Consider the following 283,049-nt stretch of genomic DNA (forward strand, 5'->3'; position numbering starts at 1 on the left):
TGGAAACTCCAAAGCTGCTTCCTCGGTGCTCTCTCACCCCCTGGAAGCTCCAAAGCTGCTTCTTTGGTTCTCTCTCACTCCCACAAGATCCAAAGCTGCTTCCTCAGTGTTCTCTAACTACCTGGAAACTCCAAAGCTCCTTCCTCAGTGCTCTCTCACATCCTAGAAGCTCCAAAGCTGCTTCCTCAGCTCTCTGTCACCCCCCTAGAAGTTCCAAAGCTGCTTCCTCGGTGCTCTCTCACAACCTGGAAGCTCCAAAACTGCTTCCTCTGTTCTCTCACCCCCTGGAAGCTCCAAAGCTGCTTCCTTGGTGCTCTCTCCCTCCCTGGAAGCTCGAAAGCTGCTTCCTCGGTAGTCTCTCACACCCTGTATGCTCCAAAGCTAATTCCTTGGTGCTCTCTCACACCTCGGAATCTCCAAAGCAGCTTCCTCGGTGCTCTCTCACCCCCTAGAATCTCCAAACATGCTTCCTCAGTGCTCTCTCTCCCCCTGGAAGCTCCAAAGCTGCTTCCTTGGTGCTCTCAACCCCCCTTGAAGCTCCAAACCTGCTTCCTCGTTGCTCTCTCACACCCTGTAAGCTCCAAAGCTGCTTCCTCTGCGCTCTGTCACCCCCCTAGAAGTTCCAATGCTGCTTCCTCGGTGCTCTCTGACACCCTGGAAGGTCCAAAGCTCCTTCTTCGGTGCTATCACCCCCTGGAAGCTCCAAAGCTGCTTCCTCGGCACTCTCTCACCCTCTTGGAAGCTCCAAAGCTGCTTCCTCAGTGTTCTCTAACTCCCTGCAAACTCCAAAGCTGCTTCCTCGGGGCTCTCCCACCCCCTGGAAGCTCCAAAGCTGCTTCCTCGGTGCTCTCTCACCCCCTGGAAGCTCCAAAGCTCCTTCCTCGGTGCAGGCAACCCCCCCTAGAAGCTACAAAGCTTCTTCCTTGGTTCTTTCTCCCTCCCTGAAAGCTCCAAAGCTGCATCCTTGTAGCTCTCTCACCCACAGGAAGCTCCAAAGCTGCTTCCTCGGTGCTCTGTCCCACCCTGGAAGCTCCAAAGCTGCTTCCTTGGTGCTCTCTCACACCCTGGAAGATCCAAAGCTGCTTCCTCGGTGCTCTCTCACCCTTTGGAAGCTCCAAAGCTGCTTCCTCGGTGCTCTCTCACCCCCTGGAAGCTCCAAAGCTGCTTCCTCGGTGCTCTCTCACTCCCTGGAAGCTCCAAAGCTGCTTCCTCGGTGCTCTCTCACACCCTGGAAGCTCCAAAGCTGCTTCCTCGGTGCTCTCTCACCCCCTGGAAGCTCCAAAGCTCCATCCTCGGTGCTCTCTCACACCCTGGAAGCTCCAAAGCTGATTCCTCGGTGCTCTCCCACCCCCTGGAAGCTCCAAAGCTTCTTCCTCTGTGCTCTCAACGCCCCTGGAAGCTCCAAAGCTGCATCCTCGGTGCTTTCTCACATCCTAGAAGCTCCAAAGCTGCTTCCTCAGCGCTCTGTCACCCCCCTGGAAGGCCCAATGCTGCTTCCTCGGTGCTCTCTCACCCTCTGGAAGCTCCAAAGCTGCTTCCTCGGCACACTTTCACCTTCTTGGAAGCTCCAAAGCTGCTTCCTTGGTGCTCTCTCACCCCCTCAAGCTCCAAAGCTGCTTCCTCAGTGTTCTCTAACTCCCTGGAAACTCCAAAGCTCCTTCCTCGATGCTCTCTCCCACCCTGGAAGCTCCAAACCTGCTTCCTCTGTTCTCTCACCCCCTGGAAGCTACAAAGCTTCTTCCTTGGTGCTTTCTCCCTCCCTGGAAGCTCCAAAGCTGCTTCCTCAGTGCTCTCTCACCCACTGGAAACTCCAAAGCTGCTTCCTCGGTGCTCTCTCACCCACTGGAAACTCCAAAGCTGCTTCCTTGGTGCTCTCAACCCTCCTGGAAGCTCCAAAGCTACTTCCTCGGTGCTCTCTCAACCCCCCTGGAAGCTCCAAAGCTGCATCCTCGGTACTTTCTCACATCCTACAAGCTCCAAAGCTGCTTCCTCGGTGCTCTCTCACCCACTGGAACCTCCAAAGCTGCTTCCTCGTTGCTCTCTCACCCACTAGAAACTCCAAAGCTGCTTCCTCGGTGCTCTCTCACCCCCTGGATACTCCAAAGCTGCTTCTTTGGTGCTCTCTCACCCCCTAGAAGCTCCAAAGCTGATTCCACGGTGCTCTCTCACCCCCACAAGCTCCAAAGCTGCTTCTTTGGTGCTCTCTCACCCACTAGAAGCTCCAAAGTTGATTCCACGGTGCTCTCTCACCCCCACAAGCTCCAAAGCTGCTTCCTCAGTGTTCTCTAAGTCCCTGGAAACTCCAAAGCTCCTTCCTCAATGCTCTCTCCCACCCTGGAAACTGCAAAGCTGTTTCCTCGGTGCTCTCTCACATCCTAGAAGCTCAAAGTGGCTTCCTTGGTGCTCTCTCACCCCCTGGAAGCTCCAAAGCTGCTTCCTCAGTGCTCTCTCACATCCTAGAAGCTCCAAAGCTGCTTCCTTGGTGCTCTCTCACCCCCTGGAAGCTCCAAAGCTGCTTCCTCGGTGCTCTCTCACCCCCTGGAAGATCCAAAGCTGCTTCCTCGGAACTCTGTCCCACCCTGGAAGCTCCAAAGTTGCTTCCACGATGCTCCCAAACTCCCCTAGATGCTCCAAAGCTTTTTCATTGGTGCTTTCTCCCTCCCTGGAAACCCCAAAGATGCTTTCTCAGTGCTCTCTCCCACCCTGGAAGCTCCAAAGCTGCTTCCTCTGTTCTCTCACCCCCTGGAAGCTCCAAAGATGCTTCCTCGGTGCTCTCTCACCCCCACAAGCTCCAAAGCTGCTTCCTCTGTGCTCTCTCACCCATGGGAAGCTCCAAAGCTGCTTCCTCGGTGCTCTCTCACCCGCACAAGCTCCAAAGCTGCTTCCTCGGTGCTCTCTCACCCATGGGAAGCTCCAAAGCTGCTTCCTCAGTGTTCTCTTGCTCCCTGGAAACTCCAAAGCTGGTTCCTCGGTGCTCTCGCACATCCTAGAAGCTCCAAAACGGCTTCCTCAGCGCTCTGTCACCCCCCTAGAAGTTCCAATGCGGCTTCCTCAGTGCTCTCTGACACCCTGGAAGGTCCAAAGCTCCTTCTTCGGTGCTATCACCCCCTGGAAGCTCCAAAGCTGCTTCCTCGGTGCTCTGTCCCACACTGGAAGCTCCAAAGCTGCTTCCTCGGTGCTCTCTCACACCCTGGAAGATCCAAAGCTGCTTCCTCGGTGCTCTGTCCCACCCTCTAAGCTCCAAAGCTGCTTCCTCGGTGCTCTGTCCCACCCTGGAAGCTCCAAAGCTGCATCCTCGGTACTTTCTCACATCCTACAAGCTCCAAAGCTGCTTCCTCGGGGCTCTCTCACACCCCCTGGAAGCTCCAAAGCTGCTTCCTCGGTGCTCTGTCCCACCCTGGAAGCTCCAAAGCTGCTTCCTCGGTGCTCTCTCACACCCTGGAAGATCCAAAGCTGCTTCCTCGGTGCTCTCTCACCCCCTGGAAGCTCCAAAGCTGCTTCTTCGGTGCTCTCTCACCCCCTGGAAGCTCCAAAGCTGCTTCCTCGGTGCTCTCTCACCCCCTGGAAGCTCCAAAGCTGCTTCCTCGGTGCTCTCTCACACCCTGGAAGCTCCAAAGCTGCTTCCTCGGTGCTCTCTCACCCCCTGGAAGCTCCAAAGCTCCTTCCTCGGTGCTCTCCCACCCCCTGGAAGCTCCAAAGCTCCTTCCTCGGTGCTCTCCCACCCCCTGGAAGCTCCAAAGCTGCTTCCTCTGTGCTCTCTCACCCCTTGGAAGCTCCAAAGCTTCTTCCTCTGTGCTCTCAACGCCCCTGGAAGCTCCAAAGCTGCATCCTCGGTGCTTTCTCACATCCTAGAAGCTCCAAAGCTGCTTCCTCAGCGCTCTGTCACCCCCCTAGAAGGTCCAATGCTGCTTCCTCTGTGCTCTCAACGCCCCTGGAAGCTCCAAAGCTGCATCCTCGGTGCTTTCTCACATCCTAGAAGCTCCAAAGCTGCTTCCTCAGCGCTCTGTCACCCCCCTAGAAGGCCCAATGCTGCTTCCTTGGTGCTCTCTCACCCCTTCAAGCTCCAAAGCTGCTTCCTCAGTGTTCTCTAACTCCCTGGAAACTCCAAAGCTCCTTCCTCGATGCTCTCTCCCACCCTGGAAGCTCCTAAGCTGCTTCCTCTGTTCTCTCACCCCCTGGAAGCTACAAAGCTTCTTCCTTGGTGCTTTCTCCCTCCCTGGAAGCTCCAAAGCTGCTTCCTCAGTGCTCTCTCACCCACTGGAAACTCCAAAGCTGCTTCCTTGGTGCTCTCAACCCTCCTGGAAGCTCCAAAGCTGCATCCTCGGTACTTTCTCACATCCTACAAACTCCAAAGCTGCTTCCTCGTTGCTCTCTCACCCACTAGAAGCTCCAAAGCTCATTCCTCGGTGCTCTCTCACCCCCACAAGCTCCAAAGCTCTTTCCTCAGTGCTCTCTCACCGCCACAAGCTCCAAAGCTGCTTCCTCAGTATTTTCTAACTCCCTGGAAACTCCAAAGCTCCTTCCTCAATGCTCTCTCCCACCCTGGAAACTGCAAAGCTGCTTCCTCGGTGCTCTCTCACATCCTAGAAGCTCAAAGTGGCTTCCTTGGTGCTCTCTCAACCCCTGGAAGCTCCAAAGCTGCTTCCTCCATACTCTCATCCCCTGGAAGCTCCAAAGCTGCTTCCTCCATGCTCTCAAACCCACTGAAAGCTCCAAGGCTGCTTCCTCGGTGTTCTCAACCTCTCTGGAAGCTCCAAAGCTGCTTCCTCTGTGCTCTCTCACCCCCTGGAAGCTCCAAAGCTACTTCCTCGGTGCTCTCTCACCCCCTGGAAGCTCCAAAGCTTCTTCTTTGGTTCTCTCTCACTCCCACAAGCTCCAAAGCTGCTTCCTCAGTGTTCTCTAACTACCTGGAAACTCCAAAGCTCCTTCCTCGGTGCTCTCTCACATCCTAGAAGTTCCAAAGCTGCTTCCTCGGTGCTCTCTCACCCCCTGGAAGCCCCAAAGCTGCTTCCTCAGTGCTCTCTCACATCCTAGAAGCTCCAAAGCTGCTTCCTCGGTGCTCTCTCACCCCCTGGAAGATCCAAAGCTGCTTCCTCGGAACTCTGTCCCACCCTGGAAGCTCCAAAGTTGCTTCCACGATGCTCCCAAACTCCCCTAGATGCTCCAAAGCTTTTTCATTGGTGCTTTCTCCCTCCCTGGAAACCCCAAAGATGCTTTCTCAGTGCTCTCTCACACCCTGGAAGCTCCAAAGCAGCTTCCTCGGTGCTCAGTCCCACCCTGGAAGCTCCAAAGCTGCTTCCTCTGTTCTCTCACCCCCTGGAAGCTCCAAAGCTGCTTCCTCGGTGCTCTCTCACCCATGGGAAGCTCCAAAGCTGCTTCCTCGGTGCTCTCTCACATCCTAGAAGCTCCAAAACGGCTTCCTCAGCGCTCTGTCACCCCCCTAGAAGTTCCAATGCTGCTTCCTCGGTGCTCTCTGACACCCTGGAAGTTCCAAAGCTCCTTCTTCGGTGCTATCACCCCCTGGAAGCTCCAAAGCTGCTTCCTCGGCACTCTCTCACCCTCTTGGAAGCTCCAAAGCTGCTTCCTCAGTGTTCTCTAACTCCCTGCAAACTCCAAAGCTGCTTCCTCGGTGCTCTCCCACCCCCTGGAAGCTCCAAAGCTGCTTCCTCGGTGCAGGCAACCCCCCCTAGAAGCTACAAAGCTTCTTCCTTGGTTCTTTCTCCCTCCCTGGAAGCTCCAAAGCTGCATCCTTGTAGCTCTCTCACCCACAGGAAGCTCCAAATCTGCATCCTTGTAGCTCTCTCACCCACAGGAAGCTCCAAATCTGCTTCCTCGGTGCTCTGTCCCACCCTGGAAGCTCCAAAGCTGCTTCCTCGGTGCTCTCTCACACCCTGGAAGATCCAAAGCTGCTTCCTCTGTGCTCTCTCACCCCCTGGAAGATCCAAAGCCGCTTCCTCGGTGCTCTCTCACACCCTGGAAGCTCCAAAGCTGCTTCCTCAGTGCTCTCTCCCCCCCTTGGAAGCTCCAAAGCTTCTTCCTCTGTGCTCTCAACGCCCCTGGAAGCTCCAAAGCTGCATCCTCGGTGCTTTCTCACATCCTAGAAGCTCCAAAGCTGCTTCCTCAGCGCTCCGTCACCCCCCTAGAAGGCCCAATGCTGCTTCCTCGGTGCTCTCTCACCCTCTGGAAGCTCCAAAGCTGCTTCCTCGGCACACTTTCACCCTCTTGGAAGCTCCAAAGCTGCTTCCTTGGTGCTCTCTCACCCCCTCAAGCTCCAAAGCTGCTTCCTCAGTGTTCTCTAACTCCCTGGAAACTCCAAAGCTCCTTCCTCGATGCTCTCTCCCACCCTGGAAGCTCCTAAGCTGCTTCCTCTGTTCTCTCACCCCCTGGAAGCTACAAAGCTGCTTCCTTGGTGCTTTCTCCCTCCCTGGAAGCTCCAAAGCTGCTTCCTCAGTGCTCTCTCACCCACTGGAAACTCCAAAGCTGCTTCCTCGGTGCTCTCTCACCCACTGGAAACTCCAAAGCTGCTTCCTCGGTGCTCTCTCAACCCCCCTACAAGCTCCAAAGCTGCTTCCTCGGTGCTCTCTCACCCACTGGAAGCTCCAAAGCTGCTTCCTCGTTGCTCTCTCACCCACTAGAAACTCCAAAGCTGATTCCTCGGTGCTCTCTCATCCCCACAAGCTCCAAAGCTGCTTCCTCGGTGCTCTCTCACCCCCTGGATACTCCAAAGCTGCTTCTTTGGTGCTCTCTCACCCCCTAGAAGCTCCAAAGCTGATTCCACGGTGCTCTCTCACCCCCACAAGCTCCAAAGCTGCTTCTTTGGTGCTCTCTCACCCTCTAGAAGCTCCAAAGTTGATTCCACGGTGCTCTCTCACCCCCACAAGCTCCAAAGCTGTTTCCTCAGTGCTCTCTCACCGCCACAAGCTCCAAAGCTGCTTCCTCAGTGTTCTCTAACTCCCTGGAAAATCCAAAGCTCCTTCCTCAATGCTCTCTCCCACCCTGGAAACTGCAAAGCTGCTTCCTCGGTGCTCTCTCACATCCTAGAAGCTCAAAGTGGCTTCCTTGGTGCTCTCTCAACGCCTGGAAGCTCCAAAGCTGCTTCCTCCATACTCTCACCCCCTGGAAGCTCCAAAGCTGCATCCTCGGTGCTCTCTCACACCCTGGAAGCTCCAAAGCTGCTTCTTCGGTGCTCTCTCACCCCCTGGAAGCTCCAAAGCTGCTTCCTCGGTGCTCTCTCACCCCCTGGAAGCTCCAAAGCTGCTTCCTCAGTGCTCTCTCACCCCCTGGAAGCTCCAAAGCTCCTTCCTCGGTGCTCTCCCACCCCCTGGAAGCTCCAAAGCTGCTTCCTCTGTGCTCTCTCACCCCTTGGAAGCTCCAAAGCTTCTTCCTCTGTGCTCTCAACGCCCCTGGAAGCTCCAAAGCTGCTTCCTCGGTGCTTTCTCACATCCTAGAAGCTCCAAAGCTGCTTCCTCAGCGCTCTGTCACCCCCCTAGAAGGTCCAATGCTGCTTCCTCTGTGCTCTCAACGCCCCTGGAAGCTCCAAAGCTGCATCCTCGGTGCTTTCTCACATCCTAGAAGCTCCAAAGCTGCTTCCTCAGCACTCTGTCACCCCCCTAGAAGGCCCAATGCTGCTTCCTTGGTGCTCTCTCACCCCCTCAAGCTCCAAAGCTGCTTCCTCAGTGTTCTCTAACTCCCTGGAAACTCCAAAGCTCCTTCCTCGATGCTCTCTCCCACCCTGGAAGCTCCTAAGCTGCTTCCTCTGTTCTCTCACCCCCTGGAAGCTACAAAGCTTCTTCCTTGGTGCTTTCTCCCTCCCTGGAAGCTCCAAAGCTGCTTCCTCAGTGCTCTCTCACCCACTGGAAACTCCAAAGCTGCTTCCTCGGTGCTCTCTCACCCACTGGAAACTCCAAAGCTGCTTCCTTGGTGCTCTCAACCCTCCTGGAAGCTCCAAAGCTGCTTCCTCGGTGCTCTCTCAACCCCCCTGGAAGCTGCAAAGCTGCATCCTCAGTACTTTCTCACATCCTACAAGCTCCAAAGCTGCTTCCTCGGTGCTCTCTCACCCACTGGAAGCTCCAAAGCTGCTTCCTCGTTGCTCTCTCACCCACTAGAAACTCCAAAGCTGATTCCTCGGTGCTCTCTCATCCCCACAAGCTCCAAAGCTGCTTCCTCGTTGCTCTCTCACCCCCTGGATACTCCAAAGCTGCTTCTTTGGTGCTCTCTCACCCCCTAGAAGCTCCAAAGCTGATTCCACGGTGCTCTCTCACCCCCACAAGCTCCAAAGCTGCTTCTTTGGTGCTCTCTCACCCTCTAGAAGCTCCAAAGTTGATTCCACGGTGCTCTCTCACCCCCACAAGCTCCAAAGCTGTTTCCTCAGTGCTCTCTCACCGCCACAAGCTCCAAAGCTGCTTCCTCAGTGTTCTCTAACTCCCTGGAAAATCCAAAGCTCCTTCCTCAATGCTCTCTCCCACCCTGGAAACTGCAAAGCTGCTTCCTCGGTGCTCTCTCACATCCTAGAAGCTCAAAGTGGCTTCCTTGGTGCTCTCTCAACGCCTGGAAGCTCCAAAGCTGCTTCCTCCATACTCTCACCCCCTGGAAGCTCCAAAGCTGCATCCTCGGTGCTCTCTCACACCCTGGAAGCTCCAAAGCTGCTTCTTCGGTGCTCTCTCACCCCCTGGAAGCTCCAAAGCTGCTTCCTCGGTGCTCTCTCACCCCCTGGAAGCTCCAAAGCTGCTTCCTCAGTGCTCTCTCACCCCCTGGAAGCTCCAAAGCTCCTTCCTCGGTGCTCTCCCACCCCCTGGAAGCTCCAAAGCTGCTTCCTCTGTGCTCTCTCACCCCTTGGAAGCTCCAAAGCTTCTTCCTCTGTGCTCTCAACGCCCCTGGAAGCTCCAAAGCTGCTTCCTCGGTGCTTTCTCACATCCTAGAAGCTCCAAAGCTGCTTCCTCAGCGCTCTGTCACCCCCCTAGAAGGTCCAATGCTGCTTCCTCTGTGCTCTCAACGCCCCTGGAAGCTCCAAAGCTGCATCCTCGGTGCTTTCTCACATCCTAGAAGCTCCAAAGCTGCTTCCTCAGCACTCTGTCACCCCCCTAGAAGGCCCAATGCTGCTTCCTTGGTGCTCTCTCACCCCCTCAAGCTCCAAAGCTGCTTCCTCAGTGTTCTCTAACTCCCTGGAAACTCCAAAGCTCCTTCCTCGATGCTCTCTCCCACCCTGGAAGCTCCTAAGCTGCTTCCTCTGTTCTCTCACCCCCTGGAAGCTACAAAGCTTCTTCCTTGGTGCTTTCTCCCTCCCTGGAAGCTCCAAAGCTGCTTCCTCAGTGCTCTCTCACCCACTGGAAACTCCAAAGCTGCTTCCTCGGTGCTCTCTCACCCACTGGAAACTCCAAAGCTGCTTCCTTGGTGCTCTCAACCCTCCTGGAAGCTCCAAAGCTGCTTCCTCGGTGCTCTCTCAACCCCCCTGGAAGCTGCAAAGCTGCATCCTCAGTACTTTCTCACATCCTACAAGCTCCAAAGCTGCTTCCTCAGTGCTCTCTCACCCACTGGAAGCTCCAAAGCTGCTTCCTCGTTGCTCTCTCACCCACTAGAAACTCCAAAGCTGATTCCTCGGTGCTCTCTCATCCCCACAAGCTCCAAAGCTGCTTCCTCGGTGCTCTCTCACCCCCTGGATACTCCAAAGCTGCTTCTTTGGTGCTCTCTCACCCCCTAGAAGCTCCAAAGCTGATTCCACGGTGCTCTCTCACCCCCACAAGCTCCAAAGCTGCTTCTTTGGTGCTCTCTCACCCTCTAGAAGCTCCAAAGTTGATTCCACGGTGCTCTCTCACCCCCACAAGCTCCAAAGCTGTTTCCTCAGTGCTCTCTCACCGCCACAAGCTCCAAAGCTGCTTCCTCAGTGTTCTCTAACTCCCTGGAAAATCCAAAGCTCCTTCCTCAATGCTCTCTCCCACCCTGGAAACTGCAAAGCTGCTTCCTCGGTGCTCTCTCACATCCTAGAAGCTCAAAGTGGCTTCCTTGGTGCTCTCTCAACGCCTGGAAGCTCCAAAGCTGCTTCCTCCATACTCTCACCCCCTGGAAGCTCCAAAGCTGCATCCTCGGTGCTCTCTCACACCCTGGAAGCTCCAAAGCTGCTTCTTCGGTGCTCTCTCACCCCCTGGAAGCTCCAAAGCTGCTTCCTCGGTGCTCTCTCACCCCCTGGAAGCTCCAAAGCTGCTTCCTCAGTGCTCTCTCACCCCCTGGAAGCTCCAAAGCTCCTTCCTCGGTGCTCTCCCACCCCCTGGAAGCTCCAAAGCTGCTTCCTCTGTGCTCTCTCACCCCTTGGAAGCTCCAAAGCTTCTTCCTCTGTGCTCTCAACGCCCCTGGAAGCTCCAAAGCTGCTTCCTCGGTGCTTTCTCACATCCTAGAAGCTCCAAAGCTGCTTCCTCAGCGCTCTGTCACCCCCCTAGAAGGTCCAATGCTGCTTCCTCTGTGCTCTCAACGCCCCTGGAAGCTCCAAAGCTGCATCCTCGGTGCTTTCTCACATCCTAGAAGCTCCAAAGCTGCTTCCTCAGCACTCTGTCACCCCCCTAGAAGGCCCAATGCTGCTTCCTTGGTGCTCTCTCACCCCCTCAAGCTCCAAAGCTGCTTCCTCAGTGTTCTCTAACTCCCTGGAAACTCCAAAGCTCCTTCCTCGATGCTCTCTCCCACCCTGGAAGCTCCTAAGCTGCTTCCTCTGTTCTCTCACCCCCTGGAAGCTACAAAGCTTCTTCCTTGGTGCTTTCTCCCTCCCTGGAAGCTCCAAAGCTGCTTCCTCAGTGCTCTCTCACCCACTGGAAACTCCAAAGCTGCTTCCTCGGTGCTCTCTCACCCACTGGAAACTCCAAAGCTGCTTCCTTGGTGCTCTCAACCCACCTGGAAGCTCCAAAGCTACTACCTCGGTGCTCTCTCAACCGCCCTGGAAGCTCCAAAGCTGCTTCCTCGGTGCTCTCTCACCCACTGGAAGCTCCAAAGCTGCTTCCTCGGTGCTCACTCACGCACTAGAAGCTCCAAAGCTGCTTCCTTGGTGCTCTCAACCCCCCTTGAAGCTCCAAACCTGCTTCCTCGTTGCTCTCTCACACCCTGGAAGCTCCAAAGCTGCTTCCTCGGTGCTCTCTCACCCCCACAAGCTCCAAAGCTGCTTCCTCTGTGCTCTCTCACCCATGGGAAGCTCCAAAGCTGCTTCCTCGGTGCTCTCTCACCCGCACAAGCTCCAAAGCTGCTTCCTCGGTGCTCTCTCACCCATGGGAAGCTCCAAAGCTGCTTCCTCAGTGTTCTCTTGCTCCCTGGAAACTCCAAAGCTGCTTCCTCGGTGCTCTCTCACATCCTAGAAGCTCCAAAACGGCTTCCTCAGCGCTCTGTCACCCCCCTAGAAGTTCCAATGCTGCTTCCTCAGTGCTCTCTGACACGCTGGAAGGTCCAAAGCTCCTTCTTCGGTGCTATCACCCCCTGGAAGCTCCAAAGCTGCTTCCTCGGCACTTTCTCACATCCTACAAGCTCCAAAGCTGCTTCCTCGGTGCTCTCTCACCCACTGGAAGCTCCAAAGCTGCTTCTTCGGTGCTCTCTCACCCCCTGGAAGCTCCAAAGCTGCTTCCTCGGTGCTCTCTCACCCCCTGGAAGCTCCAAAGCTGCTTCCTCGGTGCTCTCTCACACCCTGGAAGCTCCAAAGCTGCTTCCTCGGTGCTCTCTCACCCCCTTGAAGCTCCAAAGCTGCTTCCTCGGTGCTCTCTCACACCCTGGAAGATCCAAAGCTGCTTCCTCGGTGCTTTCTCACATCCTAGAAGCTCCAAAGCTGCTTCCTCAGCGCTCTGTCACCACCCTAGAAGGTCCAATGCTGCTTCCTCTGTGCTCTCAATGCCCCTGGAAGCTCCAAAGCTGCTTCTTCGGTGCTCTCTCACCCCCTGGAAGCTCCAAAGCTGCTTCCTCGGTGCTCTCTCACCCCCTGGAAGCTCCAAAGCTGCTTCCTCAGTGTTCTCTAACTCCCTGGAAACTCCAAAGCTCCTTCCTCGATGCTCTCTCCCACCCTGGAAGCTCCTAAGCTGCTTCCTCTGTTCTCTCACCCCCTGGAAGCTACAAAGCTTCTTCCTTGGTGCTTTCTCCCTCCCTGGAAGCTCCAAAGCTGCTTCCTCAGTGCTCTCTCACCCACTGGAAACTCCAAAGCTGCTTCCTCAGTGCTCTCTCACCCACTGGAAATTCCAAAGCTGCTTCCTCAGTGCTCTCTCACCCACTGGAAACTCCAAAGCTGCTTCCTTGGTGCTCTCAACCCTCCTGGAAGCTCCAAAGCTACTTCCTCGGTGCTCTCTCAACCCCCCTGGAAGCTCCAAAGCTGCATCCTCGGTACTTTCTCACATCCTACAAGCTCCAAAGCTGCTTCCTCGTTGCTCTCTCACCCACTAGAAACTCCAAAGCTGATTCCTCGGTGCTCTCTCACCCCCTGGATACTCCAAAGCTGCTTCTTTGGTGCTCTCTCACCCCCTAGAAGCTCCAAAGCTGATTCCACGGTGCTCTCTCACCCCCACAAGCTCCAAAGCTGCTTCTTTGGTGCTCTCTCACCCACTAGAAGCTCCAAAGTTGATTCCACGGTGCTCTCTCACCCCCACAAGCTCCAAAGCTGTTTCCTCAGTGCTCTCTCACCGCCACAAGCTCCAAAGCTGTTTCCTCAGTGCTCTCTCACCGCCACAAGCTCCAAAGCTGTTTCCTCAGTGCTCTCTCACCCACTGGAAACTCCAAAGCTGCTTCCTCAGTGTTCTCTAACTCCCTGGAAACTCCAAAGCTCCTTCCTCAATGCTCTCTCCCACCCTGGAAACTGCAAAGCTGCTTCCTCGGTGCTCTCTCACATCCTAGAAGCTCAAAGTGGCTTCCTTGGTGCTCTCTCAATGCCTGGAAGCTCCAAAGCTGCTTCCTCCATGCTCTCAACCCCACTGAAAGCTCCAAGGCTGCTTCCTCGGTGTTCTCAACCTCTCTGGAAGCTCCAAAGCTGCTTCCTCGGTTCTCTCAACCAACCTGGAAGCTCCTAAGCTGCTTCCTTGGTGCTCTGTCACCCCCCTCAAGCGCCAAAGCTGCTTCCTCGGTGCTCTCAACCCCACTTTAGAATCCAGAGCTGCTTCCTCGGTGTTCTCAACCCCCCTGGAAGCTCCAAAGCTGCTTCCTCGGTGCTCTCTCACCCCCTGGAAGCTCCAAAGCTACTTCCTCGGTGCTCTCTCACCCCCTGGAAGCTCCAAAGCCTCTTCTTTGGTTCTCTCTCACTCCCACAAGCTCCAAAGCTGCTTCCTCAGTGTTCTCTAACTACCTGGAAACTCCAAAGCTCCTTCCTCGGTGCTCTCTCACATCCTAGAAGCTCCAAAGCTGCTTCCTCAGCGCTCTGTCACCCCCCTAGAAATTCCAAAGCTGCTTCCTCGGTGCTCTCTCACCCCCTGGAAGCCCCAAAGCTGCTTCCTTGGTGCTCTCTCACCCCCACAAGCTCCAAAGCTGCTTCCTCAGTGCTCTCTCACATCCTAGAAGCTCCAAAGCCGCTTCCTCGGTGCTCTCTCACCCCCTGGAAGCTCCAAAGCTGCTTCCTCTGTGCTCTCTCACCCCCTGGAAGATCCAAAGCTGCTTCCTCGGAACTCTGTCCCACCCTGGAAGCTCCAAAGTTGCTTCCACGATGCTCCCAAACTCCCCTAGATGCTCCAAAGCTTTTTCATTGGTGCTTTCTCCCTCCCTGGAAACCCCAAAGATGCTTTCTCAGTGCTCTCTCACACCCTGGAAGCTCCAAAGCAGCTTCCTCGGTGCTCAGTCCCACCCTGGAAGCTCCAAAGCTGCTTCCTCGGCACTCTCTCACCCTCTTGGAAGCTCCAAAGCTGCTTCCTCAGTGTTCCCTAACTCCCTGCAAACTCCAAAGCTGCTTCCTCGGTACTCTCCCACCCCCTGGAAGCTCCAAAGCTGCTTCCTCGGTGCAGGCAACCCCCCCTAGAAGCTACAAAGCTTCTTCCTTGGTTCTTTCTCCCTCCCTGGAAGCTCCAAAGCTGCATCCTTGTAGCTCTCTCACCCACAGGAAGCTCCAAATCTGCTTCCTCGGTGCTCTGTCCCACCCTGGAAGCTCCAAAGCTGCTTCCTCGGTGCTCTCTCACACCCTGGAAGATCCAAAGCTGCTTCTTCGGTGCTCTCTCACCCCCTGGAAGCTCCAAAGCTGCTTCCACGGTGCTCTCTCACCCCCTGGAAGCTCCAAAGCCGCTTGCTCGGTGCTCTCTCACACCCTGGAAGCTCCAAAGCTGCTTCCTCGGTGCTTTCTCATATCCTAGAAGCTCCAAAGCTGCTTCCTCAGCGCTCTGTCACCCCCCTAGAAGGCCCAATGCTGCTTCCTCGGTGCTCTCTCACCCTCTGGAAGCTCCAAAGCTGCTTCCTCGGCACACTTTCACCTTCTTGGAAGCTCCAAAGCTGCTTCCTTGGTGCTCTCTCACCCCCTCAAGCTCCAAAGCTGCTTCCTCAGTGTTCTCTAACTCCCTGGAAACTCCAAAGCTCCTTCCTCGATGCTCTCTCCCACCCTGGAAGCTCCTAAGCTGCTTCCTCTGTTCTCTCACCCCCTGGAAGCTACAAAGCTTCTTCCTTGGTGCTTTCTCCCTCCCTGGAAGCTCCAAAGCTGCTTCCTCAGTGCTCTCTCACCCACTGGAAACTCCAAAGCTGCTTCCTCGGTGCTCTCTCACCCACTGGAAACTCCAAAGCTGCTTCCTTGGTGCTCTCAACCCACCTGGAAGCTCCAAAGCTACTTCCTCGGTGCTCTCTCAACCCCCCTGGAAGCTCCAAAGCTGCATCCTCGGTACTTTCTCACATCCTACAAGCTCCAAAGCTGCTTCCTCGGTGCTCTCTCACCCACTGGAAGCTCCAAAGCTGATTCCTCGGTGCTCACTCACGCACTAGAAGCTCCAAAGCTGCTTCCTTGGTGCTCTCAACACCCCTTGAAGCTCCAAACCTGCTTCCTCGGTGCTCTCTCACACCCTGGAAGCTCCAAAGCTGCTTCTTTGGTGCTCTCTCACCCCCTGGAAGCTCCAAAGCTGATTCCTCGGTGCTCTCTCACCCCCACAACCTCCAAAGCTGCTTCCTTTGTGCTCTATCACCCCCTGGAAGCTCCAAAGCTGATTCCTCGGTGCTCTCTCACCCCCACAAGCTCCAAACCTGCTTCCTCGTTGCTCTCTCACACCCTGGAAGCTCCAAAGCTGCTTCCTCGGTGCTTTCTCGCAACCTAGAAGCTCCAAAGCTGCTTCCTCGGTGCTCTCTCACCCCCACAAGCTCCAAAGCTGCTTCCTCTGTGCTCTCTCACCCATGGGAAGCTCCAAAGCTGCTTCCTCGGTGCTCTCTCACCCATGGGAAGCTCCAAAGCTGCTTCCTCAGTGTTCTCTTGCTCCCTGGAAACTCCAAAGCTGCTTCCTCGGTGCTCTCTCACATCCTAGAAGCTCCAAAACGGCTTCCTCAGCGCTCTGTCACCCCCCTAGAAGTTCCAATGCTGCTTCCTCAGTGCTCTCTGACACGCTGGAAGGTCCAAAGCTCCTTCTTCGGTGCTATCACCCCCTGGAAGCTCCAAAGCTGCTTCCTCGGCACTTTCTCACATCCTACAAGCTCCAAAGCTGCTTCCTCGGTGCTCTCTCACCCACTGGAAGCTCCAAAGCTGCTTCTTCGGTGCTCTCTCACCCCCTGGAAGCTCCAAAGCTGCTTCCTCGGTGCTCTCTCACCCCCTTGAAGCTCCAAAGCTGCTTCCTCGGTGCTCTCTCACACCCTGGAAGATCCAAAGCTGCTTCCTCGGTGCTTTCTCACATCCTAGAAGCTCCAAAGCTGCTTCCTCAGCGCTCTGTCACCACCCTAGAAGGTCCAATGCTGCTTCCTCTGTGCTCTCAATGCCCCTGGAAGCTCCAAAGCTGCTTCCTCGGTGCTTTCTCACATCCTAGAAGCTCCAAAGCTGCTTCCTCGGTGCTCTCTCACCCCCTCAAGCTCCAAAGCTGCTTCCTCGGTGCTCTCTCACCCCCTGGAAGCTCCAAAGCTGCATCCTCGGTGCTTTCTCACACCCTAGAAGCTCCAAAGCTGCTTCCTCAGCACTCTGTCACCCCCCTAGAAAGCCCAATGCTGCTTCCTTGGTGCTCTCTCACCCCCTCAAGCTCCAAAGCTGCTTCCTCGGTGCTCTCTCACCCCCTTGAAGCTCCAAAGCTGCTTCCTCGGTGCTCTCTCACACCCTGGAAGATCCAAAGCTGCTTCCTCGGTGCTCTCTCACACCCTGGAAGCTCCAAAGCTGCTTCCTCGGTGCTCTCTCACCCCCTCAAGCTCCAAAGCTGCTTCCTCGGTGCTCTCTCACCCCCTGGAAGCTCCAAAGCTGCATCCTCGGTGCTTTCTCACACCCTAGAAGCTCCAAAGCTGCTTCCTCAGCACTCTGTCACCCCCCTAGAAAGCCCAATGCTGCTTCCTTGGTGCTCTCTCACCCCCTCAAGCTCCAAAGCTGCTTCCTCGGTGCTCTCTCACCCCCTTGAAGCTCCAAAGCTGCTTCCTCGGTGCTCTCTCACACCCTGGAAGATCCAAAGCTGCTTCCTCGGTGCTCTCTCACACCCTGGAAGCTCCAAAGCTGCTTCCTCGGTGCTCTCTCACACCCTGGAAGATCCAAAGCTGCTTCCTCGGTGCTCTCTTACCCCCTGGAAGCTCCAAAGCTGCTTCTTCGGTGCTCTCTCACCCCCTGGAACCTCCAAAGCTGCTTCCTCGGTGCTCTCTCACCCCCTGGAAGCTCCAAAGCTGCTTCCTCGGTGCTCTCTCACACCCTGGAAGCTCCAAAGCTGCTTCCTCGGTGCTCTCTCACCCCCTGGCACCTCCAAAGCTGCTTCCTCGGTGCTCTCTCACCCCCTTGAAGCTCCAAAGCTGCTTCCTCGGTGCTCTCTCACCCCCTGGAAGCTCCAAAGCTGCTTCCTCGGTGCTCTCTCACCCCCTGGAAGCTCCAAAGCTGCTTCCTCGGTGCTCTCTCACCCCCTGGAAGCTCCAAAGCTGCCTCCTCAGTGCTCTCTCACACCCTGGAAGCTCCAAAGCCCCTTCCTCGGTGCTCTCAACGCCCCTGGAAGCTCCAAAGCTGCATCCTCGGTGCTTTCTCACATCCTAGAAGCTCCAAAGCTGCTTCCTCAGCGCTCTGTCACCCCCCTAGAAGGCCCAATGCTGCTTCCTTGGTGCTCTCTCACCCCCTCAAGCTCCAAAGCTGCTTCCTCAGTGTTCTCTAACTCCCTGGAAACTCCAAAGCTCCTTCCTCGATGCTCTCTCCCACCCTGGAAGCTCCTAAGCTGCTTCCTCTGTTCTCTCACCCCCTGGAAGCTACAAAGCTTCTTCCTTGGTGCTTTCTCCCTCCCTGGAAGCTCCAAAGCTGCTTCCTCAGTGCTCTCTCACCCACCGGAAACTCCAAAGCTGCTTCCTCGGTGCTCTCTCACCCACTGGAAACTCCAAAGCTGCTTCCTTGGTGCTCTCAACCCTCCTGGAAGCTCCAAAGCTACATCCTCGGTGCTCTCTCAACCCCCCTGGAAGCTCCAAAGCTGCATCCTCGGTACTTTCTCACATCCTACAAGCTCCAAAGCTGATTCCACGGTGCTCTCTCACCCCCACAAGCTCCAAAGCTGCTTCTTTGGTGCTCTCTCACCCACTAGAAGCTCCAAAGTTGATTCCACGGTGCTCTCTCACCCCCACAAGCTCCAAAGCTGTTTCCTCAGTGCTCTCTCACCGCCACAAGCTCCAAAGCTGTTTCCTCAGTGCTCTCTCACCGCCACAAGCTCCAAAGCTGTTTCCTCAGTGCTCTCTCACCCACTGGAAACTCCAAAGCTGCTTCCTCAGTGTTCTCTAACTCCCTGGAAACTCCAAAGCTCCTTCCTCAATGCTCTCTCCCACCCTGGAAACTGCAAAGCTGCTTCCTCGGTGCTCTCTCACATCCTAGAAGCTCAAAGTGGCTTCCTTGGTGCTCTCTCAATGCCTGGAAGCTCCAAAGCTGCTTCCTCCATGCTCTCAACCCCACTGAAAGCTCCAAGGCTGCTTCCTCGGTGTTCTCAACCTCTCTGGAAGCTCCAAAGCTGCTTCCTCGGTTCTCTCAACCAACCTGGAAGCTCCTAAGCTGCTTCCTTGGTGCTCTGTCACCCCCCTCAAGCGCCAAAGCTGCTTCCTCGGTGCTCTCAACCCCACTTTAGAATCCAGAGCTGCTTCCTCGGTGTTCTCAACCCCCCTGGAAGCTCCAAAGCTGCTTCCTCGGTGCTCTCTCACCCCCTGGAAGCTCCAAAGCTACTTCCTCGGTGCTCTCTCACCCCCTGGAAGCTCCAAAGCCTCTTCTTTGGTTCTCTCTCACTCCCACAAGCTCCAAAGCTGCTTCCTCAGTGTTCTCTAACTACCTGGAAACTCCAAAGCTCCTTCCTCGGTGCTCTCTCACATCCTAGAAGCTCCAAAGCTGCTTCCTCAGCGCTCTGTCACCCCCCTAGAAATTCCAAAGCTGCTTCCTCGGTGCTCTCTCACCCCCTGGAAGCCCCAAAGCTGCTTCCTTGGTGCTCTCTCACCCCCACAAGCTCCAAAGCTGCTTCCTCAGTGCTCTCTCACATCCTAGAAGCTCCAAAGCCGCTTCCTCGGTGCTCTCTCACCCCCTGGAAGCTCCAAAGCTGCTTCCTCTGTGCTCTCTCACCCCCTGGAAGATCCAAAGCTGCTTCCTCGGAACTCTGTCCCACCCTGGAAGCTCCAAAGTTGCTTCCACGATGCTCCCAAACTCCCCTAGATGCTCCAAAGCTTTTTCATTGGTGCTTTCTCCCTCCCTGGAAACCCCAAAGATGCTTTCTCAGTGCTCTCTCACACCCTGGAAGCTCCAAAGCAGCTTCCTCGGTGCTCAGTCCCACCCTGGAAGCTCCAAAGCTGCTTCCTCGGCACTCTCTCACCCTCTTGGAAGCTCCAAAGCTGCTTCCTCAGTGTTCCCTAACTCCCTGCAAACTCCAAAGCTGCTTCCTCGGTACTCTCCCACCCCCTGGAAGCTCCAAAGCTGCTTCCTCGGTGCAGGCAACCCCCCCTAGAAGCTACAAAGCTTCTTCCTTGGTTCTTTCTCCCTCCCTGGAAGCTCCAAAGCTGCATCCTTGTAGCTCTCTCACCCACAGGAAGCTCCAAATCTGCTTCCTCGGTGCTCTGTCCCACCCTGGAAGCTCCAAAGCTGCTTCCTCGGTGCTCTCTCACACCCTGGAAGATCCAAAGCTGCTTCTTCGGTGCTCTCTCACCCCCTGGAAGCTCCAAAGCTGCTTCCACGGTGCTCTCTCACCCCCTGGAAGCTCCAAAGCCGCTTGCTCGGTGCTCTCTCACACCCTGGAAGCTCCAAAGCTGCTTCCTCGGTGCTTTCTCATATCCTAGAAGCTCCAAAGCTGCTTCCTCAGCGCTCTGTCACCCCCCTAGAAGGCCCAATGCTGCTTCCTCGGTGCTCTCTCACCCTCTGGAAGCTCCAAAGCTGCTTCCTCGGCACACTTTCACCTTCTTGGAAGCTCCAAAGCTGCTTCCTTGGTGCTCTCTCACCCCCTCAAGCTCCAAAGCTGCTTCCTCAGTGTTCTCTAACTCCCTGGAAACTCCAAAGCTCCTTCCTCGATGCTCTCTCCCACCCTGGAAGCTCCTAAGCTGCTTCCTCTGTTCTCTCACCCCCTGGAAGCTACAAAGCTTCTTCCTTGGTGCTTTCTCCCTCCCTGGAAGCTCCAAAGCTGCTTCCTCAGTGCTCTCTCACCCACTGGAAACTCCAAAGCTGCTTCCTCGGTGCTCTCTCACCCACTGGAAACTCCAAAGCTGCTTCCTTGGTGCTCTCAACCCACCTGGAAGCTCCAAAGCTACTTCCTCGGTGCTCTCTCAACCCCCCTGGAAGCTCCAAAGCTGCATCCTCGGTACTTTCTCACATCCTACAAGCTCCAAAGCTGCTTCCTCGGTGCTCTCTCACCCACTGGAAGCTCCAAAGCTGATTCCTCGGTGCTCACTCACGCACTAGAAGCTCCAAAGCTGCTTCCTTGGTGCTCTCAACACCCCTTGAAGCTCCAAACCTGCTTCCTCGGTGCTCTCTCACACCCTGGAAGCTCCAAAGCTGCTTCTTTGGTGCTCTCTCACCCCCTGGAAGCTCCAAAGCTGATTCCTCGGTGCTCTCTCACCCCCACAACCTCCAAAGCTGCTTCCTTTGTGCTCTATCACCCCCTGGAAGCTCCAAAGCTGATTCCTCGGTGCTCTCTCACCCCCACAAGCTCCAAACCTGCTTCCTCGTTGCTCTCTCACACCCTGGAAGCTCCAAAGCTGCTTCCTCGGTGCTTTCTCGCAACCTAGAAGCTCCAAAGCTGCTTCCTCGGTGCTCTCTCACCCCCACAAGCTCCAAAGCTGCTTCCTCTGTGCTCTCTCACCCATGGGAAGCTCCAAAGCTGCTTCCTCGGTGCTCTCTCACCCATGGGAAGCTCCAAAGCTGCTTCCTCAGTGTTCTCTTGCTCCCTGGAAACTCCAAAGCTGCTTCCTCGGTGCTCTCTCACATCCTAGAAGCTCCAAAACGGCTTCCTCAGCGCTCTGTCACCCCCCTAGAAGTTCCAATGCTGCTTCCTCAGTGCTCTCTGACACGCTGGAAGGTCCAAAGCTCCTTCTTCGGTGCTATCACCCCCTGGAAGCTCCAAAGCTGCTTCCTCGGCACTTTCTCACATCCTACAAGCTCCAAAGCTGCTTCCTCGGTGCTCTCTCACCCACTGGAAGCTCCAAAGCTGCTTCTTCGGTGCTCTCTCACCCCCTGGAAGCTCCAAAGCTGCTTCCTCGGTGCTCTCTCACCCCCTTGAAGCTCCAAAGCTGCTTCCTCGGTGCTCTCTCACACCCTGGAAGATCCAAAGCTGCTTCCTCGGTGCTTTCTCACATCCTAGAAGCTCCAAAGCTGCTTCCTCAGCGCTCTGTCACCACCCTAGAAGGTCCAATGCTGCTTCCTCTGTGCTCTCAATGCCCCTGGAAGCTCCAAAGCTGCTTCCTCGGTGCTTTCTCACATCCTAGAAGCTCCAAAGCTGCTTCCTCGGTGCTCTCTCACCCCCTCAAGCTCCAAAGCTGCTTCCTCGGTGCTCTCTCACCCCCTGGAAGCTCCAAAGCTGCATCCTCGGTGCTTTCTCACACCCTAGAAGCTCCAAAGCTGCTTCCTCAGCACTCTGTCACCCCCCTAGAAAGCCCAATGCTGCTTCCTTGGTGCTCTCTCACCCCCTCAAGCTCCAAAGCTGCTTCCTCGGTGCTCTCTCACCCCCTTGAAGCTCCAAAGCTGCTTCCTCGGTGCTCTCTCACACCCTGGAAGATCCAAAGCTGCTTCCTCGGTGCTCTCTCACACCCTGGAAGCTCCAAAGCTGCTTCCTCGGTGCTCTCTCACCCCCTCAAGCTCCAAAGCTGCTTCCTCGGTGCTCTCTCACCCCCTGGAAGCTCCAAAGCTGCATCCTCGGTGCTTTCTCACACCCTAGAAGCTCCAAAGCTGCTTCCTCAGCACTCTGTCACCCCCCTAGAAAGCCCAATGCTGCTTCCTTGGTGCTCTCTCACCCCCTCAAGCTCCAAAGCTGCTTCCTCGGTGCTCTCTCACCCCCTTGAAGCTCCAAAGCTGCTTCCTCGGTGCTCTCTCACACCCTGGAAGATCCAAAGCTGCTTCCTCGGTGCTCTCTCACACCCTGGAAGCTCCAAAGCTGCTTCCTCGGTGCTCTCTCACACCCTGGAAGATCCAAAGCTGCTTCCTCGGTGCTCTCTTACCCCCTGGAAGCTCCAAAGCTGCTTCTTCGGTGCTCTCTCACCCCCTGGAACCTCCAAAGCTGCTTCCTCGGTGCTCTCTCACCCCCTGGAAGCTCCAAAGCTGCTTCCTCGGTGCTCTCTCACACCCTGGAAGCTCCAAAGCTGCTTCCTCGGTGCTCTCTCACCCCCTGGCACCTCCAAAGCTGCTTCCTCGGTGCTCTCTCACCCCCTTGAAGCTCCAAAGCTGCTTCCTCGGTGCTCTCTCACCCCCTGGAAGCTCCAAAGCTGCTTCCTCGGTGCTCTCTCACCCCCTGGAAGCTCCAAAGCTGCTTCCTCGGTGCTCTCTCACCCCCTGGAAGCTCCAAAGCTGCCTCCTCAGTGCTCTCTCACACCCTGGAAGCTCCAAAGCCCCTTCCTCGGTGCTCTCAACGCCCCTGGAAGCTCCAAAGCTGCATCCTCGGTGCTTTCTCACATCCTAGAAGCTCCAAAGCTGCTTCCTCAGCGCTCTGTCACCCCCCTAGAAGGCCCAATGCTGCTTCCTTGGTGCTCTCTCACCCCCTCAAGCTCCAAAGCTGCTTCCTCAGTGTTCTCTAACTCCCTGGAAACTCCAAAGCTCCTTCCTCGATGCTCTCTCCCACCCTGGAAGCTCCTAAGCTGCTTCCTCTGTTCTCTCACCCCCTGGAAGCTACAAAGCTTCTTCCTTGGTGCTTTCTCCCTCCCTGGAAGCTCCAAAGCTGCTTCCTCAGTGCTCTCTCACCCACCGGAAACTCCAAAGCTGCTTCCTCGGTGCTCTCTCACCCACTGGAAACTCCAAAGCTGCTTCCTTGGTGCTCTCAACCCTCCTGGAAGCTCCAAAGCTACATCCTCGGTGCTCTCTCAACCCCCCTGGAAGCTCCAAAGCTGCATCCTCGGTACTTTCTCACATCCTACAAGCTCCAAAGCTGCTTCCTCGTTGCTCTCTCACCCACTAGAAACTCCAAAGCTGATTCCTCGGTGCTCTCTCACCCATTGGAAGCTCCAAAGCTGCTTCCTCGGTGCTCTCTCACCCCCTGGATACTCCAAAGCTGCTTCTTTGGTGCTCTCTCACCCCCTAGAAGCTCCAAAGTTGATTCCACGGTGCTCTCTCACCCCCACAAGCTCCAAAGCTCCTTCCTCGGTGCTCTCTCACCCCCACAAGCTCCAAAGCTGTTTCCTCAGTGCTCTCTCACCGCCACAAGCTCCAAAGCTGCTTCCTCAGTGTTCTCTAACTCCCTGGAAAATCCAAAGCTCCTTCCTCAATGCTCTCTCCCACCCTGGAAACTGCAAAGCTGCTTCCTCGGTACTCTCTCACATCCTAGAAGCTCAAAGTGCCTTCCTTGGTGCTCTCTCAACGCCTGGAAGCTCCAAAGCTGCTTCCTCCATACTCTCACCCCCTGGAAGCTCCAAAGCTGCTTCCTCCATGCTCTCAACCCCACTGAAAGCTCCAAGGCTGCTTCCTCGGTGTTCTCAACCTCTCTGGAAGCTCCAAAGCTGCTTCCTCGGTTCTCTCAACCAACCTGGAAGCTCCTAAGCTGCTTCCTTGGTGCTCTGTCACCCCCTCAAGCGCCAAAGCTGCTTCCTCGGTACTCTCAACCCCACTTTAGAATCCAGAGCTGCTTCCTCGGTGTTCTCAACCCCCCTGGAAGCTCCAAAGCTGCTTCCTCGGTGCTCTCTCACCCCCTGGAAGCTCCAAAGCTTCTTCTTTGGTTCTCTCTCACTCCCACAAGCTCCAAAGCTGCTTCCTCAGTGTTCTCTAACTACCTGGAAACTCCAAAGCTCCTTCCTCGGTGCTCTCTCACATCCTAGAAGTTCCAAAGCTGCTTCCTCAGCGCTCTGTCACCCCCCTAGAAGTTCCAAAGCTGCTTCCTCGGTGCCCTCTCACCCCCTGGAAGCCCCAAAGCTGCTTCCTTGGTGCTCTCTCACCCCCACAAGCTCCAAAGCTGCTTCCTCAGTGCTCTCTCACATCCTAGAAGCTCCAAAGCTGCTTCCTCTGTGCTCTCTCACCCCCTGGAAGATCCAAAGCTGCTTCCTCGGAACTCTGTCCCACCCTGGAAGCTCCAAAGTTGCTTCCACGATGCTCCCAAACTCCCCTAGATGCTCCAAAGCTTTTTCATTGGTGCTTTCTCCCTCCCTGGAAACCCCAAAGATGCTTTCTCAGTGCTCTCTCACACCCTGGAAGCTCCAAAGCAGCTTCCTCGGTGCTCAGTCCCACCCTGGAAGCTCCAAAGCTGCTTCCTCTGTTCTCTCACCCCCTGGAAGCTCCAAAGCTGCTTCCTCGGTGCTCTCTCACCCATGGGAAGCTCCAAAGCTGCTTCCTCGGTGCTCTCTCACATCCTAGAAGCTCCAAAACGGCTTCCTCAGTGCTCTGTCACCCCCCTAGAAGTTCCAATGCTGCTTCCTCGGTGCTCTCTGACACCCTGGAAGTTCCAAAGCTCCTTCTTCGGTGCTATCACCCCCTGGAAGCTCCAAAGCTGCTTCCTCGGCACTCTCTCACCCTCTTGGAAGCTCCAAAGCTGCTTCCTCAGTGTTCCCTAACTCCCTGCAAACTCCAAAGCTGCTTCCTCGGTGCTCTCCCACCCCCTGGAAGCTCCAAAGATGCTTCCTCGGTGCTCTCTCACCCCCTGGAAGCTCCAAAGCTGCTTCCTCGGTGCAGGCAACCCCCCCTAGAAGCTACAAAGCTTCTTCCTTGGTTCTTTCGCCCTCCCTGGAAGCTCCAAAGCTGCATCCTTGTAGCTCTCTCACCCACAGGAAGCTCCAAAGCTGCTTCCTCGGTGCTCTGTCCCACCCTGGAAGCTCCAAAGCTGCTTCCTCGGTGCTCTCTCACCCCCTGGAAGCTCCAAAGCTGCTTCCTCGGTGCTCTCTCACACCCTGGAAGCTCGAAAGCTGCTTCCTCGGTGCTCTCCCACCTCCTGGAAGCTCCAAAGCTTCTTCCTCTGTGCTTTCTCACACGCTGGAAGCTCCAAAGTTGCTTCCTCAGTGCTCTCAACGCCCCTGGAAGCTCCAAAGCTCCTTCCTCGGTGCTTTCTCACATCCTAGAAGCTCCAAAGCGGCTTCCTCAGCGCTCTGTCACCCCCCTAGAAGGCCCAATGCTGCTTCCTCGGTGCTCTCTCACCCTCTGGAAGCTCCAAAGCTGCTTCCTCGGCACACTTTCACCTTCTTGGAAGCTCCAAAGCTGCCTCCTCGGTGCTCTCTCACCCCCTCAAGCTCCAAAGCTGCTTCCTCAGTGTTCTCTAACTCCCTGGAAACTCCAAAGCTCCTTCCTCGATGCTCTCTCCCACCCTGGAAGCTCCTAAGCTGCTTCCTCTGTTCTCTCACCCCCTGGAAGCTACAAAGCTTCTTCCTTGGTGCTTTCTCACCCCCTGGAAGCTCCAAAGCTGCTTCCTCAGTGCTCTCTCACCCACTGGAAACTCCAAAGCTGCTTCCTCGGTGCTCTCTCACCCACTGGAAACTCCAAAGCTGCTTCCTTGGTGCTCTCTCACCCCCAGGAAGCTGCAAAGCTGCTTCCTAGGTGCTCTCTCACTCATTGTTAGCTCCAAAGCTGCTTCCTCGGCGCTTTTACCACCTTGGAAGCTCCAAAGCTGCTTCCTCAGTGCTCTGTTCCACAACTGGAAGCTCCAAAGCTGCTTCCTCAGTGCTCTCTCACACCCTGGAAGCTCCAAAGCTGCTTCCTCGGTGCTCTGTCCCACCCTGCAAGCTCCAGAGCTACTTCCCCGGTTCTCTCTCATCCCCTGGAAGCCCCAAAGCTACTTCCTCGGTGGTCTCTCACACCCTGGATGCTCCAAAGCTACTTCCTTGGTGCTCTCTCACACCTTGGAATCTCCAAAGCTGCTTCCTCGGTGCTCTCTCTCCCCCTGGAAGCTCCAAACCTGCTTCCTTGGTGCTCTCTCACACCCTAGAAGCTCCAAAGCTGCTTCCTCAGTGCTCACTCACCCACTAGAAGCTCCAAAGCTGCTTCCTTGGTGCTCTCAACCCCCCTGGAAGCTCCAAACCTACTTCCTTGTTGCTCTCTCACACCCTGGAAGCTCCAAAGCTGCTTCCTCGGTGCTTTCTCACAACCTAGAAGCTCCAAAGCTGCTTCCTCGGTGCTCTCTCACCCCCTGGAAGCTCCAAAGCTGCTTCTTTGGTGCTCTCTCACCCCCTAGAAGCTCCAAAGCTGATTCCTCGGTGCTCTCTCACCCCCACAAGCTCCAAAGCTGCTTCCTTGGGGCTCTCTCACCCCCTGGAAGCTCCAAAGCTGCTTCCTCAGTGTTCTCTAACTCACTGGAAACTCCAAAGCTGCTTCCTCGGTGTTCTCTCACATGCTAGAAGCTCCAAAGCTGCTTCCTCAGTGCTCTCTCACTCCCCTAGAAGGTCCAATGCTGCTTCCTCATTGCTCTCTCACCCCCTGGAAGATCCAAAGCTGCTTCCTCATTGCTCTCTCACCCCCTGGAAGATCCAAAGCTGCTTCCTCATTGCTCTCTCACCCACTAGAAACTCCAAAGCTGCTTCCTCGGCGCTCTCTCACCCACTGGAAGCTCCAAAGCTACTTCCTCGGTGCTCTCTCAACCCCCCTGGAAGCTCCAAAGCTGCATCCTCGGTGCTCTCTCACCCACTGGAAGCTCCAAAGCTGCTTCCTCATTGCTCTCTCACCCACTAGAAACTCCAAAGCTGCTTCCTCGGTGCTCTCTCACCCCCTGGATACTCCAAAGCTGCTTCTTTGGTGCTCTCTCACCCCCTAGAAGCTCCAAAGCTGATTCCACGGTGCTCTCTCACCCCCACAAGCTCCAAAGCTGCTTCCTCAGTGTTCTCTAACTCCCTGGAAACTCCAAAGCTCCTTCCTCAATGCTCTCTCCCACCCTGGAAACTGCAAAGCTGCTTCCTCGGTGCTCTCTCACATCCTAGAAGCTCAAAGTGGCTTCCTTGGTGCTCTCTCAATGCCTGGAAGCTCCAAAGCTGCTTCCTCCATACTCTCATCCCCTGGAAGCTCCAAAGCTGCTTCCTCCATGCTCTCAACCCCACTGAAAGCTCCAAGGCTGCTTCCTCGGTGTTCTCAACCTCTCTGGAAGCTCCAAAGCTGCTTCCTCGGTTCTCTCAACCAACCTGGAAGCTCCTAAGCTGCTTCCTTGGTGCTCTGTCACCCCCTCAAGCGCCAAAGCTGCTTCCTCGGTGCTCTCAACCCCACTTTAGAATCCAGAGCTGCTTCCTCGGTGTTCTCAAACCCCCTTGGAAGCTCCAAAGCTGCTTCCTCCATGGTCTCAAACCGCCTGGAAGCTCAGAACCTGCTTCCTCAGTGCTCTCTCACCCCCTCGATGCTCCAAAGCTGCTTCCTCGGTGCACTCTCATGCGCTGGAAACTCCAAAGCTGCTTCCTCAGAGCACTCATCCCCCTTGAACATACAAAGCTGCGTCCTCGGTACTCTCTCACCCACTAGAAGCTGCAAAGCTGCTTCCTCGGTGCTCTCTCACCCATTAGAAGCTCCAAAGCTGCTTCCTTTGGTGCTCTCAACCCCCCTGGAAGATCCAAAGCTGCTTCCTCGGTGCTCTCTCACCCCCAGGAAGCTGCAAAGCTGCTTCCTAGGAGCTCTCTCAATCATTGTTAGCTCCAAAGCTGCTTCCTCGGCGCTTTTACCACCTTGGAAGCTCCAAAGCTGCTTCCTCGATGCTCTCTCACCCACTAGAAGCTCCAAAGCTGCTTCCTCGGTGCTCTCTCACCCACTAGAAGCTCCAAAGCTGCATCCTCGGTGCCCTATCACAACCTGGAACCTCAAAAGCTGCTTCCTCGGTTCTCTCTCATCCCCTGGAAGCCCCAAAGCTACATCCTCGGCGTGCTCTCACACACTTGGAAGCTCCAAAGCTGATTCCTCAGTGCTCTGTTCCACAACTGGAAGCTCCAAAGCTGATTCCTTGGTGCTCTCTCACACCCTGGAAGCTCCAAAGCTGCTTCCTCGGTGCTCTGTCCCACCCTGCAAGCTCCAGAGCTACTTCCCCGATTCTCTCTCATCCCCTGGAAGCCCCAAAGCTACTTCCTCGGTGCTCTCTCACACCCTGGATGCTCCAAAGCTACTTCCTTGGTGCTCTCTCACACCTTGGAATCTCCAAAGCTGCTTCCTCGGTGCTCTCTCACCCCCTCGAAGCTCCAAACCTGCTTCCTCAGTGCTCTCTCTCCCCCTGGAAGCTCCAAACCTGCTTCCTTGGTGCTCTCTCACACACTGGAAGCTCCAAAGCTGCTTCCTCGGCGCTCACTCACCCACTAGAAGCTCCAAAGCTGCTTCCTTGGTGCTCTCAACCCCCCTGGAAGCTCCAAAGCTGCTTCCTCGGTGCTCTCTCACCCCCTGGAAGCTCCAAAGCTGCTTCTTTGGTGCTCTCTCACCCCCACAAGCTCCAAAGCTGCTTCCTTGGGGCTCTCTCACCCCCTGGAAGCTCCAAAGCTGCTTCCTCGGTGTTCTCTCACATGCTAGAAGCTCCAAAGCTGCTTCCTCAGTGCTCTCTCACCCCCCTAGAAGGTCCAATGCTGCTTCCTCGGTGCTCTCTCACCCCCTGGAAGCTCCAAAGCTGCTTCCTTGGTGCTCTCTCACCCCCACAAACTCCAAAGCTGCTTCCTGGGTGCTCTCTCACCCCCACAAGCTCCAAAGCTGCTTCCTGGGTGCTCTCTCACACCCCCAAGCTCCAAAGCTGATTCCTCGGTGCTCTCTCACCCCTTGGAAGCTCCAAAGCTGCTTCCTCCATGCTCTCACCCCCTGGAAGCTCTGTACCTGCTTCCTCAGTGCTCTCTCACCCCCTCGATGCTCCAAAGCTGCTTCCTCGGTGCTCTCTCACGCCCTGGAAACTCCAAAGCTGATTCCTCAGAGTACTCAACCCCCTGGAAGCTCCAAAGCTGATTCCTCGGTGCTCTCTCACCCACTAGAATCTCCAAAGCTGATTCCTCGTTTCTCTCTCACCCCCTAGAACTTCTAAAGCTGCTTCCTCGGTTCTCTCTCATCCCCTGGAAGCCCCAAAGCTACTTCCTCGGCGTGCTCTCACACACTTGGAAGCTCCAAAGCTGCTTCCTCGATTCTCTCTCACGCTCTGAAAGCTCCAAAGCTGCTTCCTCGGTGCTCTCTCACTCCCTCGATGCTCCAAAGCTGCTTCCTCGGTGCTCTCTCACGCCCTGGAAACTCCAAAGCTGATTCCTCAGAGTACTCAACCCCCTGGAAGCTCCAAAGCTGCGTCCTCGGAGCTCTCTCACCCACCAGAAGCTCCAAAGCTGATTCCTCGGTGCTCTCTCTCCCCCTGGAAGCTCCAAAGCTGCTTCCTTGGTGCTCTCTCACCCCCACAAGCTCCAAAGCTGATTCCTCGCTGCTCTCTCACCCCCTGAAAGCTCCAAAACTGCTTCCTCGGTGCTCTGTCCCACCCTGCAAGCTCCAGAGCTACTTCCCCGGTTCTCTCTCGTCCCCTGGAAGCTCCAAAGCTACTTCCTCGGAATGCTCTCATACACTTGGAAGCTGCAACGCTGCTTCCTCGGTGGTCTCTCACACCCTGGATGCTCCAAAGCTGCTTCCTTGGTGCTCTCTCACACATTGGAATCTCCAAAGCTGCTTCCTCAGTGCTCTCTTTCCCCCTGGAAGCTCCAAAGCTGCTTCCTCGGTGCTCTCTCACCCACTGGAAGCTCCACAGCTGCTTCGTCGGTGCTTTCTCACCCCCTGGAAACTCCAAAGCTGCTTCCTCGGTGTTCTCTCACCCCCTGGAAACTCCAAAGCTGCTTCCTCGGTGTTCTCTCACATGCTAGAAGCTCCAAAGCTGCTTCCTCAGTGCTCTCTCACCCCCCTAGAAGGTCCAAAGCTGCTTCCTCAGTGCTCTCTCACCCCCCTAGAAGGTCCAAAGCTGCTTCCTCAGTGCTCTCTCACCCCCCCAAGCTCCAAAGCTGCTTCCTCGGTACTCTCTCACCCCTTGGAAGCTCCAAAGCTGCTTCCTCCATGCTCTCAACCCCTCTGGAAGCTCTGTACCTGCTTCCTCAGTGCTCTCTCACCCCCTCGATGCTCCAAAGCTGCTTCCTCGGTGCTCTCTCACGCCCTGGAAACTCCAAAGCTGATTCCTCAGAGTACTCAACCCCCTGGAAGCTCCAAAGCTGCGTCCTCGGAGCTCTCTCACCCACCAGAAGCTCCAAAGCTGCTTCCTTGGTGCTCTCTCACCTCCTAGAAACTTCAAAGCTGCTTCCTCGGTGATCCCAACCCCCCTGGAACCTTCGAAGTTGCTTCCTCGGTGCTCTCAACCCCCCAGGAAGCTCCAAAGCTGCATTCTCGGTGCTTTCTCACCCCCTGGACGCTCCAAAGCTGCTTCCTCGGTGCTCTCTCACCCTCTGGACGCTCCAAAGCTGCTTCCTCGGTGCTCTCTCACCCTCTGGACGCTCCAAAGCTGCATTCTCGATGCTCTCTCACCCATTGGAAGCTCCAAAGCTGCTTCCTCGGTGCTCTCTCACCCCCAGGAAGCTGCAAAGCTGCTTCCTCGGGGCTCTCTCACTCATTGTTAGCTCCAAAGCTGCTTCCTCGGTGCTCTCTCACTCATTGTTAGCTCCAAAGCTGCTTCCTCGGGGCTCTCTCACACCCTGGAAGCTCCAAAGCTGCTTCTTTGGTGCTCTCTCACCCCCTAGAAGCTCCAAAGCTGCTTCCTCAGCGCTCTGTCACCCCCCTAGAAGGTCCAATGCTGCTTCCTCGGTGCTCTCTCACACCCTGGAAGGCCCAAATATCCTTCGGTGCTATCACCCCCGGAAGCTCCAAAGCTGCTTCCTCTGCAGTCTCTCACCCTCTTGGAAGCTCCAAAGCTGCTTCCTTGGTGCTCTCTCACCGCCACAAGCTCCAAAGAGTCTTCCTCAGTGCTCTCTCACCGCCACAAGCTCCAAAGCTGCTTCCTCGGTGCTCTCTCACCCATTGGAAGCTCCAAAGCTGCTTCCTCCATGCTCTCAACCCCTCTGGAAGCTCCAAAGCTGCTTCCTCGGTTCTCTCAACCAACCTGGAAGCTCAGAACCTGCTTCCTCAGTGCTCTCTCACCCCCTCAAGCACCAAAGCTGCTTCCTCGGTGTTCTCAACCCCTCTGGAAGCTCCAAAGCTGCTTCCTCGGTGCTCTCTCACCCCCTAGAAGATCCAAAGCTGCTTCCTCGGTGCTCTCTCACACCCTGGAAGCTCCAAAGCTGCTTCCTCCATGCTCTCACCCCCTGGAAGCTCCAAAGCTCCTTCTCCATGCTCTCAAACCCCCTGGAAGCTCTGAACCTGCTTCCTCAGTGCTCTCTCACCCCCTGGAAGATCCAAAGCTGCTTCATCGGTGCTCTCACACCCCCTGGACGCTCCAAAGCTCCTTCCTTGTTGCTCTCTCACCCACTAGAAGCTCCAAAGCTGCTTCCTCGGTGCTCTCTCACCCCCCCAAGCTCCAAAGCTGATTCCTCGGTGCTCTCTCACCCCTTGGAAGCTCCAAAGCTGCTTCCTCCATGCTCTCACCCCCTGGAAGCTCTGTACCTGCTTCCTCAGTGCTCTCTCACCCCCTAGAAGCTCCAAAGCTGCTTCCTTAGCGCTCTGTCACCCCACTAGAAGGTCCAATGCTGCTTCCTCGGTGCTCTCTCACCCACTAGAAGCTCTCACACCCCCTGGAAGCTCCAAAGCTGCTTCCTCGGTGCTCTCTCACCCCCTAGAAGCTCCAAAGCTGCTTCCTCAGCGCTCTGTCACCCCCCTAGAAGGTCCAATGCTGCTTCCTCTGTGCTCTCTCACCCACGGGAAGCTCCAAAGCTGCATCCTCGGTGCTCTCTCACACCCTGGAACCTCTAAAGCTGCTTCCTCGGTTCTCTCTCATCCCCTGGAAGCCCCAAAGCTACTTCCTCGGCGTGCTCTCACACACTTGGAAGCTCCAAAGCTGATTCCTCGGTGCTCTGTTGCACAACTGGAAGCTCCAAAGCTGCTTCCTCTATGCTCTCTCACCCCCTGAAAGCTCCAAAGCTGATTCCTCGGTGCTCTCTCACCCCCACAAGCTCCAAAGCTGCTTCCTCGGTGCTCTCTCACCCCCTGGATACTCCAAAGCTGCTTCTTTGGTGCTCTCTCACCCCCACAAGCTCCAAAGCTCCTTCCTCGGTGCTCTCTCACCCCCACAAGCTCCAAAGCTCCTTCCTCAGTGCTCTCTCACCGCCACAAGCTCCAAAGCTGCTTCCTCAGTGTTCTCTAACTCCCTGGAAACTCCAAAGCTCCTTCCTCAATGCTCTCTCCCACCCTGGAAACTGCAAAGCTGCTTCCTCGGTGCTCTCTCACATCCTAGAAGCTCCAAAGTGGCTTCCTTGGTGCTCTCTCAACCCCTAGAAGCTCCAAAGCTGCTTCCTCCATACTCTCACCCCCTGGAAGCTCCAAAGCTGCTTCCTCCATGCTCTCAACCTCACTGAAAGCTCCAAGGCTGCTTCCTCGGTGTTCTGAACCTCTCTGGAAGCTCCAAAGCTGCTTCCTCGGTGCTCTCTCACCCCCTGGAAGCTCCAAAGCTGCTTCCTCAGTGCTCTCTCACATCCTAGAAGCTCCAAAGCTGCTTCCTTGGTGCTCTCTCACCCCCGGGAAGCTCCAAAGCTGCTTCCTCGGTGCTCTCTCACCCCCTGGAAGATCCAAAGCTGCTTCCTCGGAACTCTGTCCCACCCTGGAAGCTCCAAAGTTGCTTCCACGATGCTCCCAAACTCCCCTAGATGCTCCAAAGCTTTTTCATTGGTGCTTTCTCCCTCCCTGGAAACCCCAAAGATGCTTTCTCAGTGCTCTCTCACACCCTGGAAGCTCCACAGCAGCTTCCTCGGTGCTCAGTCCCACCCTGGAAGCTCCAAAGCTGCTTCCTCTGTTCTCTCACCCCCTGGAAGCTCCAAAGATGCTTCCTTGGTGCTCTCTCACCCATGGGAAGCTCCAAAGCTGCTTCCTCGGTGCTCTCTCACATCCTAGAATCTCCAAAACGGCTTCCTCAGCGCTCTGTCACCCCCCTAGAAGTTCCAATGCTGCTTCCTCGGTGCTCACTGACACCCTGGAAGGTCCAAAGCTCCTTCTTCGGTGCTATCACCCCCTGGAAGCTCCAAAGCTGCTTCCTTGGCACTCTCTCACCCTCTTGGAAGCTCCAAAGCTGCTTCCTCAGTGTTCTCTAACTCCCTGCAAACTCCAAAGCTGCTTCCTCGGTGCTCTCCCACACCCTGGAAGCTCCAAAGCTGCTTCCTCGGTGCTCTCTCACCCCCTGGAAGCTCCAAAGCTGCTTCCTCGGTGCAGGCAACCCCCCCTAGAAGCTACAAAGCTTCTTCCTTGGTTCTTTCGCCCTCCCTGGAAGCTCCAAAGCTGCATCCTTGTAGCTCTCTCACCCACAGGAAGCTCCAAAGCTGCATCCTCGGTGCTCTCTCACCCCCTGGACACGCCAAAGCTGCTTCCTCGGTGCTCTCTCACACCCTGGAAGCTCGAAAGCTGCTTCCTCGGTGCTCTCTCACACCCTGGAAGTTCCAAAGCTGCTTCCTCGGTGCTCTCCCACCCCCTGGAAGCTACAAAGCTTCTTCCTCTGTGCTTTCTCACACGCTGGAAGCTCCAAAGTTGCTTCCTCAGTGCTCTCAACGCCCCTGGAAGCTCCAAAGCTGCATCCTCGGTGCTTTCTCACATCCTAGAAGCTCCAAAGCGGCTTCCTCAGCGCTCTGTCACCCCCCTAGAAGGCCCAATGCTGCTTCCTCGGTGCTCTCTCACCCTCTGGAAGCTCCAAAGCTGCTTCCTCGGCACACTTTCGCCTTCTTGGAAGCTCCAAAGCTGCTTCCTTGGTGCTCTCTCACCCCCTCAAGCTCCAAAGCTGCTTCCTCAGTGTTCTCTAACTCCCTGGAAACTCCAAAGCTCCTTCCTCGATGCTCTCTCCCACCCTGGAAGCTCCTAAGCTGCTTCCTCTGTTCTCTCACCCCCTGGAAGCTACAAAGCTTCTTCCTTGGTGCTTTCTCACCCCCTGGAAGCTCCAAAGCTGCTTCCTCAGTGCTCTCTCACCCACTGGAAACTCCAAAGCTGCTTCCTCGGTGCTCTCTCACCCACTGGAAACTCCAAAGCTGCTTCCTTGGTGCTCTCTCACCCCCAGGAAGCTGCAAAGCTGCTTCCTAGGTGCTCTCTCACTCATTGTTAGCTCCAAAGCTGCTTCCTCGGTGCTCTCTCACCCCCCCAAGCTCCAAAGCTGATTCCTCGGTGCTCTCTCACCCCTTGGAAGCTCCAAAGCTGCTTCCTCCATGCTCTCACCCCCTGGAAGCTCTGTACCTGCTTCCTCAGTGCTCTCTCACCCCCTAGAAGCTCCAAAGCTGCTTCCTTAGCGCTCTGTCACCCCACTAGAAGGTCCAATGCTGCTTCCTCGGTGCTCTCTCACCCACTAGAAGCTCTCACACCCCCTGGAAGCTCCAAAGCTGCTTCCTCGGTGCTCTCTCACCCCCTAGAAGCTCCAAAGCTGCTTCCTCAGCGCTCTGTCACCCCCCTAGAAGGTCCAATGCTGCTTCCTCTGTGCTCTCTCACCCACGGGAAGCTCCAAAGCTGCATCCTCGGTGCTCTCTCACACCCTGGAACCTCTAAAGCTGCTTCCTCGGTTCTCTCTCATCCCCTGGAAGCCCCAAAGCTACTTCCTCGGCGTGCTCTCACACACTTGGAAGCTCCAAAGCTGATTCCTCGGTGCTCTGTTGCACAACTGGAAGCTCCAAAGCTGCTTCCTCTATGCTCTCTCACCCCCTGAAAGCTCCAAAGCTGATTCCTCGGTGCTCTCTCACCCCCACAAGCTCCAAAGCTGCTTCCTCGGTGCTCTCTCACCCCCTGGATACTCCAAAGCTGCTTCTTTGGTGCTCTCTCACCCCCACAAGCTCCAAAGCTCCTTCCTCGGTGCTCTCTCACCCCCACAAGCTCCAAAGCTCCTTCCTCAGTGCTCTCTCACCGCCACAAGCTCCAAAGCTGCTTCCTCAGTGTTCTCTAACTCCCTGGAAACTCCAAAGCTCCTTCCTCAATGCTCTCTCCCACCCTGGAAACTGCAAAGCTGCTTCCTCGGTGCTCTCTCACATCCTAGAAGCTCCAAAGTGGCTTCCTTGGTGCTCTCTCAACCCCTAGAAGCTCCAAAGCTGCTTCCTCCATACTCTCACCCCCTGGAAGCTCCAAAGCTGCTTCCTCCATGCTCTCAACCTCACTGAAAGCTCCAAGGCTGCTTCCTCGGTGTTCTGAACCTCTCTGGAAGCTCCAAAGCTGCTTCCTCGGTGCTCTCTCACCCCCTAGAAGCTCCAAAGCTGCTTCCTCAGTGCTCTCTCACATCCTAGAAGCTCCAAAGCTGCTTCCTTGGTGCTCTCTCACCCCCGGGAAGCTCCAAAGCTGCTTCCTCGGTGCTCTCTCACCCCCTGGAAGATCCAAAGCTGCTTCCTCGGAACTCTGTCCCACCCTGGAAGCTCCAAAGTTGCTTCCACGATGCTCCCAAACTCCCCTAGATGCTCCAAAGCTTTTTCATTGGTGCTTTCTCCCTCCCTGGAAACCCCAAAGATGCTTTCTCAGTGCTCTCTCACACCCTGGAAGCTCCACAGCAGCTTCCTCGGTGCTCAGTCCCACCCTGGAAGCTCCAAAGCTGCTTCCTCTGTTCTCTCACCCCCTGGAAGCTCCAAAGATGCTTCCTTGGTGCTCTCTCACCCATGGGAAGCTCCAAAGCTGCTTCCTCGGTGCTCTCTCACATCCTAGAATCTCCAAAACGGCTTCCTCAGCGCTCTGTCACCCCCCTAGAAGTTCCAATGCTGCTTCCTCGGTGCTCACTGACACCCTGGAAGGTCCAAAGCTCCTTCTTCGGTGCTATCACCCCCTGGAAGCTCCAAAGCTGCTTCCTTGGCACTCTCTCACCCTCTTGGAAGCTCCAAAGCTGCTTCCTCAGTGTTCTCTAACTCCCTGCAAACTCCAAAGCTGCTTCCTCGGTGCTCTCCCACACCCTGGAAGCTCCAAAGCTGCTTCCTCGGTGCTCTCTCACCCCCTGGAAGCTCCAAAGCTGCTTCCTCGGTGCAGGCAACCCCCCCTAGAAGCTACAAAGCTTCTTCCTTGGTTCTTTCGCCCTCCCTGGAAGCTCCAAAGCTGCATCCTTGTAGCTCTCTCACCCACAGGAAGCTCCAAAGCTGCATCCTCGGTGCTCTCTCACCCCCTGGACACGCCAAAGCTGCTTCCTCGGTGCTCTCTCACACCCTGGAAGCTCGAAAGCTGCTTCCTCGGTGCTCTCTCACACCCTGGAAGTTCCAAAGCTGCTTCCTCGGTGCTCTCCCACCCCCTGGAAGCTCCAAAGCTTCTTCCTCTGTGCTTTCTCACACGCTGGAAGCTCCAAAGTTGCTTCCTCAGTGCTCTCAACGCCCCTGGAAGCTCCAAAGCTGCATCCTCGGTGCTTTCTCACATCCTAGAAGCTCCAAAGCGGCTTCCTCAGCGCTCTGTCACCCCCCTAGAAGGCCCAATGCTGCTTCCTCGGTGCTCTCTCACCCTCTGGAAGCTCCAAAGCTGCTTCCTCGGCACACTTTCGCCTTCTTGGAAGCTCCAAAGCTGCTTCCTTGGTGCTCTCTCACCCCCTCAAGCTCCAAAGCTGCTTCCTCAGTGTTCTCTAACTCCCTGGAAACTCCAAAGCTCCTTCCTCGATGCTCTCTCCCACCCTGGAAGCTCCTAAGCTGCTTCCTCTGTTCTCTCACCCCCTGGAAGCTACAAAGCTTCTTCCTTGGTGCTTTCTCCCTCCCTGGAAGCTCCAAAGCTGCTTCCTCAGTGCTCTCTCACCCACTGGAAACTCCAAAGCTGCTTCCTCGGTGCTCTCTCACCCACTGGAAACTCCAAAGCTGCTTCCTTGGTGCTCTCTCACCCCCAGGAAGCTGCAAAGCTGCTTCCTAGGTGCTCTCTCACTCATTGTTAGCTCCAAAGCTGCTTCCTCGGCGCTTTTACCACCTTGGAAGCTCCAAAGCTGCTTCCTCAGTGCTCTGTTCCACAACTGGAAGCTCCAAAGCTGCTTCCTCAGTGCTCTGTTCCACAACTGGAAGCTCCAAAGCTGCTTCCTCGGTGCTCTCTCACACCCTGGAAGCTCCAAAGCTGCTTCCTTGGTGCTCTCTCACCCCCAGGAAGCTGCAAAGCTGCTTCCTAGGTGCTCTCTCACTCATTGTTAGCTCCAAAGCTGCTTCCTCGGCGCTTTTACCACCTTGGAAGCTCCAAAGCTGCTTCCTCAGTGCTCTGTTCCACAACTGGAAGCTCCAAAGCTGCTTCCTCGGTGCTCTCTCACACCCTGGAAGCTCCAAAGCTGCTTCCTCGGTGCTCTGTCCCACCCTGCAAGCTCCAGAGCTACTTCCCCGGTTCTCTCTCATCCCCTGGAAGCCCCAAAGCTACTTCCTCGGTGGTCTCTCACACCCTGGATGCTCCAAAGCTGCTTCCTCGGTGCTCTCTCACCCCCTGGAAGCTCCAAAGCTGCTTCTTTGGTGCTCTCTCACCCCCTAGAAGCTCCAAAGCTGATTCCTCGGTGCTCTCTCACCCCCACAAGCTCCAAAGCTGCTTCCTTGGGGCTCTCTCACCCCCTGGAAGCTCCAAAGCTGCTTCCTCAGTGTTCTCTAACTCACTGGAAACTCCAAAGCTGCTTCCTCGGTGTTCTCTCACATGCTAGAAGCTCCAAAGCTGCTTCCTCAGTGCTCTCTCACTCCCCTAGAAGGTCCAATGCTGCTTCCTCATTGCTCTCTCACCCCCTGGAAGATCCAAAGCTGCTTCCTCATTGCTCTCTCACCCACTAGAAACTCCAAAGCTGCTTCCTCGGCGCTCTCTCACCCACTGGAAGCTCCAAAGCTACTTCCTCGGTGCTCTCTCAACCCCCCTGGAAGCTCCAAAGCTGCATCCTCGGTGCTCTCTCACCCACTGGAAGCTCCAAAGCTGCTTCCTCATTGCTCTCTCACCCACTAGAAACTCCAAAGCTGCTTCCTCGGTGCTCTCTCACCCCCTGGATACTCCAAAGCTGCTTCTTTGGTGCTCTCTCACCCCCTAGAAGCTCCAAAGCTGATTCCACGGTGCTCTCTCACCCCCACAAGCTCCAAAGCTGCTTCCTCAGTGTTCTCTAACTCCCTGGAAACTCCAAAGCTCCTTCCTCAATGCTCTCTCCCACCCTGGAAACTGCAAAGCTGCTTCCTCGGTGCTCTCTCACATCCTAGAAGCTCAAAGTGGCTTCCTTGGTGCTCTCTCAATGCCTGGAAGCTCCAAAGCTGCTTCCTCCATACTCTCATCCCCTGGAAGCTCCAAAGCTGCTTCCTCCATGCTCTCAACCCCACTGAAAGCTCCAAGGCTGCTTCCTCGGTGTTCTCAACCTCTCTGGAAGCTCCAAAGCTGCTTCCTCGGTTCTCTCAACCAACCTGGAAGCTCCTAAGCTGCTTCCTTGGTGCTCTGTCACCCCCTCAAGCGCCAAAGCTGCTTCCTCGGTGCTCTCAACCCCACTTTAGAATCCAGAGCTGCTTCCTCGGTGTTCTCAACCCCCCTGGAAGCTCCAAAGCTGCTTCCTCCATGGTCTCAAACCGCCTGGAAGCTCAGAACCTGCTTCCTCAGTGCTCTCTCACCCCCTCGATGCTCCAAAGCTGCTTCCTCGGTGCACTCTCATGTGCTGGAAACTCCAAAGCTGCTTCCTCAGAGCACTCATCCCCCTTGAACATACAAAGCTGCGTCCTCGGTACTCTCTCACCCACTAGAAGCTGCAAAGCTGCTTCCTCGGTGCTCTCTCACCCATTAGAAGCTCCAAAGCTGCTTCCTTTGGTGCTCTCAACCCCCCTGGAAGATCCAAAGCTGCTTCCTCGGTGCTCTCTCACCCCCAGGAAGCTGCAAAGCTGCTTCCTAGGAGCTCTCTCAATCATTGTTAGCTCCAAAGCTGCTTCCTCGGCGCTTTTACCACCTTGGAAGCTCCAAAGCTGCTTCCTCGGTGCTCTCTCACCCACTAGAAGCTCCAAAGCTGCATCCTCGGTGCTCTCTCACAACCTGGAACCTCAAAAGCTGCTTCCTCGGTGTAGTGAAGGATGCTTATGATCAGAATATATTTCTGTATGTGTTAACCCTCCTTTGTCCCCCCCCTCCTTTCTGGAGGCAGCAGGGGGGATCCTGGCGCCACTGAGTCCAGGTAAACAGCCTACCTGGGCGTGGTCTCACCCCTGCAGTACTAGAGGCAGGCTATATGTTTGTTTCCCCGAGTATAGCATATACTCAGGCCACATTTGGTAGCTGGTAGTTCATTGGTTAATGTTTGCGTTGGCAACAGATGCTTATTGGGCCAGTATTCACTGGGGCAAATGGTAAATAGGGGTCGTTTGGCAAATGAGCCCTCCACCTCGGTGTTGGAGCCTGTGTGTGCGTGCGTGCCAGCCAGTGCTTCGGGAGGCCTCGTGGTCCTTTTGCCACCGTCCCAGCTGTGTGCGGTGCCGCGGACAGCACTCCGTGGGATCAACCGCTGCGTGATCCATCGTAGGAGAAAACCTGGTAGACCGTGTGAACCAGCGTTGCTGACCTGCCACTACCCCCCCTCTGAGCGAGGAATTTTGTATCCTGGGAGAGAACAGCAGAGCCACGCGGTGCGGCCACGCGGCCAGCACCATTTCCTGCCTCCTTATTACGGCACATCCGTGCCACGTTGTCTGGATTATAAACATTACTGAGGAAAGACTCCATGAAGTTCTCAGCTTGTGAGTAAGCCAAGCCCTTTGTAGAGCTTCGTTTAGGATAGCGTTTATATTGCTCCGGGTGGAGGGTTGCCGGTGACTGACCAACCCCTCCCCCGCCACTCTCTGACTCCGTTTAGGTTCTAAGTTCTGTGAATCATTTTGGTTTAAGTGCCCATACATAACATTCTGTAAAGATAGTTCCACTAACCGAATATTGATACCTGTGAAGGGCGATTGTAAATACCCCGTTACAGAGTTTGTATATATATAAATAAACTTATTATTTTTCGTTGATGGATCTGCCGTGTATTTCTGAGGGCATATCCACGACATTAATGGCGCAGCGAGCAGGGTTATCCGATAAGTGACTATCTCTACAGAATGGGATACGTAATAAAACGATCCGATATGCAATGGGCTATAGAAAACCTGACAAATCCGGACCAAATCACCACGAAATTATCCGAATACGTGGTCGAGCTATGCGCTGATCCAACCGCAATAACCGAGGAGAGAGTTAGTGCGATCGGGGCTTGCATAATGCGAGCACAAGACGAATTTACAGCATTAGAGGAAAAGATTAAAAAACTTGAGGGAAAAAATAACTTCCTGGAAAGAGAGTTAGGAAAGTCTGAGGCACAAAATGATAAACTTCATAACTTGTTAACGTTGCAAATTAAAGAAAGCAACGCTACTATGAAGGTATTAGCGGGATCAGACAGAGACTCTGTTTCAAGCCTTCCTGGGATCTCCCAACCGCCTAGCCCCGAGCAGCCCCGCGACCACGATGTCGCGCCCAGAGCCAGCTCTCCCGTACAGTCCTTTTACGAATTACCCCCACCGCAGTCTCGCGGAAAGGACAGAAAGGTAGCGAATCCCACCGTAGCGCAAGACTTTAGACCCACGGTCCCCTTGGACCTGCCGAGACTCCGAACACTGCAAAGCCCGAGTCCCGATTCACTCGCTCAGCCCAGCACGTCAGCAGCAGCGCGTGAATTAAATTCGCCTGACAATAGTGCTTCGAGAAGCGAAGCCCGGAAAAAATCCCGTAGCTACCGAACGGAGAGAAACCCATCTGACCGGGACGATACGGATTACAGTTCGGAAGATGAACCCATACGGAGGAAAGCCGTGCATTTACGTCCCGTTCTTAAAGAGCAATACACGGACGGCCGCCGTGGCCGAGGGACAACAACTACCTCTGTTCGCCCGTACAGCGGAGCAAAGCTTCGGGACCTGCAGGAGACGTTTGCACGAGAACCGGACGAGTCGGTAACAGACTTTTTGTATCGCGTTATGGAATTGGGTGGGGATACAATTATTTTGGACCGTAATGAAGCAAAAGGCTGTTCATGGGGTCATGAAGTATTTTTGGGCATGGGTCCAGAGGGATACCACTCGTTAACTTCCCGTGTCGCTCACTGGGCTGGAAGTTTAGATCCTATAGATAGAGACGAACCCACCGAAGTGAGGGTTACCAGTTCGGCCGAACTCACTGCCGCGATTAAAAAGTTGGCGTGCGTTCAAGCAATGTACGATCGCGGGGCATATCCTTCCCCACTAGATGCCCCAATTAACCCAGTGCGACTTAAAATCCTAATCCGTGGTCTGCCGCCGGGTCTGAAAAATGTATGTGATGCCAAAAAGGAGGAAATTGAACGAGTAGTCGAAAGGAATATGGCCTCTACTAATTCCCGGGAACACCAATTAACTTGGGAAGAGCTTCTGATGGCGTTATCCCACAAGGGCCGAGACTTGGGCTACTCTGATCATACGCTCATGGCCAAGACTCCCAGCGACAGACACCATACTGGTTTCAAAGGCAACCACGCGGCGACACCGCGGGGGAAAAAGCAGGAAGTGCGCCACACTAAGACATCCCCTACTGCAACTTCTTCGGGTTCAAGCAGCAGCCCGGAGTCAGATCGCCGTCACTCGGGAAGTCCCAGAGGGAGAAATTCCGACCGCTGGAGAGATAAGCGGCGTACTTCTAATAGATCATTTTCACCCAGAGAGAAATGGTATCGGCTAGCACTGTCTTTGAATGTACCTGAATCCTTAATAGCGACATTACCAACGAGACTGTTAAAAGGCGTAGTGCTGAGCATACAAAATAAATCTGGCAGCTGGGAAGAGGACGACTACCGAAGTGACCGCCGCGGCAAGGGGAAGAATGAAGCTGAAAGCAGCAGTCCTAGAAGTGTTTCACCCAGCAAGGATGCTAACCCCTTCATACCTCGCCGCCAGAGCCCAGATAAAAAGCCAAAAAACTAGACACAGCGGTGACTGTTCCAGGCCTCACTCATCGCTTTGTTAATACTTGTCAATGGTCTGAGGATCCAGAGCCTTTCATTTTGATTCCCACTGGACCTACTCGAACTGCTGTAAAATTCCTTATTGACACTGGGGCGCAAATCAGTGTTTTGAATGTGCAACAAGCTAAACGCTTGAAGATCCTGCCATCCCGGAAAAGGATTAAGATACAGGGTGTTACAGGAATGCCTCATACGTGCCATTTAGCCAAAACAAGGTTGTGGCTTCCTGGTGACAAGCGGAGTACCCTGGTAGAAGTTGCCCTGAGTCCGTACCCCGAGAACATCCTTGGATTTGATGTTTTAGCTGGCAAACGGTGGCATCTCCCTAACGGTACCCTGTGGTGCTTTGGCTCCTATGGAGTAGGAGCAAAAGGGACTGAAACCGCTCGGGTAGGCACTCTCCAAATTGCTCCACCCTTACCCAAATCGAGTATCACATGTGTTGCACAGTATTCCCTACCAGCAGCAGCCAGACAAGGCATCACTGAGGTGATTGCAGACCTGGAAAAGAGACAAATCATTACCAGGACACACTCACCCTATAACTCACCAGTGTGGCCAGTGCGTAAACCTGATGGACGATGGAGACTCACCATTGACTACAGGAGGCTCAATAGCAACACGCCCCCTCTCACCGCTGCAGTCCCAAGCCTGACATCCATCGTGACAGCAATCCAAGCTGCGTCACATACTTGGATGGCTTCACTGGACATTAAGGACATGTACTTTATGATCCCTCTACGTGAGGAGGATAAACCACAGTTTGCTTTCACATGGCAAGGTTCCCAATACACCTTCAATCGTCTTCCCCAGGGGTACAAGCACTCAGGAACCATTGCACACAACTCCTTAGCAGCACTGTTAGACACCATTGAAGTCCCAAAAGATGTAAGTGTCTACCAGTACATAGATGACATCTTTGTTGGGGGAAACGACGAAGGTAAGGTGGGTTCAGTAGCTGCAGCGATCTGGGACCTTTTGACCAAAAATGGGTTACAGGTTCCACAAGCTAAATGTCAAGGCCCGAGCCAAGAAATTAAATTTCTTGGATCCTGGTGGGTAGCAGGAGCAATATCAGTGCCAGAGGATGCTCTTGAGGCTATTGAAAAGGGCCAACTTCCCAATAACAAAAGGGAGCTTCAGCGGCTCTTGGGTACCTTGGGTTACTGGAGAAAACATATTCCAGGTTTCTCAGTAATTGCTCGTCCCCTCTATGACCTGCTTAAAAAGAGCAGAGTCTGGGACTGGACCCCAAGGCATACTGAAAGCCTAAAGGTCTTGAAGGACGAATTAAAGGCTTACCAGAAATTGGGTCCTTTGCATCCACATGACCCCTTAAGGGCAGAATGGGGCTTCTCTGAACATGCTTCCTACTGTGGGATTTTTCAAAGGGGACCTAAAGGCCCAAACAGAGCCCTTTTATTCTCTTCAACAGCATTCAAAGATGCTGAAAGGAGATACTCTGAATGGGAGAAGGGACTCCTGTCTCTGACCCGAGCTGTCAAAGAGGCAGAGAAGCTGCGCACTACGCAGGATATCGTAGTGCAAGGTCCATTCTCTCTGCTCAAAGCAATCCTCAATGGAACCCCACCACCAGAAGGAATTGCTCAGAAGGCTACCGTAAGAAAATGGTATGCCTATCTGGAAGGGATGGCTCAGCTTATGCCTCTAAGAGAAGGGCCCACAAAAGTATCCAAATTGCAGCAGCCCATCAACCCACATACTATCCCACTGTGCCAGCCCTACAAGCCATCTCCTATTCAGGTAGCACCTGAACTGACTGCCGATGCCAATACTGAGGGAGTGTGGTTCACAGATGCATCTGCCCAAAGGGTAGAATCACAGTGGCATTACAAGGCTGCAGCACTGGAGATTGGCACAGACAGGACTGTCATTGAAGAGGGTGAAGGCAGTGCCCAAGTGGGAGAACTGCGTGCCCTTATGCTAGCTGTGGAAAATGGTGCAGAGACCATATACACTGATTCATATGCTACTTTCAAAGGTGCCACAGAATGGATTTGCCAGTGGGAAGCAAACCAGTGGATAGTTGGCAATACCCCAGTTTGGAGGGCAACCGACTGGCAAAGACTACTAGAGATAAGTCGAGCCAGGACCATCAAAGTAGGATGGGTAAAGGGACACTGCAGGAAGCAAACCCCTGCTGCTACTTGGAATCAACAAGTAGATCACTTAGCAAAAATCAGCGTAGTTGATTGTGAGGAAAAGGAGTGGGAGCGATTGGCTGAGTGGCTACATATTAAAAGAGGTCACTCAGGTAAGTCAGACCTTTACTACGAATGCAGATCCAGGGGGTGGCCAGTTTCTTTGACCACATGCGAAACCATTGTTTCAGCCTGCCCTCAGTGCCAGATCAGATTAAAAGCTAACCATCCCGGTCTGGCTCCAGCCCAGCATATCAAGAAAGACAAAGTACTATGGAGCACATGGCAGATTGATTATGTTGGTCCCCTCCGACCCTCACATGGGAAAAAATACATACTGGTAGGGGTAGAAGTGGTTTCAGGCTTAGTCATGGCCACTGCTACTAGCACTGCTTCAGGAGCTCAAACCATTGAAACTCTAAAGGATTGGTTCAGCATTCTGCCTATGCCTGAACATATTCAGAGTGATAATGGTTCACATTTCACCTCAACCTCAGTCCAAGACTGGGCCCGAGGGGAAGGAGTCAAATGGACATTTCATACTCCATATTATCCCCAGGCAAATGGCATAGTGGAGAGGGCAAATGGCCTCATTAAGAAACATGCAAATGTTTCAAGGAGTAATTGGGATAAACGCCTGCCTTCTGCAGTTTTCATTGTAAACAACCGATGGGGGAATTATGGCAGCCCCAAAGTCAAGGCATTTTGCCCTGCTGACCCAGTTAGGGATGTCAGCCACATGCCAGGGGAGGCAAAGGATGAACACCCACATTCCGTAACACAGATGCAGGTGGGCCAACCAGTGTTAGTGAAACTGCCTTCTATCGGGATTGTACCCATGACACTGGCTAAGCCCAGGGGTCTATACGCTTGGGAGGCTACTGACATCAATGGAAAAACTCATCGCATAAGTGCTCGGTGGGTCGTTCCAAATTACTAACTGTCAAGCCTGGCTTTAAACACCGTGGCCAGTTTTGTTTCTCCACAGAATGACAACGGTTCCAGTGGACAGATTATCCTGGAAAGGAAGACCCGTCTCGGGAGTAACAGGGATCCACCGCCGGTCAGGGGGTGGAGACTAGAAAACACTAAGGTCACCAATACTGACCTTAGACTTAAGGAGTTCTATACTGTGTTGTAGCATGCTTTGTTTAGAGTACAGTTGTACACTTCTGAGATATATATATATATGTATGCATGATGTTCTTGTGATGTTTCTATATAATGTTTAATTCATCCTTGGTAGAGTTTAATTATAGAGTAATATTTGCCCACATATACTTGCCCATAAGCAGGGGGTGGAATGTAGTGAAGGATGCTTATGATCAGAATATATTTCTGTATGTGTTAACCCTCCTTTGTCCCCCCCCTCCTTTCTGGAGGCAGCAGGGGGGATCCTGGCGCCACTGAGTCCAGGTAAACAGCCTACCTGGGCGTGGTCTCACCCCTGCAGTACTAGAGGCAGGCTATATGTTTGTTTCCCCGAGTATAGCATATACTCAGGCCACATTTGGTAGCTGGTAGTTCATTGGTTAATGTTTGCGTTGGCAACAGATGCTTATTGGGCCAGTATTCACTGGGGCAAATGGTAAATAGGGGTCGTTTGGCAAATGAGCCCTCCACCTCGGTGTTGGAGCCTGTGTGTGCGTGCGTGCCAGCCAGTGCTTCGGGAGGCCTCGTGGTCCTTTTGCCACCGTCCCAGCTGTGTGCGGTGCCGCGGACAGCACTCCGTGGGATCAACCGCTGCGTGATCCATCGTAGGAGAAAACCTGGTAGACCGTGTGAACCAGCGTTGCTGACCTGCCACTACCCCCCCTCTGAGCGAGGAATTTTGTATCCTGGGAGAGAACAGCAGAGCCACGCGGTGCGGCCACGCGGCCAGCACCATTTCCTGCCTCCTTATTACGGCACATCCGTGCCACGTTGTCTGGATTATAAACATTACTGAGGAAAGACTCCATGAAGTTCTCAGCTTGTGAGTAAGCCAAGCCCTTTGTAGAGCTTCGTTTAGGATAGCGTTTATATTGCTCCGGGTGGAGGGTTGCCGGTGACTGACCAACCCCTCCCCCGCCACTCTCTGACTCCGTTTAGGTTCTAAGTTCTGTGAATCATTTTGGTTTAAGTGCCCATACATAACATTCTGTAAAGATAGTTCCACTAACCGAATATTGATACCTGTGAAGGGCGATTGTAAATACCCCGTTACAGAGTTTGTATATATATAAATAAACTTATTATTTTTCGTTGATGGATCTGCCGTGCATTTCTGAGGGCATATCCACGACACTCGGTTCTCTCTCATCCCCTGGAAGCCCCAAAGCTACATCCTCGGTGCTCTCTCACACCCTGGATGCTCCAAAGCTACTTCCTTGGTGCTCTCTCACACCTTGGAATCTCCAAAGCTGCTTCCTCGGTGCTCTCTCACCCCCTGGAAGCTCCAAACCTGCTTCCTCAGTGCTCTCTCTCCCCCTGGAAGCTCCAAACCTGCTTCCTTGGTGCTCTCTCACACACTGGAAGCTCCAAAGCTGCTTCCTCGGCGCTCACTCACCCACTAGAAGCTCCAAAGCTGCTTCCTTGGTGCTCTCAACCCCCCTGGAAGCTCCAAAGCTGCTTCCTCGGTGCTCTCTCACCCCCTGGAAGCTCCAAAGCTGCTTCTTTGGTGCTCTCTCACCCCCTAGAAGCTCCAAAGCTGATTCCTCGGTGCTCTCTCACCCCCACAAGCTCCAAAGCTGCTTCCTTGGGGCTCTCTCACCCCCTGGAAGCTCCAAAGCTGCTTCCTCGGTGTTCTCTCACATGCTAGAAGCTCCAAAGCTGCTTCCTCAGTGCTCTCTCACCCCCCTAGAAGGTCCAATGCTGCTTCCTCGGTGCTCTCTCACCCCCTGGAAGCTCCAAAGCTGCTTCCTTGGTGCTCTCTCACCCCCACAAGCTCCAAAGCTGCTTCCTGGGTGCTCTCTCACCCCCACAAGCTCCAAAGCTGCTTCCTGGGTGCTCTCTCACACCCCCAAGCTCCAAAGCTGATTCCTCGGTGCTCTCTCACCCCTTGGAAGCTCCAAAGCTGCTTCCTCCATGCTCTCACCCCCTGGAAGCTCTGTACCTGCTTCCTCAGTGCTCTCTCACCCCCTCGATGCTCCAAAGCTGCTTCCTCGGTGCTCTCTCACGCCCTGGAAACTCCAAAGCTGATTCCTCAGAGTACTCAACCCCCTGGAAGCTCCAAAGCTGATTCCTCGGTGCTCTCTCACCCACTAGAATCTCCAAAGCTGATTCCTCGTTTCTCTCTCACCCCCTAGAACTTCTAAAGCTGCTTCCTCGGTTCTCTCTCATCCCCTGGAAGCCCCAAAGCTACTTCCTCGGCGTGCTCTCACACACTTGGAAGCTCCAAAGCTGCTTCCTCGATTCTCTCTCACCCTCTGAAAGCTCCAAAGCTGCTTCCTCGGTGCTCTCTCACCCCCTCGATGCTCCAAAGCTGCTTCCTCGGTGCTCTCTCACGCCCTGGAAACTCCAAAGCTGATTCCTCAGAGTACTCAACCCCCTGGAAGCTCCAAAGCTGCGTCCTCGGAGCTCTCTCACCCACCAGAAGCTCCAAAGCTGATTCCTCGGTGCTCTCTCTCCCCCTGGAAGCTCCAAAGCTGCTTCCTTGGTGCTCTCTCACCCCCACAAGCTCCAAAGCTGATTCCTCGCTGCTCTCTCACCCCCTGAAAGCTCCAAAACTGCTTCCTCGGTGCTCTGTCCCACCCTGCAAGCTCCAGAGCTACTTCCCCGGTTCTCTCTCGTCCCCTGGAAGCTCCAAAGCTACTTCCTCGGCATGCTCTCATACACTTGGAAGCTGCAACGCTGCTTCCTCGGTGGTCTCTCACACCCTGGATGCTCCAAAGCTGCTTCCTTGGTGCTCTCTCACACATTGGAATCTCCAAAGCTGCTTCCTCAGTGCTCTCTTTCCCCCTGGAAGCTCCAAAGCTGCTTCCTCGGTGCTCTCTCACCCCCTGGAAGCTCCAAAGCTGCTTCCTCGTTGCTCTCTCACCCACTGGAAGCTCCACAGCTGCTTCGTCGGTGCTTTCTCACAACCTAGAAGCTCCAAAGCTGCTTCCTCGGTGCTCTCTCACCCCCTGGAAACTCCAAAGCTGCTTCCTCGGTGTTCTCTCACATGCTAGAAGCTCCAAAGCTGCTTCCTCAGTGCTCTCTCACCCCCCCTAGAAGCTGCAAAGCTGCTTCCTCAGTGCTCTCTCACCCCCCTAGAAGGTCCAAAGCTGCTTCCTCAGTGCTCTCTCACCCCCCCAAGCTCCAAAGCTGCTTCCTCGGTACTCTCTCACCCCTTGGAAGCTCCAAAGCTGCTTCCTCCATGCTCTCAACCCCTCTGGAAGCTCTGTACCTGCTTCCTCAGTGCTCTCTCACCCCCTCGATGCTCCAAAGCTGCTTCCTCGGTGCTCTCTCACGCCCTGGAAACTCCAAAGCTGATTCCTCAGAGTACTCAACCCCCTGGAAGCTCCAAAGCTGCGTCCTCGGAGCTCTCTCACCCACCAGAAGCTCCAAAGCTGCTTCCTTGGTGCTCTCTCACCTCCTAGAAACTTCAAAGCTGCTTCCTCGGTGATCCCAACCCCCCTGGAACCTTCGAAGTTGCTTCCTCGGTGCTCTCAACCCCCCAGGAAGCTCCAAAGCTGCATTCTCGGTGCTTTCTCACCCCCTGGACGCTCCAAAGCTGCTTCCTCGGTGCTCTCTCACCCTCTGGACGCTCCAAAGCTGCTTCCTCGGTGCTCTCTCACCCTCTGGACGCTCCAAAGCTGCATTCTCGATGCTCTCTCACCCATTGGAAGCTCCAAAGCTGCTTCCTCGGTGCTCTCTCACCCCCAGGAAGCTGCAAAGCTGCTTCCTCGGTGCTCTCTCACTCATTGTTAGCTCCAAAGCTGCTTCCTCGGTGCTCTCTCACACCCTGGAAGCTCCAAAGCTGCTTCTTTGGTGCTCTCTCACCCCCTAGAAGCTCCAAAGCTGCTTCCTCAGCGCTCTGTCACCCCCCTAGAAGGTCCAATGCTGCTTCCTCGGTGCTCTCTCACACCCTGGAAGGCCCAAATATCCTTCGGTGCTATCACCCCCGGAAGCTCCAAAGCTGCTTCCTCTGCAGTCTCTCACCCTCTTGGAAGCTCCAAAGCTGCTTCCTTGGTGCTCTCTCACCGCCACAAGCTCCAAAGAGTCTTCCTCAGTGCTCTCTCACCGCCACAAGCTCCAAAGCTGCTTCCTCGGTGCTCTCTCACCCATTGGAAGCTCCAAAGCTGCTTCCTCCATGCTCTCAACCCCTCTGGAAGCTCCAAAGCTGCTTCCTCGGTTCTCTCAACCAACCTGGAAGCTCAGAACCTGCTTCCTCAGTGCTCTCTCACCCCCTCAAGCACCAAAGCCGCTTCCTCGGTGTTCTCAACCCCTCTGGAAGCTCCAAAGCTGCTTCCTCGGTGCTCTCTCACCCCCTAGAAGATCCAAAGCTGCTTCCTCGGTGCTCTCTCACACCCTGGAAGCTCCAAAGCTGCTTCCTCCATGCTCTCACCCCCTGGAAGCTCCAAAGCTCCTTCTCCATGCTCTCAAACCCCCTGGAAGCTCTGAACCTGCTTCCTCAGTGCTCTCTCACCCCCTGGAAGATCCAAAGCTGCTTCATCGGTGCTCTCACACCCCCTGGACGCTCCAAAGCTGCTTCCTTGGTGCTCTCTCACCCACTAGAAGCTCCAAAGCTGCTTCCTCGGTGCTCTCTCACACCCCCAAGCTCCAAAGCTGATTCCTCGGTGCTCTCTCACCCCTTGGAAGCTCCAAAGCTGCTTCCTCCATGCTCTCACCCCCTGGAAGCTCTGTACCTGCTTCCTCAGTGCTCTCTCATCCCCTCGATGCTCCAAAGCTGCTTCCTCGGTGCTCTCTCACGCCCTGGAAACTCCAAAGCTGATTCCTCAGAGTACTCAACCCCCTGGAAGCTCCAAAGCTGATTCCTCGGTGCTCTCTCACCCACTAGAAGCTCCAAAGCTGATTCCTCGTTTCTCTCTCACCCCCTGGAACTTCTAAAGCTGCTTCCTCGGTTCTCTCTCATCCCCTGGAAGCCCCAAAGCTACTTCCTCGGCGTGCTCTCACACACTTGGAAGCTCCAAAGCTGATTCCTCGGTGCTCTGTTGCACAACTGGAAGCTCCAAAGCTGCTTCCTCTATGCTCTCTCACCCCCTGAAAGCTCCAAAGCTGATTCCTCGGTGCTCTCTCACCCCCACAAGCTCCAAAGCTGCTTCCTCGGTGCTCTCTCACCCCCTGGATATTCCAAAGCTGCTTCTTTGGTGCTCTCTCACCCCCACAAGCTCCAAAGCTCCTTCCTCGGTGCTCTCTCACCCCCACAAGCTCCAAAGCTCCTTCCTCAGTGCTCTCTCACCGCCACAAGCTCCAAAGCTGCTTCCTCAGTGTTCTCTAACTCCCTGGAAACTCCAAAGCTCCTTCCTCAATGCTCTCTCCCACCCTGGAAACTGCAAAGCTGCTTCCTCGGTGCTCTCTCACATCCTAGAAGCTCCAAAGTGGCTTCCTTGGTGCTCTCTCAACCCCTGGAAGCTCCAAAGCTGCTTCCTCCATACTCTCACCCCCTGGAAGCTCCAAAGCTGCTTCCTCGGTGCTCTCAACCTCACTGAAAGCTCCAAGGCTGCTTCCTCGGTGTTCTGAACCTCTCTGGAAGCTCCAAAGCTGCTTCCTCAGTGCTCTCTCACATCCTAGAAGCTCCAAAGCTGCTTCCTTGGTGCTCTCTCACCCCCTGGAAGCTCCAAAGCTGCTTCCTCGGTGCTCTCTCACCCCCTGGAAGATCCAAAGCTGCTTCCTCGGAACTCTGTCCCACCCTGGAAGCTCCAAAGTTGCTTCCACGATGCTCCCAAACTCCCCTAGATGCTCCAAAGCTTTTTCATTGGTGCTTTCTCCCTCCCTGGAAACCCCAAAGATGCTTTCTCAGTGCTCTCTCACACCCTGGAAGCTCCACAGCAGCTTCCTCGGTGCTCAGTCCCACCCTGGAAGCTCCAAAGCTGCTTCCTCTGTTCTCTCACCCCCTGGAAGCTCCAAAGATGCTTCCTTGGTGCTCTCTCACCCATGGGAAGCTCCAAAGCTGCTTCCTCGGTGCTCTCTCACATCCTAGAAGCTCCAAAACGGCTTCCTCAGCGCTCTGTCACCCCCCTAGAAGTTCCAATGCTGCTTCCTCGGTGCTCACTGACACCCTGGAAGGTCCAAAGCTCCTTCTTCGGTGCTATCACCCCCTGGAAGCTCCAAAGCTGCTTCCTTGGCACTCTCTCACCCTCTTGGAAGCTCCAAAGCTGCTTCCTCAGTGTTCTTTAACTCCCTGCAAACTCCAAAGCTGCTTCCTCGGTGCTCTCCCACACCCTGGAAGCTCCAAAGCTGCTTCCTCGGTGCTCTCTCACCCCCTGGAAGCTCCAAAGCTGCTTCCTCGGTGCAGGCAACCCCCCCTAGAAGCTACAAAGCTTCTTCCTTGGTTCTTTCGCCCTCCCTGGAAGCTCCAAAGCTGCATCCTTGTAGCTCTCTCACCCACAGGAAGCTCCAAAGCTGCTTCCTCGGTGCTCTGTCCCACCCTGGAAGCTCCAAAGCTGCTTCCTCGGTGCTCTCTCACCCCCTGGAAGCGCCAAAGCTCCTTCCTCGGTGCTCTCCCACCCCCTGGAAGCTCCAAAGCTGCTTCCTTGGTGCTCTCTCACCCCCTGGAAGCTCCAAAGCTGCTTCCTCGGTGCTCTCTCACACCCTGGAAGTTCCAAAGCTGCTTCCTCGGTGCTCTCCCACCCCCTGGAAGCTCCAAAGCTTCTTCCTCTGTGCTTTCTCACATGCTGGAAGCTCCAAAGTTGCTTCCTCAGTGCTCTCAACGCCCCTGGAAGCTCCAAAGCTGCATCCTCGGTGCTTTCTCACATCCTAGAAGCTCCAAAGCGGCTTCCTCAGCGCTCTGTCACCCCCCTAGAAGGCCCAATGCTGCTTCCTCGGTGTTCTCTCACCCTCTGGAAGCTCCAAAGCTGCTTCCTCGGCACACTTTCACCTTCTTGGAAGCTCCAAAGCTGCTTCCTTGGTGCTCTCTCACCCCCTCAAGCTCCAAAGCTGCTTCCTCAGTGTTCTCTAACTCCCTGGAAACTCCAAAGCTCCTTCCTCGATGCTCTCTCCCACCCTGGAAGCTCCTAAGCTGCTTCCTCTGTTCTCTCACCCCCTGGAAGCTACAAAGCTTCTTCCTTGGTGCTTTCTCACCCCCTGGAAGCTCCAAAGCTGCTTCCTCAGTGCTCTCTCACCCACTGGAAACTCCAAAGCTGCTTCCTCGGTGCTCTCTCACCCACTGGAAACTCCAAAGCTGCTTCCTTGGTGCTCTCTCACCCCCAGGAAGCTGCAAAGCTGCTTCCTAGGTGCTCTCTCACTCATTGTTAGCTCCAAAGCTGCTTCCTCGGCGCTTTTACCACCTTGGAAGCTCCAAAGCTGCTTCCTCAGTGCTCTGTTCCACAACTGGAAGCTCCAAAGCTGCTTCCTCAGTGCTCTGTTCCACAACTGGAAGCTCCAAAGCTGCTTCCTCGGTGCTCTCTCACACCCTGGAAGCTCCAAAGCTGCTTCCTCGGTGCTCTGTCCCACCCTGCAAGCTCCAGAGCTACTTCCCCGGTTCTCTCTCATCCCCTGGAAGCCCCAAAGCTACTTCCTCGGTGGTCTCTCACACCCTGGATGCTCCAAAGCTGCTTCCTCGGTGCTCTCTCACCCCCTGGAAGCTCCAAAGCTGCTTCTTTGGTGCTCTCTCACCCCCTAGAAGCTCCAAAGCTGATTCCTCGGTGCTCTCTCACCCCCACAAGCTCCAAAGCTGCTTCCTTGGGGCTCTCTCACTCCCTGGAAGCTCCAAAGCTGCTTCCTCAGTGTTCTCTAACTCACTGGAAACTCCAAAGCTGCTTCCTCGGTGTTCTCTCACATGCTAGAAGCTCCAAAGCTGCTTCCTCAGTGCTCTCTCACTCCCCTAGAAGGTCCAATGCTGCTTCCTCATTGCTCTCTCACCCCCTGGAAGATCCAAAGCTGCTTCCTCATTGCTCTCTCACCCCCTGGAAGATCCAAAGCTGCTTCCTCATTGCTCTCTCACCCACTAGAAACTCCAAAGCTGCTTCCTCGGCGCTCTCTCACCCACTGGAAGCTCCAAAGCTACTTCCTCGGTGCTCTCTCAACCCCCCTGGAAGCTCCAAAGCTGCATCCTCGGTGCTCTCTCACCCACTGGAAGCTCCAAAGCTGCTTCCTCATTGCTCTCTCACCCACTAGAAACTCCAAAGCTGCTTCCTCGGTGCTCTCTCACCCCCTGGATACTCCAAAGCTGCTTCTTTGGTGCTCTCTCACCCCCTAGAAGCTCCAAAGCTGATTCCACGGTGCTCTCTCACCCCCACAAGCTCCAAAGCTGCTTCCTCAGTGTTCTCTAACTCCCTGGAAACTCCAAAGCTCCTTCCTCAATGCTCTCTCCCACCCTGGAAACTGCAAAGCTGCTTCCTCGGTGCTCTCTCACATCCTAGAAGCTCAAAGTGGCTTCCTTGGTGCTCTCTCAATGCCTGGAAGCTCCAAAGCTGCTTCCTCCATACTCTCATCCCCTGGAAGCTCCAAAGCTGCTTCCTCCATGCTCTCAACCCCACTGAAAGCTCCAAGGCTGCTTCCTCGGTGTTCTCAACCTCTCTGGAAGCTCCAAAGCTGCTTCCTCGGTTCTCTCAACCAACCTGGAAGCTCCTAAGCTGCTTCCTTGGTGCTCTGTCACCCCCTCAAGCGCCAAAGCTGCTTCCTCGGTGCTCTCAACCCCACTTTAGAATCCAGAGCTGCTTCCTCGGTGTTCTCAACCCCCCTGGAAGCTCCAAAGCTGCTTCCTCCATGGTCTCAAACCGCCTGGAAGCTCAGAACCTGCTTCCTCAGTGCTCTCTCACCCCCTCGATGCTCCAAAGCTGCTTCCTCGGTGCTCTCTCACCCATTAGAAGCTCCAAAGCTGCTTCCTTTGGTGCTCTCAACCCCCCTGGAAGATCCAAAGCTGCTTCCTCGGTGCTCTCTCACCCCCAGGAAGCTGCAAAGCTGCTTCCTAGGAGCTCTCTCAATCATTGTTAGCTCCAAAGCTGCTTCCTCGGCGCTTTTACCACCTTGGAAGCTCCAAAGCTGCTTCCTCGGTGCTCTCTCACCCACTAGAAGCTCCAAAGCTGCTTCCTCTGTGCTCTCTCACCCCCGGGAAGCTCCAAAGCTGCATCCTCGGTGCTCTCTCACAACCTGGAACCTCAAAAGCTGCTTCCTCGGTTCTCTCTCATCCCCTGGAAGCCCCAAAGCTACTTCCTCGGTGCTCTCTCACACCCTGGATGCTCCAAAGCTACTTCCTTGGTGCTCTCTCACACCTTGGAATCTCCAAAGCTGCTTCCTCGGTGCTCTCTCACACCCTGGAAGCTCCAAAGCTGCTTCCTCAGTGCTCTCTCTCCCCCTGGAAGCTCCAAACCTGCTTCCTTGGTGCTCTCTCACACACTGGAAGCTCCAAAGCTGCTTCCTCGGTGCTCACTCACCCACTAGAAGCTCCAAAGCTGCTTCCTTGGTGCTCTCAACCCCCCTGGAAGCGCCAAAGCTGCTTCCTCGGTGCTCTCTCACCCCCTGGAAGCTCCAAAGCTGCTTCTTTGGTGCTCTCTCACCCCCTAGAAGCTCCAAAGCTGATTCCTCGGTGCTCTCTCACCCCCACAAGCTCCAAAGCTGCTTCCTTGGGGCTCTCTCACCCCCTGGAAGCTCCAAAGCTGCTTCCTCGGTGTTCTCTCACATGCTAGAAGCTCCAAAGCTGCTTCCTCAGTGCTCTCTCACCCCCCTAGAAGGTCCAATGCTGCTTCCTCGGTGCTCTCTCACCCCCTGGAAGCTCCAAAGCTGCTTCCTTGGTGCTCTCTCACACCCCCAAGCTCCAAAGCTGATTCCTCGGTGCTCTCTCACCCCTTGGAAGCTCCAAAGCTGCTTCCTCCATGCTCTCACCCCCTGGAAGCTCTGTACCTGCTTCCTCAGTGCTCTCTCACCCCCTCGATGCTCCAAAGCTGCTTCCTCGGTGCTCTCTCACGCCCTGGAAACTCCAAAGCTGATTCCTCAGAGTACTCAACCCCCTGGAAGCTCCAAAGCTGATTCCTCGGTGCTCTCTCACCCACTAGAATCTCCAAAGCTGATTCCTCGTTTCTCTCTCACCCCCTAGAACTTCTAAAGCTGCTTCCTCGGTTCTCTCTCATCCCCTGGAAGCCCCAAAGCTACTTCCTCGGCGTGCTCTCACACACTTGGAAGCTCCAAAGCTGCTTCCTCGATTCTCTCTCACCCTCTGAAAGCTCCAAAGCTGCTTCCTCGGTGCTCTCTCACCCCCTCGATGCTCCAAAGCTGCTTCCTCGGTGCTCTCTCACGCCCTGGAAACTCCAAAGCTGATTCCTCAGAGTACTCAACCCCCTGGAAGCTCCAAAGCTGCGTCCTCGGAGCTCTCTCACCCACCAGAAGCTCCAAAGCTGATTCCTCGGTGCTCTCTCTCCCCCTGGAAGCTCCAAAGCTGCTTCCTTGGTGCTCTCTCACCCCCACAAGCTCCAAAGCTGATTCCTCGCTGCTCTCTCACCCCCTGAAAGCTCCAAAACTGCTTCCTCGGTGCTCTGTCCCACCCTGCAAGCTCCAGAGCTACTTCCCCGGTTCTCTCTCGTCCCCTGGAAGCTCCAAAGCTACTTCCTCGGCATGCTCTCATACACTTGGAAGCTGCAACGCTGCTTCCTCGGTGGTCTCTCACACCCTGGATGCTCCAAAGCTGCTTCCTTGGTGCTCTCTCACACACTGGAATCTCCAAAGCTGCTTCCTCAGTGCTCTCTTTCCCCCTGGAAGCTCCAAAGCTGCTTCCTCGGTGTTCTCTCACATGCTAGAAGCTCCAAAGCTGCTTCCTCAGTGCTCTCTCACCCCCCTGGAAGCTCCAAAGCTGCTTCCTCAGTGTTCTCTCACCCCCCTAGAAGGTCCAAAGCTGCTTCCTCAGTGCTCTCTCACCCCCCCAAGCTCCAAAGCTGCTTCCTCGGTACTCTCTCACCCCTTGGAAGCTCCAAAGCTGCTTCCTCCATGCTCTCAACCCCTCTGGAAGCTGTGTACCTGCTTCCTCAGTGCTCTCTCACCCCCTCGATGCTCCAAAGCTGCTTCCTCGGTGCTCTCTCACGCCCTGGAAACTCCAAAGCTGATTCCTCAGAGTACTCAACCCCCTGGAAGCTCCAAAGCTGCGTCCTCGGAGCTCTCTCACCCACCAGAAGCTCCAAAGCTGCTTCCTTGGTGCTCTCTCACCTCCTAGAAACTTCAAAGCTGCTTCCTCGGTGATCCCAACCCCCCTGGAACCTTCGAAGTTGCTTCCTCGGTGCTCTCAACCCCCCAGGAAGCTCCAAAGCTGCATTCTCGGTGCTTTCTCACCCCCTGGACACTCCAAAGCTGCTTCCTCGGTGCTCTCTCACCCTCTGGACGCTCCAAAGCTGCTTCCTCGGTGCTCTCTCACCCTCTGGACGCTCCAAAGCTGCATTCTCGATGCTCTCTCACCGATTGGAAGCTCCAAAGCTGCTTCCTCGGTGCTCTCTCACCCCCAGGAAGCTGCAAAGCTGCTTCCTCGGTGCTCTCTCACCCATTGGAAGCTCCAAAGCTGCTTCCTCGGTGCTCTCTCACCCATTGGAAGCTCCAAAGCTGCTTCCTCCATGCTCTCAACCCCTCTGGAAGCTCCAAAGCTGCTTCCTCGGTTCTCTCAACCAACCTGGAAGCTCAGAACCTGCTTCCTCAGTGCTCTCTCACCCCCTCAAGCACCAAAGCTGCTTCCTCGGTGTTCTCAACCCCTCTGGAAGCTCCAAAGCTGCTTCCTCGGTGCTCTCTCACCCCCTAGAAGGTCCAATGCTGCTTCCTCGGTGCTCTCTCACACCCTGGAAGGCCCAAATATCCTTCGGTGCTATCACCCCCGGAAGCTCCAAAGCTGCTTCCTCTGCAGTCTCTCACCCTCTTGGAAGCTCCAAAGCTGCTTCCTTGGTGCTCTCTCACCGCCACAAGCTCCAAAGCTGCTTCCTCGGTGTTCTCAACCCCTCTGGAAGCTCCAAAGCTGCTTCCTCGGTGCTCTCTCACACCCTGGAAGCTCCAAAGCTGCTTCCTCCATGCTCTCACCCCCTGGAAGCTCCAAAGCTCCTTCTCCATGCTCTCAAACCCCCTGGAAGCTCTGAACCTGCTTCCGCAGTGCTCTCTCACCCCCTGGAAGATCCAAAGGTGCTTCGTCGGTGCTCTCACACCCCCTGGAAGCTCCAAAGCTGCTTCCTCGATGCTCTCTCACCCCCTAGAAGATCCAAAGCTGCTTCCTCGGTGCTCTCTCACCCACTGGAAGCTCCAAAGCAGCTTCTTTGGTGCTCTCTCACCCCCTAGAAGCTCCAAAGCTGCTTCCTCAGCGCTCTCTCACCCTCTGGACGCTCCAAAGCTACTTCCTCGGTGCTCTCTCATCCTCCGGACGCTCCAAAGCTGCTTCCTCGGTGCTCTCTCACCCACTTGAAGCTCCAAAGCTGCTTCCTCGGTGCTCTCTCACCCCCTGGACGCTCCAAAGCTGCTTCCTCGGTGCTCTCTCACCCCCAGGAAGCTGCAAAGCTGCTTCCTCGGTGCTCTCTCACTCATTGTTAGCTCCAAAGCTGCTTCCTCGGGGCTCTCTCACACCCTGGAAGCTCCAAAGCTGCTTCTTTGGTGCTCTCTCACCCCCTAGAAGCTCCAAAGCTGCTTCCTCAGCGCTCTGTCACCCCCCTAGAAGGTCCAATGCTGCTTCCTCGGTGCTCTCTCACACCCTGGAAGGCCCAAATATCCTTCGGTGCTATCACCCCCGGAAGCTCCAAAGCTGCTTCCTCTGCAGTCTCTCACCCTCTTGGAAGCTCCAAAGCTGCTTCCTTGGTGCTCTCTCACCGCCACAAGCTCCAAAGAGTCTTCCTCAGTGCTCTCTCACCGCCACAAGCTCCAAAGTTGCTTCCTCGGTGCTCTCTCACCCATTGGAAGCTCCAAAGCTGCTTCCTCCATGCTCTCAACCCCTCTGGAAGCTCCAAAGCTGCTTCCTCGGTTCTCTCAACCAACCTGGAAGCTCAGAACCTGCTTCCTCAGTGCTCTCTCACCCCCTCAAGCACCAAAGCTGCTTCCTAGGTGTTCTCAACCCCTCTGGAAGCTCCAAAGCTGCTTCCTCGGTGCTCTCTCACCCCCTAGAAGATCCAAAGCTGCTTCCTCGGTGCTCTCTCACCCACTGGAAGCTCCAAATCTGCTTCGTCGGTGCTTTCTCACAACCAGGAAGCTCCAAAGCTGCTTCCTCGGTGCTCTCTCACCCCCAGGAAGCTGCAAAGCTGCTTCTCTCACACCCTGGAAGCTCCAAAGCTGCTTCCTCGGTGCTCTCTCACCCCCTGGACGCTCCAAAGCTGCTTCCTCGGTGCTCTCTCACACCCTGGAAGCTGCAAAGCTGCTTCTCTCACACCCTGGAAGCTCCAAAGCTGCTTCTTTGGTGCTCTCTCACCCCCTAGAAGCTCCAAAGCTGCTTCCTCAGCGCTCTGTCACCCCCCTAGAAGGTCTAATGCTGCTTCCTCGGTGCTCTCTCCCCCTCTGGACGTTCCAAAGCTGCTTCCTCGGTGCTCTCTCACCCCCTGGACGCTCCAAAGCTGCTTCCTCGGTGCTCTCTCACCCTCTGGACGCTCCAAAGCTACTTCCTCGGTCTCTCTCATCCTCCGGACGCTCCAAAGCTGCTTCCTCGGTGCTCTCTCACCCACTTGAAGCTCCAAAGCTGCTTCCTCGGTGCTCTCTCACCCCCTGGACGCTCCAAAGCTGCTTCCTCAGCGCTCTGTCACCCCCCTAGAAGGTCCAATGCTGCTTCCTCAGTGCTCTCTCACACCCTGGAAGGCCCAAATATCCTTCGGTGCTATCACCCCCGGAAGCTCCAAAGCTGCTTCCTCTGCAGTCTCTCACCCTCTTGGAAGATCCAAAGCTGCTTCCTTGGTGCTCTCTCACCGCCACAAGCTCCAAAGAGTCTTCCTCAGTGCTCTCTCACCGCCACAAGCTCCAAAGCTGCTTCCTCGGTGCTCTCTCACCCATTGGAAGCTCCAAAGCTGCTTCCTCCATGCTCTCAACCCCTCTGGAAGCTCCAAAGCTGCTTCCTCGGTTCTCTCAACCAACCTGGAAGCTCAGAACCTGCTTCCTCAGTGCTCTCTCACCCCCTCAAGCACCAAAGCTGCTTCCTCGGTGTTCTCAACCCCTCTGGAAGCTCCAAAGCTGCTTCCTCGGTGCTCTCTCACCCCCTAGAAGATCCAAAGCTGCTTCCTCGGTGCTCTCTCACCCCCTGGGAACTCCAAAGCTGCTTCCTCGGTGTTCTCTCACATGCTAGAAGCTCCAAAGCTGCTTCCTCAGTGCTCTCTCACCCCCCTAGAAGCTCCAAAGCTGCTTCCTCAGTGCTCTCTCACCCCCCTAGAAGGTCCAAAGCTGCTTCCTCAGTGCTCTCTCACACCCTGGAAGCTCCAAAGCTGCATCCTCGGTGCTATCACCCCTTGGAAGCTCCAAAGCTGCTTCCTTGGTGCTCTCTCACACCCTGGAAGCTCCAAAGCTGCATCCTCGGTGCTATCACCCCCTGGAAGCTCCAAAGCTGCTTCCTTGGTGCAATCTCACCCCCCCAAGCTCCAAAGCAGATTCCTCGGTACTCTCTCACCCCTTGGAAGCTCCAAAGCTGCTTCCTCCATGCTCTCACCCCCTGGAAGCTCTGTACCTGCTTCCTCAGTGCTCTCTCACCCCCTCGATGCTCCAAAGCTGCTTCCTCGGTGCTCTCTCACGCCCTGGAAACTCCAAAGCTGATTCCTCAGAGTACTCAACCCCCTGGAAGCTCCAAAGCTGCGTCCTCGGAGCTCTCTCACCCACCAGAAGCTCCAAAGCTGCTTCCTTGGTGCTCTCTCACCCCCTAGAAACTTCAAAGCTGCTTCCTCGGTGATCCCAACCCCCCTGGAACCTTCGAAGTTGCTTCCACGGTGCTCTCAACCCCCCAGGAAGCTCCAAAGCTGCATTCTCGGTGCTTTCTCACCCCCTGGACGCTCCAAAGCAGCTTCCTCGGTGCTCTCTCCCCCTCTGGACGTTCCAAAGCTGCTTCCTCGGTGCTCTCTCACCCCCTGGACGCTCCAAAGCTGCTTCCTCGGTGCTCTCTCACCCTCTGGACGCTCCAAAGCTACTTCCTCGGTGCTCTCTCACCCACTTGAAGCTCCAAAGCTGCTTCCTCGGTGCTCTCTCACCCACTTGAAGCTCCAAAGCTGCTTCCTCGGTGCTCTCTCACCCCCTGGACGCTCCAAAGCTGCTTCCTCGGTGCTCTCTCACCCCCAGGAAGCTGCAAAGCTGCTTCCTCGGCGCTTTTACCACCTTGGAAGCTCCAAAGCTGCTTCCTCGGTGCTCTCTCACACCCTGGAAGCTCCAAAGCTGCTTCTTTGGTGCTCTCTCACCCCCTAGAAGCTCCAAAGCTGCTTCCTCAGCGCTCTGTCACCCCCCTAGAAGGTCCAATGCTGCTTCCTCGGTGCTCTCTCACACCCTGGAAGGCCCAAATATCCTTCGGTGCTATCACCCCCGGAAGCTCCAAAGCTGCTTCCTCTGCAGTCTCTCACCCTCTTGGAAGATCCAAAGCTGCTTCCTTGGTGCTCTCTCACCGCCACAAGCTCCAAAGAGTCTTCCTCAGTGCTCTCTCACCGCCACAAGCTCCAAAGCTGCTTCCTCGGTGCTCTCTCACCCATTGGAAGCTCCAAACCTGCTTCCTCCATGCTCTCAACCCCTCTGGAAGCTCCAAAGCTGCTTCCTCGGTTCTCTCAACCAACCTGGAAGCTCAGAACCTGCTTCCTCAGTGCTCTCTCACCCCCTCAAGCACCAAAGCTGCTTCCTCGGTGTTCTCAACCCCTCTGGAAGCTCCAAAGCTGCTTCCTCGGTGCTCTCTCACCCCCTAGAAGATCCAAAGCTGCTTCCTCGGTGCTCTCTCACACCCTGGAAGCTCCAAAGCTGCTTCCTCCATGCTCTCACCCCCTGGAAGCTCCAAAGCTCCTTCTCCATGCTCTCACACCCCCTGGAAGCTCCAAAGCTGCTTCCTCGATGCTCTCTCACCCCCTAGAAGACCCAAAGCTGCTTCCTCGGTGCTCTCTCACACCCTGGAAGCTCCAAGCTGCTTCCTCCATGCTCTCTCCCCCTGGAAGCTCCAAAGCTCCTTCTCCATGCTCTCAAACCCCCTGGAAGCTCTGAACCTGCTTCCTCAGTGCTCTCTCACCCCCTGGAAGCTCCAAAGCTGCTTCCTCGGCGCTTTTACCCCTTTGGAAGCTCAAAAGCTGCATCCTCGGTGCTCTCTCACACCCTGGAAGCTCCAAAGCTGCTTCCTCGGTGCTCTCTCACCCCCCCAAGCTCCAAAGCTGCTTCCTCGGTGCTCTCTCACCCTCTGGACGCTCCAAAGCTGCATTCTCGATGCTCTCTCACCCATTGGAAGCTCCAAAGCCGCTTCCTCGGTGCTCTCTCACCCCCAGGAAGCTGCAAAGCTGCTTCCTCGGTGCTCTCTCACTCATTGTTAGCTCCAAAGCTGCTTCCTCGGGGCTCTCTCACACCCTGGAAGCTCCAAAGCTGCTTCTTTGGTGCTCTCTCACCCCCTAGAAGCTCCAAAGCTGCTTCCTCAGCGCTCTGTCACCCCCCTAGAAGGTCCAATGCTGCTTCCTCGGTGCTCTCTCACACCCTGGAAGGCCCAAATATCCTTCGGTGCTATCACCCCCGGAAGCTCCAAAGCTGCTTCCTCTGCAGTCTCTCACCCTCTTGGAAGCTCCAAAGCTGCTTCCTTGGTGCTCTCTCACCGCCACAAGCTCCAAAGAGTCTTCCTCAGTGCTCTCTCACCGCCACAAGCTCCAAAGCTGCTTCCTCGGTGCTCTCTCACCCATTGGAAGCTCCAAAGCTGCTTCCTCGGTGCTCTCTCACCCATTGGAAGCTCCAAAGCTGCTTCCTCCATGCTCTCAACCCCTCTGGAAGCTCCAAAGCTGCTTCCTCGGTTCTCTCAACCAACCTGGAAACTCAGAACCTGCTTCCTCAGTGCTCTCGCACCCCCTCAAGCACCAAAGCTGCTTCCTCGGTGTTCTCAACCCCTCTGGAAGCTCCAAAGCTGCTTCCTCGGTGCTCTCTCACCCCCTAGAAGATCCAAAGCTGCTTCCTCGGTGCTCTCTCACACCCTGGAAGCTCCAAAGCTGCTTCCTCCATGCTCTCACCCCCTGGAAGCTCCAAAGCTCCTTCTCCATGCTCTCAAACCCCCTGGAAGCTCTGAACCTGCTTCCGCAGTGCTCTCTCACCCCCTGGAAGATCCAAAGCTGCTTCGTCGGTGCTCTCACACCCCCTGGAAGCTCCAAAGCTGCTTCCTCGATGCTCTCTCACCCCCTAGAAGATCCAAAGCTGCTTCCTCGGTGCTCTCTCACCCACTGGAAGCTCCAAAGCTGCTTCGTCGGTGCTTTCTCACAACCTGGAAGCTCCAAAGCTGCTTCCTCGGTGCTCTCTCACCCCCTGGGAACTCCAAAGCTGCTTCCTCGGTGTTCTCTCACATGCTAGAAGCTCCAAAGCTGCTTCCTCAGTGCTCTCTCCCCCTCTGGACGCTCCAAAGCTGCTTCCTTGGTGCTCTCTCACCCCCAAAAGCTCCAAAGCTGATTCCTCGGTGCTCTCTCACCCTCTGGACGCTCCAAAGCTACTTCCTCGGTGCTCTCTCATCCTCCGGACGCTCCAAAGCTGCTTCCTCGGTGCTCTCTCACCCACTTGAAGCTCCAAAGCTGCTTCCTCGGTGCTCTCTCACCCCCTGGACGCTCCCAAGCTGCTTCCTCGGTGCTCTCTCACCCCCAGGAAGCTGCAAAGCTGCTTCCTCGGTGCTCTCTCACTCATTGTTAGCTCCAAAGCTGCTTCCTCGGCGCTTTTACCACCTTGGAAGCTCCAAAGCTGCTTCCTCGGTGCTCTCTCACACCCTGGAAGCTCCAAAGCTGCTTCTTTGGTGCTCTCTCACCCCCTAGAAGCTCCAAAGCTGCTTCCTCAGCGCTCTGTCACCCCCCTAGAAGGTCCAATGCTGCTTCCTCGGTGCTCTCTCACACCCTGGAAGGCCCAAATATCCTTCGGTGCTATCACCCCCGGAAGCTCCAAAGCTGCTTCCTCTGCAGTCTCTCACCCTCTTGGAAGCTCCAAAGCTGCTTCCTTGGTGCTCTCTCACCGCCACAAGCTCCAAAGAGTCTTCCTCAGTGCTCTCTCACCGCCACAAGCTCCAAAGCTGCTTCCTCGGTGCTCTCTCACCCATTGGAAGCTCCAAAGCTGCTTCCTCCATGCTCTCAACCCCTCTGGAAGCTCCAAAGCTGCTTCCTCGGTGCTCTCTCACACCCTGGAAGCTCCAAAGCTGCTTCCTCCATGCTCTCACCCCCTGGAAGCTCCAAAGCTCCTTCTCCATGCTCTCAAACCCCCTGGAAGCTCTGAACCTGCTTCCTCAGTGCTCTCTCACCCCCTGGAAGATCCAAAGCTGCTTCATCGGTGCTCTCACACCCCCTGGACGCTCCAAAGCTGCTTCATTGGTGCTCTCTCACCCACTAGAAGCTCCAAAGCTGCTTCCTCGGCGCTTTTACCCCTTTGGAAGCTCAAAAGCTGCATCCTCCGTGCTCTCTCACCCCCTGGAAGCTCCAAAGCTGCTTCCTCGGTGCTCTCTCACCCCCCCAAGCTCCATAGCTGATTCCTCGGTGCTCTCTCACCCCTTGGAAGCTCCAAAGCTGCTTCCCCCATGCTCTCACCCCCTGGAAGCTCTGTACCTGCTTCCTCAGTGCTCTCTCACCCCCTAGAAGCTCCAAAGTTGCTTCCTCAGCGCTCTGTCACCCCCCTAGAAGGTCCAATGCTGCTTCCTCGGTGCTCTCTCACCCACTAGAAGCTCTCACACCCCCTGGAAGCTCCAAAGCTGCTTCCTCGGTGCTCTCTCACCCCCTAGAAGCTCCAAAGCTGCTTCCTCAGCGCTCTGTCACCCCCCTAGAAGGTCCAATGCTGCTTCCTCTGTGCTCTCTCACCCACGGGAAGCTCCAAAGCTGCATCCTCGGTGCTCTCTCACACCCTGGATGCTCCAAAGCTGCTTCCTTGGTGCTCTCTCACACATTGGAATCTCCAAAGCTGCTTCCTCGGTGCTCTCTCACCCCCTGGAAGCTCCAAACCTGCTTCCTCAGTGCTCTCTCTCCCCCTGGAAGCTCCAAAGCTGCTTCCTCGGCGCTCTCTCACACCCTGGAAGCTCCAAAGCTGCTTCCTCGGTGCCCTGAACCCCCCTGGAAGCTCCAAACCTGCTTCCTCGTTGCTCTCTCACCCACTGGAAGCTCCAAAGCTGCTTCGTCGGTGCTTTCTCACAACCTAGAAGCTCCAAAGCTGCTTCCTCGGTGCTCTCTCACCCCCTGGAAACTCCAAAGCTGCTTCCTCGGTGTTCTCTCACATGCTAGAAGCTCCAAAGCTGCTTCCTCAGTGCTCTCTCACCCCCCTAGAAGCTCCAAAGCTGCTTCCTCAGTGCTCTCTCACCCCCCTAGAAGGTCCAAAGCTGCTTCCTCAGTGCTCTCTCACACCCTGGAAGCTCCAAAGCTGCATCCTCGGTGCTATCACCCCTTGGAAGCTCCAAAGCTGCTTCCTTGGTGCTCTCTCACACCCTGGAAGCTCCAAAGCTGCATCCTCGGTGCTATCACCCCTTGGAAGCTCCAAAGCTGCTTCCTTGGTGCTCTCTCACACCCTGGAAGCTCCAAAGCTGCTTCCTTGGTGCTCTCTCACCCCCCCAAGCTCCAAAGCAGATTCCTCGGTACTCTCTCACCCCTTGGAAGCTCCAAAGCTGCTTCCTCCATGCTCTCACCCCCTGGAAGCTGTGTACCTGCTTCCTCAGTGCTCTCTCACCCCCTCGATGCTCCAAAGCTGCTTCCTCGGTGCTCTCTCACGCCCTGGAAACTCCAAAGCTGATTCCTCAGAGTACTCAACCCCCTGGAAGCTCCAAAGCTGTGTCCTCGGAGCTCTCTCACCCACCAGAAGCTCCAAAGCTGCTTCCTTGGTGCTCTCTCACCCCCTAGAAACTTCAAAGCCGCTTCCTCGGTGATCCCAACCCCCCTGGAACCTTCGAAGTTTCTTCCTCGGTGCTCTCTCACCCCCTGGACGCTCCAAAGCTGCTTCCTCGGTGCTCTCTCCCCCTCTGGACGCTCCAAAGCTGCTTCCTCGGTGCTCTCTCACCCCCACAAGCTCCAAAGCTGCTTCCTCGGTGCTCTCTCACCCACTTGAAGCTCCAAAGCTGCTTCCTCGGTGCTCTCTCACCCCCTGGACGCTCCAAAGCTGCTTCCTCGGTGCTCTCTCACCCCCAGGAAGCTGCAAAGCTGCTTCCTCGGTGGTCTCTCACTCATTGTTAGCTCCAAAGCTGCTTCCTCGGCGCTTTTACCAACTTGGAAGCTCCAAAGCTGCTTCCTCGGTGCTCTCTCACACCCTGGAAGCTCCAAAGCTGCTTCTTTGGTGCTCTCTCACCCCCTAGAAGCTCCAAAGCTGCTTCCTCAGCGCTCTGTCACCCCCCTAGAAGGTCCAATGCTGCTTCCTCGGTGCTCTCTCACACCCTGGAAGGCCCAAATATCCTTCGGTGCTATCACCCCCGGAAGCTCCAAAGCTGCTTCCTCTGCAGTCTCTCACCCTCTTGGAAGCTCCAAAGCTGCTTCCTTGGTGCTCTCTCACCGCCACAAGCTCCAAAGAGTCTTCCTCAGTGCTCTCTCACCGCCACAAGCTCCAAAGCTGCTTCCTCGGTGCTCTCTCACCCATTGGAAGCTCCAAAGCTGCTTCCTCCATGCTCTCAACCCCTCTGGAAGCTCCAAAGCTGCTTCCTCGGTTCTCTCAACCAACCTGGAAGCTCAGAACCTGCTTCCTCAGTGCTCTCTCACCCCCTCAAGCACCAAAGCTGCTTCCTAGGTGTTCTCAACCCCTCTGGAAGCTCCAAAGCTGCTTCCTCGGTGCTCTCTCACCCCCTAGAAGATCCAAAGCTGCTTCCTCGGTGCTCTCTCACCCACTGGAAGCTCCAAAGCTGCTTCGTCGGTGCTTTCTCACAACCTGGAAGCTCCAAAGCTGCTTCCTCGGTGCTCTCTCACCCCCTGGGAACTCCAAAGCTGCTTCCTCGGTGTTCTCTCACATTCTAGAAGCTCCAAAGCTGCTTCCTCAGTGCTCTCTCACCCCCCTAGAAGCTCCAAAGCTGCTTCCTCAGTGCTCTCTCACCCCCCTAGAAGGTCCAAAGCTGCTTCCTCAGTGCTCTCTCACACCCTGGAAGCTCTAAAGCAGCATCCTCGGTGCTATCACCCCTTGGAAGCTCCAAAGCTGCTTCCTTGGTGCTCTCTCACACCCTGGAAGCTCCAAAGCTGCATCCTCGGTGCTATCACCCCCTGGAAGCTCCAAAGCTGCTTCCTTGGTGCTCTCTCACCCCCCCAAGCTCCAAAGCAGATTCCTCGGTACTCTCTCACCCCTTGGAAGCTCCAAAGCTGCTTCCTCAGTGCTCTCTCACCCCCCTAGAAGGTCCAATGCTGCTTCCTCGGTGCTCTCTCACCCCCTGGAAGCTCCAAAGCTGCTTCCTTGGTGCTCTCTCACCCCCACAAGCTCCAAAGCTGCTTCCTGGGTGCTCTCTCACCCCCACAAGCTCCAAAGCTGCTTCCTGGGTGCTCTCTCACACCCCCAAGCTCCAAAGCTGATTCCTCGGTGCTCTCTCACCCCTTGGAAGCTCCAAAGCTGCTTCCTCCATGCTCTCACCCCCTGGAAGCTCTGTACCTGCTTCCTCAGTGCTCTCTCACCCCCTCGATGCTCCAAAGCTGCTTCCTCGGTGCTCTCTCACGCCCTGGAAACTCCAAAGCTGATTCCTCAGAGTACTCAACCCCCTGGAAGCTCCAAAGCTGTGTCCTCGGAGCTCTCTCACCCACCAGAAGCTCCAAAGCTGCTTCCTTGGTGCTCTCTCACCCCCTAGAAACTTCAAAGCTGCTTCCTCGGTGATCCCAACCCCCCTGGAACCTTCGAAGTTGCTTCCTCGGTGCTCTCAACCCCCCTGGAAGCTCCAAAGCTGCATTCTCGGTGCTTTCTCACCCCCTGGACGCTCCAAAGCTGCTTCCTCGGTGCTCTCTCCCCCTCTGGACGTTCCAAAGCTGCTTCCTCGGTGCTCTCTCACCCCCTGGACGCTCCAAAGCTGCTTCCTCGGTGCTCTCTCCCCCTCTGGACGCTCCAAAGCTGCTTCCTCGGTGCTCTCTCACCCCCACAAGCTCCAAAGCTGATTCCTCGGTGCTCTCTCACCCTCTGGACGCTCCAAAGCTACTTCCTCGGTGCTCTCTCATCCTCCGGACGCTCCAAAGCTGCTTCCTCGGTGCTCTCTCACCCACTTGAAGCTCCAAAGCTGCTTCCTCGGTGCTCTCTCACCCCCTGGACGCTCCAAAGCTGCTTCCTCGGTGCTCTCTCACCCCCAGGAAGCTGCAAAGCTGCTTCCTCGGTGCTCTCTCACTCATTGTTAGCTCCAAAGCTGCTTCCTCGGCGCTTTTACCACCTTGGAAGCTCCAAAGCTGCTTCCTCGGTGCTCTCTCACACCCTGGAAGCTCCAAAGCTGCTTCTTTGGTGCTCTCTCACCCCCTAGAAGCTCCAAAGCTGCTTCCTCAGCGCTCTGTCACCCCCCTAGAAGGTCCAATGCTGCTTCCTCGGTGCTCTCTCACACCCTGGAAGGCCCAAATATCCTTCGGTGCTATCACCCCCGGAAGCTCCAAAGCTGCTTCCTCTGCAGTCTCTCACCCTCTTGGAAGCTCCAAAGCTGCTTCCTTGGTGCTCTCTCACCGCCACAAGCTCCAAAGAGTCTTCCTCAGTGCTCTCTCACCGCCACAAGCTCCAAAGCTGCTTCCTCGGTGCTCTCTCACCCATTGGAAGCTCCAAAGCTGCTTCCTCCATGCTCTCAACCCCTCTGGAAGCTCCAAAGCTGCTTCCTCCATGCTCTCAACCCCTCTGGAAGCTCCAAAGCTGCTTCCTCGGTTCTCTCAACCAACCTGGAAGCTCAGAACCTGCTTCCTCAGTGCTCTCTCACCCCCTCAAGCACCAAAGCTGCTTCCTCGGTGTTCTCAACCCCTCTGGAAGCTCCAAAGCTGCTTCCTCGGTGCTCTCTCACCCCCTAGAAGATCCAAAGCTGCTTCCTCGGTGCTCTCTCACACCCTGGAAGCTCCAAAGCTGCTTCCTCCATGCTCTCACCCCCTGGAAGCTCCAAAGCTCCTTCTCCATGCTCTCAAACCGCCTGGAAGCACTGAACCTGCTTCCGCAGTGCTCTCTCACCCCCTGGAAGATCCAAAGCTGCTTCGTCGGTGCTCTCACACCCCCTGGAAGCTCCAAAGCTGCTTCCTCGATGCTCTCTCACCCCCTAGAAGATCCAAAGCTGCTTCCTCGGTGCTCTCTCACACCCTGGAAGCTCCAAAGCTGCTTCCTCGGTTCTCTCAACCAACCTGGAAGCTCAGAACCTGCTTCCTCAGTGCTCTCTCACCCCCTCAAGCACCAAAGCTGCTTCCTAGGTGTTCTCAACCCCTCTGGAAGCTCCAAAGCTGCTTCCTCGGTGCTCTCTCACCCCCTAGAAGATCCAAAGCTGCTTCCTCGGTGCTCTCTCACCCACTGGAAGCTCCAAAGCTGCTTCGTCGGTGCTTTCTCACAACCTGGAAGCTCCAAAGCTGCTTCCTCGGTGCTCTCTCACCCCCTGGGAACTCCAAAGCTGCTTCCTCGGTGTTCTCTCACATGCTAGAAGCTCCAAAGCTGCTTCCTCAGTGCTCTCTCACCCCCCTAGAAGCTCCAAAGCTGCTTCCTCAGTGCTCTCTCACCCCCCTAGAAGGTCCAAAGCTGCTTCCTCAGTGCTCTCTCACACCCTGGAAGCTCTAAAGCAGCATCCTCGGTGCTATCACCCCTTGGAAGCTCCAAAGCTGCTTCCTTGGTGCTCTCTCACACCCTGGAAGCTCCAAAGCTGCATCCTCGGTGCTATCACCCCCTGGAAGCTCCAAAGCTGCTTCCTTGGTGCTCTCTCACCCCCCCAAGCTCCAAAGCAGATTCCTCGGTACTCTCTCACCCCTTGGAAGCTCCAAAGCTGCTTCCTCAGTGCTCTCTCACCCCCCTAGAAGGTCCAATGCTGCTTCCTCGGTGCTCTCTCACCCCCTGGAAGCTCCAAAGCTGCTTCCTTGGTGCTCTCTCACCCCCACAAGCTCCAAAGCTGCTTCCTGGGTGCTCTCTCACCCCCACAAGCTCCAAAGCTGCTCCCTGGGTGCTCTCTCACACCCCCAAGCTCCAAAGCTGATTCCTCGGTGCTCTCTCACCCCTTGGAAGCTCCAAAGCTGCTTCCTCCATGCTCTCACCCCCTGGAAGCTCTGTACCTGCTTCCTCAGTGCTCTCTCACCCCCTCGATGCTCCAAAGCTGCTTCCTCGGTGCTCTCTCACGCCCTGGAAACTCCAAAGCTGATTCCTCAGAGTACTCAACCCCCTGGAAGCTCCAAAGCTGCGTCCTCGGAGCTCTCTCACCCACCAGAAGCTCCAAAGCTGCTTCCTTGGTGCTCTCTCACCCCCTAGAAACTTCAAAGCTGCTTCCTCGGTGATCCCAACCCCCCTGGAACCTTCGAAGTTGCTTCCTCGGTGCTCTCAACCCCCCTGGAAGCTCCAAAGCTGCATTCTCGGTGCTTTCTCACCCCCTGGACGCTCCAAAGCTGCTTCCTCGGTGCTCTCTCCCCCTCTGGACGTTCCAAAGCTGCTTCCTCGGTGCTCTCTCACCCCCTGGACGCTCCAAAGCTGCTTCCTCGGTGCTCTCTCCCCCTCTGGACGCTCCAAAGCTGCTTCCTCGGTGCTCTCTCACCCCCACAAGCTCCAAAGCTGATTCCTCGGTGCTCTCTCACCCTCTGGACGCTCCAAAGCTACTTCCTCGGTGCTCTCTCATCCTCCGGACGCTCCAAAGCTGCTTCCTCGGTGCTCTCTCACCCACTTGAAGCTCCAAAGCTGCTTCCTCGGTGCTCTCTCACCCCCTGGACGCTCCAAAGCTGCTTCCTCGGTGCTCTCTCACCCCCAGGAAGCTGCAAAGCTGCTTCCTCGGTGCTCTCTCACTCATTGTTAGCTCCAAAGCTGCTTCCTCGGCGCTTTTACCACCTTGGAAGCTCCAAAGCTGCTTCCTCGGTGCTCTCTCACACCCTGGAAGCTCCAAAGCTGCTTCTTTGGTGCTCTCTCACCCCCTAGAAGCTCCAAAGCTGCTTCCTCAGCGCTCTGTCACCCCCCTAGAAGGTCCAATGCTGCTTCCTCGGTGCTCTCTCACACCCTGGAAGGCCCAAATATCCTTCGGTGCTATCACCCCCGGAAGCTCCAAAGCTGCTTCCTCTGCAGTCTCTCACCCTCTTGGAAGCTCCAAAGCTGCTTCCTTGGTGCTCTCTCACCGCCACAAGCTCCAAAGAGTCTTCCTCAGTGCTCTCTCACCGCCACAAGCTCCAAAGCTGCTTCCTCGGTGCTCTCTCACCCATTGGAAGCTCCAAAGCTGCTTCCTCCATGCTCTCAACCCCTCTGGAAGCTCCAAAGCTGCTTCCTCCATGCTCTCAACCCCTCTGGAAGCTCCAAAGCTGCTTCCTCGGTTCTCTCAACCAACCTGGAAGCTCAGAACCTGCTTCCTCAGTGCTCTCTCACCCCCTCAAGCACCAAAGCTGCTTCCTCGGTGTTCTCAACCCCTCTGGAAGCTCCAAAGCTGCTTCCTCGGTGCTCTCTCACCCCCTAGAAGATCCAAAGCTGCTTCCTCGGTGCTCTCTCACACCCTGGAAGCTCCAAAGCTGCTTCCTCCATGCTCTCACCCCCTGGAAGCTCCAAAGCTCCTTCTCCATGCTCTCAAACCGCCTGGAAGCACTGAACCTGCTTCCGCAGTGCTCTCTCACCCCCTGGAAGATCCAAAGCTGCTTCGTCGGTGCTCTCACACCCCCTGGAAGCTCCAAAGCTGCTTCCTCGATGCTCTCTCACCCCCTAGAAGATCCAAAGCTGCTTCCTCGGTGCTCTCTCACACCCTGGAAGCTCCAAAGCTGCTTCCTCCATGCTCTCACCCCCTGGAAGCTCCAAAGCTCCTTCTCCATGCTCTCAAACCCCCTGGAAGCTCTGAACCTGCTTCCTCAGTGCTCTCTCACCCCCTGGAAGATCCAAAGCTGCTTCATCGGTGCTCTCACACCCCCTGGACGCTCCAAAGCTGCTTCCTTGGTGCTCTCTCACCCCCTAGAAGCTCCAAAGGTGCTTCCTCGGTGCTCTCTCACCCACTAGAAGCTCCAAAGCTGCTTCCTCGGCGCTTTTACCCCTTTGGAAGCTCAAAAGCTGCATCCTCGGTGCTCTCTCACACCCTGGAAGCTCCAAAGCTGCTTCCTCGGTGCTCTCTCACCCCCCCAAGCTCCAAAGCTGATTCCTCGGTACTCTCTCACCCCTTGGAAGCTCCAAAGCTGCTTCCTCCATGCTCTCACCCCCTGGAAGCTCTGTACCTGCTTCCTCAGTGCTCTCTCACCCCCTCGATGCTCCAAAGCTGCTTCCTCGGTGCTCTCTCACGCCCTGGAAACTCCAAAGCTGATTCCTCAGAGTACTCAACCCCCTGGAAGCTCCAAAGCTGATTCCTCGGTGCTCTCTCACCCACTAGAAGCTCCAAAGCTGATTCCTCGTTTCTCTCTCACCCCCTGGAACTTCTAAAGCTGCTTCCTCGGTTCTCTCTCATCCCCTGGAAGCCCCAAAGCTACTTCCTCGGCGTGCTCTCACACACTTGGAAGCTCCAAAGCTGCTTCCTCGATTCTCTCTCACCCTCTGAAAGCTCCAAAGCTGCTTCCTCGGTGCTCTCTCACACCCTGGAAGCTCCAAAGCTGCTTCCTCGGTGTTCCCAACCCCCCTGGAACCTTCGAAGTTGCTTCCTCGGTGCTCTCAACCCCCCTGGAAGGTCCAAAGCTGCATCCTCGGTGCTTTCTCACATCCTAGAAGCTCCAAAGCTGCTTCCTCGGTGCTCTGTCCCACCCTGCAAGCTCCAGAGCTACTTCCCCGGTTCTCTCTCATCCCCTGGAAGCCCCAAAGCTACTTCCTCGGCGTGCTCCCATACACATACATCCAGTCTCAGTCTCTCCTCTCCCAGCTTCATTCCACTCCCTCTCACCCTGCCACCACCAGCCTTGGTCAGATGTTTCCTCACAGGAGTGATGTTCTGCTCCCCTGATATCTTTGTAGCCCTCTGTCATAGTTTGGGCTGGGTGCCCTCTGCTACAGGGGTGTTTCCTGCGTTCCTGGGTGGTCAATCTGCTCTGCTCTCATTTCAAACCATTGCCTCTGAGTCTGTCCCTTTGGCAACAGTCCCTCTGCAGCCTTCTTGCAGCCCCTTCAGGTGTTGGCAGGCTGCTATTAGGTCTCCCTGGAGCCTTCTCTTCCCCTGGCTGAACACCCCCAGCTCCCTCAGCCTGGCCTCCTAGAAGAGGTGCTCCAACCCCCTGAGCATTTCTGTGACCTCCTCTGGACCTGCTCCATCAGCTCCATGTCCTTCCTTTGCTGAGGTCTGCAGAGCTGGAGGCAGTGTAGTGAGCTCTGTCACACAGCCACGGTAGGAAGAGTTTCTCCTGCTGATGGAAGATACAACCTGAGGGGATCTTGGAATGTGTCCTAGTAGCAGAGAGCACCCAGGGGTACTTCATACCCAACTCCTGTGTGTTTGAGCCTTTACTAAGAACGCTGAGGAACCTGTGAGGAGGAGTTTGCCTTACACACAACAGTTCAGCAGGCAAAGGTGAAGCAGACAACTCAGATTCTCGCTGACAAGAAGGAAGAGAAGATTCTTGGGTGGGACAGAAGACATCAAAGTGCATTTTTAGGTACCCAAACCAGAAGGAGAATAAAACAAAGTGGTCCTTTGGGTGCTGTCTTCCAGGAGCTGCTTTCACCACCCACACTGTTTCTTAATGACTTGCAGCACTGTCTTGAGGACCTCCTCCTTGCAGGGGCTGGCATCAACCTCTTGGCAGGCAGGGTTCAGCATCCTTCTGTAGGACTCTTCAACCCTAGTTAAAAACAAAAGCAGAGGAATGAAGGAGAAGCTATGGACCTCAGGAAGAAGTTTTGGACGTGAGGAGGAAGTTCTGGGCATCAGAGAGGGGGGTTGGGGCCTTAGGAAGTTGTTTTGATGTCAGAAGGTGTTTTGGAGATTGGAAAGAAGTTTTGGACACTGGGAAGGGGTTTTGGAGATTGGGAAGAAGCTTTGGACATTAGGAAGAGGTTTTGCACACTGGGGAGAGGTCTGGAGACTAGGAGGAAGTTTTGGGCATTGGGAAGAGCTTTGGAGATTGGGAAGAAGTTTGGGAGATTGGGAAGGTGTTTTGGACACTAGAAAGAAGTTTTGGGACACTGGGAAGAGGTTTGGGGCATTAGGAAGATGTTTTGGATATTGGGAAGAAATTTGGTCCTTAGGAAGAAGGTTTGGACCTTAGTAAGAAGTTGGGACATTAAGAAGATGTTTTGGATGTTAGGAAGAAGATTTGGATGTTAGGAAGAAGTGTGGAGAAGGTAGGAAGAAGTTTGGGACTTCAGGAAGAGGTTTGGACCTTAGGAAGATGTTTGGGCATTAGGAAGAAGTTTGGAAATTAGGAAGAACATTTGGACCTTAGAAAGAAGGTTTGGAGACTAGGAAGAAGTTCTTCACCACAAGGGTGGTGGAACACTGGAACAAGTTGCCCACAGAGAGGGTCAAGGCCCCATCCCTGGAGACTTCCAAGGTCTTGAGGGGCTCTGAGCAATCTGCTCTGGTTGGGGATGTCCCTGCTGACTGCAAGGGGGTTGGACTAGATCACCTTTAAAGGCCCCTTCCAACCCAAACCATTCCATGATTCTATCCATGTCCACATGGCAGGGACCTGAAGTCTTTCCTTCCTCACAGTATAGCACTGGATACACTCTGGTGGAGCACTGCAGGGGACAGCCTGCTTCCAACTGTGCCTCTGTGAGCAGCAGGAGCAGGGCAGGGATTGTCCCCCTGGACCCAGCGTTGGGGAGGCCACACCTTGAGTTCTGGGTTGAGTTTTGAGCTCCTCTCTCCGAGGACATTGTGGGGCTGGAGCAGGTCCAGGGAAGGGTCTGGAGAAGAGGGCTGGGGAGGAACAGCTGAGGGAGCTGGGGGTGGTCAGTGTGGAGAAGAGGAGGCTGAGGGGAGGCCTCATTGCTCTCTGCAGCTCCCTGAAAGGAGGTTGCAGTGAGGTGGAGGCTTGGTCTCCTCCTCCTAGGAACAACTGATAAGAGAGGAATTGGCCTCAGGTTGCCCCATGGGAGGTTGTAATGGGTTTGGGCAGAGTCCCCTCCCCATCACAGGCAGAAATAATGACTCAAATGGACTGCAAAAGTGATGGAAAGTTTAAATAGAAAACCAATGAAAAACAACAATGAAAGTTTTACAGAGAACCATAAGCACCGTGACAAAGAGAGAAATCCCAGAACATACCCAAGAACATCCCATCCCCACCTGGGCGTACACCCAACCCCCCCACCCCAGGGCTCTTTAGAATAAACTTTATTTTAGAATAAACCAAACCAGGTTGGAAGAGACCTTCAACATCATCACGTTCAACCCATCAACCAATCCAACCCACCCAAACAGCTAACCCATGGCACCAAGCACCCCATCAAGTCTCCTCCTGAACACCTCCAATGACAGTGACTCCACCACCTCCCTGGGCAGCCCATCCCAATGGGCAATCACTCTTTCTGTATAGAACTTCTTCCTAACATCCAACCTGAACCTCCCCTGGCACAGCCTGAGACTGTGTCCTCTTGTTCTGGTACTGGCTGCCTGGGAGAACAGACCATCATCCGCCTGTCTACAACCTCCCTTCAGGTAGTTGTAGAGAGTGATAAGGTCACCCCTGAGTCTCCTCTTCTCCAGGCTGAGCAACCCCAGCTCCCTCAGTCTTTCCTCATAGGGCTTGTGTTCCAAACCCCTCACCAACTTTGTTGCTCTTCTCTGGACTCATTCCAGCAAGTCAACATCCTTCCTGAACTGAGGGGCCCAGAACTGGACACAGTACTCGAGGTGTGGCCTAACCAGTGCAGTGTACATGGGCAGAATGACCTCCCTGCTCCTGCTGGCCACACTGTTCCTGATGCAGGCCAGGATGCCATTGGCCCTCTTGGCTGCTTGGGCACACTGCAGGCTCATGTTAAGCCTGCCATCGACCAGTACCCCCAGGTCCCTCTCTGCCTGGCTGCTCTCCAGCCACTCTGACCCCAGCCTGTAGCACTGCATGGGGTTGTTGTGGCCAATGTGCAGAACCCGGCACTTGGATGTGTTCAATCTCATGCCAATGAATTCTGCCCATCTGTCCAGCCTGTCGAGGTCCCTCTGCAGAGTCTCTCTACCCTCCAGCAGATCAACTCTTGCGCCCAGCTTGGTGTCGTCAGCAAATTTACTGATGATGGACTCAATGCCCTCATCCAGATCATCAATAAAGATGTTAAAGAGCACAGGGCCCAGCACTGATCCTTGGGGCACACCACTAGTGACTGGCCACCAGCTGGATGTGGCACCGTTCACCACCACTCTCTGGGCTCGGCCATCCAGCCAGTTCCTAACCCATCGCAGTGTGCTCCCGTCCAAGCCATGGGCTGACAGCTTGGCCAGCAGTTTGCTATGGGGGACGGTGTCAAAGGCCTTGCTGAGGTCCAGGTAGACTACATCCACAGGCCTCCCCACATCCACCAGGCGCGTCACCTGATCATAGAAGGAGATCAGGTTGGTCAGGCAGGGCCTGCCCTTCCTAAATCCATGCTGGCTGAGCCTGATCCCTTGGCCATCCTGTAAGTGCTGTGTTATTGCACTCAGGATGACCTGTTCCATGATCTTGCCTGGCACTGAGGTCAGGCTGACAGGCCTATAATTCCCTGGCTCATCCAACCGGCCCTTCTTATGGATGGGCACCACGTTGGCCAGCTTCCAGTCCTCTGGGACCTCGCCAGTGAGCCAGGACTGCTGGAAAATGATGGAGAGTGGCTTGGCCAGCTTGTCTCCCCCCTCCAACCCAGCCTCGGGCGTGGGCAGGCCCAAGGGAGGCAGCTCACACCATTTTACCTAGGCAGCAGCTGAGGATGAAAGAGGAAGTGAAGACCCTGTGCTGATCTATTATAGGGGAGCAGGGCATTATGGGAAATGGAATACCTGGTTTCCTGTGACCACCCCCTGGGCTGGGCCCACCCCTTGGGACCTCCCAGGTGTGGTCTGTGCAGTGGCATCCGGGCCAGCACCCAGCCTAAATCACCACAGGGGTTTAGGTTGGATCTGAGAAGAAACTTGTTGACTGAAAGAGTTCTCCAAGCCTGGCACAGGCTGCCCAGGGAGGAGGCTGAATCCCTGGAGGTGTTTGGAAGAGGCAGAGCTGTGGTGCTGAGGGCCATGGGAACCTGATCGAGTTGGGGATGTCCCTGCTGAGTGCAAGGAGGTCAGACTGGATGAGCTTTGTAGGTCCCTTCTGGCCTGGACCATTCTATGAATCATCTATGGTTCCATGATTTCATGATTACATGATTCCACCCTCTCCTTCCTCCCTGATGCCTACTTTTGTCTGAACAAGCTGTTAGCTTCCAGCTCTGCTTCCTCCTTTGTCTTCTCCAGCCCTTGGCGCTGAAGCCTCCAGACTTGCTCCTCGGGGTCAACAGTCAGGAGAAGGACAAGGTCTGGCCTGAGGAGGTCCTCAGGCCACTGGTATACCTCATCCTATGCTGGTGGCAGGTCCTGGACTTGCCCATTTATTTCAGTGGCAATTGTGTAGGCAGCTGTGCTGTGCCAGTACCTGCCAAGGAGAACACAGAGAATGCTGAGAGACATCTCAAAGTGGACATCGATTCCTCAGCAGTGCTGGGGAGAAGAAGGGTCACCAATGACAGCCATGAGGAGGTTGGGGACACTGCTTTTGAAGGGAAATGCAATGAGGTTATGGAAATGGAAAGGGAGAGTAACTGGGCTTGATATTCCAGAAAGATGAAGGCTGAGGGGAGACCTTCTGGCTCGCTACAACTCCATGAAAGGAGGTGGGAGCCAGAGTTGGTTCCTTCCTGTTACAAGTGATAGGTTGAGAGGAAATGGCCTCAAGTTGCACCAGGGCAGGTTTAAGCTGGACATGAGAAGAAACTTCTCCACTGAGAAGGTTCTCGAAGGCTGGAAGAGGCTGCCAGGGAGGTGGTGGAATCCCCACCCCTGGAGGTGTTTGAAAGAGGCAGAGCTGTGGTGCTAAGGGCCATGGTTCAGCCCTCTGACAGAGCTAGAGACTGGCTGGATTCAGTGACCTTGAAGGTCTACTTCCAACCAAAAACATTCTATGATTCTATATCCTGCTCTAACACCCCAGTGCTACCCTGCAACCCAGAGAATAGAATAGAATAGAATAGAATAGAATAGAATAGAATAGAATAGAATAGAATAGAATAGAATAGAATAGAATAGACCAGGTTGGAAAAGACCTTCAAGATCATCGTGTCCAACCTATCATCCAACACCACCTAATCAACTAACCCATGCAACCAAGCACCCTGTCAAGTCTCCTCCTGAACACCTCCAGTAATGGCAACTCCACCACCTCCCCAGGCAGCCCATTCCAATGGGCAATCACTCTCTCTGTGTAAAACTTCCTCCTGACCTCCAGCCTGAACCTCCCCTGGTGCAGACTGAGACTGTGTCCTCTTGTTCTGGTACTGGGTGCCTGGGAGAAGAGACCAACCTCTGCCTGCCTACAACCCCCTTTCAGGTAGTTGTAGAGAGCAAGAAGGTCACCCCTGAGTCTCCTCTTCTCCAGGCTAAGCAGCCCCAGCTCCCTCAGTCTTTCCTCATAGGGCTTGTGTTCCAAGCCCCTCACCAACCTTCTTGCCCTTCTCTGGACACGCTCCAGCAAGTCAACATCCTTCCTAAACTGAGGGGCCCAGAACTGGACACAGTACTCGAGGTGTGGCCTAACCAGTGCAGTGTACAGGGGCAGAATGACCTCCCTGCTCCTGCTGGCCACACTGTTTCTGATGCAGGCCAGGATGCCATTGGCCCTCCTGGCCGCCTGGGCACACTGCAGGCTCATGTTCAGCCTACCATCAACCAGCACCCCCAGGTCCCTCTCTGCCTGGCCGCTCTCCAGCCACTCTGACCCCAGCCTGTAGCACTGCATGGGGTTGTTGTGGCCAATGTGCAGAACCCGGCACTTGGATGTGTTAAAGTGTAGAGCCCTGCACCGGGGGAGGAACAGCACCATGCACCAGCACAGGTTAGGGGCTGAACTACAGAGATGTGGTGCTGAGGGACATGGTTTAGCACCAGCCTTGGTAGGGGTTGAGGATGTTGCATGATCTCAAAGGTCTTTTCCAACCAAAAGGATTAAGGGATTCTATGACAAGGAACCCAAGCACAGCACTGAAGAGCCATGGACAGATTGGTCCTTTAGAACCCTAGGACTGTTGAGCTTGGAAGAGACCTTTGAGATCATCCAGTCCAACCACTTCCCTAGAGCTCCCCACTCACAGGTCAGAGAAGGCAGATTGCTCTTTAGGATCATTCATTCCCCCAAATCTACCACCAGTATCCCAGGATTGTTGGAAATCCCAAGCCATATGCAGGGCTGAAGGCCACAGTTGTTCTCTCCCAACAGCTTCTCACCTGCAGCTGCATTGCCCTTACCTGTGGCATCCAGCCCCTCAAAAACCACCACAGGAAAGCCTCCTTTCTTCTGGTGCTCAGGACATTTGCCCAGCAGGTCGAGGAGTGCCCCAGCCTCTGGGATCCGAGGAGCACATTGCAAGGGGAGAGAGGGGAGAGAGAACAGAGAGGGAAGAGAGAGGGGAGAAGGGAGATGAGGAGAGGGGAGAGGAAAGATGAGAAGAGGGGAGAGGAAAGATGAGGAGAGGGGAGAGGGGAAGAGGAGAGGGGGGGAGAGGGGAGAGAAGAGGGAGAGGGGAAAGGGGAAAGAGAGAGGAAAGAGGGGGAAAGGGAGAGGGAAGAGGGAGAGAGGAGGAGAGGAGAGAAGAAATAATGGAGGAGAAGGAGAGAGAAGAGCGAGAGGGATAAGGAAAGGGGAGAAGGAAGAGGGAGAGAGGAGAGGTGAGAGGATAAGCAGAGAGGGGGAGCCCCTTCCCAGGCACCCAGCGCACAGCCGCTGCTTTCCCCGTTCCCTGCGCAGCCGCGCAGGCCCCAGCGCAGCCCGCAGCGCCCCGCAGCGCCCCGGGCGGTCGCTCACCTCCCTCAGGCGAGCTCGGACGGCGGAGGCGGCGGGCGGCAGGGTGCGGCGGAGGCGGCGGTGCCCCGGCGAGCTCGGGGCGCAGCTCCGCAGCATGGCGGCCGGCAGCGGCGGGGCGGAGGAGCCAGCGGGAAACGAAACCGGCGGCGGCGGCTGGCGGAGCGCCGGGCTGCGGGGGAAAGCGCAGCGGCAGAGGGCTGATCCCGGCAGGGGGAGGAGGTTTGCTGCCTCCTGCCCGCCCTCCCGACCTGCCGGAGCGAAGGGGACGGAAACGAAAGTGACCCCAGCGGTAACATCGGAGCGCCGGAATGCGAGCTGCCCGCCCCAGGGCGGCACACTGATTGATGGGCGCAGCTCCCGCGGGTGGATCCCGGTGGGCAAACCGAGCTGCAAGGACGGAGGACCCCCGGCCGGCAGCTCTGCCGCTTCCCGCTGCACCAGCGCCGCTGGCGATGGATTGTGTGCGGCGGCAGCCAGGCAGCCCCGCGGCGCCAGAGCACCACCCGCGATCATGCAACCGTGGCGTGGATAGGCTTGGAAAAGACCTGTAAGGGCATCCGGGCCAACCAGTCTCTTAACTCTGCGAGGCTGAACCATGGCCCTCAGCTCCACATCTCTGCCTCTTCCAAACGCCTGCAGGGATGGGGATTCAACCACCTCCCTGGGCAGCCTGTGCCAGGCTTGGAGAACTCTTTCAGTGGAGGAGTTTCTTCTCATGTCCAACCTAAACCTGCCCTGGTGCAACTTGAGGCCATTTCCTATCATCCTAATACTTGTTCCTTGAGGGAAGAGTCCAACCCCCACCTGGGTCCTATTTCCTCTGAGGGAGTTGGAGAAAGCCAGAAGGTCTCCCCTCAGCCTTCTCTTCTCCACACTCAACACCCCCAGCTCCCTCAGCTGCTCCTCCCCAGCCCTCTTCTCCAGACCCTTCCCCAGCTTCCTTGCCCTTCCTTGGACCAACTTCAGCCACTCAGCGTCCTGGGAGTGAGGAGCTCAAAACTGAACCCAGGACTCAAGGCCTGTCCTCCCTAGTGCTGAGTCCAGGGGGACAATCCCTGCCCTGGTCCTGCTGCCCACACCGCTGCTGATCCAGGCCTGGCTGCTGGTGACATTGGCACACCTGGGCACACTGACCAGAGGAAGACATGAAGATTCTGAGGAATTTCTTAAAGGCTGAGCTCATTTGTAAGGTAGATCCTTCCAGAAGGTGCACCACAAGGTGAAGGCCAGACATCTCTACATGGCAGTTTTCCAGCTGTTGGAAGGGAGAGATAGGATCCTGCAGAGGTGCAGCTCCTCCTGCATGTCCAAGTTCCATCTTTTGCAAACACAGAATCTGTGGTTTTGGGAAACATGACTCATAGCAGCTGACATGAAACTGAGTGCCACAGCTATTTGCAGTGCTTCTGGTTCCTCCCCCACAGCTGATGAAAGCTGAAATTGGCCATCACCAAGTCATGGAATAGAATAGAATAGAATAGAATAGAATAGACCAGGTTGGAAAAGACCTTTGAGATCAGGGCATATTCATATTCATATTCATTCCATAACATAACATAATGCTGACCCTACTCTAGCAGGGGGGTTGGACTCTGGTTTCCAGAGGTCCCTTCCAGCCCCTACCATTCCCTGATGATTCCATGACAGACATCAGATGCCTGTGACAAATGTTTTCAGCAGCTCTTGACAAACGAGAAAGGAAACATCAGGCCCTTGGCTCAGGAATGCTTATAAAGAGGATTTAATCAGGCGGTGGGAGGGGAAAACGGAAACCGAAAGTTAAGTTCTTTGCAATGAGTCATCCGGGAGGGAGAAGGCAGCAGTGGCAGCGGCAGAACAGCCAAGAACCAGGCAGCTGAGTGGGGAACACAGGCAGCTTCCCAAGCGCTTGCGAAGCAAAACTTGGCTGAGAGTCAGTTTGACCTCGAGAAAATAATCAGCAGAAAGGTGGCCAGAACAGCTCTGCTGTGAGCACAGGCTGAGGGAGCTGGGGCTGTGCAGCCTGCAGAGGAGAGGCTCCAGGGGCATCTTAAAGCTGCCTGCCCGGACCTGAAGGGATCCTGCAGGAAGGCTGCAGAGAAACTTCTCCTGAGGGGGTCTGGAGACAGGACAAGGGGGAATGGTTTGAAGCTGAGGCAGAGCAGGGTTAGACTGGAGCTGAGGAAGAGGTAGGAGGGTGGTGAGACTGGTAGAGGCTGCCCAGGGAGGCTGTGGCTGCTTCCTCCCTGGAGGTGTTGAAGGCCAGGCTGGATGAGACCTTGAGCAGCTGAGTCTAGCTGAGAGTTGTCCGTGTCCATGGTGGGAAGGTTGGGAGCAGATGAGCTCTGAGGTCCCTTCCAAGCTGAGCCATTCTGGGATTCTGTGATAAGCTTCAGTGTACATAAATGTGAGGCAATGCATGCAGGAAAAAAGAATTGAAATCTTGTATGATGCTGATGGCAGCAGTGGCAGTGACATCTCCAACCTTCTGTGATGCTGAGCTCAGCATTCAGTGGCATGACCAACGTCTCTTCGAGTCACCCTCTGAAATCAGTGGCCCAGGGGGAGGCAGCAGCCCAAAATGTAAACAGAAAGCTTCTTGACACCCAGAAAGGTGTTGAGAAGAAGGCAGCTGGCATTATTTTGCTACCCTGCTGTTTACCTGGACATGTGGAGCTATCCTTTGACTGCATTTCCTTGTGTGGTGGTTTCTGGCTACACCTGGCAGCTTCAGATGGAAGAGTTTATCTCTTTCCACAGTGGTCTTTTCCTAGAAAGAGAGGTTTGGTCTACTTTATCTCCACGTGCAAGGCTCCCTGTGCTTCTGCTACATCAACCAAGACAAAGTTCAGCTATGCTGAGTGGCCAAAGGCCTCAGCTATGCAAAGTCATCTCAAGCAAGTCAACCCATGTCAAGCAAGTCAACTGGCCTGCATCAGGAACAGTGTGGCCAGCAGGAGCAGGGAAGTCATTGTGCCCTGTGCTCAGCACTGGTTAAGCCATACCTTGAGTCCTGTGTCCAGTTCTGGGCTCCTCAGTTTAGGAAAGATGTTGAGATGCTGGAAGGTGTCCAGAGAAGGGCAACAAAGCTGGGGAGGGATCTGGAGCACAGCCCTGTGAGGAGAGGCTGAGGGAGCTGGGGTTGCTTAGCCTGGAGAAGAGGAGGCTCAGGGGAGACCTTCTTGCTCTCTATGACTCCCTGAAGGGAGGTTGTAGCCAGGTGGGGGTTGGTCTCTTCTCCCAGGCACCCAGCACCAGAGGGACCTCGACCGACTGGACAGATGAGCAGAGTCCAATGGGATGGCATTCAACAAGTCCAAGTGCCGAGTGCTGCACTTTGGCTACGGCAATCCCATGCAGAGCTATAGACTGGGGTCGGAGTGGCTGGAGAGCTCCCAAACAGAGAGGGACCTGGGGGTGCTGATCGACAGCCACCTGAATATGAGCCAGCAGTGTGCCCAGGTGGCCAGGAGGGCCAATAGCATCCTGGCCTGCATTAGGAATAGTGTGGCCAGCAGGAGCAGGGAGGTCATAGTGCCCCTGTACTCTGCTTTGGTTAGGCCGCACCTTGAGTACTGTGTCCAGTTCTGGGCCCCTCAGTTTAAGAAGGACATCGAAACACTTGAGTGTGTCCAGAGAAGGGCAACAAGGCTGGTGAGAGGCCTTGAACACAAGCCCTATGAGGAGAGGCTGAGGGAGCTGGGATTGTTTAGCCTGGAGAAGAGGAGGCTCAGGGGTGACCTCATTGCCCTCTACAACTACCTGAAAGGTGATTGTAGCCAGGAAGGGGCTGGCCTCTTCTCCCAGGCAACCAGCACCAGAACAAGAGGACACAGTCTCAAGCTGCACCAGGGGAGGTTTAGACTCGAGGTGAGGAGGAAGTTCTTCACCGAGCGAGTCATTCGTCATTGGAACGGGTTGCCCAGGGAGGTGGTTGAGTCATCGACCCTGGCGGCGTTCAAGGGGAGATTGGACGTGACACTTGGCGCCATGGTCTAGTCATGAGGTCTGTGTTGATAGGTTGGACTCGATGATCCTCGAGGTCCTTTCCAATTGAAGTGATACTGTGATACTGTGATACTGTAACAAGAAGACACAGTCTCAAGCTGTGCCAGGGGAGGTTTAGGCTTGATCTTATAAAGAAGTTCTTCCCAGACAGAGAGATTGCCCATTGGAATGTGTTGCCCAGGGAGGTGATGGAGTCACCATCCCTGGAGGTCACAGTATCACAGTATAACTAAGGTTGGAAGAGACCTCGAGGATCATCGAGTCCAACCTATCAACACAGACCTCATGACTAGACCATGGCGCCAAGTGTCACGTCCAATCTCCTCTTGAACACCTCCAGGGACAGTGACTCCACCACCTCCCTGGGCAGCCCATTCCAATGACGAACGACTCGCTCAGTGAAGAACTTTCTCCTCACCTCGAGTCTAAACCTCCCCTGGTGCAGCTTGAGACTGTGTCCTCTTGTTCTGGTGCTGGTTGCCTGGGAGAAGAGACCAACCCCTTCCCGGCTACAATCACCTTTCAGGTAGTTGTAGAGGGCAATGAGGTCACCCCTGAGCCTCCTCTTCTCCAGGCTAAACAATCCCAGCTCCCTCAGCCTCTCCTCATAGGGCTTGTGTTCAAGGCCTCTCACCAGCCTTGTTGCCCTTCTCTGGACACGTTCAAGTGTTTTGATGTCCTTCTTAAACTGAGAGGCCCAGAACTGGACAAAATACTCAAGGTGCAGCCTAACCAATTGTCGTGGGTGGAAGGGTAAGGCCAAGAAGCCTCCTCCCTCCCCCCTTGTAAGGTAAAGGGAAAGAAAATTAAAGGGAAAGGAGAAAAAAAAAAACTCACAAGCTGAATTAGCAAAGCAGTGGAGCTTTATATTTACAAAGCAATGTAGGGTATGCAGGGGAATATATACAAATTTACAATATTTACAATATATACAAAGATATACAATAAAGTAACACAGAAGTGAGAGTAACCCCCCCCCTTGCAGAGGGGGTTCCTCACCTCCGCTCTCCCCTCTCTCCCCCCCTTTCCCCAGAGTAGATCAGAAAAGAGAGAGAAAGAGAAAGAAAGAAGTTAAAAGCAGTTTTGTGTTAATTGGAAAGCAGTTAATACAGGCCTTCTATCTTATCGGTTTCAAGGCCGAAGTCTTGGCAGAAAGCCCAGCACAGAAAGCTGCTGCCCAAAGAAGAGGCGGAAGCAAGACTGAAGATAAAGTGCTGGAAAACCCAGTATACCCTCCTTCTGCCCAGTTCAGAAGGTGTTTCCTCCCACTTCACCAATGAAATAGTTTAGATCCGTTCTTTTCGATTATAAACTTCCGTCCACCATATTCCCTTTCTTAAGGGGACAACATCAACCGGTCACAGTCCACCCCTTCTAAACAATTTCATTGGCCGTTCATACTGTCCATCCAATCCAGAATGATATTTACAGTTCGTGAGTAAAGTTCATAGTCCATTCCGGCTATGCTCAGATGTAGATGATTCAAAAGTCCAAGAAAATCAGAAAATGAGAAAAATGGAAAACAGTTCATTTCTTCACCGACGAAGCAAAGAAAAGGGAAACATAGATTCTCAGGGTCTCTTAGTTGACTCAGGGCTCTCAGGGATCTCAGGGTTCGTGCACCGTAGATGCCTCGTTGATTCTTCCTCTGGACGTGATGTAGCTATACAACAGTTTGAAATCAACCTCTTTCAGCTAAAGTTAAATTTCTTTGTGGAATACACTGAATTTCACCATTCTCTTGCATTACCCAATAAGCGTGACCTGGACCTTCAGCTGAAAACACCCCTCGGACAGGTTTAGCCTCTCCTGAGGGTGAAAATACCCAAACAGTTTTACCTAACAGATTCTTTTCTCTAACAACAGGAACTCTATCACCTTCTACTTTCCGTAGCAAATCTGAATGTGCAGGTCCAGCTCGGTTCACTGAACCTCTACTATTTACCAGCCAGGTTGCTTGTGCTAAATGTTTTTCCCAGTTTTTCAAAGATCCACCTCCCATGGCTTTGAGAGTGGTCTTCAACAAACCGTTGTAGCGTTCAATCTTCCCTGAAGCTGGTGCATAGTAGGGAATATGGAATATCCACTCAATACCGTGCTCTTTTGCCCAGTTCTTTACAAGGTTGTTCTTGAAATGAGTTCCGTTGTCTGACTCAATCCTCTCTGGAGTTCCGTGTCTCCACAGGATTTGTCTCTCCAGACCGAGAATGGTGTTGCGTGCAGTTGCATGTGGAACTGGATAAGTTTCCAACCATCCAGTGTTTGCCTCTACCATAGTAAGCACGTATTGCTTACCAGAACGAGAACGTGGTAGAGTGATGTAGTCAATCTGCCAAGCTTCACCATACTTGTACTTGGACCATCTGTCACCATACCACAAGGGCTTAAGTCATTTTGCCTGCTTAATAGCAGCACAAATGTCACAGTCATGGATGACTTGTGTGATAGCATCCATGGAAATGTCTATGGATCTGTCATGAGCCCATTGGTATGTTGCATCTCTGCCTTGATGTCCTGACGAATCATGAGCCCACCGAGCTAAGAATATCTCACCTTGGTGTTTCCAGTCGAGATCAAGATTAGAGTCCATGTCTACTTGAGAAACTCTTGCAGCTACATCTGCCTGATGGTTGTGTTGCTGTTCCTCAGTAGCTTTGCTTTTAGGAATGTGAGCATCGATGTGTCTCACTTTCACTGGAATTCTCTCGATTCGATCAGCAATGTCCTGCCACAGGTTGGCTGCCCAAATGGGTTTTCCTTTCCTCTGCCAACCACTCTTCTTCCAGTTCTTTAGCCAACCCCATAGAGCATTGGCTACCATCCATGAGTCGGTGTAGAGATAAAGCTTTGGCCATCTCTCACGTTCAGCCACGTCGAGAGCTAGCTGGACAGCTTTTACCTCTGCGAACTGACTGGATTATCCTTCTCCAACTTTTGCCTCTGCAACTCGGCGTGTTGGACTCCACACTGCAGACTTCCACCTTCGCTTGTTTCCAACAAGACGACAGGAACCGTCTGTGAACAAAGCATATTTCTTTTCATCATCAGAAAGGTCATTGTAAGGAGGAGCTTCCTCAGCACGAGTTACTTTCTCCTCTGGAGGTTTAGCACAGTTGATACCTTCAGGCCAACTTGAGATCATCTCCACTAGACCAGGTCTTTCAAGATTTCCCATTCGAGCTCTCTGTGTTATCAGAGCCATCCACTTAGACCACGTTGAGTGTGTCGCATGATGTGGTGTGGAGCCTTTGCCTTTGAACATCCAATTCAAAACTGGTAATCTGGGAGCTAAGAGAAGTTGTGATTCAGTTCCAATTACTTCAGAAGATGCTTTTACTCCTTCAGAGACAGCTAAAATTTCTTTCTCTGTTGGAGTATAATTAGCCTCTGAACCTCTGTAACCTCGACTCCAGAAACCAAGAGGTCGTCCGCGTGTCTCACCTGGAGCTTTTTGCCACAAGCACCAGGTTGGACCGTTGTCGCTTGCAGCCGTGTACAAAATGTTCTTAATGTCTGGACCATCTGGGACAGGTCCCAGACCCATTGCTTGAATCACCTCTTGCTTTATCTGGTCAAAGGCTGCTTGTTGTTCAGGTCCCCAGTGGAAATGGTTTCTCTTTCGAGTCACATCATACAGAGGTTTCACAATCTGAATGTATCCAGGGATGTGCAGTCTCCAAAATCCCACTATCCCCAAGAAACGTAGGGTCTCTTGCTTGTTTGTGGGATTTGCCATGGTAGAGACTCTATTTACCACATCCACTGGAATGTGTCGGCGTCCATCCTGCCACCACACTCCCAGAAATTGAGTCTCTGTGGTAGGTCCATTCACCTTGTCTCGCTTGATGGCAAAACCTGCATTCAGAAGAATGTCAATGATTTTGTTGCCTTTCTCGAAGACTTCCTCAGCAGTTTTACCCCAGACGATGATATCATCGATGAACTGGATGTGTTCTGGAGCACCGCCTTTCTCCAGAGCATCGTGGATCACTGCATGACAGATGCTTGAGCTGTGGATCCAGCCCATTGGCAATCTGTTGAAAGTGTACTGGATTCCTCTCCAGGTGAAAGCAAACTGAGGCCTGCATTCCTCTGCTATGGGAATAGAGAAAAATGCATTAGCAATGTGTATGGTAGCATACCATTTGGCCTCTTTGGATTCCAGCTCATACTGTAGTTCCATCATGTCTGGTACTGCTGCACTCATAGGTGGTGTCACTTCATTTAGGGCTCGGTAGTCGACCGTCAGACGCCAGTCTCCATTCTGCTTTCGCACAGGCCACACTGGACTGTTGAAAGGTGAATGAGTTTTGCTGACGACTTTCTGACTCTCCAACTGACGAATCAGATTCTGAATGGGCAACAAAGAGTCACGGTTGGTTCTGTATTGTCTGTGATGCACAGTCTGAGAAGCAACCGGCAATTTAATGTCCTGTATCTTATGTTGTCCCACAACTGCAGATTCATCAGAAAGCTCAGGTCTGGCAGATAGCTTCAATTTTTGTCCATCAATTTCTATAGAAGCTACTCCAAAAGCCCATTTGTAACCTCTAGGGTCTTTGAAACACCCTTCTCTCATAAAATCAATTCCCAAAATACAAGGTGCCTCACGTCCGGTCACAACGGTATGCTTCCTCCATTGTTTACCAGTCAAACTTATATTAACCTCCACCTTACTTAACTCCTGAGATCCACCAGTGACTCCCAGAATTGTTATAGACTCTGATCCCTGATAATTTGATGGTATTATGGTGCGCTGATCTCCTGTGTCAACCAAGGCCCTGTACTTCCGAAATTGTGAAGTGCCAGGCCACTGGATGTACACATCCCAATAGATTCTGTTATCTCTGTTATCCCTCTCCTCCCCCTGGCGGGAGGCAGGGCACCCCTAGTTATGGGGAACATGCGTACATGTGCATTGCACATAGTTTGCAGGGTTATAACTTTGCATGTTATAACTGGAGCCACTGTTGGAGCCATAAGAGTCGTTCTGGGGAACTGTGGAAGTAACAGCTACCCTTCTGGTATTGCTACCTTGGGTTCTGCCGCTTTGGAGTTCTCTCAGTCTCCTGAAAAGATTAGAAGTTGGTTGGCCATCCCAGCGGTTCATGTTCTCACCAAACTGATCATGCAGAGTTATCCAAATAGTTCTACGTGATTGCCTCGGTGGTCTGTTTTGGAATGACCTGTTTTGGAATGTCCTGTTTTGGAATGAACTTCTTGGAGGCCGTGTATTCCTCACAGATGAAACTTGTATCCACCTGGAGGAAGAATTGAAATTATCCTTCTGTGCCAATTGGTGTATGGAATCTTTCAGATCCTTCATGCAACTCTCAATTTTTCCAGAGAGAGTTTCAATGGCTGAAACCAAAGAACCACGTGTCATGCTATCCTCCAATTGTCTCATTTGATCACTGAATTGGCCAACCGTAGGTGAAGCTCCACCATAAATTCTTGACACAATTCTGCTTGCCAGAATGTTTGCATAATTGGAAGGAGCAAGTTTGATGATCTTTTTAGCAAGACCAATACCCACAGGAATATCATCAGGATTCAGAGTTTCATGTTCACCATAGAGTATCTCTCTAATAGCAAATTCTCTCAAGCGCTTAATTCCCTCATCTATGGTAGTCCAGGGTTTAGGGTTCCATGGAAGATCATCTCGGGAAGGGTATCTCAGGGCAACCGGTATTAAAAGGCGTATCCACAGATTAACCTTACCGAGAGCCCTTCCTAGATGTCTATCTGTTCCATTATCCCTCGAGAGAGTTCCTAACTGAGCTGCTGACTTGTCTCCAACTGTTAGAGCTGGAGCACCTGTATCATAACACCTACTAAGCCAAGCTAGGACTGGTTCCTTATCTGACCTGGTGAAATCTTTACGGACATTTCGCAATTCCTCGCGGGGAGACTGACATTCTGAAATATCATCTTCATCTTCGTCTCCCTGAATTCTTTGTCCATATAATCCTGCTGTCATTCTCCTAAGGATCTCTTTAAGCTGAGAACCACCTTTGCCAGCTGCTTTCCTAACTTCATCTCCATCCTGCTTTGATCTCACTAGGTCAGCTAGATCTTTAAAACAAACCTTCTCTTCCTCCTCAGCAGGGTCTTTTAGAGTAGAGGGCCCCTCACCAGGATCAGTCTCCAGCTCTTCTTCTCCATCTTTGGCCTTTCCACTTCTAGTCTTTAAAGTAGCCACCTTAACTGGAGCTGTGTTTGAATTTACAGCCACCTTAATGGAAGCTGACAGGTCCTGAGATAAATCAGCTGCTGGGGCAGTGACTTCCGGTCCCACCGAGGGAGTGGGTGGAAGTGACGCTGCTCCATTAATGGCTGACGGAGAAGAAGAAGGAGGAGAAGGAGTAGGCGCCATGTTGATACCAGCTGATGCCCTTGGCAGCTTGCCAGAATCAGCAGCAAAATCATTTAGAGCTGCTTTACCAATTAACTTTTTAGCCTTCTTTTTAACTGACAGAGAATCTCCACACTCCTCATCAGCAGATGACTCTGGGACTGATCCCGAGCCACGGCGTTTTCTTTTTGATCTAGTTTTAATAAAAAAACAAGCTTTGGATATCTTTCTCTCTCGCCGCAGAGAGAACAGTAAATATGCAATTACCATCACCAGCAACAGATTTATACACATCAAATAAATCACTTTTGGATCCCAGGCATTACCTAAAGTTACTCTCTCCTCAGGCGGAATCTTAAAACCCTTTATCTCAATTGGGAGAGTGGTGGAGGTAACATTCCTGTATCTCACTGGCCATAGGAAATTCATGCATTTTCCATACCATAATTTAACTCTATACATAACCCACATATAAATTGTCCGCACCAAATATTTACCCAGGTAATCCAAAATCAAACCCAAACAGTATCTGTAAACGAGAGCCCCAAAAATTGAAAAGAATAATCGCTCCACAAACCACAATACCTTCATGTTTGCTAATTCAGCTAGAAAACACTAAATCAATCAAGTAATAAATTAAACTAATTATCTGCCGCACGTGGGGTACACCAAGAAAAAAAATGTTGTGGGGTGGAAGGGTAAGGCCAAGAAGCCTCCTCCCTCCCCCCTTGTAAGGTAAAGGGAAAGAAAATTGAAGGGAAAGAGGAAAAAAAAAACCTCACAAGCCGAATTAGCAAAGCAGTGGAGCTTTATATTTACAAAGCAATGTAGGGTATGCAGGGGAATATATACAAATTTACAATATTTACAATATATACAAAGATATACAATAAAGTAACACAGAAATGAGAGTAACCCCCCCCCTTGCAGAGGGGGTTCCTCACCTCCGCTCTCCCCTCTCTCCCCCCTCTCCCCAGAGTAGATCAGAAAAGAGAGAGAAAGAGAAAGAAAGAAGTTAAAAGCAGTTTTGTGTTAATTGGAAAGCAGTTAATACAGGCCTTCTATCTTATCGGTTTCAAGGCCGAAGTCTTGGCAGAAAGCCCAGCACAGAAAGCTGCTGCCCAAAGAAGAGGCGGAAGCAAGACTGAAGATAAAGTGCTGGAAAACCCAGTATACCCTCCTTCTGCCCAGTTCAGAAGGTGTTTCCTCCCACTTCACCAATGAAATAGTTTAGATCCGTTCTTTTCGTTTATCAACTTCCGTCCACCATATTCTCTTTCTTAAGGGGACAACGTCAGCCGGTCACACCAATGCTGAGTACAGGGGCACAATGACCTCCCTGCTCCTGCTGGCCACACTGTTCTTAATGCAGGCCAGGATGCCATTGGCCTTCTTGGCCACCTGGGCACACTGCTGGCTCATGTTTAGGCAGCTGTCGATCAGCACACCCAGGTCCCTCTCTGTTTGGGAGCTCTCCAGCCACTCTGACCCCAGCCTGTAGCTCTGCATGGTGTTGCCGTAGCCAAAGTGCAGCACCCAGAACTTGGACTTGTTGAATGCCATCCCGTTGGACTCTGCCCATCTGTCCAGTTGGTCGAGGTCCCTCTGCAGAGCCTTTCCACCCTCTAACTGACTAACATCTGCTCCTAACTTGGTGTCATCTGCAAATTTGCTGATGACTGACTCAACCCCCTCATCCAGATCATCAGTGAAGATGTTAAAGAGGATGGGGCCCAGTTACTGATCCCTGGGGGACGCCACTGGTGACTAGCCGCCAGCTGGATGTGGCACCATTCACCACCACTCTCTGGGCTCGGCCATCCAGCCAGTTCCTAACCCAGCACAGAGTGTTGTGTTCCAAGCCACGAGCTGACAGCTTAGACAGCAGTTTGCTGTGGGGGACGGTGTCAAAGGCCTTGCTGAAGTCCAGGTAGACGACATCCACAGGCCTCCCCATGTCCACCAGACGGGTCACCTGATCATAGAAGGAGATCAGGTTGGAAATCAGGTGTTTAGGAAGAACCTGGATGAGGCACTTGGTGCCATGGTCTAGTTGGTTAGTTAGGGTTGGGTGAGCAGTTGGACTTGATGATCTTGGAGGTCTCTTCCAACCTGGTTGATTCTGTGATTGTGTTTTTCTGAAGCAAGTTAACCCCTGTCAAGGAAGGCAAAAAACCCCGACCCTAATGTGGGCAATCCCATCATTAATTCATATATTCTGCAAGTTAACTATTTTCATCCATAACAGTGATAAGAAATTAAAGACCCCACAAGGATTTTCTTTTCATAGACTCACAGAAATGGTAGGGGGAGGAAGGTACCTCTGGAGGTCATCCAGTCTGACCTCCCTGCCTGAGAAGGATCACCCAGAGTAAGCCTCACAGGTGTGTTTGGAAAGCCCTGCAGAGAGGGAGGCTCCACAACTTACCTGGGCAGTCTGGTCCAGTGCTTGGCCACTCTCAAAGTGCAGATGTGGCACTTCAAGGCATGGTTAATGGCCATGGGGGTGCTGGGTAGAAGGTTGGACTTGATGAATGTAAAGATCTTTTCCAACCTTAATGATTCTGTGAAGACTTGTGGCTTGAGCTAATGTTTGTTCCTGTGTTCCAGTTTGTACCCATTGCCTCTTGTCCTGTCACAGATCACCAGTGAGAGGAGTCTGGCTGCATCCTCCTGACTCTCACCTTTTCCATGTTGATCAGCATTTTCATCACTCAGAAGTCATCAGGCTCCCTCACCTGGAGTGCTCTGCCTGGCAAACCCATTTAAACTTCCAAGAGCTCCTGGCTGTCTCCAAGAAGGCTGCAGCACAGCTACACAAGCTCAGCTTCCCCTCTGCTTCATCAATCACACTGGGGTTTGACAAGGAGAACTGAAGCCACTAAGCCCGTATAGATCAAAATCAGTCCTCAGGTGCTAGAGATGCTCAAACCAAGAGATGCTCACACCCAGAGATGCTCACACCTAGAGATGCTCAAACCCAGAGATGCTCACACCCAGAGATGTTCACACCCAGAGATGCTCACACCCAGAGATGTTCACACCCAGAGATGCTCAAACCCAGAGATGCTCACACCCAGAGATGTTCACACCCAGAGATGCTCACACCCAGAGATGTTCACACCCAGAGATGCTCAAACCCAGAGATGCTCACACCCAGAGATGCTCACATGTAGAGATAGAATAGAATAGAATAGAATAGAATAGAATAGAATAGAATAGAATAGAATAGAATAGAATAGACCAGACCAGACCAGACCAGACCAGGTTGGAAAAGAACTTTGAGATCATCAAGTCCAGTCTTTCACCCAACACCGTCTAATCAACTCAACCATGACACCAAGTGCCTCATCCAGGCTCTTCCTAAACACCTCCAGGGATGGTGACTCCACCACCTCCCTGGGCAGCGCATCCCAAGGGCCAATCTCTCTTGCTGGGAAGAAATGCTTCCTAACATCAAGCCTGAACCTCCCCTGGCACAGCTTGAGACTGTGTCTTCTTGTTCTGGTGCTGCTTGCCTGGGAGAAGAGACCAACCCCCACCTGGCTACAACCTCCCTTCAGGGAGTCATAGAGAGCAAGAAGGTCTCCCCTGAGCCTCCTCTTCTCCAGGCTAAGCAACCCCAGCTCCCTCAGCCTCTCCTCACAGGGCTGTGCTCCAGATCCCTCCCCAGCTTTCTTGCCCTTCTCTGGACACCTTCCAGCATCTCAACATCTTTCCTGAACTGAGGAGCCCAGAACTGGACACAGGACTCAAGGTGTGGCCTAACCAGTGCTGAGATGCTCACACCTGGACATGCTCACACCTAGAGATGCTCACACCCGGAGAGGTTCATACCTAAAGATGTCACAACCAGAGAAGTTAATACCTAGAGCTGCTCACACCTAGAGGGGCTCACACCAGTGACCCTCAACCCTGGGCAGCCAGTGGGTTTGGTGAAGACCCTGCAGTGCCAGGGATAGGTCCAGGTTGTGGAGCAGGAGAAAGAAAACAGGGAATCGAAGCCCGTGGCTCGGAGCCAAGTTTCTCTTCTGCAAGAAAGGAAAACGAAACTCAGCTCTTCCCTTCACCCCAGCGCGGCAGGAGTGGGAGGGGACGGGGCTGCCGCGCTCTTAAAAGCGGAGCTTGCGAGCCGAGCTGAGCCGAGTCCAACCAGGCTAAGTCAAGCCGAGCTGAGCCGAGCCGAGCCGATCCAAGTGGAGCGATGCCGCTGCGGGCGGTGCTGGCAGTGCTGTGCGAGTGGCTGGATGCGCTGAGCTGGAGTCTGCAGCCTCTCTTCCTGCCCCTGCTCGGTTGGAGCCGGAGCCCGACCCTCAGCACCGCCGCCCTCACAGCGGGCAGCCGGCGGGAGAAGGAGTGGGAAGCCGAGACCCCGATTCCCACCAGCGTTAATTATCACTTTACCCGGCAGTGCAACTACAAGTGCGGCTTCTGCTTCCACATGGCCAAGACCTCCTTCGTGCTGCCCTTGGAGGAGGCCAAGCGGGGGCTGAAGACGCTCAAGGAGGCAGGTGAGTGGGGGAGGAGGCCCCCGGTGGCCGGGGCCCCGTCGTGTCATGGCCTCACAGATACATTTGGGCTGGAAAAGACCTTTAAGCTCATCCACTTCAACCATTCTCTAACCCTACCAAGGCTGGGGCTAAACCATGGCCCTCAGCACCACATCTCTGCAGCTTTCAATCACCTCCAGGGATGAGGATGCAACCACCTCCCTGGGCAGCCTGTGCCAGGCTTGGAGAACCCTTTCAGTCAAGGAGTTTCTTCTCAGATCCAACCTACACTGCTCCTGGTGCAACCTGAGGCCATCTCCTCTGGTCCATGTAGCCATCCCAAGGGCTGTCCCCTCCATAGCACTGACAGCATGTGGAAGGAGCAGGCAGCAGGCAGGCAGAGAGGTTCATTACATCTTTCTTTGTCCCTTTTCTAGGCATGGAGAAAATCAATTTCTCAGGAGGAGAACCCTTTCTTCAGGACAGAGGAGAATTTGTGGGCAAACTGGTCCAGTTCTGCAAGCAGGAGTTGAAGCTACCAAGCATCAGCATCGTTAACAACAGCAGCTTGATCAGAGAGCAGTAGTTCAAGAAGTATGGTAAGGAGAAACCAGAGAGCACAGCAGCACTGGTGGGGTTTGGGAAGCCTCTCTGGGGCAGCCTCACTCAGACATGATGTTTGGTGCAAGCAGGAGAAGGTTCATTTGCACTAAACCAGGTGTGGTGAGGAGAAAGCAGAGTGCACAGCACCACTGGTGGTGTTGGGGAAGCCTCCCTGGGTTAAGGTGCAAGTGGGAGATAGTTTGGTAGTGGTTCATTTACACTAAACACAAACCAAGTTGGATGGATGAGGCCTTGAGCAACCTGGGCTGGTGGGAGGTGTCCCTGCTCATAGCAGTGGGGCTGGAACTGGATGACCTTTAAGGTCCCTTCCAACCCAACCCATTCTGTGAATCTATGAATAAATAAGGTGAGGAGAAACCAATGGGCACAGCAGCACTGGAGGGATTTGGGAGCCTCCTTGGGGCAGCCTCACCCAAGGATGGGTTGTGGTGCAAAGTGGGAGGTGTTTTGGTAGTGCTTCACTGACACTAAATGCAAACCAAATGGAAATCCCAAGGGCATGTGGTGAATCTTGTGTGGTGAGCACAGGCAGTGTGGCCTCTCTGGCATGAAAGGGTAATGAATGAAGTGACAGCTCAGACCACCTCTGTAAGGCTGGAGCCACAGACTGTGTGCTGTGATGCTGCTGCAGCTGCTGTGGCTTTTTGTGGATGCTGTGATGAATCCCTAGAACTGCATTTCCACAAACCCTGAGGAAGTGAAAGTGGGCAGAGTTCTGACAGCTTTCAATGTCTTTATTGATGATCTGGACAAGGGGATTGAGTCCATCATCAGTTAATTTGCAGATGACACCAAGCTGGGGGCAGGAGTTGATCTGTTGGTGGGTAGGAGAGCTCTGCAGAGGGACCTTGCCAGGCTGGACAGATGGGCAGAGTCCAAGGGCATGAGATTGAACACATCCAAGTGCCAGGTTCTACACATTGGCCACAACAAGGTCTACCTGGACTTCAGCAAGGCCTTTGACACCGTCCCCCACAGCAAACTGCTGACTAAGCTGTCAGCCCGTGGCTTGGAACGCAACACTCTGTGCTGTCTTTGAAAGGGAAAGAAAAAAATCATGAACAGTCCATTGCAGTAGGGACATAGGGAACAGTCCATTGCTGTAGGGACATAGGGAACAGTCCGTTGCCGTAAGGACATCAGGAACAGGTGCAGGTGAGATGATGCAGGAGCTCTCTGGGTTGGTGTGCAGTGGGTACGCTGGGTCCTGGATGCTAGGCTGGTATTAAGCTAGGATGGAAAAACTTAGAACAACTTATAACTATTCACATAATTACATTGATGAGTGTTGCCTCCTCTGAGTTCATCCCCTCTCAGCCAGAGTCACATTCTGCTGTGGGATACACTGAATGTCCCCAGTTTCTAACATAACCCAGTACGTGTGACCAGGACCCTCAGCCGAGACCACCCCTCGGGTTGGTTTGCCCCCACCAGCAGCAGGGAAAAACCCACACTGACTTCCCCAGCAGGTTCTTCTCAGCAATCACAGGAACACCATCTCCATCCACTGTTTGCAGCAGGTCGGACTGGGCAGGACCAGCTCGGTTCACAGATCCTCTGCTGTTCACTAACCAAGTGGCTTGAGCTAGGTGCTTTTCCCAGTTCCTGAAGGTTCCACCCCCCATGGCTTTTAGGGTGGTCTTTAGCAAGCCATTGTAGCGCTCGACCTTCTCTGCAGCTGGTGCATGGTATGGGATGTGGTAAATCCACTCAATCCCATGTTCCTTTGCCCAGTCCCTTATGAGATGGTTCCTGAAGTGGGTTCCATTGTCTGATTCAATCCTCCCAGGGGTGCCGTGTCTCCACAGGATATGTCTCTCTAGGCCCAGGATGGTGTTGCAAGCAGTGGCATGAGGTACTGGATAGGTCTCCGGCCACCCTGTACTTGCCTCCACCATGGTCAGTACGTACCGCTTGCCACTGTGAGACCGAGGAAGGGTGATGTAGTTGATCTGCCAGGCCTCTCCATATTTATATTTCGACCATCTCCCCCCATACCACAGAGGCTTCATGCGCTTGGCCTGCTTGATGGCAGCACAGATGTCACACTCATGGATGACCTGTGAGATGGCCTCCATAGAGATGTCCACGGATCTGTCCCGAGCCCACCGGTATGTGGCATCTTTCCCTTGGTGGCCAGAAGTGTCATGGGCCCAGCGAGCTAAGAACAGCTCACCCTTGTGTTCCCAGTCCAAGTCTATTTGGGAGATCTTAGCAGCCAGGTCTGCTTGGTGGTTGTGCTTGTGCTCCTCTGTGGCTCTGCTCTTGGGGATGTGTGCATCAATGTGCCGTACCTTGGTTGGCAGCCTGTCCAGGTGGGCAGCAATGTCTTGCCACAGGTCAGCGGCCCAAACAGGCTTCCCTTTTCTCTGCCACCCGTTCCTCCTCCATTCCTTCAGCCACCCCCACAAGGCGTTGGCTACCATTCAGGAGTCAGTGTAGAGGTACAGCACTGGCCAGTTCTCTCGTTCTGCTATATCCAGGGCCAGCTGGACAGCTTTTACCTCTGCGTACTGACTGGATTCACCTTCTCCATCCCTTGCTTCTGCCACTTGCCTTGTTGGGCTCCAGACAGCTGCCTCCCATCTCCGCTTGCTTCCTACAAGCCGGCAGGACCCATCTGTAAATAGAGCATAGCCCTTCTCATTGTCAGGGAGATCATTATATGGGGGAGCCTCCTCAGCACGGGTCACTGTGTGCTCTGGTGGCATTCCAAAGTCAGCACCCTCTGGCCAGTTGGTGATCACTTCCACTATGCCAGGGTGTTCGAAATTCCCCATCCGAGCTCGCTGAGTTATCAGGGCCATCCACTTACTCCAGGTAGCATCTGTGGCATGATGTGGGGTTGAGCCTCTCCCTTTGAACATCCAGGTCAGGACTGGAAGTCTCGGAGCTAGAAATAGAGGTGACTCAGTCCCAATTACCTCAGAGGCAGCCCGGACGCCCTCATAGGCAGCTAGGATTTCCTTCTCTGTCGCCGTGTAGTTGGCCTCGGAGCCTTTGTACCCCTTACTCCAGAAACCTAGGGGCCTGCCCCTGGTTTCACCAGGAGCCTTCTGCCACAAGCTCCATGTAGGACCATTCTCACCAGCCGCAGTGTACAGCACATTCTTGATCTCTGGCCCAGTTTGAACAGGTCCCAGAGCCATAGCATGGACCACCTCTCGTTTGATCTGGTCAAACGCCACCTGCTGCTCAGGTCCCCACACAAAATCATTTTTCTTCCTTGTTACATGGAAGAGAAGCTTCACAAGTTGACTGTACCCGGGAATGTGCATTTTCCAGAAGCCCACAAGCCCCAAAAACTACTGTGTCTCTTTCTTGTTCGTGGGCTGCACCATAGTGGCTACCCTGTTCACCACCTCCTGAGGGATGTGGTGACGGCCATCCTGCCATTGAACACCCAGGAACTGGATCTCCCTGGCAGGCCCTTTTACCTTGCTTCTCTTGATGGCAAAGCCAGCCTCCAGCAGGATGTCGACTCTCCTCTTACCTTTCTGGTAAACTTCCTCTGCTGTCTCACCCCATACGATGATGTCATCGATGAACTGCAGATGCTCAGGGGCTCCACCTTTCTCCAAGGCAGTCTGGATGACCTCATGGCAGAAGGTTGAGCTATGGACCCAGCCCTGAGGCAACCGATTCCATTGATACTGTACTCCCCTCCAGGTGAAAGCAAACTGTGGCCGGCATTCTTCTGCAATGGGAATGGAGAAAAAGGCATTAGCAATGTAAATTGTGGCATACTACTTGGCCGCCTTAAATTCCAGCTCGTACTGGAGCTCCAGCATGTCCGGCACGGCAGCGCTGCTCGGAGGAGTCACTTCATTCAGGCCACGGTAGTCCACGGTCAGTCTCCATTCCCCATTTGCCTTCCGCACTGGCCATATTGGGCTGTTGAAGGGAGAGTGAGCCTTGCTGATCACCTTCTGGCTCTCCAGTCATCAAATCAGTTGGTGTATGGGGTGCAGAGAGTCTCTGTTGGTCCTGTATTGCCTGCGATGGACTATGCGAGAGGCAATAGGTAACTTCAAATCCGGCACCTTATGGCTGCTCACTACGGAGGGGTCATCCGACAGCTCGGGCATGGTGGACAGCTCTTCTTTGCCTGCAGTCTCCACAGCTGCCACCCCAAACGCCCACTTGTGCCCCCTAGGGTCCTTGAAGCATCCCTCCCACAGAAAGTCAATGCCAAGAATGCAAGGTGCATCTGGACCAGTCACTATGTTGTGCTTTCCCCATTCATTCCCGGTCAGGCTTATCTCAGCTTGCAGTACAGTCAAGTCTTGTGAGCCTCCTGTGACTCCTTGAATGCTTATGGGCTCAGCCCCTTTGTACCCCGATGGTATCAGGGTGCATTGGGCCCCTGTGTCCACCAGAGCTCGGTACTTCAGGGCTTCTGAAGTGCCAGGCCATTTCACGTACACATCCCAGTATACTCTCTTGTCCCTGGCCTCCACCTGGCTGGAGGTAGGGCACCTCTAATGCTGGTGGCAATGTCCACACTTGTCACATGATCCTGTGTTACTAGGGGAAGGGTCTCTTGAGCGAGAGGGACCACTCCGGGAAACTGGGGCAGCCCTTCTCCTGGATGAGTTATCCCCGTGGTGCCCACCTTGCAGTTCCTGCACCCTGTTCCAGAGGGCAGAGGTGGGTTGGCCATGCCAGGTGTCCATGTCCTCTCCATGGTCACAGAGGAACCTCCACAGAGACCCCCTTGACATTCCCCGATTGGCTTGGGGTGATCTCCTAGGGGAAGGTCGTCTGTTCCTGAATGCTGAAACCTGGACCCATTCTGAAGGAGAAGGGGAAAAGGAGGCATCGCTCCCCTTTTTCAGTTCAGACATGGAGGTCTTGACCTCTTTGACAATGTCTTTATCCATAGTTTCTATGGCTGAGATCAGGGGTTTCTGATTTATGCTGTCCTCATATTCCCTTAAATCACTGGCAAACTCACAGTTTTAGGACTTCCATCCTGTCCAGTCAAGAGTATCCCTCCTAATGTGTGAGCATATTTCTGAGGAGCACTCTGGGTGAGTTTCTTTATGAAGGGCCGTCTCATGGGCACCTCATCTGGGTTCAAAGGGAGCTGGCCATCCCCATAAATTATTTCCATCACGGCTATCTGCTTCAGATACCGAATGCCCTGTTCCATAGTTGTCCATCTAACTGGGGCCCAGGGCAGGTCATCTCTTGAGCGGTACCGGCTCTTGATGGCATTGAGTATCCGGGCCCAGAGAGTGTATATTCCATCAAGTTTGGCTAACTCCTTGTCCAGACCAGCATCACAAGTCAGGGAACCTAGAAGCTTCGCCTCCCTCTTATCCAGGTCCACTGTGTCCACCCCCTCGTCCCAGCATCTCAGGGCCCAGTTTAGTATTGGCTCACCCTCTTTCCTTGCGTAATCCAGACGAGTTTGCCTTAGTCCCTTTCTGGGCAGCGATGTAACAGTTATTTCCTGGTCTGAATCATCTTCATTCACTGCTGGATTCTGTGAGGTGCTGGGGCCTGCTGAGGTTCCTTCCTCACCATCTGTGCTTAGTGATGATTTTTGATTTCTTTTCCTGCGTGTGGTGACCGGTGCTAGAGAGACTGCATTGGCAGGAGCATCAGGGGTCAACTGTGGGACTACTGGTGGTGGGGCAAACCCTTGTGCCTGGGGCTCAGGCTGAGATCCGGCATATTCATTACAACCCGACCCCTCCCTCTTTGTATTTACAGAGTGCTTACAATGCCCACAGCAGACAGGCCCCCAGTCATTAAAGAGCACAAAGGAGTGTGTTATCACCCTCCAAACAGCTCTTAATGGGTTAGCTCTTCCTCCACACAACACAGTCACAGTAAATGCCCCTATAAGGATTACATTTAAGCATATGGAGCATATTGCAATGTAAAGCAATTTTAGAATAAACCTTTAGAATAACCTTTAGAATAAACCAAACCAGGTTGGAAGAGACCTTCAAGATCATCGCGTCCAACCCATCAACCAATCCAACCCACCCAAACAGCTAACCCATGGCACCAAGTACCCCATCAAGTCTCCTCCTGAACACCTCCAATGACGGCGACTCCACCACCTCCCTGGGCAGCCCATCCCAATGGGCAATCACTCTTTCTGTATAGAACTTCTTCCTAACATCCAACCTGAACCTCCCCTGGCGCAGCCTGAGACTGTGTCCTCTTGTTCTGGTACTGGCTGCCTGGGAGAACAGACCATCATCCGCCTGACTACAACCTCCCTTCAGGTAGTTGTAGAGAGTGATAAGGTCACCCCTGAGTCTCCTCTTCTCCAGGCTGAGCAACCCCAGCTCCCTCAGCCTCTCCTCATAGGGCTTGTGTTCCAAACCCCTCACCAACTTTGTTGCTCTTCTCTGGACTCGTTCCAGCAAGTCAACATCCTTCCTAAACTGAGGGGCCCAGAACTGGACACAGTACTCGAGGTGTGGCCTAACCAGTGCAGTGTACAGGGACAGAATGACCTCCCTGCTCCTGCTGGCCACACTGTTCCTGATGCAGGCCAGGATGCCATTGTCCCTCTTGGCTGCCTGGGCACACTGCAGGCTCATGTTCAGCCTGCCATCGACCAGTACCCCCAGGTCCCTCTCTGCCTGGCTGCTCTCCAGCCACTCTGACCCCAGCCTGTAGCACTGCATGGGGTTGTTGTGGCCAATGTGCAGAACCCGGCACTTGGATGTGTTAAATCTCATGCCGTTGGACTCTGCCCATCTGTCCAGCCTGTCGAGGTCCCTCTGCAGAGTCTCTCTACCCTCCAGCAGATCAACTCTTGCGCCCAGCTTGGTGTCGTCAGCAAATTTACTGATGATGGACTCAATACCCTCATCCAGATCATCAATAAAGATGTTAAAGAGCACAGGGCCCAGCACTGATCCCTGGGGGACTCCACTACTGACTGGCCGCCAGCTGGATGTGGCACCATTCACCACCACTCTCTGGGCTCGGCCCTCCAGCCAGTTCCTAACCCATCGCACTGTGCTCCCGTCCAAGCCATGGGCTGACAGCTTGGCCAGCAGTTTGCTATGGGGGAAGGTGTCAAAGGCCTTGCTGAGGTCCAGGTAGACTACATCCACAGGCCTCCCCACATCCACCAGGCGCGTCACCTGCTCGTAGAAGGAGATCAGGTTGGTCAGGCAGGACCTGCCCTTCCTAAATCCATGCTGGCTAGGCCTGATCCCTTGGCCATCCTGTAAGTGCTGTGTTATTGCACTCAGGATGACCTGTTCCATGATCTTGCCTGGCACTGAGGTCAGGCTGACAGGCCTATAATTCCCTGGCTCATCCAACCAGCACTTCTTATGGATGGGCACAACGTTGGCCAGCTTCCAGTCCTCTGGGACCTCGCCAGTGAGCCAGGACTGCTGGAAAATTATGGAGAGTGGCTTGGCCAGCTCATCTGCCAGCTCTCTCAGCACCCTAGGATGAATCCCATCTGGTCCCATGGACTTGTGGGGATCCAAGCTGCTAAGGAGAGTTCCAACCACCTCCTCATGGAACATAGGGAAACTGTGCAGCTCCCTGGCTCCTTCTGCCAGCTCTGCAGGCCAGCTGTCTGGAAGACGTTCTGCCCTTCTAGTAAAAATTGAGGCAAAGAAGGTGTTAAGTATCTCTGCCTTTTCCTCATCCTTTGTTACAATGTTCCCCTCCGTGTCCACTAAGGAGTGGAGGTTGTCCTTTCCCTTCCTCTTACTATTAATGTATTTATAGAAGGACTTTTTGTTGTCCTTCACAGTAGAGTCCAGTTTAAGCTCCAAGTGTGCTTTTGCCTCCCTAATTTTCTTTCTACAAGACCTAGCAACATCCTTAAACGTTCCGTGGGTTGCCTCCCCTCTCTTCCAAAGGTGATACACCCTCTTTTTTTCCCTTAGTTCCATTAAAAGTTCATTAACCATCCAGGCTGGCCATCTGCCCCGGCGGCTCATCTTCCGGCACATTGGCACAGCCTGTCCCTGAGCCTTCAACAATTCTTCATTGAAGTAGGTCCAGCTCTCCTGGACCCCTTTGTTTTTAAGGGCTTTATCCCAAGGAACCCTCTGAATTAGTTCCTTGAGTAACCCGAAGTCTGCCCTCCGGAAGTCCAGAGTGGAGGTCTTCTTGCTGCCCCTCTTGGCTTGACCAAAAACTGAGAATTCAATTATCTCGTGGTCACTGGACCCCAAACACCCTCCAACCACCACATCACCCACCAGCCCTTCCCTGTTGGTGAAGAGGAGGTCAAGCATAGCCTTGCCCCTGGTAGGCTCTCGCAGCACCTGGGATAAGAAGCTGGCCTCCATGCATTCTAAGAACCTCCTAGACTGTCTCCTCTCTGCTGTGTTGAGATCCCAGCAGATGTCGGGCAGGTTGGAGTCACCCATGAGAACAAGGTCCGGAGATCTTGAGACAGCCCTAAGCTGCTGTGGTGGGGTGGAAGGGTAAGGCCAAGAAGCCTCCTCCCTTCCCCCTTGTAAGGTAAAAGGGAAAAAAAAATTGAAGGGAAAGGAAAAAAAAAAAAACTCACAAGCTGAATTAGCAAGGCAGTGGAGCTATATTTACAAAGCAATGTAGGATTTGCAGGGGAATATTTACAAATTTACAATATCTACAATATATACAAAGATATACAACAGAGTAACACAGAAATGAGAGTAACCCCCCTCGGCAGAGGGGGTTCCCCACCTCCGCTCTCCCCTCTCTCCCCCCCTTTCCCCCGAATGGGATAGAAAGAGAAAGAAAAGAGAGGAAAAAAAAATGTTAGAAGCAGTTCGTGTTAATTGGAAGGGAGTTAATACCGGTTTTCAAGGCCGAGGCCTTGGCAGAAAGCCGAGCAGAGAGAGAGAGCTGCTGCACCGTGGAGAGGCGGAAGCAAGACTAAAGATAGAAGTACCAGAGTGTCCAGTTCACTCCCAGTTCAGAAGGTGCTTCCTCCCACTTCACCAATGAAATAGTTTAGATTATTCTTTCCGTTTACCAACTTCCGTCCACCATTTTCCCTTTCTTAAGGGCACAGCCTCAAACGGTCACAGCTGCCTATAGAATGCTTCATCAACATCTTCCTCCTGGTTGGGTGGTCTATAACAGACTCCAACCAGGGTGTCTGCCCTGCTGGTCTTCCCTCTAATTCTTATCCACAAGCATTCAACCCGATCGTCCCTAATCTCCATCTCAATGGCATCTAGTGCCTTCCTGATGTACAGGGCCACCCCTTCTTCCTTGCCTGTCTCTCCTGAAGAGCTTGTAACCGTCAATTGCAGCGCTCCAGTCATGTGAGTCGTCCCACCACCTCTCTGTGATGGCAACTGCATCATAATTTTCCTGCTGCATCAAGGCTTCCAGCTCCTCCTGTTTGTTACCCATGCTTCGTGCATTAGTGTGCATGCACTTCAGCTGGGCTGCTGGTTTCACCTCCGACTCTAACTTGTCACCCCCATACTCTTGTCTGAGGGGACTAGTTTCAGCCCCTTCCCCCTTCGAAACTAGTTTAAAGCCCTGTCGATGAGACCTGCCAATTCCCTTCCCAGGATCTTTTTATGTTTGGGGGACAGTCCGTTCTCATATACAGTGATCTTTCCCCTTCTCTGGGACAGATGTACTCTATCTGTTGCCAGCTGGCCTGGTGCAGTAGAACGTTTCCCAATATCAAAAAAACCAAAATTCTTTTGGCTGCACCAGCCTCTAAGCCACTTGTTAACTATAGCTGCTGACCTGTTCTTTATGGTATTTCCTCCTGCAGTTAAGGGTATTGATGAAAAAATTATTTGTGCCCCTGACCCCTCAACCAGGTCTCCCAGGGCCCTGAAGTCATCTTTGATAGCCCTGGGAGTTCTGGTTGCAACATCATCATTCCCTAACTGCATAACTGGTAAATGGTAGTAGTCAGAGGGCTGCACCAGTCTAGGCAGCCTACTGGTAACATCATTAACTTGGGCTCCTGGCAGACAACAGAGTTCCCTATGAGATGGGTCAGGCCAACATATAGGGCCCTCCATTCCCCTCAGAAGGGAATCACCAATAACAATTACCCTCCTCTTTTTTTTGAGGGAGCAGGTCCTGATGCCAGGGGAAGGCTGCTTAACCTTAGGCTGCTTTGCCTTAGGCTGTTTAACCTTAGGCTGCTTAGCCTTAGGGAGAACCCCAGATGGTGTGTCCTCCGGCATCAGGACCACCTCACCCTCAATCTCCAGTGCTCCATATCTGTTTTCCAAGAGCAGCGGGGAAGGTGAGGGGAGGCAAGGAGGTTTAACTTTGTGTCTTTTGAGAGTAACCTGTGTCCATTCCCCTCTGCTTTTTGAATAACCAGCCTCTGCTGGGGGAGCCTGCAGAGCCTGCTTACTCCGATTCAACTCTTTCCTCTTCTGATTCACCTCTTTCCTCCTTTGGTCCATCTCCTTCCTCCTCTGGTTCATCTCTTTCCTACATTTCCTTACATTTCTAAGGCTGGCAAACTTATCCTTCAGTCTGGCCACCATATCAAGCAGATAGTCAACCTGCTCACACCTTATACAAGAGTTGCCCCCACTACCCTGCATCTCAAGTGCCAGGCTCCAGCATTCTCTACAGCCAGATACCTGGACAGCTACATGCTTCTGTTCTACCTCGGTCTAGGTCGACACTGATTTTTTTAGGGAGATTTTGCTGAGAGTTACAACCATGGCTGTCCCTGGCCACCCCACCTACTGCCAATTAAAAAAAAAAAAAAAACCAAAAAACAAAGGGGCGGCGCGTGAGAGTACAAGAGAATACGGGCTGCCCAACGAAGAGAGCCCGCACGAGCCGCAGCTGTGCCTTTTAAATTCAGCCGCTCCCGCCGCTGGGATCAGGAGTCTGACCACGTGAAAGGGCGGCTGCTGCTTCCTCATGGCAAAACTTGGCAGCGATGGCGATTCCCGCAGCCCGAAAAGGAGAGCAGCAGCTGGTCCCCGGCGGTTGCTGGTCTTGGTGCTGTCCTGAGCGAGTTGCCCGACGCATCCATCACAGGCACTTTTATCTACACCATTGGTTTCATAACTTGCTTCAGGAAAGTTTCCTATGTTACAAAAGTTACTACTGACAGTGAAATTCAATGAATTCAAGAGATACATGCCTAACTTAATTGGTAAATATTTATCCAGTTGATCAGCATCTCTATCATTAACCACACCACATGGTAAGTTATTAATTTGTAAATGTGGGTCCAAAAGATCCAGCCAAACACCCATGCAAAGGATTGGACTATCAGGTTCTTTAAAATTGCCATTTCTACTTCCAGTTCCTTTTTCAGAGAATGTATTGCTTTCCCAATACAAGATTAATTTCCGAGCCCCATGTTGGAGGCGCCAAAAATTGTAGCGGTTTGAGCCTTAACTGGGAGTTAAAAGTTCAAATCGGGAAAAGGCTGATAATTTTTTCCCCACTCCCCCCCTCCTCCCTCCAAACAGGGAGAGGGAAAAAAAAAAAGGTAAGGAGCAAATCCACTAAACAACAATCTGGAGTCATCTTGGAAGTAGAGAGGCGAAGAATTTTTCTTTAAATTATATATATGACAATAACAGAAATAAAAGTTCACAAGGGCAATGAACAAGAATGGATGGCAGTGGGACAGAAAAGAATAATACAAAACCAGTCTTTCTCTGAGGAGGTGCGGAGGCAGCAGGGAAAAGGATCAGGTCTGGCCACATGGCTGAGGAGCAGGAGGGCAGCTGCAGTAGCTCTCATCCAGCAGAGGCAGGAGCCAAAAAGGTGATCCAACAGCTATGATGTCCTGCTTTTTATACCCTAGCTGGGCAGGGAGGGGGGAGTGGAACAGACTCAGCTTTCCCAGGGGAAACGCCCTGCAGGGAGGGTAAAGTACCTTCAAGCCCTCCACCCTGCTTTGTTCTTTTGTTTTCAGAAAAAGGCGTTAACCCACCACAGCAGGCCAAGGGCATCCTGGCCTGCATCAGGAACAGTGTGGCCAGCAGGAGCAGGGAAGTCATTCTGCCCTGTGCTCAGCACTGGTTAGGCCACACCTTAAGTCCTGTGTCCAATTCTGGGCTCCTGAGTTTAAGAAAGATGTTGATCTGCTAGAAGGTGTCCAGAGAAGGGCAACAAAGCTGGGGAGGGGTCTGGAGCACAGCCCTGTCAGGAGAGGCTGAGGGGGCAGGGGTTGCTTAGCCTGGTGTGACTGTTTGAGGCTGTGCCTTTAAGAAAAGGACAGTACTGGGGTACTGTGGCTGAATGTTTTGCAAACAAAAGACAGGTCTAAACGAATTTCATTGGTAGATTGGTAGAATGCAACCTTATAGTTTTGAGTGCGACTGGGACTTTCCTCAGTTCACTCTCCCCTCCTCCTTTCCAGCTCATCCGTTTCTAGGCTCTCTGCCAGACTGACCTTGGACAGATAAGCGTGCAGCCTACTAACACTTTGCTTTAATTTATAACTGCTTTAATTAACAACTGCTCTTTTTCTCTCTTTCTAACCCTTTTTGGGGAAAAAGGGGAGAGAAGGGGGTACGGGGGGGAACCCTCCTCCAGAAGGGGGGGGGGGGGAATTTCGTTCCTGTATTATTGTTCTTTTTACTTTGCTGTATATTTCTGTGTATATATTGTAAATACTGTAAATTGTGTATATACCCTGCATTCCCTAAAAAATTGCTTGTAAATATAGCATTTCCCTTTGCTCCTCCGGCGGGCTAGCTGTGGTTATTTTCTTTTTTTCTTCTCTTTGTGGGGGGAGAAGGCTGAGACTTTCTCTGTAATCCTCCACATATTTTTGGCACCCAACATGGGGCTTGAGGATAATTAGCTTGATTTATTGCTTGCTCGAGCCAGACTAGCAAACATGAAGGTGCTTTGTATTTTTAAGCAATTGCAATTCTCAGTGTGTTCGGTTCTGATCTACAAGTATTGTCTGGGCCTCCTTATCGATCATCTGGGTAAATATTTGATGCACAAAATTTATTTGTGGTTTATGTACAAAATGTGGCTTCTGTGTGGTCGCTGCCTGGATATTTTCTGGCCTGTGAGATACAGGAATGTGACCTCTAGCACTCTCCCAATTGAGATAAAGGAGTTTAAGATCCCAGTAGGAGAAAGGGTGATTTTAAGTGATGGCTGGGATCCAAAGGTGATTTATTTGATGTGTTTGAATCTGCTGCTGATGATAGTCATTGCATATTTGCTATTTTCCTTGCATCGGGAGAGAAAGATGTCCAGAGCATGTTTTATTATTAAGCATAGATCAAAGAAGAAGCGGCGTTCCTCTGGGTCGGCACCAGAGACGTCTAGTGATGAGGAGAATGGAGAATCTGTGTCAGTTAAAGAGAAAGTTAAAAGTCTATTGGAAAAGCTGCTTTGAACGGCTTTGTTGCTGATTCTGGCAAGCTGCCAGGGGTGGAGGCAACTGCCAACATGGCTGCTCCTCCTCCTTCTTCTCCTTCCTCTTCTTCGGCCATTAATGGGGAAAGGTCATTTCCACGTTTGTGCACGGCGGGACTGGAAGCCACTCCCGCAGCAGCTGATCTGTCTCAGAACCTGTCAGCTTCTGTCAAGGTGGCTGTAAATTCAAACACAGCTCCAATTAAGCAAGTAGCAATTTTAAAGACTAGAAGTAGAAAGACCAAAGATGATCCAGTGTTGCAAGAAGGGGCTGCTATACGATCAATGTGATCAGCGGAATCCAACTTTATTGAGCATCAGACACATCTTATATACAGTTTACTATAATTATGCCTACTTGGTAACATACTATTGGCTACAGATTACATGTCAACCCCACCTCTTGCGGTTTTAGCATCCTACTTCAGCAAGCCACACACATCTTGTTTGGATAAGCCCCCTACTTGTTTTACAACCCTCACGATTACACGACTACAGTGCCCTTGTGACACTTCGTGATAATTCAGCTACATCCATCATGTTCTGTGGCATTCCTTATCTTGGCAGGGCACCAGGCAGTCCTGCAGGTATCCCTTATCTTATCAGAAGGCCAGATGGTCCTGTAGGCCTTTTTCCTTTTCCCATTCTACTACAATCCAGGAGCTAATGGAGGAGAAGAGCAGGAGACTGATCCTGGTGAGGGACCCTCTACTAGAAAAGATCCTGCTGAGGAGGAAGAGAAGGTTTGTTTTAAAGATTTAGCTGAGTTAGTGAGATCAAAACAGGATACAGATGCAGCTAGGACAGGAGCTAGCAGTGCTGGTTCTCAGCTTAAAGAGATCCTTAGGAGAGTGACAGCAGGATTATGGGGACAACGTGTTCAGGAAGATGTGATGGATGGAGATGAAGATGACCTTTCGGGGTGTCATTTGCCTCATGAAGAGCTGAGAAATGTCTGTAAAGATTACACCAGAGCAGATAAGGAGCCAATTCTAACTTGGCTTAGTAGATGTTATGATACAGGTGCTCCAACTCTAATAGTTGGAGACAAGTCAGCAGCTCAGTTAGGAACTCTCTCGAAGGATAATGGAATAGATAGACATCTAGGCAAGGTTCTCGGTAAGGTTAATCTGTGGGTACGCCTTTTAATGGCGGTTGCCCTGAGATACCCTTCCCGAGATGATCTTCCATGGAATCCTAAACCCTGGACTACCATAGACGAGGGAATTAAGCACCTGAGAGACTATGCTGTTAGAGAGATACTCTATGGTGAACATGAAACTCTGAATCCTGATGACATTCCTGTAGGAACAGGTCTTGCTAAAAAGCTCATCAAGCTGGCTCCTTCTAATTATGCAAACATTCTGGCGAGAAGAATTGTGTCAAGAAATTATGGTGGAGCTCCTCCTACGGTTGGCCAATTCACTGATCAAATGAGACAATTGGAGGATAGCATGACACGTGTTTCTTTGGTTTCAGCCATTGAAACACTGCCTGGAAAAATTGAGAATTGCATGAAAGAGACGAAAGATTCCATATCCCAATTGGCACAAAGAGAAAATTCTAATTCTTCCTCCAGGTGGATACAAGTTTCATCTGTGAGGAATAGACGTCCTCCAAGGAGGTCATTCCAAAACAGATCAAACCAAAACAGACCACCAAGGCAGTCACGTAGGACTATTTGGATAACTCTGCGTGATCAGTTTGGTGAGAACATGAACCACTGGGATGGCCAACCAACTTCTAATCTTTTCAGGAGACTGAGGGAACTGCAAAGTGGCAGAACCCGAGGTAGCAATACCAGAAGGGTAGCTGTTACTTCCACAGTTCCCCAGAACAACTCTGGTGGCTCCAACAGCGGCTCCAGTTCTAACACTGCACACTGTGCTCAATGCACATGTGGGCATATTCCCCATAACTAGGGGTGCTCTGGCTCCAGCCAGGGGGAGGAAAGGCATAATAGAGATAACAGAATCTATTGCGATGTGTACATCCGGTGGCCTGGCACTTCACAATTTCGGAAGTACAGGGCCTTGGTTGACACAGGAGCTCAGTGCATCATAATGCCATCAAATTATCAGGGATCAGAGTCTATAACTATTCTGGGAGTCACTGGTGGATCTCAGGAGTTAAGTAAGGTAGAGGTTAATATAAGTTTAACTGGTAAACAATGGAGGAAGCATACAGTTGTGACCGGACCTGATGCACCTTGTATTTTGGGAATTGATTTTCTGAGAGAAGGGCGTTTCAAAGACCCTAGAGGTTACAAATGGGCTTTTGGAGTAGCTTCTGTAGAAATTGATGGAAAAAAACTGAAGCTGTCTGTTAGACCTGAGCTTTCTGATGAATCTGCAGTTGTGGGACAACACAATATACAGGACATTAAATTGCCGGTTGCTTCTCACACTGTGCATCACAGACAATACAGAACCAACCGTGACTCTTTGTTGCCCATTCAGAATCTGATTCGTCAGTTGGAGAGTCAGAAAGTCGTCAGCAAAACTCATTCCCCTTTCAACAGTCCAGTGTGGCCTGTGCGAAAGCAGAATGGAGGTGGAGGTGATCTCAAGTTGGCCTGAAGGTACCAACTGTGCTAAACCTCCAGAGGAGAGAGTAACTCGTGCGGTTTGTTGAAGACCACTCTTAAAGCCATGGGGGGTGGATCTTTGAAAAATTGGGAAAAACATTTAGCACAAGCAACATGGCTGGTAAATTGTAGACGTTCAGTGAACCGAGCTGGACCTGCACATTCAGATCTGCTACAGAAAGTAGAAGGTGATAGAGTTCCTGTTGTTAGAGAAAAGAACCTGTTAGTGTTGTGGGTTTGAGAGGAAGGCCCAGCCTTCTTCCCCCCACAAAGAGAGAAAAAAAAAAATTGACCACAGCTAGCCACAGCCGGAGGAGCAAAGGAATGCTGTATTTAGAAGCAGCATTAGAGAATGCTGGGTATATATACACAATTTAGAGTATTTGCAATATATACACAGAAATATACAGCAAAGTAATACAGGAACGAAATTCCCCTCTCCCTGCTGGAGGAGGGTTCCCTCCCATACCCCCTTCTATCCCCTTTTTCCCCAGAGAGGGTTAGAAAGAGAGGAAAGGAGCAGTTGTTAATTAAAAGCAGTTATAAATTAGAGCAAAATGTTGGTAGGTTTGCAGGCCTCACGCTTATCAGTCCAAGGTCAGTCTGGTAGAGAGCCTAGAAGCGGACAAGCTGCGAAAAGGGAGGAGGGAAAGTGAACTGAGGAAAGTCTCAGCTGTACTCAAAACTTAAAGTTGCATTCTACCAATCCACCAATGAAATCCGTTTAGACCTGTCCTATGTTTACAAAACATTCAGCCATAGTGCTGTCCCTTTCTTAAAGGCACAGCCTCAAACGATCACAGTTAGGTAAAACTTTTTGGGTATTTTTGCCCTCAGGAGAGGCTAAACCTGTCCGAGGGGTGGTTTCAGCTGAAGGTCCGGGTCACACTTATTGGGTAATGCAAGAGAATGGTGAAATTCAGTGTATTCCACAAAGAAATTTAACTTTAGCTGAAAGAGTTTCTGTGACCATTTGAGGCTGTGCCTTTAAGAAAGGGACACTATGGCTGAATGTTTGATCTCACTAATTCAGCTAGATCTTTAAAACAAACCTTCTCTTCCTCCTCAGCAGGATCTTTACTAGTAGAGGGCCCCTCACCAGGATCAATCTCCTGCTCTTCTCCTCCATTAGCTCCTGGATCATCTTTGGTCTTTCCACTTCTAGTCTTTAAAACTGCTTCTTGCTTAACTGGAGCTGTATCAATTTTTCTTTCCTCTCTTTGTGGGGGGAAGAAGGCTGGACCTTCCTCTCAAACCTACAACAGTTTAATTTCAAACTGTTGTGCATCTACATCGCGTCCAAAGGAAGAATCTGCGAGGAATCTATGGTGCACGAACCCTGAGGACCCTTAGAGTCCTGAGTCAACTAAGAGACCCTGAGAATCCCGGTTTCCCTTTTCTTCGCTTCGTCTGCGAAGAGATAAACTGTTTTCCATTTTTCTCATTTCCTGATTTTCTTGGACTTTTGGATCATCTACATCTCAGTATAGCCGGAATGAACTATGAACTTTACTTACGAACTGTAAATATTGTCTTGGATTGGACGGACAGTATGAACAGCCAATGAAATTGTTTAGAAGGGGTGGACTGTGACCGTTTGAGGCTGTGCCTTTAAGAAAAGGACAGTACTAGGGCACTGTGGCTGAATGTTTTGTAAACAAAAGACAGGTCTAAACGAATTTCATTGGTAGATTGGTAGAATGCAACCTTATAGTTTTGAGTGCGACTGGGACTTTCCTCAGTTCACTCTCCCCTCCTCCTTTCCAGCTCGTCCGCTTCTAGGCTCTCTGCCAGACTGACCTTGGACAGATAAGCGTGCAGCCTACTAACACTTTGCTTTAATTTATAACTGCTTTAATTAACAACTGCTCTTTTTCTCTCTTTCTAACCCTTTTTGGGGAAAAAGGGGAGAGAAGGGGGTACGGGGGGGGGAATTTCGTTCCTGTATTATTGTTCTTTTTACTTTGCTGTATATTTCTGTGTATATATTGTAAATACTGTAAATTGTGTATATACCCTGCATTCCCTAAAAAATTGCTTGTAAATGTTATAGATGACTCCAGGTAAAAGTTTTTGGTAACAGATTTATTGGCACTAAAAGATCATAAAAAGGCAATAAAAGCAATAAAAGCAAGCAAAGCAACCGGTTGGGCATGTGAGGGTACAAAACTTCACCCAAAAAGCAACCTTACAATAGTTTTCTTCATCTTATATAGTTACATCATCTACATAAGCAAACTTATGCTAAATAGAAGGCAGGCATATGATAATTAGTCTTAGAATAGATGGTCAAATCCCTTCTCCCTACATTCAGTGTGGTAAGGGTCAAAGCATCCACTTTCACGCATGCCCAATTGTGCAGGCTTCTTATCTGAAGAAAACAAATTCCTAGTTCTGAATGTTTATCTTTAAGACAGCTCCTTCTCAGCCGTGATGTCTCCAATTAACCAGACAGTATCCTTGCAAGTCTGCAAGATAGGTTTCTTTCCCTTTACCCTCTAAACAGGCCTCACAAGATCCTAACCCTTAATCCCACTGCACTCTAAGTCTTATAATTTTAACACAAATCACCAGTATATTCATAACAATCCCCCATTTTCTTTTTGTCACCATTGATTTGTGGTAAAATCTCCAGATATTTCAGAACCTTCTTAATTGGATCATAATTAAGTTCCTCTATTTTGATCACCTTCAGATCATAACCATTTGCTTGTAACTTATTGGCATAAACAATTTTACCTAAAGGTCTTACCATTTTAAAACAACAATTACAATGAATTACACAGAGCAGTATTACAATTATTCCAACAGGTATTACAAACAATTTTTTAAAGCAACTTATATTCGATAAGCAAGAAGTTAACTTATCCCATATTTCTTTAAATCCAGAAGTATCATCCAAAGAAATCTGATGTAATATTTGATTGTGATGGACAATCACTTAACAAAACTACAGATTAACATAACTACAACAGCTTACATTTATGTCTACACATACAACATGTAAGAAATCCAAAGCTAACCTGTTTTGAGAGACTATTGACTTCAAGCTTTTGAGCTTTTATTGCATCTATGCTTGCATTCATCATAATTTCAGCTGTAGCAGAAAAATTTACTATCGCTTTTTCAAGTTCACTAACCCCAAGCCAAGGTAGAAACCTCCTAGCAAAACTATGAAACTTGTTATGCCTGGTTGGTAGTGGATTTGCTCCCCTCTTGGTTCTTCTTGCAAAGCTCCTGAGTAATTCCCGTGGATGATTTACTATAAAGATATGAGGATAGGCCAGTCCTATAGCACATCTTCCTTACCAGCCTAAGGGTAATACCTTATAAGCATTTTTACCACATATCCAATACCATCCTGACCCAATAGGTATCAGCCATCCTTTAGGTATGTGTCCTTTCTTTCTGGTCTGATCATGGCTCCCCATATTTCCTTCTTCCTAACGAATAAATTGTGAACACTTTGATTACTGTCCTATAAAAATTACATTCCCACATCCAGGGTCAGTCCTATTTCCCCTTTATTCCTGCCTATAGTTGTCTCCCAACATCGCTGGATACAAGGTACAGGCATATCTACAGCCAAGGGTTCTTCAAATTGTAATCTCCCCCTTAACTGAAATTGTGGAATCTTGGTACAATCCTCAAGTTGCTGGGCTTTTGGAATGCTTTTTGTATTTCTGTTACATCAGGAAAGACTGTCTCTATCAAAGGAAACCTGTGTGCTGAATTCTCAGGTAGCTGGGAACATATCCAACAATAAAATGACACTACTGCCTGTCTGCTGTAGTCATGAACCCACGACCCTGAGATTAAGAGTCTCATGCTCCACTGATTGAGCTGAGTGTGCTCCCTTTCAACAAGTGCAGATAAGTGTTCTGTTCTCATACCTTTACTTCAGATGATGTTATAATCTTAGCTCCATAATGGCCTTTCAACCTAGCTGTCATTACTAATATTAGAAGAGAATTTATCCACATGTGGGAACATGGTCTTTGATTTTGATTGGACTCTTTATACAAAGACAGGGTTAGGATCAAGATTAGGCTCCACCAGTATATGTTAACCCTGCCTCCTTAGCCTACTGAGTGCAACCAGCAGCCAGGTGTCATGTCTTCTTGGCAGCAGTTACATTCTTCAGGAGCCCCACAGATTCCTTAACCCACTTTAAGATTTCATTCAGAGTCTCTTCTCTACTTCCTCAGTTGGCTTGTTTACCATTTCCCATTGTGCTTTTGTTATTTCAATTCCTCTTCCCTCAAAATCCTCTACAATAATTTTTCTTATGTCTTCCTTACTTTTTTTCCTTCTACTAACCCTTTCAATTTCAAAAACCTGATCTCCTTCTATGATCAGGTGACTGCCTGGTGGATGTGGGGAAGCCTGTGGATGTAGTCTACCTGGACCTCAGCAAGGCTTTTGACACCGTCCCCCACAGCAAACTACTGGCCAAGCTGTCAGCCCCTGGCTTGGACAGCAGCATGCTGAGCTGAGTTAGGAACTGGCTGGAGGCAGAGCCCAGAGAGTGGTGGTGAATGGTGTCACATCCAGCTGGTGGCCAGTCACTAGTGGTGTGCCCCAAGGATCAGTGCTGGGCCCCATGCTCTTTAACATCTTTATTTATGATCTGGATGAGGGCATTGAGTCCATCATCAGTAAATTTGCAAATGACACCAAGCTGGGGCAGGAGTTGATCTGCTGGAGGGTAGAGAGGCTTTGCAGAGGGACCTGGACAGATGGGCAGAATCCAACGGCATGAGATTGAACACATCCAAGTGCTGGGTTTTGCACATTGGTCACAGTAACCCCATGCAGTGCTACAGGCTGGGGTCAGAGTGGCTGGAGAGTGGCCAGGCAGAGAGGGACCTGGGGGTGCTGGTTGATGGTAGGCTGAACATGAGCCTGTAGTGTGCCTAGGCAGCCAAGAGGGCCAATGGCATCCTGGCCTGCATCAGGAACAGTGTGGCCAGCAGGAGCAGGGAGGTCATTCTGCCCCTGTACGCTGCACTGGTTGGGCCACACCTCGAGTACTGTGTCCAGTTCTGGGCCCCTCAGTTTAGGAAGGATGTTGACTTGCTGGAACGAGTCCAGAGAAGGGCAATGAAGTTGATGAGGGGTTTGGAACACAAGCCCTGTGAGGAGAGGCTGAGGGAGCTGGGGTTGCTTAGCCTGGAGAAGGGGAGACTCAGGGAAGACCTCCTTACTCTCTACAACTACCTGAAGGAAGGTTGTAGACAGGCGGAGTTTGGTCTCTTCACCCAGGCAGCCAGTACCAGAACAAGAGGACACAGTCCCAGGCTGCACCAGGGGAGGTTCAGGCTGGATGCCAGGAAGAAGTTCTACACAGAGAGAGTGATTGCCCACTGGAATGGGCCGCCCGGGGAGGTGCTGGAGTCACTACCACTGGAGGTGCCCAGGAGGAGACCCGATAGGGTGCTTGGTGCCATGGCCCAGTTGATCAGGTGGGTTGGATTGGTTGATAGGCCGGACACGATGATCCCGAAGGTATCCTCCAACCTGGCCTCCTCCATTCCATTCTATTCTATTCTAATTGTTCTTGGTATCCCTAACTAAAATTTCTCTAGCCTTTATTTCTCACTTATGCCAATCCCTTTCAAGAATTTTCCATGGGGATTTAAATCCTTTTTCATTACCACAAAATAAGATCTCTATATTTATCAATCCAAACTGCCTATTTTTGGGCCTCCTTTTACAGTTTTACAGTTACAGCATTCAGGACAAAATACTCCTCAATTATAAGAGATACAAGACCATTTCTTACAACATTTAAAACATTTCAAGTTACCCATCCCCCATGAGTTCTATGATGTTTTATACACAGAATGAAATGGGGATATTCCTCAATGTTCTCTTGCAACACAGATTCAATATCACACGCTATTGCATATATTTCAGGAGGTGGGTCTGTCTTGTAAGTTCCGGAGCTTTCAGACTGAGATGTTACAGTATTGCATCAAGTACTTATCTGTCAGCACTAACTGCAGTCTCGGAGATGCTTCCAATCATCTGTGTAAGTGGTGTGGAATTCATGCTGATGTCAGTTTTGCTTTCTCTGTAGAGTCACTCTAATCTCTCCAGGCTCAGAAGTTACTGTCCTTTTACTCGCGACACATGAGTCCACCCTTTTTCTGCAGTCCGGACAGCTGTAATCTGTTGTTGACAAAACAAAAAAAGATCTCTCCCAAGAGAGTGTATTCGGTCTCTGAAACAACTTACAAATCATTTAAACAAATCCTTTTCCAGATTCTATTTCTATAGTTTCAAGCAGGAGCACCTTAAAAGGTTCCCCTTTAGCTGCAATTACTGTTGCTGGGGTTTTTCCTTCTCAACCCTCTTAGGAGTCTTAGGAATCTTTTGTATAATAGATTTTCTGCTCCCATATCTACCAAAAAAATTACCTCCTCCTTCTGGGGACTCATTTGATATTCTTGTCCCCAGAATATACAGCCCCTGACACCTTTATCCATGATCGATAGCACCCCAAAGGTCCGAGCAGCTACCTGATTTCTGACTTTCCCTTACAGCAGTTACAAGCAGTTTAGCCTCTGCTTTTTGTTTCTCTTCATCCCGCCTTACATATAGTTTCTGAGCTTCCCATAGTAACTCCTCTAATCCCCTATCTTGCCAATCCTCGATCTTTTCCAGTTTCTTTCTAATATCTCCCCATGATTTCACCACAAACTGTGTCCTGAGAAGTATCACTCCAACTGCAGGATTGGGGTCTATTCCAGAGTACATGTGCAAATCTTTCTTTAATTTTCCCATCCACTCCGTGGGAAATTCATCCTTCCTCTGTTGGTCACTAAAAGCTTTATCAAAATTCTGTCCTCTAGGAACAGCTTCCCTAATTCCTTGTATTATTATAGTTCTCAGGTCACTCATAGTCTGTCTCCCTTGGGGCTGCTGATGGTCCCACCCAGGGTCTTGATTAGGCCACTTTTGATCTCCTGGTGGCCCCCCCTGATTCTGCCTTTCCCATATTCTCATACCAGCCTGTCTAATTATGTTTCTTTCCTCTGCAGTGAATAGAATACTCAAAATAGACTGCATCTCTTTCCAAGTATATGCATTGGGACCCAAAAATTGGTCCAGTCTCTCAGCTACACCTAAGGGATCATCCAGCAAGGTACCCATCTCTTTCTTAAAACTGCAGACATCTGATGTACTGAGAGGTACAGTCACAAACCCTATTCCTCCTTGCTGCCCCCCCATAGGCACTTCCCTGAGTGGATGTAATCCTACACTGTCTCCCTCTTGTTCATTCCTGTCATTCCTCACTCTGCTTCTTGTTTGGGTGGGTGAAGGAGAAGTTGGTTGCAGGGCTATTTGATTTAGGGGACCTTGACCCCTGTTCTGGTGAAAAGGTGGTGGTAGGTTATCCAGGGGTTCCCATTTCTCCTTCTCCTTGTCTTTGTCCTTATCCTCAGTTCTTAATATTGGAACAGGAGAGGGCCGTGAGACCCTAATCCAAATAGCAACATATTCAGCTTCTTCCTTACTAAAACACTTTTTAGAATTCACATGATGGTTCAAAGCTTGGCAAATCCAATCCTCAAAAGATCCAAAAATAGGCCAAAACACATGTGGTCTTAATGATTCTTTTGGCCATACCTCCATACAGTAGTGAATCATTCTTTCTTTTGATTTCCCTTTTCTCTGTCCATCATCCTCCCAGTACTGAATGAGCATTCCTAACGGACTCTCTGGAGGAATAGAAGGTAAAGCCTTCTCTCCACCCTGCTTTGATGACTTACTCTTCTTTTGTCCCATTTTCTCCTGACTACCACAAATATTACAAATAATAAACAAATAAAATAAAACTAAAATAAAATAAAATTAAAATAAAAAACTAAACAAAATCCAAAGAATTCCTGCTCAGGAATACCATTCCTGGCTACCACAAATACTCATGCGAGTGGAACAGTCTAAACAATTCCTACTCACGAATACAGTTCCTGGCTACTACAAATACTCATGCAAGTGGAACAATACCACAAATAATCATGCAAGCGGAATAATCAAAATAATTCCTACTCACGAATACCCCTCTTCTTTACCAGCCAGAGCCACCGCACCAGATCCACCGCACCTCCCCCCTTGCAGAACCTGAAACAGCGGACTCAAACACTCAAACTATGGTAGCCGAATACAAATGTAGCCGAATCCTTCCCCCCCCAAGCTGTATTCCCACCACCATGGTCGTCGTCGCTTGGATCTCGTATACGAAGTTTTACAGGGTCCACGTCCTCCAATTGGACGTCAAACAACAAAACAATATAAAAAAAAAGAAGAAAAAAAAAAGGAAAATAAAATAAAAGAAAAAAAATTAAAAATTTCTTTGCTTGCCTTTATTGAGTTCTGATCGTGCTGACCATTCCGTCTTTTGACTACAATGAAGCCACAGAAAATGCTGTGGGGCGCCCCTTCATTTGCAGTTCAAAAGATGTGAAGGTTCAGACGATTCCTGGCCAATGCACCATTTGTTATAGATGACTCCAGGTAAAAGTTTTTGGTAACAGATTTATTGGCACTAAAAGATCGTAAAAAGGCAATAAAAGCAATAAAAGCAAGCAAAGCAACCGGTTGGGCATGTGAGGGTACAAAACTTCACCCAAAAAGCAACCTTACAATAGTTTTCTTCATCTTATATAGTTACATCATCTACATAAGCAAACTTATGCTAAATAGAAGGCAGGCATATGATAATTAGTCTTAGAATAGATGGTCAAATCCCTTCTCCCTACATTCAGTGTGGTAAGGGTCAAAGCATCCACTTTCATGCATGCCCAATTGTGCAGGCTTCTTATCTGAAGAAAACAAATTCCTAGTTCTGAATGTTTAAGACAGCTCCTCGTCAGCCGTGATGTCTCCAATTAACCAGACAGTATCCTTGCAAGTCTGCAAGATAGGTTTCTTTCCCTTTACCCTCTAAACAGGCCTCACAAGATCCTGACCCTTAATCCCACTGCACTCTAAGTCTTATAATTTTAACACAAATCACCAGTATATTCATAACATAAATATAGCATTTCCCTTTGCTCCTCCGGTGGGCTAGCTGTGGTTATTTTTTTTTTCTTATCTTTGTGGGGGGAGAAGGCTGAGACTTTCTCTCTAACCCTCCACACCTGGAGAAGAGGAGGCTCAGGGGAGACCTTCTTGCTCTCTCCAACTCCCTGAAGGGAGGTTGCAGCCAGGTGGGGTTTGGTCTGTTCTCCCAGGCAAGCAGCACCAGTACAAGAGGACACAGTCTCAAGATATGCCAGGGGAGGTTTAGGCTGGATGTTAGGAAGAAATTCTTCCCAGCAAGAGAGATTGGCCATTGGGATGTGCTGCCCAGGGAGTTGGTGGAGTTACCATAGAATCATAGAATCACAGAATTGTCAGGGTTGGAAGGCACCTCAAGGCTCAGCCAGTTCCAACCCTCCTGCCATGGCCAGGGACACCTCACACTACAGCAGGTTGCTCACAGCCACATCCAGCCTGGCTGCAAACACCTCCAGGCAGGAGGCTTCCACCACCTCCCTGGGCAACCTGTGCCAGTCTCTCACCACCCTCATGGGGAACAACTTCTTCCTAACATCCAATCTCAATCTCCCCATTTCTAGTTTTCCTCTATCCCCCCCAGTCCTATCACTCCCTGACACTCTAGACAGCATCACTGGAGGTGTTTAAGAAGAACCTGGATGAGGCACTGGGTGCCCTGGCTTCCTTGCTTGGCTGGTGCTGGGTGGCAGGTTTGGGCTGGATGATCTCTGAGGTCTTTTCCATCCTGGTGACTCTGTGATTCTGTAGCTCTTCCCTCTGAGGGGCTGGGTGTTGAATGGTGTTTGCAACCCTGCTTGCAGGTGAATATTTAGACATCCTGGCCATTTCCTGTGACAGTTTTGAGGAGGAGGTCAACGCTTTGATCGGCCATGGGCAGGGCAAGAGGAGCCACCTGGGGAACCTGCGGCGGCTGAGGCGCTGGTGCCGAGACTACGCCATGGCCTTCAAACTCAACTCAGTCATCAACAGATTCAACGTGGAGGAAGACATGAACCAGCAGATCCAGGCCCTCAGCCCTGTGCGCTGGAAGGTGAGGAGCTGATGGCTGCTTTGGGTCTCCTATCTGGATCACAGCCTTGTTAGGCTGGGAAAAGGCCTCCAAAATTGCCCAGCCCAGCCCTTGACCCAACACCACCGTGGCCACCAAACCATGGCCCCAAGAGTCATGGCCACAGGGTTCTGAAACACGTCCCAGGCAGCCTGTGCCAGGGCCTCAGGACCCTCCATGCTCCAGTCTGACCCTGCTCTCCCTCAGCTTCAAACCATTCCCCCTGGCTCCAGACCCCCTCAGGAGAAGTCTCTCTGCAGCCTTCCTGCAGGATCCCTTCAGGTCCTGGCAGGCGGCTCTGAGGTCCCCCTGGAGCCTTCTCCTCTGCAGGCTGCACAGCCCCAGCTCCCTCAGCCTGTGCTCCCAGCAGAGCTGCTCCAGCCCTTGCAGCATCTTTGTGGCCTCCTCTGGGCTCACTCCAGCAGCTCTGTGTCCTTCTTCTGCTGGGGACACCAGAACTGGAGGTAGAATTGGAGGAGGGGTCTCAGCAGAGCAGAGTCAAGGGGGGAAATCCCCTCTCTTGCCCTGCCTTAGTTCATTTCTTCACCATAAGTAATTTCCACTCAACACAAATCACAGAATGGTTTGGGTTGGAAAGGACCTCCAAAGCTCATCCAGTCCAACCCCCTGCACTCAGCAGGGGCATCTTCCACAATATCAGGTTGCTCAGAGCCCTGTCCAGCCTGACCTTGAGGGATGGAGCCTCGACCACCTCCCTGGGCAACCTGTTCCAGTAACTGGCGTCCTCTGGACTCTCTCCAGTAGCTCTGTGTCCTTCTCCTGCTGGGGACACCAGAGCTGGAGGCAGGATTGGAGGTGAGGTCTGAGCAGAGCCCAGAGGCAGAATCCCCTCTCCTGCCCTGCTGCCCACACCCCTCTGGCTGCAGCCCAGCACACAGCTGCCTGCTGGGCTGCAGGAGGGCACTGCTGACTCCTGGGGAGCTGCTCAGCACCCAACACCCCCAAGTGTCTGTCTTCATGTCACAGTTTGTGTCAGTGTGGCTCTAGTGACAGGAGAATTAAGGACATTCCTGCTGAAGGCTTTTGCCATGGGGTCAGCTCCATAGTCTCCTGCCAAGTGCAAACAGCAAATCTTAAGGAGGTGCTCTCTGCCCTCAGGTGTTCCAGTGCTTGCTCATTGAAGGGGAGAACTGTGGTGAGGATGCCCTGAGAGAAGCAGAGAAATTTGTTATCAGTGATGAGGAATTTGAAAAGTTCCTGGCTCGCCACAAGGACATCTCCTGCTTGGTACCTGAGTCTAATCAGAAGGTAAGAATGAACCTGGCCTGTTGGACCTTCATGGAGCTGGGCAGGAGCTAGAGGCTTTCCTGGCAATGAACACTTCTCCTGTGAGCATTGTCTGAGAAAGGGCACAGCTTTGTCAGCCACTGCTTTGTTATGGTGGAAACCAAGGTTTCCTGCTTTCCTTCAAGCTTTTTACTGAGCACAAAGTTAAGAGTAGAGTTAAAAAGTGTTTAAAAACAGCAGGAGCCTTCTGACAGCATTGTGTGGGCTCCAGGACACTGAATCATAGAATGATGGAATTGGTTTGGTTGTAAGAGACCTTCAAGAGACCTTCAAGGAGCAGGGAAGTGATTGTGCCCCTCCCTGCACCTTGAATGCTGGGCTCAGTTTTGGGCTCCTCACTCCCAGAAGGACATTGAGGAGCTGGAGCAGGTCAAGAGAAGGGCAACAAAACTGGGGAAGGGTCTGGAGAACAGGGCTAGGGAGGAGCAGCTGAGGCAGCTGGGGGTGTTCAGTGTGGAGAAGAGGAGGCTGAGGGAGACCTCATTGCTCTCTGCAGCTCCCTGAGAGGAGGCTGGAGACAGGAGGGGGTTGGTCTCTTCTCCCCAATATCAGGTAACAGGAGGAGAGGAAATGGCCTGGAACGGTGCCAGGGGAAGTTTAAGTTGAATTTTAGGGGAAATTCCATGACTGCAAGAGTGGTCAGGGACTGGCACAGGCTGCCCAGGGAGGTGGTGGAGTCACCTTGCCTGGAAGTGCTCAAGGAATGTGTGGCCATGGCACTTTGGGACATGGTTTAGTGGCCATGGTGGGGTTGGGTTGCTGGTTGGACCTCTTGGAGGCCTTTTCCAAATGAAAGATTTCTCAGATTATGTGGTTCCAGCTGTTGGGCTCTTGCTTGGTGCAGAACTGACAGCTTTTCAAGCTGGGAGGCTACCTTTGACCTGGGAGGACACCTTGGTGGGCTGGGGTGATAATCAAGCAGGCCACATCATGTCATTTGGTAGGAAAATGACATCACCATACCAGTATGCAAAAAGTTCTGCTGTTCTGGGAGTTAAGCAAAAGCTTTGATATTATTTAAAACACCTTTATCCAGCTGGGCTTTCACATTTCACTTAGACACTGCCTGAAAGCGTTAAAGATCAGGCTTTGAGTCCATAGTTGTTTGTTTAGAATCCCAGAATGGCTCAGTTTGGAAGAGGCCTCAGAGCTCATCTCCTCCAAGCTCCCCACCATGGGCAGGGACAACTCTCAGCTAGACTCAGCTGCTCAAGGCCTCATCCAGCCTGACTCTGAACATCCCCAGGCAGGAGGCAGCCACAGCCTCCCTGGGCAGCCTGTGCCAGAGGCTCAGCAGCCTCCTACCAAAGAACTTTGTCTTCAGCTTCAGTCCAACCCTGTTCTGCCTCAGCTTCAAACCATTCCCCTTTGACCTTCTTGCTCTCTCCAACTCCCTGAAGGGAGGTCGTAGCCAGGTGGGGGTTGGTCTCTTCTCCCAGGCACCCAGCACAAGAGGACACAGTCTCAAACTGTGCCAGGGGACATTCAGGCTGGATGTTAGGAAGAAGTTCTTCACAGAGCCATTGGAATGAGCTGCCCAGGGAGGTGGTGGAGTCACCATCCCTGGAGATCTTCAAGAAGAGCCTGGATGAGGCACTTGGTGCCATGGTCTGGTTGATTGGATAGGGCTGGGTGCTAGGTTGGACTGGATGATCTTGGAGGTCTCTTCCAACCTGGTTGATTCTATGATTCTATGTCACCACTACTGCTAAGTCACCACCACTAAGCCACATCCCTCAGCACCACATCCATGAGTCTTTGAAACAGCTGCAGGGATGGTGACTCCACCACCTCCCTGGGTAGCCTGTTTGGACACAAGGAGGAAGGGTTTGGACCTCAGGAGGAAGTTCTGCACAAATGAGAGTGGTGAAATAGTGCAACAGGTTGCTCAGGCATATGGTTGAGGTCCCATCCCTGGAGACATTCAAGATGGGACTGGATGTGGCCCTGGGCAGCCTGAGCTAGTTGGAGGTGTCCCTGCTGAGCACAGGGGAGGTTGGACAAGACGACCTTGGAGGGTCCCTTCCTCCCCAGTGCAATCTGTGCATCTGTTCCAGTGCCTGGGAAGCCTTCCTGGGAAGACTTCTTTTTTCCTGAGGCAACATTTGTATTTTAATCCTAACTTGCCTCACTTCCTTTCTCTCTGCAAGCATTGCTGTGCTGTGTTGGACACGGTTTTCCCTCCCCCCACACACACTTCTGATGAAGGTTCCTGCTGAAATGGCTTCAAACTGTGTCATGAGTAACTTGGAGGATAAGTCTTAAGCATTCAATGTACCCTGCAGAGGGATTTACACCTTCTGCAGAGGGATTTACACCTTGTGCAGAGGGATTTACCCCTGCCATTCTTCTGATAGCACCAAAGAGCTTTGCAGCAGAAATGTTTTATATTCGCCCCGTGGAGCTTCAGAGTTGAAGGGGAAAGCCCTTAAGTAGGAGCTGCTACTCCTGAGTAAGGGAAGATGCAGCTCTGAAAGCACTGTGAAAGTAGGTCCATGTCTAACCCCTTGCTTTCTGTTTGGACTCTTGATCTAGCTTTAATAACAAAACACGGTCTTGATACCTTCCTCTCCCGATGCAAGGAAATTAGCAGATACACGTTAATTATCACCGAGAGCAGGATTACAGACACCAAATAAATCACCTTTGGATCCCAGCCATCACCTAAAGTTATTCTCTCCTCCGCTGATATCTTAAAGCCTTTTATCTCAATCAGGAGAGTGCTAGAGGTCACATTTCTGTATCTTGCTGGCCACAAGAAATCAACACATTTTCCATACCATAGTCTAACTCTATACATAAACCACAAATAAATTGTCCGCACCAAATATTTACCCAGGTAATCCAAAATCAAACCCAAACAATATCTGTAAACCAGAGCCCCAAAAATTGAAAAAAATAAATGCTCTAAAAACCACAGCACCTTCATGTTTGCTAATCTGGCTATAAAACACTAAAGCAATAAATCAATAAATTAAGCTAATTATCTGCCACACGTTGGGAAGCCAAGAAAAAAAAATGTCGAGGGTTGAAGGGGAAGGCCGCAAAGCCTTCTTCCCCCCCCTGTAAGTAAAGGGAAGAAAATTGAAAGGAAAAAAAAAACCACAGCCAGATTAGCAAAGGAATGTGCTATACTTACAAAGCAGTTTAGGGAATGCAGGTTTATATACAGAATTTACAGTATTTACAATATATACAGAAATATACAACAAAGTAACACAGAAATGAGATTCCCTTCCCCCCGTCTGGAGGAAGGGTTTCCCCCCGTACCCCCTTCTCTCCCCTTTTTCCCCAAAAAGGGTTAGAAAGAGAGAAAAAAGAGCAAATGTTAATTAAAAACAGTTATGTGTTAGAATGTTAGAAGAGGCCTTATCTTTTTCCAAGGTCAGTCTGGCCGAAAGCCCAGAAAGCTGCGAGCTGTGCAAGAAAGGGGAGAAAATGCAAGACTGCCCACAAGTCTCTGCTGTACTCCAAGTTCAAAGGTGCTTTCTACCAATCTACCAATGAAATTAGTTTAGATCTGTCTTTCGTTTATAAACATTCAGCCACAATGTCCCCTTTGTTAAAGGGACATCCTCAAACGGTCACAACTCTCCTAGTATAGTATCATAGTATCATAGTATCATTCAGGGTTGGAAGGGACCACAAGCATCATCTAGTTCCAACCCCCCTGCCATGGGCAGGGACACCCCACACTAGATCAGGATGGCCAGAGCCTCATCCAGCCTGGTCTTAAACACCTCCAGGGACGGGGCCTCGACCACCTCCCTGGACAACCCATTCCAGGGTCTCACCACTCTCATGGTGAAGAGCCTCCTCCTCACATCTAGCCTGAATCTCCCCACCTCCAGCTTCATTCCATTCCCCCTAGTCCTATCACTACCTGAGATCCTGAGAAGTCCTTCCCCAGCCTTCCTGTAGGCCCCCTTCAGATCCTGGAAGGCCACAATTCGGTCTCCTGGGAGCCTTCTCCTCTCCAGCCTGCACAACCCCAACTCCCTCAGTCTGTCCTCACAGCAGAGCAGCTCCAGCCCTCTGCTCCTCCTCGTGGCCCTTCTCTGGACACCCTCCAGCACCTCCAGATCCTTCCTGGCACAGAGGCTCCAGAACTGGACCCAGAGCTCCAGCTGTGGTCTCAGCAGAGTGGAGCAGAGGGGCAGAATCCCCTCCCTGGCCCTGCTGGCCACACTTCTCTTGCTGCAGCCCAGGCTCTGCTTGGCTCTCTGGGCTGCAAGTGCTCACTGCTGGCTTCTGTTGAGCTTCTCCTCCACCAGCACCCCCAGGTACTATTCTTCAGGTAGAGATGGTTCTTAGCAGCTTAGGGAGATGAATCCCATAGAATCCCAGAATGGGTCAGGTTGGAAGGGTCCTCTAGAGGTCTCCTACTCCAAGCTCCATCACTGAGTCTCTTTCCCTCTCTGGACCAAGACACCTTCCCTTCCCTTCCCTTCCCTTCCCTTCCCTTCCCTTCCCTTCCCTTCCCTTCCCTTCCCTTCCCTTCCCTTCCCTTCCCTTCCCTTCCCTTCCCTTCCCTTCCCTTCCCTTCCCTTCCCTTCCCTTCCCTTCCCTTCCCTTCCCTTCCCTTCCCTTCCCTTCCCTTCCCTTCCCTTCCCCTTTTCCCTTTCTTTCCTTTTCCTGTTCGATTTTATTTCCATTTTTCTTCCCTTTCTTATTTAATTATTTTTTATTTTCTCATTTATTTTCTGCCCTTTGACTTCCTCTTTTCTTCCTTCTCCCCCTCCTCTCCCTCCCCACGTACCAGTAGCTTTAGTGCCTCCACGTACTAGTACACCCAGTGGCTTGCTCCTGCTGCAGCAGATGCCAGCTGTAGCACACAGCAGGCAGCTGTGGGGTGCACAAACTCCCATTCAGATCCATAAACCCTGCCTTGCTCTGTGTGTCCCTCTGCAAGTGGCTGTTCTTGTGCTGCAAGACATCCTTTGTGCCTAGGGGGGAAGCTGCAGGGTAAACAAAATGGGGCTGAAAATTTGGTGTGTGTGGAATTCAGGCACTGCAGATGGATTTTATCAGAAGCTTTTGAGTTCTGCTAAGTATCTTAAGGAATTGACATCATAGTTTGTTACATGGAATCATGGAATCACAGGGGATTGGAAGGGACTTGTGGAGATCATCCAGTCCAGAGCAGGACCACCCAGGGCAGATCACACAGGAACACATCCAGGTGGGGCTGGAAAGTCTCCAGAGCAGGAGGCTTTACAACCTCTCTGGGCAGCCTGCTCCAGGCCTCCAGCACCCTCTACACCAAAGAAGTTTCTCCTCATGTTGAGGTGTATGGGAGGCGACGGAGATTGGAATCAATACAGCTGACCAATGTGATCGAGTATTGTTCCTTTATTATCACAGTATCACAGTATCACAGTATCACTTAGGTTGGAAAGGACCTCGAGGATCATTGAGTCCAACCTATCAACGCAGACCCCATGACTAGACCATGGCACCAAGTGCCACGTCCAATCTCCCCTCGAACGCCTCCAGGGTCGATGACTCAACCACCTCCCTGGGCAACCCGTTCCAATGACGAATGACTCGCTCGGTGAAGAACTTCCTCTTCACCTCGAATCTAAACCTCCCCTGGCGCAGCCTGAGACTGTGTCCTCTTGTTCTGGTGCTGGTTGCCTGGGAGAAGAGGCCAACCCCTTCCTGGCTACAACCACCCTTCAGGTAGTTGTAGAGGGCAATGAGGTCACCCCTGAGCCTCCTCTTCTCCAGGCTAAACAATCCCAGCTCCCTCAGCCTTTCCTCATAGGGCTTGTGTTCAAGGCCTCTCACCAGCCTTGTTGCCCTTCTCTGGACACGCTCAAGTGTTTCGATGTCCTTCTTAAACTGAGGGGCCCAGAACTGGACACAGTACTCAAGGTGCGGCCTAACCAAAGCAGAGTACAGGGGCACAATGACCTCCCTGCTCCTGCTGGCCACACTATTCCTAATGCAGGCCAGGATGCTATTGGCCCTCCTGGCCACCTGGGCACACTGCTGGCTCATATTCAGGTGGCTGTCGATCAGCACACCCAGGTCCCTCTCTGTTTGGGAGCTCTCCAGCCACTCCGACCCCAGCCTATAGCTCTGCATGGGATTGCCGTAGCCAAAGTGCAGCACTCGGCACTTGGACTTGTTGAATGCCATCCCACTGGACTCTGCCCACCTGTCCAGTCGGTCGAGGTCCCTCTGCAGAGCCTTTCTACCCTCTAACTGACTAACATCTGCCCCTAACTTTGTGTCATCTGCAAACTTGCTGATGACTGACTCTACCCCTTCATCCAGATCATCGATGAATATGTTGAAGAGGACAGGGCCCAGCACTGATCCCTGGGGGACACCACTAGTGACTGGCCTCCAGCTGGATGTGGCACCGTTCATGACCACTCTCTGGGCCCAGCCCTCCAGCCAGTTCCTAACCCAGCACAGAGTGTAATGGTCCAATCCACGGGCTGACAGCTTAGTCAGCAGTTTGCTGTGGGGGACGGTGTCAAAGGCCTTGCTGAGGTCCAGGTAGACCACATCCACAGGCTCCCCACATCCAACAGACGGGTCACCTGATCATAGAAAGAGATCAGGTTGGAGAGGCAGGATCTGCCCTTCCTAAATCCATATTGGCTGGACCTGAGCCCTTGGCCATCCTTCAGGTGCGCAGTTATTGCCGCCAGGATAATCTGCTCCATCACTTTCCCTGGCACTGAGGTCAGGCTGACCGGCCTGTAGTTTCCAGGTTCCTCCATCCGACCCTTCTTGTGGATGGGGACCACGTTGGCCAGTTTCCAGTCATCTGGGACCTCACCGGTGAGCCAGGACTGGAGGAAAATGATGGAGAGTGGCCTAGCTAGCACATCTGCCAGCTCTCTCAGCACCCTAGGATGGATCCCATCTGGTCCCATGGACTTGTGAATATCCAAGTGGCTCAGCAGGTCCCGAACTAATTCCTCATGGATTTCCGGGGCATTACACTGCTCCCCGACCCCATCGCCCAGCTCCGGAGGCCACTCGTCCTGAACTCCTGCCTTGCTGTTAAAAATTGAGGCAAAGAAGGTGTTCAGGACCTCAGCTTTCTCCTCATCTTCAGTCACCGTGTTCCCCTCCAGGTCCACTAGGGAGTGCAGGTTCTTCCTGCCCTTCTTCTTATTGTTAATGTATTTATAAAAATGCTTTTTATTGTCTTTGACTGAGGTGGCCAGCTTCAGTTCCAGCTGGGCCTTAGCCTCCCTAATTTTATTCCTACATAATCTAACAGCTTCCTTGAACATACCTCGAGAAGCCTTCCCCTCCTTCCAAAGGTGATACAGCCTCTTCTTCCCCCTTAAATCCTCCAGGAGCTGCTTGCTCATCCAGGCCGGTCGCCTTCCCCGCCGGCTTGCCTTCCAGCACGTGGGAACCGCCAATTCCTGTGCCTTCAAGAGCTCCTGTTTGAAGTAGGTCCAACCCTCCTGAACCCCTTGGTTCATGAGGGCTGGTACCCAGGGGACTTTGCAGACAAGTTTCTTAAATAGGCTGAAGTTCGCCCTTTGGAAGTCCAAGGTGAAGGTTCTGTTGGTGCTCCTCCCTATCTCCCTGCATATTGAAAACTTCACTATCTCGTGGTCACTGCACCCTAGGCAGCCTCCCACGATCACGTCTCCCACCAGCCCTTCCCTATTGGAGAACAGCAGGTCAAGCAGAGCCTGTCCCCTGGTAGGCTCGCTTAACAGCTGTGTCAGGAAGCAGTCTTCCATTCGCTCCAGGAATCTTCTGGACTGCCTCGTCCCTGCTGAATTAAGTTCCCAGCAGATATCTGGGAGGTTGAAGTCACCAACAAGGACAAGATCTGATGATCTTGAGACAGCCTCCAGTTGCTTGTAGAACAACTCATCAGCCTCCTCATCCTGGTTGGGTGGTCTGTAACAGATTCCAATCAGGATGTCAGACTTGTTAGGTTGTCCTCTGATTTTGACCCACAGGCTCTCAACTCCCTCATCTTCCACCTCAAGTTGTGTGGCAGAGAGTGACTCCCTAATATACAGAGCCACCCCTCCTCCTCTTCTCCCTCGCCTGTCTCTCCTAAAGAGCCTGTGGCCCCCCATTGTAGCACTCCAATCGTGGGTGCTGTCCCACCAAGTTTCTGAGATGGCAACTACATCATAGTCGCCCTGATGGATTAGGACCTCCAACTCCTCTTGCTTGTTGCCCAGGCTGCGTGCATTGGCATACATGCATCGCAGCTGGGTTCCTGACTTCTCAACTGACCCTACCTTGCGCCCTACTCTTACCTCTGCAGAGGGACCGATTGCCTCACCCACCCCCTTCAGGCCTAGTTTAAAGCCCTCCTAATGAGCCCTGCCAACTCCAGCGCCAGGACTCTCTTACCCCTTCTAGATAGATGCACCCCATATCATAACCCAATCTCCTGGTTTAAATTCATGGATTTGGAAATCCAAAGGAACTGACTGAGATAACATCCCTTGAGCCCGTAAATGTTGTAATGTTCTCCCAATTACCATCACATAATTTCTAATGCTTTTGCCCCCCAATTCATAATTAGCCATTTCCCTCCCACCTTGTAAATAAGGTAGCCCAAACATCATTTCATAAGGTGATACACCAACATCAGATCTCAGCTGTGTCCTGATCCGGAGCAGGGCCGAGGGTAGGCACTTAACCCATGTCATCTGGGTCTCAATCATTAATTTGGTAAGGGTTTGTTTCAGTTTGACCTGGCCAGTCTCCAGACATGTTGGCACCTCACCTTTCTTCCCCAATACCCCACACAATACAGACCATAACCAACCAATCAGCCCAACGAATCAGCGCAACAATCAAGCACCACAGTCCCCAGTAATTCCCCTTGCGAAAGCCAAATATTATAACCAGTTTCTCACAATCCCTCCCCTTCTTTCTACTACATTTGGCTTGAGCCATAATAACCTAACTTGGCAACAATTCTACAACAAGCAAAATAATTCCAATTTAAACTTCCTGGTAAAGGGAATGGAATAACAATTGCTGTTCCGTGCCTGAAAATATTTCCTCTTTTACTTTAATAGGCACCATACACAGGGAGTGGCTATGGTATAATCCTGGGAATTAGGAGTCCGGTTTGACTTGCAACTCCACTCACATGGCCTATGGGGTTGCTGCCCACAGCCATGGTTCTAGATCTTCTTCGTGGCAATTACAGAGGTCTACCCGGTCTTGCCTCCTTCAATCCCACCAATATTCTGCTTGGATTATATCCCCGTGTCCAGGGAGGTTTTATGTTTTCAGGCAAGGACCATTACCACTCCTGCTCTGATACTGGAACTCGTCTGATGACCATCCTTAGGTCCTCCATTTGGGGTACCACAGTCCATTCGGTGGATGGATCCACAGGTCCTTTAACTCTTGTTGTGTGTGTCCATCCTCTCTCGGCTGTCCGCACTGCAGTCTCTGTAGTAAGCAAGACCTGAAAGGGTCCTTCCCACTGAGGTGTAAGTGTTTGTTCTTTCCACATTTTTATCATAACCCAATCTCCTGGTTTAAATTCGTGGATTTGGAAATCCAAAGGAACTGACTGAGATAACATCCCTTGAGCCCGTAAATGTTGTAATGTCCTCCCAATTACCATCACATAATTTCTAATGCTTTTGCCCCCCAATTCATAATTAGCCATTTCCCTCCCACCTTGTAAATAAGGTAGCCCAAACATCATTTCATAAGGTGATACACCAACATCAGATCTCAGCTGTGTCCTGATCCGGAGCAGGGCCGAGGGTAGGCACTTAACCCATGTCATCTGGGTCTCAATCATTAATTTGGTAAGGGTTTGTTTCAGTGTTTGGTTCATTCTTTCTACTCTTCCCGAGCTCTGTGGGTGCCAGAGGGTATGAAGTTCCCAATGTATGCCCAAACTGTCCATTAATTGTTGGACCACCTTTGATGTAAAATGAGTGCCTCAATCAGAATCTATCCGGTGTACCAACCCATACCTGGGAATTATGTCTTCCAATATCACTTTAGTTACTACATTGGCGGTTGCTCTGGAGACCGGCACAGCTTCTACCCAATGTGTCAAATGATCCACTAGAACTAGGAGGTATTTCCATCTGTTTATCTGAGGTAGTTCAGTAAAATCTACTTGAATAGCTTGGAAGGGGCGTAAGGATATGGTACGTCCCCCAGATGGAACCTGCCTCATGACTTTCTTGTTTACTTTTTGACATACTAGGCATTTGCTGGTTACCTGCCTAGCTATCTCATAAACTCCAATAGAGACATAATCCCGTAGGAAATGATCACACAGAGCTCTTGTTCCCCAATGGGTGTTAAGGTGTAATCGCTCAAGGATTTTTCGGGCTAAGGCTTTTGAAATCAGTTGTCTCCCATCCTCCAATTTCCAGATCCCTTTTTCATCTTTCCTCCCCCCTATCTTTTCAAGTGCCTGTTCCTCTGTAGGAGTGAATACTGGTGATTCCTCCTGTTCACCTGATGCTGTTACCTGTATATGGAGGACCCTCTCCTCTCCTTCTTCTGCTACTTGCTTAGCTTCACTGTCAGCTAAGTCGTTCCCTCTAATGATTAACGAAGTTCCCTTCTGATGTCTTTTTACATGAACCACTGATATTTCTTCTGGTAGTTTCAATGCCTCTAAGACTTCCCTGATTAGAGCTTCATGAATCAAATTTTTCCCTTTTGAATTTAACATCCCCCTTTCTTCCCAAATTTTTCCAAATGTATGAACTATTCCAAAAGCATACTTAGAGTCTGTATAAATGGTTCCCACTTGTGGTAGGGTTGGAAGGGTAAGGCCAAAAAGCCTCCTCCCTCCCCCCTGTAAATTAAAGGGAAAGAAAATTGAAGGGAAAGGGGAAAAAACCCCCACAGCTGAATTAGCAAAGCAGTGGAGCTGTATATTTACAAAGCAATGTAGGATATGCAAGGGAATATATACAAATTTACAATATTTACAATATATATGAAAATATACAACAGAGTAGCACAGAAATGAGAGTTCCCCCCTCTGCTGAGGGGGTTCCCCACCTCCGCTCTCCCCCTTTTCCCCAGAGTGGGTTAGAAAAAGAGAGAGAGAAAAAAAGATTAGAAGCAGTTGTGTTAATTGGAAAGCAGTTAATACAGGCCTTATCAATTTCAAGGCCAAAGCCTTGGCCGAAAGCCCAGGAGCTGCAAGCTGCTCCCCGAAGGAGAAGCGGAAGAAAGACTGAAGATAAAGTGCCGGAATGCCCAGGATACCCTCCTGCACTCCCAGTTCAGAAGGTGCTTCCTCCCACTCTACCAATGAAATTACTTTAGATCCTTCTTTTCGTTTATCAACTTCCGTCCACCATATTCCTTTTCTTAAGGGGACAGGCTCAACCGGTCACACCACTTTATTCATTAAAAGGTGCAAAGCCCGATTCAGTGCATATAACTCACAGGTCTGAGATGACCAATGGGAGGGTAATTTCCCTTTCTCAATCGTTTCCAATCTTAGCCCATCAACCACTGCATATCCTGACAAGCGTTTCCCATTTACACACCGAGAGGACCCATCCACAAAATATTTCTCCCCTTCTGGTAATTCCTGTTCAAATAAATCTTCCCTTGTTTTAGTCTGGTATTGAATAACCTCCAGACAGTCGTGTACTAAAGCTTCAGTAGGCTCCCCGTATAAAAATTGAGCTGGATTTAGGCTTTGGCTAGTGGAGATTGTTAGATCTGGACCATCAATCAAGATTGCTTCATATTTTAAAATCCTAGAATCAGTTAGCCATTTTTCTGCTTTTTGGTTCAGTATATTTCTCACTGAATGGGGAGTATATACTTCCAATTTTCCTCCTAGTGTTAATTTTCTACTTTCTTCCACCATGAGTGCTGTGGCTGCCACTGCTTGAATGCATGCCGGCCAACCTCGGCTTACAGGATCTAATAACTTTGATAAGTATGCTACTGGTTTACGTGACCCTCCCCATTCTTGAGTCAGAACTCCATAGGCCACCCCTCCTTCCACATTAACAAAGAGTTGGAATGGCATATCCAGGGAAGGGAGGCTCAAAACTGGAACAGTAGTCAAAGCCTTTTTAATTGTTTCAAATTTCTCCTTATCTTCCCCTGTCCAAACAAAGTTATCATCTCCTACTAATTTTTCATATAAAAACTTGACTAACTGGCTATATCTCTCAGTCCATAATCTACAATATCCTAGTAACCCTAATAATCTTCTGACTTGTTTCTTTGTTTTAGGGGCTTGGAGAGATATAATCCCTTCTACTCTTTCAGGATCTATCTTCCTGGCTCCATTACTTAACCATAGTCCTAAATATTTAACTTCAGGTTCCACAAATTGTAATTTGCTTTTAGATACCCTTAATCCTGAATTTCCCAGGAAATTCAAGAGGTTTATGGTGGTCCTTCTAACTTCAACTGCCCCTTCTCCTGAAATTAATAAATCATCTACATATTGTGTGATTAAAACATCCTTTTCCTGTGGAAATGACAATAACAATTTTTCCAGGTTTTGACCAAATAGATTGGGAGATTCTGTAAAACCTTGGGGTAATCTGGTCCACCTCAATTGTTGCTTTCTCCTGGTGACTGGATCTTCCCATTCAAAGGAAAAGATATCTCTACTGTTTTCAGCTAATGGGCAGGCCCAGAAAGCATCTTTAAGATCTATTACACTATACCATTTATGATTTGGAGGTATGTGACTCAACAATGTGTAAGGATTAGAAACTACAGGAAACCGAGTCACAGTTCTCTTATTCACCTCCCGCAGGTCTTGCACCAACCTGTAAGTTCCATCCTCTTTCTTTACTGGTAGTATGGGGGTGTTATGCGGGGACATGGGGTCTGTGTTGATAGGTTGGACTTGATGATCCTCGAGGTCCTTTCCAACCTAAGTGATACTGTGATACTGTGACATACAAGGTTCCAAGGTTCCCTCTTTAAGGAGGCGGTCTATAACTGGCTTTAATCCCTCTCTCCCTTCTTTAGGTATGGGATACTGTTTTACTCTGATAGGATGTTCTGGTTGCTCTATAGTTACTTGTATAGGTTCAATGTCTAAGCTCCCTCTATTTTCTTCACTGGCCCAGACTTCTGGGTTAATCCCTGCCTCATCCTCAGTGTTTAATTGTAATATTCTGACCCTCATCTGCCCCTCTTCTGGAACTACCCCTATGCCCAATTGAACTTGTAAATCTCTCCCTAGTAAATTACATCCTGCGCTTGGCACTACCAAAATATCTCCTACCCCAATTCTAGCCTTAGTTTCTAATTTAACATCCTTAACTACAGGGACTTTAAACCCTTCCCCCTTTGCCCCTAAAACTTTTACAGTATTTTTACTCTCCACACACCCTTCAGGAACCTTGGTAACACAAGTACGTTCAGCTCCTGTATCTACTAAAAATTCTAAAATTTCTTCCTGGGGTCCTACTTTTAATTTTATCAAGGGCTCCTGTTGGTATTTTTGCCCCAGGTAAAAGAGTCCCTGACACCCCTATTGCTGATCTTCCTCAAAAACTTTAAGATCTCTCTTCCTCGTTTGACAATCTCGTTTAAAATGCCCAATTTTCCCACAATAATAACATTCAGTGCCCTTACTTCCAGTTTGAGCATTCCCCAGGTCCCAGTGAGGCCTGGGGGTTTTATCCCTCATAGGTCGAGGAGGTGGAGTGTGGGAGAATTGTGTTTTCTTCTCAGGTTTCCCCACCTGACCTGCTTCCCTCATGCTGGCTACCATAATTTTGGCCTTAGCTTTTGCTTTTTCCTCATCTCTACGCACATACACCTTCTGTGCTTCCCTCAATAATTCTTGAAGTCCTCTATCTTGCCAATCTTCTATATTTTCCAATTTCTTTCTAATATCTGGCCAGGAATGAATGACAAAATTTACCTTTAACAATATCTGGCCATCCTGACTGGTGAGATCTATTCTTGAATATTGCTGTATATTTTTCCGTAACCTCTCAAGCCAATCAGTAGGGGTTTCCTCCCTTCCCTGTTGACTATCAAATGCTTTTTTTGTATTTTGCCCCCTGGGTATTGCTTCCTTTATGCCTCTAATAACCAAGGTTCGATATTCATTCATGTTTTGTCTGCCCCTATCGTCATTATGGTTCCAATTAGGAGAAGCTAGGGGCATCTTTTGATCACCTGGAGGTCCCTGCTGATTTTCCCTTTCCCAAATTCTCATTCCAGCTGTCCTAATCATCTGTCTTTCCTCTGAAGTAAAAAGGATTCCCATGATTGATTGCATTTCTTCCCACATGTAAATATTTGGCCCAAAAAATTGATCAAATTGTTCTGCTACTCCAATTGGGTCTTCCAGGAGACCTTTTAATTCCTTCTTAAAGTTTCTCACCTCAGTAGAAGTGAGAGGGGTATTTACATATCCAATTCCCCCATGCGCTCCCCCCAGGGGCACCTCTCTCAAAGGATATAATGGCACTCCTTCATGTGGATTGTCTGAGTCAGTAGACTCTTCCTCTAAAACCATGACATTTGCCTGTCTTCTAGTTTGCCTACGTCCTCTCCTTTGGCGGGTGGATTTAGATGGGGGAGGACTAAGGGTTGGGCTAGTGTGTCCCTCTGCAGGGGGGGCAGGGGCTGTTGCTGCCGAGGGGACGGGGGCTGCAGGGAGGACGGGGGCTGTAGGGAGGACGGGGGCTGTAGGGAGGACGGGGGCTGCTGGTACTGCAGGGTTATAAGGTGGGGGTAAGTGATTCAGTGGTTCCCACTTTTCAGGTTCTGGCTCTTCCTCTTCCTCCACCTTAAAAACCGTTACTGTCGCTGCTGACCAGACGTTGCCTTTCCAGCAAGCGGCATATTCACTCTCCTCCTGATTAAAAGGCTCCTTACTGTTAACATAAAGGTTGAGAGCCTGACAGATCCATCCTTCCGAGGACCCACATTGGGGCCAAAATAAATTGTCTGATCTGATCATCTCTCTAGCCCATTTCTCCATACAATAATATATCATTGTTCCCTTATCTTTATCCCGCGTATTAGGATTCTCTTCCCAATACACTAATTGTAACCCCAGAGGGCTGTCTGGGGGTATATCCCTGGGTACCCTTTCGCTCCCATTTTTCCTGGGGCTGGTCTGTTTACCCGACCCGTGCCCCATTTCCCGCGGTCCACACTTTCCATCACCAGCCGCTTTGTCCCTTCACTGGCCAAGCCCCTCGCGGGAGATTGGAAACGCAGTTAGAAGGACTCTGCACTCGCTTCGTGGATCCGGACTGTCCAGCCCATGTCTCACGCACGCACACACTCTCACTGACCTCAATACCCGCCCAACCGGACAATACTTACAGCCCTTTTCTTGCCCGGGTCTTTGTGCACTAGAATTACAGTCAGTCACGACAATTTGGAGCTCCTTCCCTTGCCTTTATTTTATAACTTTTGCTGAATCTACCCGTGTTCTGAGAGGCTTCCAGGATCCTCCTTCCGGGCCGCCGAAATCGGTGGGGGTGCCCCCTCTTCCGAAGGGTCCGTGAAGTCGTCGCAGGCAGGGTAATCACGTACGGGTCACCAAATTGTGAGAAACGAACTCGCTGCTGAAAATCTATAACAAGTTTATTATAAAATAAAGGCAACACAGCGCTGGGCGCATAGCGAGTTTGCTAGAGGCGCACCCTAACAACACGAGTTGAACTTATATAGACAGCAAACATACATATTAATATATTAAAATGTACATATTCATATATTCCCCAACACGCTCCCACCCCTCTCCATCAGGACTGAGACAAAACCTGCACTTTTGACCTGGACAGTCTTTAGACATGTTGGCACCTCACCTTTCTTCCCCAATACCCCACACAATAACCAACCAATCAGCCCAACGATCGAGCCCCACGGTCCCCAGTAATTCCCCTTGTGAAAGCCAAATATTATAACCAGTTTCTCACAATAGGATCCAGGCCGTTCGGTGAGTTTTGCCTGGGTAGGGGTCCTGGCTCCGGGGTCCCGGAATTTCACTGTGGGTGATGATTCCAGGATTCTGGATGGCAGTCAGGTGGTCTTCACAGCCCTGGAGAATTCGGGCTGTGAAGGGGCAGCGTTGTTTCTACGGTCTAGGGGCTGTGCAGACTGGTCGTCTGTAGGGATCGGGCGATCAGCGCTGCGTCCCGGTGTCCAGTGTCCCAGTGGTGAGGGGCCCGGTTTCGGGGTTTTGGTATCCTGTGGTCTGGTTTCTGGAGGGGCCTGGGCCGTGGGGGCCTGCGTCGTGGTGGCGGTCACGGGTTTGACGTCCTGGTTTGCGGTGTTCCAGCGGTGGGGGACCCGGGTTCAGGAGTTTTTTGTATCCTGTAGTCGGTTCCTTAGGGGGGCTTGAACTGTGGGGGCCCGTGGTGTGGTCACGCTCGCGGGTCTGACGTCCCGGTTTCTAGGGGGGGACCTCGGTTTGAGGGACCTGCTTCAGGAAGGTTTTTTTCTGTAGTTTCAGGCTTCCGCAGGAGGGCAGGGACCTGGGCTGCGGCGGGTGAGGGGTTTTTTTTTGCGGTTTGACTTTGCAGGGGATCGGCACAGTGAGGGGGGGGGGGGGGGTCGGTCGTTCGCAGGGAGCGGGCTAGGGGCTCGGAGCTGGCGTTTCAACTGCCTCGGCTCGGTTTTGACCCCCGGGCAGTGATTAGTGATCAGGAGAATGGGACAAAAGCAAGTCATCAGAACTCCCTCCCATTCCTATCTCAGAGAGCGTGTTAGGGATCATATTACAGTATTGGGATGATGAGTTGAGAAAAGGAAAATCAATGAAAAAATGCTTTATCTTTTGATGATTGGATTTGCCAAGCTTTGAACCATCATGTGAATTCTAAAAAGTGTTTTAGTAGGGAAGAAGCTGAATATGCTGCTGTTTGGATTAGGGCTTCACGCCCTACCCTTGTTCCCATATTTTAGGACAAAGACAAGGAAAAGGCAGACAGGCTGGCATGAGAATATGGGAGAGGTAAAATCAGAGTGGGGGGGCCACCAAGAAATCAGAAGTGGCCTAATCAAGATCCTCAGTGGGACCATCAACAGCTTCAAGGGAGACAGAACATGGGAGGTAATACAAGGAATTGAAGAAGCTGTGCCCAGAAATTTTGATAAAGCCTATAGTGAGCATCAGAGGAAGCCTCCTATGGAGTGGATGGTAAGATTAAAGAGAAGTTTGCAGCTCTATTCTGGAATAGATCCCAGTTCTGCAGCTGGGGTGATACTTCTCAGGATGCAGTTTGTGGCAAAACCATGGGCAGATAGTAGAAATTGGAAAAGATCGAGGATTGGCAAGACAGAGGTTTAGAGGAATTACTACGTGAGGCTCAGAAGGTCTTTGTAAGGAAGGATGAAGAGAAACAGAAGGCAAAAGCTAGAATGTTGGTAACTGCTGTAAGGGTACTGTTGATTATAGATAGAGAGAAAAAAAAAAAGAAGGTAAAATTCTTATATGATAAATTAGCCCTCAATAGTAATATTAAATGGAGTCCAGAAGATGATGAGTGATTGGATAAATAAAAAGAATGTTGATTGATGCTCTGTTTTAAATTTGCCTGGCATGGACAAATCATTTGATCTTTTTATACATCTATATGGGGTGTTGACCCAGGACTGGACTGGAAGTAAAAATCCTGTAGGGCATTGTTCCAAGTTATTAGATTCTGTAAGTAGGTGAGGGCCAATTTGCTTATCAGCGGCCTTTATTAGTAGAGGAGGCCCAGAAAGCGGCTTTTTGTTTTGTTCTGGTCTGGCTGGAGAAGAGCTGTGGTCCTCTGGGCAGCCTGGGTCTGTAGAGCAGCATTTTCCCGGCTTTCCCTTCCCAGCAGCATGGTCCGTCTCCTGTGTTTTCCTTCATCTCCGTTTTCCTTCTCCCCAACACACCAGTAGTTGCTTAAGTCTTTTATACAGTTTTTAGTCCTTAGGTATGTATCCAAGTATTGTCCCTCAGGAATTCCAGGGGCCAGGAAAACATCCTTAGGTAAATGTCTATAAAACCAAACCAAACCAAACCAGGTTGGAAGAGACCCATCAACAAATCCGACCCACCCAAACAGCTAACCCATGGCACCAAGTACCCCATCAAGTCTCCTCCTGAACACCTCCAATGACGGCAACTCCACCACCTCCTTGGGCAGCCCATTCCAATGGGCAATCACTCTTTCTGTATAGAACTTCTTCCTAACATCCAACCTGAACCTCCCCTGGCGCAGCCTGAGACTGTGTCCTCTTGTTCTGGTACTGGCTGCCTGGGAGAAGAGACCATCATCCGCCTGTCTACAACCTCCCTTCAGGTAGCTGTAGAGAGTGATAAGGTCACCCCTGAGTCTCCTCTTCTCCAGGCTGAGCAACCCCAGCTCCCTCAGTCTCGCCTCATAGGGCTTGTGTTCCAAACCCCTCACCAACTTTGTTGCTCTTCTCTGGACTCGTTCCAGCAAGTCAACATCCTTCCTAAACTGAGGGGCCCAGAACTGGACACAGTACTCGAGGTGTGGCCTAACCAGTGCAGTGTACAGGGGCAGAATGACCTCCCTGCTCCTGCTGGCTACACTGTTCCTGATGCAGGCCAGGATGCCATTGTCCCTCTTGGCTGCCTGGGCACACTGCAGGCTCATGTTCAGCCTGCCAGTCCAGATGTTCAGATGTTCATGTTCAGATGTCCCGGTATCGTTCCCCCCAGAAATCTCTCTGTGCATTTCTGTGTGTTTTGGGCAAGAGGTCTGGATGGGGGGTGGAGTGGGGCCCTCCGCCTCCTCCGTCTCCCTCCAGACAAACCCCCACACTCATTACACATCAGGAAACAGGTGGTGAACCCATTGTCTACCCTTTCCAGGGTACTTGATGGGTGGAGATTATCTTGTCCTGAAGGCGTGAATGGCTGGGTCATTGTTGTAGGCCAGCTGTGGCCCAGTGAGCAATGTTATCTTTGCACCTTCCAAGAGTCCTTCTAGTGGCTCTGCCCAACACATATTGTCTGGGCAAACAACAAGTGATTTTATCTTTGTTGAGTCACACCAAGAGAGATAAACTTTTAGTCTCTCACACACTTCTTCCTGAGGGCATATTTGTTCCCATGCAGCAAAGTGATCTCTTTTTTTTCCCCCTCTGCACTCTCTCACTTTTTCCCTCCCCCCTTTGCAATGTTTTTTCCATCCCTTCCTCCAGGGCTTTGAAGAGCCACCACACCCAGGTTATTTCAGGATGCTGCTCTTGGGCAGGGCTGGCAGAAGCCACAGTGGCACCAAAAGCTGGTGAGCAGCCCAAGGAAAGTGCAAGGTCAGGAGAAGCTTTGGCTCTGGCACATCATTCAGGGGCTGCATGAAAGGCTCCTGCCCTCTGAGGGGCTCCTGCATGGGCAGCAGAGGAGTTGGTGGCCTGGCTATTTGTGGTGCTCTTGGGAATCAGAGAATCCTAGAATGGCTCAGGGTGGAAGGGACCTCAGAGATCATCTGCTCCTCCACCCCCCTCTGCCATGCCCAGGGACACCTCTCAGCTACATCTGGCTGCCCAAAGCCTCATCCAGCCTGGCCTGGAACACCCCCAGGCAGGAGGCAGCCACAGCCTCCCTGGGCAGCCTGTGCCAGAGGCTCAGCTCCCTCCTGCTGAAGAACTTCTTCCTCAGCTCCAGTCTAACCCTGCTCTGCCTCAGCTCCAAACCATTCCCCCTTGGCCTGGCTCCAGACCCCCTCAGGAGAAGTCTCTCTGCAGCCTTCCTGCAGGATCCCTTCAGGTCCTGGCAGGCAGCTCTGAGGTGCCCCTGGAGCCTTCTCCTCTGCAGGCTGCACAGCCCCAGCTCCCTCAGCCTGTGCTCCCAGCAGAACTGCTCCAGCCCTTGGCTCCCCTTTGTGGCCTCCTGTCGTAGTTTGGGCTGGCTGCCCTCTGCTACAGGGGTGTTTCCTGTGTCCAGAATTCCAGACCAGTGGGTGGACACAGGAAATTAGGTTATTTCCTACCATGATCCCTTGCACCACTATAAGTTTCACGGCGGGGTCTGGCACTTCCTCTTTTCTTCCTCCTCCGTCAGCCGGTAACATGGGGGAGAGATCTCCTGGCTTTGGGCCTTGCTAGGCCCAAGGCCACGGGGGGATGGGCAGTCTCACATCTGGCCAGCTGAGACTAGCCTAGCAATGGGAGGGGGAAGAAGGAGCCCTGGGGGTCTTGGGTGTACCCTCAGGTAGGGATGGGATTTCTCTGGGTCTGTTTTGGGTTCTTTTCTCTTGTCACTGTATTTCTAGTTCTCTGCACGCACTCACTGTTCTATTTAAACTTTCCATCACTTTTGCAATCTGTTTGTCTGAGTCGTTATTTCTGCGCGTGCTGGGGAGGGGGGCCTGCCCCAACCCATTACACCTCCTCTGGCCTGGCTCTAACAGCTGCTTTAGGAGGTGGGGATTTCAAAGTCCCTTTGCTTTCTGTGTGTCTCTGGCATCAGAGGGTGGCAGGGGTTGGCAGGGACCTCTGGAGATCTGAATTCACAGATTTCCTTGCTGTGGCAGGGACTCTTGGAGGTCACCTTGCCCAAGGCCCTCATCTTTCAGCCTTGGACAGACTGATCTGGTTGGAGGTGTCCCTGCTGAGTGCAGGGGGGGGTCACTGTTCATGGATGCTTTTGACCCAGGGAGCAGGCAGGCAGGCAGGAGGGGCCAGGCAGGTTTGCAGCTCCAGCACTGCTCCAGCTAAGCCAATCAAGTCGTTTCTGTGTCCTTTTGTGTTGTTTTCCAGAGTGCTCTGCAATGACTACAGCAAGATACAGACCTACCTGGGACTTGGTTCTTGACCCATTAGTGTCCTGCAAGCTTTGCCTTGGGGAGTACCCTGTGGAGCAGATGACAACCATAGCACAATGTCAATGCATCTTCTGCACCCTGGTGAGTCCTGAGGAGCATAAAACCAACCCCAACCCCAGTTCTGGCTGCACAACTCATGGAGCCGGGTGGGCTTTACCCTGAGGTCTTGATGCTGCAGTGGAAAGAAAGATTGCTGCCTATCTGACCTGGGCTCATTTAGCCTGGAGATGAGGAGGCTGAAGGGAGACCTTCTGGCCCTCTACAACTCCCTGAAAGGAGGTTGGAGCCTTTGGGGTTAGGCTCTTCTCCCCAGTAACAAGGGATAGGACAAGAGGAAATGGCCTCAGGTTGCACCAGGGGAGGTTTAGGTTGGACATGAGAAGAAACATGAAGTCTGATCTTGAGTGTCTCCAGGGCTGGGGCCTAAACCACATCCCTGGGCAGCCTGTGCCAGGGTTTCCTCACTCTTATTGTGAAGAATCTCCTCCTGATGTCCAAAGCTTCCTCCTGATGGCCAACCTCCCTGAAAAGAGGTTGGAGCCAGGAGGGTGTTGGTCTCTTCTCCCTAGGATCAAGTGGCAGGGTAGGAGGAGATGGCCTCAGGTGGCACCAGGGGAGGTTTGGGTTGGAGATGAGGAAAAATGTCCTTGCTGCAAGAGTGGTCAGGGACTGGCACAGGCTGCCCAGGGAGGTAGTGGAGTCCCCAGGCCTGGAGGTGTTGCAGAACCCTGTGGCCATGGCACTTGGGGCCATGGTTTGGTGGCCCTGGTGGGGTTGGGTTGCTGGCTACACTCAATGACCTTGGAGCTCTTCTCCAAGCCACAGAATTCTGTGAGTCTCTGTGGTTCTCCCAGCATGAGTGGAGATACAGTTGGTGAATTCATTGCCCTTCTCTGTTACACTCTTGGTGTCAGGGAGGGATAGGACTGGGGGGGATGGAGCAAAACTGGAAGTGGGGAGATTGAGATTGGATGCGAGGAAGAAGTTGTTCCCCATGAGGGTGGTGAGAGGCTGGCACAGGTTGCCCAGGGAGGTGGTGGAAGCCTCCTGCCTGGAGGTGTTTGCAGCCAGGCTGGATGTGGCTGTGAGCAACCTGCTGTAGTGTGAGGTGTCCCTGGCCATGGCAGGGAGGTTGGAGCTGTCTGAGCCTTGAGGTCCCTTCCAGCCCTCACAGCTCTGTGACTCTCTGATTCTTTCCATTTGGGGTGTTGGGTTTTTTCCTTCTGGTTTTTGGGTGGGTTTGAGCTTTGGGATTTTTCTGAGCCAAAGCCCAGTCTCCCTTCAGTGTTCTTAAAAGGCTTCTCCAGCCAAAACATTTCCATGGTTCCATGAAGAAAGCTCCAACCCAAGCAGAAAAATGTTTCCAAGTAGAATGGTGATTGACACGGAGACTAAACTGCTGAGGTCCTCCCAAATTGTAGATCCTCTGCAAAGCAAGGAGGATATGAGCTGCTAAAAATAGCCCTCCAGATATAGCCCCAGAGAGAGATTTATGTCAGCTGGGATCCAACCACAGCAGAGCCAGGAAATGCTGGGTGGCATTTTCTACAGTGCAGAACACAGAATTAACCAGGGTGGAAAAGACCTCAGAGATCATCAAGTCCAACCTCTCACCCAACACCATCTGATCAGCTAAACCATGGCACCAAGTGCTTCATTGAAGCTCTTCCTAAACACCTCCAGGGATGGTGACTCCACCACCTCCCTGGGCAGGACATCCCAATGGCCAATCTCTCTTGCTGGGAAGAATTTCTTCCTCACCTCCAGCGTAAACCTCCCCTGGCACAGCTTGAGACTGTGTCCTCTTGTTCTGGTGCTGGGTGCCTGGGAGGAGAGACCAACCCCCACCTGGCTACAACCTCCCTTCAGGGAGTTGAAGAGAGCAAGAAGGTGTCCCCTGAGCCTCCTCTTCTCCAGACTAAGCAACCCCAGCTCCCTCAGCCTCTCCTCACAGGGCTATGCCCCAGACCCCTCCCCAGCTTTGTTGCCCTTCTCTGGACACCTTCCAGCATCTCAACATCTTTCCTGAACTGAGGAGCCCAGAACTGGACAAAGGACTCAAGGTGTGGCCTAACCAGTGCAGTGTACAGGGGCAGAATGACCTCCCTGCTCCTGCTGGCCACACTGTTCCTGATGCAGGCCAGGATGCCATTGGCCCTCTTGGCTGCCTGGGCACACTGCTGGCTCCTGTTCAGCTGCTGTCACCCAGTCCCCCTGGTCCCTTTCTGCCTGGCTGCTCTCAGCCACCCTGACTCCAGCCTGTACACTGCATTAGGATTCACAGGAATGTTTTGGGCTGGAAGGGACCTCAAGGACCATCCAGTTCCAACCCCCTGCCATAGGCTTGGACACCTCCTACTAACCCAGGTTGTCCTAGGCCTCATCCAGCCTGGCCTTGAGCACCTTAGGAAGGCAGTGCAGGAGAATGCTGTTGACTGCCTAAGCCTTACACCAGAGGTGACACTGGAGAGCAATCCCTTGTCTTCTGCAGCAGCAGCACCTTCTTAGGAGTGAGTTTGTTGTGGCTTTTCCAGGAGGTTGCTTTTCTAAGTAATGAAAATGCTCACCAGAAGTAACTTCAAGTGGTTTTCAGCTCAGCTTTGGTGGTTTGGGTTTTTTTGTCCTGTAAAAATTACCTGAGGCTCCAAGTGAACAGGGTAAGGGCTTGGAGCAGCCTTCCAGTCCCTGCAGGGGCCTGCACCAGAGCTGGGGAGGGACTTTGGACAAGGGCTGGGAGTGATGGAATGAGAGGGAATAGATTGAAGCTGGAAGATGAGAGATTGAGACAGGAGATGAGGAAGAAATCCTTGGCAGTGAGGCTGGGGAGACACTGGCAAAGGCTGCCCAGGGAAGCTGTGGCTGCCTCCTTCCTGGAGGTGTTCAAGGCCAGGCTGGATGAGGCCTTGAGCAGCCTGGGCTGGTGGGAGGTGTCCCTGCCCGTGGCAGGGGGTTGGCACTGGGTGAGCTTTGAGCCCTCTTCCAACCCAAAGGATTCTGTAGGCTCAGTGATCCTGAAGGTCTTTACTAGCTGACATGATTCTGTGATTCTCCAGCCAAGAATCACAGCATGTTAGAAGGTTGGAAGGGTCCTGTGGAGGTCCTTCAGTCCCAACCCCCTGCCAGAGCAGGGTCACCCAGGGCAGGGCACACAGAACACATCCAGGTGGGGCTGGAAAGGCTCAAGAGGAGACTCCACAACCTCTCAGGGCAGCCTGCTCCAGGCCTCCAGCAGCCTCACCCTCAAGAGCTGTCTCCTCCTGCTGAGGTGGAACCTCCTGGGTTCTGGCTCTCAGCAGCTGTGTTCCCAGAAGGTTCAGCACAAGAAGTGCCCTTTGGCTGTGTTGTTTTGAGGAGGTGGTGGCCAGTGGTGCAGCAGGGCAAGGAGCAGGCCCTGCCCAGTGCTGGGGGTGGGGATGCAGTGTGTCACTGCTTGGGAGATGTGAGGAAAGGGAAGCAAATGGAACAGGCTCTGGCAAAGGGCCCAAAGAGCTTGAGGAGGAAAATTAAGCACATGAATGATTGGTGATGGCAAAGCTCTTTCAGTTTGAGAAGTGTAAGTGCTGGCATTAAAAATGAATGCATCATCCTCATCATCTTCATCCACACATGGTGTCTGCAGAGGGAGGGGAAAAGCAGCAGCAAGAGCTGGCAGTGTCATCAGGGCACCACTGAGACCTCACTCAGCCTAGGAGCTGCTTCCAGCAGAGCTCAGCCTGCTGTGCTTGCTGCCAGTGACTAGAATAGAATAGAATAGAATTAACCAGGTTGGAAAAGACCTCAGAGATCATCAAGTCCAACCTCTCACCCAACACCATCTAATCAGCTAAACCATGGCACCAAGTGCCTCACCCAAGCTCTTCCTAAACACCTCTAGGGATGGTGACTCCACCACCTCCCAGGGCAACACATCCCAATGGCAATCTCTCTTGCTGGGAAGAACTTCTTCCTCACCTCCAGCCTAAACCTCCCCTGGCACAGCTTGAGACTGTGTCCTCTTGTTCTGGTGCTGGTTGCCTGGGAGAAGAGACCAACCCCCACCTGGCTACAACCTCCCTTCAAGGAGTTCTAGAGAGCAAGAAGGTCTCCCCTGAGCCTCCTCTTCTCCAGGTTCTCTTGGCCTACTCCACCACTCAACCCTGCAAAGCCCTAAGTGAAGGCAGCTCAAGCAGCTAGGAGGTGAGCAGCTGTCTGCATGAAAGCCCTGCTCATCAAGAGGACATTGGCCATCATCTGTCACAAGTGGAGTCCTTAACATGGGCAAAGGACTTGCCACAAGGGCTGGGAGTAACAGTGGATTGAAGCTGTAAGAGGAGAGATTGAGACTGGAGATGAGGAAGAAATTCTTGCCAATGAGGGTGGGGAGAGCCTGGCACAGGCTGCCCAGGGAGGCTGTGGCTGCCTCCTCTCTGGAGGTGTTCCAGGCCAGGCTGAATGAGGCCTTGAGCAGCCTGGGCTGGTGGGAGGTGTCCCTGCCCATGGCAGGGGGTTGGAACTGGATGAGCTTTGAGGTCCCTTCCAACCCAACCCATTCTGTGACTCTGTGAAGCATCCAGTCTGATGTTCCAATATGGGCGACGGAGATTAGAATCAATACGGCTGACCAATATGATCGAGTATTGTACCTTTATTGTTCCAGTGTTGCAGGCCTATGGTGCAGGCCTATGGTGCAGGCCTGTAGTGCGAGTATAGCACAGTAAAGTAAAGTGTAGAAGAAGAAGAGACAGGAAAGGCAGAATGTAGCAAGGGAACTTCTACAATTTATATAAACTCGGAGTGCCCTGTTGGCATGGCTTCATTGGTTCCCATGGCACTATTACAGATTATTGGTCCAACTACTAATGACACGCAAGGTTTGTTGATGCAGGTGCATGTCCTGTTGTCCCAAGATAACTTTCCATGTTTATAGCTACCAGTGTCTTGTTTTAGTTACATGCTGCAGGCACAGCACTGTTTTGCTCCACTGCTAGCTGGCTCTGCATTTATGCTGAGCATGGCCTACCACCATGTCAGGCTCTAGGCCTGCACTGCCAGATTGCTCACACTGCTTGTCGCTGGCATTGCCACAGAGGTGAAATCTCCTGGGTTCCAGTTTGTGTCCATTGCCCCTTGTCCTATCCGTGGGCACCTCCCAAAAGAGCCTGGCCCCTTCCTCTTGACACCCTCCTGCCATAGACATTAACCAGATGCACTCTGAGCCTTCTCTTCTCCAGACTACACAGCCCCAGAGGGCTTTTCTAACCCCAAACTATTTAGATTCCATGATTCTACCTCCCCAGCTTGATGTCTTCCCCTTTTATGTCTCCACACAGAGCTACTGTTCCACACACAAACCAACAACAAGAAAGCGTCTGGCTTTTGTTTTTTTTTTTTTCTGCTGTAAAACAACCATTCCTGTCCTGGTCTCCTGATGTTTCCCTTCTTCCTTCCCTCACAGGCCAGGGAACCTCTGCTTTCAAATCACCTCCCTCTCAGAGGGCTGGAGCTGCTCTGCTCTGAGGACAGACTGAGGGAGTTGGGGTTGTGCTGACTGGAGAAGAGAAGGCTCCCAGGAGACCTAATTGTGGCCTTCCAGGATATGAAAGGGGCTGCAAGAAAGCTGTGGAAGGACTTTTGAGGGTGTCAGGGAGTGATAGGACTGGGGGGGATGGAGCAAAACTAGAAGTGGTGAGATTGAGATTGGATGTGAGGAAGAAGTTGTTCCCCAGGAGGGTGGTGAGAGGCTGGCACAGGTTGCCCAGGGAGGTGTGGAGGCCTCATGCCTGGAGGTGTTTGCAGCCAGGCTGGATGTAGCTGTGAGCAACCTGCTGTAGTGTGAGGTGTCCCTGGCCATGGCAGGGGGGTTGGAACTGGCTGATCCTTGAGGTCCCTTCCAACCCTGACAATTCTGTGATTACTTCTCTCCTGCCCGGTAGGGTTGGGGAGGACAGACACAGCCGCACCAGCCTGCGATGCGATGCTTTAAAACAAATCACAGAGTCCTAATTCGAATCAGAATAATTAAGATTAAAAACAGAAAAGAGGGGAAAACGGCTGCCGGTGCTGCGCAGGGAGCCTATGGCCGGTGCCAAGCGGGAACCCCCGGGATCCCCGCTTCCCGCCGGCCCCGCGGCTCCCTCCCTGCGCCGCCAGGCGGCGCCGCTCCGCCTGGCGCGGCGCAGCGGCCGATTCAAAGCGCCGGGGCGGGAGGGTGGCGGCAGCGCGGCGGTTAATGGCGGCTGCCTGACTGTGGGGCGCGCCCGCCCCACCCCACCTTCCTCCTCCTCCGCTCCCCCCCTGCCCCGCGCCGCAGAAAAGCCCGGGAGCGGCTCCCGCTGTCCGCATTCCGTTTCTGCGGCAGGGTAGAGGACCATGGTGGAGGCGAGGGCTCTGCCCTGTGGCGGCTGGGCGGAGTAGCGTGGGCCGCCCTGTGCCGGCGACCGGCGGAGGCTGAGGGTAAGGCGTGCGGCGAGCCGGGCACGGCGGGGCAGCCTGCGGCGGCAGCGATCCACAGATCCATCGATAGACAGATCGAAAGACGGATAGATGGGGGTGGCGGTGCGGCGGCGAAAGGCGGCGCCCAGCCGCCTCCAGCCTTGGGGGGGTGTTCAGCAGCTCTTCCCGCGGGGGGCTGAGCCCTGCGGCTCCCCGCGCCGGGCGGCTGCTGCCCGCCGCCGGCTCCAGGCCTCCCCCGCGGGCTGCTGGCGGCGGCCGGGGCTGGGGGCTGCGCCCCGGGGCAGGGCTGGCTCCGGTTCTCTCCCCCCCCGCAGCTGGGTGCCTTCGGGGCCGTTCGGGGATGGGCGAGGCGGAGGAGCGAGTTGGTACCTGGGTGCAGGGAGGGCGCAGGCTGCCCCGGAGGAGAGGGTGCTGCCGGGCAGGGCACGGCACAGCATGGCACGGCTTGGCAAGGGAGCCCTAGCCCCCCCCCCCCCCCCCCCCCCGCGTTCGCTGGGCTGTGGTTTCCACAAATGAGCTAAAAAGCCGCTGCCTGGAGCGCAGATGAGTGTCGTGGAGGCCAGCAAACCCTCTTGCAGGGTGTGAAAGCAATGGATTAGGAGGACTGTGTGGATTCTAGGGCTCTGTGATGGTGTTCTGGGTACAGAATTAACCAGGCTGGAAGAGACCTCAGAGATCGAGTCCAACCTATCACCCAACACCATCTGATCAACTAAACCATGGCACCAAGTGCCTCATCCAGGCTCTTCCTAAATATCTCCAGGGATGGTGACTCCACCACCTCCCTGGGCAGCACATTCCAATGGCAAAGCTCTCTTGCTGGGAAGAATGTATTCCTAATATCCAGCCTAAACTTTCCCTGGCACAGCTTGAGATGCAAGTGAGCTGTGTGCTCTGGGGAGAATCACAGCATCATAGACTCACAGAATTGTCAGGGTTGGAAGGGACCTCAAGGATCAGCCAGTTCCAACCCCCCTGCCATGGCCAGGCACACCTCACACCACAGCAGGTTGCTCACAGCCACATCCAGCCTGGCTGCAAACACCTCCGGGGATGGGGCAGAAATGGGTTGGTTTGGGCTGCAGGGTGGAAAGCACAGAACTGGGATTCATGGGGTTTGTGCTTTCATCTTTTTCTCTTTTTTTGTTGTCTTCCTTCACTGCTCTGAAGAGATGCTGCTGTTGGCTTTGGTGAGGGGTTAGAACAATCATGGAATCAATAAGGTTGGAAAAGACCTCAGAGATCATCAAGTCCAACCTATTGCCTAGGGGAGCTAGGGTATAAAAAGCAGGACATCATAGCTGTTGGATCTCCTTTTTTGGCTCCTGCCTCTGCTGGATGAGAGCTACTGCAGCTGCCCTCCTGATCCTCAGCCACGTGGCCGGACCTGATCCTTTTCCCTGCTGCCTCCGCACCTCCTCAGAGAAAGACTGGTTTTGTATTATTCTTTTCTGTCCCACTCCCATCCATTCTTGTTCCTTGCCCGTGTGAACCTTTTTTTTTCCTGTTATTGTTATATATATAATTTGAAGAAAAAATTATTTGCCTCTCTACTTCCAAGCTGACTCCAGATTGTTGCTTAGTGGATTTGCTCCTTACCCTTTTTTTTCTACTCTCCCTGTTTGGAGGGGGGGGGGGGAGTGGGGAAGAGATTCTCAGCCTTTTCCCCATTTGAGCTTTTAACTCTCAGTTAAGGCTCAAACCACTACATCTAGCCAAACATCTGTTTACCCTGCAAGTGGATTGCTTCATTTCACATTTGCTTATCAGTGCTGACCCAGGAGTGGCTCCAGCTGAGGTTAGTCTGCTCTTGGGCAGAGTGCTGCCAGAGAGATTGTATCAAGACTTTCAGACTCCTGCTTGCTGGCCCTTCTGGAAGGGTTTAAAGCCAGGCTGGATGAGGCTTGGAGCAGCCTGGGCTAGTGGGAGGTGTCTGTGTCCATGGCAGGCTGGTTGGAGCTAGGTGAGCTTGAAGGTGCCCTCCAAATCAAGCTGGTCTGTGAGTCTCCTGTAGACATGAAGTTGCAGTCAAGGGGTGGGGGTGGTGAGAGAAGGGGGTGTGGGTTGTGCTGAGGGACAGGTCTGTGCCCTTAAAGAAACTGCTCTGTCTAAACTGAGGTGGGGACTAAAGTGTGGGAGAAGTGCAGTGATTGTCTGCTGGTAATGTTAGAGCTTGGAAGTGACCTGATCTGACATTTGTCTCTGCTGCCATTCCACCAGACCTGGAGAGCTGGGCAGAGGGCAACCTCATGAAGTTCAGCCAGGGCAAGTGCAGAGTCCTGCACATGGGGAGGAACAAACTCCTGCAGCAGGACAGGTGAGGGCTGACCTGCTGGGAGGCAGCTCCGTAGAGAAGGACCTGGGAGTGCTGGTGGAGAGCAAGCTGCCCATGAGGAAGGCAATGTGCCCTTGTGGCCAAGAAGGTCAGTGGACTCCTGGGGTGTATGAAGAAGAGTGTGGCCAGCAGGGCAAGGGAGGTTCTCCTGGCCCTTTACTGTGTCATGGTGAGGCCACACCTGGAATATGGTGTCTGGTTCTGGGCTCCCCAGTTCAAGAGGGACAGGGAGCTGCTGGAGAGAGCCCAAGAGGGGACCATGAGGCTGCTGAGGGGATTGGAGCATCTGTTGTGAGGAAAAACTGAGAAATCTGGGGATCTTTAATCATGAGGAGAGCAGCCTGAGAGGGGATCTGATCAGTGATGATCAATAGCTAAAGGGAGGGGATTGAGAGGATGGGGCTGGGCTCTTCTCAGTGGTGCCCAGGGACAGGACAAGGGGCAGTGGGCACAAACTACAACCCAGGAGGTTTCACTTGAACTTAGCAGAATCTTCTTTCCTTTTGAGGGTGACAGAGCCCTGGAGCAGGCTGCCCAGAGAGGTTGTGGAGTCTCCTTAGCTGGAGACTTTCAAGCTCCACCTGGATGTGTTCCTGGGTGACCTGCCCTGGGTGACCCTGCTTTAGCAAGGGGCTTGGAGTGGATGATCTGCAGAGGTCCCTTCCAGCCCCCACCATCCTGTGCTGCTGTGGAGTGCCCAACAGCAGGAGGATCAAGTGGGAACAGAGTGGTGAAGATGGGTGGTGAGAACCTTTGCTTCTGCTGAGGAGCTCTTTGAAACAGACAGGATTTGGCTGGGAGGGTGAGATTGTATTCCTCCACTCCTCCTTTCTGGGGCCGCCATGGCTCAGCATCCTCTTGTGCAATCTTTTGTGTTGTTCATGAGGAGGAGAAACCATCTGGGATGGCAATACAATGAAGGATGTTCGCAGCCTGATATAAATACCCTGGGTGAGACAGCCTGGAGCTGAAACAAAGGCTCCATTTCCCCTCCTGTCTCAGTTACCCTGATGCCTCTTCTAGGAGCTGTTAGACCTCATCATGTGTTCAGCAGGAGCTGCTGTTAGACCCAATCATGTGCTTGTCAGCTGCAGGGTTTTTGCCCTTGAAGCACAGCTCTGGGGGACACCTTCACTTGCAGCCTGGATTTTGGCACATTTCAGTTTTTTGAAGGGGAGGGTAAGAATCAAAACCCCCAACCCTGTGCTTATTGAACTGATTTGGGTCCTGACATTTCTTTTTCCCAGCCCCACTGCTTCCCCCCAAGGCTCTGTCAGTGTTTCTGTATGGGTTTGTTGTTGTTTGGGAGTTTTGTTCATTGATCTGTTGAAGTTACTCTGACAGCTCCAGCCTCTGACAACTTCCCTTTCAGCCAAGCCAAGGGCAAGGCTGCTGCCTCAGCCCTGAGCTTTGGCTGCAGCTGCCCATCCTGGGGTTATGAATGGCCTCAGTGTGTCTGCTCTGTTCACAAGAGCACTCTCATAGGCTGGCAGAGGAGTGGTGGTTACCCTCCCCACTGCTGATTCAGGCACAGAAATCCACAGAGCTCCATAAAATACCAGCTCTGCTCATCCTGCACATACAGCCCCTGCCTGTCCTAGGCACCTGAGGAGGCAGCAGGGGACTTGCAGTCTCTTCTGCTCCTCACTGGATGTCCTGGAGAGGAGTTTTGATAGCTGGGCAGCTTCCTTGGTGCATGGCTGGAGGAGGCTTGCTTGGAACTCTGCTTCCTTTTGTATCTTGAGTGACAAAAATGGAGTGGGAAAAAGTCATGGAGTGCTGTGATGGCTCAGGTTGGAAGGGACCTGGAGGTCATCTGCCCCAATCTCCCACCAGCCCAGGTTGCTCAAGGCCTCATCCAGCCTGGCCTGGAACACCTCCAGGGAGATAGCATCCACAGCCTCCCTGGGCAGCCTGTTCCAGTGTCTCCCTGCCCTCACTGTCAAGATCTATTGATGAGAAAGCTCTGAAGATCCTTGGTCATGTTCTACCTTGATCGATGCTCTGAAGGCATCTAAAGAGTTTTTTCCTCATCTCCACTCTCAATCTGCCCTCTCCCAGCTCCAAGCCATTGTCCCTCGTCCTGCGCCTCCCAGCCCTTGTCACAAGTCCCTCCCCAGCTCTCCTGGAGCCCCTTCAGGCACTGGAAGGCTGCTCTGAGGTTTCCCTGGAGCCTTCTCTAGTCTGCACAGCCCCAACTCCCCCAGCCTGTGCTCATAACAGAGATGTCTCAGCCCTCTGACCATCTCCATGGCCTCCTCTGGACCCCCCTCTCTCAGTACCATTCTCTTACTGAGATTGCAGCCATCTGCTGAGCTCTTCCTTGCCCCCCTCACCTTGAATAAAACTGCCAGGCACATGGAGTCAGTCTCCAAAGAGGGAGGAACAGAGGGGGAGGACAGTCAGAGTGTCCCCAGCAGAAATGGCCCCATCAGCAAACAGGCTGCTTGCAAAGCCAGCCTTGTCCCAGCACTGCCAGCTCCAGCAGGCACTGCCTGCAGAGGCAGAAAGGAGCTGTCAGCATTTCTGAGCTGCTGTGCTGATGAACCAGAGAAATCAGTGGCCTGCCTTTGCAGCAGGCAGCCAGGGCATTCACAGCAGCCCCCTCCCAGCCCCCAGCAGGGAAACCCAGAAATGACCAAGGTGATCTTTTGGCTTGGTCTCCTTCAAGAGGGTGTAATGGGTTGGGGCAAACCCCTCCCCACCACGCGCAGAAATGACGACTCAGACAAACGGATTGCAAAAGTGATGGAAAGTTTAAACAGAGAACAGTGAGTGCGTGCAGAGACCTAGAAACACAGTGATAAGAAGAACCCCAAAACAGACCCAGAGAGATCCCATCCCCACCTGAGGGTGCACCCAAAACCCCCAGGGCTCCTCCTTCCCCCCCCCCCCCCCCACTGCTAGGCTAGTCTCAGCTGGCCAGATCTGAGACTGCCCATCCCCCCGTGGCCTTGGGCCTAACCAGGCCCATGGCCGGGAGATCTCTCCCCCAGTTACCAGGTGGCGGAGAGGAAGGAAAGAGGAAGTGCCAGACCCCGCCGTGAGACTTATAGTGGTGCAAGGGATCATGGTAGGAAATAACCTAATTTCCTGTGTCCACCCACTGGGCTGGACTTCTGGACACAGGAAACACCCCTGTAGCAGAGGGCACCCAGCCCAAACTACGACAGGAGCCACCCCTTATTTCATACCATAATCCCTGCACCCAAACACATCATCAAATCAGAAAACTTCTGATGACATGTCTGGTGAAGTCCGTGTCTTCATCTGGGTGTCCACCCAAACAGTCTCTCAGTCAGGCTCAAGTGTCTGTCCATTCCAGTTCTTCTTCCTTCATCCAATGGAGCCTCCCGGCGATGCAGAGCTCATTCTCCTGCGGTGCAAGTTCTCCATGGATTCGTTGGGCATCCTGGTCACCTGGAAAAGCCTCGCGACTTCTCAGCCAAGCCTTTTTTTTTCACCTATGTTCACTCAGCGGCATATTCTACACCCCTGGGGCAGGCCAGTCTGTGGTGGGTTTGGAAGGGGTAAGGCCAAGAAGCCTCCTCCCTTCCCCCTTGTAAAGTAAAAGGGAAAAAAAAAATTGAAGGGAAAGGAAAAAAAAACTCGCAAGCTGAATTAGCAAAGCAGTGGAGCTATATTTACAAAGCAATGTAGGGTTTGCAGGGGAATATTTACAAATTTACAATATCTACAATATATACAAAGATATACAACAGAGTAACACAGAAATGAGAGTGACCCCCTCGGCAGAGAGGGGTCCCCCACCTCCGCTCTCCCCTCTCTCTCCCCCCCTTTCCCCAGAATGGGATAGAAAGAGAAAGAAAAGAGAGGAAAAAAAAATGTTAGAAGCAGTTTGTGTTAATTGGAAAGGAGTTAATATACAGGCCTGGTATCTTGTTTTCAAGGCCGAGGCCTTGGCAGAAAGCCCAGCACAGAGACAGAGAGCGGCCGCACCGTGGAAAGGCGGAAGCAAGACTGAGATAAAGTGCTGGAAAAACCCAGTATAGTCCCAGCTCAGAAGGTGCTTCCTCCCACTTCACCAATGAAATAGTTTAGATTATTCCTTCCGTTTACCAACTTCCGTCCACCATATTCCCTTTCTTAAGGGGGCAACGTCAACCGGCCACACCAGTCGAAACAATCCAACTCCATGACTGCCTTTTTCAATCCATCCAGGGTGCCGCAACCAACCGCTTCCAACTGCGGTCCAAAACTACACGGATGTATGTCCGAGGTACTCCGCCCCCCCACTAGGCATACTCATACAGAGGCATGACAGCATCCGGCTGCACACCCCCCCCCCCCCCGGAAAGGGAGGGGCTGCACCACAGCCCACTGAGAAGAAGAGAGGTGGAGCCAGGTGCTCGGCGCCATTTTCGGAACTCCTCCGAAAAAGTCGGGGAAGAGACTAGGGCCGGCCCCGCCGCAGCCCAAGTGCACGGCCGGGCCCGCCGCCGCCGCTGGGCACACAGCACAGCTACGCCCACCTCTACCGCCGTGGCACAGAATCAAAATCACCTATACCACTCGGGCACTCAAACGGCTTCTCCAGCGAAAGCCATACACGCGTTCTCAGAGCCCTTGAAAACGGCTTTCCAGCTGGAGTCCCCATCGGCCCCCCAGGGTTTCGGGAGCTGGCTCGCCCGCTCACAGCAGCTGGTTCTATCCCCGCAGTGAGAACGGACCTGACTCTGATCTGCTCGCCATTGCCCCTCCCCCACTTCGCTCACTGCCGCGGAGGAAGGGCAGGTTCCGCGTTCTCAAGCGGTACCCTGATGCCGATGGTCGAGAACCACCCCTGCTTGAAATAGCAGGAGAAGGTCCGTGCCACCGGCAGTGCACCAGTTATCCCCCCACAATCCACAAGAACTTACATGGTCGCCCCGGCAACATCACTTGAGCCCCCAACTGCCAAATCCAAACCGACGCCCAGAACTAAATTTAAAGTCTCCATATTTTGCAATCGATCTGCAGAGTGGGCACAACAGCCAGCCCCACGTTGGTGTGCCAAAATGTAATGGGTTGGGGCAAACCCCCTCCCCACCACGCGCAGAAATGACGACTCAGACAAACAGATTGCAAAAGTGATGGAAAGTTTAAATAGAGAACAGTGAGTGTGTGCAGAGAACTAGAAACACAGTGACAAGAGGAACCCCAAAACAGACCCAGAGAGATCCCATCCCCACCTGAGGGTGCACCCAAAACCCCCAGGGCTCCTCCTTCCTCCCCCCCCCCCCACTGCTAGGCTAGTCTCAGCTGGCCAGATCTGAGACTGCACATCCCCCCGTGGCCTTGGGCCTAACTAGGCCCATGGCCGGGAGATCTCTCCCCCAGTTACCAGGTGGCGGAGAGGAAGGAAAGAGGAAGTGCCAGACCCCGCCGTGAGACTTATAGTGGTGCAAGGGATCATGGTAGGAAATAACCTAATTTCCTGTGTCCACCCACTGGGCTGGACTTCTGGACGCAGGAAACACCCCTGTAGCAGAGGGCACCCAGCCCAAACTATGACAGAGGGCTACAAAGATATCAGGGGAGTAGAACATCACTCCTGTGAGGAAACATCTGACCAGGGCTGGTGGTGGCAGGGTGAGAGGGAGTGGAATGAAGCTGGGAGAGGGGAGACTGAGACTGGAGACCAGGAAGAACTTCTGGAGAGTGAGGCTGGGGAGATACTGGAACAGGTTGCCCAGGGAGATTGTGGACCTCAGAGCAGCCTTCCAGGACCTGAAGAGGCTCCAGGAGAGCTGGGGAGGGACTTGTGACAAGGGCTGGGAGTGCCAGGATGAGGAACAATGGCTTTGAGCTGGGAGAGGGGATATTGAGGAAGAACTTCTGGAGAGTGAGGCTGGGGAGACTCTGGCACAGGCTACCCAGGGAGGCTGTGGCTGCCTCCTCCTTGGAAGTGTTGAAGGCCAGGCTGAATGAGGCCTTGAGCAGCCTGGGCTGGTGGGAGGTGTCCCTGCCCATGGCAGGGGGTTGGCACTGGGTGATCTTTGAGGTCCCTCTCTGAGAGCACTGTCTCTCAGCAGCATTCCCATCTCTTCACTCAACAGCAAGTGGCAGCTTGTGGCAATAAAGTGCTCTTCTGGGAGCTTCCAGCTGCCACTGTGAGAGATTAATGCAACTACCAATGTAATACATACAGACTGCCCAGGGAGGTGGTTGAGGTTCCATCCCTCAAGGTCAGGCTGGACAGGGCTCTGAGCAACCTGATCCAGTGGAGGATGTCCCTGCTGAGTGCAGGGGGTTGGACTCGCTGAGCTTTGGAGGTCCCTTCCAACCTGTCTCGGTCCGCAGAGGGAAAGAGACTCAGTTCTTTTGAATATTCACGTGTTGTGAAATTAGAGGCACAAAGGAGGCCAAAATGTCAACAGCTAGACTATTTATTACATAAATAAAGTGGAAATAAGAAGGGGAGAGAGAGAGAATAGAAAGAGAGAGAAGAGGAATTATATTACCACACCCCTCACCCCCCCAAGACAGTTCAAGTCTGTGGAGGAAAGGTGCTGCAGGAGATGTTGGGTTTGTAGAGAAACGGTGCTGAGGCTTTGGCTGGAGAAGATATGTGGTCCTCTGGGCAGCCTCTTCAGCTCCATGAGTTGCAGCAGGCAGAACTTAGGACACGGAGAGAGGGTTCAGTCTGCTTCTTCCAGGCTCCATGGCCTCTTTTCTCCAGAGCAGCATTGTCCCAGGCTTTTCCATCTCTCGTGCTTTCTTTCTCAGCGGCATTGTCCTTCTTCTCCATTTTCCTTCTTCGTTTTTCTTCTTCCGAGCCAGTAGTGGCTCAAGTCTTTTATACAGTTTTTTAGTCCTTAGGTATGTGTCCAAGTATTGTCCCTCAGGAATTCAGGGGCCAGGAAATCATCCATAGGTATCGTTCCCCAGGAAATCTTTCTGTGCATTTCTGTGTGTTTGGGCAGGGGTCTGGATGGAGGGGGGAGGCTTCTGCCTCCTCCTTTATTAGAATAAACCTTCATAAGAATAAACCAAACCAGGTTGGAAGAGACCTTCAACATCATCGCGTCCAACCCATCAACCAATCCAACCCACCCAAACAGCTAATCCATGACACCAAGCACCCCATCAAGTCTCCTTCTGAACACCTTCAATGACGGCGACTCCACCACCTCCCCGGGCAACCCATTCCATAGCGCAATCACTCTTTCTGTATAGAACTTCTTCCTAACATCCAACCTGAACCTCCCCTGGCGCAGCCTGAGACTGTGTCCTCTTGTTCTGGTACTGGGTGCCTGGGAGAAGAGACCAACCTCTGCCTGTCTACAACCCCCTTTCAGGTAGTTGTAGAGAGCAATAAGGTCACCCCTGAGTCTCCTCTTCTCCAGGCTGAGCAACCCCAGCTCCCTCAGCCTCTCCTCATAGGGCTTGTGTTCCAAACCCCTCACCAACTTTGTTGCTCTTCTCTGGACTCGTTCCAGCAAGTCAACATCCTTCCTAAACTGAGGGGCCCAGAACTGGACACAGTACTCGATGTGTGGCCTAACCAGTGCAGTGTACAGGGGCAGAATGACCTCCCTGCTTCTGCTGGCCACACTGTTCTTGATGCAGGCCAGGATTCCATTGGCCCTCTTGGCTGCCTGGGCACACAGCAGGCTCATGTTCAGCCTACCATCAACCAGCACCCCCAGGTCCCTCTCTGCCTGGCTGCTCTCCAGCCACTCTGACCCCAGCCTGTAGCACTGCATGGGGTTGTTGTGGCCAATGTGCAGAACCCAGCACTTGGATGTGTTAAATCTCATGCCGTTGGATTCTGCCCATCTGTCCAGCCTGTCGAGGTCCCTCTGCAGAGCCTCTCTACCCTCCAGCAGATCAACTCCTGCCCCCAGCTTGGTGTCGTCAGCAAATTTACTGATGATGGACTCAATCCCCTCATCCAGATCATCAATAAAGATGTTAAAGAGGATGGGGCCCAGCACTGATCCTTGGGGCACACCACTAGTGACTGGCTGCCAGCTGGATGTGGCACCATTCACCACCACTCTCTGGGCTCAGCCCTCCAGCCAGTTCCTAACCCATCGCAGTGTGCTCCCATCCAAGCCATGGGCTGACAGCTTGGCCAGTAGTTTGCTATGGGGGACGGTGTCAAAGGCCTTGCTGAGCTCCAGGTAGACTTCATCCACAGGCCTCCCCACATCCACCAGGCGGGTCACCTGATCATAGAAGGAGATCAGGTTGGACAGGCAGGACCTGCCCTTCCTAAATCCATGCTGGCTAGGCCTGATCCCTTGGCCATCCTGTAAGTGCTGTGTTATTGCACTCAGGATGACCTGTTCCATGATCTTGCCTGGCACTGAGGTCAGGCTGACAGGCCTGTAATTCCCTGGCTCATCCAACCGGCCCTTCTTATGGATGGGCACCACGTTGGCCAGCTTCCAGTCCTCTGGGACCTCTCCAGTGAGCCAGGACTGCTGGAAAATGATGGAGAGTGGATTGGCCAGCTCATCTGCCAGCTCTCTCAGCACCCTAGGATGAATCCCATCTGGTCCCATGGACTTGTGGGGATCCAAGCAGCTAAGGAGAGTTCCCACCACCGCCTCATGGAACATAGGGAAACTGTGCAGCTCCCTGGCTCCTTCTGCCAGCTCTGCAGGCCAGCTGTCAGGAAGACGTTCTGTCCTTCTAGTAAAAATTGAGGCAAAGAAGGTGTTAAGTATCTCTGCCTTTTCCTCATCCTTTGTTACAATGTTCCCCTCCGTGTCTACCAAGGAGTGGAGGTTGTCCTTCCCCTTCCTCTTACTATTAATCGATTTATAGAAGGACTTTTTGTTGTCCTTCACAGTAGAGGCCAGTTTAAGCTCCAAGTGTGCTTTTGCCTCCCTAATTTTCTTCCTACAAGACCTAGCAACATCCTTAAACATTCTGTGGGTTGCCTCCCCTCTCTTCCAAAGGTGATACACCCTCTTTTTTTCCCTTAGTTCCATTAAAAGTTCATGAACCATCCAGGCTGGCCATCTGCCCCGGCGGCTCATCTTCCGGCACATTGGCACAGCCTGTCCCTGAGCCTTCAACAATTCTTCCTTGAAGTAGGTCCAGCTCTCCTGGACCCCTTTGTTTTTAAGGGCTTTATCCCAAGGAACCCTCTGAAATAGCTCCTTGAGTAACCCGAAGTCTGCCCTCCAGAAGTCCAGAGTGGAGGTCTTCTTGCTGCCCCTCTTGGCTTGACCAAAAACCGAGAATTCAATTATCTCGTGGTCACTGGACCCCAAACACCCTCCAACCACCACATCGCCCACCAGTCCTTCCCTGTTGGTGAAGAGGAGGTCAAGCATAGCCTTGCCCCTGGTAGGCTCTCGCAGCACCTGGGATAAGTAGCTGTCCTCCATGCATTCTAAGAACCTTCTAGACTGTCTCCTCTCTGCCGTGTTGAGTTCCCAGCAGATGTCAGGCAGGTTGAAGTCGCCCATGAGAACAAGTTCCGGAGATCTTGAGACAGCCCTAAGCTGCCTATAGAATGCTTCATCAACATCTTCCTCCTGGTTGGGTGGTCTATAACAGGAAATCATCCTTCTCCATCTACATGCCCCCACACTCCTTACACATCAGGAAACAGGTGGTGAATCCATTGTCTCACCATCCTCCCTTCCTGGGGTATCTGATGGCTGGAAATGATTTTGTCCTGAAGGCTTGATGGCCGTGTCCTTGGGCCATTGTTGTAAGCCAGCTGCAGTCCAGTGTTATCATGATGCAATCGCAAGGTGATTTGCATCCAGGATCGGTAGACAGGATTCCAGTGAGCTATGTTATCTTAGCACCTTCCAAGAGTCGTTCAAGTGGCTCTGCCCAACACATATCAGCTATTGTCTGGGTAAGCAGCAAGTGATTTTATCTTTGTTGAGTGTGAGAAACTGGTTATAATATTTGGCTTTCGCAAGGGGAATTACTGGGGACTGTGGGGCTCGATCGTTGGGCTGATGGTCTGTATTGTGTGGGGTATTGGGAGAGAAAGGTGAGGCGCCAAGAGGTCTAAAGACTGTCCAGGTCAAAAGTGCAGGTTTTGTCTCAGTCCTGATGGAGAGGGGTGGGAGCGTATTGGGGAATATATGAATATGTACATTTTAATATATGAATATGTATGTTTGCTGTCTATATAAGTTCAACTCATGTTGTTAGGGTGCGCCTCTAGCAAACTCACTATGCGACCAGTGCTGTGTTGCCTTTATTTTATAATAAACTTGTTATAGATTTTCAGCAGTGAGTTCGTTTCTCACAATTTGGTGACCCGTACGTGATTACCCTGTCTGCAATGGCTTTCGGGGCCCTTCAGAAGGGGGGGCGCCCCCGCCGATTTCGGCGGCCCGGAAGGAGGACCCTGGAAGCCTCTTGGAACACGGGTAGATCCAGCCAATGTTATAGGATAAAGGCAAGGGAAGGAGCTCCTGGAACTAGCCTGTAATTCTAGTGCACAAAGACCCAGGCAAGAAAAGGACTGTAAGTATTGTCCGGTTGGGCGGGTATTGAGGTCAGTGAGAGTGTGTGCATGCATGAGACGTGGGCTGGACAGTCCGGATCCGCGAAGCGAGTGCAGAGTCCTTCTAACTGTGTTTCCAGTATCCCGCGAGGGGCTTGGCCAGTGAAGGGACGAAGCGGTTGGTGATGGAAAGCATGGACCTCGGGAAATGGGGCAAGGGTCAGGTTTAGAGCAGCCCCGGGGAACATGGGAGCAACAAGGGTACCCAGGGATATACCCCCGGACAGTCCTCTGGGGTTGCATATTGGAGGCACAATACGCAGGATAAGGATAAGGCAAAAAGGATAATGGAGGAAGGGCCTAGAGAGAAAAGTAGATTGTGGGAAGGTTGGGCATTTGAAAGGAGAGTGCCCAAGAAGAAGAGAGATCTTAAGGGGTTTTTTTTAAGCTTAGTTGGATCGGCTTTGGGCGGGCCTGGAGCCGGGGCCATTAGGGTAGGGGCTGCACGTAGAGCAGCCGGAGCTGCAAGGCCAGTGTCAGTGTTTGCACCAGCACCTGCGGTAGTGCGGCAGGTGGAGGAGGAGCTGTTGCGGGGAGAGCTACAGTGGCTGAGACGTGCCCACCAGGGACTGGTAAAGGATCAGGCCCAGGAGGTGGCCAGGCTCAGGTCGGAGAAGGAGGGTGTTGTAGTTTGGCTGGGTGCCCTCTGCTACAGGGGTGTTTCCTGTGTCCAGAAGTCCAGCCCAGTGGGTGGACACAGGAAATTAGGTTATTTCCTACCATGATCCCTTGCACCACTATAAGTCTCACGGCAGGGTCTGGCACTTCCTCTATCCTTCCTCTCCGCCACCTGGTAACTGGGGGAGAGATCTCCCGGCCATGGGCCTGGTTAGGCCCAAGGCCACGGGGGGATGGTAGTCTCAGATCTGGCCAGCTGAGACTAGCCTAGCAGTGGGGGGGGGGGGGGGGGGGAAGGAGGATCCCTGGGGGTTTTGGGTGCACCCTCAGGTGGGGATGGGATCTCTCTGGGTCTGTTTTGGGGTTTCCTCTTGTCACTGTGTTTCTAATTCTCTGCACGCACTCACTGTTCTATTTAAACTTTCCATCACTTTTGCAATCCGTTTGTCTGAGTCGTTATTTCTGCACGTGGTGGGGAGGGGGTCTGCCCCAACCCATTACAGAGGGTTACTCGTGTTACCAAGGTTCCTAGAGGGGGTGTGGAGAGCGAGTTTTAGGGGCAAAAGGGGAAAGGTTTAAAGTCCCGGTAGTTAAGGATGTTAAACTGGTTACTGAAGCTAGAATTGAGCTAGGGTATATCTTAGTGTAGTACTAAGTGCAAGATGTAATTTACTAGGGAGAGATAGTTCAGTTGGAAATAAGGGTATCTCGGGAAGACGGGCAGATGACAGTCAGAAGGAAATAGAGGGGGGTTCGGTGTAGATAACTTGTTGATCTCGGGAGAAGGGGCAGTTGGGGTTGGAAGGAGGATTGTGTCTTTTCAAGCCCCAAGGCAGGGATTGTTTGGATTGTGGATAGTCGGGTTTGTGAGAAACGGACTCACTGCTGAAAATTTATAACCAGTTTACTATAAAATAAAGGCAACACAGCGCTGCGCGCATAGCGAATTTGCTAGAGGCGCACCCTAACAACATGAGGTGAACTTATATAGACAGCAAACATACATATTAATATATTAAAATGTACGTATTCATATATTCCCCAACACGCTCCCACCCCTCTCCATCAAGACTGAGACTAAACCGGACTGAGACTAAACCGGACTGAGACAAAACCTGCACTTTTGACCTGGCCAGTCTCCAGACATGTTGGCACCTCACCTTTCTTCCCCAATACCCCACACAATACAGACCATAACCAACCAATCAGCCCAACGAATCAGCGCAACAATCAAGCACCACAGTCCCCAGTAATTCCCCTTGCGAAAGCCAAATATTATAACCAGTTTCTCACAATCCCTCCCCTTCTTTCTACTACATTTGGCTTGAGCCATAATAACCTAACTTGGCAACAATTCTACAACAAGCAAAATAATTCCAATTTAAACTTCCTGGTAAAGGGAATGGAATAACAATTGCTGTTCCGTGCCTGAAAATATTTCCTCTTTTACTTTAATAGGCACCATACACAGGGAGTGGCTATGGTATAATCCTGGGAATTAGGAGTCCGGTTTGACTTGCAACTCCACTCACATGGCCTATGGGGTTGCTGCCCACAGCCATGGTTCTAGATCTTCTTCGTGGCAATTACAGAGGTCTACCCGGTCTTGCCTCCTTCAATCCCACCAATATTCTGCTTGGATTATATCCCCGTGTCCAGGGAGGTTTTATGTTTTCAGGCAAGGACCATTACCACTCCTGCTCTGATACTGGAACTCGTCTGATGACCATCCTTAGGTCCTCCATTTGGGGTACCACAGTCCATTCGGTGGATGGATCCACAGGTCCTTTAACTCTTGTTGTGTGTGTCCATCCTCTCTCGGCTGTCCGCACTGCAGTCTCTGTAGTAAGCAAGACCTGAAAGGGTCCTTCCCACTGAGGTGTAAGTGTTTGTTCTTTCCACATTTTTATCATAACCCAATCTCCTGGTTTAAATTCGTGGATTTGGAAATCCAAAGGAACTGACTGAGATAACATCCCTTGAGCCCGTAAATGTTGTAATGTTCTCCCAATTACCATCACATAATTTCTAATGCTTTTGCCCCCCAATTCATAATTAGCCATTTCCCTCCCACCTTGTAAATAAGGTAGCCCAAACATCATTTCATAAGGTGATACACCAACATCAGATCTCAGCTGTGTCCTGATCCGGAGCAGGGCCGAGGGTAGGCACTTAACCCATGTCATCTGGGTCTCAATCATTAATTTGGTAAGGGTTTGTTTCAGTGTTTGGTTCATTCTTTCTACTCTTCCCGAGCTCTGTGGGTGCCAGAGGGTATGAAGTTCCCAATGTATGCCCAAACTGTCCATTAATTGTTGGACCACCTTTGATGTAAAATGAGTGCCTCAATCAGAATCTATCCGGTGTACCAACCCATACCTGGGAATTATGTCTTCCAATATCACTTTAGTTACTACATTGGCGGTTGCTCTGGAGACCGGCACAGCTTCTACCCAATGTGTCAAATGATCCACTAGAACTAGGAGGTATTTCCATCTGTTTATCTGAGGTAGTTCAGTAAAATCTACTTGAATAGCTTGGAAGGGGCGTAAGGATATGGTACGTCCCCCAGATGGAACCTGCCTCATGACTTTCTTGTTTACTTTTTGACATACTAGGCATTTGCTGGTTACCTGCCTAGCTATCTCATAAACTCCAATAGAGACATAATCCCGTAGGAAATGATCACACAGAGCTCTTGTTCCCCAATGGGTGTTAAGGTGTAATCGCTCAAGGATTTTTCGGGCTAAGGCTTTTGAAATCAGTTGTCTCCCATCCTCCAATTTCCAGATCCCTTTTTCATCTTTCCTCCCCCCTATCTTTTCAAGTGCCTGTTCCTCTGTAGGAGTGAATACTGGTGATTCCTCCTGTTCACCTGATGCTGTTACCTGTATATGGAGGACCCTCTCCTCTCCTTCTTCTGCTACTTGCTTAGCTTCACTGTCAGCTAAGTCGTTCCCTCTAATGATTAACGAAGTTCCCTTCTGATGTCTTTTTACATGAACCACTGATATTTCTTCTGGTAGTTTCAATGCCTCTAAGACTTCCCTGATTAGAGCTTCATGAATCAAATTTTTCCCTTTTGAATTTAACATCCCCCTTTCTTCCCAAATTTTTCCAAATGTATGAACTATTCCAAAAGCATACTTAGAGTCTGTATAAATGGTTCCCACTTGTGGTAGGGTTGGAAGGGTAAGGCCAAAAAGCCTCCTCCCTCCCCCCTGTAAATTAAAGGGAAAGAAAATTGAAGGGAAAGGGGAAAAAACCCCCACAGCTGAATTAGCAAAGCAGTGGAGCTGTATATTTACAAAGCAATGTAGGATATGCAAGGGAATATATACAAATTTACAATATTTACAATATATATGAAAATATACAACAGAGTAGCACAGAAATGAGAGTTCCCCCCTCTGCTGAGGGGGTTCCCCACCTCCGCTCTCCCCCTTTTCCCCAGAGTGGGTTAGAAAAAGAGAGAGAGAAAAAAAGATTAGAAGCAGTTGTGTTAATTGGAAAGCAGTTAATACAGGCCTTATCAATTTCAAGGCCAAAGCCTTGGCCGAAAGCCCAGGAGCTGCAAGCTGCTCCCCGAAGGAGAAGCGGAAGAAAGACTGAAGATAAAGTGCCGGAATGCCCAGGATACCCTCCTGCACTCCCAGTTCAGAAGGTGCTTCCTCCCACTCTACCAATGAAATTACTTTAGATCCTTCTTTTCGTTTATCAACTTCCGTCCACCATATTCCTTTTCTTAAGGGGACAGGCTCAACCGGTCACACCACTTTATTCATTAAAAGGTGCAAAGCCCGATTCAGTGCATATAACTCACAGGTCTGAGATGACCAATGGGAGGGTAATTTCCCTTTCTCAATCGTTTCCAATCTTAGCCCATCAACCACTGCATATCCTGACAAGCGTTTCCCATTTACACACCGAGAGGACCCATCCACAAAATATTTCTCCCCTTCTGGTAATTCCTGTTCAAATAAATCTTCCCTTGTTTTAGTCTGGTATTGAATAACCTCCAGACAGTCGTGTACTAAAGCTTCAGTAGGCTCCCCGTATAAAAATTGAGCTGGATTTAGGCTTTGGCTAGTGGAGATTGTTAGATCTGGACCATCAATCAAGATTGCTTCATATTTTAAAATCCTAGAATCAGTTAGCCATTTTTCTGCTTTTTGGTTCAGTATATTTCTCACTGAATGGGGAGTATATACTTCCAATTTTCCTCCTAGTGTTAATTTTCTACTTTCTTCCACCATGAGTGCTGTGGCTGCCACTGCTTGAATGCATGCCGGCCAACCTCGGCTTACAGGATCTAATAACTTTGATAAGTATGCTACTGGTTTACGTGACCCTCCCCATTCTTGAGTCAGAACTCCATAGGCCACCCCTCCTTCCACATTAACAAAGAGTTGGAATGGCATATCCAGGGAAGGGAGGCTCAAAACTGGAACAGTAGTCAAAGCCTTTTTAATTGTTTCAAATTTCTCCTTATCTTCCCCTGTCCAAACAAAGTTATCATCTCCTACTAATTTTTCATATAAAAACTTGACTAACTGGCTATATCTCTCAGTCCATAATCTACAATATCCTAGTAACCCTAATAATCTTCTGACTTGTTTCTTTGTTTTAGGGGCTTGGAGAGATATAATCCCTTCTACTCTTTCAGGATCTATCTTCCTGGCTCCATTACTTAACCACAGTCCTAAATATTTAACTTCAGGTTCCACAAATTGTAATTTGCTTTTAGACACCCTTAATCCTGAATTTCCCAGGAAATTCAAGAGGTTTATGGTGGTCCTTCTAACTTCAACTGCCCCTTCTCCTGAAATTAATAAATCATCTACATATTGTGTGATTAAAACATCCTTTTCCTGTGGAAATGACAATAACAATTTTTCCAGGTTTTGACCAAATAGATTGGGAGATTCTGTAAAACCTTGGGGTAATCTGGTCCACCTCAATTGTTGCTTTCTCCTGGTGACTGGATCTTCCCATTCAAAGGAAAAGATATCTCTACTGTTTTCAGCTAATGGGCAGGCCCAGAAAGCATCTTTAAGATCTATTACACTATACCATTTATGATTTGGAGGTATGTGACTCAACAATGTGTAAGGATTAGAAACTACAGGAAACCGAGTCACAGTTCTCTTATTCACCTCCCGCAGGTCTTGCACCAACCTGTAAGTTCCATCCTCTTTCTTTACTGGTAGTATGGGGGTGTTATGCGGGGACATGGGGTCTGTGTTGATAGGTTGGACTTGATGATCCTCGAGGTCCTTTCCAACCTAAGTGATACTGTGATACTGTGACATACAAGGTTCCAAGGTTCCCTCTTTAAGGAGGCGGTCTATAACTGGCTTTAATCCCTCTCTCCCTTCTTTAGGTATGGGATACTGTTTTACTCTGATAGGATGTTCTGGTTGCTCTATAGTTACTTGTATAGGTTCAATGTCTAAGCTCCCTCTATTTTCTTCACTGGCCCAGACTTCTGGGTTAATCCCTGCCTCATCCTCAGTGTTTAATTGTAATATTCTGACCCTCATCTGCCCCTCTTCTGGAACTACCCCTATGCCCAATTGAACTTGTAAATCTCTCCCTAGTAAATTACATCCTGCGCTTGGCACTACCAAAATATCTCCTACCCCAATTCTAGCCTTAGTTTCTAATTTAACATCCTTAACTACAGGGACTTTAAACCCTTCCCCCTTTGCCCCTAAAACTTTTACAGTATTTTTACTCTCCACACACCCTTCAGGAACCTTGGTAACACAAGTACGTTCAGCTCCTGTATCTACTAAAAATTCTAAAATTTCTTCCTGGGGTCCTACTTTTAATTTTATCAAGGGCTCCTGTTGGTATTTTTGCCCCAGGTAAAAGAGTCCCTGACACCCCTATTGCTGATCTTCCTCAAAAACTTTAAGATCTCTCTTCCTCGTTTGACAATCTCGTTTAAAATGCCCAATTTTCCCACAATAATAACATTCAGTGCCCTTACTTCCAGTTTGAGCATTCCCCAGGTCCCAGTGAGGCCTGGGGGTTTTATCCCTCATAGGTCGAGGAGGTGGAGTGTGGGAGAATTGTGTTTTCTTCTCAGGTTTCCCCACCTGACCTGCTTCCCTCATGCTGGCTACCATAATTTTGGCCTTAGCTTTTGCTTTTTCCTCATCTCTACGCACATACACCTTCTGTGCTTCCCTCAATAATTCTTGAAGTCCTCTATCTTGCCAATCTTCTATATTTTCCAATTTCTTTCTAATATCTGGCCAGGAATGAATGACAAAATTTACCTTTAACAATATCTGGCCATCCTGACTGGTGAGATCTATTCTTGAATATTGCTGTATATTTTTCCGTAACCTCTCAAGCCAATCAGTAGGGGTTTCCTCCCTTCCCTGTTGACTATCAAATGCTTTTTTTGTATTTTGCCCCCTGGGTATTGCTTCCTTTATGCCTCTAATAACCAAGGTTCGATATTCATTCATGTTTTGTCTGCCCCTATCGTCATTATGGTTCCAATTAGGAGAAGCTAGGGGCATCTTTTGATCACCTGGAGGTCCCTGCTGATTTTCCCTTTCCCAAATTCTCATTCCAGCTGTCCTAATCATCTGTCTTTCCTCTGAAGTAAAAAGGATTCCCATGATTGATTGCATTTCTTCCCACATGTAAATATTTGGCCCAAAAAATTGATCAAATTGTTCTGCTACTCCAATTGGGTCTTCCAGGAGACCTTTTAATTCCTTCTTAAAGTTTCTCACCTCAGTAGAAGTGAGAGGGGTATTTACATATCCAATTCCCCCATGCGCTCCCCCCAGGGGCACCTCTCTCAAAGGATATAATGGCACTCCTTCATGTGGATTGTCTGAGTCAGTAGACTCTTCCTCTAAAACCATGACATTTGCCTGTCTTCTAGTTTGCCTACGTCCTCTCCTTTGGCGGGTGGATTTAGATGGGGGAGGACTAAGGGTTGGGCTAGTGTGTCCCTCTGCAGGGGGGGCAGGGGCTGTTGCTGCCGAGGGGACGGGGGCTGCAGGGAGGACGGGGGCTGTAGGGAGGACGGGGGCTGTAGGGAGGACGGGGGCTGCTGGTACTGCAGGGTTATAAGGTGGGGGTAAGTGATTCAGTGGTTCCCACTTTTCAGGTTCTGGCTCTTCCTCTTCCTCCACCTTAAAAACCGTTACTGTCGCTGCTGACCAGACGTTGCCTTTCCAGCAAGCGGCATATTCACTCTCCTCCTGATTAAAAGGCTCCTTACTGTTAACATAAAGGTTGAGAGCCTGACAGATCCATCCTTCCGAGGACCCACATTGGGGCCAAAATAAATTGTCTGATCTGATCATCTCTCTAGCCCATTTCTCCATACAATAATATATCATTGTTCCCTTATCTTTATCCCGCGTATTAGGATTCTCTTCCCAATACACTAATTGTAACCCCAGAGGGCTGTCTGGGGGTATATCCCTGGGTACCCTTTCGCTCCCATTTTTCCTGGGGCTGGTCTGTTTACCCGACCCGTGCCCCATTTCCCGCGGTCCACACTTTCCATCACCAGCCGCTTTGTCCCTTCACTGGCCAAGCCCCTCGCGGGAGATTGGAAACGCAGTTAGAAGGACTCTGCACTCGCTTCGTGGATCCGGACTGTCCAGCCCATGTCTCACGCACGCACACACTCTCACTGACCTCAATACCCGCCCAACCGGACAATACTTACAGCCCTTTTCTTGCCCGGGTCTTTGTGCACTAGAATTACAGTCAGTCACGACAATTTGGAGCTCCTTCCCTTGCCTTTATTTTATAACTTTTGCTGAATCTACCCGTGTTCTGAGAGGCTTCCAGGATCCTCCTTCCGGGCCGCCGAAATCGGTGGGGGTGCCCCCTCTTCCGAAGGGTCCGTGAAGTCGTCGCAGGCAGGGTAATCACGTACGGGTCACCAAATTGTGAGAAACGAACTCGCTGCTGAAAATCTATAACAAGTTTATTATAAAATAAAGGCAACACAGCGCTGGGCGCATAGCGAGTTTGCTAGAGGCGCACCCTAACAACACGAGTTGAACTTATATAGACAGCAAACATACATATTAATATATTAAAATGTACATATTCATATATTCCCCAACACGCTCCCACCCCTCTCCATCAGGACTGAGACAAAACCTGCACTTTTGACCTGGACAGTCTTTAGACATGTTGGCACCTCACCTTTCTTCCCCAATACCCCACACAATAACCAACCAATCAGCCCAACGATCGAGCCCCACGGTCCCCAGTAATTCCCCTTGTGAAAGCCAAATATTATAACCAGTTTCTCACAATAGGATCCAGGCCGTTCGGTGAGTTTTGCCTGGGTAGGGGTCCTGGCTCCGGGGTCCCGGAATTTCACTGTGGGTGATGATTCCAGGATTCTGGATGGCAGTCAGGTGGTCTTCACAGCCCTGGAGAATTCGGGCTGTGAAGGGGCAGCGTTGTTTCTACGGTCTAGGGGCTGTGCAGACTGGTCGTCTGTAGGGATCGGGCGATCAGCGCTGCGTCCCGGTGTCCAGTGTCCCAGTGGTGAGGGGCCCGGTTTCGGGGTTTTGGTATCCTGTGGTCTGGTTTCTGGAGGGGCCTGGGCCGTGGGGGCCTGCGTCGTGGTGGCGGTCACGGGTTTGACGTCCTGGTTTGCGGTGTTCCAGCGGTGGGGGACCCGGGTTCAGGAGTTTTTTGTATCCTGTAGTCGGTTCCTTAGGGGGGCTTGAACTGTGGGGGCCCGTGGTGTGGTCACGCTCGCGGGTCTGACGTCCCGGTTTCTAGGGGGGGACCTCGGTTTGAGGGACCTGCTTCAGGAAGGTTTTTTTCTGTAGTTTCAGGCTTCCGCAGGAGGGCAGGGACCTGGGCTGCGGCGGGTGAGGGGTTTTTTTTTGCGGTTTGACTTTGCAGGGGATCGGCACAGTGAGGGGGGGGGGGGGGTCGGTCGTTCGCAGGGAGCGGGCTAGGGGCTCGGAGCTGGCGTTTCAACTGCCTCGGCTCGGTTTTGACCCCCGGGCAGTGATTAGTGATCAGGAGAATGGGACAAAAGCAAGTCATCAGAACTCCCTCCCATTCCTATCTCAGAGAGCGTGTTAGGGATCATATTACAGTATTGGGATGATGAGTTGAGAAAAGGAAAATCAATGAAAAAATGCTTTATCTTTTGATGATTGGATTTGCCAAGCTTTGAACCATCATGTGAATTCTAAAAAGTGTTTTAGTAGGGAAGAAGCTGAATATGCTGCTGTTTGGATTAGGGCTTCACGCCCTACCCTTGTTCCCATATTTTAGGACAAAGACAAGGAAAAGGCAGACAGGCTGGCATGAGAATATGGGAGAGGTAAAATCAGAGTGGGGGGGCCACCAAGAAATCAGAAGTGGCCTAATCAAGATCCTCAGTGGGACCATCAACAGCTTCAAGGGAGACAGAACATGGGAGGTAATACAAGGAATTGAAGAAGCTGTGCCCAGAAATTTTGATAAAGCCTATAGTGAGCATCAGAGGAAGCCTCCTATGGAGTGGATGGTAAGATTAAAGAGAAGTTTGCAGCTCTATTCTGGAATAGATCCCAGTTCTGCAGCTGGGGTGATACTTCTCAGGATGCAGTTTGTGGCAAAACCATGGGCAGATAGTAGAAATTGGAAAAGATCGAGGATTGGCAAGACAGAGGTTTAGAGGAATTACTACGTGAGGCTCAGAAGGTCTTTGTAAGGAAGGATGAAGAGAAACAGAAGGCAAAAGCTAGAATGTTGGTAACTGCTGTAAGGGTACTGTTGATTATAGATAGAGAGAAAAAAAAAAAGAAGGTAAAATTCTTATATGATAAATTAGCCCTCAATAGTAATATTAAATGGAGTCCAGAAGATGATGAGTGATTGGATAAATAAAAAGAATGTTGATTGATGCTCTGTTTTAAATTTGCCTGGCATGGACAAATCATTTGATCTTTTTATACATCTATATGGGGTGTTGACCCAGGACTGGACTGGAAGTAAAAATCCTGTAGGGCATTGTTCCAAGTTATTAGATTCTGTAAGTAGGTGAGGGCCAATTTGCTTATCAGCGGCCTTTATTAGTAGAGGAGGCCCAGAAAGCGGCTTTTTGTTTTGTTCTGGTCTGGCTGGAGAAGAGCTGTGGTCCTCTGGGCAGCCTGGGTCTGTAGAGCAGCATTTTCCCGGCTTTCCCTTCCCAGCAGCATGGTCCGTCTCCTGTGTTTTCCTTCATCTCCGTTTTCCTTCTCCCCAACACACCAGTAGTTGCTTAAGTCTTTTATACAGTTTTTAGTCCTTAGGTATGTATCCAAGTATTGTCCCTCAGGAATTCCAGGGGCCAGGAAAACATCCTTAGGTAAATGTCTATAAAACCAAACCAAACCAAACCAGGTTGGAAGAGACCCATCAACAAATCCGACCCACCCAAACAGCTAACCCATGGCACCAAGTACCCCATCAAGTCTCCTCCTGAACACCTCCAATGACGGCAACTCCACCACCTCCTTGGGCAGCCCATTCCAATGGGCAATCACTCTTTCTGTATAGAACTTCTTCCTAACATCCAACCTGAACCTCCCCTGGCGCAGCCTGAGACTGTGTCCTCTTGTTCTGGTACTGGCTGCCTGGGAGAAGAGACCATCATCCGCCTGTCTACAACCTCCCTTCAGGTAGCTGTAGAGAGTGATAAGGTCACCCCTGAGTCTCCTCTTCTCCAGGCTGAGCAACCCCAGCTCCCTCAGTCTCGCCTCATAGGGCTTGTGTTCCAAACCCCTCACCAACTTTGTTGCTCTTCTCTGGACTCGTTCCAGCAAGTCAACATCCTTCCTAAACTGAGGGGCCCAGAACTGGACACAGTACTCGAGGTGTGGCCTAACCAGTGCAGTGTACAGGGGCAGAATGACCTCCCTGCTCCTGCTGGCTACACTGTTCCTGATGCAGGCCAGGATGCCATTGTCCCTCTTGGCTGCCTGGGCACACTGCAGGCTCATGTTCAGCCTGCCAGTCCAGATGTTCAGATGTTCATGTTCAGATGTCCCGGTATCGTTCCCCCCAGAAATCTCTCTGTGCATTTCTGTGTGTTTTGGGCAAGAGGTCTGGATGGGGGGTGGAGTGGGGCCCTCCGCCTCCTCCGTCTCCCTCCAGACAAACCCCCACACTCATTACACATCAGGAAACAGGTGGTGAACCCATTGTCTACCCTTTCCAGGGTACTTGATGGGTGGAGATTATCTTGTCCTGAAGGCGTGAATGGCTGGGTCATTGTTGTAGGCCAGCTGTGGCCCAGTGAGCAATGTTATCTTTGCACCTTCCAAGAGTCCTTCTAGTGGCTCTGCCCAACACATATTGTCTGGGCAAACAGCAAGTGATTTTATCTTTGTTGAGTCACACCAAGAGAGATAAACTTTTAGTCTCTCACACACTTCTTCCTGAGGGCATATTTGTTCCCATGCAGCAAAGTGATCTCTTTTTTTTCCCCCTCTGCACTCTCTCACTTTTTCCCTCCCCCCTTTGCAATGTTTTTTCCATCCCTTCCTCCAGGGCTTTGAAGAGCCACCACACCCAGGTTATTTCAGGATGCTGCTCTTGGGCAGGGCTGGCAGAAGCCACAGTGGCACCAAAAGCTGGTGAGCAGCCCAAGGAAAGTGCAAGGTCAGGAGAAGCTTTGGCTCTGGCACATCATTCAGGGGCTGCATGAAAGGCTCCTGCCCTCTGAGGGGCTCCTGCATGGGCAGCAGAGGAGTTGGTGGCCTGGCTATTTGTGGTGCTCTTGGGAATCAGAGAATCCTAGAATGGCTCAGGGTGGAAGGGACCTCAGAGATCATCTGCTCCTCCACCCCCCTCTGCCATGCCCAGGGACACCTCTCAGCTACATCTGGCTGCCCAAAGCCTCATCCAGCCTGGCCTGGAACACCCCCAGGCAGGAGGCAGCCACAGCCTCCCTGGGCAGCCTGTGCCAGAGGCTCAGCTCCCTCCTGCTGAAGAACTTCTTCCTCAGCTCCAGTCTAACCCTGCTCTGCCTCAGCTCCAAACCATTCCCCCTTGGCCTGGCTCCAGACCCCCTCAGGAGAAGTCTCTCTGCAGCCTTCCTGCAGGATCCCTTCAGGTCCTGGCAGGCAGCTCTGAGGTGCCCCTGGAGCCTTCTCCTCTGCAGGCTGCACAGCCCCAGCTCCCTCAGCCTGTGCTCCCAGCAGAACTGCTCCAGCCCTTGGCTCCCCTTTGTGGCCTCCTGTCGTAGTTTGGGCTGGCTGCCCTCTGCTACAGGGGTGTTTCCTGTGTCCAGAATTCCAGACCAGTGGGTGGACACAGGAAATTAGGTTATTTCCTACCATGATCCCTTGCACCACTATAAGTTTCACGGCGGGGTCTGGCACTTCCTCTTTTCTTCCTCCTCCGTCAGCCGGTAACATGGGGGAGAGATCTCCTGGCTTTGGGCCTTGCTAGGCCCAAGGCCACGGGGGGATGGGCAGTCTCACATCTGGCCAGCTGAGACTAGCCTAGCAATGGGAGGGGGAAGAAGGAGCCCTGGGGGTCTTGGGTGTACCCTCAGGTAGGGATGGGATTTCTCTGGGTCTGTTTTGGGTTCTTTTCTCTTGTCACTGTATTTCTAGTTCTCTGCACGCACTCACTGTTCTATTTAAACTTTCCATCACTTTTGCAATCTGTTTGTCTGAGTCGTTATTTCTGCGCGTGCTGGGGAGGGGGGCCTGCCCCAACCCATTACACCTCCTCTGGCCTGGCTCTAACAGCTGCTTTAGGAGGTGGGGATTTCAAAGTCCCTTTGCTTTCTGTGTGTCTCTGGCATCAGAGGGTGGCAGGGGTTGGCAGGGACCTCTGGAGATCTGAATTCACAGATTTCCTTGCTGTGGCAGGGACTCTTGGAGGTCACCTTGCCCAAGGCCCTCATCTTTCAGCCTTGGACAGACTGATCTGGTTGGAGGTGTCCCTGCTGAGTGCAGGGGGGGGTCACTGTTCATGGATGCTTTTGACCCAGGGAGCAGGCAGGCAGGCAGGAGGGGCCAGGCAGGTTTGCAGCTCCAGCACTGCTCCAGCTAAGCCAATCAAGTCGTTTCTGTGTCCTTTTGTGTTGTTTTCCAGAGTGCTCTGCAATGACTACAGCAAGATACAGACCTACCTGGGACTTGGTTCTTGACCCATTAGTGTCCTGCAAGCTTTGCCTTGGGGAGTACCCTGTGGAGCAGATGACAACCATAGCACAATGTCAATGCATCTTCTGCACCCTGGTGAGTCCTGAGGAGCATAAAACCAACCCCAACCCCAGTTCTGGCTGCACAACTCATGGAGCCGGGTGGGCTTTACCCTGAGGTCTTGATGCTGCAGTGGAAAGAAAGATTGCTGCCTATCTGACCTGGGCTCATTTAGCCTGGAGATGAGGAGGCTGAAGGGAGACCTTCTGGCCCTCTACAACTCCCTGAAAGGAGGTTGGAGCCTTTGGGGTTAGGCTCTTCTCCCCAGTAACAAGGGATAGGACAAGAGGAAATGGCCTCAGGTTGCACCAGGGGAGGTTTAGGTTGGACATGAGAAGAAACATGAAGTCTGATCTTGAGTGTCTCCAGGGCTGGGGCCTAAACCACATCCCTGGGCAGCCTGTGCCAGGGTTTCCTCACTCTTATTGTGAAGAATCTCCTCCTGATGTCCAAAGCTTCCTCCTGATGGCCAACCTCCCTGAAAAGAGGTTGGAGCCAGGAGGGTGTTGGTCTCTTCTCCCTAGGATCAAGTGGCAGGGTAGGAGGAGATGGCCTCAGGTGGCACCAGGGGAGGTTTGGGTTGGAGATGAGGAAAAATGTCCTTGCTGCAAGAGTGGTCAGGGACTGGCACAGGCTGCCCAGGGAGGTAGTGGAGTCCCCAGGCCTGGAGGTGTTGCAGAACCCTGTGGCCATGGCACTTGGGGCCATGGTTTGGTGGCCCTGGTGGGGTTGGGTTGCTGGCTACACTCAATGACCTTGGAGCTCTTCTCCAAGCCACAGAATTCTGTGAGTCTCTGTGGTTCTCCCAGCATGAGTGGAGATACAGTTGGTGAATTCATTGCCCTTCTCTGTTACACTCTTGGTGTCAGGGAGGGATAGGACTGGGGGGGATGGAGCAAAACTGGAAGTGGGGAGATTGAGATTGGATGCGAGGAAGAAGTTGTTCCCCATGAGGGTGGTGAGAGGCTGGCACAGGTTGCCCAGGGAGGTGGTGGAAGCCTCCTGCCTGGAGGTGTTTGCAGCCAGGCTGGATGTGGCTGTGAGCAACCTGCTGTAGTGTGAGGTGTCCCTGGCCATGGCAGGGAGGTTGGAGCTGTCTGAGCCTTGAGGTCCCTTCCAGCCCTCACAGCTCTGTGACTCTCTGATTCTTTCCATTTGGGGTGTTGGGTTTTTTCCTTCTGGTTTTTGGGTGGGTTTGAGCTTTGGGATTTTTCTGAGCCAAAGCCCAGTCTCCCTTCAGTGTTCTTAAAAGGCTTCTCCAGCCAAAACATTTCCATGGTTCCATGAAGAAAGCTCCAACCCAAGCAGAAAAATGTTTCCAAGTAGAATGGTGATTGACACGGAGACTAAACTGCTGAGGTCCTCCCAAATTGTAGATCCTCTGCAAAGCAAGGAGGATATGAGCTGCTAAAAATAGCCCTCCAGATATAGCCCCAGAGAGAGATTTATGTCAGCTGGGATCCAACCACAGCAGAGCCAGGAAATGCTGGGTGGCATTTTCTACAGTGCAGAACACAGAATTAACCAGGGTGGAAAAGACCTCAGAGATCATCAAGTCCAACCTCTCACCCAACACCATCTGATCAGCTAAACCATGGCACCAAGTGCTTCATTGAAGCTCTTCCTAAACACCTCCAGGGATGGTGACTCCACCACCTCCCTGGGCAGGACATCCCAATGGCCAATCTCTCTTGCTGGGAAGAATTTCTTCCTCACCTCCAGCGTAAACCTCCCCTGGCACAGCTTGAGACTGTGTCCTCTTGTTCTGGTGCTGGGTGCCTGGGAGGAGAGACCAACCCCCACCTGGCTACAACCTCCCTTCAGGGAGTTGAAGAGAGCAAGAAGGTGTCCCCTGAGCCTCCTCTTCTCCAGACTAAGCAACCCCAGCTCCCTCAGCCTCTCCTCACAGGGCTATGCCCCAGACCCCTCCCCAGCTTTGTTGCCCTTCTCTGGACACCTTCCAGCATCTCAACATCTTTCCTGAACTGAGGAGCCCAGAACTGGACAAAGGACTCAAGGTGTGGCCTAACCAGTGCAGTGTACAGGGGCAGAATGACCTCCCTGCTCCTGCTGGCCACACTGTTCCTGATGCAGGCCAGGATGCCATTGGCCCTCTTGGCTGCCTGGGCACACTGCTGGCTCCTGTTCAGCTGCTGTCACCCAGTCCCCCTGGTCCCTTTCTGCCTGGCTGCTCTCAGCCACCCTGACTCCAGCCTGTACACTGCATTAGGATTCACAGGAATGTTTTGGGCTGGAAGGGACCTCAAGGACCATCCAGTTCCAACCCCCTGCCATAGGCTTGGACACCTCCTACTAACCCAGGTTGTCCTAGGCCTCATCCAGCCTGGCCTTGAGCACCTTAGGAAGGCAGTGCAGGAGAATGCTGTTGACTGCCTAAGCCTTACACCAGAGGTGACACTGGAGAGCAATCCCTTGTCTTCTGCAGCAGCAGCACCTTCTTAGGAGTGAGTTTGTTGTGGCTTTTCCAGGAGGTTGCTTTTCTAAGTAATGAAAATGCTCACCAGAAGTAACTTCAAGTGGTTTTCAGCTCAGCTTTGGTGGTTTGGGTTTTTTTGTCCTGTAAAAATTACCTGAGGCTCCAAGTGAACAGGGTAAGGGCTTGGAGCAGCCTTCCAGTCCCTGCAGGGGCCTGCACCAGAGCTGGGGAGGGACTTTGGACAAGGGCTGGGAGTGATGGAATGAGAGGGAATAGATTGAAGCTGGAAGATGAGAGATTGAGACAGGAGATGAGGAAGAAATCCTTGGCAGTGAGGCTGGGGAGACACTGGCAAAGGCTGCCCAGGGAAGCTGTGGCTGCCTCCTTCCTGGAGGTGTTCAAGGCCAGGCTGGATGAGGCCTTGAGCAGCCTGGGCTGGTGGGAGGTGTCCCTGCCCGTGGCAGGGGGTTGGCACTGGGTGAGCTTTGAGCCCTCTTCCAACCCAAAGGATTCTGTAGGCTCAGTGATCCTGAAGGTCTTTACTAGCTGACATGATTCTGTGATTCTCCAGCCAAGAATCACAGCATGTTAGAAGGTTGGAAGGGTCCTGTGGAGGTCCTTCAGTCCCAACCCCCTGCCAGAGCAGGGTCACCCAGGGCAGGGCACACAGAACACATCCAGGTGGGGCTGGAAAGGCTCAAGAGGAGACTCCACAACCTCTCAGGGCAGCCTGCTCCAGGCCTCCAGCAGCCTCACCCTCAAGAGCTGTCTCCTCCTGCTGAGGTGGAACCTCCTGGGTTCTGGCTCTCAGCAGCTGTGTTCCCAGAAGGTTCAGCACAAGAAGTGCCCTTTGGCTGTGTTGTTTTGAGGAGGTGGTGGCCAGTGGTGCAGCAGGGCAAGGAGCAGGCCCTGCCCAGTGCTGGGGGTGGGGATGCAGTGTGTCACTGCTTGGGAGATGTGAGGAAAGGGAAGCAAATGGAACAGGCTCTGGCAAAGGGCCCAAAGAGCTTGAGGAGGAAAATTAAGCACATGAATGATTGGTGATGGCAAAGCTCTTTCAGTTTGAGAAGTGTAAGTGCTGGCATTAAAAATGAATGCATCATCCTCATCATCTTCATCCACACATGGTGTCTGCAGAGGGAGGGGAAAAGCAGCAGCAAGAGCTGGCAGTGTCATCAGGGCACCACTGAGACCTCACTCAGCCTAGGAGCTGCTTCCAGCAGAGCTCAGCCTGCTGTGCTTGCTGCCAGTGACTAGAATAGAATAGAATAGAATTAACCAGGTTGGAAAAGACCTCAGAGATCATCAAGTCCAACCTCTCACCCAACACCATCTAATCAGCTAAACCATGGCACCAAGTGCCTCACCCAAGCTCTTCCTAAACACCTCTAGGGATGGTGACTCCACCACCTCCCAGGGCAACACATCCCAATGGCAATCTCTCTTGCTGGGAAGAACTTCTTCCTCACCTCCAGCCTAAACCTCCCCTGGCACAGCTTGAGACTGTGTCCTCTTGTTCTGGTGCTGGTTGCCTGGGAGAAGAGACCAACCCCCACCTGGCTACAACCTCCCTTCAAGGAGTTCTAGAGAGCAAGAAGGTCTCCCCTGAGCCTCCTCTTCTCCAGGTTCTCTTGGCCTACTCCACCACTCAACCCTGCAAAGCCCTAAGTGAAGGCAGCTCAAGCAGCTAGGAGGTGAGCAGCTGTCTGCATGAAAGCCCTGCTCATCAAGAGGACATTGGCCATCATCTGTCACAAGTGGAGTCCTTAACATGGGCAAAGGACTTGCCACAAGGGCTGGGAGTAACAGTGGATTGAAGCTGTAAGAGGAGAGATTGAGACTGGAGATGAGGAAGAAATTCTTGCCAATGAGGGTGGGGAGAGCCTGGCACAGGCTGCCCAGGGAGGCTGTGGCTGCCTCCTCTCTGGAGGTGTTCCAGGCCAGGCTGAATGAGGCCTTGAGCAGCCTGGGCTGGTGGGAGGTGTCCCTGCCCATGGCAGGGGGTTGGAACTGGATGAGCTTTGAGGTCCCTTCCAACCCAACCCATTCTGTGACTCTGTGAAGCATCCAGTCTGATGTTCCAATATGGGCGACGGAGATTAGAATCAATACGGCTGACCAATATGATCGAGTATTGTACCTTTATTGTTCCAGTGTTGCAGGCCTATGGTGCAGGCCTATGGTGCAGGCCTGTAGTGCGAGTATAGCACAGTAAAGTAAAGTGTAGAAGAAGAAGAGACAGGAAAGGCAGAATGTAGCAAGGGAACTTCTACAATTTATATAAACTCGGAGTGCCCTGTTGGCATGGCTTCATTGGTTCCCATGGCACTATTACAGATTATTGGTCCAACTACTAATGACACGCAAGGTTTGTTGATGCAGGTGCATGTCCTGTTGTCCCAAGATAACTTTCCATGTTTATAGCTACCAGTGTCTTGTTTTAGTTACATGCTGCAGGCACAGCACTGTTTTGCTATACTGCTAGCTGGCTCTGCATTTATGCCACCATGACAGGCTCTAGGCCTACACTGCCAGATTGCTCACACTGCTCATCGCTGGCATTGCCACATTCCAAGGAATGGATTTGTTGTCTCTGAGTAGGAGACAGAGAGAAGGAGGCTCTGGCAGCAATGCTCCCTCAAGGTCATCCAGGGAGTGCCTTGTTCCTCTGTGAGCCAAGCAGCAGCTCTTGTGTGGGTAGCAAGTGAAGCTCCTGCTGCCCTGGAGCTCTGAGAGCTCAAATCTGGCAGCAGATATTTGTAGGTGAGAAGGGCTCTGGAAGCAGCTGAATTTCTTCTGCAGTGACCTGGATGAGGGCATCCAAGCACCTTGGAAGGTGACACTAAGCTGGGAGGCAGTGCTGACCTGGTGGAGGGTAGGAAGGCTCTGCAGGGAGACCTGGGCAGGGTGGATCCAAGGGCTGAGGGCAGTAGGGTGAGATTCAACAAGGCCAAGTGCTGGGTCCTGCACTTGGCTCACAACAACCCCTGGAATGCTTGAGAGAGAGTGGCTGGAAACTGCCCACTACAGAAGGACCTGGGGGTGCTGAGGGCCATCAGCTGAAGGTGAGCCAAGGTGTGCCCAGGTGCCCAAGAAGGGCAATGGTTTATTTGGGTGCATGAGAACAGTGTGGCCAGCAGGTCAAGGGAGGTTTTCCTTCTCCTCTGCTCTGCCCTGCTGAGGCCACACCCGAAGGATTGTGTCCAGTTCTGGGCTCCCCAGTTGAAGAGAGACAGGGAGCTGCTGGAGAGAGCCCAGGGGAGGGACACAAAGCTGCAGAGGGGCCTGGAGCAGCCCTGTGAGGAGGAAAGGCTGAGTGAGAGCCCTGGGGCTGGTGAGCCTGGAGAAGAGCAGCCCCAGAGGGGAGCTGAGCAATGCTGATCAACAGCTATAGGGTGGGAAGCAGGAGGACAGGGCCAGGCCCCTGTGAGTGGTGCCCAGGGGCAGGCCAAGGGGCAGTGGGCACAAACTGGAGCCCAGGAGGTTCCATCTGACCATGAGGAGAAACTTGTTTGGTGTGAGGCTGCTGGAGGCCTGGAGCAGGCTGCCCAGAGAGGCTGTGGAGCCTCCTGCTCTGGAGATATTCCAACCCCCCCCCGGCCATTGTGCTCATGGGCAAGCTGCTGTGGGTGCCCTGCTGGAGCAGGGGAGTTGGACTGGGTGCTCTCCAGAGCTGCCTTCAGAGCTGGACTCAAAACTTAAAGTTGCACTCTACCAATCCACCAATGAAATACGTTTAGACCTGTCCCTTGTTTACAAAACATTCAGCCATACAGTCCCTTTCTTAAAGGCACAGCCTCAAACGGTCACAGTCCACTCCTTCTAAACAATTTCATTGGCTGTTCATACTGTCCATCCAATCCAAAACAATATTTACAGTTCGTAAGTAAAGTTCATAGTATATTCCGGCTATACTCAGATGTAGATGATTCAAAAGTCCAAGAAAATCAGGAAACAAGAAAAATGGAAAACAGTTCATCTCTTCACCAATGAAGCAAAGAAAAGGAAAACAGGGAATCTCAGGGTCTCTTAGTTGACTCAGGGCTCTCAGGGTTTCTCAGGGTTCGCGCACCGTAGATTCCTCGTAGATTCTTCCTTTGGACGCGATGTAGCTGCACAACAGTTTGAAATTAAACTCTTTCAGCTAAAGTTAAATTTCTTTGTGGAATACACTGAATTTCACCATTCTCTTGCATTACCCAATAAGTGTGACCCGGACCTTCAGCTGAAACCACCCCTCGGACAGGTTTAGCCTCTCCTGAGGGAGAAAATACCCAAACAGTTTTACCTAACAGATTATATTCTCTAACAACAGGAACTCTATCGCCTTCTACTTTCTGTAGCAGATCTGAATGTGCAGGTCCAGCCCGATTCGCTGAACCTGTTCTATTTACCAGCCATGTTGCTTGTGCCAAATGTTTTTCCCAGTTTTTCAAAGATCCACCCCCCATATCTTTAAGAGTCGTCTTCAACAAACTGTTGTAGCGTTCAATCTTCCCTGCAGCTGGTGCATAGTAAGGAATATGGAATATCCACTCAATACTGTGCTCTTTTGCCCAGTTCTTTACAAGGTTGTTCTTGAAATGAGTTCCGTTGTCTGACTCAATCCACTCTGGAGTTCCGTGTCTCCACAGGATTTGTCTCTCCAGACCGAGAATGGTGTTGCGTGCAGTTGCATGTGGAACTGGATAAGTTTCCAACCATCTAGTGTTTGCCTCTACCATAGTAAGCACGTATTGCTTACCAGAACGAGAATGTGGTAGAGTGATGTAGTCAATCTGCCAAGCTTCACCATCCTTGTACTTGGACCATCTGTCACCATACCACAAGGGCTTAAGTCGTTTTGCCTGCTTAATAGCAGCACAAATGTCACAGTCATGGATGACTTGTGTGATAGCATCCATGGAAATGTTGATGGATCTGTCACAAGCCCATTGGTATGTTGCATCTCTGCCTTGATGTCCTGATGAATCATGTGCCCACCGAGCTAAGAATATCTCACCTCGGTGTTTCCAGTCGAGATCAAGATTAGAGTCCATGTCTACTTGAGAAACTCTTGCAACTAGATCTGCCTGATGGTTGTGTTGCTGTTCCTCAGTAGCTTTGCTCTTAGGAATGTGAGCATCAATGTGTCTCACCTTCACTGGAATTCTCTCTACTCGATCAGCAATGTCCTGCCACAGGTTGGCTGCCCAAATGGGTTTTCCTTTCCTCTGCCAACCACTCTTCTTCCAGTTCTTTAGCCAACCCCATAGAGCATTGGCTACCATCCATGAGTCGGTGTAGAGATAAAGCTTTGGCCATCTCTCACGTTCAGCCACGTCGAGAGCTAGCTGGACAGCTTTTACCTCTGCGAACTGACTGGATTCTCCTTCTCCATCTTTCGCCTCTGCAACTCGGCGCGTTGGACTCCACACTGTAGACTTCCACCTTCGCTTGTTTCCAACAAGATGACAGGAACCGTCTGTGAACAAAGCATATTTCTTTTCATCATCAGAAAGGTCATTGTAAGGAGGAGCTTCCTCAGCACAAGTTACTTTCTCCTCTGGAAATTTAGTAAAGTTGGTACCTTCAGGCCAACTTGAGATAACCTCCATTAGACCAGGTCTTTCAAGATTTCCCATTCGAGCTCTCTGTGTTATCAGAGCCATCCACTTTAGACCATGTTGAGTCTGTGGCATGATGTGGTGTGGAGCCTTTGCCTTTGAACATCCAATTCAAAACTGGTAATCTGGGAGCTAAGAGAAGTTGTGACTCAGTTCCAATCACTTCAGAAGATGCTTTTACTCCTTCATAGGCAGCTAAAATTTCTTTCTCTGTTGGAGTATAATTATCCTCTGAACCTCTGTAACCTCAACTCCAGAAACCAAGAGGTCGTCCACGTGTCTCACCTGGAGCTTTTTGCCACAAGCACCAGGTTGGACCATTGTCACTTGCAGCCGTGTACAAAATGTTCTTAATGTCTGGACCATCTCGGACAGGTCCCAGACCCACTGCTTGAATTACCTCTTTCTTTATCTGGTCAAAGGCTGCTTGTTGTTCAGGTCCCCAGTGGAAACTGTTTCTCTTTCGAGTCACATCATACAGAGGTTTCACAATCTGACTGTATCCAGGAATGTGCAGTCTCCAAAATCCCACTATCCCCAAGAAACGTAGGGTCTCTTGCTTGTTTGTGGGATTTGCCATGGTAGAGACTCTATTTACCACATCCACTGGAATGTGTCGGCGTCCATCCTGCCACCACACTCCCAGAAATTGAGTCTCTGTGGTAGGTCCATTCACCTTGTCTCGCTTGATGGCAAAACCTGCATTCAGAAGAATGTCAATGATTTTGTTGCCTTTCTCGAAGACTTCCTCAGCAGTTTTACCCCAGACGATGATATCATTGATGAACTGGATGTGTTCTGGAGCACCGCCTTTCTCCAGAGCATCGTGGATCACTGCATGACAGATGCTTGAGCTGTGGATCCAGCCCATTGGCAGTCTGTTGAAAGTGTACTGGATTCCTCTCCAGGTGAAAGCAAACTGAGGCCTGCATTCCTCTGCTATGGGAATAGAGAAAAATGCATTAGCAATGTCTATGGTAGCATACCATTTGGCCTCTTTGGTTTCCAGCTCATACTGGAGTTCCATCATGTCTGGTACTGCTGCACTCATAGGTGGCGTCACTTCATTTAGGGCTCGGTTGTCTACCGTCAGACGCCAGTCTCCTTTCTACTTCCGCACAGGCCACACTGGACTGTTGAAAGGTGAATGAGTTTTGCTGATGACTTTCTGACTCTCCAACTGACGAATCAGATTCTGAATGGGCAACAAAGAGTCACGGTTGGTTCTGTATTGTCTGTGATGCACATTCTGGGAAGCAACCGGCAATTCAATGTCCTGTATCTTGTGTTGTCCCACAATTGCAGAGTCATCACAAAGCTCAGGTCTAACACACAGCTTCAGTTTTTTTCCATCAATTTCTACAGAAGCAACTCCAAAAGCCCTTTTGTAACCTCTAGGGTCTTTGAAACGCCCTTCTCTCAGAAAATCAATTCCCAAAATACAAGGTGTGTCAGGTCCGGTCACAACTGTATGCTTCCTCCATTGTTTACCAGTTAATCTTATATTAACCTCCAACTTACTTAACTCTTGAGATCCACCAGTGACTCCCTGAACAGTTATAGACTCTGATCCCTGATAATTTGATGGTATTATGGTGCACTGAGCTCCTGTGTCAACCAAGGCCCTGTTCTTCCGACATTGTGAAGTGTCAGGCCACTGGATGTACACATCCCAATAGATTCTTCGTCGGTGAAGAAAAATGAACTGTTTTCCATTTTTCTCATTTTCTTATATTCTTGGACTTTTGAGTCATCTACATCTGAGTATAGCCGGAATGGACTATGAACTTTACTCAGAAACTGTGAATATCATCTTGGAGTGGATGGACAGTATGAACAGTCAATGAAATTGTTTAGAAGGGGTGGACTGTGACCGTTTGAGTCTGTCCCTTTAAGAATGGGGACATTGTGGCTGAATGTTTATAAACGAAAGGCAGATCTAAACTAATTTCATTGGTTGATTGGGAGAAAGCACCTTTGAACTTGGAGTTCAGCAGAGACTCCTGGGCAGTCTTGCACTTCTCCCCCTTTCTGTTGTCGGCTCTCAGCTTTCTGAGGTTTCGGCCAGACTGACCTTGGAAAAAGATAAGGCCTCTTCTAACACATAACTGCCTAACTGCTTTTAATTAACAATTATTCCTTTTTCTCCCTTTCTAACCCTCTCTGGGAAAATTGGGGGGAGAAGGGGGTACAGGGGTGGGGAACTCTCCTCAGCAGAGGAGGGAAATCTCATTTCTGTGTTACTTTGTTGTATATTTCTGTATATATTGTAAATACTGTAAATTCTGTATATATTTCCCTGCATTCCCTGAACTGCATTGTAAATATAGCACATTCCTATGCTAATCCGGGTGTGCATTTTTTTTCCCTTTCAATTTTCTTCCCTTTACTTACAGGGGGGGGGAAGAAGGCTTTGTGCCCCTCCCCTTCAACCCTCGACACTTCTCCTCCCCCTGGCAGGAGGCAGGGCACCCCTAGTTATGGGGAATATGCCCACATGTGCATTGAGCACAGTGTGCCGTGTTATAACTGGAGCCACTGTTGGAGCTACTAGAGTTGTTCTGGGGAACTGTGGAAGTAACAGCTACCCTTCTGGTATTGCTACCTCGGGTTCTGCCACTTTGCAGTTCTCTCAATCTCCTGAAAAGAGTAGAAGTTGTTTGGCCATCCCACCTGTTCATGCTCTCACCAAACTGATCATGCAGAGTTATCCAAATAGTTCTACGAGATTGCCTTGGTGGTCTGTTTTGATTTGATCTGTTTTGGAATGACCTCCTTGGAGGACGTGTATTCCTCACAGATGAAACTTGTATCCACCTGGAGGAAGAATTGTAATTATCTCTTTGTGCCAATTGGTATATGGAATTCTTAAATTCATCCTTCAACTCTCTCATGCAATTCTCAGTTTTTCCAGACAGAGTTTCAATGGCTGAAACCAATGAAACACGTGTCATGCTATCCTCCAATTGTCTCATTTGATCACTGAATTCGTCAACCGTAGGAGGAGCTCCACCATAATTTCTTGACACAATTCTGCTCGCCAGATGTGGTGGAGAGGTTATTAAATGTATGAATATGAAATATGAATTATGAAAATATTATTTTTATTAATGATAAAACTATTAATAACCAATGAATCACCAACTTATATACATATTCTAGTGCACGTTCGTGAAATAGATTCCACAAGTGGCTTAGTGTTATGATTATAACTTAATTTAACTAGTTACAGACTATCTCTATATTTATATAATGAAGGGTGCAGTTCTGTCGCTTGGCCAGTAGATGGTGGGACGCGGGCGGATCCTGGCTCTACACAGCAATATTACAATCTTTATATGCGTCAGCGCTTACTCTGCTGGACGCGGATACTTTGAACTGAGTGCTAATGGATGGAAAGCACGTGAACGATATTCTGTTCCCTCCAGACAACAGGGATCGGTCCTGGTCAGCTTGCACGGCAGGGCGGGACGACGTGGCCGGTAGGTGGGCTCGGACGACATGGCAGCAGGCAAAGCTACGGGGGTCGGCCCAACCACGGCGATTCTCGGGGCTGATGCAAACAGCCTCGGGACGAGAATGCGGCTGCGTTAGGCAGCGGATTCTCATTTACTGAGCTTAAAGAAGCAGCGGGATTCTCGGAGTGGTCCCGGGTTCGGTGCAGTATAGGCACGAACAATGCTTTAGACTTCCCTGAGATTCACAGGGCTCAGAGTGGCATACGGCGGCTCTTCTCCCGCTACGGCGGAGCTAGGCATATGTGGACTCGGTATCGATCAAGTCCCTTTTCCCCAGCAACTGGGCAGATCTTACCCTCGGGGGATCAGTCCAGTCCTCCGGTGGCACAGTGGGCTCTCCCGGTCGGTACGACTGGCTGTAGCGATGCTGAGCTCAGGCGTCGCTAAGGTCCTCCCTCTGGGCTTCTTCACGATGCAGACGCTTCCAGTATGCGTGCATGTATAACAGAAGCTAACAACAATAATCTCAATGGCAAAGGCTGCAGCTCGAGAGTTACTCTCTTGAGCAAGCACAGAGACAAAGTGAGTGAGGGGGGCAACTTGTTTACCAACTGGGGTGATACTTATAGATTCCTTGAGGCTGGGCTTGACCAATGGGCACTCTCATAAGCAACTGGCTTCAGCCTATAGAAACTATGAAACTATAATCTTTGGTCTTTCCACTTCTAGTCTTTAAAACTGCTACTTGCTTAACTGGAGCTGTGTTTGAAGTTACAGCCACCTTAACAGAATCTAATAGGTTTTGAGATAGATCAGCTGCTGTGGGAGTGGCTTCCAGTCCCGCCATGCAAGATGGCGGAAATGACCTTGCCTCGTTAATGGTCGAAGAAGAAGAAGGAGGAGAAGAAGGAGGAGCCACCATGTTGGCAGTTGCCACTGCCCCTTGCATCTTGCCAGAATCATCAGCAAAACTGTTCAAAGCTGCTCTTCCAATAGACTTTTTAGCTTTCTCTTTAACTGACGCAGATTCTCCACACTCCTCATCACTAGACGTCTCTGGGACTGACCCAGAGGTACACCGCCTTTTCTTTGATCTATGCTTAATAATAAAACATGCTCTGGACATCTTTCTCTCCCAACACAGGGAAAATAGCAAATATGCAATCACTATCACCAGCAGCAGATTCACACTCATCAAATAAATCACCTTTGGATCCCAGCCATCACTTAAAGTTACTCTTTCCCCTACTGGGATCTTAAACTCCTTTATCTCAATCGGGAGAGTGCTAGAGGTCACATTCCTGTATCTCGCTGGCCAGAAAAAATCCATACAGCGTCCATACAGGAGCCTGACCCTGTACATAAACCACAAATAAATTTTGTGCATCATATATTTACCCAGATGATCGACAAGGAGGCCCAGACAATACTTGTAGACCAGAACCGAACATATTGAAAATAGCAATTGCTTAAAAATTCAAAGCACCTTTATGTTTGCTAGTCCGGCTAGAGCAAGCAATAAAGCAATAAAGCAATAAATCAAGCTAATTATCCTCAAGCCCCGAGTTGGGCCGCCAAGAAAAAATGTCGTGGGTTTGGGAGGAAGGCTTATCCTTCTTCCCCCCACAAAGAGAAAGAGAAATAAACAAAACCACAGCTAGCCACAGCCAGAGGAGCAAAAAGGGAAAATGCTGTATTTACAAGCAGTTTTAGGGGATGCAGGGTATATATACACAATTTACAGTATTTACAATATATACACAGAAATATACAGCAAAGTAATACAGGAACGAAATACCCCTCCTCTGCTGAGGAGGGTTCCCCCCCTGTACCCCCCTTCTCTCCCCTTTTTCCCAAAGAGGGATAGAAAGAGAGAAAAAGAGGAATTGTTAATTAAAGCAGACTATGTTAGTAGAGGCCTTATCTGTCCAAGGTCAGTCTGGCAGAGAGCCTAGAAGCTGGAAAGGAAGAGGGCAGAATCAAAACTGAGGAAAGTCTCAGCTGGACTCAAAACTTAAAGTTGCACTCTACCAATCCACCAATGAAATCCATTTAGACCTGTCCCTTGTTTACAAAACATTCAGCCGTACTGTCCCTTTCTTAAAGGCACAGCCTCAAATGGTCACAGAAGTGTGGAGGTGAAGGGAGGAGGTTGCTCTTCCACAGCAGCAAGGTTTGGGGTGAAGTCCACCTTGCTCCTCTGCTTTGGTGGTGCTCATGCTGCTCACTCCTGGGTTTGCTGCCAGGGGTTCAGTTGTGACAGGTAAAATGCTGTGGTTGCTATGGGAGAAGGGCTCTGGTGGTACCCAGATTGCTGATGTGGTCTCCATGGAAGCTGTAAGGCTTCTGGGAGTCCCAGTTCCCATCTTTCCTTCCTCTGGAAAAGATCTGTGGCTGGGAGAGCTGGGGCTCTCCAGCCTGGAGAAGAGAAGGCTCTGGGGAGACCTCAGAGCAGCCTTCCAGTACTGGAAGGGGCTACAGGAGAGCTGGGGAGGGACTTGTGACAAGGGCTGGGAGTGACAGGACAAGGGACAATGGCTTTGAGCTGGGAGAGGGGAGAGTGAGACTGGAGATGAGGAAGACATCCTTGCCAGTGACGCTGGGGAGACACTGGCACAGGCTGCCCAGGGAGGCTGTGGCTGCCTCCTCCCTGGAGGTGTTCAAGGACAGGCTGGATGAGGCCTTGAGCAGCCTGGGCTGGTGGGAGGTGTCCCTGCCCATGGCAGGGGGTTGGCACTGGCTGAGCTTTGAGGTCCCTTCCAATCCAACCCCATTGTATGGATTCATGACGCATCAAGTTGAGATAGTTCTTTTGTAGAAACAAGGCAAGAGAGCAGCCTCCTGTGCCCTCTGGCACCAAGCACTGGCACAGGCTGCCCAAGCAGCTGCTGGGGTCACCATCCCTGCAGGGGTTCAGAGCACATGCAGACATTGGAGCTGGGGACATGGTTTAGTGGCCATGGTGGTGCTGGGTCAGAGTTGGACTCAGTGACCTTGGAGATCCTTTCACAATATCACAGAATCACCAAGGTTGGAAGAGACCTCAAGGATCATCAAGTCCAATCTGTCACCACAGACCTCATGACTAAACCATGGCACCAAGTGCCACATCCAGTCCCCTCTGGAACCCCTCCAGGGATGGGGACTCCACCACCTCCCTTCACTTTCCAAGTGAAACCCTCCTGAGATTCCTATTCCTTGTACCAGTGGATTCCAGGGCATCTGCCTCTCTGTCTGCCCTCCTCAGAAACCTGTAGGGAGCAATGAGCGCCACGCTCAGCCTCCTTCTCTCCAAACTAAGCATTTCTCACTCCTGCCGGCCCTGGTCCCAGCTCCTTTGCCCTCCTCTGGCTGGTGGAGTCCCCAGCCCTGGAGGTGTTCTAGAACCCCCACAGCAAACTCCTGGCCAAGCTGCCAGCCCATGGCTTGGACAGCAGCACTCTGAGCTGGGTTAGGAACTGGCTGGAGGCTGAGACCAGAGAGTGGTGGTGAATGGTGCCACATCCAGCTGGCAGCCAGGCACCAGTGGTGTGCCCCTAGAATCAGTGCTGGGCCCCATCCTCTTTAACATCTTTATTGATGATCTGGATGAGGGGATTGAGTCCATCATCAGTAAATTTGCTGACGACACCAAGCTGGGGGCAGGAGTTGATCTGCTGGAGGGTAGAGAGGCTCTGCAGAGGGACCTCGACAGGCTGGACAGATGGGCAGAATCCAAGGGCATGAGATTGAACACATCTAAGTGCCGGGTTCTGCACATTGGCCACAACAACCCCATGCAGTGCTACAGGCTGGGGTCAGAGTGGCTGGAGAGCAGCCAGGCAGAGAGGGACCTGGGGGTACTGGTCGATGGCAGGCTGAACATGAGCCTGCAGTGTGCCCAGGCAGCCAAGAGGGCTAATGGCATCCTGGCCTGCATCAAAGAACTTTATTTAGAATAAACTTTATTTAGAATAAACCAAAACAGGTTGGAAGAGACCTTCAAGATCATCACGTCCACCCATCAACCAATCCAACCCACCCAAACAGCTAACCCATGGCACCAAGTACCCCATCAAGTCTCCTCCTGAACACCTCCAATGACGGTGACTCCACCACCTCCCTGGGCAGCCCATTCCAATGGACAATCACTCTTTCTGTATAGAACTTCTTCCTAACATCCAACCTGAACCTCCCCTGGCGCAGCCTGAGACTGTGTCCTCTTGTTCTGGTACTGGGTGCCTGGGAGAACAGACCATCATCCGCCTGTCTACAACCTCCCTTCAGGGAGTTGGAGAGAGTGATAAGGTCACCCCTGAGACTCCTCTTCTCCAGGCTGAGCAACCCCAGCTCCCTCAGTCTTTCCTCATAGGGCTTGTGTTCCAAACCCCTCACCAACTTTGTTGCTCTTCTCTGGACTCGTTCCAGCAAGTCAACATCCTTCCTAAACTGAGGGGCCCAGAACTGGACACAGTACTCGAGGTGTGGCCTAACCAGTGCAGTGTACAGGGGCAGAATGACCTCCCTGCTCCTGCTGGCCACACTGTTCCTGATGCAGGCCAGGATGCCATTGGCCCTCTTGGCTGCCTGGGCACACAGCAGGCTCATGTTCAGCCTGCCATCGATCAGTACCCCCAGGTCCCTCTCTGCCTGGCTGCTCTCCAGCCACTCTGACCCCAGCCTGTAGCACTGCATGGGGTTGTTGTGGCCAATGTGCAGAACCCGGCACTTGGATGTGTTAAATCTCATGCTGTTGGACTCTGCCCATCTGTCCAGCCTGTCGAGGTCCCTCTGCAGAGCCTCTCTACCCTCCAGCAGATCAACTCCTGCCCCCAGCTTGGTGTCGTCAGCAAATTTACTGATGATCGACTCAATGCCCCCATCCAGATCATCAATAAAGATGTTAAAAAGCATGGGGCCCAGCACCGATCCTTGGGGCACACCACTAGTGACTGGCTGCCAGCTGGATGTGGCACCATTCACCACCACTCTCAGGGCCCAGCCCTCCAGCCAGTTCCTAACCCATCGCAGTGTGCTCCCGTCCAAGCCATGGGCTGACAGCTTGGCCAGTAGTTTGCAATGGGGGACGGTGTCAAAGGCCTTGCTGAGGTCCAGGTAGACTACATCCACAGGCCTCCCCACATCCACCAGGTGGGTCACCTGATCATAGAAGGAGATCAGGTTGGTCAGGCAGGACCTGCCCTTCCTAAGTCCATGCTGGCTGGGCCTGATCCCTTGGCCATCCTGTAAGTGCTGTGTGATTGCACTCAGGATGACCTGTTTCATGATCTTGCCTGGCACTGAGGTCAGGCTGACAGGCCTATAATTCCCTGGCTCATCCAACCGGCCCTTCTTGTGGATGGGCACAACGTTGGCCAGCTTCCAGTCCTCTGGGACCTCTCCAGTGAGCCAGGACTGCTGGAAAATGATGGAGAGTGGATTGGCCAGCTCATCTGCCAGCTCTCTCAGCACCCTAGGATGAATCCCATCTGGTCCCATGGACTTGTGGGGATCCAGGCTGCTAAGGAGAGTTCCAACCACCTCCTCATGGAACATAGGGAAACTGTGCAGCTCCCTGGCTCCTTCTGCCAGCTCTGCAGGCCAGCTGTCAGGAAGACGTTCTGTCCTTCTAGTAAAAATTGAGGCAATGAAGGTGTTAAGTATCTCTGCCTTTTCCTCATCCTTTGATACAACATTTCCCTCCATGTCAATCAAGGAGTGGAGGTTGTCCTTGCCCTTCATCTTGCTATTAATCAATTTATAGAAGGACTTTTTGTTGTCCTTCACAGTAGAGTCCAGTTTAAGCTCCAAGTGTGCTTTTGCCTCCCTAATTTTCTTCCTACAAGACCTAGCAACATCCTTAAATGTTCCGTGGGTTGCCTCCCCTCTCTTCCAAAGGTGATACACCCTCTTTTTTTCCCTTAGTTCCATTAAAAGTTCATTAACCATCCAGGCTGGCCATCTGCCCCGGCGGCTCATCTTCCGGCACATTGGCACAGCCTGTCCCTGAGCCTTCAACAATTCTTCATTGAAGTAGGTCCAGCTCTCCTGGACCCCTTTGTTTTTAAGGGCTTTATCCCAAGGAACCCTCTGAATTAGTTCCTTGAGTAACCCGAAGTCTGCCCTCCGGAAGTCCAGAGTGGAGGTCTTCTTGCTGCCCCTCTTGGCTTGACCAAAAACTGAGAATTCAATTATCTCGTGGTCACTGGACCCCAAACACCCTCCAACCACCACATCACCCACCAGCCCTTCCCTGTTGGTGAAGAGGAGGTCAAGCATAGCCTTGCCCCTGGTAGGCTCTCGCAGCACCTGGGATAAGAAGCTGGCCTCCATGCATTCTAAGAACCTCCTAGACTGTCTCCTCTCTGCTGTGTTGAGATCCCAGCAGATGTCGGGCAGGTTGGAGTCACCCATGAGAACAAGGTCCGGAGATCTTGAGACAGCCCTAAGCTGCCTATAGAATGCTTCGTCAACATCTTCCTCCTGGTTGGGTGGTCTATAACAGACTCCAACCAGGGTGTCTGCCCTGCCGGTCTTCCCTCTAATTCTTATCCACAAGCATTCAACCCGATCATCCCTAATCTCCATCTCAATGGCATCTAGTGCCTTCCTGATGTACAGGGCCACCCCTCCACCCCTTCTTCCCGGCCTGTCTCTCCTGAAGAGCTTGTAACCGTCAATTGCAGCGCTCCAGTCATGTGAGTTGTCCCACCACGTCTCTGTGATGGCAACTACATTATAACTTTCCTGCTGCGTCAAGGCTTCCAGCTCCTCCTGTTTGTTACCCATGCTTCGTGCATTAGTGTACATGCACTTCAGCTGGACTGCTGGTTTCACCTCCGACTCTAGCTTGTCGCCCCCATACTCTTGTCTGAGGGGACTAGTTTCAGCCCCTTCCCCCTTCGAAACTAGTTTAAAGCCCTGTCGATGAGACCTGCCAATTCCCTACCCAGGATCTTTTTACCTTTCGGGGACAGGCCGTTCTCATATACAGTGACCTTTCCCCTTCTCTGGGACAGATGTACTGTATCTATTGCCTGCTGGCCTGGTGCAGTAGAAAGTTTCCCAATATCAAAAAAACCAAAATTCTTTTGACTGCACCAGCCTCTAAGCCACTTGTTAACTATAGCTGCTGACCTGTTCTTTACGGTATTTCCTCCTGCAGTTAAGGGTATTGATGAAAAAATTATTTGTGCCCCTGACCCCTCAACCAGGTCTCCCAGGGCCCTGAAGTCATCTTTGATAGCCCTGGGAGTTCTGGTTGCAACATCATCATTCCCTAACTGCATAACTAGTAAAGGGTAGTAGTCAGAGGGCTGCACCAGTTTAGGCAGCCTACTGGTAACATCATTAACTTGGGCTCCTGGCAGACAACAGAGTTCCCTATGAGATGGGTCAGGCCGACATGTAGGGCTCTCCATTCCCCTCAGAAGGGAATCACCAATAACAATTACCCTCCTCTTTTTTTTGAGGCAACAGGTCTTGATGCCAGGGGAAGGCTGTTTAACCTTAGGCTGCTTTGCCTTAGGCTGTTTAGCCTTAGGCTGCTTAGCCTTAGGGAGAACCCCAGATGGTGTTTCCTCTGGCATCAGGACCACCTCACCCTCAATCTCCAGTGCTCCATATCTGTTTTCCAAGAGCAGCGGGGAAGGTGAGGGGAGGCAAGGAGGTTTAACTTTGTATCTTTTGAGAGGAACCTGCGTCCATTCCCCTCTGCTTTTTGAATAACCAGCCTCTGCTGGGGGAGCCTGCAGAGCCTGCTTACTCCGATTCAACTCTTTCCTCTTCTGGTTTATCTCTTTCCTCCTTTGGTCCATCTCCTTCCTCCTCTGGTTCATCTCTTTCCTACATTTCCTTACATTTCTAAGACTAGCAAACTTATCCTTCAGTCTGGCCACCATATTAAGCAGATAGTCAACCTGCTCACACCTTATACAAGAGTTGCCCCCACTACCCTGCATCTCAAGTGCCAGGCTCCAGCATTCTCTACAGCCAGATACCTGGACAGCTACATGCTTCTGTTCTACCTCGGTCTGGGTCGACACTGATTTTTTTAGGGAGATTTTGCTGAGAGTTACAACCATGGCTGTCCCTGACCACTGCACCTACTGCCAATTTAAAAGAAAAAAAAAAAAAAAAAGTGGGGCGGCGCATGAGAGTACAAGAGAATACGGGCTGCCTGACGAAGAGAGCCCGCACGAGCCGCAGCAGAGCCTTTTAAATTCAGCCGCTCCTGCCACTGGGATCACGAGTCTGACCACGTGAAAGGGCGGCTGCTCCTTCCTCGCGGCAAAACTTGGCAGCGATGGTGATTCCCGCAGCCCGAAAAGGAGAGCAGCGGCTGGTCCCCGGCGGTTGCTGGCCTGCAGGGGCAGGGAGGTCATTCTGCCCCTGTACACTGCACTGGTTAGGCCATACCTTGAGTCCTGTGTCCAGTTCTGGGCTCCTCAGGTTAGGAAAGATGTTGAGCTGCTGGAAGGTGTCCAAAGAAGGGCAACAAAGCTGGGGAGGGGTCTGGAGCACAGCCCTGTGAGGAGAGGCTGAAGGAGCTGGGGTTGCTTAGCCTGGAGAGGAGGAGACTCAGGGGTGACCTTATTGCTCTCTACAACTACCTTAAGGGAGGTTGTAGACAGGCAGAGGTTGGCCTCTTCTCCCAGGCAGCCAGCACCAGAACAAGAGGACACAGTCTCAGGCTGTGCCAGGGGAGGTTTAGGCTGGATGTTAGGAAGAAGTTCTACACAGACAGAGTGATTGCCCATTGGAATGGGCTGCCCGGGGAGGTGGTTGAGTCACCATCACTGGAGGTGTTCAGGAGAAGACTTGATAGGGTGCTTGGTGCCATGGGTTAGTTGATTAGGTAGTGCTGGATGATAGGTTGGACATGGTGATCTTGAAGGTCTCTTCCAACCTGGTTTGTTCTATTCCATTCCATTCCAACCCTGTGGCCGTGGCCCTTGGCGCCATGGTTTGGTGGCCATGGTGGGGTTGGGTGGCTGGTTGGACTGGCTGCTCTCAGAGGTCTTTCCCAAGCTCACTGATGGCTCTTAGTGGGAGGATGCCCTCTTTCTTTCCCTCTTACAGTGCCTAAAGCAGTATGTGGAGCTCCTGATCAAAGAAGGCCTGGAGACAGCCATCAGCTGCCCTGATGCTGCCTGCCCCAAGAGAGGCCATCTGCAAGAGAATGAGGTACTGCAGACACCTTCTCCCCCTGCCTGCCCAGCATGTTCAGCTGGCTCTGGCAGCTGCCACATAGGCTTTTAAGAACTCCGTAAAGGGCAAAGATTTTGATCTCCATGTCTTAAAAATGCCTTGAGATGATTTTTCTGCTGTTCCTAACTGGAAATTTGTCTTCTCCTGATGTTTTTTTTTCTCCCCCCCTTCCCCTTCCCTCACCAGATTGAGTGCATGGTTGCCTCAGAAATCATGCAGAGGTATAAGAAGCTCCAGTTTGAGAGAGGTAAGCACCTGGAACATGACCCTTTGCATGGCTGTGGGGAGGGGGAAGTCCAGAGCACCCCCATAAATGCTGAGGGAAGCAGAATCAGAGCAGGGCTTGGGTTGGGAGGGACCTCAAAGATCATCCAGCTCCAGACCCCTGCCACGGGCAGGGACACCTACCACCAGCCAGGGCTGCTGGATGGTAGCAGGAGCTTCACTTGCTACCCACACAAGAGCTGCTGCTTGGCTCACAGAGGAACAGGGCATTCCCTGGATGGCCTTGAGGGAACATTGCTGCCAGAGCCTCCTTCTCTCTGTCTCCTACTCAGAGACAACAAATCCATTCCTTGGAACATCAGACTGGATGCTTCACAGAGTCATAGAATGGGTTGGGTTGGAAGGGACCTCAAAGCTCATCCAGTTCCAACCCCCTGCCATGGGCAGGGACACCTCCCACCAGCCCAGGCTGCTCAAGGCCTCATCCAGCCTGGCCTTGAACACCTCCAGGAAGGAGGCAGCCACAGCCTCCCTGGGCAGCCTGTGCCAGTGTCTCCTCAGCCTCACTGCCAAGGATTTCTTCCTCATCTCCAGGCTCAATCTCCTCTCTCCCAGCTCAAAGCCATTGTCCCTTGTCCTGGCACTCTCAGCCCTTGTCCAAAGTCCCTCCCCATCTTTCTTGTAGTCCCTTCAGGTAGTGGAAGCTGGGGGTTGGTCTCTTCTCCCCTAGTAACAAGTGATAGGAGGAGAAGAAATGGCCTTGAGCTGCCCCAGGGGAGGTTTAGGTTAGAGATGAGGAGAAACTTGTTGACTGGAAGGGTTCTCCAAGCCTGGCACAGGCTGTCCAGGGGTGTGGCTGAATCCCCATCCCTGGAGGTGTTTGTCAGAGGCAAAGCTGTGGTGCTGAGGGCCATGGTTCAGCCCCAGCCTTGGCAGAGTTAGAGACAGGTTGGACTGGATGCTCTTCAAGGTCTTTCCCAACGAAACCCATTCTTTGGGTTTCACTTGGGCAGAGGCTAACTGGAAACAGAGTCCTTCTGGGCCACTGTAAGAAGCCTTTCTGCTGCCTAGCTTGGGCTGTGCTTAACTGCAGCTGAAGATGATGAGGCTGCAGAGGAGCTGTTCCCAAAGGCCTGCAGGGACAGGCCCAGGGGCAAGGGTTTGAAATGAGAGCAGAGCAGATTGAGAGTGGATGTGAGGAACAAGTTCTGCACCAGGAGGCTGCTGGAACACTGCAGCAGGTTGCCCAGGGAGGGAGCTGAGCCTCCATCCCTGGAGATCTTCAAGGTGAGGCTGGACAAGGCTCTGAGCAACCTGATCCAGTGGAGGATGTCCCTGCTGAGTGCAGGGGGTTGAGCTTTGGAGGTCCCTTCCAACCCAAACCCTTCTGTGATTCCAGGATGTCTCCTCCTCAGCTCAAGCTGAGTTCAGTGACTGAAAGCAGGGAGTTAGAATAAACCTTTATTAGAATAAACCAAACCAGGTTGGAAGAGACCTTCAAGATCATCGCGTCCAACCCATCAACCATCCAACCCACCCAAACAGCTAACCCATGGCACCAAGCACCCCATCAAGTCTCCTCCTGAACACCTTCAATGACGGCGACTCCACCACCTCCCCGGGCAACCCATTCCATAGCGCAATCACTCTTTCTGTATAGAACTTCTTCCTAACATCCAACCTGAACCTCCCCTGGCGCAGCCTGAGACTGTGTCCTCTTGTTCTGGTACTGGGTGCCTGGGAGAAGAGACCATCATCAGCCTGTCTACAACCTCCCTTCAGGTAGTTGTAGAGAGTGATAAGGTCACCCCTGAGTCTCCTCTTCTCCAGGCTAAGCAGCCCCAGCTCCCTCAGCCTCTCCTCATAGGGCTTATGTTCCAAACCCCTCACCAACTTTGTTGGTGTTCATTCAAAGCCAGGGCACTCACTGCAGCCTGGTGCCCATTTGTAGGGCAGCCCCAGACTGATGTCTGAATTGGGAGGAATGAATGAAAAGCTTTCAGGTCTTCAAAGCCCTGCTAGTCAGGCTCAGCTGGAACAGGTTGTTGTGGGACGCCAAGCTTGTAGCCCCCAGGGAATTCTCTTCTCTTCCGTCCCTTTCCAGAAGTGCTTTTCGATCCCTGCCGGACTTGGTGTCCATCCTCTACGTGCCAGGCAGTTTGCCAGCTCCAGGAACAGAGCCCCCAGGACCCCCAGCTGGTCCAGTGCAAGGCCTGTGACATTGAGTTCTGCTCTGCTTGCAAGTCTAACTGGCACCCAGGCCAGGGCTGCCAGGAGAACATCCCAGTCTCCCTTCTGCCAGGAGAAACGAGGTAAAGTGCTGGGAAAGATCAGGGATGTGCAAACACAGCACCCAGGCTGCAAACAGGCTGGGGGAGGGATGGCAAAGAGTTGTTTTCCTCAGGCTTTGTTTGGGAGCTGATTCCTTCACTGAAGTCATGCTGGATCCTTGGAAGCTCTGCTCCAAAACTGGGTAGCTCTTGGCAGCCTCACTCCTACCAGTCCTGGCAAAGCACAGAGGAGCTGCTTGAGCCTCTATCTATTTAGCTTTATCTTTAACTGATACAGATTCTCCATTCTCCTCATTACTAGAAGTCTCTGGAGCAGAGCCAGAGCTGTGCTTCTTTCTCTTTGATCTATGCTTAATAATGAAGCAGGCCTTAGATACTTTTTTCTCCCGACACAGAGCATGTAACAAATACGCAATCACTATCATCAGCAGTAGATTCACACACATCAAATAAATCACCTTTGGATCCCAGACATCACTTAAAATTACTCTTTCACCTACCGGAATCTTAAACTCCCTTATCTCAATTGGGAGAGTGCTCGATGTCACATTTCTGTATCTTGTAAGCCAAAAGAATGCCATGCACCGGTCATAGAGAAGCTGAATCTTATATTTAAACCATAAATAAAATGTATGCATTAGATATTTCCCTATTTGATCAAGAAGCAAACCTAAACAATACTTGTAGATCAATACAGAACAGATTGAAAAGACTAGATGCTCTAAAATCCAAGACACTTTCATGTTTGCAACTCTGACTCGAGCAGGCAATAAATCAAGGTAATTTTGCCACATGTTGGGCATGCCAATTAAAAATGTGGGGGTGAGAGAAGGCCCAGTTCTCCCTCCCCCATTGTGGTGGTTTTAGAGAGAAGGGCCTAGCCTTCTCTCCGCCACAAAGAGGAAGAAAAACCACAGCTAGCCAGCCAGAGAAGCAAAAGAAAAAACATGCTATATTTTACAAGCAATTTTGGAGAATGCAGGATATGTACACAATTTACAGTATTTACAAGTATTGTGGAGGGTTAGAGAGAAAGGCCCAGCCTTCTCCCCCCACAAAGAGAAGAAAAAGAAATAACCACAGCTAGCCAGCCGGAGGAGCAAAAGGGAAATGCTATATTTACAAGCAATTTTTAGGGAATGCAGGATATATATACAATTTACAGTATTTACAATATAGACACAGAAATATACAGTAAATTAAAAGAAAAATGATAATACAGGAAAGAAATTCCCTCCTCTGCTGAGGAGGGTTCCCCCCTGTACACCCTTCTCTCCCCTTTTTCCCCAAAGAGGGTTAGAAAGAGAAAAAGAGCAGTTGTTAATAAAAGCAGTTATAAATTAAAGCAAAGTGTTAGTAGGCCACATGCTTATCTGTCCAAGGTCAGTCTGTCAGAGAGCCTAGAAGCAGACAAGCTGGGAAGGGAGGAGGGAAGAATGAACCGAGGAAAGTCTCAGCTGCACTCAAAACTTAAAGTTGCATTCTACCAATCTACCAATGAAATTCGTTTAGACCTGCCTTTTGTTTACAAAATATTCAGCCAGAGTGTCACAGTACTGTCCTTTTCTTAAAGGCACAGCCTCAAACAGTCACAGTCCACCCCTTCTAAACAATTTCATTGGCTGTTCATACTGTCCATCCAATCCAAAACAATATTTACAGTTTGTAAGTAAAGTTCATAGTCCATTCCAGCTATACTCAGATGTAGAAGATTCAAAAGTCCAAGAAAATCAGGAAATGAGAAAAATGGAAAACAGTTTATCTCTTCGCCGACGAAGCGAAGAAAAGGAAACAGGGATTCTCAGGGTCTCTTAGTTGACTCAGGACTCTCAGGGTTTCTCAGGGTTCGTGCACTGTAGATCCCTCGTAGATTCTTCCTTTGGACGCGATGTAGCTGCACAACAGATTGAAATTAAACTCTTTCAGCTAACGTTAAGTTTCTTTGTGGAATACACTGAATTTCACCATTCTCTTGCATTACCCAATAAGTGTGACCCGGACCTTCAGCTGAAACCACCCCTCGGACAGGTTTAGCCTCTCCTGAGGGAGAAAATACCCAGCTTTACCTAACAGATTCTTTTCTCTAACAACAGGAACTCTATCACCTTCTACTTTCTGTAGCAGATCTGAATGTGCAGGTCCAGCTCGGTTCACTGAACCTCTACTATTTACCAGCCTGGTTGCTTGTGCTAAATGTTTTTCCCAGTTTTTCAAAGATTCACCTCCCATGGCTTTAAGAGTGGTCTTCAACAAACCATTGTAGAGTTCAATTTTCCCTGCAGCTGGTGCATAGTAAGGAATGTGGAATATCTACTCAATACCGTGCTCTTTTGCCCAGTTCTTTACAAGGTTGTTCTTGAAATGAGTTCCATTGTCTGACTCAATCCTCTCTGGAGTTCCGTGTCTCCACAGGATCTGTCTCTCCAGACCAAGAATGGTGTTGCGTGCAGTTGCATGTGGAACTGGATAAGTTTCCAACCATCCAGTGTTTGCCTCTACCATAGTAAGCACGTATTGCTTACCAGAACGAGAACATGGTAGAGTGATGTAGTCAATCTGCCAAGCTTCACCATACTTGTACTTGGACCATCTGTCACCATACCACAAGGGCTTAAGTCGTTTTGCCTGCTTCATAGCAGCACAAATGTCACAGTCATGGATGACTTGTGTGATAGCATCCATGGAAATGTCTATGGATCTGTCACGAGCCCATTGGTATGTTGCATCTCTGCCTTGATGTCCTGACGAATGATGAGCCCACCGAGCTAAGAATATCTCACCTCGGTGTTTCCAGTCGAGATCAAGAGTCCATGTCTACATGAGAAACTCTTGCAGCTAGATCTGCCTGATGGTTGTGTTGCTGTTCCTCAGTAGCTTTGCTCTTAGGAATGTGAGCATCAATGTGTCTCACCTTCACTGGAATTCTCTCGACTCGATCAGCAATGTCCTGCCACAGTTCAGCTACCCAAATGGGTTTTCCTTTTCTCTGCCAACCACTCTTCTTCCAGTTCTTTTCAGCCAACCCCATAGAGCATTGGCTACCATCCATGAGTCGGTGTAGAGATAAAGCTTTGGCCATCTCTCACGTTCAGCTACGTCGAGAGCTAGCTGGATAGCTTTTACCTCTGCAAACTGACTGGATTCTCCTTCTCCATCCTTTGCCTCTGCAACTCAGCGTGTTGGACTCCCCACTGCAGACTTCCACCTTCGCTTGTTTCCGAGAAGAGGACAGGCACCATCTGTGAACAAAGCATATTTCTTTTCATCGTCAGAAAGGTCATTGTAAGGAGGAGCTTCCTCAGCACAAGTTACTTTCTCCTCTGGAGGTTTAGCACAGTTGGTACCTTCAGGCCAACTTGAAATTACCTCCACTAGACCAGATCTCTCAAGATTTCCCATTCGAGCTCTCTGTGTTATCAGAGCCATCCACTTAGACCATGTTGAGTCTGTGGCATGATGTGGTGTGGAACCTTTGCCTTTGAACATCCAATTCAAGACTGGTAATCTGGGAGCTAAGAGAAGTTGTGATTTAGTTCCAATTACTTCAGAAGATGCTTTTATTCCTTCAGAGGCAGATAGAATCTCTTTTTCAGTTGGAGTATAATTTGTTTCTGAACCTCTGTAACCTCGACTCCAGAAACCAAGAGGTCGTCCACGTGTCTCACCTGGAGCTTTTTGCCACAAGCACCAGGTTGGACGATTGTCACTTGCAGCCGTGTACAAAATGTTCTTAATATAGTTTCATAGTTTCATAGTTTCATTCAGGGTTGGAAGGGACCACAAGGATCATCTAGTTCCAACCCCACTGCCATGGGCAGGGACACCCCACACTAGATCAGGCTGGACAGAGCCTCATCCAGCCTGCTCTTAAACACCCCCAGGGACGGGGCCTCGACCACCTCCCTGGACAACCCATTCCAGGGTTTCACCACTCTCATGGTGAAGAACCTCCTCCTCACATCCAGCCTGAATCTCCCCACCTCCAGCTTCATTCCATTCCCCCTAGTCCTATCACTACCTGATATCCTGAGAAGTCCTTCCCCAGCCTTCCTGTAGGCCCCCTTCAGATACTGGAAGGCGACAATTAGGTCTCCTCGGAGCCTTCTCTTCTGCAGACTGTACAGCCCCAACTCCTTCAGTCTGTCCTCATAGGAGAGGTGCTCCAGCCCTCTGATCATCCTCGTGGCCCTTCTCTGGACACATTCCAGCACCTCCACATCCCTCTTGTAATAGGGGCTCCAGAACTGGACACAGTACTCCAGGTGGGGTCTCACCAGGGCTGAGTAGAGGGGGAGGATCACCTCCCTTGAACTGCTGGCCACACTTCTCCTGATGCAGCCCAGGATCTGATTGGCTTTGCGGGCTGCAAGTGCACACTGAGAGCTCATGTTGAGCTTTTTGTCCACCAGCACCCCCAAGTCTCTCTCCTCAGGGCTACCCTCCAGCCAGTCACTGCCCAGCCTGTATTTGTGCCTGGGATTGCCTCGACCCAGATGCAGGACCCTGCACTTGCTCTTATTGAACTTCATGAGGTTGGCCTGTGCCCACCTCTCCAGCCTGTCCAGGTCCCTCTGGATGGCCTCCCTTCCCTCCAGCGTGTCTGCTGCACCACACAGCTTGGTGTCATCAGCAAACTTGCTGAGGGTGCACTCAATGCCACTGTCCATGTCCCCCACAAAGATGTTGAATAAGACAGGTCCCAGGACTGATCCCTGAGGGACTCCACTTGTCACTGGCCTCCACTGGGACATGGAGCCATTGACAGCCACTCTTTGGGTGCAGCCATCAAGCCAGTTCCTTATCCATCTAGTAGTCCACCCATCAAACCCATGTGTCACCAGTTTGGAGACCAGGATGTGGTGTGGGACAGTGTCGAAGGCTTTGCTCAGGTCCAGGTAAACGACATCAGTTGCTCGCCCCTCATCTATTAATTTTGTCACCTGCTCATAGAAGGCCACCAGGTTGGTCAGGCAGGATTTGCCCTTGGCAAAGCCATGCTGACTGTTCCCAATCACCTCTTCACTATTCTTTTGAGCGAGTAGTGACTCCAGGAGGATCTGTTCCATGATCTTTCCAGGCACAGAGGTGAGACTGACTGGCCTGTAGTTCCCTGGTTCCTCCTTCTTGCCCTTTTTGAAGATGGGGGCAATGTTTCCCCTTTTCCAGTCTGTGGGGACTTCACCAGACTGCCAGGACTTTTGAAATATAATAGAGAGGGGTTTAGCAACCTCATCTGCCAGTTCTCTCAGTACCCGTGGGTGTAACCCGTCGGGTCCCATGGACTTGAACACTTTCAGGTTCTTCAGATGATCACGAACCTGATCTGCACTTACAATGGGCAGTTCTTCCTCCCCGTCCCTGGCTTTGACTTCCATAACATCAGGAGTGTGGCTAGAGGCCCTTGCAGTGAAGACTGAGGTAAAGAAGTTATTAAGTACCTCAGCCTTTTCCTCATCACATGTGACCATGTCACCATTTTCCTTTCTGAGGGGGCCCACACCTTCCCTAGTCTTCTTCTTCCCATTAATATACCTGTAAAAGTTCTTAGTATTCCCTTTAATCTCCCTGGCTAGATTCAACTCAAACTCTGCTTTGGCTTTCCTAACCAGGACTCTTGCTGCTCGGGCAGCTTCCTTGTATTCCCCCTGTTCTACCTGTCCTTCCCTCCACTTCCTGTAGAGTTTCCTTTTAAGTAATAGTGTGTCCAGTAGCTCCTTGCCCATCCAGGCAGGCCTCCTAGCATTCTTACCTGCTTTTCTCTTTGTTGGTACACAGAGCTCCTGGACACAGAGGAGGTGGTCCTTGAATACTGACCAGCTGTCCTGGGTCCCTCTTCCCTCCAGGGCTTTGTCCCACGACACTTTGGCTAGCAGATCCCTGAAGCGATCAAAATCTGCATGCCTAAAGTCTAGGGTCGTGAGCTTGGAATACTTCCTCCTGATTGCCCTGAGGATGTTAAATTCAACTGCTTCATGGTCACTGCAGCCAAGGCCGTCTATGAGCCTCACATTGCTTACCAGCCCTTCCCTGTTGGTGAGAACAAGGTCCAGCATAGCACCATTTCTTGTTGGTTCCTCCACCATTTGGAGGAGGAAGTTGTCTTCTATGCAGTCCAGGAACATCCTGGATTGCTGGTGCCTTGCTGTGTTGTCCCTCCAGCAGATGTCCGGGTGGTTGAAATCACCCATGAGGACCAGGGCTTGTGACCTGGAAGCTGCTTCTATTTGCCTATGGAGGGCCTCATCTGCTTGGATCTGCTGGTCAGGTGGCCTGTAGGAGACCCCCACAGTAATATCTTCTTCCCCTGTCCTGCCTTTAATTTTGACCCATACACTCTCAACTAGCTTATCATCCCTCCCCAGTTGGAGCTCCACTGATTCCAACTGGCTATTGACATAGAGGGCAACACCTCCTCCTCTCCTTCCCTGCCTATCCTTCCTAAAGAGTTTATACCCATCTATGCCTACATCCCAGTCATGGGATTCATCCCACCAAGTTTCAGTAACAGCCACTATGTCGTGGCATCCCAGCAGCACAGTGGCCCTTAACTCATCCTGTTTGTTGCCCAAGCTGCGCGCATTCGCATAGAAGCACTTCAGCTGGGCTGGCCCTGTCCTCCTCTTGTGCCAAATCCCCTCGGTTTCCACAGAATGTCCTGGTGGATCATTCGTGGCTTGCCTCAGGGTAGCAAGTTGAGAGCCCTTACCAGCTCTCCTTCTCTCTACTGCTGGTGAGCTGCCCCTCTGTTTGTCACCAGCCAGCAGGAGACTATTAACCCCTTCCCCCTTCAAATCTAGTTTAAAGCCCTATCAATGAGCCCTGCCAATTCCTGCCCCAGGATTCTTATCCCACTCTGGGACAAGTGTGTCCCATGAGTTGTTTTCAGCTCAGGTGCCTTGAAAACCAATCCATGATTGTGGAACCCAAAGCCCTGTCGATGGCACCAGCCCCTGAGCCATGAATTGATCTGTCGGCCCTTCCTCAGTGTGTCCTCATCCATTGCTGACGTTAGAGGGATGGCAGAGAACACGACTTGAGCCCCTGATCCCTTTAGCATTTGCCCTAAGGTTCTGAAGTCTTTTTTAATAGATTGTGAGCCTCTCATTGTTACATCGTCACTGCCCACCTGAAAGACCAGCAGTGGGTAGTAGTCTGAAGGACTCACGAGGTTGGGAATTCTATCTACAACATCTTTTACTTGGGCACCAGGGAGGCAGCTGACCGCTCTATGAAATGGGTCTGGTCTGCATATTGGGCCCTCTGTTCCCCTCAGTAGGGAGTCTCCTATGACGATGACCCTGCGAGGTTTCTTTTCTGGGTAAGTTTTGATGGCTGGCCTGAGGCAACCTGTCATTGGTGCAGCTTCTGACCTTCTTGGGTCCTCGACCTTACCAATGACCTGTTCCTCCTGCAGAGCCTCATACCTGTTCTGTAACTGCACTGGAGGCAGCGTGCTGCTCACAGGAGCAGACTTCCTTTGTTTGCATTTCTTCCGTCGGGCAGAGACCTGTTCCCATTGGCCCTGCTCATGGGGGTTACTACAGGGAGGTTGAGAATCTTGCTTCTGGGAAGGTATCAAACTCCCTGTTCCCCTAAGTGTTACCCCCTGTTCTGGTTTAGAAGAGATTACATCATGGGAATTGTCAATTTTCTGCTCGCCATCTCTTCTAGCTCTTAGCCTTTCCACCTCTTCTTTTAGTTTGACCACCATGCTCATCAGATCACTGACCTGCTCACACCTGAAACAGGAGCTGCTCCCTCCAGCCTCCATGTCGAGTGCCAGGTTCCAGCACTCACTGCAGCCACCTGCCTGAACATCTGCATGCTTGTGTGTGGTCTCTGTTTGGGTGCCCACTGTCCTTCTGTTAGCCTTTGCTCTAGTGGTGACCATCTTGCAGTAACCACCCTCTCCACACGGCTTTTTTTTTTTTTTTTTTTTTTTTTTTTTTTTTCTTTCCCCTGTCAGTGAGAAGGCGAGCTGCGCTTCTCAAGCTGCCTCTCTCCTCAGCCACGCGCTGGGGTCTGTTTGGTTTGCGCGCGGTCTCCGCGGCAACCCCTCCCCCAGCTACGACACTGCCCTCCGGCAGGTAGGCAATCCGAGCCCGCTGCCCCTCCTCCTCTCTTTGGAAAGTCCCAAGCCACCAGCCCCTTACCGCCTGAAAAGCAAGGGAATCAAAGCCAAAAGCCAAACTCCCAGAGCTGCGCTTCTCAAGCTGCCTCTCTCCTCAGCCACGCGCTGGGGTATCTTGTAATGGGTTGGGGCAAGCCCCCTCCCCACCACAGGGCAGAAACAACGACTCAGACAAAGGGATTGCAAAAGTGATGGAAAGTTTAAATAGAAAAACATTTAAAAAAAACCAAACAAACAACAATGAAAGCTTTACAGAGAACCACAAGCACCGTGACAAAGAGAGAGATCCCACAACATGCCCAAGAGCATCCCATCCCCACCTGGGGGTACACCCAACCCCCCCCCCAGGGCTCTTTCCTCCCCCCCCCAACCCAGCCTTGGGCCTGGGTAGGCCCAAGGGAGGCGGCTCATGCCATTTTACCTAGGCTGCAGCTGGGGATAAAAGAGGAAGTGAAGACCCCGCATGGGCATTTTATAGGGGAGCAGGGCATTATGGGAAATGAAATACCTGCCTGTGTCCACCCCCTGGGCTGGGCCCACCCGTAGGGACCTCCCAGGTGTGTTCTGTGCAGTGGCATCCAGGCCAGCACCCAGCCTAAACCACCACATATCTTCAATGTCCTCTTCAACATCTTCATCGATGATCTGGATGAGGGGGTCGAGTCAGTCATCAGCAAGTTTGCAGATGACACCAAATTAGGGGCAGATGTTAGTCTGTTAGAGGGTGGAAAGGCTCTGCAGAGGGACCTCGACCGACTGGACAGATGGGCAGAGTCCAATGGGATGGCATTCAACAAGTCCAAGTGCCGAGTGCTGCACTTTGGCTACGGCAATCCCATGCAGAGCTACAGGCTGGGGTCGGAGTGGCTGGAGAGCTCCCAAACAGAGAGGGCCCTGGGGGTGCTGATCGACAGCCACCTGAATATGAGCCAGCAGTGTGCCCAGGTGGCCAGGAGGGCCAATGGCATCTTGGCCTGCATTAGGAATAGTGTGGCCAGCAGGAGCAGGGAGGTCATTGTGCCCTTGTACTCTGCTTTGGTTAGGCCACACCTTGAGTACTGTGTCCAGTTCTGGGCCCCTCAGTTTAAGAAGGACATCGAAACACTTGAACGTGTCCAGAAAAGGGCAACAAGGCTGGTGAGAGGCCTTGAACACAAGCCCTATGAGGAAAGGCTGAGGGAGCTGGGATTGTTTAGCCTGGAGAAGAGGAGGCTCAGGGGAGACCTCATTGCCCTCTACAACTACCTGAGGGGTGCTTGTAGCCAGGAAGGGGTTGGCCTCTTCTCCCAGGCAACCAGCACCAGAACAAGGGGCCACAGTCTCAAGCTGCGCCAGGGGAGGTTTAGACTCGAGGTGAGGAGGAAGTTCTTCACTGAGCAAGTAATTCGTCATTGGAACAGGTTGCCCAGGGAGGTGGTTGAGTCATCGTCCCTGGAGGCGTTCAAGAGGAGATTGGACGTGGCACTTGGTGCCATGGTTTAGTCATGGGGTCTGTGTTGATAGGTTGGACTCGATGATCCTCGAGGTCCTTTCCAACCTAAGTTATACTGTGAAACTGTGATACTGTGATATCTGGACCATCTCAGACAGGTCCCAGACCCACTGCTTGAACTACCTCTTGCTTTATCTGGTCAAAGGCTGCTTGTTGTTCAGGTCCCCAGTAGAAACTGTTTCTCTTTCGAGTCACATCATACAGAGGTTTCACAATCTGATTGTATCCAGGAGTGTGCAGTCTCCAAAATCCCACTATCCCCAAGAAACGTAGGGTTTCTTGCTTGTTCATGGGATTTGCCATGGTAAAGACTCTATTTACCACATCCACTGGAATGTGTCGGCGTCCATCCTGCCACCACACTCCCAGAAACTGAATCTCTGTGGTAGGTCCTTTCACCTTGTCTCTCTTGATGGCAAAACCTGCATTCAGAAGAATGTCAATGATTTTGTTACTTTTCTCGAAGACTTCTTCAGCAGTTTTACCCCAGACGATGATATCATCGATGAACTGGATGTGTTCTGGAGCACCGCCTTTCTCCAGAGCATCATGGATTACTGCATGATGTGGTGAAGAGGTTATTAAATTTATGAATATGAAATATGAATAATGAAAATATTATTTTTATTAATTATCAGACTATTAAAAACCAATGAATCACCAACTTATATACATGTTCTAGTGCACGTTCGTGAAATAGATTCCACAAGTGGCTTAATGTTATGATTGGAACTAGTTACAGACTATTTCTATCTTTATATCACGAAGTGTGCGGTTCCGCCGCTTGGCCACTAGATGGCGACTCGGCGGGACGCGGGCAGCTTCTGGCTATACACAGCAATATTACAATCTTTCTATGCGTCAGCGCTTACTCTGCTAGACGTGGATACTTTGAACTGAGGGCTAGTGGATAGAAAACACGTGGAAGATATTTGATTCCCTCCAGACAACAGGGATCATTCCTGGTCGGGGTCGGCCCGTGGGGTCAGCCCTCAAAGTCAGCTCGCACGGCAGGGCGGGACGACGGTGGCTGGTAGGTGGGCTCGGACGACATGGCAGCAGGCAAAGCTACGGGGGTCAGCCCAACCATGGCGATTCTCGGGGCTGATGCAAACAGCCTCGGGGAGAGAATGTGGCTGCGGCAGATTCTCGTTTACTGATCTTAAAGGAGCAGCGGGACTCTCGGAGTGGTCCCAGGTTCGGTGCAGTATAGGCACGAACAATCCCTTAGTCTTCCCTGAGATTCACAGGGCTCAGAGTGGCACACATGGTGGTTCTTCTCCCGCTACGGCGGGGCTAGGCATATGTGGACTCGGTATCGATCAAGTCCCTTTTCCCCGGCAACTGGGCAGATCTTACCCTCGGCAGTCGGTCCAGTCCTCCGGTGGCACGGTGGGCTCTCCCGGTCAGTACGACTGGCTGTAGCGATGCTGGATTCCTCAGAGACAGCCCCATGCAGGGGCTTTCAGTATTTGTACATGTATAACAGAAGCTAACAACAATAAGCTCAATGGCAAAGGCTGCAGCTCAAGAGTTGCTCTCTCGAGCAAGCACAGAGACAAAGTGAATGGGGGGGCAACTTGTTTACCAATTGGGGTGATACTTATAGATTCCTCGAGGCTGGGCTTGACCAATGGGCACTCTCATAAGCAACTGGCTTCAGCCTATAGAAAGCGTGAAGCTAGAATTATGCCCATACTTGGTGTCAGCCCGAGCACTGCATGCGCTGGGTGTGTGCTGGCCAGGCTAATGCCTTGGCTTTTGTCTTCCTCCTGAAGGAGGGGGAACTTGTCCACATGCTGGGACAAGATTCAGTATCGGGGCATAATGTGCCTTCACCACACATGACAGATGCTTGAGCTGTGGATCCAGCCCATTGGCAATCTGTTGAAAGTGTACTGGATTCCTCTCCAGGTGAAAGCAAACTGAGGCCTGCATTCCTCTGCTATGGGAATAGAGAAAAATGCATTAGCAATGTCTATGGTGGCATACCATTTGGCCTCTTTGCATTCCAGCTCATACTGGAGTTCCATCATTTCTGGTACTGCTGCACTCATAGGTGGTGTTACTTCATTCAGGTCTCGGTAGTCAACCGCCAGATGCCAGTCTCCATTCTGCTTCCGCACAGGCCACACTGGACTGTTGAAAGGTGAATGAGTTTTGCTGATGACTTTCTGACTCTCCAACTGACGAATCAGATTCTGAATGGGCAACAAAGAGTCACGGTTGGTTCTGTATTGTCTGTGATGCACAGTCTGAGAAGCAACCGGCAATTTAATGTTGGGAAGTTCAGGTCTAACAGATAGCTTCAGTTTTTGTCCATCAATTTCTACAGAAGCTACTCCAAAAGCCCATTTGTAACCACTAGGGTCTTTGAAACACCCTTCTCTCAGAAAATCAATTCCCAAAATACAAGGTGCATCAGGTCTGGTCACAACTGTATGCTCCCTCCATTGTTTACCAGGGCCCCGTCCCTGGGGGTGTTTAAGAGCAGGCTGGATGAGGCTCTGGCCAGCCTGATCTAGTGTAGGGTGTCCCTGCCCATGGCAGGGGGGTTGGAACTAGATGATCCTTGTGGTCCCTTCCAACCCTGAATGAAACTATGAAACTATGAAACCTCCACCTTACTTAACTCTTGAGATCCACCAGTGACTCCCAGAATAGTTATAGACTCTGATCCCTGATAATTTGATGGTATTATGGTGCACTGAGCTCCTGTGTCAACCAAGGCCCTGTACTTCCGAAATTGTGAAGTGCCAGGCCACTGGATGTACACATCCCAATAGATTCTGTTATCTCTGTTATCCTTCTCCTCCCCCTGGCTGGAGGCAGGGCACCCCTAGTTATGGAGAACATGCCCACATGTGCATTGAGCACCGTGTGCAGTGTTAGAACTGGAGCCACTGTTGGAGCTACTAGAGTTGCTCTGGGGAACTGTGGAAGTAGCAGCTGCCCTTCTGGTATTGCTACCTCGGGTTCTGCGACTTTGCAGTTCTCTCAGTCTCCTGAAAAGAGTAGAAGTTGTTTGGCCATCCCACCTGTTCATGTTCTCACCAAACTGATCATGCAGAGTTGTCCAAATGGTTCTACGTGACTGCCTTGGTGGTCTGTTTTGGTTTGATCTGTTTTGGAATGACCTCCTTGGAGGACGTCTATTCCTCACAGATGAAACTTTTATCCACCTGGAGGAAGAATTGGAATTATCTCTTTGTGCCAATTGGTATATGGAATCTTTCAGCTCTCTCATGCAATTCTCAGTTTTTCCAGACAGAGTTTCAATGGCTGAAACCAAAGAAACACGTGTCATGCTATCCTCCAATTGTCTCATTTGATCACTGAATTGGCCAACCGTAGAAGGTGCTCCACCATAATTTCTTGACACAATTCTGCTCACCAGAATGTTTACATAATTAGAAGGAGGAAGCTTGATGAGCTTTTTTGCAAGACCAGTTCCCACAGGAATGTCATCAGGATTCAGAGTTTCATGTTCACCATAGAGTAGCTCTCTAACAGCAAATTCTCTCAGGCGCTTAATTCCCTCCTCTATGGTAGTCCAGGGTTTAGGATTCCATGGAAGATCATCTCGAGAAGGGTATCTCAGGGCAACTGCAAATAAAAGGTGTACCCACAGATTAACCTTACCGAGAATCTTGGCTCGATGTCTATCTATTCCATTATCCTTCGAGAGAGTTCCTAACTGAGCTGCTGACTTGTCTCCAACCATTAGAGCTGGAGCACCTGTATCATAACACCTACTAAGCCAAGCTAGAACTGGCTCCTTATCTGCTCTGGTATAATCTTTACAGACATTTGTCAATTCTTCGCTCGGTGAAGAACATCCAGAAAAGTTCAGCTGAAGAAAGAAAGAAACCACAGCTAGCTCAGTCGGAGGAGCAAAGGGTAAAAGCTATATTTACAAGCAAGATGAAATGCAGGTTGTATATACACAATATATATACAGTATTTACAATATATACAGAAATACACAGCAAAGAAAGTAATACCCTCCTCCGTACAGAGGAGGGTTCCCCCCTGTACCCCCTCTCTCCCCCTACCTCCCTTTTTCCCAAAAAAGGGTTAGAGAGAGAGAAAAGGTAGCTATTAAGGAGGAAAATTCTTATTAGGCTTCGAAGTGCATGCAGGGATTAGTTTTGCTTATCTGTTATCCAGGGTCATTCCGGCTAGTTGCTCAGAAGCAGACAGGCTGGAAAGGCAGAACAGACTGGACTGAGAATAGATTCCAACTGAATTAAAAGTTAAAGTTGCATTCTACCAATCTAGCAATGAAATTAATTTAGAATATCTGATTGCTTTCATTTTAATACCAAAACATTCAACCAGAGTCCCAGCAAATGTCCCTTTCTTAAAGGCACAGCCTCAAACGGTCACAGCACCCCAGGGGGAAAAACACCCAGGCAGCTCAGGAGCTCCCTTCAGAGGAGACCTTAGCACCAGAGAATTGTCTGGGTTGGAAAAGCCTTCTAGGATCATGTCCAATGATCAACCCAACCCCACCAAGTGCCATGGCCACAGGTTGCTTGACCACCTCCTGGGATGGGGACTCTACCACCTCCCTGAGCAGCCTATGCCAGCCCCTGACCACTCTTGCAGCAAAGAAATGTATTGATGATCTGGATGACAGCATTGAGTCCATCATCAGTAAGTTTGCAGATGACACCAAGCTGAGTTGATCTGTTAGAGGGTAGGAGAGCTCTGCAGAGGGACCTTGACAGGCTGGACAGATGGTCAGAGCCCAAGGGCATGAGATTGAACACATCCAAGTGCTGGGTTCTGCACATTGGCCACAACAACCCCATGCAGTGCTACAGGCTGGGGACAGAGTGGCTGAGAGCAGCCGGGCAGAAAGGGACCTGGGGGTAGAGCTTGAGATGAGCCAGCAGGGTGCCCAGGTGGCCAAGAAGGCCAAGGGCATTCTGGCCTGCGTCAGGAACAGTGTGGCCAACAGGAGCAGGGAAGTCATTCTGCCCTGTGCTCAGCACTAGTCAGGCCACACCTTGAGTCCTGTGTTCAGTTCTGGGCCCCTCAGTTTAAGAAAGATGTTGAGATGCTGGAAGGTGTCCAGAGAAGGGCAACAAAGCTGGGGAGAGGTCTGGAACACAGCCCTGTGAGGAGAGGCTGAGGGAGCTGGGGTTGCTTAGCCTGGAGAAGAGGAGGCTCAGGGGAGACCTTCTTGCTCTTTCCAGCTCCCTGAAGGGAGGTTGTAGCCAGGTGGGGGTTGGTCTCTTCTTCCAGGCAAGCAGCATCAGAACAAGAGGACACAGTCTCAAGTTGTGCCAGGGGAGGTTTAGGGTGGAGGTGGGGAGGAAATTCTTCCCAGCAAGAGAGATTGGCCATTGGAATGTGCTGCCCAGGGAGGTGGTGGAGTCACCATCCCTGGAGGTGTTTAGGAAGAGCCTGGATGAGGCCCTTTGTGCCATGGTTTAGTTGATCAGATGATTTAGTTGATCAGGGTGATAGGTTGGACTGGATGATCTCTGAGGTCTTTTCCAACCTGGTTAAATCCATTCCATTCCATTCCATTCCATTCCATTCCATTCCATTCCATTCCATTCTATTCTACTACATTCTAACCCTCCTCTGGTGCAACCTGAGGCCACTTCCTCTCTTGTTTAAGCCTTAACTCCTCTCCTTTCAAGCTTTGCTGGTCCATGACTTGCTTGGATGCTGTCATGCTGAGTTCCTGGGCAAATGTGGTAACTGCCAACACTGCTTGTTGTGTTTGCTTGAGCAGAGCTGATGCTCAGTCAACCTCATGAGCAGCTAAATCAACCTTTTCTCTCTTTTGGGGCTTGGTTTCTTTCATTTTATTTGATTTTTCCTTGTTGGTTTTTTCCCCCTCCCCTGAGGTTTGTTTTATTCATCCTTTTGGAGCATAAACTGCCAGGAGCAGTCTGTGTCAGCAGCCATGTGGAGTTGCAGAGGCAGATTATGGATTCAGAGTGGTTTGTTGGGGTCATTTCCTTTGCTGGTTGCCCCTGGTGTGTTTTTCCTTGCATCCTGCCCCTGGGCAAATCAATCAGGCCCAATCCAGCCAGGCTCAGCCCTGCTTTCCAGCAAACTGTTGATTCCTCATCAGTTGTTCTCAGCTCTCCCACTGGCAGTGGGCTGCTGGAAGTGGCACTTATGAAGGTCCCTGGAAGTGTCCTTTGTTTAGGAGCATTCTGGGGGCTAGTGGCCAGAAAACCTGCAGATGGTAGGGAGCTTCTGTCAGAGGAAATAAAGCTTCTTCCAGGCTTCCTGTGGTGTCTGCTAGATGAGGGAACATCCTCTGCTCTTAAGGCAAGGAGAGGTGATGCTGACCCTAACTGAGGAACAATGAGTCATGGATTCATGGAGTGGGTTGGGTTGGAAAGGACTTCAAACATCCTCTAGTTGCACACCTTCTGGCACTGGTAGGCATGCCCTCCACCAGCCCAGGCTGCTCAAAGCCTCATCCAGCCTGGCCTTGAAGACCTCCAGGGAGGTGGCATCCACAACCTCCCTCTCAGATCACAGAATCATAGAATCACCAAGGTTGGAAAAGACCTCAAAGATCATCGAGTCCAACCTGTCACCACAGACCTCATGACCATCATGGCGCCAAGTGCCACATCCAATCCCCTCTTGAACACCTCCAGGGATGGGGACTCCACCACCTCCCTGGGCAGCACATTCCAATGGCTAACAACTCTCTCGGTGAAGAACTTTCTCCTCACCTCCAGCCTAAGCCTCCCCTGGCACAGCTTGAGACTGTGTCCTCTTGTGCTGGTGCTGGGTGCCTGGGAGAAGAGACCAACCCCCACCTGGCTACAACCTCCCTTCAGGATCAACTCTTAAGAGATCAACATGTCCCAAAAAACTTCTTCATTCCTGATGTGGAGGTGAATTCCTCAGAAGGATCCCTCAGGGAAGGCAGCAAGAAGCAATCCCTCCCTGGTGCCCCAGGCTGAAGCTCTTTGCTCTGAGCTTGTAGTGTCATCAGATTGGATGTTGGGAAGAAGTTGTTCCCCATGAGAGTGGTGAGAGACTGGCACAGGTTGCCCAGGGAGGTGGTGGAAGCCTCCTGCCTGGAGGTGTTTGCAGCCAGGCTGGATGTGGCTGTGAGCAACCTGCTGTAGTGTGAGGTGTCCCTGGCCATGGCAGGGGGGTTGGAACTGGCTGAGTCTTGAGGTCCCTTCCAACCTTGACAATTCTGTGATCAAGGAACTGCCTGAAAGAAGGAGGCAGAAAAAAGGAGAATGATCAGGACACAGGAAAGTGTGAACTGGCTGCTGTTCATCTGATCTAGCCCAGGAGCAAACTGTGTCCTGTCTCTTAGTATCCCTGGGCACTCCATCATTTGATAGCCCAATCCCAGCTGAGAAAGGAGACTGGGAAAAGATCCACAGCTTGAAATGGAAATGGGCTGAATGAAATGGCCAGACTGGCACCAAGGCAAAGCAGATGAAGTTAGGCTCAGCCCAGCAAAGGTGCAGCAGGCACAGGACAGAGGAAGGCAGATCCCTGAGAGGAGGAGAAGGACAAGGGGAAGGAGGAGGAAGGGGAGAGGGAGGAGGGGAAGGAAAGGAGAAGGGGAAGGAAGGAGAGAAGAAGGAAAAGGAAGAGGAGACACAGTCCTGCAGGTGAGGTCTGAGAGGGGCAGAGGGGCAGGATCCCCTCTCTGCATCTCTGGCAATGGGCACTGGCAGCCCAGGAGGCCAAGGGCAGCTGAGCTGCCCCCTGGCCAGCTTCTCCCCCACCAGCACCCCCAAATCCATCTCTGCCCACCCAGTGTAACCAGTTGCTGCCTTTGTCCTCCCCTCCCCAGCTCTGTCCTGAAGGAGGAAGATGATGATGCTGATGATGCTCCCATCAAGCGCTGCCCCAAGTGCAAGGTCTACATCGAGCGGGATGAGGGCTGTGCCCAGATGATGTGCAGGAACTGCAAGCATGCCTTCTGCTGGTACTGCCTGGAGTCTCTTGATGTGAGTGCCCTGCTTCTGCTTCTGCTCCTCACAGCCTTGCAGATCCATTGCTTGGCTGGCTCTTGAATCCCTGCAGTTGCAGCCCTCTGCCTGCCACCCGACTTGGTGGAGCAGAGGGGCAGCAGAGCTGACACTGGGAGGGTGAGGGGGACTTGGGTGGCCTTGTTTTGCCTGGCTGACCTCTGTGCTCTTAGAATCCTAGAACCCAGTGGTCAAGGGATTTCATTCTACAGGCTGGGGACAGTGTGGTTGGAGAAAGGCAGAAAGGGACCTGGGGGGACTGGGTGACATCAGCAAAACAGGAGCCAGCAGTGTGCCAAGGTGGCCAAAAAGGCCAAGGGCATCCTGACCTGCATCAGGAACAGTGTGGCCAGCAGGAGCAGGGAAGTCATTCTGCCCTGTGCTCAGCACTGGTTAGGCCACATCTTGAGTCCTGTGTCCAGTTCTGGGCTCCTCAGTTCAAGAAGGACATTGAGAGACTTGAAGGTGTCCAGAGAAGGGCAACAAAGCTGGGGAGAGGTCTGGAGCACAGCCCTGTGAGGAGAGGCTGAGGGAGCTTGGGTTGCTTAGCCTGGAGAAGACCTTCTTGCTCTCTCCAACTCCCTGAAGGGAGGTTGTAGCCAGGTGGGGGTTGGTCTCTTCTCCCAGGCAAGCAGCACCAGAACAAGAGGACACAGTCTCAAGCTGTGCCAGGGGAGGTTCAGGATGGAGATGAGGAAGACGTTCTTCCCAGCAAGAGAGACTGGCCATTGGAATGTGCTGCCCAGGAAGGTGGTTGAGTCACCATCCTTGGAGGTGTTCAAGAAAGGCTTGGATGTGGCACTTGGAGCCATGGTTTAGTTGTCAGGAGGTGTTAGGTATTAGGTAGTAGGTTGGGTTTGATGATCTCTTGAGGTCTTTTCCAACCTTATTGATTCTATGATTTAGGATCATCATTCAAAGTGTCAGAATGAATAAAAGCAGAGTTCCCAACTGGAAATCCACAGCAGGAAATCCAATCAACAAGACCATGGCACTAAGATACTCAAGGTTGACTTTGTGATGACTACTTAAGGCTAACAAGGAGCTGAAAGCTAAATCAGCTGAGAAATTTGCTCCCACTTAAAACAACAGCAAAATAGAATCAGAATTGTTAGGGTTGGAAGGGACCTCAAGGCTCAGCCAGTTCCAACCCTCCTGCCATGGGCAGGGACACCTCACACTACAGCAGGTTGCTCACAGCCACATCCAGCCGGGCTGCAAACACCTCCAGGCGTGAGGCTTCCACCACCTCCCTGGGCAACCTGTGCCAGTCTCTCACCACCCTCATGGGGAACAAATTCTTCCTAATGTCTAATCTAAATCTCCTCTCCTGTCTTTTGGATCCATCCCCCCCAGTCCTATCACTCCCTGACACCCTCAGAAGTCCCTCCCCATCTTTCTTGGAGCCCTCTGCAGATCCTGGAAGGCCACAATTAGGTCTCCTGGGAGCCTTCTCCTCTCCAGCCTGCACAACCCCAACTCCCTCAGTCTGTCCTCACAGCAGAGCAGCTCCAGCCCTCTGCTCATCCTCGTGGCCCTTCTCTGGACACCTTCCAGCACCTCCAGACCCTTCCTGTACTAGTCAGTGAATGATTGTTGCCTGTGTCAGTCCATCAATGATTGTTCAAGTCAGTAACTAATTTAATAAAAAGTAAAATTGTATGAAATGAAGCTGTGAAATGAGATCAAATTGTGTGAAGGATGTGGAGCTCCTGGAGCAGATCCAGAGGAGGTCACAAAGATGATCAGAGGCTGGAGAACCTCCCCTATGAGGACAGGCTGGGAGAGTTGAGGCTGTTCAGCCTGGAGAAGGCTCCAGGGAGACCTCAGAGCAGCCTCCCAGTATCCGAAGGGGCTTCAGGAGATCTGGGGAGGGACTTGTGACAAGGGCTGGGAGTGCCAGGATGAGAGACAATGGCTTTGAGCTGGGAGAGGATATTGAGACTGGAGATGAGGAAGAAATCCTTGCCAGTGAGGGTAGGGAGACACTGGCACAGGCTGCCCAGGGAGGCTGTGACTGCCTCCTCCCTGGAGGTGTTCCAGGCCAGGCTGAATGAGGCCTTGAGCAGCCTGGGCTGGTGGGAGATGTCCCTGCCCATGGCAGGGGGGTGGAACTGAATGGTCTTGAAGGTCCCTCCCAACCCATTGCATAATTCTTCTTTGATTTGTTTTTGTCTGTCAATAGTCAGTGCTGTGAGGGGCAATGGTTTGGGGCTGGAGCAGAGGGGCATTTAGGTTGGACCTCAGGAGGAAGTTCTGCACAGTGAGGCTGGGGAGACACTGGCACAGGCTGTCCAGGAGGGTGGTTGAGGCTCCATCCCTGGAGACATCCAAGGTCAGCCTTGCTGTGTCCCTGGGCAGCCTGCTGCAGCTGGGGGTGTCCCTGCTGCCTGCAGGGGGCCTGGACAGGATGCCCTTTGAGGGGTCCCTTCCAGCCATCTGTGAAGCTGGGAGGCCCAAGGGAGGTTCAGGCATGTGGCCTCAGCCCAGGGAAGTTCAATAAACTCTGGGTTTGGTGTGTCAGCAGCCAGGCCCATCTGTTTACCATTCATTGTCTTCTCTTGGGCAAGAAATAAATCTGACATGCAAAGAAGACAATGATCTGCCCCCAGCAGGCCTTGGTCAGTCTATAAGCTGCTGCTGTCATGTATTTATGGAGGTTCTTTTGAAATCAGCCTCTTATCATGGCCAAGGATCAGAGGATATCCAGCAGCAGCTGTTTCCAGCTCATCTGGTTTGTTCTACAGCATTGGAAACAATGGCAAAGGAAATGTTGGAGGTTCCTGAAAGCTGCTCTGCCTCCTTGGGACCTGGGGTTGTCCTGTTGGAATGCTTCACTCTCCATCCTGAGCTGCTCAGTCAGAGGCAGTGTTCCCTTAGAGCCAGGCCTGCTCTCCTGGCTGGCTCACAAAGGGATGGAAGGACAGAGAGGGTCTGGGCTGCAGCCAGGGGAGTGTGGGTAGCAGGGCAGGAGAGGGGATTCTGACCCTGGGCTCTGCTCTGCTCAGACCTCACCTCCAATCCTGCCCCCAGCTCTGCTGTCCCCAGCAGGAGAAAGACACAGAGCTGCTGGAGAGAGGCCAGAGGAGGCCACAAAGATGCTCCAAGGGCTGGAGCAGCTCTGCTGGGAGCACAGGCTGAGGGAGCTGGGGCTGTGCAGCCTGCAGAGAAGAAGGCTCCAGGGGCACCTCAGAGCTGCCTGCCAGGACCTGAAGGGATCCTGTAGGAAGGCTGCAGAGAGACTTCTCCTGAGGGGGTCTGGAGCCAGGCCAAGGGGGAATGGTTTGGGGCTGAGGCAGAGCAGGGTCAGACTGGAGCTGAGGAAGAAGTTCTTCAGCAGGAGGCTGCTGAGGCTCTGGCCCAGGCTGCCCAGGGAGGCTGTGGCTGCCTCCTGCCTGGGGGTGTTCAGGGCCAGGCTGGATGAGGCCTTGAGCAGCTGAGTCTAGCTGGGAGGTGTCCCTGCCCCTGGAGGGGAGGTTGGAGTGGATGAGCTGTGAGGTCCCTTCCAACCTGAGCCACTCTATAATCCCTTCTGCAAAATCTGTGTTGTCCTTCTCCTCTTCAGGTGGTAAAAGGGAGCAGCTCTGGGGAGCCTTCAGAGCAAGGATTCCTAGTTGCACAGAGTGGTTTCCTTTCCCTGTGCTGTTCCTCTGTGCTTGTCTTCCTGGCTCCTCTTGCTGACCTCCAAGCTAGCATTCAGCTGTGCAGCTGCAGAGGCTTTGGGAGCAGAGTTCAGTGGACAGGTGGAGCACTTGCTAAAGAAACCTGTTTGTGAAGGCAGCCCTCAGTGAAGCCCTTTGGAAAGGTTGGGCCTGGCCATATCCTCCCTGCTCAGCTTTCTCCCTCCCAGCACAACTCCTGGTGGGGAGATTTGGTCTCTTCTAACTTGCAGAACAGTTTGTGCTTTCATTGATTTGGATACCTTTTTGTCTCATGTTTTGCAGGATGACTTCCTCCTCATCCATTATGACAAAGGACCTTGTAGGAACAAGCTGGGACACTCCAGGGCATCTGTGATCTGGCACAGGACACAGGTATAGCTCACATCTTGCACAGCTCTCTGCAGATCTGCTGCTCCAGACCATGCTGCCTTTGCTCTGCCTCACTGGAGCCCCTTAGGATGAAATCCTGTGCCAAATGGTGGACTGATTCTGTAGCAGATGTAAGGAGATTCATACAACAGGAGGTTGGAAGGGACTTCAAACATCCTCAAGAGGGCAGTGGCTTGGAGAGGAGGAACAGGTAGCTCTCCCTGACAGGACACTCCTTGGCCACTGAGAAAGCCACAAAGCAAGTTTGCAGATGAGAGCAAGCTCAGTGATGCAGCTGATGAGTCTGAAGGAGCTCTCTGCTCTGCTTCAGTGCATGCAGCACAAAGGCCAATAACAATTAGTTGGCAAAGCCCTTTCAGATCACCCACTCCAAGCATTCTCCACCTCAGCACCACAGCTCTGCCTGCCTGAAACACCTCCAGGGATGGGGATTCAGCCTCCTCCCTGGGGAGGCTTTGAGAACCCTTCCAGTCAACAAGTTTTTGCTCATATCCAACATAAACCTCCAGGTGATTCTCTCACCCTCTCTCCCTACAGCCACCCTCACTGCCTAGGTCTCCTGAGCTCTGGACTGAGTGTTCCATGGCTTAGCCACTGCTACCTTAGGAGGTCTGTTTGTTTACAGAAGCTTGGATAGGATAGAATAGGATAGGATAGGATAGGATAGGATAGGATAGGATAGGATAGGATAGGATAGGATAGGAAAGGAATTGAATTGAATTGAATTGAATTGAATTGAATTGAATTGAATTGAATTGAATTGAATTGAATTGAATTGAATTGACCAGGTTGGAAAAGACCTCAGAGATCACCAAGTCCAACCTCTCACCCAGCACGATCTGATCAACTAAACCATGGCACCAAGTGCCTCATCCAGGCTCTTCTTAAACACCTCCAGGGATGGTGACTCCACCATCTCCCTGGGCAGCACATTCCAATGGCCAATTCCTGTTGCTGGGAAGAACTTCATCCTCACCTCCAGCCTAAACCTCCCCTGGCACAGCTTGAGACTGTGTCCTCTTGTTCTGGTGCTGGTTGCCTGGGAGAAGAGACCAACCCCCACCTGGCTACAACTTCCCTTCAGGGAGTTGGAGAGAGCAAGAAGGTCTTCTTGGTACCCCTGTACCATGAGGTGATGAACCTGCTAACTGGAGCCTGTCCTCAACACTCCCTTTCTCAACAAGGCCTAGAAGATCCAGCAAAGTGTCCATCAAACATATTTCTGCAAGAGGCTGGGGCTAACTCCCTCCAAATCAGGATCCAATCCTGCTGAGCCCCCTCAAGCCAAATCAGCACTGCAGTTGTTTCCTGGTGTTGAAGTTGCTTTGAGCGCTTAAGCCAAGGCAAACTGAGGTAAAGCCTTTTGGGTTGTGGTTTGTGGGTTTGCAGAAGGAATGGTTGTTTGTTTTGGCTCAAGGAGAGTGACTTGATGCTGAGTAGGGCAGGGCAGCAGCTTCTTCAGAAGCAACAGAACCAAGCAGAAAAGGAGTAAGCACTGCTCAGCAGAAAGGTTGGGTTAAAAACAAACCCAACCCAGCCAACCAAAATGGTCTGACTGAAGAAAACCCCCCACAAGTTTTGGGCCCTCACTGAAAGAAGGACACTGAGAGGCTGGAGCAGGGCCAGAGAAGGGCAAAAAAGCCGGGGAAGGGTCTGGAGAAGAGGGCTGGGGAGGAGCAGCTGAGGGAGCTGGGGGTGGTGAGTGTGGAGAAGAGGAGGCTGAGTGAGACCTCATTGCTCTCTGCAGCTTCCTGACTGGAGGTTGGAGCCAGGTGGGGATTGGTCTCTTCTCCCTAATAACAAGTGATAGGAGGAGAAAAAATGGTCTCAGGTTGTCCCAGGTGAAGTTTAGGTTGGAGATGAGAAGAAACTCCTTGACTGAAAGGGTTCTGAAATCCTGGCACAGGCTGCCCAGTGTGAGAAACGAACTCACTGCTGAAAATTGATAACCAGTTTATTATAAAATAAAGGCAACACAGCGCTGAGCGCAGAGCGAGTTTGCTAGAGGCGCACCCTAACAACACGAGGTGAACATATTTCCCCTTTTACTTTAATAGGTACCATAAACCAATATCTGGGTGAATTAGGAGTCCGGTTTGACTTGCAACTCCACTCACATGGCCTATGGGGTTGCTGCCCACAGCCATGGTTCTAGATCTTCTTCGTGGCAATTACAGAGGTCTACCTGGTCTTGCCTCCTTCAATCCCCACCAATGCTCTGCCCAGACCATGTCTCCTTCCCTTGTCCATGGAGGTTGTACCAATTTCGAACCCCGACCTGTTTCTAGTTTGTGATGTTTTCAGGCAAGGACCATTACCACTCCTATTCTGATACTGGAACTCAAAACATGACCATCTTTATATCCTCCATTTGGGGTACCACAGTCCATTCAGTGGATGGATCCACTAGTCCTTTAACTCTGGTTGCATGTTGGCTGTCTGTATTGCAGTCTCTGTGGTCCCACTAGCTGAACACAGGTTTTGGTACTTTAACACACAGAACACAGATGAATCCTCTGTCCTAATCACTTCAAATTATCCAACAAGCCAATTTACATTTAATAATCAAGAAGTTAAAGTTTTTGAACCCACAGGAAACCTAATTACATAACTACAACAGCATACATTTATAACCACACACACTCTCAGCACATCATCTAAGTTTTAGTAGGCCTAATTACTAATTCAACCTGTTTACCATTACAACATTTACACTTTACCCATCCCCAATGACATCAAGTCCCAGGGTGTTTTATACACAGAATGAAATGGGGGCTTTCCTTGATGTTTTCTTGCAATGCAGATTCAATGTCACACAATGTCAGATGTTCCAAAAGGTGGGTTTGTCTTGCTAGTTCCAGAGCCTTCAGACCTAGGTGTTCAGAGGCACATTCCTGAAGTGGTCCTTTGTCCAGGGAGGTGGTCGAGGCCCCGTCCCTGGAGGTGTTTAAGACCGGGCTGGATGGGGCTCTGGCCAGCCTGATCTAGTGTGGGGTGTCCCTGCCCATGGCACCCACCAATTCTTCAGTAAAAACCCGACTATCCACAATCCAAACAATCCTTGCCTTGGGGCTTGAAGAGACACAATCCTCCTTCCAACCCCAACTGCCCCTTCTCCCGAGATAACCAGTTATCTCTTCTGACCATCATCTGCCCCTCTTCTCGAACTACCCTTATGTCCAACTGAACTATCTCTCCCTAGAAAATTACGTCTTGCACTTGGTGCTACACTAAGATATCCCCTAGCCCAATTCTAGCTTCAGTCTCCAATTTAACATCCTTAGCTACCGGGACTTTAAACCTTTCCCCTTTTGCCCCTAAAACTCGCTCTCCACACCCCCTCTAGGAACCTTGGTAACACGAGTACCCCTAACCCTCCTTTTCCGACCTGAGCCTGGCCACCTCCTGGGCCTGATCCTTTACCAGTCCCTGGTGGGCACGGCTCAGCCACTGCAGCTCTCCCTGCAACAGCTCCTGCTCCGCCCGCCGCACTACTGCAGGTGCTGGTGCAAACACTGACTTGCAGCTCCCCCTAATGGCCCCGGCTCCAGGCCCGCCCAAAGCCGATCCAACTAAGCTTGAAAAAAAACCCCTTAAGATCTCTCTTCTTCTTGGGCACTCTCCTTTCAAATGCCCAACCTTCCCACAATCTACTTTTCTCTCTAGGCCCTTCCTCCATTATCCTTTTTGCCTTATCCTTATCCTGCGTATTGTGCCTCCAATACGCAACCCCAGAGGACTGTCCGGGGGTATATCCCTGGGTACCCTTGTTGCTCCCATGTTTCCCGGGGCTGCTCTACACCTGACCCTTGCCCCATTTCCCGAGGTCCATGCTTTCCATCACCAACCGCTTCATCCCTTCACTGGGCAAGTCCCTCGCGGGATGTTGGAAACGCAGTTAGAAGGACTCCTCACTCACTTCGTGAATCCGGACTGTCCAGTCCACGTCTCACGCACACACACACTCTCACTGACCTCAATACCCGCCCAACTGGACAATACTTACAGTCCTTTTCTTGCTCGGGTCTTTGTGCACAAGAATTACAGGCTAGTTCTGGGAGCTCCTTCCCTTGCCTTTATCTTATAACATTGGCTGGATCTACCCGTGTTCCGAGAGGCTTCCAGGGTCCTCCTTCCAGGCCGCCGAAATCGGCGGGGGCGCCCCCCCCTTCTGAAGGGTCCCAAAAGCCATTGCAGACAGGGTAATCATGTACGGGTCACCAAATTGTGAGAAACGAACTCACTGCTGAAATTGATAACCAGTTTATTATAAAATAAAGGCAACACAGCGCTGGGCGCATAGTGAGTTTGCTAGAGGCGCACCCTAACAACACGAGGTGAACTTATAGAGACGGCAAGCATACATATTCATATATTAAAACGTATTCATCAGGACTGAGACAAAACCTGCACTTTTGACCTGGCCAGTCTTTAGACCTCTTGGCACCTCACCTTTCTCTTCCAATACCCCACACAGTACAGACCATCAGCCCAATGATCGAGCCCCACAGTCCCCAGTAATTCCCCCTGCGAAAGCCAAATATTATAACCAGTTTCTCACACCAGGGAAGAGGCTGAATGCCCATCCCTGGAGGGGTTTTCTAGAGGCAGAGCTGTGGTGCTGAGGGCCATGGGTTGGCACCAGCCTGGGTGCAGAGTTAGAGACTGGTTGGACTGGATGATCTTAAAGAGCTTTTCCAACCCAAACTGTTCTGACTGTATGAAAAATTGAACTTAATGAAGATTTGGACATCATATTGAGGCTGACAGCGGTAAGTAGGTAAGAAGGCCTTCAGCAACCTGGGCTAGTGGGAGGTGTCCATGGCAGGGAGGTTAAAAGTAGATGATCTCCAAGGTCCCTCCCAACCCAAACCATCCTGTGAATCTCATGAAAGTGAGCAATAGGGAATCCAATCCACTGCATTGCTGAGGTCCAGCTTGCCTGGCTGAGCAGCCTGGGCTTCAGTAAGCTGTCTCCAAAGAGCAGCCTGGGAGCAGCTGCAGCTCACAGCTTTCAAAGGAGATGAGAATTCAGCTTTGGTTTAGCAGCAAATGAAGGCCATGGAAGCTGCAGCAGATTGTCAGCACCTCCAGAAATCAAACCAGAGAGAGTAACGAACCATGCACACCTCAGAGCCTGGAAGAGCTCTTGGCAGGCAGTCCAGTTATTAGGGCAGGGAAATTGGAGCTTCTCAGCCAGAAGCCAAGAAGATTTGAGTGCACCCTCAGCAAGTTTGCTGATGACACCAAGCGGTGTGGTGCAGCAGACACGCTGGAGGGAAGGGAGGCCATCCAGAGGGACCTTGACATACTGGAGAGGTGGGCACAAGCCAACCTCATGAAGTTCAATAAGAGCAAGTGCAGGGTCCTGCATCTGGGTCGAGGCAATCCCAGGCACAAATACAGGCTGGACAGTGACTGGCTGGAAAGTAGCCCTGAGGAGAGAGACTTGGGGGTGCTGGTGGACAAAAAGCTCAACATGAGCTCTCAATGTGCACTTGCAGCCCGCAAAGCCAATCAGATCCTGGGCTGCATCAGGAGAAGTGTGGCCAGCAGGTCGAGGGAGGTGATCCTCCCCCTCTACTCAGCCCTGGTGAGACCCCACCTGGAGTACTGTGTCCAGTTCTGGAGCCCCTATTACAAGAGGGATGTGGAGGTGCTGGAGCGTGTCCAGAGAAGGGCCACAAGGATGATCAGAGGGCTGGAGCACCTCTCCTATGAGGACAGACTGAAGGAGTTGGGGCTGTTCAGTCTGCAGAAGAGAAGGCTCTGAGGTGACCTAATTGTGGCCTTCCAGTATCTGAAGGGGGCCTACAGGAAGGCTGGGGAAGGACTTCTCAGGATCTCAGGTAGTGATAGGACTAGGGGGAATGGAATGAAGCTGGAGGTGGGGAGATTCAGGCTAGATGTGAGGAGGAGGTTCTTCACCATGAGAGTGGTGAAACCCTGGAATGTGTTGTCCAGGGAGGTGGTCGAGGCCCCGTCCCTGGGGGTGTTTAAGAGCAGGCTGGATGAGGCTCTGTCCAGCCTGATCTAGTGTGGGGTGTCCCTGCCCATGGCAGTGGGGTTGGAACTAGATGATCCTTGTGGTCCCTTCCAACCCTGAATGAAACTATGAAACTAAGAGGAGAGGAATGGGAGGGAGTGGAAGGCAGCCTGAGGCTGGTGCCTGCAGTCCTGCAGCGCCATCTCCTGCAGCCAGCTCTGCCTCTGAGCAGCCCTCTGAGCAGCAGGGCTGCAAGAAGCAAACCCAGAGCCAGCAAGCAAGGCAAGTCTCCATGGCCAGCAGAAGCACAAGGAAATCGCCCTGCAGCATGGCTAATTACAGATTTGCCCACTAATTAGGGCAGCACATCCAGCCCTGCCTGCAAGGACACTTTGGTTCCCCTCCTGTCTGACCCAGCCCCAGACATGAAATGTCATAGAAGCAGAGAATGGGTTGGGTTGGAAAAGCCTTCTGAGAGCATCCAGTCCAGCCAGCAACCCAACCCCACCATGGCCCCCAAACCCTGGCCCCAGGTGCCATGGCCACAGGCTTCTGGAACACCCCCAGGGATGGGGACTCCACCACTTCCCTGGGCAGCCTCTGCCAATCCCTGACCACTCTGGCAGCAAGGATATTGTTCCTCATCTCCAACCTTTCAGGCACCCTTTGAGGCCATTCCCTCCCCTCCTGTCACCTGATACTGGGGAGCAGAGGCCAACCCCCACCTCACTCCAACCTCCTTGCAGGGAGCTGTGGAGAGCAATGAGGTCTCCTCTCAGTCCAGTTAAAAAGTGCTTCTGGATGGATTTGGTTCACAGCCCCTGAAGACCTGATGAGCTCAGGGCTTGATGCAAGAGAACATTGCCTATGCAAAGCCTTCCTGAAGTCCTTCCTGGTGTTTGACCTGGTGTTGTGAGACCCCCAGGCTTGCAGTCCTGCTGCTGGGAAGGTTCTGGGAGTCTTCCTACCTTCTCCATGAACATTAGGGAGAAGTTCTTTGCTATGAAGGTGGTGCAACACTGCAACAGGTTGCCCAGAGTGGTGGTGGTGGAGACCCCATCCCTGGAGACATTCAGGGCCAGGCTTGCTGGGGCTCTGATCTAGTGGAGGATGTCCCTGCTGCCTGCAGGAGGGTTAGGACTGGATGAGCTTTGGAGGTCCCTTCCAACCCAAACCATTCTGTGATTCTGACTCCAAAACAGTGTTTGATTCTATTTTGGAGGCTTCTCTAGGAGAAAAAACAACACCAAAGGGAGCCCCTGAAAGTAGTACCAAGAGAGAGAATCACAGAATCATTTAATGGCTTGGCTGAGAAGGAACTTTTATAGGTCATCTAGGCCAGCTCCCCTGCACTGACCATGGTTCATTCATCTCCATTCAGAATCAGACTTGCTGTGCCCCTGAGCAGCCTGCTCTGGTTGGAGCTGTCCCTGCTGAGTGCAGGGGGGATGGACAAGATGAGCTCTGAGAGTCCCTTCCAAGCCAGCGTAGTCTGTGAGATGGATGTTGGTCTCTTCTCTCTAGTGATAAGGAAAGGGCAACAAGGTTGGGGAAGGGGCTGGAGAAGAGGGCTGGGGAGGAGCAGCTGAGGGAGCTGGAGTGGTTTAGCCTGGAGGAGAGGAGGCTGAGGGAGACCTCATTGCTCTCTGCAGCTCCCTGAGAGGTGTTTGGAACCTATGCAGGAGTGGCAGGAGGAGAGGAAATGGCCTCAGGTGGCACCAAGGGAGGTTGAGGTTGGAGATGAGAAGAACCTTGGTGCCTGAAAGGGTTCTCCAAGCCTGGCACAGGCTGCCCAGGGAGGAGGCTGAATGCCTATCCCTGGAGGGGTTGGGAAGAGGCAGGGATGTGGTGCTGAGGGCCATGGTAAGTTGTTAGTTAGAGAAGGGTTGGACTGGAGGATCTGAAAGGGCTTTTCCAACCAAACCAAATTCTCTGGTTCTTTAATTCTGTACTCCTGGGGGACAGTCCTGGCTCTGGCAAGGTCACTGACCTGTGCTGGGGTCCTTTGGAAAGTACTGGTGCTGCACTGGTGTCAGCAGACCCTAGGCAATGGCTCTCCCCAACTCCCTGCTCTTCCTTTCTCTTGCAGGTGGTAGGAATCTTTGCAGGATTTGGCCTTCTCCTCTTGGTGGCCTCCCCTTTCCTTCTCCTTGCGACACCCTTTGTCCTGTGCTGCAAGTGCAAATGCAACAAAAGAGATGATGACCCTCTGCCTACCTAAGTGGAGAGAAGATTAGACTCTTCCCATCACACACTTTGGTTTTTCTCCTTGCTGTTGATGTTTCCCTCTTGCTGTAGCCTTACTTTGCCCCCTGCTTCTTTTCATTGACACACAGCCTTGGTTCCAGGGACTGTTGGGTAGATCAATTGACAGTAGACAAGGAGGGTCATGGAAGGCAAGTTTGGTGCTAAAGAGAGGCCATGGGCCTGGGTAAGCCATCAGAGGTGAAGAGGTGACACTGCTGAGATCACTGCAAGAGGTTTCTGCTGCTCTGCTGGTGGAAGCATGCTGAGAGCCAGCAGCAAAGCAAGTTGAGGATGCCTCCAAAGCTACACTTGTGCATATCTCCTCACTGCCACATTTGGTGTCTTAATCTTCTTTGCCTTTCAGTTGCCTGCCACCTAAATCAGAGTCACCCTGGGGTGCCCTGGCCCTGTGCATCACCCTTCAGTTCCCTTCAAGCCACCCCAGTGTCCTTCTCAGTCCCTGTTTTTCCCAAGTAGAACAGACTTCATAAGGTGCATATAGGCCACCCTATGCCTTTGGGAAGGCTTAGAGGGATAGAGTTGGTTCTGCTGCCTTCCAGCTTGGGACATCTGAGAAGAAATGGAGCTGGTGGGAAGCTGTGAGCTTGAGTGGTGACCCCAAACCTGCCACCTCAGCAAGGGTCACTCCAAAATGCTTCTGTGGGATTGATTACCTCTGCTGGCTTGGTTGGGGCTTGGTTGGGCTTGGGGTTTTGGTCTGAATTGTTAACTTTTGTTGCTGTTTTTTAGGGTTCTGCTACATTTAGAGGGCTATGTAACTTCTAATCCAGGTATCTTCATCTCTTTTTCTAGAGTTAGCTAGAGCTAGGATCCTATTTAAACCAAAAGTGTAAATAGCTGTGCTGTTGGACTAAGGAAATGTTTTGGACCTTCAAGATAGCTTCTTCTGTCCTTAGAACCATGGAATGGTTAGAAGCAACCTTTAACAGGCCAACCATTCTCTGACTCTGCCAAGGCTGGGGCTGAACCATGGCCCTCAGCACCACACCTCTGCCTCTCTCAGACACCTCCAGGGATGGGGATTCAGCCACCTCCCTGGGCAGCCTGTGCCAGGCTTGGAGAACCCTTCCAGTCAAGGAGTTTCTTCTCATCTCCAACCTAAACCTCCCCTGGGACAACTTGAGGCCATTTCCTCTCCTCCTATCACTTGGTAATATTGAGAAGAGACCAACATCCAGGGATGGAGATTAAACCACTTTCAGGGACAAAGATTCACTCCCCTCCAGGGGTGAGGATTCAACAACCTCCAGGGGTGAGGATTCAGCCACTTCCCTGGGCAGCCTCTTCCAGTCTTTGAGAAGCCTTTCAGTCAGCAAGTTTCTTCTCATCCTCCAGGGAAAGAGCATCCACAGCCTCTCTGGGCAGCCTGTTCCAGAGTCTCACCAGCCTCATACTGAAGAACTTCTTCCTGAGACCATAGCTGATGTCCTGATGTGCAGAGAACAAGTCAAAAGCAGTGAACAACTCTCTTGTCCATGGAGCTGGTGGGGAGAGGTCTTGGTAGATGAGGAAGCAGCTGAAGTGCTTTGGGTATTAAATGGTGATGGTGTGAGAGTCTAATAAGTTTGTCTCTCTCTATGTGAGTCAACAAAGATAAAGTGATAGCAGAGCCACTGGAAAGAAGGTGGAAAGAATCCTGTCCACCAATCCTGGATGCAAATCAGCTTGTGATTGCATCGTGATAACACGAGACTACAACAATAGGACCCAAGGACCCAGCCATCACACCTTTAGGGCAAGATAATCTCCACCTGTTTCCTGAGCCTTGTCTGGATGGAGATGGGGTAGACAGAGATTCCCCCCCCTCCAGCCAGGATCTTGCCCAAACACACAGATTTCCTGCCACTGGAATTCCTGAGGGACAATATTTGAATACATACCTATGACTTAGAGAATGACACACAAGAGACTCAGTAAGTTTCTTGTATTATGCTTCTATTCTGGCGCACCTGACACAGGTAGAATCATTTCAAAAGACCTGTGTGTCTTCAGAGAGTTTTGGGCAAACTTTTATACAAAAAGTTATCTGTCTATAATGGCAGAGGTCCAGATGCTTCCTATCTATACAAAGCTTATCTAGCTAAAAAGAGCAGAAGTATACATATCATGCAGGTGTCCTTTATCTTATACAAAAGATCATCTTGTCCAAGACTAACAGAAGTGAATCACTGAAAAATACTGCTATTCCTTATCTATCCAAAGGCTGTCTGCCAACCCCTCTCCCCCTCCCTGCATTCCAGCATTTCAGCTAACAAGCAGAAAATTCTTATCAACTCTGTTATTCTGTTAATGAGACTTTTCTGTTCATCAATTCCCCCCTTTCTTACAGCCAACAGTATATTCCTATACTATATTTTCGTAAAAGAATGTCCTGTATCCTGCTCATGCCTGAGTTTATAATTTTTATACTTCTGGTAGGATTCTACACCACTCTTTCCAGTACACATCATTATCTTATTCAAAACTAACAGTAGTATTATCCAACAGTTAGGGAGATTAGCTTACAAAGCCAATTCTTGACTAACATTTCAGTACCTATTTCCTTCCCATCCCTCAATAGTATCAACCAACAAACAAATCACAATTATCGATACAACTTGAGCTTCAGGGGTCCCTGGGATTCAAGTTTCCATTCTTTTGCTGAAGTCTTCTTGACTCTGGTGTGGTGAATCCAAGCAGCTTGTTCCTTGATTTTGATGGCTGTGAAGGATGTCATAAACACCTGATATGGTCCGGTCCACTTGGGCTCCAGAGGGTTCTCTGAAAGAGATCTGACATAGACATAATCTCAGGTTCCACATCATGAACTGGTCTGTCTAACCCTCTCACATTGGTTCCAATCACCTGTTTGTTAACAATGCTCAGGTTCTTATAAATTTGCTGAACATACTTGTTCAACATTTCCTCTCTAAATTGCCCTGGTTCAGAAGGGTCCATAGTTCCTACTACATAAGGTCTTCCAAACAGGATTTCAAATGGGCTCAACCCTTCCTTTATTCTTTGCTTAGTTCGAATTCGCAACAGGGCAATTGGTAATGCTTGTGGCCAAGGAAGGTTTGCTTCCTGTCCAATTTTTACTATCTGGTTTTTGATTAAATGGTTCATTTTCTCCACTTGCCCACTCGAATGTGGATTGTAGGGGGTGTGGAGTTGCCAATCAATCCCTAAACTTTTGCTCACCTGTTGTACCACCTTGGCCACAAAATGAGGTCCCCTGTCTGAGGAAATAGCAGCAGGTACCCCAAAACGAGGTATTATTTCTTGTAACACTGCCTTAGTAACCTCCCGTGCTTTGTTTGTGCGACAGGGAAATGCTTCTGGCCAACCAGAGAAGGTGTCAGTGAGTACCAACAGGTACCAGTATCCCCCCTTTCTTGGGAGCTCAATAAAATCAATTTGCCATTGTTGTCCTGGATAATTTCCGTTGCTAATTTGTCCCAGTCTAACTCCTCTTCTTACTTTGGGGTTAGCCTTAAGACACACCTCACATTGCCGGGTTACCTGTTCGACCGTGGTGTATAACTTCCATGCTATACACTCCTGAACCAATTTTCGATACAGGGCTTCTGTTCCCCAATGAGTCTTTGCATGTTCCATCTGAACAAAAGCCCAGAGAAGGTTCGTGGGAATGATTAATTTCCCATCCAGTGTCCTGGCCCAGCCCTTTCCTGTCCTATTCCCCAAAAGGTCTTTAATTAATTTCTGATCCTCTGTGCTATACACAGGTTCTGGCTCTTTTTGCTCAATTGACAGTTTACCATCTGGGATCAAAACAAACTCTGACACCTTTCTCCCCTCCCTGGCCACCCTTTTAGCTGTTTCATCTGCCAGTCTGTTGCCTCTTTCTTGACCAGTATTCCCTTTTTGGTGTGCTTTGCAGTGCATTATGGCTACTTTGCTTGGCTTCTGCACTGCTTCTAGCAGCCTCAGTATTTCTTCTGCATGTTTAATACCTTTTCCTTGAGATGTCAACAGTCCTCTTTCTTTCCAAATGGCTCCATGGGCATGTACCACCCCAAAGGCATACTTGGAGTCAGTCCATATGTTTGCACTTTTCCCTTGAGAAAGCTCAAGAGCTCTGGTGAGTGCTATTATCTCTGCCTTTTGAGCAGAGGTGTTACTTGGTAGGGCTTCTGCCTCGATTACCTCTTCTCCTGTAGTTACAGCGTACCCAGCTTTTCTTTCTCCCTGGATCACAAAACTGCTTCCATCAGTGTACCAGTTATGGTCTGCCTTTTCTAGGGGTTCTTCCTTCAGGTCAGGTCTGCTGGAATAAGTGGCCTCAATTGTTTCCAAACAATCGTGAATAACTGGTTCTCCATCACCACCCTGGAGGAAAGAGGCTGGATTGACAAAGTTAGCAACTTTAATTCCTACATCATCCTGCTCCACTAGGATGGCTTGGTATTTAAGAAATCGTTGTGGAGACAGCCAGTGTCCTCCCTTGGCTTCTAGAACAGCAGAGATGGTGTGTGATACTAGGACTGTGATCTTCTGCCCCATTGTGAACTTTCGAGACTCTTGAATATTAATTGCAACTGCTGCCACAGCCCTCAGGCATCCTGGCCATCCTTTGCTTACCTCATCCAGTTGTTTAGAGAGGTATGCCACCGCCCTTCGGTAGGGTCCTAAAGTTTGTGCTAGGACTCCGAGTGCTATCCCTTGGCTTTCATGGGAATACAATAAAAAAGGTTTAGTGACATCAGGTAGGCCTAGTGCTGGTGCCCTCATCAATTCCTTCTTTAAGGTACGGAAAGCTTGTTCAGCTTCTCCATTCCATTGCAAGTCCTTATCAGTCTCTTTCAATAATTCATAGAGGGGTTTCACAAGCAGGCCATAATTATAAATCCACAACCGGTACCACCCTGTCATTCCCAAAGAGGTTCGGAGTGCCTTTACTGTGTTTGGAAGTGGAATAGAACAGATGGCCTCCTTTCTTTCAGGGCCCAGCACTCGTTGTCCTGCTGTTAATTCATATCCCAAGTAGATTACTTGCTGCTGTACTATTTGGGCCTTCTGTGGGGAAACTCGGTACCCATTAAGTCCCAGGAAATTCAGCATACTCACAGTCCAGCTTTCACATTCCGCTCTGATCTGAGTGGCCAGCAGGATGTCATCTACATACTGTAGCAGAGCTCCGTTGCCTTCTGGCCTGTTCCACTTTTCTAATTCTTTTGCGAGCTGATTTCCAAATAGAGTAGGGCTGTTCTTAAATCCTTGGGGCAAGACTGTCCAAGTTAATTGACACTTTCGGTTAGTTTCTGGGTTCTCCCATTCAAAGGCAAACAGTGGCTGGCTCTCAGGGGCCAGGGGTAAACAGAAAAAGGCATCCTTTAGATCCAAGACGGTAAACCATTCTAATTCTGTTCTCAATTGAGTCAAGAGGGTATATGGGTTTGCCACCACAGGATGGATATCCTTTGTTATTTTATTTATAGCCCTTAGGTCCTGCACTAACCCATACCCTCCAGCTGCTTTCCTTACAGGTAAAATTGGAGTATTGTAAGCTGATTCACACTCTGTTAGCAGCCCATACTTTAAGAATTTTTCTACAATAGGCAAAACTCCTTCCCTATCTTCTTTCCTTAAATGATATTGTTTTAATCTAACAGGTTGAGCTCCAGGCTTAAGATCTATTATCACAGGTAGGGCATTTTTGGCCCTTCCAGGCTGCTCAGTGTCCCAAACCCCAGGATATACTTGATCTTTTATGCTTTCTCTTATTCCGTTTTTCTCTTGTTGAGGGCTCATTAATGCAAGACTTAAAACCTCAATCAACTGTTCCTCCCTTACTCTGAATTCTACCTTCCCCTTATTAAATTTAATTTCAGCTCCCAATGCTTCCAACAAATCCCTCCCCAGCAATGACTTTGGGGCATTTGGCATATATAAGAATTTATGTAAGCCCCAAGTTTTACCATATTTACATTTAAGAGGTTTAAAAAAAATATGCCTTCTCAGTTTGACCTGTAGCCCCTACCACAGAAACATAGCTGTCATCCAGAGGCAGCAGTGCTTGATTTAAGACTGAAAAGGTTGCTCCTGTGTCAACTAGGAATTCCAGTTTATTTTCTTGTTCCCCTAGCTTCATTATAACCAGAGGATCTGCTAGGGTATTTATAGTCTCCTCCGGTCCTCCCTAATCATCCTCTTCTAGTTGTGCCTGTATTCTGTTTTTCTTTTTCCTCTCTGGACATTCTCTTTTCCAGTGTCCCTTCTTTCTGCAAATCGCACACTGATCCTTTTCCAACCGCACTCTATTAGTCCCTTTAGTCTCCTTACTTTCCTGCAACGCTGCTACCAACATTCTCTTCTCTTTTCTCCTACTTTCTTCTTCCCTGTTAAAAAATACTCTCCATGCTACATCCAAAAGTGCCTCTAAATCCCTTCCCTGCGGGGGTGACAACTTTTGCAGCTTCTTTCTGATATCACTAGCAGATTGGCCAATAAATAGGGATACCAGTTGTTGTATACCTACTTCTGATCCGGGGTCAAGAGAGGTGTTTTTCCTCATTACTTCCCTCAGCTTATCTAAGAATTCTGAGGGTGATTCACCAGGTCCTTGTCTGACTGAGTATAACACAGACCAGTTAATTGCTTTCGGAATGGCTTTTTCTATTCCCCTGGCTACAAACTCCCGGTATTCCTCCAATCTAGTCCTTTGCAGCACATTGTATTCCATTCCGGATTTTGGAGTGGAAATACATCTCCAATGTTTGCCCCCCCTCCCCGGGTTTGAATTCTTTCTGTTGCAAGCTCCAATCCATGTTTTTTCAATTAATTGTTTCTCTGTTTCAGTCATTTGTTCTAATAATAACTGAATATCGTCCCAGTCTGGATTGTGCTGCCTAACCATGAATCGAAAATGTGTAGCTGTCCCTGTGGGATCGTTACGATCATTTTTAGCCTTTTCTCTCCAACTATCCAAATCATGACTTGTAAAAGGCACCTTAATCCAGACTGGGTCCCCCTCAGGCCCTACTGCTTGTCGCAGGGGGGCTTGAATGAGTACCTGGGAAGCCGGGGCATTTGCTTGCTGTCCCCGGGTCCTTCTTGCCACTGGGCTTCCCTGAGCATAGCTCTGGGAACTGACTCCAGTATCACTCTCTGAATTGCTGCCACTCCCAAAACTTCCTACATTATTTTCCGAACTCTCTGTCACTACCTCTTGCAATTTTCCTGGAGATTGATAAAATTTCAGGCAGGTCTTTTATTTCCTCAAGTTTAAGACACCTCTGCCCTATGCTACACGCAGAGCAACACCTTTTCAACTGTGTCTGCCTCTTATTCTTGGCCTTGTTTTCTTTTTCAAGGGCCAAAACCATTGGATCAGAGGGAGCTCTAACACCACAGTCCCTTTGAAACTCCGGATGCTCTCGGAGATAGAAAAACATATCAGCATATATTGTCTCATCCCATTTCTTTTCTCTTCTTCAAAACAACATCAATTGCAGTAAAGTATCATACTCCAGACTCCCATGTACAGGCCATTTCTCTCCACCATCTAATTTATATAATGGCCACCACCGGGTACAAAATTTAATTAGAGTCTTTTGATTTGTTGACCCTCCTGGGGGGCCTCCAATTTTCCCCCAGTGGGCAAGTATACAACCAAGTGGGCTATGTCTTGGGATCTCACTACTTTGTCTCCCATTTTACACAATACAACACAGTACTTTCTTTTTACAGCACACAGAACACAAAACAAATACAAATACAACTACAACAATAATGACCGGTCCTTAGCACACAGTTATTGGCCACACACACTCAGCCACACATTCAAAACCTCTAGTACTTTATGTTCTTTAGGGACCCTCTTGGCCCCTCGCACACTTAAACGATACTTATAATTCTCTTTGGGACCCCCCTGGTCCCACACTACAAACAATGTTCATGATACCTAAACAATGCCTATAGTTACCTTTGGGACCCCCCTGGTCCCACACTACAAACAATGTTCACAATATATAAACAATGCTTATAGTTACCTTTGGGACCCCCTTGGTCCCAACCCAAGAGCTCTTTTACCTAGGGGTGCAATAAATGCCTCTCTCCCGCGCAGGGCGTCCCCTCGCGACTTACGGAGCTACCCCTTTCATAGAAGCATACCTTCTCTGTGCTGGCAGTCTTGTCTGTTCCTGCAGCGATCTGATGAGCAGCGGAGCTCTCCTCGAGAATTTCTCGGCGGGCCCTGAGAGGTCTGGCTCCTCAGCAGGTCCTGCAGCCAAACAGAGTCGTCCTGCCGCGGTCGCCAAATTGACTTAGAGAATGACACACAAGAGACTCAGTAAGTTTCTTGTATTATGCTTCTATTCTGGCGCGCCTGACACAGGTAGAATAATTTCAAAAGACCTGTGTGTCTTCAGAGAGTTTTGGGCAAACTTTTATACAAAAAGTTATCTGTCTATAATGGCAGAGGTCCAGATGCTTCCTATCTATACAAAGCTTATCTAGCTAAAAAGAGCAGAAGTATACATATCATGCAGGTGTCCTTTATCTTATACAAAAGATCATCTTGTCCAAGACTAACAGAAGTGAATCACTGAAAAATACTGCTATTCCTTATCTATCCAAAGGCTGTCTGCCAACCCCTCTCCCCCTCCCTGCATTCCAGCATTTCAGCTAACAAGCAGAAAATTCTTATCAACTCTGTTATTCTGTTAATGAGACTTTTCTGTTCATCACCTAAGGACTAAAAACTGTATAAAAGACTGGAGCAACTACTGGTTTGTAGAAAGAAACAGAGGAGAGAAACAGAGGAGAAAAACGGGGAGAAAAACGGAGATGAAGGAAAACACAGGAGACGGGCCAGGCCGCTGAGAAGAGAAAGCCGGGACGATGCTGCTCCGGAGAAAAGAAGCTGCCCGGAGGACCACAGCTCCAGCCAAATCCTCAGCACCCCTTCTCTTACAGACCCAGGCTGCCCAGAGGAGCCTCAGCACCGTTCCTGTATCAACCCAACATCTCCCCAGAGGACCACAGCTGTTCTCCAGCAAAAGCCTCACCACGGTTTCTCTACAAACCCAACATCTCCTGCAGCACCTTTCCTCCACAGACTTTAACTGTCTTGGGGGGGATGAGGGGTGTGGTAATATGATTCCTTTCCTCTTCTCTCTCTCTTCCCTCTCTCCCTCTCTCTTTTCTCCCTCTCCCTTCTTATGTCCACTTTATAATTCCTTTCCTCTTCTATCTCTCGTCCCTCTCTCTCTCTTTTCTCCCTCTCCCTTCTTATGTCCACTTTATTTATCTAATAAATAGTCTAGCTGTTGATACTTTGGCCTCGTTTGTGCCTTTAATTTCACAACACAGGAATATTTAAAAGAACTGTGTCTCCGGACCGAGACATCTAATGTCTCCGGACCTTGACAGATGGGCAGGAAAATAAAGCTGTGGTGTATTTATTTTGTGACTAAAAGTGGTGGGCTTCATCTTTTTGCTCTGTAGAAAGCAATGTGTTTAAGCCAAGCTCTTTTCATCCCAGTAGGGTGCAGCATGCACCAGGCTGTGTGCATGCATCAAGCTTTGGCCAGCAGACTTTGTGCATCAAGCTTTGGGCATGTAGCAGGCTTTGGGCATTGAGCTTTGGATGTGCAGCAGGCTTTGGGAATGCATCAAGCTTTGGGCATGCATCAAGCTTTGGGCATGCATCAGGCTTTGTGCATTGAGCTTTAGGTATGTATCAGGCTTTGGGCATGCATCAGACATTGCCCATGAGGCTTTGGGCACGCATCAGGCCTTGGGCATGCATCAGGCTTTGTGCATTGAGCTTTGGGCATGCATCAGGCCTTGGGCATCCATCAGGCCTCGGGCATCCATCAGGCCTCATGTATGCATCCAGCTTTGTCCCACAGGCCTTGGGCATGCAGTAGGCTTTGTGCATTGAGCTTTGTGCATGCATCAGCCCTTGGGCATGCAGCAGGCTTTGTGCATTGAGCTTTGTGCATGCATCAGCCCTTGGGCATGCAGTAGGCTTTGTGCATTGAGCTTTGTGCATGCATCAGCCCTTGGGCATGCAGTAGGCTTTGTGCATTGAGCTTTGTGCATGCATCAGCCCTTGAACATCCATCAGGCCTCATGTATGCATCCAGATTTGCCCCTCAGGCCTTGTGCATGCAGCAGGCTTTGTGTTGCTGGTTTTGATTTTCTCCAAGCTCAAATCTGTGCTTTCCACATCCATAACCTAAACAATGCTGAGGGAAGCAGGCAGAGAAGGGTTGTTGGTGACACTGACACTGAAATCTCCAGCCTCACCTCACCCCACAGCAAATGCTTGCACCAGTTTTTTATGGATGAAAGCTCTTCTCCTAAGGAAGGAAGCAGCAGCAGGTCCAGAGAGGGGATTCTGCCCCTCTGTCCTCCTGAGACCTCCCCTGCAGTGCTGTGGCCACATATGGGACACTCAACACAAGAGAGGGAGCTGAGGGAGCAGGTCCAGAGGAGGCCACCAAGATGATCAGAAGGCTGCAGAACCTCTGCTATGGGGACAGGCTGAGAGAGTTTGGACTGTTCAGCCTGGAGAAGAGAAGGCTCCAGAGAGGCCTCAGAGCAGCCTTCCAGTACCTGAAAGAGGCTGCAGGAGAGCTGGGCAGGGACTTTGGACAAGGGGTTGTGGTGACAGGATGAGGACAACAGCTTTGAGCTGGGAGAGGAGAGACTGAGAGTGGAGGTGAGGAAATTGTTGCCAGTGAGGCTGGGGAGGCACTGGCACAGGTTGCCCAGGGAGGCTGTGGCTTCCCTGTCCCTGGAGCCATTCAAGCTCAGCCTCGCTGTGGCCTTGGGCAGCCTGCTCCAGCTGGAGGTGTCCCTGCTGCCTGCAGGGCCTTGGCCAAGCTGCCCTTGGATGGTCCCTTCCAAGGCAGTGCAGCTGTACAGGGACTTCTAGGCAGGCAGGCTGCTCGTGGCTGGAACCCTGGGCTCTTCATGCCTGCTGGGCTGTGTGGAGCTCTCCCCAGAGGAGTGAAAGAACCTGAGGGTCAGGGAGCCCTGGGCCAGCACTGAGCCCTGCATCACTGTCTCCTGGGTGTGATTCTCAAGCTGCAGAGGGGCTGAGCATGGAGGGGTCAAGGCCTGTGTGCAGATCAATGTGTTTGAGCAGTGTACCAATAGTCCTTGTTGATGTCCTTGAGGTGTTGAAGTCTGTCTGGTGCCACTAACACTGTGATGTATAAGGAGCTGTCTGGATGCCTTTTAATGTTGTGTTTTGTACTTGGGATCATACTGAAGAATTTTACTTTGTAATTTCAATAGATATTTAAAATGAACCTCTGTCTGCTGTGGTCCTTCCTTGGGGCTCTGCAGTCCTGCACTCACTGAGAAGCCTCCTGGCTGCTGTGCAGCCTGCTCTAGGTGACCCTGCTCTGGACCTGGATGATCTTCCAGGTCCCTTCCAACCCAAACCATTATATGGATCTTTGAATCCCCTTCCAGCCCCTCTCATTCTCTGAGTCTTTGCTTCATGGAGTGCTTTAAGTTGGAAAGGGCCTTAAAGATCATCCAGGTCCAACCTGTTCCAGTATTTCACCAGCCTCAGTGTGCAGAACTTCCTCCTGAGGTCCAACCTAAATCTGCCCTGCTCCAGTTCCAAACCATTGCCCCTCTCAGCACTGACTATTGACATACAATAACAAGTGAGAATTATGGAATGGGTTAGGTTGGGAGGGACCTTCAGGATAATCCACTTCCAACTCCCTGCCATGGGCAGGGACATCTCCCATCAGCCCAGGCTGCTCAAGGCCTCATCCAGCCTGGCCTGGAACTCCTCCAGGGAGGGGACATCCACAGCCTCCCTGTTGTAGTTTGGGCTGGGTGCCCTCTGCTACAGGGGTGTTTCCTGTGTCCAGAAGTCCAGCCCAGTGGGTGGACACAGGAAATTAGGATATTTCCTACCATGATCCCTTGCACCACTATAAGTTTCACGGCGGGGTCTGGCATTTCCTCTTTCCTTCCTCTTCGCCACCCGGTAACTGGGGGAGAGATCTCCCGGCCATGGGCCTGGTTAGGCCCAAGGCCACGGGGGGATGGGCAGTCTCAGATCTGGCCAGCTGAGACTAGCCTAGCAGTGGGGGGGGGGAAGGAGGATCCCTGGGGGTTTTGGGTGCACCCTCAGGTGGGGATGGGATCTCTCTGGGTCTGTTTTGGGGTTCTTGTCACTGTGTTTCTAGTTCTTTGCACGCACTCACTGTTCTCTATTTAAACTTTCCATCTTTTGCAATCTGAGTCATTATTTCTGCGCGTGGTGGGGAGGGGGTTTGCCCCAACCCATTACACTCCCTGTGCCAGTGTCTCCCCAGCCTCACTATGAAGAATTTCTTCCTCATCTCCAGCCTCAACCTACTCTCTCCCAGCTCAAAGCCATTGTCCCTCATCCTGGTACTCCCAGTGCTTGTCAATAGTCCCTCCCCAGCTCTCCTGCAGCTCTCCTTCAGGCACTGGGAGGCTGCTCTAAGGTCTCCCTGGAGCTTTCCCTTCTCCAGGCTGAACAGCCTCAACTCCCCCAGCCTGTCCCCATAGCAGAGGTGCTGCAGCCCTCTGATCACCTTTGTGACCTCTGGATCTGCTCCAGCAGCTCCAGGTCTTTGTCTCGGAGGCACCAGAACTGGAGGCAGTGCTGCAGATGGGGTCTCAGCAGAGCAGAGCAGAGCAAAGGGGCAGAATCCCCTCCCTCTGCTCCTCACACTGTGTTGGATGCATCCTAGGACATATCTGCCTTCTGTGTTAGGAGGCAGTGTTGGTCTGCTGGGAGGTAGGGAGGCTCTGCAGAGGGCCATGGCCAGGCTGGATCCATGGCTGAGGCCAATGGGATGAGGTTCAACAAGGCCAAGTGATGGGTCCTGCCCCTGGGTCATACCAACCCCTTGAATGCTTCAGGCTTGGGGCAGAGTGGCTGCAAGCTGCCAAGCAGAGAAAGCCCTGGGGGTGCTGGGTGACAGCAGCTGAAGATGAGCCAGGGGGTGCCCAGGTGGGCAAGAAGGGCAGCAGCAGCCTGGCCTGGAGCAGCAATGATGTGGGCAGCAGGAGCAGGGCAGGGATTGTGCCCCTGGGCTCAGCACTGCTGAGGCCACAGCTTGAGTGGGTTCAGTTTTGGGTCCCTCACTCCCAGAAGGACACTGAGGGTTGGAGCAGGTCCAGGGAAGGGCAAGGAAGCTGGGGAAGGGTCTGGAGCAGAGGGCTGAGGAGGAGCAGCTAATTTAGCAGGTTCTGTAGGAGCTGCTCAGACCAATGCAAATTGAAGCCTTAAGGGGGTTGCTGCTGCTGCCGGCTTTTATTCTTGGTGACTACAACAAACCACACTCCTTTGTTTGTTTGTTTTCTCCTCCTTGCTCCCCTGAGATGCTGGTTTGGGGGTTGGTAGGTGGCAGAAATGCTTCAGCTGCCTCAAACCCCTGAGGTCTTCTTGTGTTTGGGGCATGATGCTGATAGTGCTGGGGATTGGCCATGGGAGGAATGCAGGAGACGATTTCTCTGAATGGATGAGCATGGGGCGGGGCCCTGGCCTTTGCTTTCATTTTCAGCAGCTCCCTGTGTGCTCATCCTGCTGAATTCTCACCTCCCTGCCGAGCAGAGATCAAGGGAGGGATCCCTGAGCTGCAGCAGGGCTAAGCTGCTCTGGGTGCACCCAGAGAGGGTGTTTCAAGCCCGGGAGCCAGCAGGGAACAGCCTCTGAACATCATTGCAGGCAAGCAGGAGGAGCTGGTGGGAGAAATCTCTGCTGACAACATTTCAGCCTCCAGCCCTTCAAGTTTGTGCTTGAAAACCTCCACAGAGCTCACTGGGATGATGTCATGGCTAAAAATAATGACCTTGGGCTGGGGCTGCCCCTTCCACTGGGGCTGTTCTAGTCCTTGGATGTTCCTGCTCCTGGTTTCTGTGATAAAAACCTTTGCTGGAAGTGGAAAAAACCCACCCTCAGTATATTTGGGATGTCAGCAAGCTGATGGAGGCAGATGTAAAAGGAAAGAGGCAGAGAGCCCAGCTTGAGGCCACCTCCTCCCTACCTTGCTGGGCAGTGCTGAAGGAAAGCTGTTTCATAGGCTCAGAAAATCCTTGGGGTTGGAAAAGACCTTGAAGATCCTCCAGTCCAAGCTTGAAGCCAGCCCAAGAAGGGGAAGCAAGAGCAGGCAGGGCTGTTTGCCAAGCCAGGATGACTTGGGAAGCCAATGACCCAAACCTCTGCTTGAGGAGAACGGAGACAGGGACGACTGCACTCAATATGAGTGATAGTAATCATCCAACTTTATTGTTCCACACTTCATTATTTATAGCCTTATCTTATGCATAGTTAATTCTATTCTAATTTAACACATACTATTGGTTTATCTCTAAAGGTTACATCATTGTTTTCACTACTCTGTGGATTTTTTCTACTCAGTCTAATTGCTCTTTTTCCCAGATCTCGCCTCCTCCTTATCTTGCTTGCCTCCCTTCTCAGGGGCAGCTTGACCTTAGCATACCAAGCAATCAGCACTTTCCCATAGCTCCTACTCCATTGCTATATTAATAACAGAGAATTCTTCACGGCCTGAATTGCACAGGTGTTTCTGGGACTCATGTCCCCTCTTGCTTAAACCAAACCCCAACATCTGCTCCCTTTTGTCCTCTTTTTATTCACTGTTTCAGGGGAGTGAAATCTCCCCTCCAGCCTGCCACACCCTGGGGTTTCCTCAAGCTACAGCAGCCCCTTCCCAAGGCTCCGCATCCACCCTGAACAAAGCCAAGTTGTTCCTGCTCCTGCTGTGTGCAGATCAGAGGGGCAGCAGCCTTCCCAGGCCTCTCTTGGCAAGTTGCTCTTTTTCCAGGTGTGTGCTTTTAATCCTTCCTCTCTCCCTCTCAGCTTGCTGTGAGCTGGACATCAAACTGCTGCACAACAGTGGAGTCTCCATCTCTGGAGGCTTTCAGACCCCACTGTGAGAGTCTAATAAGTTTGTCTCTCTCTATGTGAGTCAACAAAGATAAAGTGATAGCAGAGCCACTGGAAAGAAGGTGGAAAGAATCCTGTCCACCAATCCTGGATGCAAATCAGCTTGTGATTGCATCGTGATAACACGGGACTACAACAATAGGACCCAAGGACCCAGCCATCACACCTTTAGGGCAAGATAATCACCACCTGTTTCCTAGGACTTGTCTGGATGGAGATGGGGTAGACGGAGATTCCCCCCTCCTCCAGCCAGGGTCTTGCCCAAACACACAGATTTCCTGCCACTGGAATTCCTGAGGGACAATATTTGACTACATACCTAAGGACTAAAAAACTGTATAAAAGACTTGAGCAATTACCTGGTTTGTAGAGAGAAACAGAGGAGAGAAACAGAGGAGAAAAACGGGGAGAAAAACGGAGATGAAGGAAAACACAGGAGACGGGCCAGGCCGCTGAGAAGAGAAAGCCGGGACGATGCTGCTCCGGAGAAAAGAAGCTGCCCGGAGCACCACAGCTCCAGCCAAATCCTCAGCACCCCTTCTCTACAGACCCAGGCTGCCCAGAGGAGCCTCAGCACCGTTCCTGTATCAACCCAACATCTCCCCAGAGGACCACAGCTGTTCTCCAGCAAAAGCCTCACCACGGTTTCTCTACAAACCCAACATCTCCTGCAGCACCTTTCCTCCACAGACTTTAACTGTCTTGGGGGGGATGAGGGGTGTGGTAATATAATTCCTTTCCTCTTCTCTCTCTCTTCCCTCTCTCCCTCTCTCTTTTCTCCCTCTCCCTTCTTATGTCCACTTTATTTATTAAATAGTCTAGCTGTTGATACTTTGGCCTCGTTTGTGCCTTTAATTTCACAACACGGGAATATTTAAAAGAACTGTGTCTCCGGACCGAGACATCTAATGTCTCCGGACCTTGACACCCACCTGGACACATTCCTGAGCTGAGAGGTGGGGTTTGGATTAGATTATCTCCAGAGGTCACTCCCAGCCCCCACGGTGCTGGGATTCTGTGCTGGCAGAACAGTGCAAGGACCAAAGAGCAGTAGTGAGGGGCAGCAGAGTTCATGCAACCCTGCCCCAGGGGGACCTCATACAATGTTGAGCGTCCAGGGTAGACCTCAGCTGGGACTAAACTCCCCCCTGCTCCCCAAGCAATGGAAGGAAATCCTCTCAGTGTGTTTTCCTAGGAGGTGGAAAGCCAGGAGACAGCTACACTTCCATTTCTCCTGCCTGTTTCTAGTGCAGGGCAGCAGCAGTGGAGGGCTGGCTGGGAAAGAGAATCAGAGGATGGCTTGAGGTGGAAGGGACCTTCAAGGTCATAAAGCTCCAGCATCTGCAGGGGGCTCCAAGAAAGCTGGGGAGGGACTTTTGAGGGTGTCAGGGAGGGGCTTTTGAGGGTGTCAGGGAGTGATAGGACTGGGGGGGATGGAGCAAAACTAGAAGTGGGGAGATTGAGATTGGATGTTAGGAAGAAGTTGTTCCCCATGAGGGTGGTGAGAGACTGGCACAGGTTGCCCAGGGAGGTGGTGGCAGCCTCATGCCTGGAGGTGTTTGCAGCCAGGCTGGATGTGGCTGTGAGCAACCTGCTGCAGTGTGAGGTGTCCCTGGCCATGGCAGGGGGGTTGGAACTGGCTGAGCCTTGAGGTCTCTTCCAACCCTGACAATTCTATGATCCTAACCCATGGGCAGAGACACCTCCCACAGCATCAGATTGCCCAAAGCCTCATCCAGCCTGGTCTAAAACACTACCAGGGATGAGGCATCCACAGCTCCTCTGGGCAGTTATGAGATGCAGCTCAAGCCGGGAAGCCCTCAGCACAGGAGGGACATGGAGCTGATGGAGCAGGTCCAGAGCAGGGCAATGAAGGTGATCAGGGGGCTGGAGAATCTCTGCTATGGGGCCAGACTGAGGGAGCTGGGGGTGTTCAGCCTGCGGAAGAGAAGGCTCCAGGGACACCTAATAGCAGCCTGCCAGTGCCTGAAGGGAGCTACAAGAAGGCTGCAGAGGGACTGTTCCCAAAGGCCTGCAGGGACAGGACCAGGGGCAAGGGTTTGAAATGAGAGCAGAGCAGATTGAGAGTGGATGTGAGGAACAAGTTCTGCACCAGGAGGCTGCTGGAACACTGCAGCAGGTTACCCAGGGAGGTGGCTGAGCCTCCATCCCTGGAGATCTTCAAGGTGAGGCTGGAGAAGGCTCTGAGCAACCTGATCCAGTGGAGGATGTATGCCTGCAGGGGGTTGGACTGGAGGAGCTTTGGAGGTCCCTTCTGACCCAAATCACTCTCTGATTTAATCTGGCATGGGAAAGGAGGGAAGCTGTTGTCCTACAGGTTGTAACTCGACTTCAACTCTACCTCCCTTACCTCCAATGTGCTGCATGGCATAAAAATGAAAATGATTAAACAAAACAAAACAAAGAGGCAAACCTTTAGAATAAACCTTTATTTAGAATAAACCAAACCAGGTTGGAAGAGACCTTCAAGATCATCGTGTCCAACCCATCAACCAATCCAACCCACCCAAACAGCTAACCCATGGCACCAAGCACCCCATCAAGTCTCCTCCTGAACACCTTCAATGACGGCGACTCCACCACCTCCCCGGGCAACCCATTCCATAGCGCAATCACTCTTTCTGTATAGAACTTCTTCCTAACATCCAACCTGAACCTCCCCTGGCGCAGCCTGAGACTGTGTCCTCTTGTTCTGGTACTGGGTGCCTGGGAGAAGAGACCATCATCAGCCTGTCTACAACCTCCCTTCAGGTAGTTGTAGAGAGTGATAAGGTCACCCCTGAGTCTCCTCTTCTCCAGGCTAAGCAGCCCCAGCTCCCTCAGCCTCTCCTCATAGGGCTTGTGTTCCAAACCCCTCACCAACTTTGTTGCTCTTCTCTGGACTCGTTCCAGCAAGTCAACATCCTTCCTAAACTGAGGGGCCCAGAACTGGACACAGTACTCGAGGTGTGGCCTAACCAGTGCAGTGTACAGGGGCAGAATGACCTCCCTGCTCCTGCTGGCCACACTGTTCCTGATGCAGGCCAGGATGCCATTGGCCCTCTTGGCTGCCTGGGCACACTGCAGGCTCATGTTCATCCTACCATCAACCAGCACCCCCAGGTCCCTCTCTGCCTGGCTGCTCTCTAGCCACTCTGACCCCAGCCTGTAGCACTGCATGGGGTTGTTGTGGCCAATGTGCAGAACCCGGCATTTGGATGTGTTAAATCTCATGCCGTTGGATTCTGCCCATCTGTCCAGCCTGTCGAGGTCTCTCTGCAGAGCCTCTCTACCCTCCAGCAGATCAACTCTTGCGCCCAGCTTGGTGTCGTCAGCAAATTTACTGATGATGGACTCAATGCCCTCATCCAGATCATCAATAAAGATGTTAAAGAGCACAGGGCCCAGCACTGATCCTTGGGGCACACCACTAGTGACTGGCTGCCAGCTGGAAGTGGCACCATTCACCGCCACTCTCTGGGCTCGGCCCTCCAGCCAGTTCCTAACCCATCGCAGTGTGCTCCCGTCCAAGCCATGGGCTGACAGCTTGGCCAGCAGTTTGCTATGGGGGACGGTGTCAAAGGCCTTGCTGAGGTCCAGGTAGACTACATCCACAGGCCTCCCCACATCCACCAGGCGGGTCACCTGATCATAGAAGGAGATCAGGTTGGTCAGGCAGGACCTGCCCTTCCTAAATCCATGCTGGCTAGGCCTGATCCCTTGGCCATCCTGTAAGTGTTGTGTTATTGAACTCAGGATGACCTGTTCCATGATCTTGCCTGGCACTGAGGTCAGGCTGACAGGCCTATAATTCCCTGGCTCATCCAACCGGCCCTTCTTATGGATGGGCACCACATAGGCCAGCTTCCAGTCCTCTGGGACCTCTCCAGTGAGCCAGGACTGCTGGAAAATGATGGAGAGTGGCTTGGCCAGCTCATCTGCCAGCTCTCTCAGCACCCTAGGATGAATCCCATCTGGTCCCATGGACTTGTGGGGATCCAAGCTGCTAAGGAGAGTTCCAACCACCGCCTCATGGAACATAGGGAAACTGTGCAGCTCCCTGGCTCCTTCTGCTAGCTCTGCAGGCCAGCTGTCAGGAAGACGTTCTGCCCTTCTAGTAAAAATTGAGGCAAAGAAGGTGTTAAGTATCTCTGCCTTTTCCTTATCCTTGGTTACAATGTTCCCCTCCGTATCCACCAAGGAGTGGAGGTTTTCCTTCCCCTTCCTCTTACTATTAATGTATTTATAGAAGGACTTTTTGTTGTCCTTCACAGTAGAGGCCAGTTTAAGCTCCAAGTGTGCTTTTGCCTCCCTAATTCTCTTCCTACAAGACCTAGCAACATCCTTAAACATTCTGTGGGTTGCCTCCCCTCGCTTCCAAAGGTGATACACCCTCTTTTTTTCCCTCAGTTCCATTAAAAGTTCATGAACCATCCAGGCTGGCCGTCTGCCCCGGCGGCTCATCTTCTGGCACATTGGCACAGCCTGTCCCTGAGCCTTCAACAATTCTTCAGTGAAGTAGGTCCAGCTCTCCTGGACCCCTTTGTTTTTAAGGGCTTTATCCCAAGGAACCCTCTGAATTAGTTCCTTGAGTAACCCAAAGTCTGCCCTCCGGAAGTCCAGAGTGGAGGTCTTCTTGCCGCCCCTCTTGGCTTGACCAAAAACCGAAAATTCAATTATCTCGTGGTCACTGGACCCCAAACACCCTCCAACCACCACATCACCCACCAGTCCTTCCCTGTTGGTGAAGAGGAGGTCAAGCATAGCCTTGCCCCTGGTAGGCTCTCGCAGCACCTGGGATAAGAAGCTGTCCTCCATGCATTCTAAAAACCTTCTAGACTGTCTCCTCTCTGCCGTGTTGAGTTCCCAGCAGATGTCAGGCAGGTTGAAGTCGCCCACGAGAACAAGGTCCGGAGATCTTGAGACAGCCCTAAGCTGCCTATAGAATGCTTCGTCAACATCTTCCTCCTGGTTGGGTGGTCTATAACAGACTCCAACCAGGGTGTCTGCCCTGCTGGTCTTCCCTCTAATTCTTATCCACAAGCATTCAACCCGATCATCCCTAGTCTCCATCTCAATGGCATCTAGTGCCTTCCTGATGTACAGGGCCACCCCTCCACCCCTTCTTCCTCGCCTGTCTCTCCTGAAGAGCTTGTAACCATCAATTGCAGCGCTCCAGTCATGTGAGTCATCCCACCACGTCTCTGTGATGGCAACTATATCATAATTTTCCTGCTGCATCAAGGCTTCCAGCTCCTCCTGTTTGTTACCCATGCTTCGTGCATTAGTGTACATGCACTTCAGCTGGGCTGCTGGTTTCACCTCCGACTCTAGCTTGTCGCCCCCAGACTCTTGTCTGAGAGGACTCTCTTCAGCCCCTTCCCCCTTCGAAACTAGTTTAAAGCCCTGTCGATGAGACCCGCCAATTCCCTACCCAGGATCTTTTTATCTTTGGGGGACAGTCCGTTCTCATATACAGTGATCTTTCCCCTTCTCTGGGACAGATGTACTCTATCTGTTGCCAGCTGGCCTGGTGCAGTGGAAAGTTTCCCAATATCAAAAAACCCAAAATTCTTTTGACTGCACCAGCCTCTAAGCCACTTGTTAACTATAGCTGCTGACCTGTTCCTTACTGTATTCCCTCCTGCAGTTAAGGGTATTGATGAAAAAATTATTTGTGCCCCTGACCCCTCAACCAGGTCTCCCAGGGCCCTGAAGTCATCTTTGATAGCCCTGGGAGTTCTGGTTGCAACATCATCATTCCCTAACTGCATAACTAGTAAGGGGTAGTAGTCAGAGGGCTGCACCAGTTTAGGCAGCCTACTGGTAACATCATTAACTTGGGCTCCTGGCAGACAACAGAGTTCCCTATGAGATGGGTCAGGCCGACATATAGGGCCCTCCATTCCCCTCAGAAGGGAATCACCAATAACAACTACCCTCCTCTTTTTATTGAGGGAACAGGTCCTGATGCCAGCAGAAGACTGTTTGACCTTAGGCTGCTTTGCCTTAGGCTGTTTAATCTTAGGCTGCTTAGCCTTAGGGAGAACCCCAGATGGTGTGTCCTCAGGCATCAGGACCACCTCACCCTCAATTTCCAGTGCTCCATATCTGTTTTCTAAGAGCAGCGGGGAAGGTGAGGGGAGGCAAGGAGGTTTAACTTTGCGTCTTTTGAGAGTAACCTGCGTCCATTCACCTCTGCTTTTTGAATAACTAGCCTCTGCTGGGGGAGCCTGCAGAGCCTGCTTACTCCGATTCAACTCTTTCCTCTTCTGATTCTGATTCACCTCTTTCCTCCTTTGGTCCATCTCCTTCCTCCTCTGGTTCATCTCTTTCCTACATTTCCTTATATTTCTAAGGCTAGCAAACTTATCCCTCAGTCTGGCCACCATATTAAGCAGATAGTCAACCTGCTCACACCTTATACAAGAGTTGCTCCCACTACCCTGCGTCTCAAGGGCCAGGCTCCAGCATTCTCTACAGCCAGATACCTGGACAGCTACCTGCTTCTGTTCTACCTCCGTCTGGGTCGACACTGATTTTTTTAGGGAGATTTTGCTGCGAGTTACAACCATGGCTGTCCCTGGCCACAGCACCTACTGCCAATTAAAAAAAAAAAAAAAAATAAAATATGGACGGCGCGTGAGCGTACAAGAGAATACGGGCTGCCCGACGAAGTGAACCCCCCGAGCCGCAGCAGAGCCTTTTAAATTCAGCCGCTCCCGCCGCTGGAATCACGAGTCTGACCACGTGAAAGAGCGGCTGCTCCTTCCCCGCGGCAAAACTCGGCAGCGATGGCGATTCCCGCAGCCCAAAAAGGAGAGCAGCGGCTGGTCCCCGGCGGTTGCTGGTCTGGGTGCTGTCTCGAGGAAGCTGCCCGACGAAGTGAACCCCCCGAGCCGCAGCAGAGCCTTTTAAATTCAGCCGCTCCCGCCGCTGGAATCACGAGTCTGACCACGTGAAAGAGCGGCTGCTCCTTCCCCGCGGCAAAACTCGGCAGCGATGGCGATTCCCGCAGCCCAAAAAGGAGAGCAGCGGCTGGTCCCCGGCGGTTGCTGGTCTGGGTGCTGTCTCGAGGAAGCTGCCCGACGAAGTGAACCCCCCGAGCCGCAGCAGAGCCTTTTAAATTCAGCCGCTCCCGCCGCTGGAATCACGAGTCTGACCACGTGAAAGAGCGGCTGCTCCTTCCCCGCGGCAAAACTCGGCAGCAATGGCGATTCCCGCAGCCCGAAAAGGAGAGCAGCGGCTGGTCCCCGGCGGTTGCTGGTCTGGGTGCTGTCTCGAGGAAGCTGCCCGAGGAGCAAAGCCCTGCAGAGCAAGAGCTCAGGTCTGGCTGGTTGTGTGCCACAGGAATGTCTGACAGCTGATGGGGTCTGTTACTGCTTCCTCTTGTGAAAGAGAGAAAGAGAGAGAAAAAAGCAAAGTCAGAGATAAATAAATCAAAGTAGGAAGCAGCAAACGGCCCTGGGAAACAGATGACTGCTGACACCCAAAGCATGGCATGAAACACTGCTGCACAAAGCCAGGAAGTTGTCCCTTTGCAGCTGTGGCATCTCTCTGTGCTGGGCTCCAGCACCCTCTCCCCACATCCAGTGCTTGAAGGACGCCCAGGTGTCGCCATGAGATATTCACAGCTGGACTCAAGCTCCTCAGCAAAGTCACAGAAAGACTTGGAGTGATCCCAGAGAGCTTTGGAGCAGGCTCCTTGCATGTCCTGCCTCCCTCTGGCTGAGCACCTGTGATCACTGCTGCTCTTTGCCCTAACCACACTTTGCTCTTCTGCAGGGGCTTCCACCCAGAGGGCTCAGTGAGAGCTCTGAATAGTTCCTCTCACTGTGACCCCCTGGTCACTGCAGGGGGGGGTTGGCCTAGATGACCTTTAAAGGTCTCTTCCAACCCAATGCATTCAGTTTGCTCAGAGGTATGTTGGAGGTCTGTGAGAGTCTAATAAGTTTGTCTCTCTCTATGTGAGTCAACAAAGATAAAGTGATAGCAGAGCCACTGGAAAGAAGGTGGAAAGAATCCTGTCCACCAATCCTGGATGCAAATCAGCTTGTGATTGCATCGTGATAACACGGGACTACAACAATGGACCCAAGGACCCAGCCATCACACCTTTAGGGCAAGACCTCCACCCATCAAGTACCCTGGGCAGGGTGATACAATGGGTTTTACCACCTGTTTCCTGAGGTGTAAGGAATGTGGGGAGCCTTGTCTGGATGGAGACGGGGTAGATGGAGATTCTTCCCCCTCCAGCCAGGATCTTGCCCAAACGCACAGCAATACACAGAGCCTAAGGATTATTTCCTGCCACTGGAATTCCTGAGGGACAATATTTGAATACATACCTAAGGACTAAAAACTGTATAAAAGACTGGAGCAACTACTGGTTTGTAGAGAGAAACAGAGGAGAGAAACAGAGGAGAAAAACGGGGAGAAAAACGGAGATGAAGGAAAACACAGGAGACGGGCCAGGCCGCTGAGAAGAGAAAGCCGGGACGATGCTGCTCCGGAGAAAAGAAGCTGCCCGGAGGACCACAGCTCTAGCCAAATCCTCAGCACCCTTTCTCTACAGACCCAGGCTGCCCAGAGGAGCCTCAGCACCGTTCCTGTATCAACCCAACATCTCCCCAGAGGACCACAGCTGTTCTCCAGCAAAAGCCTCACCACGGTTTCTCTACAAACCCAACATCTCCTGCAGCACCTTTCCTCCACAGACTTTAACTGTCTTGGGGGGGATGAGGGGTGTGGTAATATAATTCCTTTTCTCTTCTCTCTCTCTTCTCTCTCTCCCTCTCTATTTGCTCTCTCTCCCTTTCTTATGTCCACTTTATTTATGTAATAAATAGTCTAGCTGTTGATACTTTGGCCTCGTTTGTGCCTGTAATTTCACAACACAGGAATATTTAAAAGAACTGTGTCTCCGGGCCGAGACATCTAATGTCTCCGGACCTTGACAAGGTCCCATCCCTGGAGACATTCAAGATCAAACTGGATGGGGCCCTGAGAAGCCTGATCCAGTTTGTAATGGGTTGGGGCAAACCCCCTCCCCACCACGCGCAGAAATGACGACTCAGACAAACAGATTGCAAAAGTGATGGAAAGTTTAAATAGAGAACAGTGAGTGCGTGCAGAGAATTAGAAACACAATGACAAGAAGAAACCCCAAAACAGACCCAGAGAGATCCCATCCCCACCTGAGGGTGCACCCAAAACCCCCAGGGCTCCTCCTTCCCCCCCCCACTGCTAGGCTAGTCTCAGCTGGCCAGATCTGAGACTGCCCATCCCCCTGTGGCCTTGGGCCTAACCAGGCCCATGGCTGGGAGATCTTTCCCCCAGTTACCAGGTGGCGGGCAGGAAGGAAAGAGGAAGTGCCAGACCCCGCCGTGAAACTTATAGTGGTGCAAGGGATCATGGTAGGAAATAACCTAACTTCCTGTGTCCACCCACTGGGCTGGACTTCTGGATGCAGGAAACACCCCTGTAGCAGAGGGCACCCAGCCCAAACTACGACACAGTTGGAGATGTGTTCCAGGACAAACTGGATGAGGCCTGGAGCAGCTTGGAGGTGTCCCTGTCCATGGCTAGGAGTTGGAACTGGATGATCTTTAAGGTCATCCACCCAGGACATCCACAGCCTCCCTGGGCAACCTGTGCCAGCATCTGCCCACAATCACTGGCAAGAATTTCTTCCTCATCTCTAGTCTCAATCTGCCCTCTCCCAGCTCAAAGCCATTCTCTCTCGTCCTGGCACTCCCAGCCCTTGTCAAACGTCCTTCCCCAGCTCTCCTGGAACTCCCTTCAGGTACTGGAAGGCTGCTCTGAGGTCTCCTTGGAGCTTTCCTTTCTCCAGGCTGCACAGCCCCAACTCTCCCAGCCTGTCCCCACAGGGTAGGTTCTGCAGCCCTCTGATCCTCTTCATGGCCTCCTCTGGACCCTCTCCATCAGCTCCAGGTCCTTCTTGTGCTGGGGGCACCAGGACTGGAGGCAGTGCTGCAGGTGGGGTCTCAGCAAAGCAGAGCAGAGGAGCAGAATCCCCTCCCTCATCCTGCAGGTCACTGCTTTGGATGCAGCCCAGGACAAGGTTGGCTTCTGTGCTGTCCTTCTGAGGCCACCCAAAGCTATTTTAACAAGAGACATGAGAACAGCAGCTTCAGCAGTGGCATCTTGGTGCAAGGAAAGGGCTTTTATCCCTCCTTCCCCCCTGCTGTCATAGCCAAGCATCAGGATGAGACATTCAGATCACAGCCAAGCATCAGGATGAGACTTTCAGTTGCAGTGCAAACAGAGCACTCCATTTGTAAAGGCCAAAAGAGATCCTGCTGAGGCTGTCTTGGTTCATTCAAAGCAGCCTGGTGCTGAAGGGGGAGAGATGTTGTTCCAAAGCCCTCTGAGCTGGCTTTGATTGCCTTTGGATCCAAGCCAGGGTAACCACAGAGGCCCCAGGAGGTCTTAGTTTGCCAACTTTATCCTAAAGGACGAGGCCTGAAATGTCCCAGCCCTCCTGAGGTCCTCATGTAGCTGCAGGAGGCTTCAGGGGACAGTTTGCACTGTGAATGGAGCTGGGGCTAGCCCATGGCCCTCAGCACCACATCTCTGCCTCTTTCAAACCCCTCCAGGGAGGAGGCAGCCACAACCTCCTGGGCAACCTGTGCCAGAGTCTCCCCACCCTCACTGCCAAAAATTTCTTCCTCATCTCCAGTCTCAATCTCCTCTCTCCCAGCTCAAAGCCATTGCTCCTCGTTCTGTCACTGCAAGCCCTTGTCAAAAGTCCTTCCTCATCATCAGATTCTTGACTGTTTCTAAAAGCATCAAGTTTTGAGCCATATTTATCATCCCTTCTCAAAAAGTGGTCTGCTGGGAGGTGTCCCTGCCCATGGCAGGAAGGGTTGGATTAGATGACTGTGGCCGGTTGACATTGCCCCCTTAAGAAAGGGAATATGGTGGACGGAAGTTGGTAAACGGAAGGAATAGTCTAAACTAATTTCATTGGACGAGTGGGAGGAAGCACCTTCTGAGCTGGGACTATACTGGGTTTTTCCAGCACCTTATCTTCAGTCTTGCTTCCGCCTTTCCACGGTGCGGCCGCTCTCTGTCTCTGTGCTGGGCTTTCTGCCAAGGCCTCGGCCTTGAAGATAGATAAAGGCCGGTATATTAACTCCCTTCCAATTAACACGAGCTGCTTCTAATTTTTTTTTCCTCTCTTTTCTTTCTCTTTCTATCCCACTCTGGGGAAAGGGGGGGGAGAGAGGGGAGAGCGGAGGTGGGGGACCCCTCTGCCGAGGGGGGATTACTCTCATTTCTGTGTTGCTCTGTTGTATATCTTTGTATATATTGTAGATATTGTAAATTTGTAAATATTCCCCTGCAAACCCTACAAACCTTTGTAAATATAGCTCCACTGCTTTGCTAATTCAGCTTGCGAGTTTTTTTTCCTTTCCCTTCAATTTTTTTTTCCCTTTTACCTTACAAGGGGGAAGGGAGGAGGCTTCTTGGCCTTACCCCTTCCAAACCCACCACATTTTTTTTTTATTGGTGTACCCAACGTGCGGCAGATAATTAGTTCAATTAATTATTTGATTGATTTAGTGTTTTCTAGCTGAATTAGAAAACATGAAGTTATTGTGGTTTGTGGAGCAATTGTTCTTTTCAATTTTTGGGGCTCTGGTTTACAGATATTGTTTGGGTTTGATTTTGGATTACCTGGGTAAATATTTGGAGCGGACAATTTATATGTGGGTTATGTATAGAGTTAAATTATGGTATGGAAAATGTATTAATATCTTATGGCCAGTGAGATACAGGAATGCTACCTCCACCACTCTCCCAATTGAGATAAAGGGTTTTAAGATTCCACCTGAGGAGAGAGTAACTTTAGGTGATGCCTGGGATCCAAAGGTGATTTATCTCATGTCTATAATTCTGCTGATGGTGATAATTAACGTGTATCTCCTGATTTCTTTGCGACGAGAGAGAAAGGTGTCCAGAGCTTGTTTTGTTATTAAAACTAGATCAAAAAGAAAACGCCGTGGCTCTAGGTCAGTCCCAGAGTCATCTAGTGACGAGGACTGTGGAGAACCCGTGTCAGTCAAAAAGAAGGCTAAAAAGTTAATTGGTAAGGCAGCTCTAAATGACTTTGCTGATTCAAGCAAGCAACCAAGGGCATCGGCTGGTATCAACATGGCGCCTACTCCTTCTCCCACTCCTTCTCCTTCTTCTTCTTCTACGTCGGCCAGTAATGGAGCAACGTCACTTCCACCCACTCCCTCGGTGGGACCGGAAGTCACTGCCCCAGCAGCTGATTTATCTCAGGACCTGTCAGCTTCCATTAAGGTGGCTGTAAATTCAAACACAGCTCCAGTCAAGATGGCTCCTTTAAAGACTAGAGGTGCAAAGGCCCAAGATGGAGAAGAAGAGGAGGAGACTGATCCTGGTGAGGGGCCCTCTGCTCTAAAAGATCCTGCTGAGGAGGAAGAGAAGGTTTGTTTTAAAGATCTAGCTAACCTAGTGAGATCAAAGCAGGATAGAGATGAAGTTAGGAAGGCAGCTGGCAAAGGTGGTTCTCAGCTTAAAGAGATCCTTAGGAGAATGACAGCAGGATTATATGGGCAAAGAATTCAAGGAGATGAAGATGAAGATGATATTACAGACTGTTCTTCGCCACGGGAGGAATTGCAAAATGTCCATAAAGATTTCACCAGGGCAGATAAGGAGCCAGTTCTAGCTTGGCTTAGTAGGTGTTATGATACAGGTGCTTCAGCTCTAACAGTTGGAGACAAGTCAGCAGCTCAGTTAGGAACTCTCTCAAGGGACAATGGAATAGATAGACATCTAGGCGAAGCTCTCGGTAAGGTTAATCTGTGGATACGCCTTTTAATGGCGGTTGCCCTGAGATACCCTTCCCGAGATGACCTTCCATGGAATCCTAAGCCCTGGACTACCATAGATGAGGGAATTAAGCGCTTGAGAGAATTTGCTGTTAGAGAGCTACTCTATGGTGAACATGAAACTCTGAATCCTGATGACATTCCTGTGGGTATTGGTCTTGCTAAAAAGATGATCAAACTTGCTCCTTCTAATTATGCAAACATTCTGGCAAGCAGAATTGTGTCAAGAAGTTATGGTGGAGCTTCTCCTACGGTTGGCCAATTCAGTGATCAAATGAGACAATTGGAGGATAGCATGACACGTGGTTCTTTGGTTTCAGCCATCAAAACTATGTCTGGTGATATTCAGAATTGCATAAGAGAGTTAAAGGATGAATTTAGAAATTCCATATCCCAATTGGCACAAAGGGATAATTTCAATTCTTCCTCCAGTTGGGTACAAGTCTCATCTGTGAGGAATACACGTCCTCCAAGGAGGTCATTCCAAAACAGGTCGTTCCAAAACAGACCACCAAGGCAATCACGTAGAACTATTTGGATAACTCTGCGTGATCAGTTTGGTGAGAACATGAACCGCTGGGATGGCCAACCAACTTCTAATCTTTTCAGGAGACTGAGGGAATTGCAAAGTGGCAGAACCCGAGGTAGCTATACCAGAAGGGTAGCTGTTACTTCCACAGTTCCCCAGAACGACTCTTATGGCTCCAACAGTGGCTCCAGTTATAACATGCAAAGTTATAACCCTGCAAACTATGTGCAATGCACATGTGCGCATGTTCCCCATAACTAGGGGTGCCCTGCCTCCCGCCAGGGGGAGGAGAGGGATAACAGAGATAATAGAATCTATTGGGATGTGTACATCCAGTGGCCTGGCACTTCACAATTTCGGAAGTACAGGGCCTTGGTTGACACAGGAGCTCAGTGCACCATAATACCATCAAATTATCAGGGATCGGAGTCTATAACTATTCGGGGAGTCACTGGTGGATCTCAAGAGTTAAGTAAGGTAGAGGTTAATATAAGTTTAACTGGTAAACAATGGAGGAAGCATACAGTTGTGACCGGACCTGATGCACCTTGTATTTTGTGAATTGATTTTCTGAGAGAAGGGCGTTTCAAAGACCCTAAAGGTTACAAATGGGCTTTAGGAGTAGCTTCTATAGAAATTGATGGACAAAAATTGAAGCTGTCTGCCAGACCTGAGCTTTCTGATGAATCTGCAGTTGTGGGACAACATAAGATACAGGACATTAAATTGCCGGTTGCTTCTCAGACTGTGCACCATAGACAATACAGAACCAACCGTGACTCTTTGTTGCCCATTCAGAATCTGATTCGTCAGTTGGAGAGTCAGAAAGTCGTCAGCAAAACTCATTCACCTTTCAACAGTCCAGTGTGGCCTGTGCGGAAGCAGAATGGAGACTGGCGTCTGACGGTAGACTACCGAGCCCTGAATGAAGTGACACCACCTATGAGTGCAGCAGTACCAGACATGATGGAGCTACAGTATGAGCTGGAATCCAAAGAGGCCAAATGGTATGCTACCATAGACATTGCTAATGCATTTTTCTCTATTCCCATAGCAGAGGAATGCAGGCCTCAGTTTGCTTTCACCTGGAGAGGAATCCAGTACACTTTCAACAGGCTGCCACTGGGCTGGATCCACAGCTCAAGCATCTGTCATGCAGTGATCCACGATGCTCTGGAGAAAGGCAGTGCTCCAGAACACATCCAGTTCATCGATGATATCATCGTCTGGGGTAAAACTGCTGAGGAAGTCTTCGAGAAAGGTAACAAAATCATTGACATTCTTCTGAATGCAGGTTTTGCCATCAAACGAGACAAGGTGAAAGGACCCACTACAGAGATTCAATTTCTGGGAGTGCGGTGGCAGGATGGACGCCGACACATTCCAGTGGATGTGGTAAATAGAGTCTCTACCATGGCAAGTCCCACAAACAAGCAAGAGACCCTACGTTTCCTGGGAATAGTGGGATTTTGAAGACTGCACATTCCTGGATACAGTCAGATTGTGAAACCTCTGTATGATGTGACTCGAAAGAGAAACCATTTCCACTGGGGACCTGAACAACAAGCAGCCTTTGACCAGATAAAGCAAGAAGTAATTCAAGCAATGGGTCTGGGACCTGTCCGAGATGATCCAGACGTTAAGAACATTTTGTACACGGCTGCAAGTGACAATGGTCCAACCTGGTGCTTGTGGCAAAAATCTCCAGGTGAGACACGTGGACGACCTCTTGGTTTCTGGAGTCGAGGTTACAGAGGTTCAGAGGCTAATTACACTCCAACAGAGAAAGAAATTTTAGCTGCCTATGAAGGAGTAAAAGCATCTTCTGAAGTGATTGGAACTGAATCACAACTTCTTCTAGCTCCCAGATTACCAGTTTTGAATTGGATGTTCAAAGGCAAAGGATCCACACCACATCATGCCACAGACTCAACATGGTCTAAGTGGATGGCTCTGATAACACAGAGAGCTCGAATGGGAAATCTTGAAAGACCTGGTCTAGTGGAGGTGATCTCAAGTTGGCCTGGAGGCATCAACTGTGCTAAACCTCCAGAGGAGAAAGTGACTCGTGCTGAGGAAGCTCCTCCTTACAATGACCTGTCTGATGATGAAAAGAAATATGCTTTGTTCAAAGATGGTTCCTGTCGTCTTGTTGGAAACAAGCGAAGGTGGAAGTCTGCAGTGTGGAGTCCAACACGCCGAGTTGCAGAGGCGAGAGATGGAGAAGGAGAATCCAGTCAGTTCGCAGAGGTAAAAGCTGTCCAGCTAGCTCTCGACGTAGCTGAACGTGAGAGATGGCCAAAGCTTTATCTCTACACCGACTCATGGATGGTAGCCAATGCTCTATGGGGTTGGCTAAAGAACTGGAAGAAGAGTGGTTGGCAGAGGAAAGGAAAACCCATTTGGGCAGCCAACCTGTGGCAGGATATTGCTGATCGAATCGAGAGAATTCCAGTGAAAGTGAGACACATCGATGCTCACATTCCTAAGAGCAAAGCTACTGAGGAACAGCAACACAACCATCAGGCAGATCTAGCTGCAAGAGTTTCTCAAGTAGACATGGACTCTAATCTTGATCTCGACTGGAAACACCGAGGTGAGATATTCTTAGCTCGGTGGGCTCATGATTCGTCAGGACATCAAGGCAGAGATGCAACATACCAATGGGCTCGTGACAGATCCATAGACATTTCCATGGATGCTATCACACAAGTCATCCATGACTGTGACATTTGTGCTGCTATTAAGCAGGCAAAACGACTTAAGCCCTTGTGGTATGGTGACAGATGGTCCAAGTACAAGTATGGTGAAGCTTGGCAGATTGACTACATCACTCTACCACGTTCTCGTTCTGGTAAGCAATACGTGCTTACTATGGTAGAGGCAAACACTGGATGGTTGGAAACTTATCCAGTTCCACATGCAACTGCACGCAACACCATTCTCGGTCTGGAGAGTCAAATCCTATGGAGACACGGAACTCCAGAAAGGATTGAGTCAGACAACGGAACTCATTTCAAGAGCAACCATGTAAAGAACTGGGCAAAAGAGCACGGTATTGAGTGGATATTCCATATTCCCTACTATGCACCAGCTTCAGGGAAGATTGAACGCTACAACGGTTTGTTGAAGACCACTCTCAAAGCCATGGGAGGTGGATCTTTGAAAAACTGGGAAAAACATTTAGCACAAGCAACCTGGCTGGTAAATAGTAGAGGTTCAGCGAACCGAGCTGGACCTGCACATTCAGATTTGCTACGGAAAGTAGAAGGTGATAGAGTTCCTGTTGTTAGAGAAAAGAATCTGTTAGGTAAAACTGTTTGGGTATTTTCACCCTCAGGAGAGGCTAAACCTGTCCGAGGGGTGGTTTCAGCTGAAGGTCCGGGTCACACTTATTGGGTAATGCAAGAGAATTGTGAAATTCAGTGTATTCCGCAAAGAAATTTAACTTTAGCTGAAAGAGGTTAATTTCAAACTGTTGTACAGCTACATCGCGTCCAAAGGAAGAATCAACGAGGAATCTACGGTGCACGAACCCTGAGATCCCTGAGAGCCCTGAGTCAACTAAGAGACCCTGAGATTTCCTGTTTCCCTTTTCTTCGCTTCGTCGGTGAAGAAATGAACTGTTTTCCATTTTTCTCATTTTCTGATTTTCTTGAACTTTTGAATCATCTACATCTGAGCATAGCCGGAATGGACTATGAACTTTACTCACGAACTGTAAATATCGTTGTGGATTGGATGGACAGTATGAACAGCCAATGAAATTGTTTAGAAGGGGTGGACTGTGGCCGGTTGACGTTGCCCCCTTAAGAAAGGGAATATGGTGGACGGAAGTTGGTAAACGGAAGGAATAGTCTAAACTAATTTCATTGGACGAGTGGGAGGAAGCATCTTCTGAGCTGGGACTATACTGGGTTTTTCCAGCACCTTATCTTCAGTCTTGCTTCCGCCTTTCCACGGTGCGGCCGCTCTCTGTCTCTGTGCTGGGCTTTCTGCCAAGGCCTCGGCCTTGAAGATAGATAAAGGCCGGTATATTAACTCCCTTCCAATTAACACAAGCTGCTTCTAATTTTTTTTTCCTCTCTTTTCTTTCTCTTTCTATCCCACTCTGGGGAAAGGGGGGGGAGAGAGGGGAGAGCGGAGGTGGGGGACCCCTCTGCCGAGGGGGGATTACTCTCATTTCTGTGTTGCTCTGTTGTATATCTTTGTATATATTGTAGATATTGTAAATTTGTAAATATTCCCCTGCAAACCCTACAAACCTTTGTAAATATAGCTCCACTGCTTTGCTAATTCAGCTTGCGAGTTTTTTTCCTTTCCCTTCAATTTTTTTTTCCCTTTTACCTTACAAGGGGGAAGGGAGGAGGCTTCTTGGCCTTACCCCTTCCAAACCCACCACAATGACCTTTGGAGGTCCCTTCCAACCCAAGCCACTCTGAGAAACTATGACATGAGCCCAAGATTTATTCCCAGGCAGTATAATCCAGGCTGCCTGCCCTAGTTGGAGAAGTCTCTGCTGGCTGCAAGGAGCTTGGACAAGATGACCTTTGAGGATCCCTTCTAATCCAATCCCACTCTATGAATCTATGACATGAACCCGAGATTTATTCCCAGGCAGTAAATCCTGGCTGCCTACCCTAGTTGGTGACTGCAAGGAGCTGGCTGCAAGGAGCTTGGACATGATGACCTCTGAGGATCCCTTCTAACCCAAACCCATTCTATGAATCTATGACATGAACCCAAGATTTATTCCCAGTCAATGAATCTGGGAAGCCTGCTCTAGCTGGCTGCTGGGGGGTTGGACAAGATGACCTTTGGAGGTCCCTTCCAGCCCAAACCCATTCTATGACTCTGTGATTTATTCCCAGGCAATGAATCTGGGCAGCCTGCTCTGGCTGGACAAGATGACCTCTGAGGCTCCCTCCCAGCCCTCTGCAATCTGTGACAGGGCTCTTCAGGAGCCTTTGGGAGTGTCGTAGTTTGGGCTGGGTGCCCTCTTCTACAGGGGTGTTTCCTGTGTCCAGAAGTCCAGCCCAGTGGGTGGACACAGGAAATTAGGTTATTTCCTACCATGATCCCTTGCACCACTATAAGTTTCACAGCGGGGTCTGGCACTTCCTCTTTCCTTCCTGCCCGCCACCTGGTAACTGGGGGAGAGATCTCCCAGCCATGGGCCTGGCTAGGCCCAAGGCCATGGGGGGGATGGGCAGTCTCAGATCTGGCCAGCTGAGACTAGCCTAGCAGTGGGGGGGGGAAGGAGGATCCCTGGGGGTTTTGGGTGCACCCTCAGGTGGGGATGGGATCTCTCTGGGTCTGTTTTGGGGTTCTTGTCACTGTGTTTCTAGTTCTTTGCACGCACTCACTGTTCTCTATTTAAACTTTCCATCACTTTTGCAATCTGTTTGTCTGAGTCGTTATTTCTGCACGTGGTGGGGAGGGGGTTTGCCCCAACCCATTACATTTTGGCGCCCAACGTGGGGCTGGCTGCTGTGCCCAATCTGCAGATCGATTGCAAAAGATGGAGAGTTTAAATTTAGTTCTGGGCATCGGTTTGGGTTTGCAAGTTGGGGCTCAAGTTTTCTTGTAGGGGCGACTGTGTGGACTCCTGTGGACTGCAGAAGGACTCCTGGTGCGTGGCTGATGGCATGGAAGTCCCTCCTGTTGCTTGGGAACAGCGAGGGGTGGCTCTTTCTGTGACTTTCTGCCTGGGGTGGCTTAAGAATGCAGTACCTGAAAGAGGCTGCAGGAGAGCTGGGCAGGGACTTTGGACAAGGGGTTGTGGTGACAGGATGAGGACAACAGCTTTGAGCTGGGAGAGGAGAGACTGAGAGTGGAGGTGAGGAAATTGTTGCCAGTGAGGCTGGGGAGGCACTGGCACAGGTTGCCCAGGGAGGCTGTGGCTTCCCTGTCCCTGGAGCCATTCAAGCTCAGCCTCGCTGTGGCCTTGGGCAGCCTGCTCCAGCTGGAGGTGTCCCTGCTGCCTGCAGGGCCTTGGCCAAGCTGCCCTTGGATGGTCCCTTCCAAGGCAGTGCAGCTGTACAGGGACTTCTAGGCAGGCAGGCTGCCCACGGCGGGGTCTGGCACTTCCTCTTTCCTTCCTGCCCGCCACCTGGTAACTGGGGGAGAGATCTCCCGGCCATGGGAGCCACCAGAAAGGTAGGGATTCAACAGCCCAACAAGAGATGCTCACTGCCTAGCTGAGGCCTATGAAGTTCTTAGCATAATTAATTGCTCCTCATTAGTCTGAACAGCTGCAGTCTCCTCTCCCTGCTTGCAGCAGCCTAAGCTCTGATAGGCCTAAGGCGTCCTTCCTGCTCTTAAGGCTGTTTGTTGCTTCCCACCCTTGCTCCAAGCTGAGCTCAGAAAGTTTCTTTTGGTTTCATTTTATGTTATGATTTTATTTCTATATTATGATTTAATTGTAGTCATTCTTGTTTATTTTTATTGATTTCATAGTTTCATAGTTTCATTCAGGGTTGGAAGGGACCACAAGGATCATCTAGTTCCAACCCCACTGCCATGGGCAGGGACACCCCACACTAGATCAGGCTGGACAGAGCCTCATCCAGCCTGCTCTTAAACACCCCCAGGGACGGGGCCTCGACCACCTCCCTGGACAACCCATTCCAGGGTTTCACCACTCTCATGGTGAAGAACCTCCTCCTCACATCTAGCCTGAATCTCCCCACCTCCAGCTTCATTCCATTCCCCCTAGTCCTATCACTAGTTGGGGCTGTTCAGTCTGCAGAAGAGAAGTGACCTAATTGTGGCCTTCCAGTATCTGAAGGGGGCCTACAGGAAGGCTGGGGAAGGACTTCTCAGGATCTCAGGTAGTGATAGGACTAGGGGGAATGGAATGAAGCTGGAGGTGGGGAGATTCAGGCTAGATGTGAGGAGGAGGTTCTTCACCATGAGAGTGGTGAAACCCTGGAATGGGTTGTCCAGGGAGGTGGTCGAGGCCCCGTCCCTGGGGGTGTTTAAGAGCAGGCTGGATGAGGCTCTGTCCAGCCTGATCTAGTGTGGGGTGCCCCTGCCCATGGCAGGGGGGTTGGAACTAGATGATCCTTGTGGTCCCTTCCAACCCTGAATGAAACTATGAAACTATGAAACTCCTTCAGTCTGTCCTCATAGGAGAGGTGCTCCAGCCCTCTGATCATCCTCGTGGCCCTTCTCTGGACACGTTCCAGCACCTCCACATCCCTCTTGTAATAGGGGCTCCAGAACTGGACACAGTACTCCAGGTGGGGTCTCACCAGGGCTGAGTAGAGGGGGAGGATCACCTCCCTCGACCTGCTAGCCACACTTCTCCTGATGCAGCCCAGGATCTGATTGGCTTTGCGGGCTGCAAGTGCACACTGAGAGCTCATGTTGAGCTTTTTGTCCACCAGCACCCCCAAGTCTCTCTCCTCAGGGCTACTTTCCAGCCAGTCACTGCCCAGCCTGTATTTGTGCCTGGGATTGCCTCGACCCAGATGCAGGACCCTGCACTTGCTCTTATTGAACTTCATAAGGTTGGCTTGTGCCCAACTCTCCAGCCTGTCAAGGTCCCTCTGGATGGCCTCCCTTCCCTCCAGCATGTCTGCTGCACCACACAGCTTGGTGTCATCAGCAAACTTGCTGAGGGTGCACTCAAATCCTCTTGGCTTCTGGCTGAGAAGCTCCAATTTCCCTGCCCTAATAACTGGACTGCCTGCCAAGAGCTCTTCCAGGCTCTGAGGTGTGCATTTTATTTGCTTTTAAATTTTTATTTTACTTTATAGTATTTTTCTTTTTTTTTATTTATTTGATTTAATTTTTATTTTATTTTTACTTTATTTAATTTAATTTAATTTTATTTAATTTTATTTTATTTTATTAATTTAATTTAATTTAATTTAATTTAATTTAATTTAATTTTATATAATTTCATTTTATATTATTTTATTTTATATTATTTCATTTAATTTCACTTAGCTTAATTTAATTTCTTTTAATTTCACATCATTTCATTTCATTTCATTTCATTTCATTTCATTTCATTTCATTTCATTTCACCAACCAGCACCAGTGACAATAATTAAAGCCCAGTTAGCTTGAGTTAAGGAACCTCAGCTAGGCGAACCCCAGGCTCTGCATTTGGTGTCCCTGGAAGGGATTCCTCTGGGAGGCACAGGCAGCATTTTGTGCCTTGCCCCTGAATGAGCAGCGCTGGGAGTCCATTATCTGCCGGCATCATTGTCGCCACTGCCGCCTCACACTAAATGCTTTATTTGTTCCGCGGGGGGACAGCGAATTTCCTTACCAACACCACACCATTGTGTGCCCTTGGAAACAGCTGCGGCAGCCCGCGCCACGATGACACACACTTGGAATTTGCTCCCAGCCCTCCGCCACGCAGCGATGAATGTCCCAGGGAAGGAATCAAAGCTATCTGCTGTCAGGGGCAGGCAGGTGCTGCGCAGCTGAGCGGCGCGGACGGGAAGAGCGCTCCCGGAGAAGCGATCTGCCGCAGCCCAGGCTCTCACGGCCCTGCGCCCTGCTGCCCAGCTGTGGCTTCCCTGTCCACCCTGCCCGCAGCTCAGCTCCAAACCGACTGCTGCCGGCCCAGCTGCGGCTTCCCTGTCCACCTGTGACCGGTTGACGTTGTCCCCTTAAGAAAGGGAATATGGTGGACGGAAGTTGGTAAACAGAAAGAATAATCTAAACTAATTTCATTGGTGAAGTGGGAGGAAGCACCTTCTGAACTGGGAGTGAACTGGGCACTCCAGCACTTTTATCTTCAGTCTTGCTTCCGCCTCTTCTTCAGGCAGCAGCTTTCTGTGCTGGGCTTTCTGCCAAGGCTCCGGCCTTCAAACTGACAAACCTGATAAGGCCTGTATTAACTGCTTCCAATTAACACAAAACTGCTTTTAACTTCTTTCTTTCTTCTTTCTCCCTTTTCTGACCTACTCTGGGGAAAGGGGGGGGAGAGAGGGGAGAGCGGAGGTGGGGAACCCCTCGGCAAGGGTGGTTACTCTCATTTCTGTGTTACTTCATTGTATATCTTTGTATATATTGTAGATATTGTAAATTTGTAAATATTCCCCTGCATACCCTACATTGCTGTGGCCGGTTGACATTGTCCCCTTAAGAAAGGGAATATGGTGGACGGAAGTTGGTAAACGGAAGGAATAATCTAAACTAATTTCATTGGTGAAGTGGGAGGAAGCACCTTCTGAACTGGGAGTGAACTGGGCATTTCCAGCACTTCTCTGTCAGTCTTGCTTCCGCCTCTTCTTCGTGCTACAGCTCTCTCTGTGCTGGGCTTTCTGCCAAGGCCTCGGCCTTGAAGACCAGATAAAGGCCGGTATTAACTCCCTTCCAATTAACACGAACTGCTTCTAACATTCTTTTTTTCTCTCTTTTCCTCTCTCTTTCTATCCCACTCTGGGGAAAGGGGGGGAGAGAGGGGAGAGCGGAGGTGGGGAACCCCCTCTGTCGAGGGGGGTTACTCTCATTTCTGTGTTACTCCGTTGTATATCTTTGTATATATTGTAAATATTGTAAATATTGTAAATTTGTAAATATTCCCCTGCAAATACTACACTGCTTTGTACATATAGCTCCACTGCCTTGCTAATTCAGCTTGTGAGGTTTTTTTTCCTTTCCCTTCAATTTTTTTTCCCTTTTACATTACAAGGGGGAAGGGAGGAGGCTTCTTGGCCTTACCCTTCCAACCCACCACATTTTCTTTTATTGGCGCCCAACGTGGGGCAGATAATTAGTTTAATTTATTACTTGATTGATTTAGTGTTCTCTAGCTGAATTAGCAAACATGAAGGTATTGTGGTTTGTGGAGCGATTATTTTTTTCAATTTTTGGGGCTCTGGTTTACAGATATTGTTTGGGTTTGATTTTGGATTACCTGGGTAAATATTTGGTGCAGACAATTTATATGTGGGTTATGTATAGAGTTAGATTATGGTATGGAAAATGTATTAATTTATTATGGCCGGTGAGATACAGGAATGTTACCTCCACCACTCTCCCAATAGAGATAAAGGGTTTTAAGATTCCGCCTGAGGAGAGAGTAACTTTAGGTGATGCCTGGGATCCAAAGGTGATTTATTTGATGTGTGTAATCCTGCTCTCAGGGATAATTAACGTGTATCTGCTGGTCTCTCTGCGGCGAGAGAGAAAGGTGTCCAGAGCTTGTTTTGTTATTAAAACTAGATCAAAAAGAAAACGCCGTGGCTCTAGATCAGTCCCAGAGTCATCTAGTGATGAGGAATGTCCAGAATCTGTGTCAGTTAAAAAGAAGGCTAAAAAGTTAATTGGTAAAGCAGCTCTAAATGACTTTGCTAATTCTGGCAAGCAGCCAAGGGCATCGGCTGGTATCAGCATGGCGCCTACTCCTTCTCCCACTCCTTCCCCTCCTTCTTCTTCTCCGTCAGCCATTAACGGAGCAACGTCACTTCCACCCACTCCCTCGGTGGGACTGGAAGCCACTGCCCCAGCAGCTGATTTATCTCAGGACCTGTCAGCTTCCATTAAGGTGGCTGTAAATTCAAACACAGCTCCAGTTAAGGTGGCTCCTTTAAAGAGTAGAAGTGGAAAGGCCAAAGATGGAGAAGAAGAGGTGGAGACTGATCCTGGTGAGGGGCCCTCTACTCTAAAAGATCCTGCTGAGGAGGAAGAGAAGGTTTGTTTTAAAGATTTAGCTAACCTAGTGAGATCAAAGCAGGATAGAGATGAAGCTAGGAAAGCACCTGGCAAAGGTGGTTCTCAGCTTAAAGAGATCCTTAGGAGAATGACAGCAGGATTATATGGACAAAGAATTCAGGGAGATGAAGACCAAGATGATATTTCAGACTGCTCATCACCACGGGAGGAATTGCAAAATGTCCGTAAAGATTTCACCAGGGCAGATAAGGAGCCAGTTCTAGCTTGGCTTAGTAGGTGTTATGATACAGGTGCTCCAGCTCTAACAGTTGGAGACAAGTCAGCAGCTCAGTTAGGAACTCTCTCAAGGGACAATGGAATAGATAGACATCTAGGCAGAGCTCTCGGTAAGGTTAATCATTGGATACGCCTTTTAATGGCGGTTGCCCTGAGATACCCTTCCCGAGATGACCTTCCATGGAACCCTAAACCCTGGACTACCATAGATGAGGGAATTAAGCGCTTGAGAGAATTTGCTGTTAGAGAGCTACTCTATGGTGAACATGAAACTCTGAATCCTGATGACATTCCTGTGGGTATTGGTCTTGCTAAAAAGATGATCAAACTTGCTCCTTCCAATTATGCAAACATTCTGGCAAGCAGAATTGTGTCAAGAAGTTATGGTGGAGCTTCTCCTACGGTTGGCCAATTCAGTGATCAAATGAGACAATTGGAGGATAGCATGACACGAGGTTCTTTGGTTTCAGCCATTGAAACTCTGTCTGGAAAAATTGAGAATTGCATGAGAGAGTTAAAAGATTCCCTATACCAATTGGCACAGAAGGATAATTTCAATTCTTCCTCCAGGTGGATACAAGTTTCATCTGTGAGGAATACACGTCCTCCAAGGAGGTCATTCCAAAACAGGACATTCCAAAACAGGTCATTCCAAAACAGACCACCAAGGCAATCACGTAGAACTATTTGGATAACTCTGCGTGATCAGTTTGGTGAGAACATGAACCGCTGGGATGGCCAACCAACTTCTAATCTTTTCAGGAGACTGAGGGAATTGCAAAGTGGCAGAACCCGAGGTAGCAATACCAGAAGGGTAGCTGTTACTTCCACAGTTCCCCAGAACGACTCTTATGGCATCAACAGTGGCTCCAGTTATATGGTATAACTGGAGCCACTGTTGGAGCCGGTTGACATTGCCCCCTTAAGAAAGGGAATATGGTGGACGGAAGTTGGTAAACGGAAGGAATAGTCTAAACTAATTTCATTGGGAGAGTGGGAGGAAGCACCTTCGGAACTGGGAGTGAACTGGACATTTCCACGACTTTTCTGTCAGTCTTGCTTCCACCTCTTCTTCGTGCTGCAGCTTTTTCTGTGCTGGGCTTTCTGCCAAGGCCTCGGCCTTGAAGACAGATAAAGGCCAGTATATTAACTCCTTTCCAATTAACACAAACTGCTTCTAACATTTTTTTTTTTTTCCCTCTCTTTTCTTTCTCTTTCTATCCCTCTTATGGCTCCAACAGTGGCTCCAGTTATAACATGCAAAGTTATAACCCTGCACAGTATGTGCAATGCACATGTGCGCATGTTCCCCATAACTAGGGGTGCCCTGCCTCCCGCCAGGGGGAGGAGAGGGATAACAGAGATAACAGAATCTATTGGGATGTGCACATCCAGTGGCCTGGCACTTCACAATTTCGGAAGTACAGGGCCTTGGTTGACACAGGAGCTCAGTGCACCATAATACCATCAAATTATCAGGGATCAGAGTCTATAACTATTCTGGGAGTCACTGGTGGATCTCAAGAGCTAAGTAAGGTAGAGGTTAATATAAGTTTAACTGGTAAACAATGGAGGAAGCATACAGTTGTGACCGGACCTGGCGCACCTTGTATTTTGGGAATTGATTTTCTGAGAGAAGGGCGTTTCAAAGACCCTAGAGGTTACAAATGGGCTTTTGGAGTAGCTTCAATAGAAATTGATGGACAAAAATTGAAGCTGTCTGCTAGACCTGAGCTTTCTGATGAATCTGCAGTTGTGGGACAACATAAGATACAGGACATTAAATTGCCGGTTGCTTCTCAGACTGTGCATCACAGACAATATAGAACCAACCGTGACTCTTTGTTGCCCATTCAGAATCTGATTCGTCAGTTGGAGAGTCAGAAAGTCGTCAGCAAAACTCATTCACCTTTCAACAGTCCAGTGTGGCCTGTGCGGAAGCAGAATGGAGACTGGCGTCTGACGGTAGACTACCGAGCCCTGAATGAAGTGACACCACCTATGAGTGCAGCAGTACCAGACATGATGGAGCTACAGTATGAGCTGGAATCCAAAGAGGCCAAATGGTATGCTACCATAGACATTGCTAATGCATTTTTCTCTATTCCCATAGCAGAGGAATGCAGGCCTCAGTTTGCTTTCACCTGGAGAGGAATCCAGTACACTTTCAACAGACTGCCAATGGGCTGGATCCGCAGCTCAAGCATCTGTCATGCAGTGATCCACGATGCTCTGGAGAAAGGCAGTGCTCCAGAACACATCCAGTTCATCGATGATATCATCGTCTGGGGTAAAACTGCTGAGGAAGTCTTCAAGAAAGGTAACAAAATCATTGACATTCTTCTGAATGCAGGTTTTGCCATCAAGCGAGACAAGGTGAAAGGACCTACCACAGAGATTCAGTTTCTGGGAGTGCGGTGGTAGGATGGACGCCAACACATTCCAGTGGATGTGGTAAATAGTGTCTCTACCATGGCAAGTCCCACAAACAAGCAAGAGACCCTACGTTTCTTAGGGATAGTGGGATTTTGGAGACTGCACATTCCTGGATACAGTCAGATTGTGAAACCTCTGTATGATGTAACTCGAAAGAGTAACCATTTCCACTGGGGACCTGAACAACAAGCAGCCTTTGACCAGATAAAGCAAGAGGTGATTCAAGCAATGGGTCTGGGACCTGTCCGAGATGGTCCAGACATTAAGAACATTTTGTACACGGCTGCAAGTGACAATGGCCCAACCTGGTGCTTGTGGCAAAAAGCTCCAGGTGAGACACGTGGACGACCTCTTGGTTTCTGGAGTCGAGGTTACAGAGGTTCAGAGGCTAATTATACTCCAACAGAGAAAGAAATTTTAGCTGCCTATGAAGGAGTAAAAGCATCTTCTGAAGTGATTGGAACTGAGTCACAACTTCTCTTAGCTCCCAGATTACCAGTTTTGAATTGGATGTTCAAAGGCAAAGGCTCCACACCACATCATGCCACAGACTCAACCTGGTCTAAGTGGATGGCTCTGATAACACAGAGAGCTCGAATGGGAAATCTTGAAAGACCTGGTCTAGTGGAGGTGATCTCAAGTTGGCCTGAAGGCATCAACTGTGCTAAACCTCCAGAGGAGAAAGTAACTCGTGCTGAGGCAGCTTCTCCTTACAATGACCTGTCTGATGATGAAAAGAAATATGCTTTGTTCACAGACGGTTCCTGTCGTCTTGTCGGAAACAAGCGAAGGTGGAAGTCTGCAGTGTGGAGTCCAACACGCCGAGTTGCAGAGGCGAAATATGGAGAAGGAGAATCCAGTCAGTTTGCAGAGGTAAAAGCTGTCCAGCAAGCTCTCGACGTAGCTGAACGTGAGAGATGGCCAAAGCTTTATCTCTACACCGACTCGTGGATGGTAGCCAATGCTCTATGGGGTTGGCTAAAGAACTGGAAGAAGAGTGGTTGGCAGAGAAAAGGAAAACCCATTTGGGCAGCCAACCTGTGGCAGGACATTGCTGATCGAATCGAGAGAATTCTAGTGAAAGTGAGACATATCGATGCTCACATTCCTAAGAGCAAAGCTACTGAGGAACAGCAACACAACCATCAGGCAGATCTAGCTGCAAGAGTTTCTCAGGTAGACATGGACTCTAATCTTGATCTCGACTGGAAACACCGAGGTGAGATATTCTTAGCTCGGTGGGCTCATGATTCGTCAGGACATCAAGGCAGAGATGCAACATACCAATGGGCTCGTGACAGATCCATAGACATTTCCATGGATGCTATCACACAAGTCATCCATGACTGTGACATTTGTGCTGCTATTAAGCAGGCAAAACGACTTAAGCCCTTGTGGTATGGTGATAGATGGTCCAAGTACAAGTATGGTGAAGCTTGGCAGATTGACTACATCGCTCTACCGCGTTCTCGTTCTGGTAAGCAATACGTGCTTACTATGGTAGAGGCAAACACTGGGTGGTTGGAAACTTATTCAGTTCCACATGCAACTGCACGCAACACCATTCTCGGTCTGGAGAGACAGATCCTGTGGAGACACGGAACTCCAGAAAGGATTGAGTCAGACAACGGAACTCATTTCAAGAACAACCTTGTAAAGAGCTGGGCAAAAGAGCACGGTATTGAGTGGATATTCCATATTCCCTACTATGCACCAGCTTCAGGGAAGATTGAACGCTACAACGGTTTGTTGAAGACCACTCTCAAAGCCATGGGAAGTGGATCTTTGAAAAACTGGGAAAAACATTTAGCACAAGCAACCTGGCTGGTAAATAGTACAGGTTCAGTGAACCGAGCTGGACCTGCACATTCAGATTTGCTACGGAAAGTAGAAGGTGATAGAGTTCCTGTTGTTAGAGAAAAGAATCTGTTAGGTAAATCTGTTTGGGTATTTTCGCCCTCAGGAGAGGCTAAGCCTGTCCGAGGGGTGGTTTCAGCTGAAGGTCCGGGTCACACTTATTGGGTAATGCAAGAGAATGGTGAAATTCAGTGTATTCCGCAAAGAAATTTAACTTTAGCTGAAAGAGGTTAATTTCAAACTGTTGTATAGCTACATCGCGTCCAAAGGAAGAATCAACGAGGAATCTACGGTGCACGAACCCTGAGATCCCTGAGAGCCCTGAGTCAACTAAGAGAGACCCTGAGATTTCCTGTTTCCCTTTTCTTCGCTTCGTCGGCGAAGAAATGAACTGTTTTCCATTTTTCTCATTTTCTGATTTTCTTGGACTTTTGAATCATCTACATCTGAGCATAGCCGGAATGGACTATGAACTTTACTCACGAACTGTAAATATCATTTTGGATTGGATGGACAGTATGAACGGCCAATGAAATTGTTTAGAAGGGGTGGACTGTGACCGGTTGACGTTGTCCCCTTAAGAAAGGGAATATGGTGGACGGAAGTTGGTAAACAGAAAGAATAATCTAAACTAATTTCATTGGTGAAGTGGGAGGAAGCACCTTCTGAACTGGGAGTGAACTGGGCACTCCAGCACTTTTATCTTCAGTCTTGCTTCCGCCTCTTCTTCAGGCAGCAGCTTTCTGTGCTGGGCTTTCTGCCAAGGCTCCGGCCTTCAAACTGACAAACCTGATAAGGCCTGTATTAACTGCTTCCAATTAACACAAAACTGCTTTTAACTTCTTTCTTTCTTCTTTCTCCCTTTTCTGACCTACTCTGGGGAAAGGGGGGGGGAGAGAGGGGAGAGCAGAGGTGGGGAACCCCTCGGCAAGGGGGGTTTCTCTCATTTCTGTGTTACTTCATTGTATATCTTTGTATATATTGTAGATATTGTAAATTTGTAAATATTCCCCTGCATACCCTACATTGCTTTGTAAATATAAAGCTCCACTGCTTTGCTAATTCAGCTTGTGAGTTTTTTTTTCCTTTTCCTTCAATTTTTCTTTCCCCTTACTTACGGGGGGAGGGAAGAGGCTTCTTGGCCTTACCCTTCCAACCCTCCACACCACCCTGCCCGCAGCTCAGCTCCAAACCGACTGCTGCCTGCCCAGCTGCAGCTTCCCTGTCCACCCTGCCCGCAGCTCAGCTCCAAACCGACTGCTGCCTGCCCAGCTACAGCTTCCCTGTCCACCCTGTCCACCCTCAGCTCCAAACCGACTGCTGCCTGCCCAGCTACAGCTTCTCTGTCCACCCCACCTGCATCTAGGCTCTAAATTCGTTGCTTCCTACCCAGCTACAGCTTTTCTGTCCACCCTGCCTGCATCTCAGCTCTAAATTGCTTGCAGCTTGGAAGGTAGTCCCTGCCCATTGGGGGGAGTTGGAACTAGTTGAACATAGAATGGTTTGGGTTGGAAGGGACCTCCAAAGCTCATCCAGGCCAACCCCCTCTGCACTCACCAGGGACATCCTCACCCAGATCAGGCTGCCCAGAACCCTGATGAGCCTCATCTTCAATATCTCCAGGGACAGAGCCTCAACTACCTCCCTGGGCAACCCATTCCAGTGTTCCACCGTTGTCATGGTGCAGAACTTGTTCCTACTACAAGTCCTGTAAATGTAACTGGTGGCTCTTCTCCTTGCTCCTTGGGGTGGCTCCTCCTGTTTTTACCTTGGAGGCCCTCAGCAGGCTGCCTGGCAGCAGATCCCAGCTCTCAGAGGGAACATGTGCATCCTGCACCGGGCTCTACATGGACCTACAACTGCTGCACTCATTTCCTTCTCGCCCCTCTTGTGACCCTATGATGAATGCCTCCTCCCCCCCTCCAGGAAACCCAAGTTCTCCAAGCTGCACCATCTGTAGAGCCATTTATTTACCTCCAGGATGTGCCTGTCCTTGCTCAGGCTTTCACCTTCTCTGATGGGGTTGATAAGAACACCAGCTGAGGCTCCAGGCCTCTCAGCATCACTTCAGGAGCTTTGCTGTTCCTGATGGCTTTCAGAGAGCCTTCAAATCATTGCAATTGGAAAAGATCATGAAGATCATTGAGCCCAACCATTCTCTAACTCTGCCAAGGCTGGGGCTACACCATGGCTCTCAGCACCACAACCCTGCCTCGTCCAAACCCCTCCAGGGATGGGGATTCAGCCACCTCCCTGGGCAGCCTGTGCCAGGCTTGGAGAACCCTTTCAGGCACCAAGTTTCTTCTCATTTCCAACCTAAACCTCCCCAAACAGTCAGGTTGACAATTTGCAAGTAACCTTAGGATACCTAAATCCCAAACAGCACAGAACTGCATGGAATCATAGGATTGTTTGGGATGGAAAAGGCCTCTGAGCTCATCCAGTCCAACCATCAACCCAACCCCACCATGGCCACCAAACCCTGTCCCCAAATGCCATGGCCAGAGGTTTCTGGCACACCTCCAGGGATGGGGACTCCACCACCTCCCTGGGCAGCCTGTGTGTAGCCGGTTGACGTTGCCCCCTTAAGAAAGGGAATATGGTGGACGGAAGTTGGTAAACGGAAGGAATAGTCTAAACTAATTTCATTGGTGAAGTGGGAGGAAGCACCTTCTGAGCTGGGACTATACTGGGTTTTTCCAGCACCTTATCTTCAGTCTTGCTTCCGCCTTTTCTTCGTGCAGCAGCTCTGTCTCTGTGCTGGGCTTTCTGCCAAGGCTTCGGCCTTGAAGCCGATAAGATACCAGGCCTGTATTGACTCCTTTCCAATTAACACAAAACTGCTTTTAACTTCTTTCTTTCTTCTTTCTCCCTTTTTCTGACCTACTCTGGGGAAAGGGGGGGGAGAGAGGGGAGAGCGGAGGTGGGGAACCCCCTCTGCCTTGAGGGGGGTCACTCTCATTTCTGCGTTACTCTGTTGTATATCTTTGTATATATTGTAGATATTGTAAATTTGTAAATATCCCCCTGCAAATCCTACACTGCTTTGTGAATATAGCTCCACTGCTTTGCTAATTCAGCTTGTGAGTTTTTTTTCCTTTCCCTTCAATTTTTTTTTTCCCTTTTACCTTACAAGGGGGAAGGGAGGAGGCTTCTTGACCTTACCCTTCCACCCACCACATTTTTTTTTATTGGCGTACCCAACGTGCGGCAGATAATTAGTTTAATTTATTATTTGATTGATTTAGTGTTTTCTAGCTGAATTAGCAAACATGAAGGTATTGTGGTTTGTGGAGCGATTATTCTTTTCAATTTTTGGGGCTCTGGTTTACAGATATTGTTTGGGTTTGATTTTGGATTACCTGGGTAAATATTTGGTGCGGACAATTTATATGTGGGTTATGTATAGAGTTAAATTATGGTATGGAAAATGTATTAATTTATTATGGCCAGTGAGATACAGGAATGTTACCTCCACCACTCTCCCAATTGAGATAAAGGGTTTTAAGATTCCGCCTGAGGAGAGAGTAACTTTAGGTGATGCCTGGGATCCAAAGGTGATTTATTTCATGTCTATAATTCTGCTGCTGGTGATAATTAACGTGTATCTGCTGGTCTCTTTGCGGCGAGAGAGAAAGGTGTCCAGAGCTTGTTTTGTTATTAAAACTAGATCAAAAAGAAAACGCCGTGGCTCTAGGTCAGTCCCAGAGTCATCTAGTGACGAGGAGTGTGCAGAACCCGTGTCAGTTAAAAAGAAGGCTAAAAAGTTAATTGGTAAAGCAGCTCTAAATGACTTTGCTGATTCTGGCAAGCAACCAAGGGCATCGGCTGGTATCAACATGGCGCGTACTCCTTCTCCCACTCCTTCTCCTTCTTCTTCTTCTACGTCAGCCAGTAACGGAGCAACGCCACTTCCACCCACTCCCTCGGTGGGACCGGAAGCCACTGCCCCAGCAGCTGATTTATCTCAGGACCTGTCAGCTTCCATTAAGGTGGCTGTAAATTCAAACACAGCTCCAGTTAAGGTGGCTCCTTTAAAGACTAGAGGTGGAAAGGCCAAAGATGGAGAAGAAGAGGAGGAGACTGATCCTGGTGAGGGGCCCTCTACTCTAAAAGATCCTGCTCAGGAGGAAGAGAAGGTTTGTTTTAAAGATCTAGCTAACCTAGTGAGATCAAAGCAGGATAGAGATGAAGTTAGGAAAGCAGCTGGCAAAGGTGGTTCTCAGCTTAAAGAGATCCTTAGGAGAATGACAGCAGGATTATATGGGCAAAGAATTCAGGGAGATGAAGATGAAGATGATATTTTGGAATGTTCTTCTCCACGGGAGGAATTGCAAAATGTCCGTAAAGATTTCACCAGGGCAGATAAGGAGCCAGTTCTAGCTTGGCTTAGTAGGTGTTATGATACAGGTGCTTCAGCTCTAACAGTTGGAGACAAGTCAGCAGCCCAGTTAGGAACTCTCTCAAGGGACAATGGAATAGATAGACATCTAGGCGAAGCTCTCGGTAAGGTTAATCTGTGGATACGCCTTTTAATGGCGGTTGCCCTGAGATACCCTTCCCGAGATGATCTTCCATGGAATCCTAAGCCCTGGACTACCATAGATGAGGGAATTAAGCGCTTGAGAGAATTTGCTGTTAGAGAGCTAATCTATGGTGAACATGAAACTCTGAATCCTGATGACATTCCTGTGGGTATTGGTCTTGCTAAAAAGATGATCAAACTTGCTCCTTCTAATTATGCAAACATTCTGGCAAGCAGAATTGTGTCAAGAAGTTATGGTGGAGCTTCTCCCACGGTTGGCCAATTCAGTGATCAAATGAGACAATTGGAGGATAGCATGACACGTGGTTCTTTGGTTTCAGCCATTAAAACGATGTCTGGTGATATTCAGAATTGCATAAGAGAGTTAAAAGATTCCATATACCAATTGGCACAGAAGGATAATTTCAATTCTTCCTCCAGTTGGATACAAGTTTCATCTGTGAGGAATACACATCCTCCAAGGAGGTCATTCCAAAACAGGTCATTCCAAAACAGACCACCAAGGCAATCACGAAGAACTATATGGATAACTCTGCGTGATCAGTTTGGTGAGAAAATGAACCGCTGGGATGGCCAACCAACTTCTAATCTTTTCAGGAGACTGAGGGAATTGCAAAGTGGCAGAACCCAAGGTAGCAATACCAGAAGGGTAGCTGTTACTTCCACAGTTCCCCAGAACAACTCTTATGGCTCCAACAGTGGCTCCAGTTATAACATGCAAAGTTATAACCCTGCAAACTATGTGCAATGCACATGTGCGCATGTTCCCCATAACTAGGGGTGCCCTGCCTCCCGCCAGGGGGAGGAGAGGGATAACAGAGATAACAGAATCTATTGGGATGTGTACATCCAGTGGCCTGGCACTTCACAATTTCGGAAGTACAGGGCCTTGGTTGACACAGGAGCTCAGTGCACCATAATACCATCAAATTATCAGGGAGCAGAGTCTATAACTATTCTGGGAGTCACTGGTGGATCTCAAGAGTTAAGTAAGGTAGAGGTTAATATAAGTCTAACTGGTAAACAATGGAGGAAGCATACAGTTGTGACCGGACCTGATGCACCTTGTATTTTGGGAATTGATTTTCTGAGAGAAGGGCGTTTCAAAGACCCTAGAGGTTACAAATGGGCTTTTGGAGTAGCTTCTGTAGAAATTGATGGACAAAAATTGAAGCTGTCTGCTAGACCTGAACTTTCTGATGAATCTGCAGTTGTGGGACAACATAAGATACAGGACATTAAATTGCCGGTTGCTTCTCAGACTGTGCACCATAGACAATACAGAACCAACCGTGACTCTTTGTTGCCCATTCAGAATCTGATTCGTCAGTTGGAGAGTCAGAAAGTCGTCAGCAAAACTCATTCACCTTTCAACAGTCCAGTGTGGCCTGTGCGGAAGCAGAATGGAGACTGGCGTCTGACAGTAGACTACCGAGCCCTGAATGAAGTGACACCACCTATGAGTGCAGCAGTACCAGACATGATGGAGCTACAGTATGAGCTGGAATCCAAAGAGGCCAAATGGTATGCTACCATAGACATTGCTAATGCATTTTTCTCTATTCCCATAGCAGAGGAATGCAGGCCTCAGTTTGCTTTCACCTGGAGAGGAATCCAGTACACTTTCAACAGATTGCCAATGGGCTGGATCCACAGCTCAAGCATCTGTCATGCAGTGATCCACGATGCTCTGGAGAAAGGCGGTGCTCCAGAACACATCCAGTTCATCGATGACATCATCGTCTGGGGTAAAACTGCTGAGGAAGTCTTCAAGAAAGGTAACAAAATCATTGACATTCTTCTGGATGCAGGTTTTGCCATCAAGCGAGACAAGGTGAAAGGACCTACCACAGAAATTCAGTTTCTGGGAGTGCGGTGGCAGGATGGACGCCGACGCATTCCAGTGGATGTGGTAAATAGAGTCTCTACCATGGCAAGTCCCACAAACAAGCAAGAGACCCTACGTTTCTTAGGGATAGTGGGATTTTGGAGACTGCACATTCCTGGATACAGTCAGATTGTGAAACCTCTGTATGATGTAACTCGAAAGAGAAACCATTTCCACTGGGGACCTGAACAGCAAGCAGCCTTTGACCAGATAAAGCAAGAGGTGATTCAAGCAATGGGTCTGGGACCTGTCCGAGATGGTCCAGACATTAAGAACATTTTGTACACGGCTGCAAGTGACAATGGTCCAACCTGGTGCTTGTGGCAAAAAGCTCCAGGTGAGACATGTGGACGACCTCTTGGTTTCTGGAGTCGAGGTTACAGAGGTTCAGAGGCTAATTATACTCCAACAGAGAAAGAAATTTTAGCTGCCTATGAAGGAGTAAAGGCATCTTCTGAAGTGATTGGAACTGAATCACAACTTCTCTTAGCTCCCAGATTACCAGTTTTGAATTGGATGTTCAAAGGCAAAGTTAGGGGCAGATGTTAGTCAATTAGAGGGTAGAAAGGCTCTGCAGAGGGACCTCGACCGACTGGAAAGATGGGCAGAGTCCAATGGGATGGCTTTCAACAAGTCCAAGTGCCGAGTGCTGCACTTTGGCTATGGCAATCCCATGCAGAGCTATAGGCTGGGGTCGGAGTGGCTGGAGAGCTCCCAGACAGAGAGGGACCTGGGTGTGCTGATCGACAGCCACCTGAATATGAGCCAGCAGTGTGCTCAGGTGGCCAGGAGGGCCAATAGCATTCTGGCCTGCATTAGGAATAGTGTGGCCAGCAGGAGCAGGGAGGTCATAGTGCCCCTGTACTCTGCTCTGGTTAGGCCGCACCTTGAGTACTGTGTCCAGTTCTGGGCTCCTCAGTTTAAGAAGGACATTGAGACACTTGAGAGTGTCCAGAGAAGGGCAACAAGGCTGGTGAGAGGCCTTGAACACAAGCCCTATGAGGAGAGGCTGAGGGAGCTGGGATTGTTTAGCCTGGAGAAGAGGAGGCTCAGGGGTGACCTTATTGCCCTCTACAACTACCTGAAGGGTGGTTGTAGCCAGGAGGGAGTTGGCCTCTTCTCCCAGGCAACCAGCACCAGAACAAGGGGACACAGTCTCAAGCTGCGCCAGGGGAGGTTCAGACTCGAGGTGAGGAGGAAGTTCTTCACCGAGCGAGTCATTCGGCATTGGAATGGGTTACCCAGGGAGGTGGTTGAGTCATCGACCCTGGAGGCGTTCAAGGGGAGATTGGACGTGGCACTTGGTGCCATGGTCTAGTCATGGGGTCTGCGGTGTCAGGTTGGACTCGATGATCCTCGAGGTCCTTTCCAACCTGGGTGATACTGTGAAATCAAGCTGTGAAATCAAGGCAAAGGCTCCACACTACATCATGCCACAGACTCAACCTGGTCTAAGTGGATGGCTCTGATAACACAGAGAGCTCGAATGGTAAATCTTGAAAGACCTGGTCTAGTGGAGGTGATCTCAAGTTGGCCTGAAGGCATCAACTGTGCCAAACCTCCAGAGGAGAAAGTGACTCGTGCTGAGGAAGCTCCTCCTTATAATGACCTTTCTGATGATGAAAAGAAATATGCTTTGTTCACAGACGGTTCCTGTCGTCTTGTTGGAAACAAACGAAGGTGGAAGTCTGCAGTGTGGAGTCCAACACGCCGAGTTGCAGAGGCGAAAGATGGAGAAGGAGAATCCAGTCAGTTCGCAGAGGTAAAAGCTGTCCAGCTAGCTCTCGACGTGGCTGAACGTGAGAGATGGCCAAAGCTTTATCTCTACACCGACTCATGGATGGTAGCCAATGCTCTATGGGGTTGGCTAAAGAACTGGAAGAAGAGTGGTTGGCAGAGAAAAGGAAAACCCATTTGGGCAGCCAACCTGTGGCAGGACATTGCTGATCGAATCGAGAGAATTCCAGTGAAAGTGAGACACATCGATGCTCACATTCCTAAGAGCAAAGCTACTGAGGAACAGCAACACAACCATCAGGCAGATCTAGCTGCAAGAGTTTCTCAAGTAGACATGGACTCTAATCTTGATCTCGACTGGAAACACCGAGGTGAGATATTCTTAGCTCGGTGGGCTCACGATTCGTCAGGACATCAAGGCAGAGATGCAACATACCAATGGGCTCGTGACAGATCCATAGACATTTCCATGGATGCTATCACACAAGTCATCCATGACTGTGACATTTGTGCTGCTATTAAGCAGGCAAAACGACTTAAGCCCTTGTGGTATGGTGACAGATGGTCCAAGTACAAGTATGGTGAAGCTTGGCAGATTGACTACATCACTCTACCACGTTCTCGTTCTGGTAAGCAATACGTGCTTACTATGGTAGAGGCAAACACTGGATGGTTGGAAACTTATCCAGTTCCACATGCAACTGCACGCAACACCATTTCTGGTCTGGAGAGACAAATCCTGTGGAGACACGGAACTCCAGAGAGGATTGAGTCAGACAACGGAACTCATTTCAAGAACAACCTTGTAAAGAACTGGGCAAAAGAGCACGGTATTGAGTGGATATTCCACATTCCCTACTATGCACCAGCTTCAGGGAAGATTGAACGCTACAACGGTTTGTTGAAGACCACTCTCAAAGCCATGGGGGGTGGATCTTTGAAAAACTGGGAAAAACATTTAGCACAAGCAACCTGGCTGGTAAATAGTAGAGGCTCAGTGAACCGAGCTGGACCTGCACATTCAGATTTGCTACGGAAAGTAGAAGGTGATAGAGTTCCTGTTGTTAGAGAAAAGAATCTGTTAGGTAAAACTGTTTGGGTATTTTCACTCTCAGGAGAGGCTAAACCCGTCCGAGGGGTGGTTTCAGCTGAAGGTCCGGGTCACACTTATTGGGTAATGCAAGAAAATGGTGAAATTCAGTGTATTCCACAAAGAAATTTAACTTTAGCTGAAAGAGGTTAATTTTGAACTGTTGTACAGCTGCATCGCGTCCCGAGGAAGAGTCAACAAGGAATCTACGGTGCACGAACCCTGAGATCCCTGAGAGCCCTGAGTCAACTAAGAGACCCTGAGATTTCCTGTTTCCCTTTTCTTTGCTTCGCCGGCGAAGAAATGAACTGTTTTCCATTTTTCTCATTTTCTGATTTTCTTGGACTTTTGAATCATATATATCTGAGCATAGCTGGAATGGACTATGAACTTTGCTCACGAACTGTAAATATCGTTTTGGATTGGATGGACAGTATGAACAGCCAATGAAATTGTTTAGAAGGGGTGGACTGTGGCCGGTTGACGTTGCCCCCTTAAGAAAGGGAATATGGTGGACGGAAGTTGGTAAACGGAAGGAATAGTCTAAACTAATTCCATTGGTGAAGTGGGAGGAAGCACCTTCTGAGCTGGGACTATACTGGGTTTTTCCAGCACCTTATCTTCAGTCTTGCTTCCGCCTTTTCTTCGTGCAGCAGCTCTGTCTCTGTGCTGGGCTTTCTGCCAAGGCTTCGGCCTTGAAGCCGATAAGATACCAGGCCTGTATTGACTCCTTTCCAAGTAACACAAAACTGCTTTTAACTTCTTTCTTTCTTCTTTCTCCCTTTTTCTGACCTACTCTGGGGAAAGGGGGGGGAGAGAGGGGAGAGCGGAGGTGGGGAACCCCCTCTGCCTTGAGGGGGGTCACTCTCATTTCTGCGTTACTCTGTTGTATATCTTTGTATATATTGTAGATATTGTAAATTTGTAAATATCCCCCTGCAAATCCTACACTGCTTTGTAAATATAGCTCCACTGCTTTGCTAATTCAGCTTGTGAGTTTTTTTTCCTTTCCCTTCAATTTTTTTTTCCCTTTTACCTTACAAGGGTGTGGTGGGTGGAAGGGCAAGGCCAAGAAGCCTCCTCCCTTCCCCCTTTGTAAAGTAAAAGGGAAAAAAAAATTGAAGGGAAAGGAAAAAAAAACTCGCAAGCTGAATTAGCAAAGCAGTGGAGCTATATTTACAAAGCAGTGTAGGATTTGCAGGGAGATATTTACAAATTTACAATATCTACAATATATACAAAGATATACAACAGAGTAACACAGAAATGAGAGTGAACCCCTCTCGGCAGAGAGGGGGGTTCCCCACCTCCTCTTTCCCCTCTTTCCCCCCTTTCCCCAGATTAGGTTAGAAGAGAGAGAGAGCGAAAGAAAGAAGTTAAAAGCAGTTTTGTGTTAATTGGAAAGGAGTTAATACAGGCCTTATCAGTTTTTCTCTCAAGGCCGGAGCCTTGGCAGAAAGCCCAGCACAG

The 283,049-nt window shown here is 51.2% G+C and overlaps 2 protein-coding genes across 5 annotated transcripts; both read left to right on the top strand.

Moving 5' to 3' along the window:
- Positions 1-93,587: 93,587 nt before the first annotated feature.
- RSAD2 (radical S-adenosyl methionine domain containing 2) lies at positions 93,588-136,358 on the top strand. Its single transcript, XM_068165200.1, is given in 5 exon segments — positions 93,588-93,894; positions 94,311-94,472; positions 120,283-120,512; positions 121,650-121,799; positions 136,323-136,358. Coding segments are annotated over 5 exon segments (885 nt in total).
- A 5,347-nt stretch (positions 136,359-141,705) lies between these two features.
- RNF144A (ring finger protein 144A) lies at positions 141,706-238,044 on the top strand. Of its 4 annotated transcripts, XR_010990690.1 has the most exons (10): positions 141,706-141,957; positions 142,506-142,651; positions 175,540-175,685; positions 196,211-196,315; positions 196,526-196,586; positions 198,669-198,876; positions 216,286-216,442; positions 220,408-220,497; positions 228,591-237,059; positions 237,463-238,044. XR_010990690.1 is itself a non-coding variant. In XM_068165196.1 (9 exons), the coding sequence occupies exons 2-9, from the start codon at positions 142,627-142,629 to the stop codon at positions 228,720-228,722; spliced, it is 924 nt and encodes a 307-aa protein (XP_068021297.1). In that variant the 5' UTR covers positions 141,706-141,957; positions 142,506-142,626; the 3' UTR covers positions 228,723-238,044. The 4 variants fall into 4 exon arrangements, 3 of the variants coding, with proteins under 3 accessions (XP_068021297.1, XP_068021299.1, XP_068021298.1); XM_068165196.1 differs by having other exon boundaries at positions 228,591-238,044; XM_068165198.1 differs by lacking the exon at positions 228,591-237,059.
- Positions 238,045-283,049: the final 45,005 nt, after the last annotated feature.

This window comes from Melanerpes formicivorus, unplaced genomic scaffold, assembly GCF_026170545.1.
Source record: "Melanerpes formicivorus ecotype bairdi unplaced genomic scaffold, bMelFor1.0.p_v2 SCAF_86, whole genome shotgun sequence".
Classification (NCBI taxonomy): Eukaryota; Metazoa; Chordata; class Aves; order Piciformes; family Picidae; genus Melanerpes; species Melanerpes formicivorus.

Excerpts from the sequence above, each read along its gene's own strand:
- RNF144A (XM_068165196.1), top strand. The coding sequence starts at position 142,627 with ATGTCAATGCATCTTCTGCACCCTG. Across the intron at positions 196,316-196,525 it reads GCCATCTGCAAGAGAATGAG|ATTGAGTGCATGGTTGCCTC; the intron begins GTACTGCAGACA and ends TTCCCTCACCAG. Across the intron at positions 196,587-198,668 it reads GAAGCTCCAGTTTGAGAGAG|AAGTGCTTTTCGATCCCTGC; the intron begins GTAAGCACCTGG and ends GTCCCTTTCCAG.